This window comes from Mustelus asterias, unplaced genomic scaffold (assembly GCF_964213995.1).
Source record: "Mustelus asterias unplaced genomic scaffold, sMusAst1.hap1.1 HAP1_SCAFFOLD_69, whole genome shotgun sequence".
Taxonomy (NCBI): Eukaryota; Metazoa; Chordata; class Chondrichthyes; order Carcharhiniformes; family Triakidae; genus Mustelus; species Mustelus asterias.
Genome location: NW_027590131.1, coordinates 187,684 through 468,370, shown reverse-complemented (window position 1 = coordinate 468,370; position 280,687 = coordinate 187,684). Strand labels below are relative to the sequence as shown.

The following is a 280,687-nucleotide window of genomic DNA, read 5'->3' as shown; positions in this document are numbered from 1 at the left end:
GGGGGGGGGGGCGGGGGTGGAAGGGGCAGGGTCTGGAGATCACTGGCTCCACCCTCATCCCCACTCTCCCTTTTCCCTCTCACTCCTTCCAGTCGTGTCTGGGGCAGTTTCGGGGCTGGAGAGGATTGTCCTCATTCACTGGGGGAGGGGGGAGAAAACTGTTCTCTGTCCCCGAGGTTTAATGCAGCCTCTGTGACTAGGCCTCAATTCAAGGCCTAATCTCAGAGGGCCCTCAGAATGTCCTTTTGTATTTGCTTCATTCCCGAACAGTGTCAGTGCTGAAGTGGGAGAACTCGATGGTTAAAAACAAAATAATGCATTTAATTCAGGATGTGATTGTGGGTTTTCCTGCTCTCTCTCTCTCTCTCTCTGTCTCCCATCGTTCTCCTTTGATTGCGAGTTATCAGTGAGAGAAATGGGAAATGGAGGGTAACAGTGAGGGGCGGGGGGAACGGGAGGGTAACAGAGCAGTTTGCTTGTGGGATCTTGCTGTGTGTATTTTCCCTGCAGCCTATCCTGCTGGGAGACCGTGGTTCCGCTCCCCAAATTCAGTGTACTGACAACTGACTGTGATTGCTTCCATCTCCCACCACTGCCCCCAGCCTCATTTCTCAATGTGAATCAGTGATCAACACAAACAGTGGTCACAGGGTGACATGATTTAAAATGGTCAGACAGAAACCTTTCAGAGAGCATTTCAATCCAGATTCATCGTCAGAGAGAGAGAGAGATTATCCAGAGCAGGCGAGAGAGAGAGAGAGGAGGGCGATGGGTACGCACAGAGATAGGGGGAGATAAACAGGCAGAGAGAGAGAGAACAGAGTTAGATCATCAAGTGCAGGAGAGAGAGAGGAGGGGGGTGGATAGGGGCAGAGATGGTGGAGGTAAAAGAGAGAGGGAATCAGAGAGGAGTGACTGTGCTAGAAGTGGAAGGTTCCCTGTTCATGTCAAATGTACAAACAGCACCAAACCAGGAGCGATGACCCCTTATTTTAACTGGGGAGGGGCGGAGAGAGGGAGAGGTGTGGTCCCTCATTCCCACTGACTTCATCTCAATCCTCACTTAAATATCACATTGTATCTGGCCATGTTCAGACTGTGTGGGATCTTGCTGTGCACTCATGCTCTGTGCCTCCTCCCTGCCCCATATTCCTAACACTATATCAGTGTCCACATTTTAAACATAAAAGATTGAGGGAAAGGAGGGTGGGATATCGAGAGGAACAGGGTAAGGCAGAGCTGCAGAGAGGGCGTTTCGATCGAGTTCTCACAGGGGCTTGGAATGAAAAAGGCTGCGATTGGGACCCGGTTTAATTGGCCAATTGGACAGTGCCTGTGTTTTACTCTCAGTAATGTCACGGTGCTGTGTGAGAGCCCAGGGCAGCGCTTCAATCTACTTTTACTGAGTTTCTCTTTGTAACATTCTCAGTCTCCCTCTCTCACTGTGAAGCACTCGGGAGGGAGAGGGAGCTGAAATTCATATTCCTGAGCCTGAGGAAAGGCTTGTTCTCCATCCCAGAGTCCTCCTTGTGTTTTTAGACAGGGCACTGGGATTTGTGGATGGAAAGGATTGTTCTGTTTCACTGGGCCTCAATTCAAGGCCTGTGTGACTAGGCCTCAATTCAAGGCCTGTGTGACTAGGCCTCAATTCAAGGCTTGTGTGAGTAGGCCTCAATTCAAGGCCTGTGTGACTCGGCCTCAATTCAAGGCCTGTGTGACTGGGCCTCCATTCAAGGCCTGTGTGGCTAGGCCTCAATTCAAGGCCTAATCTCAGGGGCACCTTTGCATTCCCTTAATTCCCGAACAGGGTTGAAGTGGCTGAATTCAATGGTTCAATAAAATGTGCAGCAGCCACTTCAGGGTGGGATTGTGGATTTTCCTGCTCCCCCTCCCACTGTTCTCTTCTCATTCTGAGCTTTAAAACATGATGCACGGCGCACATCATTATTTTAAACGGTCAGACAGCAACTTATCAGAGAGAGCACTTCATTCCAGATTCACGCTGAGATAGAGAAACAGAGCAGAGATCAGGACAGATTATCCAGAGCAGGAGAGGGAGGGGTGCAGAGATTGTGTATTGGATAGGTCTAGATCTGGGGGGAGAGTGAAAGAGACAGAGAGGGGGGCGAGGGTGATAGAAGCTTCATTGCTGAGATTGAATGTATTGATATCGAATGAGGGAGATTCTCAGTGTTGGTGTGGTTTGTAAAATGAATCAGAAACACAGCTGGAGGTGGGGGTTAAACGCAGAGGGAGAGACACAGATCAGGGAAGGGATGGGGGAGTGGGGAGCCTCCCTTGTTTCTTTACTGCCCAGCCTCTGGAGTAAAGCCCCCACCCACTCCCCCCACCAAAAATGTTTTGATGTGTTTAATTAATTTAATACTGGGACAGTCACCAGGCATTTGCACCTTCATTTCATTTTGAAATCTGTTCCCCTTTGGTCAGAGTTTAATAATGGGAAGGATGTGGAAATGAATGTTTTCTCCCCGCACCCCAGAGAAAACAAGGCTGAGAGGAGACTTGATAGAGAGATTCAAGATCCTCAGAGGTATGGACTGGTTAAAGAGTGAGAAAATCTTCCCTCTCAAGAGATGGTCAGGAACAAGAGGGTACAGATTCTTAATGATGGGGAAATGGATCAGAAGTGAAGTGAGTAAAATCACTTCACCGAGAGGCTGCTTGGAATCTGGAATAATCTTCCTGAAATCCTGTTCCAGTATTCAATAAGATGATGGCTGATCTGTGATCTAACTCTCTGTCTCTTTACCCCTTGGACTAAGGGAAATCTATCAACCCCAGTTTAAAAATAATAACAAGTGACTGAGCATCAATAGCCATTTGCAGAAGATTGTTTCAAACTAACTCCACACCACATCTGGCAATGATTTCATTCCCACATTTCTAAAATCCTAAACTGAGGCTACATCCAAATGTCCCCAAATCCTGGAGTTCCCAGCCAGCAGAAAAACTTGTTCTTTATCAGCCTCTCCCTTTACCTCATTATTTTAAATGTTTGATTAAATCAGGCCCTAATTTAAATTCCAGCGGTTAAGAATAATGTTTAATCTGCACTGTTCATCAAATGTTCCCAACACAAATCCTGTAATGGGCTAAATACAGAGTAAAATTCCCTCTGCTCTGTCCAAGGAATGTTTCATCACAGGTTTTTATTAGTTTAGGGAAAACAGGATTCAAATTGCTCAGCATCCCAGTGTGGCCTCCTGTTTATTTCAATCAGCCCTTCACATTCAAACATGAAGTTGAAGCTTCGAATACTGTCTGTGGCAGCGTTTGTGGATTCAGTTGTTCTCTCGCTTTTTCACTTGTCTGAAGGATTTGAATTATAGACATTGTTTAATCATTCCTTTCTCTCAGGACATGAAACTTGTGAATCATCAAGGGAGACAATGTCATGAAACTAACAAACTGTATCTTTATTCATCCGTCATTTCCAATCTCTGAATAGATCACACACATTTCCAGAATGCAGGAAGCTCTCAATGGAAACTGAATCCAATTATTCCCCAATACAATTGTTCACACTTTACTGTGAAGTACATTCCACTGACACTCCCAAAGCAGCCACAGAAAAGTGACTGGTTATTTTAAACATTGAAACTGAACTATATTAATTTACGAATCCCTCACATTGTACAGAAATGTTGACCCTGTTTTGATGAGAGTGATCAGATTAACATTGAACCATGAAAGCAGCCTCCGTACTGAGATTAACCACATTTGCAGCAATTCCAGAGTATCAGAGACATTGCTCTGTGTATTGTGTGAATCCAGCTGTGAAATATCGGAACATTTTGAGCTTCCACTTTTCATCATTTATTAAAGTACATTGTTCCATCCCTTTTCAATCTAAGTTGTGTCGGTTTACATTTCCCTGAACTCAAACCTCTCCATCAGTTTTGTCAATTTACAAAATATGAATAACTTTGCAATTTGATGTTTCCAGCGATGCTGCTGACGATGCTGGATCATTGTTTGTGTCATTGGCCAGGATGTTTCGTATTCTGTCACATTAAATGGTTCAAAAAATGACAAAACTGCAGATATCTTTCTGTGGTTGGGTGGGGAGGGAGGGGGGGTGACAGCATGCATCTGTATCAATATATTTAAATCTCAAATATGTGTTGGCCATTTAACCCATCGAGCCTGCTCCACCACTCACACACACACACAGACATAAACACACAGAGACAGACACTCACACACACACACTCAGACACACATTCACAGACACACACACTCAGACGCAAACACACGGAGACACACACACAACAGAGACACAGACACACATACACACAGACACACACTCACAGACACACGTTCACAGATGCACACTCACGGACACACACACACTCATTCACAGAGACACCCACAGTAATAAACACACACACACACTCACAGTGATATACATTCACTCACGCGCAGACACACATTCACACACACGTGCACACAGAAATACACACACAGATACAGACACACACAGAAACACATTGAAATACACACACACGCTCATACACACACAAACACATGCACACAGTTGGAAACTCTCTCACACAGACACACACAAATACAGAAACATAAGCGCACCGACGCTCACACACATTCATTCCGTTTTTTTGACTCCTCAATGCTCCAACTAAAAAGTACTGGGATCTGAACTCGAGACGGGGGTGGCACGGTCGCACAGTGGTTATCACTGCTGCCTCACAGCACCAGGAACATGGGTTTGATGGAGAGATCCAAACTCACACCACACCCTGATGTGGCAAAGGGGACACCAGGCCGAGCTACAGAGTTGGATGCAAAGAACAGCGGCGTGTGTTTGATTCTGGTGATGCACACGCTCCGAGCCGGTATTGAATAATTCTGAGGCAGAGAGACAGCAGATTGAGACCATATGACACATTGGGCCTTTACATCTCCCATAACAATCCCCCCTCTCTCTCTAATCCGATCTCCCTGTGTGTGTGAATAGAGGGATCTTAGAGTGAGTGTCCAGTGATTCCTGAGGGTAACAGGACAGCTCGATAAGGTGGTTTCGACCGGCAGACGGAATACTTTCCTTTACTGGCTGATGTATAGACTACCAGAGCAGGGCAGGTTCTGCTTGAGCTATATCAAACACTATTTAGACCTGGACTGAGTGTCCAGAGAGAATTATCCCCGTGTCTGGGTGGGTTTCCTCCGGGTGCTCCAGTTTCCTCCCACAGTCCAAAGATGTGCAGTTTAGGTTGACTCGCCATGGTAAATTGCCCCTTAGTGTCAGGGGGATTAGCAGGGTAAATATGTGGGGTTACAGCAATAGGGCCTGGGTGGGATTGTTGTCGGTGCAGGCACAATGGGCCGAATGGCCTCCTTCAGCACTGTCGGGTTTCTAAATTTACAGAGGAAGTTATCAATTGTGGCACAGATTCCAAAAGCAGGGAACTCATTTCAGGGAAGTCATTTCCATTTCTTCAGTTTTATCAACATTAACTTTGTAACCTGAGTAATCGCCAAACTTTATAATATTCTCTTTTCAGAAAGAATATGGATGTTGTAGGATCTGATAAATATAGCAGGATGTCATCAGAATATGTCAATTTGTGCTCTTCTTCTCCAGCTAGAACACCTTTTATGTCCTGACTGTCTCTCACCATTTGTGCTCAGGATTCTATGCATATAGTGAACAGAAGGGGGGACAGAGGACAATCCTGTCTTGTCCTCCTCTTGAGTCCAAAGACTTCAGAAATTTGACCATTCGCTCTGACAGAGGCCTGTGGAATTGAATAAAGGATCTGGACCCATCTTACAAAGTTGGGTCCAAACCCCAGGCCGTCTGAAGTCTGAAATAGGAACACCCATGATTCCTGGTCAAAGGCCTTTCCAGCATCGAAAGATAAGACCATGGCCTCAACTCCACGACCTTGGGCATGAGTCATGATGTAAAGGAGCCTGTGGAGATTGTCCCCAGAGTAATGCCCTGTTCTACTAGTTTGGTCTGGGTTTATGATCTCAGTTTTTATCCTATGGATAATATAGATATTATTATCTATATCGATAACATAGTACAGATATTAGATATTGAAAATTGAGTACAGCGACACAAAAAGCAGCACTCAGCAGCTTTTGATGGACTCCCTCACAATGGCCTTTGAGTTGTTCTGAAAGCAAACTATCAAGAGCTCTACGCGCCGTTGTGAGGGAGGCCATCAAAAGCTGACGAGTGCTGCTTTTTGTGTGGCTGTACTCAATTTTCAATTTAATTCAATCCATTTTAATTTATTTTTCTTCCTTTTGGAACAGCGAATGAGATGATGCAACCTCTTAAACACACCATCACTCAGCCCCAGTAATGTCAGGGGTGAGGGACCTCTTGCTGCATTGAGTTGTTGATGGTGTTGAGATTGTTGAAGGGTCCAGTGCCTGGAGCTGGGAGCGGTCACAAACTCCCCGTCCATTCAAACTGGCCACTGCAGCCGCTTGGGGACATCATTGCAGGCCGCCGTGTGATTGGCTGCTGGCTGCTTTGTGATGTCACCTGGAGACAGGTCATCACCCCTGGTTACGGCCAATCAGTTTGGGGGTCACTCTGGGAGGTTGGGTTTCAGGGCTGGTCTGGTGCCAGCTACAGAGGATGCTGCCATGTAAGGCATGGCACACATCAGTTAGAATATGGATCTTATTCAGTGTGGACATTGCACAGAGAGACTGTCAAAATGTTAGGTTAGAAAGGAGGTCACTGCGTTCACAAAGCTGCCTCTGACCATCAGGTGACACTGCTGTGTGGATCCCAGGACCCAGTCAGGGAACTGAGTCACTGCCTCACAAAGAGAAGGGATTGTGACTGTCGGTGACAGCAGCCCGAGCGAAACAGCAGATTCTGGAGAAATCTGAGCACAACCACTGCTGGTTTGAGGTTAGTTATTGGTTTGAGTAAAAACAATTAAACTCATTCTGACTACAGCCAGGGAAGAGATCCAGACACGACACATCAGGAAAAACATTAAACTGCTTTTCTGGCCACAGTCTCTGAAGCCTCAGGACACCACAAGAAGAATCCGTCCATTCTGGTGACAAACCAAGGAGCAGACGAATCTCTCCCTGAACCTCAACCCACACAGGAACTGACTGTTCATCGATTGAAGAAACGACCAGAAAACCAACTTCATCCTTTCAAGAGGATCCCAACAAACATCTTCTACCCCGGCTGTCAAAACCCCTTCACTGATCCTTCACTAAAGGAGATCTCTCATCAGGACTGCAACTTCGATCATCAGATTACATCAGAGAAGTGGTGTGGGAACATTTCCTTTATTACTCCTGTAACCTTTCTAGAGTGAGTTAGTGAGTGAATGTGAGACTGTGAAGTAGCATCAGTTTCTTGGTTATTTAGCTTCTTGTTTTTATTAAATTGTTTTTAATACAAAAATGGAAATAAATGAATATAATCTGAGCCGTTTTATGCTGCAGGGTGACATAGATTGGAACCGGAATATTGAAGGGTACAAGATGTTTGGGAAGGACAGGAAGTGAGGAAAAGGTGGAGGAGGACTAGCTCTATTAATTAATGATGGTGTTAACACAATAGAGAGGGATGGACTAAGCTCAGGAAACCTGGATGGAGAAACGGTTCAGGAAGAAATTTATGAGAAACGATAAAGGGAAGAAGTCTCTTGTGGGATTGACAGGCCCCTAAACAGTAACCACACAGGAGGAACAAGGTATAAAGGAGTTTGTCAGAAAGAGATGGCAATTATCATTCCAGATTTTAATCGAGATAAAGACAAAAATCAGACGGACAAAGGTAGCCTGGGTGAGGAATTGATAAATATTTTCAGGATAGTCTATTAGAACAACATGTTTTGCCACCTACGAGAGAGCAGGCGATACTAGACCTGGGAAAGTACACAAATAAGGATTAATTAATGACCTGATAGTGGAGGCACCCTGAGATAACAGCCATCAGAATGTGATGGAATGTAGCATTCATTTTGAGGGAGGATCTGAGTCTAATATTCGAAACTGAAATAAGTTTAATATTTCACAATCCACAGACTAGATCTATTCAAACAAGAATGATAAATTCCCGGGGAGGGCCCACCCTCTGTGGTTAGTTAGAACAGATAAAGACAGTATCAAAGTTAAAGATAAAACATATTTGAGTGACAGATCAGAAGATTTGGCAGATTATCAAAAATAGTAAAGAATGACTGAAAGATGAACAAGGAGGGGAAGTTTAGAGTTCAGTAGAAAGCTCGTCACAAATCTGAAGACAGATGTTGAGAGTTTCCACAGATATTTTTAAACAGAAATGACTGAAAGTGAGTGTTTGTCCACAGAAAGTGAGCCTGTAGAATTAATAATGGGAAATAAGGATATGACGTGCGAATTGAACAGATACTTTGAATTGGTCTTTACAATCGAAGAAACAAGTAACACCCACCCTGCCCTATGATGCTGAGAGACCTTGTTTCAGTTATGTCAAAGTCCTCCAATGATTGGATATGATGCTTAAGGTGGAGGGTGGTTGTTTTCCATGTGTTTCCATGTTTTCCTGTAAGCAGTTCTTACCATGTTTATCTGTTTGTTCCAATGCCTGCATAATGTTTAAAATTGTGTACATATGTTGTTACTGAGAGTTGTTGAAATTAAAGGGGAGGAGTGTTATATATGTAGTTTGGGGTGTTCTGCCCCTTTAAGAGACCGGGATAGGTGACCCAGGGAACAAGCTGGGGAAGCAGTATTAGAATGACTATGCAACTATGAAGACGTTAAGTAAACTGTTCCTTGTTTTAATTATACTGACCTAAATGGTTGTCTTTTTATTGTTTATAATTAGATGCAAACATAATAGTTGGGCCTGGGACACTACCCTGAGGAACTCCTGCAGTGATGTCTTGGAGCTGAGATGACTGAGACCCACAACCACAACCATCTTCCCATGTGTCAGGTATGACTTCAACCAGTACAGAGTCCCTTTAAGAAGCACTGTCTGTGATCTTTCCCCATCATTCTGTAACTCTCATCACAAATTAGTTTACAACAAGATTCTGAACTTTTACTTCAATCCTAAACCCCAAATCTATCCAATACAGCACGGTGATAGTGCCACACAGCACTCACTGTGAAGATGGGACTTTATCTACACAAGGAGTGTGCAATGGTCACTCCGACCACTGCTGTCATGGAGAGATGTATTTGTGGCAGGCAGGTTGGTGAGGAAGGGGTCTTGTATGTTTTCCCTCTTGTTGTTCCCTTCACTTGCCACAGACACTCTGTGTCCTTTAGCACTCGGCCAGCTCAATCTGTGTGTGTGTGAGAGAGAAAGAGGAGGCTGTGTGTGTGTGTGAGAGAGAAAGAGGAGGCTGTGTGTGTGTGAGAGAGAGAAAGAGGAGGCTGTGTGTGTGTGAGAGAGAGAAAGAGGAGGCTGTGTGTGTGTGAGAGAGAGAAAGAGGAGGCTGTGTGTGTGTGTGTGAGAAAGAGGAGGCTGTGTGTGTGTGTGTGAGAGAGAAAGAGGAGGCTGTGTGTGTGTGAGAGAGAGAGAAAGAGGAGGCTGTGTGTGTGTGTGTGAGAGAGCTGGTATGTTTGTGTGTGTGAGAGAGGGAGGTGAGGGACTGGAGTCTGTGTGTGTGAAATAGAGAAATTGTCAGAGTGTGTGTGTCTGTGAGATAGAGTGGAGTCAGTGTGAATGTCTGTGTGTGAGAGAGAGACAAGAGTTGCAATGTGTGTGTGAGTGAGAGTGTGAATGTGTGTGAGATAGAGGAGAGCTGGTATCTTTATGTGTGTGTGGGAGAGAGGAGAGAGATTGGGATCAGTTTGTGAGCATACACGTGTGAGAGAAACACTGTGTGTGTGTGTGTGATAGAGAGGTGAGCGCATGTATGTGTCAGAATGAGGGATGTGAGTGAGAGGGATTCAGTGTGTATGGCTGTGTGTGTGTGTGTGGAATAAAGAAAGAGGTGTGTCTGTGTGAGAGAGAGATGACAGAGTGAGTGTGGGGGGGGCCAGTCCGTGCTGCGCGCCGGGTTGGGTAGGGACACTGGGGATCAGCTTGTTAGTGTGTGTCTGTTTGTGTGTGAGCAAGGAGGAGAGTCTTTCTTTATATCACACACACACCGCTATACACAGAATCTCTCCCCCTCTCTCACTCACACCCATCATTCTGACTCACACATGGAAGCACTCAACTCTCTATCACACACCCACACACTTTGTTTCTCTCACACATGTACGCTCACACACTGATTCCAATCTCTCTCTCCTCTCTCACACACAGAGATATCAGCTCTACTCTGTCTCTCACACACACACTCTCCTTTCGCACTCTCGATCACACACATTGCAACTCTTGTCTCTCTCACACACACATTCACAGTTTGTGTGTGTAAGAGGAGAGTGTGGTGTGTGAGAGACAGTATGGAGCAGTGTGTTTGTGTGTGAGAGAGAGGAGTCTGTGTGTGAGCCTGTATGTGTGAGCGAAACAAGATGTGTGTGTGTGTGTGAAAGAATGAAAGAGGAGTGTGTGTGTGTGAGAGAGAGAGATAGTGTGGAGTGTGTGTGTGTGAGAGAGAGAGTGTGTCAATTTTTGGCATGTGTGTGTAAATGTAAGATAGGGAGGGAAGTGTGTGTGTCTGTGTCTGCGCATGCGTGCATATTTGTGTGAGAGAGAAAGAGGAGGGTGTGTGTGTGTGAGAGAGCTGGTATGTTTGCGTCTGGGAGAGAGAGAGTTGAGGGACTGGAGTCAGTGTGAGAGAGAGTGTGTGTGTGAGAGAGAGTGTGTCTGAGAAAGAGTGTGCGTGTGAGGTAGAGCGTGTGAGAGAGTGTATGTGTGTGTGAGAGAGTGTGTGTGTATGACAGAGAGTGTGTGCGTGTGCACGAGAGAGAGTGTGCGCGAGAGAGTGTGTGCACGAGAGAGTGTGCGAGAGTGTGTCTGAGAGAGTGTGTGTGCGTGTGAGAGAGTGTGTGTGCGTGTGAGTGTGAGATTGTCTGAAAGAGTGTGTGGGAGAGAGTGTGTGTGTGTGACAGTGTGGGCGTAAGAGAGTGTGTGCCTGAGAGTGTGCTTGATTGTGTGTGTGTGAGTGTGCATGTGTGAGTGTGAGAGGGAGTGCGTGTGAGAGGGAGTGCGTGTGAGAGGGAGTGCGTGTGAGAGGGCGTGCGTGTGAGAGGGAGTGCGTGTGCGAGGGCGTGCGTGTGAGAGGGAGTGCGTGTGAGAGGGAGTGTGTGTGAGAGGGAGTGCGTGTGAGAGGGCGTGCGTGTGAGAGGGCGTGCGTGTGAGAGGGCGTGCGTGTGAGAGGGCATGCGTGTGAGAGGGCGTGCGTGTGAGAGGGAGTGCGTGTGAGAGGGAGTGCGTGTGAGAGGGAGTGCGTGTGAGAGGGAGTGCGTGTGTGAGGGAGAGTGTGTGTGTGCGAGAGTGTGTGTGTGAGTGTGTAAGAGAGAGAAGTATGTTTGCGTGTGTATCTCTTTGTATGTGGAAATGTAAGAGTGTGTTTGTGTGTGTTTACATGTGAGGAAGTTGGAGGTGTTTGTGAGTGAGTGATAATGTTTTGGATAACTCTCACTCTGAGGGTTCACATCCACCCTCATTGCCACACACCAACACACACTCACACCCGCTGATATTGGGAGTGAGACGGACAGACACACACTCTCCCCCGAATGGTCATCATTATTTATTACTCATGTTTTAACATTATCAATTCATTGCTTCAAAATTGTTTGTTCATTGCTCAGCAAGATGTTTCTGTTTATATCTGAGCTTTATTTTTGAACTCATGTTTAATGTTGTGCCAATCTTTTTATTTCCAATATCTGTTCATCGGCCCGTTGAGTGAGAAAATAACTGAACCTGGCTCTACACAAGAAGGTTGGAGCAGCCGGTAACCACTGGACCAGAGGAGGAGATTGCAGGTCTCTCACCTTCCTTTCTCAGACGGGCTGGAACTGAGATAATGAAGACACAGAAACATACGCTGACCATCCACCAGAGGAGCTTCTAGATCTTGGCTGGCTCTTTGCTGACAGAGTTTATGAGAAGGAAGTTGTTGCAGAAACAAGTGATCCACTGGAAGAGGAGCTCCTGGTTCTTTGTCTCCACTCTCACCGCAGACGCAATCTCTCTGGTCTTGAGGAGTTTGCTCCAATTGCTGAAGGAGTCATGGGAAAGATCAGCGGCCGGATGGCAGCAGTGGCCAGAAGCTGCTGTCCCGCTCCACCAAGGTGTTTGTGCCCCAGGAAAAGGACAAGTGAAGGCAAATGTCCACAACTGGCGGCAAGAGAGCAAGAGCACTGTTGGAGATTGAAGACTCGGGGGGCAGTGACCCCCCGGGGGGTGGTGGAGGGGGTGGAGGGGAGAGGAGCTGGACACAAACTACAAAATACAGGAGCGAGGGGAGTTACATTCGTATTATCTGTGATTTTCATTTACAATTAGCTTGATTCTGTTGTCTGATCTGTGCTAGTTTTAAGTTAAATCTGTTCCACATGTGACGTGTTTTATATGCGATTGAGTCTTGTAAATAAAAGGTTAATCCTGCTGCTCAGTAATTGGTGCGAATATTCCTCATTTTACAACCTGTATAACTATTTATTCACAATTAACTGCTGTTAAAGCCAGTTAATAATCGGATTCATGTGTGTTTTCTCGTGAAGTTTTATTGAATCAGTCTATATTTCAACAATTGCCGACCTAAATTCTCAATGGAATTTCACAATTCACTCCCTTTCATTTGAGTTGTTAGATTCACTCAACCTGTGATGTGAGACATGCAACTCCGCCTGGGAGTTCACTCCCTCCCGCTGCAGCTTGACAGACATGTTCATCGATATGGTGGGGAATGCGGAATAGTCTGTATTTTGTCGAGTGTTAGCCGAGGTTCATGACACCAGACGACAATTTCATGGTCACCTTACACAACGTAGGTTCCGGAATAATGACCATGAAATCGCCGTCTCGTGATAAAAGCAAACTATTTAGGAAATTGGATCAGGAATTGGCTAGCGGATAGGAAACAGAGGGTGGTGGTTGATAGTAAATATTCATCATGGAGTGCGGTTACAAGTGGTGTACCTCAGGGATCTGTTTTGGGGCCACTGCTGTTTGTAATATTTATTAATGACCTGGATGAGGGTATAGTTGGGTGGATTAGCAAATTTGCTGATGACACCAAAGTCGGTGGTGTGGTAGACAGTGAGGAAGGGTGTCGTAGTTTGCAGGAAGACTTAGACAGGTTGCAAAGTTGGGCCGAGAGGTGGCGGATGGAGTTTAATGCGGAGAAGTGTGAGGTAATTCACTTTGGTAGGAATAACAGATGTGTTGAGTATAGGGCTAACGGGAGGACTTTGAATAGTGTGGAGGAGCAGAGGGATCTAGGTGTATGTGTACATAGATCCCTGAAAGTTGGGAATCAAGTAGATAAGGTTGTTAAGAAGGCATATGGTGTCTTGGCGTTTATTGGTAGGGGGATTGAATTTAGGAGTCGTAGCGTTATGTTGCAACTGTACACAACTCTGGTGCGGCCGCACTTGGAGTACTGTGTGCAGTTCTGGTCCCCACATTACAGGAAGGATGTGGAGGCTTTGGAGAGGGTGCAGAGGAGGTTTACCAGGATGTTGCCTGGTATGGAGGGGAGATCCTATGAGGAGAGGCTGAGGGATTTGGGATTGTTTTCGCTGGAAAGGCGGCGGCTAAGAGGGGATCTTATTGAAACATATAAGATGATTAGAGGTTTAGATAGGGTGGATAGTGATAGCCTTTTTCCTCTGATGGAGAAATCCAGCACGAGGGGGCATGGCTTTAAATTGAGGGGGGGTAGTTATAGGACCGATGTCAGGGGTAGGTTCTTTACCCAGAGAGTGGTGAGGGATTGGAATGCCCTGCCAGCATCAGTTGTAAATGCGCCTAGTTTGGGGGCGTTTAAGAGAGCCGTAGATAGATTCATGGACGAAAAGAAATTGGTTTAGGTTGTTTTTTGTTTTTTTTAACTGGTCGGTGCAACATCGTGGGCCGAAGGGCCTGTTCTGCGCTGTAATGTTCTATGTTCTATGTTCTAATACAAACCTCACCCCCCAGCCTCTCTATCCCCCCTCCCCAGCAACTACCTGAAGCTAAATTAATGTCACAACATTACTGCCATCTTTTACCCAAAACTTAGCTTCAGACCGTGTCCCTCTATATTTAACCAGCCCGTCTCTGACATCTCCTCCAGTCACACAACCCTGTGAGATGTCTGCACCGCTCTAATTGTGGCATCATGAGCGTTCCACATGCAACATGACTTGCATCGATAAACTCTCATCTCCAACATTTCAATTGAAATTTCAAAGCTCAATGTCTTTGAAGCCGAATGGTCCAGATTGCCATGGCCTTCAATGTGAACAGGTTGTTTGTGATGTGACTACAGAGGTTGCCTAGGAAACAATGACTGAACACAGGGGGTGAATGTGAGAAGCTGAAGTTTCCACTTGAAGACATTCCCAGTGTCTCTGAGCAGCTGAACTGGGGAAGCCTTTGGGCAGAGACTGTGCTGCTGCTATTGCCCTTCCGGCCACCAGGCGTCGCTGCAACGCTCCCGGGGGCTGCCTGTGCGCATGTGCGGGACGGGAATGCTCCCAGAGGTCAGCGCGCGGGACGCCGCTGCATCGATGCCGTCTCCCCTGGCAACCGCAAGATGGTCGCCGCCGCCGCCTCCCTTGGCAAGGGAATATGGCCGCTGGCCGTCTCCCTTGGCAACGCAAAATGGCCGCCGGCGGTGGGGGGTGTCATTGCGGCGCGTGCGCAGTGAGGTCTGTCTGCAGCCATTGTCCAGATTGCCCCCAGTGGATGGGGTTGGGATTGTGCAGCAGATGGAGCAACAATCCCAGTTTCAATAGGGGGGCAGAAGCTGCAATGCTGCCCCCTGTTGGTCACTTCTCCCAGTCTCAGCATTGCAGAGTGTTTAAACAAGAGTGCATTGTCACAGCAGCAACTTGACCTTCAGTTTCAGTTTATTTATTAGTGTCAGAAGTAGGCTTACATTAACACTGCAATGAAGTTACTGTGAGAATCCCCTAGTCGCCACACTCCGGCGCCTGTTCGGGTTACAGTGAGGGAGAATTTAGCACGGCCAATGCACCCTCACCAGCACGTCTTTCAGACTGTGGGAGGAAACCGGAGCACCCGGAGGAAACCCACGCAGACACGGGGAGGGGACAGTGTCGTGGTTCCCCAGGACGACAATTCGTTCACATCGGTTTAAAACAGAGAGTCTGAGCAGCGATCTTTCAAGCAATAGACTTTATTTCTCAACACAAGAGACAAAGCCGGGAGCGTCCGGAAAACTCCAAAGAGCCCTTGGGCTTACACTCTTTTATGTACATTTCAGCCTCCTATCTCAAGATCCTTATCTCCCTTTTACTGCCTGTCCTTGGTTGTAATCTTACCCTACAGCCCGCTCTTTCTTTGGCCACCATTATTTTTAGTTGACCCTTTATCTGTTTTCTTTGCAATCGGTCGTTCACTGTTATATCTCTTCGTTTCTTAAACCATGGTGGTTATAACTCTTGCTCTTATCTGAACTTTTCTGTTTGTACAATAATCGTGGTTTTGTAAGCTAAGGCGAATGTGTTTAGAAGAAAAGACATCCCCCCTGCTGATTTATGGTCCACTAATGTGTTTAGAAAAAAAGACACTCTCTCTGCTGACTTATGGTCTACTAATGTGTTTAGAAGAAAACATTCTCTCTGCTGGTTTATGGTCCACTATTAAGTTGAACCACCGAGCAGTCTTCCTTGTTTTCTTAAGTGACTATTGTCTGCTTTTGCTAATCAGTGACTGCTATATTACTTCTTTAGTTCCTCTAGTTCCTCCGCTTTAATCATATTCGACTACACTTGATTACATTAGGTCACACGAAGTTACTTTAGGTTACATATCCATTTTCACTACTTATCTAAATCTGCTTTATTATTTCACTAAAACCTATGAATCTGAATTTCATACTAAACTCATACAATATCCAGTACAATTTCCCTTACAAGTCCCCCCTTTGAGGCTATTCCCTAGCCTCATCCCAATTACCAAGCTCAAATAATCCCCTTGCTCAATCCCATTTGTATTTTATTTTAATCACTCTTCCCAGGCGATGTGGAGGAGCCGAATATTTTGGTCAGGGATCAGTGTCCCTATTCTAACTTTATCATAATTTGTCTATCCCGGTTCTGATTTTTGGGTTGCTCCTCCAGATTGCCTGCCCCTGACAGTCATCAGCCAAAAACCTTCCCACTCTTGTCTAGGGAAGGGAAAAAGACTGATTCCTGTGTACAGACTAAGTTCTCCTAGTTTCGTGCGGACTTCAGCAAGGTGCTGTTGTTTCCACAAGGTGATCTTCCACTATTGTAGTTATTTTACAGAGTGACGAGTTTCAACTTCGACCAAGGTCATTGTGAATCCACTCAGCGGGGGCGGCTCAAGGTTTTCCCATTCCTCTGTTTTTTCTCTCGAGCGTGAGCTGCTTAGCACCCGCGTCACCATCTGCCGCGCTGCCACTCTGGTAAGGAAGGATCTCAGGGCGGGTAAAAAACAACAAAATATCAATCCCAGAATGATTATTGTTGCGATTGCTACAGCTCCAGCTTTGGCAAACCACGCCCCCCATCTTCCTAATATTCTGTCCAGCCAACTCCATACCTCATGCCCGAACCCAGCATTTTCTTTCACTTCTTTCTTAAGATTTCTTAACTTATTCATGGCTTGTGTAAATGACCCCTCTGGATTAGTGTTATTAGGGATAAATGTGCAGCACTGATCCCCAAACATAACACACACCCCTCCTTTCTCTGCCAGGAGCCAATCTAACGCCTGTCGATTTTGTCACGCCATTTTGCTGGTCGCATCCAACTGCTCTCCTAAGGCCTCCAGGGCATCATTCGTATAATTAATAAACCTCTGCTGATTATAATAGATGTAATTGATCCACTCAGTATTCTTGCTGGGTGTGATCCAAACAAAGAGGGATTCAAACCCTGCAGCTATTTCGTTCCTAGCTTTGAACTCATTCGGGATGCCGCGGGGCTGTCCGATTGCGTCCAATTTTATCGTAGGGTCAGGGGTATATGCCCTCTTAATTCTTTGTGATTTAATTTCTCTTTCCCCCGGTAGTATCACAATGCTCTGGGCAAGCATAACTTGAGCACATAGTCCTTTCCAATTCTGTGGTAATTTTGCCAATAGCCCTTTCTCCGGGCCACAAAGCCACCAGAGATCGGCCAGTTGATTTTCTTGATAGTCTAACACAAAAGGAGGGGGTGCCCATCCCCCTCCTGAGAGGATCAGATAAAGAGCATCGGTTATATTTCAAATCCTTTCACACTCTCCTGTGTAATTTCCCACACTACTTCCTGTGCTACTTTCCCTCCAATAGCAATCTCGGATTTGTAAGTTGGGCTCTACACTCCATTCCTTTGGGACCGCATCCACTGCCGTTTTTGGCCACTTTGGACATCTGTGGGTCAAGTTGTAGATGCCCTTTTTTACCCCAGCAAACAGGATGCAGTGGTATTGACACAACGGCGGCTCACCTTTACAAAGGTTATCACATGCGGATCCGGAACAGTCTATATTCTCATACGAGTAGTTCCGATTCCCTATCATATGATACCGTATATATGTGGTATATGGACGGCAATTTTCCTTTCTCCAGCTTTGTTTCCTGGTTCTACAGTCTCCTGATCCCCATGGTATATCAGTTACTTGGGTGTTAGGTTTCTCTGATGCACATACTACACACTCTTTCCCATCACTGTTTCTCTGACCTGTATACTCAGCCCATTTCCACCATTTGTTTTTCTGCGCTTTTTCCCAAATAGTATTTGTGCTCACTAATCGTTCACGTTTTGTTCGTCTTAATACTCTATCTGCCTGATTTTGCACCCTTATGTCTTCTGTATCCCATTCTCCTTTTCTATGGGTCACGGAAGTCCCTAAGGGAAATAGTTTCCAACTCCCAGGTGGGGAATGGGGCCCCTTCCCTGTCCTCACCTCCCTCGGCACCTTGACTAATAGGCTCAGGCTGGGCATTTGTATCATCAGCCAGCTCATGTACAGAACTACTTTCATCATCCTCTATTCCTTTTGTTCTTCCTTGGCCCTGTTCCTCCTCCCCACGATTCTCCCCGTGTATTTCTATTTCTTCCTCGCTATCACCTCTATCCACTCTGTGTACTTCTTCAATTTCCCTTCTCTCCCCCACCCCTGGTACCGTTCTGGTACAATGGTTTAAGTGATACCACAGTGTACTGCCTTCTACTTGCAACGCCGTGGGAGACACTTTGGTGACTTCAAACGGTCCTTCTCGTCTCGGTTCGTTCCAACGTCTCCGGAACTTTCTGATGTATACTCGATCTCCAGGCTTGATCTGATGTTCTGTTACCGGATTCTCCTCCTCCTTGGCTTTTTCCTGTTCAAATATAGTTCTATGTATAACAGTTAATTGTTGTATATATTCTTTTGTGCTTTGATCTAAACATTCTAGCGTAGGACCTCCTGATCCCCTGATCTTAGGTACCGGCATTACTCTTCCTGTCATCATTTCATGAGGGCTCAAATGTGTGATTCTGTTTTCCTGACTCCTGTATTGCATTAGAGCCAATGGCAGAGCATCTATCCAGTTTTTCCCTGTTTCACTGCAAATTTTGCTTATTTTAGCCTTAAGGGTCCCGTTTGCTCTCTCCACCATTCCTTGGGATTGAGGGTGTTATACGCATCCAAACTTCTGCTTTATTCGGAGTGCCGAGAGTGTCTCTCTCAGTGCCCTTCCTATAAAAGCAGATCCATTGTCTGAACTTAATTGCGTGGGTATGCCAAATCTTGGGATAATTTCTTTTGACAGGAAGTTAATCACCGTTCCAGATCCTTGATCTTTGGATGGCGTTGCTTCTATCCATCTGCTGAATCTATCAATAATCACTAACATGTATCTTTTCCCCCTTACCACCTTTCCCATATCCACATAGTCCATGCATAGATGTTTAAATGGTCCTTCAGGAATGGGTATATGCCCTATTGGGGCAGTAATGCCCTTCCTGATGTTATTCTGAGCACATACCTCACACTGACTTAGTATGTAGTCAATCGAGTTTTGCAGGTATGGTGACCAGAATCCTTCCTTCTTGATCTTTCTAGCCACTTCTCCTCTTGCACAGTGGTCCACTCCATGCGCTTCGCTAATTAGTACGGTTAGTAATGATGTGGGTGCTATGACTAATCCCTCCCCATTTCTCCATATCCTGTCCTGTTGTCCCTGTAGTGCTCCTCTATCTTTCCACATTGCCTTTTCAGCTACAGAGGTTTCCTCCTGTAACTGTGCTACATCCTCTAATGTGATATGAGGTTCGATATCCCCCGTACCTGGCCCTGGGTGTGGCCTTGCTATTTCTACTGGGGCTATCGTAGCCTCAATGCATCCTGACGCTTCTTTAGCTGCCTTGTCGGCTTTGGTGTTTCCCTGTGTGATGCTGTCTGCTCCCTTTTTATGCGCCTGACACTTAATTATGGCTAATTCCCTTGGACCCATCATGGCCCTTATTAAAGCCCTGATTTGACCTTCGTGTTGTATTGGTCCTCCTCCGCTTTTCATAAATCCCCTTTGCTTCCATATTGCCCCGAACAGATGGCAGACCCCGTGGGCATAGGCCGAATCAGTATAAATTTCCAATGCTTCCCCGTTTGCTAGCTCACATGCTCTGGTCAATGCTTTAAGTTCTGCCAGTTGGGCTGAACAGGGCTGTTCACATTTCTCTGCTTCTATGACTTCAAGTGTTTCCCCTTTCTGTTCAACTATGGCATAGCCTGCGTGGTTTCCTAAGTGATCCCTGTAACATGAGCCATCTACATACAGTATCCTTTTCCCTTCTGTCACTAGTCCCTCTGATCTTAAATCTTTTCTCAGTTTCATAAATGTTTTTGCTTCTCTTAAGCATTCATGTTCTTCTCCTTCATGAGGTAATGGCATGTAATCAGCTGGATTTACTCTGTTGCACTTTATAATCGTGATATCTGGAAATGTGGTTAGCATTCGATAATGATGGATCCTAGCAGGTGTCAGCACAAATTTTCCTTGCTCAATCAATTCAGCTACCTTATGGTATACATGTATGTTTATCGGATATCCCATTGTGACCGTAGCTGCCTTTTCGTACGCCCACCAAGCTGCTGCCAGACCTTGATAGCACGGAGGGTATCCCATCGCTACGTTGTCTAGCTTGGTACTGTAATATGCTACAGCCTGCCTTCGTCTACCCTTGCAATTTTCCTGCATTAACATTGCTGTAGCAAATCCGGCTTCTCTGTTACTCACAAATAAGTCAAAGGGCTTGTCATAGGTCGGTAAGGCCAATGCTGGTGCCTGTGCCATTTCTCTTTTCACATTTTCAAATGCGTCTGAAGCATCTTTATCCCATTTTAGTTTGGCTTTTAATTCGTCACACCCTGCCTCCTTCATTATCTTTCGTAGTGCCTGCGTTTTTTCGGCATAGCTTTCCACCTATTCTGAACTGAATCCTGTCATTCCCAAAAATGTCATCATTTGTCCCACCGTCTGTGGTTTCGGAACTTTTAGTACTGCTTCTATTTGCTGTGAAGCTATCTCCTTCTGTCCTGCTGATATTTCTCTTCCCAAGTATTCTACCTTTTTCTGGCACAGCTGCAGCTTTTTCCTGGAAACTTTATGGCCCCCTTCTGCTAGTCTTTCCAATAGTTTTAAACTATCCTTCCTGCACTGTTCTTGTGTTCCTGTGCATAATAATAAATCATCCACATATTGTATCAGTGTTCCTTCCAACTGTATTCCTTCTAAATCTGCTCTCAACACCTGATTGAATACATGTGGGGAATGTTTAAATCCTTGGGGCATCCTATTGTATGTGTATTGTTTCCCCTCGTACGTAAATGCAAAGAGATACTGACTTTCTTGAGCTAGTGGCACACTAAAAAATGCCGAACATAGGTCTATTACAGTAAACCATCTACTTTCAGGTGGTATATTTGTCATCAAGGTATAAGGGTTTGGAACCTCTGCTGGCATATCTTCCACTACCTCATTAATTGCCCTTAGATCATGCACCAATCTCCATTTTTCTCCGTCTGCCTTTTTCACTGGTAGTAGCGGTGTATTACACCTGCTCCGGGTTTCTTTTAATACCCCTGCTTCTATCAATCCCTTAATTGTCCCTCTAATTCCTTCAATTGCTTCTGTCTTGATTGGGTATTGCGGCCTATACGGCCCCTGACGTCCTATCTTTAATCTGACTTCAACTGGATTAGCGTTTTTGACCCTCCCTACATCCGTGTCCTGTCTGGACCACAACTCCTGCGGGAGGGAGTTCAAATCCTGCTCTAACCTCTCTCTCCACTCCAGTTCCTGTTTCTCAATTTGCACTCCTATTGTTATCTGCTTCGGTTTCCCAAGCATTTTAACATCCAAAATTATTTTCGTCATTTGTCCATTGCTGGACGTCCAAATATCTACATTGTCTGTCTGGACAAATTCTAAATCTTGTGCTCTCAACACCATTGGTCCTAGGTCTTTTGATCTGTATCCCGGATTCACTTTCAATGTGACATGTGGCTCCGCCCCAGATACAGAGAACCATTTGTTAACCCATTCATTCCTAACAATGGTGAGGGCTACTCCCTCTAGTCCGATTAAAATACTTCCTGACTTTATTTCCTGTTCTCGTCCTGCCTCCCTTTCCCATTTCTCCTGTATCTCAGGTTCCTGCCCTTCATCAAATATCATTGTACTGTGTAATTCTGTTCTTGGCCATTTGGCTTGTGGAACCCAAGTGTTTATAAGCTTTCCCCAAACTTCCCATATCTGTTTTTTAACTTGTTCCTCTATATCTCCCAACCAATATACATTAACCCCTTCCTTTCCTGGTATTTCAAGTGGATACATTCCCATCAAATCAATTCCTTGTTCAGTGCATTCTAATTTCAGTCCTAAACCTAGGATTGCATCCCTTCCCAATAGATTTAAAGGAGTTTTATCACATACTAAAATAGGTACATGGGTTGTCTTATTTCCAATGGTAACAGGCACCGGCGTCGTCATTCGAGCTAATGTTACTTTCCCCGAGAACCCCACAGTTTTTACAAACTGGTTTGACAATGGTAAGTGATCCGCATACTTCGTTTGCATGCACGTACATGTGGCGCCGGTGTCTATCATCATGGGGACCTCGATCCCTCCTACTCTAACGTTAACTATAGGTTCCTGCTCTGCAGTTTCTGTTATCTGTACGTACTGTCCTACCATTTCGGGGTTCTCTGGGCCTCCCTATGGGGAATTCTGATGGTTTACCGGCCCTTGAAACATCGGGATGCTGTTTGGCGACCCTTGGATCAGTTGTTGGCCTGTCTGCTGCTGGTTTTCTCCCTGTCTGGGGAAATTCCGCGGGCAATTCCTTTTTATGTGCCCTGCCTCCCCGCACCCCCAACACACACCTGAAGGGCCAGGCAGTGGTCCCTGTCTCGGAGTCTGATGATTAACCTGTCCCTGTCCTCTCTGATTCTGATAGGGTGGCCTACCACCTCCCTGTCCTTTCCCATTTCTATTCCAGTCAGTCTGACTTTGCAGGGCGTATGGGTTTTGATAATTTAGGCCATAGGCTCCTGGGTTCATGGACAGTGGGAAGGCAGAAATTTTATAGGTTATGACGGGCTGGCCTCCATCTCCGCTCCCCCCTTTGATTAGTGCAGGTATTTCCTCTGGCTTTTGTTCCACCATCATTGGTGCTATTTTTCTGGGTGCTCTCTCTCACACACGCTCTCTCACGCACACACTCATGCACACAGTCTCTCAGGCACACACACACACACACTCTGTCTCTCTCCCACACACTCTCTCAGACAAACTCTCACTCTCACACTCTCTCTCAGACACACACTCTCTCTCAGACACACACTCTCTTTCACACGTACACTCTCTCTCACACTGACTCCAGTCCTTCAAATTTCTCTCAGACGCAAACATACCAGCTCTCTCTCACACACACACCCTCCTCTTTCTCTCTCACACAAATATGCACGCATGCGCAGACACAGACACACACACTTCCCTCCCTATCTTACATTTACACACACATGCCAAAAATTGACACAGTCTCTCTCTCACATACATACACTCCACACTATCTCTCTCTCTCTCACACACACACACTCCTCTTTCATTCTTTCACACACACACACACATCTTGTTTCGCTCACACATACAGGCTCACACACAGACTCCTCTCTCACACACACAAACACACCGCTCCATACTGTCTCTCACACACCACACTCTCCTCTTACACACACACACAAACTGTGAATGTGTGTGTGAGAGAGACAAGAGTTGCAATGTGTGTGAGCGAGAGTGCGAAAGGAGAGTGTGTGTGTGAGAGACAGAGTAGAGCTGATATCTCTGTGTGTGAGAGAGGAGAGAGAGATTGGAATCAGTGTGTGAGCGTACATGTGTGAGAGAAACACTGTGTGTGTGTGTGATAGAGAGTTGAGTGCTTCCATGTGTGAGTCAGAATGATGGGTGTGAGTGAGAGAGGGGGAGAGATTCTGTGTATAGGGGTGTGTGTGTGATATAAAGAAAGACTCTCCTCCTTGCTCACACACAAACAGACACACACTAACAAGCTGATCCCCAGTGTCCCTACCCAACCCGGCGCGCAGCACGGACTGGCCCCCCCACACTCACTCTGTCATCTCTCTCTCACACAGACACACCTCTTTCTTTATCCCACACACACACACACAGCCATACACACTGAATCCCTCTCACTCACATCCCTCATTCTGACACATACATGCGCTCACCTCTCTATCACACACACACACACAGTGTTTCTCTCACACATGTATGCTCACAAACTGATCCCAATCTCACTCTCTCTCTCTCACACACACACATAAAGATAGCAGCTCTCCTCTATCTCACACACATTCACACTCTCACTCACACACACATTGCAACTCTTGTCTCTCTCTCACACACAGACATTCACACTGACTCCACTCTATCTCACAGACACACACACTCTGACAATTTCTCTATTTCACACACACAGACTCCAGTCCCTCACCTCCCTCTCTCACACACGCAAACATACCAGCTCTTTCTCACACACACACACAGCCTCCTCTTTCTCTCTCACACACACACAGCCTCCTCTTTCTCTCTCACACACACAGCCTCCTCTTTCTCTCTCTCTCACACACACAGCCTCCTCTTTCTCTCTCTCTCACACACACACAGCCTCCTCTTTCTCTCTCTCTCACACACACACAGCCTCCTCTTTCTCTCTCTCTCACACACACATACAGCCTCCTCTTTCTCTCACACACACACAGCCTCCTCTTTCTCTCTCACACACACACACAGCCTCCTCTTTCTCTCTCTCACACACACACACACAGCCTCCTCTTTCTCTCTCACACACACACACAGCCTCCTCTTTCTCTCTCACACACATACAGCCTCCTCTTTCTCTCACACACACACAGCCTCCTCTTTCTCTCTCACACACACACACAGCCTCCTCTTTCTCTCTCTCACACACACACAGCCTCCTCTTTCTCTCTCTCACACACACACAGCCTCCTCTTTCCCTCTCTCACACACACACACACAGCCTCCTCTTTCTCTCTCACACACACACACAGCCTCCTCTTTCTCTCTCACACACACACAGCCTCCTCTTTCTCTCTCTCACACACACACAGATTGAGCTGGCCGAGTGCTAAAGGACACAGAGTGTCTGTGGCAAGTGAAGGGAACAACAAGAGGGAAAACATACAAGACCCCTTCCTCACCAACCTGCCTGCCACAAATACATCTCTCCATGACAGCAGTGGTCGGAGTGACCATTGCACACTCCTTGTGTAGATAAAGTCCCACCTTCACAGTGAGTGTTGTGTGGCACTATCACCGTGCTGTATTGGATAGATTCGGGGTTTAGGATTGAAGTAAAAGTTCAGAATCTTGTTGTAAACTAATTTCTGATGAGAGTTACAGAATGATGGGGAAAGATCACAGACAGTGCTTCTTAAAGGGACTCTGTACTGGTTGGAGTCATACCTGACACATGGGAAGATGGTTGTGGTTGTGGGGCTCAATCATCTCAGCTCCAAGACATCACTGTAGGAGTTCCTCAGGGTAGTGTCCCAGGCCCAACTATTATGTTTCCATCTAATTATAAACAATAAAAAGACAACCATTTAGGTCAGTATAATTAAAACAAGGAACAGTTTACTTAACGTCTTCATAGTTGCATAGTCATTCTAATACTGCTTCCCCAGCTTGTTCCCTGGGTCACCTATCCCGGTCTCTTAAAGGGGCAGAACACCCCAAACTACATATATAACACTCCTCCCCTTTAATTTCAACAACTCTCAGTAACAACATATGTACACAATTTTAAACATTATGCAGGCATTGGAACAAACATATAAACATGGTAAGAACTGCTTGCAGGAAAACATGGAAACACATGGAAAACAACCACCCTCCACCTTAAGCGTCATATCCAATCATTGGAGGACTTTGACATAACTAAAACAAGGTCTCTCAACATCATAGGGCAGGGTGGGTGGGTGTTACTTGTTTCTTCGATTGTAAAGACCAATTCAAAGTATCTGTTCAATTCGCACGTCATATCCTTATTTCCCATTATTAATTCTACAGGCTCACTTTCTGTGGACAAACACTCACTTTCAGTCATTTCTGTTTAAAAATATCTGTGGAAACTCTCAACATCTGTCTTCAGATTTGTGACGAGCTTTCTACTGAACTCTAAACTTCCCCTCCTTGTTCATCTTTCAGTCATTCTTTACTATTTTTGATAATCTGCCAAATCTTCTGATCTGTCACTCAAATATGTTTTATCTTTAACTTTGATACTGTCTTTATCTGTTCTAACTAACCACAGAGGGTTAGTTCCCCCTCCCCGGGAATTTATCATTCTTGTTTGAATAGATCGAGTCTGTGGATTGTGAAATATTAAACTTATTTCAGTTTAGAATATTAGACTCAGATCCTCCCTCAAAATGAATGCTAAATTCCATCACATTCTGATGGCTGTTATCTCAGGGTGCCTCCACTATCAGGTCATTAATTAATCCTTATTTGTGTACTTTCCCAGGTCTAGTATAGGCTGCTCTCTCGTAGGTGGCAAAACATGTTGTTCTAATAAACTATCCTGAAAATATTTATCAATTCCTCACCTACGCTACCTTTTTCCGTCTGATTTTTGTCTTTATCTAGATTAAAATCCGGAATGATAATCGCCATCTCTTTCTGACAAACTCCTTTATACCTTGTTCCTCCTGTGTGGTTACTGTTTAGGGGCCTGTCAATCCCACAAGAGACTTCTTCCCTTTATCGTTTCTCATAAATTTCTTCCTGAACCGTTTCTCCATCCAGGTTTCCTGAGCTCAGTCCATCCCTCTCTATTGTGTTAACACCATCATTAATTAATAGAGCTAGTTCTCCTCCACCTTTTCCTCACTTCCTGTCCTTCCCAAACATCTTGTACCCTTCAATATTCCGGTTCCAATCTATGTCACCCTGCAGCATAAAACGGCTCAGATTATATTCATTTATTTCCATTTTTGTATGAAAAACAATTTAAAAATAAAACAAGAAGCTAAATAACCAAGAAACTGATGCTACTTCACAGTCTCACATTCACTCACTAACTCACTCTAGAAAGGTTACAGGAGAAAAAAAGGAAATGTTCCCACACCACTTCTCTGATGTAATCTGATGATCGAAGTTGCAGTCCTGATGAGAGATCTCCTTTAGTGAAGGATCAGTGAAGGGGTTTTGACAGCCGGGGTAGAAGATGTTTGTTGGGATCCTCTTGAAAGGATGAAGTTGGTTTCTGGTCGTTTCTTCAATCGATGAACAGTCAGTTCCTGTGTGGGTTGAGGTTCAGGGAGAGATTCGTCTGCTCCTTGGTTTGTCACCAGAATGGACGGATTCTTCTTGTGGTGTCCTGAGGCTTCAGAGACTGTGGCCAGAAAAGCAGTTTAATGTTTTTCCTGATGTGTCGTGTCTGGATCTCTTCCCTGGCTGTAGTCAGAATGAGTTGAATTGTTTTTACTCAAACCAATAACTAACCTCAAACCAGCAGTGGTTGTGCTCAGATTTCTCCAGAATCTGCTGCTTCGCTCGGGCTGCTGTCACCGACAGTCACAATCCCTTCTCTTTGTGAGGCAGTGACTCAGTTCCCTGACTGGGTCCTGGGATCCACACAGCAGTGTCACCTGATGGTCAGAGGCAGCTTTGTGAACGCAGTGACCTCCTTTCTAACCTAACATTTTGACAGTCTCTCTGTGCAATGTCCACACTGAATAAGATCCATATTCTAACTGATGTGTGCCATGCCTTACATGGCAGCATCCTCTGTAGCTGGCATCAGACCAGCTCTGAAACCCAACCTCCCAGAGTGACCCCCAAACTGATTGGCCGTAACCAGGGGTGATGACCTGTCTCCAGGTGACATCACAAAGCAGCAAGCAGCCAATCACACGGCGGCCTGCAATGATGTCCCCAAGCGGCTGCAGTGGCCAGTTTGAATGGACGGGGAGTTTGTGACCGCTCCCAGCTCCAGGCACTGGACCCTTCAACAATCTCAACACCATCAACAACTCAATGCAGCAAGAGGTCCCTCACCCCTGACATGACTGGGGCTGAGTGATGGTGTGTTTCAGAGGTTGCATCATCTCATTCGCTTTTCCAAAAGGAAGAAAAATAAATTAAAATGGATTGAATTAAATTGAAAATTGAGTACAGCCACACAAAAAGCAGCACCCGTCAGCTTTTGATGGCCTCCCTCACAACGGCGCGTAGAGCTCTTGATAGTTTGCTTTCAGAACAACTCAAAGGCCATAGTGAGGGAGTCCATCAAAAGCTGCTGAGTGCTGCTTTTTGTGTCGCTGTACTCAATTTTCAATATCTAATATCTGTACTATGTTATCGATATAAATAATAATATCTATATTATCCATAGGATAAAAAGTGAGATCATAAACCCAGACCAAACTAGTAGAACAGGGCATTACTCTGGGGACAATCTCCACAGGCTCCTTTACATCATGACTCATGCCCAAGGTCGTGGAGTTGAGGCCATGGTCTTATCTTTCGATGCTGGAAAGGCCTTTGACCAGGAATCATGGGTGTTCCTATTTCAGACTTCAGACGGCCTGGGGTTTGGGCCCAACTTTGTAAGATGGGTCCAGATCCTTTATTCAATTCCACAGGCCTCTGTCAGAGCGAATGGTCAAATTTCTGAAGTCTTTGGACTCAAGAGGAGGACACGACAGGATTGTCCTCTGTCCCCCCTTCTGTTCACTATATGCATAGAATCCTGAGCACAAATGGTGAGAGACAGTCAGGACATAAAAGGTGTTCTAGCTGGAGAAGAAGAGCACAAATTGACATATTCTGATGACATCCTGCTATATTTATCAGATCCTACAACATCCATATTCTTTCTGAAAAGAGAATATTATGAAGTTTGGCGATTACTCAGGTTACAAAGTTAATGTTGATAAAACTGAAGAAATGGAAATAACTTCCCTGAAATGAGTTCCCTGCTTTTGGAATCTGTGCCACAATTGATAACTTCCTCTGTAAATTTAGAAACCCGACAGTGCTGAAGGAGGCCATTCGGCCCATTGTGCCTGCACCGACAACAATCCCACCCAGGCCCTATTGCTGTAACCCCACATATTTACCCTGCTAATCCCCCTGACACTAAGGGGCAATTTACCATGGCGAGTCAACCTAAACTGCACATCTTTGGACTGTGGGAGGAAACTGGAGCACCCGGAGGAAACCCACCCAGACACGGGGATAATTCTCTCTGGACACTCAGTCCAGGTCTAAATAGTGTTTGATATAGCTCAAGCAGAACCTGCCCTGCTCTGGTAGTCTATACATCAACCAGTAAAGGAAAGTATTCCGTCTGCCGGTCGAAACCACCTTATCGAGCTGTTCTGTTACCCTCAGGAATCACTGGACACTCACTCTGAGATCCCTCTATTCACACACACAGGGAGATCATATTAGAGAGAGAGGGGGGGATTGTTATGGGAGATTTAAAGGCCCAATGTGTCATATGGTCTCAATCTGATGTCTCTCTGCCTCAGAATTATTCAACACCGGCTCGGAGTGTGAGCATCACCAGAATCAAACACACGCCGCTGTTCTTTGCATCCAACTCTGTAGCTCGGCCTGGTGTCCCCTTTGCCACATCAGGGTGTGGTGTGAGTTTGGATCTCTCCATCAAACCCATGTTCCTGGTGCTGTGAGGCAGCAGTGATAACCACTGTGCGACCGTGCCACCCCCGTCTCGAGTTCAGATCCCAGTACTTTTTAGTTGGAGCATTGAGGAGTCAAAAAAACGGAATGAATGTGTGTGAGCGTCGGTGCGCTTATGTTTCTGTATTTCTGTGTGTCTGTGTGAGAGAGTTTCCAACTGTGTGCATGTGTTTGTGTGTGTGTGAGCGTGTGTGTGTATTTCAATGTGTTTCTGTGTGTCTGTATTTCTGTGTGCACGTGTGTGTGAATGTGTGTCTGCGCGTGAGTGAATGTATGTCACTGTGTGTGTGTGTTTATTACTGTGGGTGTCTCTGTGAATGAGTGTGTGTGTGTCCGTGAGTGTGCATCTGTGAATGTGTGTCTGTGAGTGTGTGTGTGTGTCTGTGTGTGTGTATGTGTGTCTGTGAGTGTGTGTCTGTGAGTGTGTGTCTGTGAGTGTGTGTCTGTGTCTGTGTGTCTGTGAGTGTGTGTCTGTGAGTGTGTGTCTGTGAGTGTGTGTCTGTGAGTGTGTGTCTGTGAGTGTCTGTGAGTGTGTGTCTGTGAGTGTGTGTCTGTGAGTGTGTGTCTGTGAGTGTGTGTCTGTGAATGTGTGTCTGTGAATGTGTGTCTGTGAATGTGTGTCTGTGTCTGTTGTGTGTGTCTCCGTGTGTTTGCATCTGAGTGTGTGTGTCTGTGAATGTGTGTCTGAGTGTGTGTGTGTGTGTGTGTGTGAGTGTCTGTCTCTGTGTGTTTATGTCTGTGTGTGTGTGAGAGTGGTGGAGCAGGCTCGATGGGTTAAATGGCCTACACATATTTGAGATTTAAATATATTGATACAGATGCATGCTGTCACCCCCCCTCCCTCCCCACCCAGCCACAGAAAGATATCTGCAGTTTTGTCATATTTTTTGAACCATTTAATGTGACAGAATGCGAAACATCCTGGCCAATGACACAAACAATGATCCAGCATCGTCAGCAGCATCGCTGGAAACATCAAATTGCAAAGTTATTCATATTTTGTAAATTGACAAAACTGATGGAGAGGTTTGAGTTCAGGGAAATGTAAACCGACACAACTTAGATTGAAAAGGGCTGGAACAATGTACTTTAATAAATGATGAAAAGTGGAAGCTCAAAATGTTCCGATATTTCACAGCTGGATTCACACAATACACAGAGCAATGTCTCTGATACTCTGGAATTGCTGCAAATGTGGTTAATCTCAGTACGGAGGCTGCTTTCATGGTTCAATGTTAATCTGATCACTCTCATCAAAACAGGGTCAACATTTCTGTACAATGTGAGGGATTCGTAAGTTAATATAGTTCAGTTTCAATGTTTAAAATAACCAGTCACTTTTCTGTGCTGCTTTGGGAATGTCAGTGGAATGTAGTTCACAGTAAAGTGTGAACAATTGTATTGGGGAATAATTGGAAGCAGTTTCCATTTTTGATGGGGGGAGTGGGTGGGGGCTTTACTCCAGAGGCTGGGCAGTAAAGAAACAGGGGAGGCTGCCCACTCCCCCATCCCTTCCCTGATCTGTGTCTCTCCACGTCGAACCCCACCTCCAGCGGTGTTTCTGACTCATTTTACAAACCGCACCAACACTGAGAATCTCCCTCATTCGATATCAATACATTCAATCTCAGCAATGAAGCTTCTATCACCCCCGCCCCCCTCTCTGTCTCTTTCACTCTCCCCCCAGATCGAGACCTATCCAATACACAATCTCTGCACCCCTCCCTCTCCTGCTCTGGATAATCTGTCCTGATCTCTGCTCTGTTTCTCTATCTCAGTGTGAATCTGGATGAAGTGCTCTCTCTGATAAGTTGCTGTCTGACCGTTTAAAATAATGATGTACGCTGTGCATCATGTTTTAAAGCTCAGAATGAGAAGAGAATAGTGGGAGGGGGAGCAGGAAAATCCACAATCCCACCCTGAAGTGGCTGCTGCACATTTTATTCAACCATTGAATTCAGCCACTTAAACCCTGTTCGGGAATTAAAGAAATGCAAAGGTGCCCCTGAGATTAGGCCTTGAATTGAGACCCAGTCATACAGGCCTTGAATTGAGGCCCAGTCACGCAGGCCTTGAATTGAGGCCGAGTCACACAGGCCTTGAATTGAGGCCGAGTCACACAGGCCTTGAATTGAGGCCTAGTCACACAGGCCTTGAATTGAGGCCGAGTCATACAGGCCTTGAATTGAGGCCCAGTCACGCAGGCCTTGAATTGAGGCCGAGTCACACAGGCCTTGAATTGAGGCCGAGTCACACAGGCCTTGAATTGAGGCCGAGTCACACAGGCCTTGAATTGAGGCCTACTCACACAGGCCTTGAATTGAGGCCTAGTCACACAGGCCTTGAATTGAGGCCTAGTCACACAGGCCTTGAATTGAGGCCCAGTGAAACAGAACAATCCTTTCCACCCACAAATCCCAGTGCCCTGTTTAAAAACACAAGGAGGACTCTGGGATGGAGAACAAGCCTTTCCTCAGGCTCAGGAATATGAATTTCAGCTCCCTCTCCCTCCCGAGTACTTCACAGTGAGAGAGGGAGACTGAGAATGTTACAAAGAGAAACTCAGTAAAAGTAGATTGAAGCGCTGCCCTGGGCTCTCACACAGCACCGTGACATTACTGAGAGTAAAACACTGTCCAATTGGCCAATTAAACCGGGTCCCAATCGCAGCCCTTTTCATTCCAAGCCCCTGTGAGAACTCGATCGAAACGCCCTCTCTGCAGCTCTGCCTTACCCTGTTCCTCTCGATATCCCACCCTCCTTTCCCTCAATCTTTTATGTTTAAAATGTGGACACTGATATAGTGTTAGGAATATGGGGCAGGGAGGAGGCACAGATCATGAGTGCACAGCAAGATCCCACACAGTCTGAACATGGCCAGATACAATGTGATATTTAAGTGAGGATTGAGGTGAAGTCAGTGGGAATGAGGGACCACACCTCTCCCTCTATCCGCCCCTCTTCCTTCCATCCCTCCCCACTTAAAATAAGGGGACATCACTCCTGGTTTGGTGCTGTTTGTACATTTGACATGAACAGGGAACCTTCCACTTCTAGCACAGTCACTCCTCTCTGTTTCTCTCTCTCTTTTACCTCCACCATCTCTGTCCCTATCCACCTCTCTCTCTCCCCCTCTCCTGCACTTGATGATCTATCTCTGTTCTCTCTCTCTCTCTGCCTGTTTATCTCCCCCTATCTCTGTACGTACCCATCGCCCTCCTCTCTCTCTCTCGCCTGCTCTGGATAATCTCTCTCTCTCTGATGATGAACCTGGATTGAAATGCTCTCAGAAAGGTTTCTGTCTGACCATTTTAAATCATGTCACCCTGTGACCACTGTTTGTGTTGATCACTGATTCACATTGAGAAATGAGGCTGGGGGCAGTGGTGGGAGATGGAAGCAATCACAGTCAGTTATCAGTACACTGAATTTCGGGAGCGGAACCATGGTCTCCCAGCAGGATAGGCTGCAGGGAAAATACACACAGCAAGATCCCACAGAGAGCAGCGCCTGCAGTAGCTGGGAGCCACCAGCAGATGGTGGCATTGTGTCACTTTAATCACCAGATAGTGAAAGAGGTTTTGAGGAGAGGCTGGTGGAGCCTTTAATTCATTCACAGAGACAGAGAGGAAACTCTGACAAGATTGACCAATCTGCCCCCTGCTGGGTACTGTCAGAATCACACACACACTGTTCTCTCTCTGGAGAATGATCTCTGCTGCTCCATTTTGAAAGGAGGTTGAAGACTCTGTTGCTGAGAACACTGACAACACATTGCTGCTTAAACAATGGTTTGCAGCAATCTTTCCTTCAATGTGGAGACTAAAACTACAACAGTTTTCCAGCTGGGAAACCAGGTAAGCAGGGAAATCAGTGCCAGGCTGGAGGGGCTGATGGAATAGGGAGGGAGAGGGGCAGGAATGAAGGGTTTGGAAGGAGCTGTCGAAGATCTTCACAATTCAGGATTTGACTGTAACCGGTGGAGCAGCAATGTTTATAGATTGAAATGTTCCCACTGTCACTGTCAGTCCCCGTCTGGATCCCCGCAGAGACTCCAGCTGTCTCTCTCCATTTGGACTGAACGGATTCATCTCCAGCCTGAAACAGATTAAAGATGAAACAGGAAATAAACAGATTGAACAACAGAGTAAATAACAGGAGACTGGAGTTAATGGGACAAATCTTCTGGTCTCTGGATCGCCAGAGACCAGACACACATCCGAAGATGAGCATCGGGACCCTGTGGATGTCCCGACGCACTGATCTACCTGGGAATTGTCCCAGAGGTATTAACTACTATTGGGGAACTCCCCTGCTGCAGTTAGAGTCAGATACTTGGGACAGATCCACAAAGTTTACCTGGATAGTTACTCAGGTAATGTTAGACAGCTCACCACCTGGGCTAATACCTGAATAGCACAACCGAGTCCCCCAATCACTTCCCACTGATCCCCATACTCCACCTCCCACAATCTGACGAGACCCACTCATAGAGTCTCAGAGGTTTACAGCATGGAAACAGGCCCAACTTGTCCATGCCACCCTTTTTTTAAAAAACCCTGAAACTAATCCCAATTACCCGCATTTGGCCCATATCCCTCTATACCCATCGTACCCATGTAACTAGACAGCTATATGAACGGAGTGGGAATGGAGGGATACAAAAGAGTGGTCTAGTTTGGACCAGGGAGCGGCGCGGGCTAATTGTTCTTTGTTTCTCGTTCAAGGCTTCATTCTATGATCATCTTGCTGGTGCCAGTACAGAGCGAGACTGCGGATAGTTGGGAACCTGTCTCGGGGGCAGGGAATTCAGATGGTGTTCGTAAAGCAGAAGTGGAAATGAATAGGGTTGGGAAGCATTTTCTGATCAGGGCCAGAGTGATCTCCTGGACTCGTTTCGATCGCCACAGGGGGTCGGAGAGGAATTTCCCAGATTTTTTTTCCCCCCATATTGGTTTTCACTCTGGGTTTTCGCCTCTCCCTGGAGATCACATGGTCTGGAATGGGGGGGTGGGGGTGAGTTAATAGGCTGTGATGAACAAAGCATCGTAGCTGTGAGGGACAGCTCAGTGGATAGGATATTAGGATGTAGATAGGCTGGAAAATTGGGCGGGGATCCTGGATTCAGGATTCAATCCTGGACCGGGGAGCGGCGCGGGCTTGGAGGGCCGAAGGGCCTGTTCCTGTGCTGTATTGTTCTTTGTTTGTTATCTAGCTAAATGCGTTTTGAAAGATAAAATTGTACCCGCCTCTACTACTACCTCTGGCAGCTTGTTCCAGACACTCACCACCCTGTGTGTGAAAGAATTGCCCCTCTGGACACTTTTTTATCTCTCCCCTCTCAACTTAAACCTTTGCCCTCTAGTTTTAGACTCCCCTACCTTTGGGAAAAGATATCAACCAACTAGCTGATCTAAGCCCCTCATTATTTTATAGACCTCAAAAGGTCACCCCTCAGCCTCCTATGATCCAAGGAAAAAAGTCTCAGTCTATTAGCCTCTCCTTGTAACTCAACCCATCAAGTCCCAATAGCATCCCAGTAAATCTTTTCTGCACTCTTTCTAGTTTAATAATATCCTTTCTATAATAGGGTGACCAGAATTGCACACACAGTATTCCAAGTGCACCATTTTGTATCTCTCCCCTCTCATTTCATACATTAACAGTCACAGTCAGAGCATCTAATCAGTGTCCATGGACACATCAACTGCACTGCCCTCATCGACCTTCTTGGTTACCCCTTCAAAAAACTCAATCAAATTTGTGGACATGATTTTCCACTCACAAAGCCATGCTGACTGTCCCGAATCAGTTCTTGCATCTCTAAATGCCTGTAGATCCTGTCCCTCAAAATGCCTTCCAACAACTTACCCACCACAGATGTGAGGCTCACTGGCCTGTAGTTCCCAGGCTTTTCCCTGCAGCCCTTTTTAAACAAAGGCACAACATTTGCCACCCTCCAATCTTCAGGCACCTCACCCGTGACTATCGATGATTTAAATATCTCGGCTAGGGGACCCGCAATTTCCTCCCTAGCCTCCCACAACGTCCTGGGATATACCTAATCAGGTCCCACAGATTTATCGACTTTGGTGCGCTTTGAAACTTCCAGCACCTCCTTCTCTGTAATATGTTCACTCCTCAAGACATCAATATTTATTTCCCCAAGTTCCTGTAACATCCATGCTTTTCTCAACAGTAAATACTGATGAGAAATATTCATTTAGGATCTCACCCATCTCTTGTGGATCCACACAGATTGCCTTGTTGATCCTAAAGAGGCCCTACTCTCTCCCTTGTTACTCTTTTGTCCTTTATGTATTTGTAGAAGCTGTTTGGATTCTCCTTTGCCTTATCTGCCAAAACAATCTCATGTCCCCTTTTTGCCCTCCTGATTTCTCTCTTAACTCTACTCCTACACCCCCTATACTCTTCAAGATATTCACTTGATCCCAGCTGCCTATGCACGTCATGTACCTCTTTCTTCTTCTTGACCAGGGCCTCAATATCCCGAGTCATCCAGGGTTCCCGACTTCTGCCAGCCTTGCCCTTCACTCTGAGAGGAATGTGTTTACCCTGAACCCTGGTTAACACACTTTTGAAAGCCTCCCACTTCCCAGACATCCCTCTTCCTTCCCACAGACTCCCCCAATTAACGTTTGAAAGTTCCTGCCTGATACCAGCAAAATTGGCCTTGTCCCAGTTTAGAATATTAACTTTTGGGACAGACCTATCATTCTCCATAGCTATCTGAAAACTAATAGAATTATGGTCACTGGTCCCAAAGTGATCCCTCACTAACACTTCTGTCACCTGCCCTTCCTTATTTCCCAAGAGGAGGTCAAGTTTTGCCCCCTCTCTAGTCGGGCCATCCACATACTGAATGAGAAATTCCGACTGAATACACTCAACAAATTTCTCTCCATCCAGCCCTCTAATACTATGGCTGTCCCAGTCGATGTTGGGAAAATTAAAATCTCCGACTATTACCGCCCTATTTTTCTTGGAGCGACCTGTCATCTCCTTACATATTTGCTCCTCAATTTCCTGCTGACTATTTGGGGGCCTACAGTACAACCCTATCAAAGTGATTTCCCCCTTCTTCTTTCTCAGTTCTACCCATATAGACTCAGTGGCCGAACCCTCGGATATATCCCCTCTCAGTACGGCCGTGATGCTTTCCCTAATCAAAAGTGCAACTCCCTCTCCTCTCTTACCTCCTGTTCTATCTTTCCTATAGCATCTGTACCCTGGAACATTGAGCTGCCAGTCCTGTCCCTCCCTTAGCCATGTTTCAGTAATTGCTATAATATCCCAGTCCCACGGACCCATCAATGCCCTGAGTTCATTGGCCTTGCCCGTCAGGCCTCTTGCATTGAAATAAATGCAGTTTAATCTGGACTTCCCTTGCTCTGTCTTGCTTCTGTCTGATCTGTCTGGTACTAGGATTACTGACACTGCCTTTACTAATTAATGTGCTCTCTTTAACTTCCGTGCTGTCCTCAAACTTCTCTTTTGTCTCCCTCCTGCTTTGGATCCCACCCCTCTGCCAAACTAGTTTAAACGCTCCCGAGCTGCTCGAGCAAATCTCCCCACCAGGATGTTAGTCCCCCTCCAGTTCAAATGTAACCCATCCCTCTTGAACAGATCAGCCCTTCCCCAGAAAAGATCCCAATGATCCAAAAATCTATATCCCTGCCCCCTGCACCAGCTCTCAAGCCAGTCATTCATCTGCCTAATCCTCCTATTCCTACTCTCACTCGCACGTGGTACCGATAGTAGTCCTGAAATTACTACCTTCGAGGTCCTACACGTTAGCCTTCTGCCTAACTCTCTGTATTCACATTTCAGGATCTCATCCCTTTTCCTACCTATGTCGTTGGTACCAATATGTACAACGACCTCTGGCTGCTCACCCTCCCCCTTAAGAATGTCCTGCAATCGCTCAGAGACGTCCTTGACCCTGGCACCAGGGAGGCAACACACCATCCTGGAGTCTCGATTGCAGCCACAGAAACGCCTGTCTGTGCCTCTAACTAGCGAGTCCCCTATTACTACTGCTCGCTTGCTCTTTGCCCGACCCTGTCCCACAGCAGAACCAGCTGTGGTGTCACAGGCCTGGTTACTGCTGGTATCTCCCCCAGACAGGCTATCACTCCCCTAAATCATCTCTCCCTCCCCTCCAGCCCGACTACCTCCCACTAGCCCTTGAACAAATCTGACTAAACCTCCCAACTTGGCCTCATCCGTCCCAACTTCTCCTGACCTGACATAGAAACATGGAAGATAGGAGCAGGAGGCGGCCATTTGGCCCTTTAAGCCGACTCCACCATCCATCACAATCATGGCTGATCGTCCAACTCAAAAGCCTAATCCTGCTTTCTCCCCATAACCTTTGATCCTGTTCGCCCCAAGTGCTATATCCAGCCGCCTCTTGAATACATTCTTGACTATCTCTCTGACTTAAACTGATTACTCAAGAACCAACCCCAACCCACTACTCTCCAAAGCTAGAAACCAATCCCAACCTCCGACCACGTAACCAAATCTAACTAGACACCCAACAACATTACCAACTCCCAGCCACCATCCAAACTGCTGATTAACCCTCCAACCCAACACAATACAACTCGACCACCCTCCCGACACCCAGAACTAATCCTTGAACCTCTCCTCAGCTCCGTGACTAACCACTCATCCAGCGACACACCAACCCATTCACTCCCACAATCAACTAACACTTATGGAGCTCCCCGGGGTCACTGTGCTGTAAATAAGGTGTGCTCGCTCTACGTGACTCCACTCTGCTCTGATGGAGATCGCCTGGGTCACTGCTGTAAATAGGGTGCGTGCTCTCTCTTCCCCGACTCTACTCCGCTATGATGGAGCTCCCCGGGGTCACTGTGCTGTAAATAGGGTGTGTGCTCTCTCTTCCCCGACTCTACTCCGCTATGATGGAGCTCCCCGGGGTCACTGTGCTGTAAATAGGGTGTTTGCTCTCTCTTCCCTGACTCTGCTCTGATGGAGCTCCCCGGGGTCACTGTGCTGTAAGTAGGGTGTGTGCTCTCTCTCTTCCAGGACTGTGCACTGATGGAGTTCCTTGGAGTCACTGTGCTGTAAATAGGGTGTGTGCTCTCTGTTCCCCAACTCTGCTCTGATGGAGTTCCACGGGGTCACTGTGCTGTAAATAGGGTGTGTGCTCTCTCTTCCCCGACTCTACTCTGGTGGAGCTCCCCGGGGTCACTGTGCTGCAAATAGGGTGTGTGCTGTCTCTTCCCCGACTCTACTCTGATGGAGCTCCCCGGGGTCACTGTGCTGTAAATAGGGTGTGTGCTGTCTCTTCCCCGACTCTGCTCTGATGGAGCTCCCCGGGGTCACTGTGCTGTAAATAGGGTGTATGCTGTCTCTTCCCCGACTCTACTCTGATGGAGCTCCCCGGGGTCACTGTGCTGTAAATAGGGTGCGTGCTCTCTCTTCCCCGACTCTACTCTGATGGAGCTCCCCGGGGTCACTGTGCTGTAAATAGGGTGCGTGCTGTCTCTTCCCCGACTCTCGTCTGCTCTGATGGAGCTCCCAGGGTCGCAGTGCCTAAGATCCTGGGAGAAATATGCAGCAGTTTCAGTTTGGGGGAATTTTCACACATACCATTGCTGCTGCTTGGAAGATTCAGGCCCATTTATACTTTAAATCGATTTATATTTTAATTGTTACACTAAAAATTCACACAAACACTCACTCGATCACCTCCAGACTGCTGCAGGTCAGTATGAGGCGGCGGAGAGCAGGGACAGATTGATCTGTGAAGGAGTTTGATTCCAGGTACAGAAACCTCAGTGTCTGGTTTGTACTGAGAGCGGAGGCGAGATCCTCAGCACAAGAATCTGTGAGAGCGTTAAATCCGAGACTGGAGACAAGAGAGAGGAATAACAGGAATCAGGCTCAATCCCCAGTGTTTTAAATAATACTGTTAATAACAATAATAATGTATTGTATCAGACATTCCAAAAACACAACCTGCATTTCTGTAGAATGAGGAAATACTCAATGCTGAAAATGAAATATAAATAAACTGGAAATGCTCAGCAGGTTCGCTAAATACATGTGAAGAGAGAAACAGGGGTAAAGTTTGAGCTTCCATTGGAACTGGGAACGGGCAGTGAATTGAGAGGTTTGAAGTGACAGCGGTGGGTGGCTGGGGAAGAAACAAAGAAAGGACAAACTGGAATTACAGGAGTGATTAAATGATAAAAGTGATGATGGGACAGGACCACAATCACAGGATCCCCATGTCCTTACTCGGAGTGGCTCGGGAGGGACATGGGATGGTCAGTGGTTTGGGAATGCAGTTTGTGGTGAGGTTGAAGATAATGGCTGTGATTTTACCAGAAGCTCAAGTGCCAGCATGGGGATTGGAAATGGGTGGTGTGTCCGTGTGGGCAGGATAGGCAGAGTTATGAAGGTGATATTCTCAGAGGGGGACAATTAACGGCTGGCAGGCAGGGCGAGCTGCCCACTGAGGCAGCCCGGGCACGGGGCAGTCCCGGTTCAGGCAATGCTGGCACCATCTCCAAAGGCAGCAGGACTTTCAAACACAGCAGCTCTGGAGGGAGCAGCGAGGGAGCTCTGCTGACTGAATGAAGGACTGAAATGTCAGACAGCAGAGCAAGGCTTGCGCCCCCGCCCCCCCACCCCCCCCGGAGGGGCTCCTCCCGGCTGCTCAGGCTCGGAGGGAGGTCCTGTTCCCTCAGGATGGGAGGAGATTATCCCATCGGTACAAGCCAGTCTGGATGGAGATTGCTGGGAGGTGAGCAGGTTTCAGACACGTGGTTACAGAGTGGAAAAGGATCAATGTCCTGATGTGTTCTGCCACGGTGAGTGCAGCACAGCCTGATATGTGAATAAGGATGAGGAGGAAATTGTGGAAAGAACATCTCCCCCCAGACACTGGCAATGCAAAGGACTTGCAGAATCTCACTGGCTGTCCTGTCTGGAGACAATACACATCTCTGTAACCTGTGCTTAATGCTGCCTTCTCTCACATTATCTGTCTCTTTAAGACCTGGTTGGCTGTCGGGATTCGCATTCTAATCAGTATTCTGGAACTTGATTTTGTGTCTCTGTGTCCTGTTTGAGAGCAGATTTCCACTCCATCTGACGAAGGAGCAGCGCTCCGAAAGCTAATGGTATTTGCTACCAAATAAACCTGTTGGACTTTAACCTGGTATTAAAACTCTTACAATGCAAAGGCAGCAGCATTGACTGTCAGAGACATGTCCGTTAGGCTGCCACCAGCATAGGCTCGAGCAGGGCTGACCAACATATTCACTGGGCAAACACACGTCAATGTTTTTCTCACTCAAGCGGCCGGTGAGTAAATTTCAGAATGATAAAGTTTGGCACAGCAGAAATTTCAATTAAAAACTAAACTGAGATATGAAAAGAAACAACTTGCTGAGCACAATAATGAGTAATAAATAAAGATGATTATTAGAGTTTAATCCTCATCAATCACAAATTGTTTCTCTCCCACATTTGCTGCAGATTGGCTCAAAATCCTATCAGCAGCAAACATGGGAAAGAAACGGGATGTGATTGGAGGAGCAGCTCCATGCAGATTCTTCCATTCAAACTGAACTGTGAGACTGAGATTCTGGAAACTCGCTCCGGGGGCCGCATTGAGGGGCTTCGAGGGTCACATTCGCCCCTTGGTCCACACGTTGGACAACCCTGGGCTACTGCATGTGTTTGATGGGTGAGTAACAATTTGTGTGTTTGGAAAGAGAGCAAACATCATCAGGGAATGAGTGAAGAAGAGTGGAGACATCCAGGTCTTGCCATCCTTACGCCAATGGAAGATGAAGTGCTGGATCAGGAAGGCCTGGGGGCAGAGTGGGTAATTACTGCTGGTGAGATGGGTTGAGTGGGTGGCCTAATGAATGGGCACAGGAGAGCGTCTGGTGAGGACAAAACATAGAGCTTGTTTATCCATCACTGGTCACAGAGAGCAGTCTGAAGGACGTATTGGGATAGGAACAAAATACCTCGGAGCAGCAGCAGGTCATTCAGCCCCTCGAGCACACTCCATCACGGCTGATCTAATTATAGTCTCAACTCTTTTCCCCGTAACCCTTGATTCACTTCTCAATCCAAAATCATTCTTAACTCAGCCTTGAATATATTCAATGACTCTGCCGCCACGAGTCTCCAGGGAAGAGAATTCCACTGACCAGCCACCATCTAAAAATATAAATTTCTCCTCATCTCAGTCTTAAGGGACTGACAATTACATTTTAAAATCTGTCCCCTTGTTCTGGTCTCTCTTTCAAGAAGAAACAGCCTCTCAGCAACCACCCTGTCTCATCCCCTCAATGCGATCACCATTTAACCTTCTGCACTCTTCCATAGATATTGCTCCAATCTGCTCAAATTTCCCTCGTAAAATAAACCTCACCATCCCAGGAATCAGCCGAGTGAACTTTCTCTGAACTGGTTCCAATACAATTCTATCCTTTTTTAAGTAAAGAGCTCAACACTGTACACATTACTCCAGTTGTGGAGCCTCCCTGAGCCTCTCCACATCCCCTTGAAACATCTTTGCATCCTCCTCACAATTCAGATTTTCACCTAGTTTTCCATTATTCGCAAATTTGGAAATATTATATTTGATCCCCACATCCATATCATTGATGTAGATTCTGAATAGCTGAGACCCAAACACTGATCCCTGCCGTACTCCACTAGTTAGAGGCTGTCAACCCAAAAGTAACCCATTTATTCCAACTCCTTGTTTCTGTCCATTGATCAGTTCTCAATCCATGCTGGTATATTCCTCCCAATCCCACATGCTCCAATTTTATTTAATAACCTCTTGTGTGTGAATCATGCAACTATAGAATCCCTCGTGTAGGAATCGTCATTCGGCCCATCGAGACACACTGACAGAGTAACTTACCACGGTCCGCTCCCCATAACCTCGCAAATTTACTGGGGCTAATCCACCTAACCTACACATCTTGGGACACTAAGGGCAATTTTACCATGGCCAATCCATCGACCATCCATATCTTTGGAGTGTGGGAGGAAACCGGAGCACCCAGAGGAAACACACGCAGACACGGGGAGAATGTGGAAACTCCACACAGTCACCCAAGGCTGGAATTGAACCCGGGTCCCTGGCTGTGATGCAACAATGTTAACCACTGTGTCACCGTGCCAGCCTTTCATAAATCCATGTTGGCCCTGTCTAATCCTGCCATTAATTTCGAAGTGTTCCTTTATTATAGATTATTATAGGATTTCCATACCATCAATGTCAGACTAATAGATCTGCAGTTGCCCGGGTTCCCGTAACCCCACATATTTACGCCGCTAATCCCCCTAACCTACACATCTTGGACACTAACGGGCAATTTAGCACGGCCAATCCACCTAACCTGCACAGTTTATTTGGACTATGGGAGGAAACAGGAGCAGCCGGAGGAAACCCACACAGACACGGGGAGAACGTGAAAACTCCACAGACAGTCGCCCAAGGCTGGAATGAATCCGGGACCCTGACGCTGTGAGGCAGCAGTGCCAACCCTGGTGCCACATCTTCACTTAATCTAATACACTCCTTGAATTAGCAACGGCTGGAACACTTCTGCTGCTCTTCTCCAAATGAAAGGCATCTAGTTTTGTTGGAAACGCCACACATTTGCACATCACCATGTCTAAAACAGCTTGTTGTGTGATTGGCACTGGAACGTGCTTCTCCAAGAAATTGCTCGAATAGATTTTGTGAACGAATCTTCTTTTCAACGTTTGACAATCTGAGCGATTTATACAGTAAATGGAAGAAGCCACAGGAGCATTGACCTACAGAGGGATCTGTGTGTACAAGTCTACAGATCCCTGAAAGTGGCAACACAGGTGGATGAGGTGGTCAAGAAGGCAGACAACATGCTTGTCTTCATCGACCGGGGCATCGATTATAAAAGTTGTCAAGTTATGTGACAGCTTTATGAAACTTTAGTTGGCCACATTTGAATATTGCTTGCAGTTCCGTTCGCGACACGACCAGAATGATGTGGATGCTTTGGAGAGGGTGCAAGGAAGGATTACCAGAATCTTGCCTGGTCAAGGAGGGTTAGGTTATGAGAAGACGTTGTATAAACACAGATTGTTTCACTACAAAAAGGGGAGGCTGAGGGGTGACCTGATGGAGGTGTCCACAATTATGAGAAGCATCAATATGGTGGATAGTCAGAGACTTTTCTCCAGGGTGGAATGGTCAACTACAAGAGGGCACAGGATGAAGGTGAGAGGGGCAAAGTTTAGGGGAGACGTGTGGGGTAAGTTTTTCACACAGAGGGTGGTGGGTGCCTTGAATGCACTGCCAATGGAGGTGGTGGAAGCAGGCATGTTACCAATGTCCAACATGCATCTTTATAGACACATGAACAGGAGACGAACAGAGGAATAGAAACTGCGAATGGGCAGTAAGTACTGGGTCTGAATAAGGATTAGGAGTCAGGCTTGGTGGGTTGAAGGGCCTGTTACTGTGTTGTTTGCTTCTTTGTTCTTCTTTGTATATGGAGATTAAAATCACCCGTGATTATTGCAGCATGTTTTTACAAGGCCCCGTTATTTTTCCTGTGTACTGTGTCGGAGATTGTGACTGTTGTTAGGAGCCTATAAATGATTCCCACAAGTGATCTTTTAACCTTGTAAATTCTTATCTCTACCCAAACTGATTCTGCATCTTGATCATTGGAACTAAGTTCAGCTCTCGCTATTGTACTGACATCTGTTACTAACAGACAGGCTCCACCGCGTGTCCTTTCCTCCATTTACTGTCATCCACTCACTCTCCCCCTTTTCACTAATCAATGGATGCTGTGTCCGGGGAGAGCTGTGCACATCTGAGGAGGAGGAGAGGACCTCAGAGGGTGAACCATAACATTATTCCCCCACACTTTCGACATAAGGATTTGTGGGACTGATATCCCATTGCTCAGGGATCAGAGAGAGAAGCAACAGGAGTCGGAGTAAAATCAGTTTTCCTTATTCATAACTGACGCCAATAGTAATGGGCAGTGTTTTTTATACAAATACCAGTGGTGAAATTATATTGTTGAATATTCAGTTATTATAAACACAATCTCACACAGTCTGCTACTTACTGCAGTTTCTGTATTTTACAGTCCGGATTCCTCAGAGCCACAGACAGCAGTTTCACTCCTGAATCTCCCAGTTTATTCAAACTCAGATTCAGATCTATCAGTGAGCGGTTTGTACTGAGAGCAGAGGCCAGGTCCTCGGCACAAGAATCTGAGAGATCATTATTCTGGAGACTGGAGATCAGAGAGAGAAAAATAACAGGAATCAGGGTAAATCCACAGTGTTTTTAAGAATAAGATCATTAACAATAATAATGTACAGCGCGGGACATTCAAGAAACACAACTTCAGTTCATACAGGAGGCAAAATACTATTGATGCTGTAAATCTGAAATATGAATAAAATATGTTGGAGACTCTCATCAGGTCAGGCAATATCTGTGAAGAGAGAAACAGATTTAGTTTCAGTTCAATTAGCGAAACTTAGAACTTGGAAATAGCGGTGAATTAAATTGTTTTAAGTGACAGGGAGCTGGGGATGGGCGGCTGGTAAGGAAAGAACAAAATGGAAGTGCCGGAGTGATTAAATGTCATTAAATCTAATTATAGTCTCAACTCTTTTCCCCGTAACCCTTGCTTCACTTCTCAATCCAAAATCATTCTGAACTCAGCCTTGAATATATTCAATGACTCTGCCGCCACGAGTCTCCAGGGAAGAGAATTCCACTGACCAGCCACCATCTAAAAATATAAATTTCTCCTCAGCTCAGTCTTAAGGGACGAACAATTACATTTTAAAATCTGTCCCCTTGTTCTGGTCTCTCTTACAAGAAGAAACAGCCTCTCAGCAACCACCCTGTCTCATCCCCTCAATGCGATCACCTTTTAATCTTCTGAACTTTCATAGATATTGCTCCAATCTGCCCAAATTTCCCTCGTAAAATAAACCTCTCCATCCCAGGAATCAGCCGAGTGAACTTTCTCTGAACTGGTTCCAATACAATTCTATCCTTTTTTAAGGAAAGTGCTCAACACTGTACACATTACTCCAGTTGTGGAGCCTCCCTGAGCCTCTCCACATCCCCTTGAAACATCTTTGCATCCTCCTCACAATTCAGATTTTCACCTCGTTTTCCATTATTTGCAAATTTGGAAATATTATATTTGATCCCCACATCCATATCATTCATGTAGATTCTGAATAGCTGAGACCCAAACACTGATCCCTGCCGTACTCCACTAGTTAGAGGCTGTCAACCCAAAAGTAACCCATTTATTCCAACTCCTTGTTTCTGTCCATTGATCAGTTCTCAATCCATGCTGGTATATTCCTCCCAATCCCACGTGCTCCAATTTTATTTAATAACCTCTTGTGTGAATCATGCAACTATAGAATCCCTCGTGTAGGAATCGTCATTCGGCCCATCGAGACACACTGACAGAGTAACTTACCAAGGTCCGCTCCCCATAACCTCGCAAATTTACTGGGGCTAATCCACCTAACCTACATATCTTGGGACACGAAGGGCAATTTTACCATGGCCAATCCATCGACCATGCATATCTTTGGAGTGTGGGAGGAAACCGGAGCACCCAGAGGAAACACACACAGACACGGGGAGAATGTGGAAACTCCACACAGTCACCCAAGGCTGGAATTGAACCCGGGCCCCTGGCTGTGATGCAACAATGTTAACCACTGTGTCACCGTGCCAGCCTTTCATAAATCCATGTTGGCCCTGTCTAATCCTGCCATTAATTTCAAAGTTTTCTGTTATCTCTTCCTTTATTATAGATTATTATAGGATTTCCATACCATCAATGTCAGACTAATAGATCTGCAGTTGCCCGGGTTCCCGTAACCCCACATATTTACGCCGCTAATCCACCTAACCTACACATCTTGGACACTAACGGGCAATTTAGCATGGCCAATCCACCCAACCTACACAGTTTTTTTGGACTATGGGAGGAAACAGGAGCAGCCGGAGGAAACCCACACAGACACGGGGAGAATGTGAAAACTCCACAGTCGTCCAAGGCTGGAATGAATCCGGTTCCCTGACGCTGTGAGGCAGCAGTGCCAACCCCGGTGCCACATCTTCACTGAATCTAATACAGTCCTTGAATTAGCAACGGCTGGAACACTTCTGCTGCTGTTTTTCAAATGAAAGGAATGCATTTTTGTTGGAAACGCCACACATTTGCACATCACCATGTCTAAAACAGCTTGTTGTGTGATTGGCACTGGAACGTGCTTCTCCAAGAAATTGCTTGAATCCATTCTGTGAACGAATCTTCTATTCAACTTTTGACAATCTGAGTGATTTATACAGTAAATGGAAGAAGCCACAGGAGCATTGACCTACAGAGGGATCTGTGTGTACAAGTCTACAGATCCCTGAAAGTGGCAACACAGGTGGATGAGGTGGTCAAGAAGGCAGACAACATGCTTGTCTTCATCGACCGGGGCATCGAGTGTAAAAGTTGGCAAGTTATGTTACAGCTGCATGAAACTTCAGTTGGCCACATTTGAATATTGCTTGCAGTTCCGTTCGCGACACGACCAGAATGATGTGGATGCTTTGGAGAGGGTGCAAGGAAGGTTTACCAGAATGTTGCCTGGTCAAGGAGGGTTAGGTTATGAGGAGACGTTGTATAAACACAGATTGTTTCACTACAAAAAAGGGAGGCTGAGGGGTGACCTGATGGAGGTATCCACAATTATGAGAAGCATCAATATGGTGGATAGTCGGAGACTTTTCTCCAGGGTGGAATGGTCAACTACAAGAGGGCACAGGTTGAAGGTGAGAGGAGCAAAGTTTGGAGGGAGGTGTGTGGGGTAAGTTTTCACCCAGAGGGTGGTGGGTGCCTGGAAGGCACTGCCAATGGAGGTGGCAGAAGCAGGCACGTTTCCAATGTCCAAGGTGCATCTTGGTAGACACATGAACAAGAGACAAACAGAGGAATAGAAACTGCAAATTGGCAGTACGTTCTGGGTCTGAATAAGCGTTAGGAGGCGCCACAGGCTTGGTGAGCTGAAGGGCCTGTTCCTGTGCTGTGCGGTTCTTTGTACATGAAGATTAACATCACCCGTGGTTATTGCAATCTGTTTTTACAAGGCCCCATTATTTTTCCTGTGTATTGTGTCGGAGATTGTGACTGTTGTTAGGAGCCTATAAATGATTCCCACAAGAGAACTTTTAACTTTGCTCATACATATCTCTATCCAATCTGATTCCGCATCTGGATCATTGGAACTAAGTTCACCTCTCGCGACTGTACTGACATCTGTTACTAACAGAGTGACTCCACCGCCATGTCCTGTCCTCCATTTACTGTCATCCACTCACTCTCCCCCTTTTCACAGATCAATGGATGCTGTGTCCGGGGAGAGCTGTGCACATCTGAGGAGGAGGAGAGGACCTCAGAGGGTGAACCATAACATTATTCCCCCACTCCCTCAACATAAGGATCTGTGGGACTGACATCCCATTGCTCAGGGATCAGAGAGAGAAGCAACAGGAATCAGAGGAAAAGCAGTTTTCCTTCTTCATAACTGACGCCAATAGTAATGGGCAGTATTTTTTATACAAATACCAGTGGTGAAATTATATTGTTGAATATTCAGGTATTATAAACACAATCTCACACAGTCTGCTACTTACTGCAGTTTCTGTATTTTACATTCCGGATTCCACAGAGCCACAGACAGCAGTTTCACTCCGGAATCTCCCAGTTTATTGTAACCCAGATTCAGATCTATCAGTGAGCGGTTTGTACTGAGAGCAGAGGCCAGGTCCTCGGCACAAGAATCGGTGAGTTCGTTAAGGGACAGACTGGCGATCAGAGAGAGAAAAATAACAGAAATCAGGGTAAATCCACAGTGTTTTTAAGAATAAGATCATGAACAATAATAATGTACAGCGCGGGACATTCAAGAAACACAACTTCAGTTCATACAGGAGGCAAAATTCTATTGATGCTGTAAATCTGAAACATGAATAAAATATGTGGAAAATCTCATCAGGACAGGCAATATCTGTGAAGAGAGAAACAGATTTAGTTTCGGTTCAATTCGCGAAACTTAGAAATTGGAAGTAGCAGTGAATTTAAAAAAATTTTCGTGACAGGGAGCTGGGGATGGGCGGGTGACAAGGAAAGAACAAAATGGAAGTGCCGGAGTGATTAAATGACAAAAAGGATGATGGTGAAAGGGAAGAGCACAGGATTCCCATGTCCTTACCCTGAGTCACAGGGAGGGACATGGGATGGTCAGTGGCTCAGGAATGGAGTGTGTGGTGGGGTTGAAGATGATGAGAGAGAAACCTTTCTCACACTGCCAGTGGTTTGGGTCTGGAATTCACAGCCGGGAAGTGTGGTGGAGGTCGGCTGCATCGAAGCAGTCAAAAAGGAATTAGATGATTATATGAATATAAACAATGAGCTCCGAAAATGGATACGAGAAAAAGGCTGGAGAATGACACAAATTCCGACTGCTAATTTGGTGAGCTGGTGCAGACACAATGGGCCAAATGGCCGCATTGTGCTCAGTAACAATTCTGTGGAGATAATGGTTGTAAATGTACAGATATTTGAGCTGGAAGTCGGTGATGTTGCCGTGTGGACAGTGTTAGTCGCCATGGTCCTCAGTGAAATATTAACATTTCTCTCCAATAGAGAGAGACAATTAGTTACATGTAGCTTCAGGGACACAACTTAGTAAACGTGAGGCAATGGGAGGAGGTGGGACTCCATGAACCCCACAGCCGGTACGAGGACCAAACGCTCAACATTAGCGTCATTCTACATCACACTCGAGACATGAACCAACTGAACTAACCAACTCCACACAGAGCCAGAACGGGCACATTAATATCTGACAGGTTCGGGAAATCCGTCCACTCAGGCAGCACAGGCAGAATCACAGCATTGTTACAGAGCAGAAGGAGGCCATTCGGCCCATTGTGTCTGCACTGACTCTCCGAATGAGCAACTCACTAAGTGGCATTCTCCCACCTTCCCCCAAAACCCTGTGCATTCCAGAGCTTAACCACTGGCTGCAGGGGACAGCACAATTCTGGCAATGCTGGCCCCAGATTAAAAGGCAGCCAGCGGCACTTTTAAAGGCTCTGAAGGGAGCAGTGAGGGAGCCCTGGTTAATGAACAAAGGGCTGAAATGGCAGAAGGCAGATTAAACCCAATTCGCTGACACTTCCCTGGAAATTCTCAAGGCTATATCGGTTTGGAGTGAGGTTCTGTTCCCTCAGGACTGGAGGAGGAGACCTGTCACATCAACCCAAGCAAGTCTGGATAGACACTGCCAAGGGCCAGAGCAGGCAGCACGTGGCTGCAGTGAGGCAAAAGGATCAATAACCTGATATGTTCTGACAAGGTGAGCGTTAAACTTACAGGCTGATATGTGAATAAGGATGAAAGAGGAATGGTGGAAAGAACATCTCCACCCAGACACTGGCAATGTCCAGACAGCAGCATCAATCTTCAGGAACATGTCAGCCTCTCTGTGAAGGGTTCCGGTCAGTCAGAGATGACTGCTGCACTGCCGACACTGAGTGACCATCCTGGTGGTCCCATGATGGGCAGTCTGGCAGCACCATAGGCTTGTGTGTGTCTTTGATGGGTGAGTATCAATGGAAATGTATGTTCTTGGAGAAGAGGGCACACAGCGTCAGAGAAGGAGCCAAGAGTGACAGTGTCTGGATTGTGTCATCCTTATGCCAATGGAAGATGCAGTGCTGGAGCTGGGAGACCTGGAGGCTGGGTGGGCAATCGCTGATGGTGAGATGGGATGTGGATCCAGAGAGAGTGAGTGAGTGAATGGATGGGTACAGGAGAGACTCTGCTGCGGAGTCCATAACTTGGAGCTTGTGTCTCTTCTATTGGTCACATGGAGCTCTGGGTTAGGAACAGTCTGCAGGACATGTTGGAATGTGCATTACCCTCTAACATTCTTCACTCTCTCACAAATCAACAGCTGCGGTGAGCGGGAGACAGGCGTGTAGCTCTGAAGATGAGGTGGGGTCGTTAGAGGACGGACTGTCATATTATTCCCCATAACATCGGCCACAGCAGATTCTGTCTCACACGATTCGCAAAGGGGTTTCAATCTGGCAGCACAGGAGAGCACACACAAACCCGAACAGCTGATGGAGGCAGGAATAGCTGAGTTCACTCACACTCTCGAGAGGACAGGTCATTGTCAGCTTCAGGAAGATGAAATGTGACTGGAGTCTTTAACAATGCAGCAGATACTGGAGCTGCAGCGTAAGGTATTTTAACATTTGGTGGAGTTTCCAAAGGCTGTGTGTATCCATACACAAAGGATGGAGGAGTCAATCCAGGCCAGCAGTGTTACCATGTCTCAGGTCTGAGCACAAATAGCATCCTCCACAGAGAGATTGGTGACCTTCATGGAGAGTCACATCCAGCCTATCACCCACAGGAAATACACATGAACCTGCATGTTCTCACCATCTCCATGAGCTCTGTGGAACACGGGCTGCGGGAGGGGTTGGAAAATGTGCCTGGAGTAACTGTCAGGCCCTCCCCAGCTGAGCAGAGAGGGTCTAGTTTGCCCTGAATGGATAGAGGAGCGGCTGCCTGCAGTATTCGGGAGCTCCTCTCAGGATGCCCCTGGTGTGGGCAGTGGGTCCCCTTCTGCTCCGACTGTGACACAAGCACCTCACAAAGCTATGATGACAGAGACAACTCCAGCATCTGTGCAGAGGACCCGCAGTTGGCCGGATCCTTCCAGGACTCAGGAAATCCGAGGACAAAGGCCACGGTCATCGAAATTCTCAGTCGAGAGAGGTAAGATGCTGCCTGCAGCTCAGCGGAAAGTGCGGGGATGGCGGTGGTTGTCATGGTGGGGTTGCTTCCTTGGGTTTCACAGGATGATACTTTGTTGTTACTGGTCACTTTGTTATGTCTGTATTTTCAGTAAATTCAGAGATGGAGCATCACGAAAAAACTCGTTCACCATATTACTGGGTCTTTAACAGTTCACTGGGAATGTGAGATGGGAAATACAGCACTGAATCAGGTCAATACAATTCCAATACCTTTGTTTCATGTCGTGACGGCTCCAGGGAAATTATAAAACATTCACAGAAACAGCAACAGTGCTGGAGATGGTGAAGATTTATTACACTGAATGGCTGTGAGAGTGTGACTCATGCAAAACATGTCTGTATCACTGAATCTCGACCCTCCCTGACACATATCCCATGGTCCCTGGCCTGTGGTCCATGGGGTTCCTCATCATGAAGCATCTGGTCAACATTGTATTGCATCACACTTTGTTCAAAGCTTCTCCACTCTAGATCCAGGTTGTATGGAACACAGCACAACACCTGGACATTTCAGACCCTTGCTGGGTATATTGAAGGGCTCCATCAGATCTATCTTTAGAAACCCTGTGGCCTGCTCAATGGTCACTCAAGTTGCCCTGTAGCAGCTGTGTGTCTCTCGTCTGTAACTATGTTTGGGCACAATTACCCATCCCCTCAGTGGGTAGCGCTGGTCTTTCTTAATTCTTTCATGGGATGATGGTGTCACTGGCAATGCCAACACTTGTTCCCATCCACAATTGTCCCTGAGATGGGGATGGTGAACCATCTTGTTAAATTCTGAAGATCCTCTGGTACAATGCCGCGAGGAAGGGACATCCAGGATTATGATCCCACGTCAGTGATGGAAAAGCAATATATTCCAAGTCAGGTTGGTGACTGGCTTGGGAGGGAATCTGAAGGTGGTTGGTGTTCCATCCTTCTGATATTCTTGCCCATCTAGGTGATAGAAAAGTCTTCCTATTTTCTATCACCTAACCAGCACAGGCTTGTGTCTTTGATGGGAGAGTAACAATGGAACTTTATTGCCTGTAGAAGAGAGCACGAAACATCAGGAAATGAAGTAAAAATGCTGACAGCGTCCAGATCTTGCCATCCTTACACGTAGAATTAGCAGCGCTGGAGCTGGGAGAACAGCAGATAGTGTGGGAAATCGCTGATTGCGATACTGGTTGTGGAGCTGAGAGTGTGCGGTCGAATGGATGGGCACAGGAGACTCTCTGGTGCCTGCAACACATAGAGCTTGTGTGCCCATCACCGGTCACATGGAACCGGCTGAAGGACGTGTTGGAATGTATATTTTGTCTTGAAGAAATATACTGAATATTGAAGGATATTGAATTTGATGATCAGCCATGAACAAAATGAATGGTGGATCAGGCTCGAAGGGCCGAATGGCCGACTCCTGCTTCTAGTTTCTATTTTAATCATGTTTCTCTGCAGGTTATGTTGTTGGCACCGTGCTATCTGTAGCCGGTTTCCTTTATTGTTACTGAAGCAGTATAATTGACATCATGTTGATTTTAATCTGAACTAATGCAGTGTTCTGTTGTTTCAGTGTTTCCCCTGGGATGGCAGTGTAGAGCTTGATTGTGGGTGATTGACAGGTTATGTCATGTGACTGAGGGACAGCTATTTTTCACAGAGCATTCTAGTTTCAATTCTGCTTTCAGAAGCTGCTTGAAGTTAAGACAAACAGCAGTGCTGTTTCCCTCTCTGAAGTTGGAGTTTTTGCTGTTTAAGTGTTGCTGTGTTGGAAGCTGTCAGAGACTGGGGTTACCTCTCTGCGGTTGGGCTGTTCGGAGCGACATCCTTCTCTGAAAACAATTGTCTGTTGGCTCTCCGCAAGTGGTAAAAAGCTGGAAATCGGCATCACGTGAGCTTACTTGTTTTTGTGCTAACTAATGTTGGAGAAGGGTGTATGTCTGTGGGTATTGCTTTATATTGGAACAACAGAGATAGCTAGCTGTTAAGAGTTATACTGTGTCATGTCTAAGTCTTGCAATTGGTAAAGGTTATGCTAATTCTTGTTGTTATATTCCAACTGCATTCTTAAATAAACTGTGTTTGATAAAAGCATCCTAGTGGGTCACTTGATTCATACCTGGAATGAAACACCTCATGCTCATCAATGCCAAAATCAAATGTAAAACCAAGGGTCCAGTCTAACTTCACAAAACACCTTGGAATTTCTGGTCTGCATCTTAACAATTGCCTCCATTCACTCTTTACTCTTCCTCACAAATCAAGGGTTGTGTGACTGGGTGATGTGTGTCCCCCTGTAAGCATGTGAACGGGTCCTCAGTCACCGACATTGTTCCCCTACACCCAGGGCACAAAAATCAATGTGATTGACATTCCACTGCATTGGGATCAGAGAGAGAGAAATCACAGGAATCGGTGAAAATTCAGGTTCTGGTTCACAACTTCCAACCTCTGGGCCTTTATAGAGTTTTTCAGCACAGAAAGAGGCCCTTCGGCCCATCGTGTCTGTGTCAGCCATCAAGCAGCAATCTATTCTAACCCATTTCCAGCACTTGCTCCATAGCCTTGTCTGCTGCGGCATTTCAAGTGCTTGTCTGAATGCTTCTTAAATGTTGTGAGTGTTCCTGACTCCACCGCCCTTTCAGACAGTGAGATCCAGATTCCCACCACCCTCTGGGTGAAAAAACTTTTCCACAGAACCATAGAATCCCCACTGTGCAGAAGGTGCCCAATCGCCTCATCGACTCTGCACTGACTGTCCGAAAAAGCCAGGCCCACACAACTGCTTATCACTGGACATTTACCATGGCAAATCCACTGAAACTACATATCTTTGGACATGAAATGATAATTTAGCATGGTCGATCCACCTAACCTACACATCTCTGGACTGTGTGAGGAAACCAGAGTACCTGACGGAAACACGCACACATGGGGGGAACATGCAAGCTCCACACAGGCAGTCACCCGAGGCCAGAATTAAACAAAGGTCCCTGACGCTGTGAGGCAGCAATGCTAACCACTGTGCCATCTTCAATTCTCCCCTGAAACTCCTCCCCAATGCCTTAAATCTATGCCCCTGGTTATTGTCTCCTAAAACAAAGGGGAAAGGTTTATTTCTATAATTTGATACAACTCCACATGGTCGCCCCCCAGCCTTCCCTGTCTGAAAAAAATAACAGGAGCATTGACATACAGATGGATCTGTGCGTACTTGTCCACTGATCCCTGAAAGTGGTAACACAGGTGGATAACTTGGTCAACAAGGCATGCAGCATGCTTGCTTCATTGGCCAGGGCATCAAGAATAAAAGTTGGCAAGTTATGTTACAGCTGTGTTAAACTTTAGTTAGGCCCAACATGGAATATTGCGTGCAGTTCTGATCGCCAGAAAACCAGAAGGATGTGGCTGCTATGGAGAAGGTGTAAAGAAGTTTTACAAGGATGTTGCCTGGTCTGGTTAAGGTATGAAGAGAAGTTGAATAAACTCGGATTGTTTTCACTGGAAAGACGGAGGCTGAGGGGCGACCTGATAGAGGCAGATATCTGGTTGATAGTTGGAGTCTTTTCCCCAGGGTGGAAAGATCAACTACAAGACGGGACAGTTTGAAGGCAAGAGAGGGAAAGTTTAGAGGAGACGTGCGGGGAAAGTTTTCACATAGGGAGTGGTGGGTGCCTCGAATGCACAGCCAGTGAAATTGACGGAAGCAGGAACGTTCCCAATGTTGAAGGTTTATCTTGATAGAAACATGAATGGGAGATGAACAGAGGAATAGAACCTGTGTATGAGCAATAAGTACTGGGTCTGAATAAGAATGAGGAGTCGCCGCAGGCTTGGTGGGCCAAAGGGCCTGTTACTGTGCTGCATGGCTCTTTGTTCATGAACGTTAAAATCACCCGTGATTATTGCAGAATGTTTTTACAAGACCCCATTAATATTCCTGTGTCGGAGATTCTGAATATTGTTCGGGGCCTATAAATGATTCCCACAAGTGATCTTTAAACTTTGTTAATTCTTATCTCTACCCAAACTGATTCTGCATCTTGATCATTGGAACTAAGTTCAGCTCTCGCTGCTGTACTGACATCTGTTACTAACAGTGAGACTCCACCACCATGTCCTGTCCTCCATTTACTGTCATCCACTCACTCTCCCCCCTTTCACTATTCAATGGATGCTGTGTCCGAGGAGAGCTGTGCACATCTGAGGAGGAGGAGAGGACCTCAGAGGGTGAACCATAACATTATTCCCCCACTCCCTCAACATAAAGATTTGTGGGACTGACATCCCATTGCTCAGGGATCAGAGAGAGAAGCAACAGGAGTCAGAGGAAAAGCAGTTTTCCTTATTCATAACTGGCGCCAATAGTAATGGGCGGTGTTTTTTATATAAATACCAGTGGTGAAATTATATTGTTGAATATTCAGTTATTATAAACACAATCTCACACAGTCTGCTACTTACTTCAGTTTCTGTATTTTACAGTCCGGATTCCTCAGAGCCACAGACAGCAGTTTCACTCCTGAATCTCCCAGGTTATTCTCACCCAGATTCAGATCTATCAGTGAGCGCTTTGTACTGAGAGCAGAGGCGAGGTCCTCGGCACAAGAATCAGTGAGATCGTTACCAGAGAGACTGGAGATCAGAGAGAGAAAAATGACAGGAATCAGGGTAAATCCACAGTGTTTTTAAGAATAAGGTCATTAACAATAATAATGTACAGCGCGGGACATTCAAGAAACACAACTTCAGTTGATACAGAAGGCAAAATTCTACTGATGCTGTAAATCTGAAATATGAATAAAATATGTTGGAGACTCTCATCGGGTCAGGCAATATCTGTGAAGAGAGAAACAGATTTAGTTTCAGTTCAATTCGTGAAACTTAGAAATTGGAAATCGCAGTGAATTAAATTGTTTTAAGTGACATGAGCCCTTCGGCCCATCGTGTCTGTGTCAGCCATCAAGTAGCAATCTATTCTAACCCATTTCCAGCACTTGCTCCATAGCCTTGTCTGCTGCGGCATTTCAAGTGCTTGTCTGAATGCTTCTTAAATGTTGTGAGTGTTCCTGACTCCACCACCCTTTCAGACAGTGAGATCCAGATTCCCACCACCCTCTGGGTGAAAAAACTTTTCCACAGAACCATAGAATCCCCACTGTGCAGAAGGTGCCCAATCGCCCCATCGACTCTGCACTGACTGTCCGAAAAAGCCAGGCCCACACAACTGCTTATCACTGGACATTTATCATGGCAAATCCACTGAAACTACATATCTTTGGACATGAAATGATAATTTAGCATGGTCGATCCACCTAACCTACACATCTTTGGACTGTGGGAGGAAACCAGAGTACCTGACGGAAACACGCACACATGGGGGGAACATGCAAGCTCCACACAGGCAGTCACCCGAGGCCAGAATTAAACAAAGGTCCCTGACGTTGTGAGGCAGCAATGCTAACCACTGTGCCATCTTCAATTCTCCCCTGAAACTCCTCCCCAATGCCTTAAATCTATGCCCCTGGTTATTGTCTCCTAAAACAAAGGGGAAAGGTTTATTTCTATAATTTGATACAACACCACATGGTCGTCCCCCAGCCTTCCCTGTCTGTAAACAATAACAGGAGCATTGACATACAGATGGATCTGTGCGTACTTGTCCACTGATCCCTGAAAGTGGCAACACACATGGATAACTTGGTCAACAAGGCATGCAGCATGCTTGCTTCATTGGCCAGGGGATCGAGTATAAAAGTTGGCAAGTTATGTTACAGCTGTATTAAACTTTAGTTAGGCCCAACATGGAATATTGCATGCAGTGCTGATCGCCAGACAACCAGACGGATGTGGCTGCTTTGGAGAAGGTGTAAAGAAGGTTTACAAGGATGTTGCCTGGTCTGGTTAAGGTATGAAGAGAAGTTGAATAAACTCGGATTGTTTTCATTGGAAAGACGGAGGCTGAGGGGCGACCTGATAGAGGCAGATATATGGTCGATAGTTGGAGTCTTTTCCCCAGGGTGGAAATGTCAACTACAAGACGGGACAGTTTGAAGGCAAGAGGGGGAAAGTTTAGAGGAGACGTGCGGGGAAAGTTTTCACATAGAGAGTGGTGGGTGCCTCGAATGCACAGCCAGTGAAGTTGACGGAAGCAGGCACGTTCCCAATGTTCAAGGTTTATCTTGATAGAAACATGAACGGGAGATGAACAGAGGAATAGAAGCTGCGTCTGAGCAATAAGTACTGGGTCTGAATAAGAATGAGGAGTCGCCGCAGGCTTGGTGGGTCGAAGGGCCTGTTACTGTGCTGCATGGCTCTTTGTTCTTCTTTGTACATGAATGTTAAAATCACCCGTGATTATTGCAGAATGTTTTTACAAGACCCCATTAATATTCCTGTGTCCTGTGTCGGAGATTCTGAATATTGTTCGGGGCCTATAAATGATTCCCACAAGTGATCTTTTAACTTTGTTAATTCTTATCTCTACCCAAACTGATTCTGCATCTTGATCATTGGAACTAAGTTCAGCTCTCGCTACTGTACTGACATCTGTTACTAACAGCGAGACTCCACCACCATGTCCTGTCCTCCATTTACTGTCATCCACTCACTCTCCCCCGTTTCACTAATTAATGGATGTTGTGTCTGTGGAGAGCTGTGCACATCTGAGGAGGAGGAGAGGACCTCAGAGGGTGAGCCATAACATTATTCCCCCACTCCCTCAACACAAGGATTTGTGGGACTGACATCCCATTGCTCAGGGATCAGAGAGAGAAGCAACAGGAGTCAGAGGAAAAGCAGTTTTCCTTATTCATAACTGACGCCAATAGTAATGGGCAGTGTTTTTTATATAAATACCAGTGGTGAAATTATATTGTTGAATATTCAGTTATTATAGACACAATCTCACACAGTCTGCTACTTACTGCAGTTTCTGTATTTTACAGTCCGGATTCCTCAGAGCCACAGACAGCAGTTTCACTCCTGAATCTCCCAGTTTATTGCCACCCAGATTCAGATCTATCAGTGAGCGGTTTGTACTGAGAGCAGAGGCCAGGTCCTCGGCACAAGAATCGGTCAGAGCGTTTGCATCGAGACTGGAGATCAGAGAGAGAAAAATAACAGGAATCAGGGTAAATCCACAGTGTTTTTAAGAATAAGATCATTAACAATAATAATGTACAGCGCGGGACACTCAAGAAACACAACTTCAGTTGATACAGAAGGCAGAATTCTATTGATGCTGTAAATCTGAAATATGAATGAATATATTGGAGACTCTCATCAGGTCAGGCAATATCTGTGAAGATAGAAACAGATTTAGTTTCAGTTCAAATAGCGAAACTTAGAAATTGGAAGTAGCAGTGAATTAAATTGTTTTAAGTGACAGGAAGCTGGGGATGGGCGGGTGACAAGGAAAGAACAAAATGGAAGTGCCGGAGTGATTAAACGACAAAAAGGATGATGGTGAAAGGGAAGAGCACAAGATTCCCATGTCCTTACCCTGAGTCACAGGGAGGGACATGGGATGGTCAGTGGCTCAGGAATGGAGTGTGTGGTGGGGTTGAAGATGATGCGACAGAAACCTTTCTCACACTGCCAGTGGTTCGGGTCTGGAATTCACAGCCGGGAAGTGTGGTGGAGGTCGGCTGCATCGAAGCAGTCAAAAAGGAATTAGATGATTATTTGAATATAAACAATGAGTGAGGATACGAGAAAAACGCTGGAGAATGACTCAAATTCCGACTGCTAATTTGGTGAGCTGGTGCAGACACGATGGGCCAAATGGCCTCATTGTGCTCAGTAACAATTCTGTGAAGATAATGGTTGTAAATGTACAGATATTTGAGCTGGAAGTCGGTGATGTTGCCGTGTGGACAGTGTTAGTCGCCATAGTCCTCAATGAAATATTAATATTTCTCTCCAATAGAGAGAGACAATTAGTTACATGTAGCTTCAGGGATACAACTTAGTAAACGTGAGGCAATGGGAGGAGGTGGGACTCCATGAACCCCACAGCCGGTAAGAGGACCAAACCCTCAACATTAGGGTCATTCTACATCACACTCGAGACATGAACCAACTGAACTAACCAACTCCACACTATTGCCAGGACCGGCACATAAATATCTGACAGGTTCGGGGAATCCGTCCACTCAGGCAGCACAGGCAGAATCACAGTATTGTTACAGAGCAGGCGGAGGCCATTCGGCCCATTGTGTCTGCACTGACTCTCCGAATGAGCAACTCACTAAGTGTCATTCCCCCACCTTCCCCCCAAAACCCTGTGCATTCCAGAGCTTAATCACTGGCTGCAGGGGAAGGCCCCATTCAGGCAAAGCTGGCACCAGATTAAAAGGCAGCCAGCAGCACTTTTAAAGGCTCTGAAGGGAGCAGTGAGGGAGCCCTGGTTAATGAACAAAGGGCTGAAATGGCAGAAGGCTGATTAAACCCAATTCGCTGACACTTCCCTGGAAATTCTCAAGGCTATTTCGGTTTGGAGGAAGGTTCTGTTCCCTCAGGACTGGAGAAGGAGACCTGTCACATCAACCCAAGCAAGTCTGGATAGAAACTGCCAAGGGTCTGAGCAGCGGCTGCAATGAGGCAAAAGATGAATAATCTGATATGTTCTGACAAGGTGAGCGTTAAGCCTACAGGCTGATATGTGAATAAGGATGAAAGAAAAATTGTGGAAAGACCATCTCCACCCAGACACTGGCAATGTCCAGACAGCAGCATCAATCTTCAGGAACATGTCAGCCTCTCTGTGAAGAGTTACATGGAACATAGGACATAGAACAGTACAGCACAGTACAGACCCTTCGGCCCACGATGTTGTGCTGAGCTTTGTCCAAAACCAAGATCAAGCTATCCCACTCCCTATCATTCTAGTGTGCTCCATCTGCCTATCCAATAACCGCTTGAAAGTTCCTAAAGTGTCCGACTTCACTATGACAGCAGGCAGTCCATTCCACACCCCAACCGCTCTCTGAGGAAGGAGTCAGTCAGAGATGGCTGCTGCACTGCCGACACTGAGTGACCATCCTGGTGGTCCCATGATGGGCAGTCTAAATTAGCGTCAGGTTTGTGTGTGTCTTTGATGGGTGAGTATCAATGGAAATTTATGTTCTTGTAGAAGAGGGCACAGAGCGTCAGAGAAGGAGCCAAGAGTGACAGTGTCTGGATTGTGTCATCCTTATGCCAATGGAAGATGCAGTGCTGGAGCTGGGAGACCTGGAGGCTGGGTGGGCAATCGCTGATGGTGAGATGGGATGTGGATCTAGAGGGAGTGAGTGAGTGAATGGATGGGCACAGGAGAGACTCTGCTGCGGAGTCCATAACTTGGAGCTTGTGTCTCTTCTATTGGTCACATGGAGCTCTGGGTTAGGAACAGTCTGCAGGACGTGTTGGAATGTGCATTACCCTCTAACATTCTTCACTCTCTCACAAATCAACAGCTGCGGTGAGCGGGAGACAGGCGTGTAGCTCTGAAGATGGGGAGGGGTCAGAGGATGGATTGTCACATTATACTCTATAACGTCCGCCAAAGCAGATAATGTCTCTCACGATCGGACACTGTAGGAACTTTCAAGCGGTTATTGGATAGGCACTTGGAGCACACCAGAATGATAGGGAGTGGGATAGCTTGATCTTGGTTTCAGACAAAGCTCGGCACAACATCGAGGGCCGAAGGGCCTGTACTGTGCTGTACTGTTCTATGTTCTATGTTCTATTAGCAAAGGGGTTACAATCTGGCAGCACAGGAGAGCACACACAAACCCGAGCAGCTGATGGAGGCAGCAATAGCTGAGTTCACTCACACTCTCGAGAGGACAGGTCATTCGTGGTCCGTGGTGTTTAACACGAATACTGACAGGAATGATGTGGAATGGTTATTAATGACACGATTACTGACACTGATAATAATTTACAGTGTCAGACCATCCACTGATTATTAACACAATCTCACACAGTCTGATACTTACTCCAGTTTCTGTATTTTACATTCTGGATTCCTCAGAGCCGCAGACAGTAGTTTCACTCCTGAATCTCCCACTTTATTGAGACGCAGACTAAATGGAGGAAGTGAGAAACACATTAAATTCAGATTAATGTTCAGCAGGAAAAATAGCTGGATCTATTTTTGTGTCAGAAACTTAGCACGAGTGGTGACCTGATTCAAGTTACGATATTATATCTCATCCAAGTTGATCTTTCTCGACACCCCAGCTGTGACTGTGACACTGCATTCTGGACTCTTTCCTTTCCTTCCCTATGGACTGTATGCTTTGGCACTAATAAATGTGACAATATTAAATCAAATATCAAACCCTTTCTGTTGAATGGAAAAGGCAATAATCAGCATTGAAAAATGATGAACAATTAACTCTTTTACACCTCTCAAAATGTATATTTTGTTTAATTGTCCATGGGATATGGGTGTCGCTGGCTAGACCAGCATTTATTTCCCACTGCTAATGGCCCCTCGAGGAGGTGATGCCCACATCCTGTGAACAAGCAAGTAACGTTTAAACATGTCACACATTCTGGTCTCATTTTCTGATCATCAGAATTACCCTCCTGAATCTCACTGACCCTGCTAAGATTCCAAAAATTCAAATCATTTCTGCTGTTACATAAATCCAGCATTTTCTGAGAATTGTACATTTTACTGAGGGTTAAATGATAAAGCTGTGAGAGTGGATCGCTCGGGATTCCCTGTGCTGACATTATAACATCTGTATACTATCTCAGGGCGAGTTAAAGTGTGAAACTGTGCTAACTGTTGCTTTAAGGTCCATCCCCTAAATTTTATACAACAAGGAAAGAATATTCTCCCATTAGAAAGTTGAAATGTTTCTGTTTGATTAGTTTATAGGGGAGGGGTGTCTCCCGCTACATTCCACAGTAAACAGGCTCTACATTTTCTGCAGGTCTGGCTCGTGTTCTATCTCCGGGAATTACCATGAGTTCTTACTTCCAGTCGATCCTCACATTGAATCATAGAATTATAGAAACCCTACAGTGCAGAAGGAGGCCATTCGGCCCATCGAGTCTGCACCGACCACAATCCCACCCAGGCCCTACCCCCACATATTTACCTGCTAATCCCTCTAATCTACGCATCTCAGGACTCTAAGGGGCAATTTTTAAACTGGCCAATCAACCTAACCCGCACATCTTTGGACCGTGGGAGGAAACCGGAGCACCCGGAGGAAACCCACGCAGACACGAGGAGAATGTGCAAACTCCGCACAGACAGTGACCCGAGCCGGGAATCGAACCCGGGACCCTGGAGCTGTGAAGCAGCAGTGCTAACCACTGTGCTACTGTGCCGCCCAGGGAAAGGGTTATCCGCAAACCCGGTTTCATATCACTGACAGTTTGACTGGAGATTTTCCAGCAGCAGGTTTCCTCATTCAGGAAATTCTGGTTTCCTCGGCTCAGATGTAAGCTCTGCAGTCCTGCCACATTTAGCTGTGAATGGTAGTGGATGATGAAACAACAGAGGGAGGAGGCTCCACAAATATCCCATCCTCATGACGGAGACGACTAATACATCAGTGCAAAAGATATGGCTCAAATATTAGTAACCAACTTCAGTGGCTAAACCGTTCAGGAGGTCCCCAGCATCACAGATATTTCATCAGCTAATTCGATTCACCCCACATGTCAAGAAATAGCTAAAGGTAATGGATACTGCAAAGACCACAGATCTTGACAATATTCCAGTAACTGTACTGAAGATTACTGCTCCAGAAGCTGCTCTGTTCCTCGCCAAGCTGTTCCAGTAGAGCTACAACACTGATGTTTACCTAAAATAGTGGGAAATTGCCCAGATATGACCGTAAACAAAAAGGAAAGAACAAATCCAATCTGTCCATTTACCACCCCATCAGTCTCCTCTCAATCACCAACAGAGGAAGGCATCATCGAGACTATCAAGCAGCATTTAATTAGCAATGACCTGCTCGCTGACTCTGAGCTTGTGCTTACTCAGGGTCACTCAGTCCCCTACCTCATTACAGCCTTGATGCAAACACGGACAGCAGAGCTGAACTCAGGATGTGAGATGAGAGTGTCTGCCCTTGACATCATGGCAGAATATGACCACATGTAGCAAAAAGGAGCCAGAGAAAAACTGAAGTCAATGGAAATGAGAGAAAAAAAACTATCTGCCGGTTGGAGCAACACCAGCACAAAGGAAGTTAGTTATGGTTGTTGGACCATCTGCATGATGCAGTGCAACAACTCACCATGGCTCGTTACACAGCACTGCCCAGTCTGTGATTTCTATCCCTGGAAGGACAAGGGCAGCAGATGAATGGAAACATCACCACCTGGAAGTTCCCTTCCAGGATACACACCATCCTGACTTGGAAATATATCACCGTTCCTTCACAGTGACCGGGTCAAAATCCTGGAACTCGCTTTCTCACAGCTCTGTGGGTGCACCTACACCACAGGAGTCACTAAATGCAATTCCAGTGATATAATTGTGAGCATAGTTGCTTTCCAAGCAGTTGATAGGGGTTTAATTCCCAGATATCTCAGTTTGTTGGGAGTGTGTGAAGAGAGGGTCATCTCAACTCCAGGAAATGACAGCAGGAAGTTCTCAGAAGAGTGCCCTCGTCCCAACCATCTTCAGCTACTTCATCAATTAAATTTCATCCATCATAAAGTCAGAAGTGGAGATGTTTGCTGATGTCTGTACAACGTTCAGCACCATTCTCGACTCCGCAAGACAGTGATGCAGGACCTGTCCATATTTAGCAAGGCTTGAACAATATTCAAGGAAGGCTGACAAGTGCCAGGCGATGACCATCTCCACCAAGAATGAATACAATCAACTCCCTTTACATTCAATGGGATTATCATCACCTGAATCCTGAGTATCAGCACCTTCGATGCTACCATTGGCCAGAAACAGACTAGACATATCATTACTGTGGATTTTAGAGAAGATTGAAGGCCAGGAACTCTGCACAAAGTAACTCACCTCCTGACTTCCAAATACATTTCCACCATCTACAAGACACATGTCAGGAATTTAATTAAATACCATCCACTTGTCTGCATGAGTGCAGCTCAAGATTCAGGAAGCTCGCCACCATCCAGGATAACTCTGCTTGTTGACTGGTGCTCCACGTTCAACATTCATTCCATCCACCACAGAGGTACAGAGCGAGCAGTGTGTACCATCTACAAGATGCAGTGCAACAACTCCCAATGGCTCGTTACACAGCGCCTTCCAATCTTGTGATTTCGATCCCGAGAAGGACAAGCAGATAAATGGAAACATCTCCACCTGGAAGTTCCCTTCAAGATACACATCATCCTGACTTGGAAAGATATCGCTGTTCCTGGGTCAAACTCCTGGGACACTCTCTTTCACAGCACTGTGGGTGCACCTACACCACAGGAGTCCCTAAATGCAATGATGGTGATATAATAGCGAGCATAGTTGCTTTCCAAGCAGTTGATACAGGTTTAATTCCCAGCTATCTCAGTTTGTTGGAGTGGATGAAGAGAGGGCCAGGAGGCAGTAACCACAACCGAAAAGACTGGGTCAATCCAATTGAGTCAAGTCTGCGGCTCCAGCCTGGAGCAGTAGTGTTAAACTTAGCTGAGGGTTGGAGGGTCAGTTGATCATTCAGCTACTCTGAGCCGGCCCACGCTGAGTTCAAAAGGGAAATGGTGAATCTAATAGCGACACAGAGGAAACTAAATTCATTGGTTGGTAAAAAGAAAATGCCGTTTTCGACTGGCTTTATATTGCTGTGAACTGGAGGAAGCAACAGAAAGGGTCAATGATGGTTCTGCTGTTGATGTGGTGTACATGGATATTCAAAAATCATCTGATGCAGTGACACAACAGACTTGTGGCATAAGCTCATAAAATAAATGGGAAAGTAGCAACGTGGATACAAAATTGGATGAACAAAGAGTAATGGATATTTTTAAGGCTGGAGGATGTCGGTAATGGAGAACCCAAGCAGTTGGTATTGGGATCCTTGCTTTTCCCTGATATATGTGAATGATCTAGGTGTTTGGGCGGCACGGTAGCACAGTGGTTAGCACTGCTGCTTCACAGCTCCAGGGACCTGGGTTCGATTCCCGGCTTGGGTCACTGTCTGTGTGGAGTTTGCACATTCTCCTCGTGTCTGAGTGGGTTTCCTCCGGGTGCTCCGGTTTCCTCCCAGTCTAAAGATGTGCGGGTTAGGTTGATTGGCCATGCTAAAATTGCTCCTTAGTGTCCTGAGATGTGTAGGTTACAGGGATTAGAGGGTAAAACATGTAGGGATATGGGGGTAGGGCCTGGGTGGGATTGTGGTCGGTGCAGACTCGATGGGCCGAATGGCCTCTTCCTGCACTGTAGGGTTTCTATGGTTTGCAGTCTCGAGGAAAATGTCAAAGTTTGTTGATCACAGAACAGTTTGAGGCATTGTAAACTGTGAGGAGAAGAGCTTGGGACTGAAAAACAGACTATGGTGGAGTGTACAGATAGGTGGCAGATTAAGTTCAATGCAGAGACGTGTGAGGTGATACTTTCAGGAAACATGCACATGAGGAAGCAATATAAAATAATCGGTAGAATGGTTAACGGATTGCAGGATCAGAGGGACTGAACACATGTGTGCATCGATCATTGCCATTGGCAGGGCAAGTGTAGGTAGCAATTAATAAAGAAAACAGCATCTTGGGCTTCACTGTTATGTAATAACTTGTGTTTGTGGGCATTACGCAGTAATTCATGAGTTTAAGTTTAATTTGTGTTTCTGTGCTTGTGAGCTCAGAAAGGGCCAAAACTTTAATTTCACTTCATGTTAAACAAAGCTGCCCGCTTGCGGGTTTTTGGTTTCAATTTAAACTGTCCCTACATTTTAATTTAAGGTTTACGACGTTGTAAGAGTTATAGAGGTTTAAAGAAATGGTTGCTTCTATTCAGAGGCCCACAATGAATGATAGAAGCTCTGAGTTTCAGTTACAACCAGTTAATCCAAGAAGCAAGACGGAGTTCACAGAGGCTGCCAGTAGAGGCAGCGCAACGCAGGCATTCAGAAAGCAACCCGAACTGATGATGTCACCAGTGATCACGTGACTTATAAAGGGACATTGTCCCAATATAACACACACCGACTGTAATACATAACACAGGTAGAGCGCAGTAAAATAATCCTGATCATAATTAAACACAAACTGTAAGCTGCACCGAACAAGACAAACTAATTTCTGTATCGCATCGTACAGAATCAGATGGTTTCTGTTGGGAGAGGGAATGATCCTTTTTCACATTTTGGAGGGAGGCCTTTACAGCTCTAATCATTTAAAATCCATCCCAATAATGTTTTTATTCATTCAAGGAACGTGGGCATCGCTGGTTATGCCAACATTTATTGCCCACGCCTATTCCAGGAGAATCTGCCTTCTTGAAACGATGTCGTTTTATCAGAGAATCTAGATTTATTACAGGTTCAGAAGGAGGCCAATCGGCCCATCATATCTGCATCTGCTCTCAAATGAGCATTATTACTTTGTGCCATTCTCCCACACTTTGTGACCATTGGACATTGTTTCTCTCTTGACATCCTCGAATGAACATGCCTCTGTTTTATTAGAACAAAGGAAATGGCTTCTCAACAATGAAAATATCCGCTCTGAGACCAAACAGTTACCTCAACTCCTGACACTTGTGCAGAATGGGTCCCAGCCGCTGGAGCCCTTCACACTGAATGTTGCATCGCTCCAGATCGAGGTGTTTTATTGTGTCACAGAGTCCAATGACATGAGACAGGACCGCACAGTCAATCGGGGTCAGTCGCAATTCACTAAATGAAAGTTTTTCCATAGATCCCACTGTGTTCCGAGCCAGTGCTTTATTCTGAGACTCAAACAGGTAGTGGAATGTGTTCAGGAGCTTCCTCTTCCCAGTTTCAGTCTGCGTGTCTCCAATCTGCCCTTCAACCTTCTCCTTCACCCAGTCAATCACTCGGCAGGTTGTTTGATGAAGAAATGGACCCAGAAACTCCACCAGGGGTCGAGCTGACTGTGGGGAGGACAGACCAGCAACAAAACGGAGAAATATCTCAAATCGCCCATCTTCCTCACTGTGGGCTTCACGGAGGAGTTTCACGATCTCCCCGGGATCTGGAGTCAGGAATTGTGTGAGTGCAGCTACAAACTCTTGGATGGTGAGGTGTGGGAATGTGTAAACCACACTCCGGGCAGAAACATTTCTCTCCAAAAGCTCCATCAGGAACCCAGACAGGAACTTGGAAGGTTGTAGATTGTACTCAATCAAATCTTCATTTCGAAACACAATCTTCTTCTTGGAGACTCCTGTGTAGGCCATCTCACCAAGCTTCAGTAACACATCACGGGGGTTTTCAATCTCTCGGCCATGGTTTTTCAGAATGTTGTAAATATAGTAGGAATATAGTTGGGTGATGGTCTTGGGAACTTGCTGCTGTTTCCTGTTTCTTTGTGTAAAGAAGGGACCCAGTGACAGACCGAGGATCCAGCAGTAGGAAGGGTTGTAACACATGGTGTACAGGATCTCGTTCTCCTCCACGTGTTTGAAAACAGCTGCTGCCACCGTCTGATCTTCAAAAAACTTGTTGAAATATTCCTTCCGTTCATCACCAACAAATCCCAGGATTTCAGCCCAGACGCTGATGTCAGCCTTTTCCAATAAATGTAATGCAGTGGGGCGGCTGGTCACTAGCACTGAACATCCTGGGAGCAGCTTGTGCTGTATTAAACTGTACACAATGTCAGACACTTCACACCAGCATTCGGGATCTGTGCACATGGACTGAGGTTCTGTATTTCTCCGATTGTCAGCAAAATCAATCCTGTCCTTGAATTCATCCAAACCATCGAATATAAACAGCAATCCCTCTGGGTTCTTCCAGAGCTCTCCCAGAATATTCCCAAAGTAAGGATACTGATCCAATATCAGATTCCTCAGGTTTATTCTGCAGTTAATAGTGTTCAAATCCCGGAATTTAAAACTGAAAACAAATTGAAAGTGTGGGTATATTTTCCCAGTGGCCCAGTCGTAAACAATCTTTTGTACCATTGTTGTTTTTCCAATTCCCGGCACTCCACTCATTGCTGCTGAACTCCCAGATTTGGATCTTGAATGGGATTGGTGGAATAATCTCCTAATTTTTTGCAGCAAACTGCCCGTCTGGGAAAAGCTGCTCTGGAACAATTGATCAGTTCGGATTTTTTCCAGTTCTTTCCGGAGATCTTTCTCTCTCCATTCTTCATGGTCTTGGCCTCTTGCCAGCAGTTCATGTTCGACAAGTGTCCGATCTCGAACAGTAGAAATAACCGTTAGCTCAGCGTATCGATCAACCAGCTGGAAAATCTTAACCTTCTCCTTTATGAGGATAGTGCTCACTCTCAGTGTTTCAGTTTGTACCCGGAGTGTCTCCTTGTGTTTCTGTTGGAGATCTTCAATAAGAACAGAGAGAACTGTTAGTTGCATTAAAATACCATCTTTGCTGAATTGTTAGACTTACTTTACAGTGTCAGTCAAGGTTTGTGCAGGAATTGAAATTAAGTTATTGGAAACCTCGCTTCACAAGCACCAATTTTCAATTAAAGTTTCAGATCGTGACTTAACTCTAATATTTCCATAACTTTCCATTTTATGAAGGTGATGTTTCCTCTCTGATGGTTAATGCTTTCCAACCTGCCCTTAATACAGACACCTCACTGGGAGTCTGCAAGGATCATGGTTACATGATAGACAATTTTTGAGTCCATTAGTCTGTGAACGAGTCGGTGTTCCCAATCTGCTGCAGAAATGGTAAATGGGATATTGGATATGAATGGGAGATGGAGAGATTGTAATTGTTCAGGAGTCTCACTGTGACTGCATCCCTCCTTCAACAGGTTCCCTTTCATACTGTGTGAGCATTGGAATACCAACAGTTTTGAACATGGAAAGTTCTCCTATTCTATCAGGCTGTTGCCTGGTCACCCATGTTACTGGGGAGCCGGTTGGCTCAGTTGGTCAGATTGTGGGCCATATTGTGTCAGCAGCACGGGGTCCGATCCCCGTTGTATCTGGGGCAAATTCCGGACCTCACTCCTTGCCTTATCCGTGCCGGAGATCATTCAGCCGTGGTTCAAACCTGCCTTCAGACAGAGAACTCAAAGAATACCCACCCCTTTGATGTAGTGTATTTCAGTAATCAATAACTATGTTTCAGCAGTTGTACATGTAGATACATTAACTGTGTTTTGATTACCATTCTGCTATGATGGCAACAAGAAAAAGAACAAGGAGCTACTTTACTAAGTGTAATATGAAACCAGGAAACATTCACAGTTCATTTGAACTGTTTAACAATAATTATAATTCATGGTTAATTATGTTTCTTGTTTCCTATCACCTCGTTTTGGGAAATTGAAAATGTATTTATCTTCGTTCTTACATTGGGTTTGAAGGAAACCCCTGAATTAAGGGATTATCCTTTCAGTAGAGTAATGTGCTCTCTTTAACGACCATTAGGAAACTAACCAGTAATTTTGTATGAAGCCTAAATACTCCCTTTTCCTCAGAGACATTCTTCAGATTAATGTTCAATTGTGTGAACACCTGTAGTATCATCATTTTTATCAAAGGTTGTCTGACCTCTCAATCTGTTCTGTGATATGGTAAAGATTATTGGGGGCGATTCTCCCATCCCAGCGCTCTAAATCTTTAGCACGGCGGGCCGGGACAATCGCTTGTGGGCCGATTTGTGGGATTCAAGCATGCATTCCCGATGCGCACGCATCTCCGAGTGCCGGATATCCAGCACAGTGGGGACCACGCTGAAAACCAGTGGGAACAGCAGGTACGAGATTTTAATCTATTTTAACCTTATTTTAAAGTTATTAGCGGGCCTGGGACTGAAGCCTCCGGACCCGCAACATCTCCCACTCCCGTCAGTGCAATTTCACTCCGGCACCGTTCAGATTCGCTCCCCAGTTTCAGGGAACTAACAGGAGGCCCCGCTGGAGTGAAGGGAGGGGTGCAATTGGGGCCCCTCAGGGGGTTGGGTGGCTTCAGGTTGTTCCCCCCTGGGTATGGGCACTGTGGCAGGGCCAGACTGTGCTCCCGGCACTGCCTAATGGGCAAAGTGCCCATGCCCACGGGGCACCTTGGCACTAAGAACCAGGCATGGGGCAGTGCCAAGGGGGCAGGGCCTAGGTGGCCTCCGTGGGCGGGGTGTCTGCTTTCTTTGGTGGTGGGGGGCGTCTGCTGGGCGGGATTAGGGTGTCTGCCTCCCATTGGTGGGGGGGGGGGGGGGGGGGGTAAGAGAGAGAGAGAGAGATCCGGAGAAGATCGCGGTGCTCCGGGACGGGAGTGGGTCGGGGCTGGCCTGGGAAGTTGGGGGGGGGCCGTTAGGGGCGGTGGACCCAAGGGGCAGCACTACAGGGTCCCGTGGCTGGCCAGCAAACTGCAGGCTGACAGCTCGGGGCCACTGCGCATGCGCAGAGGTCAGGAACTGTCAGCCTCTGGTGTGAATAGGCCCCACCCCCCAAACCTTTAATGAGATTCACGCTTGTGACCTCTGCATTGCACAGACTGTGGGAGATTAGAGTTTGAACTCCCACTGAAAAAACAATCGTCATTTATACCAGTTTCCCGCCAATTCAGCACATAGAACAATTTTGGGAGAATCGCCCCCAATGTCCCTCATTTCTTTACCATTTTCCCTACAGTTCAAAATGGAACAAATCTGTGCCCGGGAAATACAGGCCTCTCAGCCTGACCACTGTTATTGGGAAGATACTGGAAGGGATATTAAGAGCTATTCTTTATGAAACATTAGAAATTCACAATAAACTTCCACATTTCGCCCTAACGTGGGGAAAATCAGAGCTAGGGAACTGCAAGTCGACCAGCCAGACGTCCGTAACCAAGTGGACATTGCAAGGGATAATATAAAGTTTTCCTTATGATCACTGGGAAAGGGAAGAGACCATTAGAAATTCACAGAAGAACTGAAAAAGGTCCAACTTGCTGGAGTTTGAGGAAGTGAGCAGAATCATAAATGATGGAAATACGGTGGACATTGTCACCCTAGACTTTTAGAAAGCCGTTGATAGGTTTCCTCACCAAAGAATGTTGTTATATCAGTGGAAATGTGAAACTCTGCTTCAGGAATCGTCTTCAATATTGCAACTAAAACTTAGTGGACCAGATGTAGTTTGGCTTGAAGACATGTCACAAATGATCTGAACAGAAAATGTTGGATAAGATCAGCGTCCATGGAGACAGTAATTATCATTTTGATTCCATATGGCGCTCCCTCAGAACTCAGTCACATTGGACTCAAAATGTTAACTATCGTTCTTTCTCCAGGTTCTGACAAAACTAAGTCTATCACACTTTTTTTTTGTTTTTACAGATTTCCACATCCATAGTTTTATTAAAAATGTTAGCCCGGGATTCTCTACTCCTCACAGTCTGATATTCAAGAGCTGAGCAAGGTTTAACATATGAACTAGGGGCTTGCAGCATTAACGTGATGTCTACAGTAAGTTTGCAGATGCCGACAATACAATGGTTTACATGGTAGAAGGCAGTGAGATAAAGAAAAGTTTAGATCTGTGATAGCAGTGGGCACACATTGTTCATAAGTTAATAACATATAGGAGCAGAAATTGGCCATTCGGCCCATCTAGTCTGCTTCGTCATTCGATCATGGCTGAAATGCTCCTTATCTCAATTTTCCAGCCTTCTCCCCATTACCAATTAAAAATATGTCTCACTCCTCCTTAAATTTACTCACTGCCCCAGCACTTCAGAGTCGCCAATTCCACAGATTCACAAAACAACGTATTAAGACAGATGTGTCTCATACATAGTGGTCGAGCTAATATTGAACAGACGGATTCTTTGTGTGAAAGATATTGAGACACAGAGACAGAAGAAGATCTCAGTGCCAGCGTACACATATCACTGGAGGTCTGTGATCAATGTTGAGAATCTGTAGCTAAAGGTAACACGACATTGGGTTACATTCACAGAACCAATCGATATTAGATAAAGAAGCAGTAGCTATAGGAGAGTGAGAGCATAGGACACCGGGACAGACATTCAATAGCCCTTAGGGGAGAGAGTGTGAGAAGAGAACACTGGGATACTGAGACAGACAACAGAACCTAGAGGAGAGCGGTAGAGGACGACACTGGCACAGACATTCAACAGCACCGAGAGAAGAGTGAGGGGGGAGAACACTGGAATACTGGGACAGTCAGCAGCACCTAAAGAAGAGGGAGAGAGTAGGACACTGGGACAGACAGTCAGCAGCATCAAGAGAAGATTAAATATACAGCAAAGAGTGCAGTGAGAAATTTGAACACTAGCTTGGAGTTTGGAGATGCTGTGTTGACATCAGGATTCAAAAATGGTGCGGGGCCAGGGGAAGCAGCCGATTGGGTAAGTATGATCGGGTAAGTTTTTATTGGTTTTATCACTTATGGTTTTTAAAGTCTTTATTTTGTGGTTTCTCGTTTGTCCCTGCCATTATGCAGGAACAAGGAACCGGGAAGAAGCGATGTAGAGTAATTGATATTATTTAATTTTTGATATCTTTCAAAAGGTAAAGGGCTAGGTCATGGCAGGAGATCTCAAAGCTGTGGTGCGCTCCTCGTGTTCCATGTAGGAAGCACACGTGTGCAGCAAGTGTCTCCAGCTGCTGGAAGCCCATGTTTTAGAGCTGGAGGTCGGCTGGGACACTATGGAGCATCCACAAGTATTGAGGATTACACTCATGGACAGGTGGTGACACCGCAAGGTAAGTCTCAACAGGCAGGAAGGGAATGGGTGACGACCAGGCAGATGAGGAGGACTAGGCAGGCAGTGCAGGAATCTCCTGTAGCCATTCCCCTGCAAATCAGGTATACCGCTTTGGAAATGACCTCTTAGGGGAAAGCAGCAACAGACAAATCTGTTGCACCAGGGTTGGCCCTGCTGCATAGAGGAGGAGAAAAAAGTATGGGAATGCAATCGTTATCGGGGATTCAATTGTAAGAGAAATAGATAGGCCCTTCTGTGGTCACAGACAAAATTCCTGGATGATACGTTGCCTCCCACGTTCTAGAGTCAAACATTTTTCATGGACAAGTTAAAAAAAGACAGTAAGGGGAATAAGAAAAGTGATAGGCAGATAAATCAAGGGCCAAAATCAAACAGTGCCACAATGAACACACAGTGGGAACGGGACAATTGACAAAAAGACTTTGTGCTTTAACGCACAGAAAATTTGAAATAAAGTGGATGAATTAATCGTGCAAATAGATGCAAACAGGTGTGATGTCGTCGGGAATGACTGCAGGGTGACAAGCGATGGGACACCCAGTGGTGTTCACTATCTAGGAAGGAGAGTCAAAAATGAAAAGATGATAGAGCTGGTTTGCTGGTTAAAGAGGAAATTGGGTAAATAATGAGGTTGGATATTAGCTCTGATGATGTGTAATCCGCATGGGTCGTGCTGAAAAGGCTCAGAGGTTACAAAAGTTTAACTTGGAAAAGTGTGAGGTCATGCACTTTGGTCTCAAAAATAGGAAGGCGACTTAGTATTTAAATGGGGAGAGACTTCGGGGTGTTCCGGTGCTGAGGGATCTGAGTCACAGAAAACTAGCATACAGGTACAGCAGAGAATAAAGAAAGTGAATGAAATAGAATATAAAGGTAAGGAAGTTGTTGCAATTATACAAGGCATTGGTGAGGCCGCACCTGGAGTATTGTGCACAGTTTTGGTCTCCGTATTTGAGGAAAGATGTCGTGGCATTGGAGGCAGTTCAGAGGAGGTTCACGAGATTGATTCCAGTAATGAGGGGTTTGTTGTATGAAGAGAGATTTAAAATTGTTTCAGCTATACTCTCTGGAATTTATAAGATTGAGGGGAGATCAAATTGGAGCTGTTCAAGATGATAAAAGGTATTGATAAAGTAGACATGGAGTGGATGCTTCCGCTGGTGGGGCATTCTCGGATGAGGATTAGGATAAGGGGCAGCAAATTTAACACAAAGTTGAGGAGAAACTCCTTCTCCCAAAGGGTTGTGAATCTGTGGAATTCGCTGCCCCAAAGTGCGGTCGATGCTGGGACAGTGAGTACATTTAAGGAGTTAGACAGATCTTTAATTGGTAAGGGAGTGAAGGATTATGGGAAGAAGGCATGAAAATGAGGATAAGGAGCATATCAGTCATGATCGAACGTTAGAGCGTACTGAATGGGCGGAATGGCCTAACTCTGCTCCTATATCTTATGAACTTATGAAAACTTTAATGGGGATTGTAGATAGACCCACAAACTGTAGTGGTGAGGCTGGGGATGGTATTTAAAAGGAAATTAGTGATGTATGTGATAAAGGAACATCAGTAATTTGGGTGATTTTAATCTGCATATAGACTGGCCAAGTGAAATCAGATACAATAACGTCGAGTAGGAGTTCCTGGAGTGTATACGGAATAGTTTTCTGGAACATTCTATTGGTAGTGGGGAAAGTGCTATAGTTCATTAATAGCACTTGAAAACAGTGGCAGGATTGGACAGTCAGCATGGATATATGAAGTGGAAGTCTTGCTCGGGCAAATCTACTTGAATTTTTTCCAGGAAGCAACTAGCAGAGGTGACGAAGGTGAGTAAATGGTTGTGATTTATTTGGACTTTCAGAAGGCTTTTGACACGGTCCCAGGTAAGAGATGAGCCTGTAAAATTCAACACATTGATTTGGGAGCAGTGTATTGAGATGGACAGGAAATAAGCTGGCAGGGAGGAAACAGAGTAGCAATAACTGGGTCTTTTTCCAAATAGCAGACTGTGACTAGTGGAATACCGCACGGATCGGTGCTGGGACACCACTGAAAGGGTTAATATCACACAAGCTGCTATGAAAAAAAAGTTCTTATAAACGTTTTCACAGATAAGCACCAAAACCAGTTTATGGGGACTGTGATTGGTTTTAATCTCTGAATGATATGAGCTTAATCAATAACTGAGTGGATTGAGGTAACTCCTAAAATGTGATTGGTATATGCTAATTACCTAGAATTGAATTTGAGGCTATAATTGTTTCTGTATTTAGGAATTCTGTATTCTGGCTAGTTACAGACTGTGACCCGTGACTTTCCAGAGTCTTCGCTACATAGATGATTAAAACAGCTGTTTAAGAGAACTCTGTGACTTGGTCTAGTTACTTGAAAGATAAAGTTGTGATCAATTAAAAGGCTGATACCAATTACTACAACATCACTTATTCATGATATAAATTAATGATTTAGATGAGGGAACTAAATGTAATATCTCCAAATGTGCAGACTACACAAAACTGGGCAGGTGGGTGAGCTGTGTGAAGGATGCAGAGATGCTTCCATGTCATATGGAGAAGCTGATTAAGTAGGGAAATGCAAGGTAGATGTGGTATCATGTGGACAAATGTGAACTTAGCCACTTTGGTAGCAAAAACTGGAAGGAAGATTACTATCTGAATGGCTATAGATTAAGGGAGATGTGCAGCGAGACCTGGGTGTCATCGCACACCAGTCACTGAAGGTAAACATGCTGGTGCAGAAGGCAGTAAAAAGGCAAGTGGTGTGTTGGGCTTCATACCAAGAGGATTCGAGCACAGGAGCAGTGATGTCTTGTTGCAACTACAGGGACTCGGTGAGATTACACCTGGATATTACATGCAGTTTTGGACTCCTTATCTGAGGAAGGTTGTTCATGCTATAAAGGGGGTGCAGAGAAGGTATACCAGGCTGATTCCTGGGAGTTCCCCACCCCCGCTGACCCGGCCCTGCCCCCACCGACCTGGCACCGCCCCCGCCGGGGTGCAGAGAAGGTATACCAGGCTGATTCCTGGTATGAGGAAAGATTAAGTCAGTTAGGATTATATTCACTGGAGTTCGGAAGAATAAGGGAGGGATTTCATAGCAACCTAAATTCTAAAAGGACTAGACAGGATAGAAGTAGGTAGTATGTACCCGATGGCGGGGATTTCCAGAATGAGGATCACAGTCTGAGGATACAGGGTGGACTATTTCGGACTGAAATGCAGAGAAATGCAAAGAGTCATGAGTCTATGAAATTGACTACTACAAAAAACCTTGAAGCTGAAACATTGTATGTTTTCAAGAAAGACTTATCTATACCTCCAGGAGCTAAAGGGATCAAACAATTTGCAGGGAAGATGGGATCAGGCTAATGAGTTGAATGTTCAACCATGATCATAATGAACGGTAAAGCAGGTTCGCAGGGCCGAATGGTCTACCCCTGCTCCTACTTTCTATGTTTCTATGACATGATTTTGCCTGCACACTTTCCTGCTCACATCACACCTGGAGAGTGTGCACGTCTCTCTGCTCATCCACACTACCAAGTATCTTACCATTAGCCCAGTACTCTGTAATCCTGTTACTCCTTCCAAAGTGAATCACCTCACACTCAACATAGAGTGGAAAAGTCACAGACGAAAGCTACAAAAATGGTTAACAACTTTGCGAAGCTCAGCTACATGGTTTATTTACTTTGAAGTACAGATACAAACTCTAATTGAAAGAGGTCTAATCAATATCGGAATGAGTATAGAATCACTTCTGATCGATGATTCCAGTCATCAAATTGTGTGAGACCTGATAACACATGTTTGAACTATGTAAATGCAGGAATAGAGTGGATGTTCAGCGTTTCGTTATCTCCAGAGAACTATGAGCCTCTGTAAGATGTTTCGAGTAGCTGTGCTGACTCTAAAGAGGGAGCCAGACGAATCCTGTCTGGCACAGACACTGCATCATGTGGAAGAGAAGTGCATATGAAGAACAATGGTTCAACGTGATCTGCACGATTGGAAACAATCAGCTGAGGGATTAGAGGGGAATATTAAACACAGCATTTTTCCCTATCAACTCTGGGCATTTCTATTTTTGCTGCTACAAGAAGATTGTGTGGTCATTGTTAGTGGCAGGATTTGGACTGGGAGGCACCAGTGGAAGATGTCTTTCGCCATGATGCTTGAACCCTTGTTATCTTTGTTTGATGGACCTTCTGGGATTTTCCTGCTCAGTATTTTAGTTTGTGTTTGTTTAGAATGATTTCCATAGATCCATAGAATCCCATCAGTGCAGACGGAGCCCATTCAAGTCTGCACCAACTCTTCAATTCAGCATCTTACCAAGGCCTCCGTATCCCTCCCTATCCCCGTAACCCCACACATTTACTACGGCCAATCCACCTAACCTGCGCATCTTCGGACTGAGAGAGAAAACCGGAGCACCCAGAGGTGTTCCACATAGACACAGGGAGAACGTGTAAACTCCACACAGACATTCACCTGAGGCCGGGATTGAACCCAGGTCACTGGCACTCTGAGGCAGCAGTGCTAACCACTTTGCCACCGTGCTGCCCCAGTGTAGACAAACCTTAACTTCTGGCTCAAGGCTCTAGTCTTTATTGCCATCCAGACCATTCATACATAAGGTTTGTATAAGATTCATAGTGTAGCAAGATTCTGTAAAGTGTATAAGACATCAGAAATAATAGAAATCAGCAGCTGATTAAGTGAAAAGATGCCATGGCAACGTATTAACAGAATGCAAGAAAAATTCTATGAATTGTAATTTGAATCTCTGCATAGTTGAGGATCAATGACAAAACCCCAATCATGTTCAACCCTGTTACCCCAGCCTTTGACTTTCTGATTCTCAGGTTTTTGACAACCTCTTAAACAAAGGCTGTAATTAATCATTCTGATTCTCAGAAGTGAAATGGTTTACATTCTCAATTTCATCCCTTACCTTTCAGGTGTCTGGGCAATTTGGATAAACCTTGTGTAATGTTCATCTCATCGAATGCATCAGAACCTGTTTAAATAAATTCATGAAATCAAATCAGTAACACCGGCAGTGTTTAAATGGGAAATTAAAATCGCTGTGTGATTTTACCGTACCAAGCTCCTGTATTTCTTTCAGTATTTTATCCAGTTTTGGGACTCCGTGACGCATTCTCACAAAGGATTCCCACATCACCCTTCGAGCCCGAGATCCTTTTTCCATCACCAGATTGAGGAGAAGTTTGGAACTGTCCGCCCGGTTTCCCTTATCCACGAGCTCAGTGACTTTCTATGAAGAATAGTAATGAAGAATAATGAGACGCAGAGTGAAAGATAAACACTGAGAATGAGAAGGAAAGGATCTGCTCAGTGATGGGATTTCCCAGTTGCTTTCAGCTCAGAAATCAGTCACTGGGCCGGGTCCTGATCCATAATAAACATGGACTGAAAATTCACTTCACACCTCATTCCAGCCATTAACGATAAAGAAATTAGAATAAACTAAAGTAGAATCAAAAATATATTTCCAGGAGAGTGAGGAATCACTGAGAATCTGCAGTATTTTAATATAATTAGTTGTCTGTCCTTCAGAGTCCAACATGACATCTGGTTGGTTATTGATTGACAATATGATCCATTTTATTCTCTCAATTCCTGCTGCGTCACATTGTGATTTACTCCGAAATCCTGCGGTGATGAGGCATTTTTTCCCCCAGGAAAAGGTCATACGTCTTTGGAACTCTCTTTCTGAAAAGGCCATGGACCAATTCTAAGACGGAGTTAAAAGGACTCTTGGTAAGCAAGGGGGGTGATAGTTTATAAGGAATCGGCAAGATGCAGATTTGAGCTCACTATCAAATCGTCCACAATGATGTTAAACAGCGGAGCGGAACAGCCGACTCCTGCTCTCGGTATGTAAATAAAACAGTGGCGAGTCAGAACTCAGGTGGCAAGGGCAGGATGATTCTGATTGTTACGTTAGTTAAATACAAAGAACAAAGAACAATACAGCACAGGAACAGGCCCTTCGGCCCTCCAAGCCTGCGCCGCTCCCCGGTCCAGGATTGAATCCTGAATCCAGGATCCCCGCCCAATTTTCCAGCCTATCTACATCCTAATATCCTATCCACCGAGCTGTCCCTCACAGCTACGATGCTTTGTTCATCACAACCTATTAACTCACCCCCACCCCAAATAGAAGAATGGAAAACCTGAAATGAAAATTAGCTGATGAATTAACATTTGACTAATCCAAACACCGACTGCTGATTTATGTCAGGAGAATGAAGCAATAATAATGCTGAAAAATCTAATCATTTCTACTCATTAACTCAAGTGTCAGAAACAGAATGTTATTTGTCAAATTATTTCTGTCATAAAAGCTCAGTAGGGAGGATTGATGAGTTAGATAGTTGAGAGATAAACACGTTGAAGAAGTGGCTGTGCAGAGTCAGAGCAATGGAGAATTTCAGACTGGAGTTTACAAAGGAAAGTTTCAAATTCATTAACTCATTGAATATAGAATATTGCTGCTGCCTCACAGCGCCAGGGACCCAGGTTCGATTCCCGGGTGGCACGGTAGCACAGTGGTTAGCACTGCTGCTTCACTGCTGCAGGGACCTGGGTTCGATTCCCGGGTGGCACGGTAGCACAGTGGTTGGCACTGCTGCTTCCCTGCTGCAGGGACCTGGGTTCGATTCCCGGGTGGCACGGTAGCACAGTGGTTAGCACTGCTGCTTCACTGCTGCAGGGACCCAGGTTCGATTCCCGGGTGGCACGGTAGCACAGTGGTTAGCACTGCTGCTTCCCTGCTGCAGGGACCTGGGTTCGATTCCCGGGTGGCACGGTAGCACAGTGGTTAGCACTGCTGCTTCACTGCTGCAGGGACCCAGGTTCGATTCCCGGGTGGCACGGTAGCACAGTGGTTAGCACTGCTGCTTCACTGCTGCAGGGACCTGGGTTCGATTCCCGGGTGGCACGGTAGCACAGTGGTTAGCACTGCTGCTTCACTGCTGCAGGGACCTGGGTTCGATTCCCGGCTCGGGTCACTGTCTGTGTGGAGTTTGGACATGCTCCCCGTGTCTGCGTGGGTTTCCTCCGGGTGCTCTGGTTTCCTCCCACAGTCCAAATATGTGCGAGTTAGGTTGATTGGCCATGCTAAAATTGTCCTTAGTGTCCTGAGATGCGTAGGTTAGAGGGATTAGCGGGATAATATGTCGGGATATGGGGGTAGGGCCTGGGTGGGATTGTGGTCGGTGCAGACTCGATGGGCCAGATGGCCTCTTTCTGCACTGTAGCGTCTCTATGATTCTATGATTACGGCCTGGGTCACTGTCTGGATGCAGTTTTCACTTTCTCCTTAGATCTGCGTGGGTTTCCTTCGGGTGCTCCGGTTTCCTCCCACAGTCCAAAGATGTGCGGGTTAGGTTGATTGGCCATGCTAAAATTGACCCTAGTGTCAGGGGGATTAGCAAAGTAAACGTATCGGGTTACGGGAATAGTGCCTGGGTGGCATTGTGGTTGGTACAGACTCGATAGGCCGAATAGCCTCCTCCTGTATTGTAGGGATTCTGTAACTCATTCCATGAATCTAGACCGTTTGGAGACTTGGGTGGAGAAATGGCAGATGGAGTTTATTCCGGACAAATGTGAGGTAATTCATTTTGGAAGATCCAGCAGGTAGGAATTATATAGCAAATGGTAGAATCCTTAGGAGTATTGAGAGGGAGAGAGATCTGGGCGTTCATGTCCACCGATCACTGAAAGTGGCAACGTAGTCAAGAAGGCATACGGCATGCTTGTCTTCATCAGTCAGGGCATTGAGTTTAGAAATTGACAGGTCATGCTGCAGCTGTACAGAACCTTAGTTAGGCCTCATTTAGAATATTGTGTACAATTCTGATCACCACACTACCAGAAGGATGTGGATGTTTTGGAGAGGGTAGAGAAGAGGTTTACCAGGATGTTGCCTGGTCTGGAGGGTATTAGCTATGAACCCGGTTTGCTCTCATTGGAACGACGGAGGTTGAGGAGTGACCTGTTCGAGGTTTACAAGATTATGAGTGGCATTGACAGAGTGTATGGTCAGATGCTCTTTCCTTGGGTAGAAAAGCCAAGTACTTGGGACACCGGTTTAAGGTGTATAGGGAAAGGTTCAGAGGAGATGTGCGAGTGAAGTATTTTTTTTACACAGAGGGTGGTGAATGTCTGGAACGTGCTGCCCGGGGAGGTGGTGGGAGCAGGTATGACAGCGGCATTTAAGGGGCATCTAGATGAATACATGAATAGGATGGGAATGGAAGGATTTGGACTCGAAGAGCATATTGTTTTAGTGTCGGCAGATATCATGATCGGCGTAGGCCTGGAGGGCCGAAGGGCCTGTTCCTGTGCAGTACTGTTCTTTGTTCTATCCCTCCCTCTTACCCGATGCTCTTGTCCGGTGAAAATCCTCTCATACGTTAACGTTAAGCTGACTCCATCCACTCCTCCTTCCATCGCCTGTTCAAGTCTGTCCCGGTAGAATTTTGTCAATTTGAACAGTTGATAATCATCACACTTTGTCAGGAACTGAGGAATTGTGGAGTTTGGATCTGTAAACACAAATGGAGAAAAATAAACACATTTCTGTCAATGAATTCCTATTCATGTTGTTACACTTCCCTTTACAGAGAGCAACTAAAGCCTCCTATGAGCCACATTATCAAACATCTTCTGGGAACACAGAAACATTCAGTGAAAACATATTTGACCTGACAACAATCATCTTTGCCCCAAATCCATACCCACCCTTGGTTAACAAGAGTCCATCAATTTCAAATATAAAATCAACATTTTTTAAATTGCTCACTGGGTGTGAGGGTTCCAGGCAAGGCCGGAATTTGTTGTCTATCCTTAATTGTTTTTGGAAAGCTGGTGAGACACCGTCTTGAACTGCTGCAATTAACATGCTGTCTATATACACAGTACTGCTGGGAAGGGAATATCAAGACTTCTATACAGGAAAAGTGAAGCAGCAGCAATATTGTTCCAAGTAAGAATGGTGTGTGGATTAAAGGGCAACTTCCAGATGATGGTATCCCCATGTATCTGCTGCCCTTGTCCTTCTAGGGTGGCAGAGGTCTCGGGCTTGGAAAGTGTTGTTGAAGGAGCCTTGGTGAGGTGATGAAATGCACCCTGTAAATGATGCATATTGCTATCACTTGCATCGGTGGCAAAGAGAATGAGGTGATGGATGGGTGGTGTCAATCAATTGAGCTACTTTGTCCTGGGTGATGTAGAGCTTCGAGTGTTCATGGAGCCACAGTAAACAAATTGCAAATTTTCCAGTTGTGCCTTGTACATTGTAGACTTTGGTGAGACAGGAGATGACTTACTCTCCAAAGAATGCTCCACATCTGACTGCTCCTGTATTTACATGGCTAATCCAGTTCAGTTTCAAGTCAAAGTCACGGTGACCAACCCTGAGGTAAGGAAATACCTCTGGCATTGGAATGGGCAGGGGAGCGGCTACCAAACCTGTAATTGCTGGGGCAGGTTGCTTCTTGATGGGTCAGAGCCAGACAGGCTGTGCCTGTGCGAATACACACAGCGCATGTGCAGAATTGGAAACACAAAATTACAGGACAAAGAGCATCCTGGCAGGAGACAACCCAGAGATACAGGGCTCAAAAATAGGACAGTGCAGAAAATCTGGATGTTTGATTACCCTGGTCAAAAACAATCTCCAGATCTAGATGAGTATACGGCGTGTAGGAAGGGACTAAAGAAGGAAATTCGGAGAGCCAGAAGGGGTCACGAGAAGGCCTTGGCAGGTAGGATTAAGGAAAACCCTAAGGCGTTCTATAAATATGTGAAGAGTAAAAGGTTGAGACGTGAAGGAATAGGGCCGATAAAAGGTGAAGGCGGGAAAGTCTGTACGGAACCAGTAGAAATGGCAGAGGTGCTGAATGAGTATTTTGCCTCGGTTTTCACGGAGGAGAAGGACCTGGGTGGATGTACTGCGGGCTTGCGGTGGACTGAAATGATTGAGTATGTGGACTTTAACAAAGAGGTTGTGCTGGAATCTTTGAATGGCATCAAGATAGATAAGTTGCCGGATCCGGATGGGATGTACCCCAGGTTACTGTGGGAGGCGAGGGAAGAGATTGCAGAGCCTCTGGCAATGATCTTTGCGTTGTCGATGGAGACGGGAGAGATGCCGGAGGATTTGAGTATTGCGGATGTGGTTCCTATTTTCAAGAAGGGGACGAGGGATAGCCCAGGAAATTACCGACCGGTGAGTCTAACCTCAGTGGTTGGTAAGCTGATGGAGAAGATCCTGAGGGACAAGACTTATGAGCATTTAGAGAGGTTTAGTATGCTCAAGAGTACTCAGCATGGCTTTGTCAAAGGCAGATCATTCCTTCCGAGCCTGGTGGAGTTCTTCAAAAATGTGACTAAACACATTGACGAAGGGAAAGTGGTAGATGTGGTTTATATGGATTTTAGCAAGGCGTTCGATAAGGTCCCCCATGCAAGCCTTCTAGAAAAAGTGAGAGGGTATGGGATCCAAGGGGCTGCTGCCCTGTGGATCCAAAACTGGCTTGCCCAAAGGAAGAAGTCTCACAACACCAGGTTAAAGTCCAACAGGTATGTTTGGTAGCAAATACCATAAGCTTTCGGAGCGCTGCTCCTTTGTCAGACGGAGTGGAAATGTGCTCTGAAACAGTGCACAGAGTGCACTCACACCCCCTACACACCCCCCTCAGTCTCTCACTCCCCCACACACCTCCACTCAGTGCCTCACTCCCACCTTCCCCACCCCACCAATCAATGCCTCACTCCCACTCACTGGTCAGTCTATTCGCAGCGAATGTTGGGGAGATCCAGTCCCACTGCAGTTTGCCCCACCCAGAGATGCCTTTGCTTCTTTCTCACACGAGCCTTCAGCACGCTGTTCACTGCACCACCAATCGTGGTTTGTTTCTCCCAATCACAGTCAATAGTGGACAAATCAGCAGCAATGGGAGAGAGAAATTACCTCTGATTGGAGAATCAGCTCCAAGCAGAATCCTGAATTGAAACTCAGCTTCTTAACAACAATTTGGAAACTTTCTCTGGGACCACGTAGAGGAACTTTGCGAGTCACACGCAGCCCCCTCGGGCCGAACCTTGGATAAACCTGCTCTAGATGGTCACTCTCTCCCACTTTCCACTCAGTCCCTGTTTGAGCTGCAGACAGGATAGAAATTATATTTGTATTTTTGTGATCCTACCTGTGTCCATTCTCATTTTTGATGAAGCTGTTGGATATTCTCCCCTGTTTGAACCTTCAGCCATGATATTGACAGGCCTTGCCTGATTCTGAGACTCTGTAATGAGGATAACATCAATGTCAGGATCAGGTGTAAATATTAAAATCAGAAGCAGGGCGTTGAGATCGTTACTAATACGCAAGATATATTTCAGAATATTACAGTCTCATATATGCTACCGTGATATTAGTAACAGTTGTTTCACAAAGTACCAGTTGCCATCATCACGTCCGTTGAAAAATCCTTTTCCCTTTCAATCCTCTGCCCCATTTCCAGTTTCCACTTTTCTCTCCAAAGTTATTGAACATGTTGTTACCTCCCAAATCCAGCACCATTTTAGCAGGAGCTCCATACAGTTAAGTTTGCACCCTGCCGCTGCTGTTAAAATCACAAATACTATCCTATCCAACTCTGACAAAAGTCAGTGAAGTATCTTCATTCACCCGTCTGCAACCTTTAACGTGCTTGACCATGTTATCTTTCTCAACTCCTGCCTCTTGTCGTGCAGCTGAGTGGAAATGCATCAAAGGCCCCGGTTCAATTCTTATCTATTACTTTCCATCCAGAGAATCAGTGACATTGCTTTCTCTTGCCACTCCCACATCATTATCTCTATCATTGGCCCTCTTCTATTCCTCATCAACATGCTGCCCCTCGGTAACCTGGCAGCAGGTTCAACATGCAAACTGCTGATATCCAGCTCCACATTCTCACTGCTCTGAAACTCTGCTTCCTGAATCCTGACTAACTCACACCACGTCTCAGTTCATTCACCCGTGTTCACCAACTCTCACTGTCTCACAGCCTGACAACACCTCAATTTTAAAATGCTCAAACTAGCTGTTCAATCTCTCCATGGCCCCTCTCTTCCTATTCATGCAGCCTACAGCAGCCCCAGAAGCCAGCGACATCTCTACCTTGCCCAATCTGACAAGTTGTGTATCTTGAGGATAATTTGTCCACAATTCAGGCCAAGTCCTGAGCTCCGAAATTCCCTCCCGAAGCCTCTCGGCTGCTTTACTTTTCCCCCTTCTCAGATTCACCTTAAAAAGATTAACAATCTGACTAAAATTAGTCACCTGCCCAGCTACCCCTTCGAATGTTTTATGTATTTGTTTTCCCACTGAATTGTTCTCTTGTCGAGTGTCTTGGGATGTTTTGCTACGTTAAAGGTGCTATACAAATGCACGTGGCTCCATATTCTCCACTCGTGTGGATGTGTCAGTGTCTGTGTCCCTGTACCTGTATCCCTAATCAAACTCAGCTATTGTCCTCTCCTTTCTCCAATATGGAAATGGAAAAGTGATTCAGACATTCAATTTCTTCAAATTAAAATTGGAAGTTATTCAACAGCAATAATTTACAACCAAGGTTTAAAACCAGCAATGTAAAATGCAGTTACCCGTTTCACTCTTAATCTCAGAACAACTCAGATTTCCAGTGTGTCTGATTTTGTGAAAAAATATCCCAAAGTACAAATTCATTCTCCCTTATGGGTCTCTTCAATTTAACACTAAATTGACAATATCATTCTAGCGAGGCTCTGTAATACACATCTGGTCATCTGAACAGATCCGGGTTTATTCCTCATCAACCCCAATGACCCGGCCTCGCCCACACCGAGCCAGCATCAGTTATTGGGTGAAGCCACAGTGACTTTCAAGAGGGCCGCAGAAATTTCTCAGTGCATGGAAATGGCTGCAATGCAAAAGATATCCAGAAGACCAATGGTGGTGAGCAGGAGGGGGCACTGCATCAAGTAACAAAAGAGGCAGCAAGAAGAAAGGTGAAAGCAATAGAATGTGTCAGGTGTTGAGGGACACACTCTGTGGATCATTGCAAATGTTTTGATGCTGTTTGTCACCACTGCAACAAAAAAGGGGCGTTTAACAAAGAGCTGCAAAGATGCTAAGAGCAAGTCGAAGGCGGAGCAAGGGAATTCAAATTTGAAAAAGCATCAGTCAGCTACACATCCCCTGGAGAGCTCAGAGCACATACAGGAGCAAAGGATTCCATATAATTCCATAAGACTTCAGGTAGTAATGGATAAGGACAAGAGTGGCCCTCGGTTCAATTGGACGCGGGACAAATACATCCAAATTAGACAGGAACAGGGGAATGCGGACTGGGAGCGGCTCTTTGAGGCCAAATCCATGTCTGGCATGTAGGAAGCTTTTAAAGGCCAACTGATTGAAATGCAGGACGTGCCTGACCCGGAAAAATGAAGGATGGAAATGCCAGAATTCGGGAACCATGGATGACAAGGAAAATTGTAAGCTCAGTCAAAAAGAAAAGATACAATAGGTCCAGGCAACTAAAAAACTGACAAAGTCCCTGAGGAATGTAGAGAAAATAGGAAGGAACTTAAACGCCAAATTAGGAGGGCTAAAAGGGGCCATAAAACGTTTTTAGCAAACAGGGAGAAGGAGAATCCCAAGACTTTTATGCATGTATTTGGAGCAAGAGGGTAGCCCAAGAAAGAATAGGCCCACTCATGGGCAATAGAGGGAAGTTATGCGTGGAGTCACAGGAAGGCGGTGAGATCCTTAATGAGTACTTTGTATCCGTATTCATCAAGGAGATGGGCATGAAGGATGTTGAGGCCAAGGATAGGTGTGTGAACACTCTAGGGAATGTCAATATATCGAAGGAGGAAGTGGTAGGTATCCTAAATTACATTAAGGTAGACAAGTCCCCGGGGCCAGATGGGATCAACCCCAGTTTACTGTGGGAGGAAAGAAATAGGGGAGTAAAAATATATCTTCACATCCACTTTAACCACAGGCGAGGTTCCAGAGGACTGGAGAATAGCCATTGTTGATCCTTTGTTTCAGAAAGAAAGCAGGCATAATCCAGGAAATCAGGGGTTGGTGAGCCTAACGTCTGTGGTGGAGAAGCTTTTGGTGAGGATCTGTGCACATTTGGAAGAAATTGACTAGCTTATGTCAGGCAGCATGGTTTTGTAGGGGGAAATCATGTCTCACCAACTTGATTGAGGTTTTTGAAGAGGTGACAAAGATAATTGATGAGGGAAGGGCTGTGGATGTCGTTTATATGGACTGTAGTAAGGTGTTTGACAAGATCCCACATGGCAGACTGGTACAACAACCGAAATCACAAGGAATCGGGTGGGCTGGCTGGATGGAAACAGAACTGGCTTGGTGACAGAAGACAGACGGCAGGATGTTACGCTGCGCTCCTCCCAAAACTGTAAAATCCAACCCAAGGTCAACGGACCTTTCCATGGTCCACCCCTCGGCTTTCCGATTCCCATGGTGGGCGGAACGGGAAAATTCACCCCAGAGAACAGCAGGGAAAGGGTATTTTTTCAGAATGGTGACCTGTAGCTCGTAGTGTTCTGCAGGGATCAGTGCTGGGACCTATTTTACTTGGAGGAAACGTGGGTGGTCTGATTAGTAAGTTTGCGGGTGACACGAAGATTGGTGGAGAGGGTAATAGTGCTGAGTTTACAACAGGATATAGAAAGATTGGAGATTTGGGCACAAATGGCAAATGAAGTTTAATCTGGATAAATGCGAGGTAGTGCATTTTGGAGGATCACGTTTGTGTGTGAATTGTCCTGGAAATGGCAGAACCCTTTGGAACATTAAGACACAGAGGGATCTGGGCGTGCAGGCCCACAGTTCCCTAAAAGTGGCAACACAGGTGGCCATAGTTATTGAGAAGACATATGGCCGGGGCATTGAGTACAAGTGTTGGCAAATCATGTTGCAGCTATAAAAAACCTTGGTTCGGCCGCATTTGGAGTATTGCACACAGTTCTGGTCGCCACACTACCAGAAGAATGTGGAAGCTTTGCAGAGCACAAATAAGGTTCAGCAGGCTGTTGCCTGGTCTCAAGGGTGTTGGCTGTGGTGAGAGGTTGAATAAACGAGGATTGTTTTCATTGGACAGCCAGAGGCTGAGTGGAGACCTGATAGAGGTTTAGAAACTTATGAGATGCATCAACATGGTGCAAATTCAGCAGCGTTTTCCCAGGGTGCAAGTGTCAATAAAAGGGTTCAATGTGAGAGAGGGTAAGTTTAAGGGAGATGTGCAGGGGAAGTTTTTCACGCAGATTGGTTGGCACCTGGAACATGCTGCCAGAGGCGGTGGTTGATGCAGGTACATTAGCAACATTTAAGAGGCATCTGGATGGGTTCATGAATAGGGAGGGAATAGAGGGACACAGACCGAGTAGGGGCAGAAGTGTTTTTCAGTTCATTTAGCGCATCATAATTGGCACAGGCTTGGAGCGCCGAAGTGCGTGTTCTTGTTTTGTACTTTTCTTTGCTCGAGGAGCACTCTTACAACATGTTTAATGTGAGTGAGGGACATGTGAAACCTATCTATGCAATAGCAGAGGTCGGTGGAAAACAAACCAAGATTGTGATGGACACGGGAGCCTCTGCATCTGTGATCAGTGAAAAGACCAACAAGACAACTTGGGACTCGAACAAGCGCCAGCCCTTACTCAGACAGGGGTCAAACTGCAGATGTACACCGGAGAGCCCATACCATTGCTTCCCGTGTTAGAAATGGACATTGCACACAACAGAAAAGAAGAACACATGTCCGTGTGGTAAAAGGGAAGGAGCCTTATCTATAGGGCATGGCTGGCTCAGTGAAGTTCTGTCGAACTGGGATGAAATAAAGCACACAAAGGTGACAGAGGATGCCATTCAGAAATATTCTGAAGAACTGGGCACATTGCGTGGCTCTATAGTGAAGATATTTGTTGATCCACAGGCTATCCTCCTCGCTTTTTCAAGTACAGGACAGGGCCCTTCGCCATGAAAGGTAAAGTGGGGGAGGAGTTTGATTCCAAACCTTTGCAGCCACTCGATGAGTCCATTCAGTTGGGGAGCATCAAATATTCCTGTTCTTAAATATGATGATACTGTGCGTACACGTGATTCCCTGGAGGCCTGGAGTTTCTGATTTCAAACGTTCTGGGAACAATGGATAATCTGTTACAAGATTTTCCTCCTGGAGCAGTTCATTTTTATGACATCTAATTACAGGGAAAACTGAGGAGGAACACCTCAGCACCCTGAATCAAGTGTTAGAGTCTTCAGAGGCAGGATTGCGGCCTAACTAATGTTTTATATAGCTGCAACATGATTTCCCAGCTCTTGTACTCAGTGTTATTCCAGGCACAAATTGTGGAATATCTAGTTCACAAAATCATAGTGCAGCGTTCATCACTTGTGGAGGAAAAAAGCTCCAGATCCCAAGAATATGTCCGAGCTGAGGTCATTTTTGGGTTTGGTTAACTTTTACGGCATGTTTTTGCCAGACCTTACAGCAGTGTTGGGACCACTGTATATACTGCTTCACAAAGAAACCAAATTAAAGTGGGGGTCAGCATAAAAGAAAGCTTTCAAGGATGTGAAGGCTCTGCTGCAATTAGCTAATCTGCTCGATCACTTTGAACAAGACAGGAACTCATTCTATCATGCAATGCCTCATCCTACGGTGTTGGGGCAGAACTCCCTCATCTGATGGAGGACAGGTCAGAGCAAGCCATTGGTTTTGCAGCTCATACGCTGACAGAAGCTGAGAAGGGATATTCTCAGTCAGACAAGGAAGGTGTAGCCATCGATTTCGCTGTGAAACATTTTCATCAGTATCTTTGTGGTCTTTCATTCACCATACGCACAGAGCATAAGCCATTGATGAGTCTTTGCAGTGAATCCAAGCGCATTCCCCCCAAGGCCTCAGTGAGAATACAGCACTGGGCTCTCACACTGTCACCAAACCAGTATAACATGGTGATCAAGGGAAGGACAATGCAAACGCAGACACAGACACATGTCGTCTTCCTTTACCAATGTGCCGACCACAGGAAGAAAATGCTGCTGTGGCAAGGACTGCCAGTGAACTCTGCTTTTGGAGTGGATGACAGACATTCCTGTTTGGATTCTCAACCAACTCCTATACCCATAAATCCACATCAACTTTATATGCTGCTTCCTTTGATCCGACACAATCCTTGCTTTGTTTCCATTCGCCATGATTGGAACACATTCCTTTCTGGGTTTCAGATTGTATTGCTATTGTAAACTATGTATTAATTCTATAAATGTTAGACATTGTCTGACAGCTGTCATATCTTTAAACATAGTTTTCCAGTCCTCCAAATTCAATTTGATCCTCACACCTTCAGAGTTTCTTTTGTTTTAATTTAATGCCCTAGTTTCTAATGCAACTTGATCACTTTCAAACTTAAATGTAAAATTCTATCATGAATTATACTGTGAATGGCAGAACCCTTGGGAACATTAACATATCTCGGGACCTGGGCGTGCAGGTCCACAGTTCCTTAAATGTGGCGACACACGGTGTTTAAGAAAACATATGACATGCCTGCCTTCATCAGCCAGGGCACCGAGTACAAGAGCTGGGAAATCATGTTGCAGCTATATAAAACCTTGGTTAGGCCGCATTTGGAGTATTGTGTGCAGTTCTGGTCACCAGCATCTTGGGCCTGAAATCGTGAAATTAACCGGATGCCCGGATCCCCAGTATTTTGGATTTGTTGTTGGCGCCAGAGGAAAGTGGCTGGAAAGGAATAACTGCCTCATGAGCTTACTGGGAATAAAAAGATACCAGTCGTTCGCCCAGCAAATTTCACGACTCACCCTGTCACTAACGTTGGAGCTTTTGGGGATCTTCAACGACAGGTGAGAGAGACAAGACAATCAAAAGAAAACAAGCTGAAAGCTTGTCAGACCATGGGCTTACAGCCCATCTAATTGGGCTTAATGAGCCATTTGTCGGTACCGAGTGCACGATGCTCCACCATAACTGGGGGTGGAATTTAGACTATTGCAAATGTGCCAAATTAAACCAAATTAAAGTGGACTTTAACCTGGTGTTGTTAAACTTCTTACTGTGTTTACCCCAGTCCAACGCCGGCATCTCCACATCATCACCACACTCCCAGCAGGACCTGGAGTTTTGAGAGAGTGCAAAGAAGGTTCACCAGCACGAGGGTGCTCATTATGAGTAGAGATTGAACGAACTAGGATAGTTTACACTGGAAAGATGGAGGCTGAGCAGAGACCAGATAGAGGTCTACAAAATTATGAGGGGCATAGACAGGATGGATAGACAGAGGCCTTTTGCAAAGGTGGAAGTGTCAATTACAAGAGGGCACAGGTTCAAGGTGAGGGGGGGAAAGTTTAAGTGAGATGTGCAGGCAAACTGTTTCACGCAGAGAGTGGTGGGTGCCTGGAATGCACTACCTGAGGGAGGTGGTGGAAGCAGGCAGATCGAGTAAGGGCTGGAGGTTTTTTTTTTGTTTCGTTAGGGCATCAGGATCGGCACAGGTTTGGAGAGCCGAAGGGCCCTGTCCCGTTCTGTACTTTTCTTTGTTCATTGCTCTGATAACACTTTCCGAAAGACTCCTTTACAAGATCATTCATTAACACATGTAGTCTACTGTTTTTCGATTCCCTAGTTGGTTCTTCAATATACTATTCTAGAAAATAGCTCAGGATACTTTCAAACAATTCATCCCCCACAACATTACTAATCAGGTTTCACCGAGTCTCGATGTAGATTGATTACTGCATTACCCTTCTTAAACACACCTCAAACTTCCTGACGTGCCTGAGATTCACATTCCATCTGCTGCTGGGTGACCTACAAACACTTCACACCAATGGATTTTGCCCCTGGCTGTTTCTTAGGGTCAGCCAACTGATTTTACACTTCAATCTTCAAGAACTAAAGGTCACCTCTGACTGCACGACTAAAGCCCTCTTTAATTAACATAATTGCCCCACCACCTGCTTCCATGTTTAGCCTTGCTGCTTTGTCACTTGCCATCTCAGTTTCAAACTTCCTTGCCTGTCTGCAAGAGTGTCTCTCTCTCTCTCCACCTCTCTGCTTTTTCCTTTCTCCTTCACTCCTGTCTGTGTCTGTTTGCCCTGGTCTCCCTCTCCTTCTGCCTTGCATAGCTGATTGCTTTTGTCTATCTCCAGAATCCCACCTCTCACATGGTGATCCCCTCGCCTGGCCCCCACCCATCCGATTTCTCTCCACTAATTGGTGTCCGTACCTCTGCCTCTCGTACTGAGTAAGAAGTCTCACAACACAAGGTTAAAGTCCAACAGTTTTATTTGGTAGCAAATACCATAAGCTTTCGGAGCGATGCCCCTTTGTCAGATCTCGTACTGAGATCAGTCAGATTGTTACCCTGGCAACGGAGGAAATCCATCAGCAAATATAACTGAAAATGGAAATAACAAAACCACCATCACACACCCTCAGTTCAGTTCAGAGGAAGATTAACCCAAAATAGTCAGTTTGTTTTAAGTTAACACTGAAGCTGCGATTCCAATATTGCACAACTGATATAACAAGGCCGAACACTGCGGTTTTATTAAATTAAAGTTTGAGACAAAAACTGATCCGCTTGACAGTAAATAACATTTTATATCCTCGATACCTGGACTCAGTGCTCAGACTCTCCATACCTCTCACTCAGCATTTCTGACCTCACCTTGTAACCTTTCTGCACTGTCTACAGGACCAGAATAAATGCAACATTCTCTCACCTTCCTCTCCAGAAAATATACGGAAGTTCTTTCAATCTCAAGGTCTCTCTCCGGTTGGCACTCTCACAATCCTGTGCTGGTTCACCTCTTAGTCCCGCAGTCCACACTCCTTGCTTACTTCCAGCTGTGGACTTTCTCAATCAATCCAGCATTCACCGGAGATCTGATTAAAGCAGGAATGAAAAAAAAAGTGACAAATAGTGCCAGGTGAACGAGAACGACAATTTTCTCACTCCCAGGTCAGCCCATAAACCAGAACTGAAAGAAAGATTCAATAAGACGGTTGGAAATGTTTCAATTAGAATGGCAATTTCCTCAATCCTGGGACAGTCCATCCAGTGAAGCGAACAGGGAATTTCAATAGGAGTGTTGGAAATGTTTAAATTACTGTATTTTCATTGGACACATTAATGAAGGTTACAAAATGTCTCATCAGACTATCCTAATTTTCAATCTGGGGTTTCATAAAATCCCGAGGTTGAAGAAGGGGTTTATTTGACCCATCGAGTCTGCCCCGATGACAATCCCACCCAGACCGTATTCCAGTAACCCCACATATTTACTCTGCTCATCCCTGACATTCAGGTCAATTTAGCATGGCCAATCAACCTGGCAAGGAAGGTGGAGTCCCAAAAGAAGACCCAGAAGAAGAACCAGGATTCTGTGCAAACAGAAAGAGCATTTAAGACCGATGATCCAGTCCATGTGAGGAACTTCAAGGACGGCAACCATTGGACCCCCAAGATTATAACAGAAAAGACAGGGCTCATGTTGTACAAAGTCCAAGTGCAGGTCAAGATTATCAGGAAGCACCTGAACCATCACCAGAATAGAGAACCTGTGTCAGTACAGGCGACAGTACCAGTCACAGGCATGGCCACTGCCAGCGACGAGCCATAAATGGAAATCGAACACACGCTGGCCCCTCCAAGTGATTTGATTTGTTATTGTCATATGTATTCAGATACAGTGAATAGTATTGTTTCTTGCTCGCTATACAGACAAAGCATATTGTTCATAGAGAATGAAAGGAAAGAGTGCAGAATGTACTGTTACAGACATAGCGAGGGTGTAGAGAAAGATCAACTTAATGCGAGGTCGGTCCATTCAAATGTCTGATGGCAGCAGGGAAGAAGCTGTTTTTGAATCGGTTGGTACATGTCCTCAGACTTTTATATACTTTTCCCAACGGAAGAAGGGGGAAGAGGGAATGTCTGGGGTGCGTCGTGTCCTTTATTATGCTGACTGCTTTGCCGACGCAGCGCGAAGTGTAGACAGTGTCAGTGGCTGGTTTGCGTGATGGGATTGGGCTACATTCACGGCTCTTTGCAGTTTATTGCAGTCTTGGACAACGTAGGAGCCATACCAAGCTGTGATACAACCAGAAAGAATGCTTTCTATGGTGCATCGGTAAAGGTTGGTGAGAGTTGTAGCGGATATGCCAGATTTCCTTAGTCTCCTGCTACGGACTCCGACATGGAAGTGCAGAAGTCCAGTGGCCCTGGTGAAGCGGGGCCTCAAAAGGAACCAGATCGGTGACTTTGCCACACTTTCTCCAGAAGCAAAGGTCCCCCATCCACTTCACACCCACTGATCTGGTCCGACCTCCAGCTGACCCAAGGCCGGTCACTAAGCAGCAGAAAGGATGCTTGCTGGTGGGGGTGCAGGGAATAAATTGAATTGCGGGGGGAGAGAGGGATGTTATGATGGCCATGGGGAATCATCAATAGATCTCTGCTGGACCTCTTTTCCTCTGAGTATCAGCTCCCCTAGGGAAGGAGCAGCTGGTGGGGGAGGGGGGAGGTGAGGGAAGGGGGCGTTAAAATCAGTTGGCTCCACACAGGCCAGCAGTTGTTGACTCAGGGCTTATTTACACTCTACAGCAGTCGAATGGCACTCAACTGCCGCTGTAAATAAATGGGTGTATGGTGATGGAAAACTGCCCTTGGTAAGATTACTACACCTTGATATTATTTATTTTCATGGATATTAAAATAGTTTAAAACTCAATCAGCAGGCTCTGATATCTGCACTGGCTTTTTGTGAAAATAAGGTTCAATTTTTCTCACTCTGACATCTTCTTCCTACAATCATTTATCTCATTCCCTTCAAGGATGTCGGGGTCTGTTCTGAACCAGAAAAGATTCAAACCATCCCCTCCCAGTTTAACGCACTGTTTGATCTAACAATTCAATCCTGATGGTACCACAAGTAACCCGCTGTATTACTGAACGGGTATTTGTTTCCTACCCATCAATCTTTCAGAACATGAACAGTGCTTTCTTTCCTTTAACAGGATTTATTATCATTTTAATGAATGGAATTGACAGGATCTTACAGAGTAAGATAAAAAAATGGGGGCAGAATATTAAATTATACCCAATGCTAATTCATCCTCAGAAATATAACCAGTTGAACTAGTCTATCAGCAGCTCAGTTGCTGCACCTCAGGTATTAACCAAACAATTACAGCTCAGCTCCACCTGGAGCCATTGTGGGCGCTTGGAATGGAATTCAAAGCTGAATACACTGAGCTCCAACTAACCTCATTATAGCGACCTGTAAAAACTTATTCAAACTGAATCCAACATATACTGATTTCTGTATCAAGAATCAGTCTCAGCATGACCATCTGTCATTCATTTCCTACTCCATTCAAATCTGTCGCTTTTAAATCCAAAGAGTATTATCTCACATTGTGCCCCAAGAAGGTCCTCCCACAATCTCTTCACTGTCTGTGGAGACCCTGTGCTCCCTGTCCCTGGTTAATCGCATCACCTCTTATTCAAAATGAGAGCGATGGTGGGGAATAGAAACAAGTTGAGCTGTGAGGGTCCCAGTGTTGAATAAACTGTTTCTCAGTTACTGCCTGAGCTCACAGTGAGATAATAGCTACAGCCGCAAAGGATGGATTCACTGTGGGGAGCTCACAGTTAGACAATAGCTACAGCCGCAAAGGATGGATTCACTGCGGGGAGCTCACAGTTAGATAATAGCTACAGCCGCAAAGGATGGATTCACTGCCTGAGCTCACAGTGAGATAATAGCTACAGCCACAAAGGATGGATTCACTGCGGGGAGCTCACAGTGAGATAATAGCTACAGCCGCAAAGGATGGATTCACTGCGGGGAGCTCACAGTTAGACAATAGCTACAGCCGCAAAGGATGGATTCACTGTGGGGAGCTCACAGTTAGACAATAGCTACAGCCGCAAAGGATGGATTCACTGCGGAAGCTCACAGTGAGATAAGAGCTACAGCCACAAAGGATGGATTCACTGCGGGAGCTCACAGTTAGATAATAGCTACAGCCGCAAAGGATGGATTCACTGCGGGAGCTCACAGTGAGATAATAGCTATAGCCGCAAAGGATGGATTCACTGCAGGGAGCTCACAGTTAGATAATAGCTACAGCCGCAAAGGATGGATTCACTGCGGGAGCTCACAGTGAGATAATAGCTATAGCCGCAAAGGATGGATTCACTGCGGGGAGCTCACAGTGAGATAATAGCTACAGCCGCAAAGGATGGATTCACTGCGGGGAGCTCACAGTTAGATAATAGCTACAGCCGCAAAGGATGGATTCACTGCGGGGAGCTCACAGTGAGATAATAGCTACAGCTGCAAAGGATGGATTCACTGCGGGAGCTCACAGTGAGATAATAGCTCCAGCCGCAAAGGATGGATTCACTGCGGGGAGCTCACAGTTAGATAATAGCTACAGCCACAAAGGATGGATTCACTGCGGGAGCTCACAGTGAGATAATAGCTACAGCCGCAAAGGATGGATTCACTGCGGGAGCTCACAGTTAGATAATAGCTACAGCCGCAAAGGATGGATTCACTGCGGGAGCTCACAGCGAGATAATAGCTAGAGCCGCAAAGGATGGATTCACTGCAGGGAGCTCACAGTTAGATAATAGCTACAGCCACAAAGGATGGATTCACTGCGGGGAGCTCACAGTTAGATAATAGCTACAGCCGCAAAGGATGGATTCACTGCAGGGAGCTCACAGTTAGACAATAGCTATAGCCGCAAAGGATGGATTCACTGCAGGGAGCTCACAGTTAGATCATAGCTACAGCCGCAAAGGATGGATTCACTGCGGGGAGCTCAAAGTTAGATCATAGCTACAGCCGCAAAGGATGGATTCACTGCGGGGAGCTCACAGTTAGATAATAGCTACAGCCACAAAGGATGGATTCACTGCGGGGAGCTCACAGTTAGATAATAGCTACAGCCACAAAGGATGGATTCACTGCGGGGAGCTCACAGTTCGATAATAGCTACAGCCGCAAAGGATGGATTCACTGCGGGGAGCTCACAGTTAGATCATAGCTACAGCCACAAAGGATGGATTCACTGCAGGGAGTGGAGGAGAATAATCTCCCTGGGAGGCGACACATTTAAATGGAAGGAAGAAAGAGATACTTCACAATCAGTTCAGAAACTACATTCCCACTTGACCTCAACCACACCGGCTTTACTGTCACTGTGCAGGTCCTGCCTTTGTCAATTCAATGCAGCCTGGTTATCTCAGTAGAAATCATACCAATCATCTGAGCTGACCCTGTTTATAATACCCGTGTCTGAGTTTCACCCTCTGGTAAAAGTTATGAGATTATTTCGAGGTTTCTATTTATAGGAGAGAGTAACCAATTGAACCAGTTTGACAAGTCTGCACCCAATTCAGCTCGAAACAATGTTTGAGGCTGATTCGAGAGGTTATCATTTCCAATTCAGTATGTGCAGTGAATTTCTATCTGTAACATTACAAACAGTCACAGTGTACATCTGATATTTTGACTTTTAACCAAACACTTGAGAGTGCGGTCATTCCCCGAGTATTGGTTGGAGCAGGGAAATGCAGACTGTGCAGCTAAACTCTGTATGTTGAGGGCATGATGTGGAGATGCCGGCGTTGGACTGGGGTAAACACTGTAAGACGTCTCACAACACCAGGTTAATGTCCAACAGGTTTATTTGGTAGCACAAGCCACTAGCTTTCGGAGCGCTGCTCTTTCGCCAGGTAAGTTGGAGTTCTGTTTGCAAACAGGGCATATCAAGACACAAACTCAATTTACAAAATAATGATTGGAATGCGAGTTTTTACAGTTAATCAAGTCTTAAAGGTACAGACAATGTGAGTGGAGACAGGGTTAAGCACATATGAAAGAGGTGTGTATTGTCTCCTGCCAGGACAGTTAGTGAGATTTTGCAAGCCCAGGCGAGTCGTGGGGGTTACAGATAGTGTGACATGAACCCAAGATCCCGGTTGAGGCCATCCTCATGTGTGCGGAACTTGGCTATCAGTTTCTGCTCAGCCACTCTGCGTTGTCGTGTGTCGTGAAGGCTGCCTTGGAGAACGCTTACCTGAAGATCAGAGGTGAATGCCCGTGACCGCTGAAGTGTTCCCCAACAGGAAGAGAACACTCTTGCCTGATAATTGTCGAGCAGTGTTCATTCATCCGTTGTCGTAGCGTTGAGGGCGCCAGAGCTCTAAAATTAATTCCCTGTAATTACAAAAACCCATATCGAGGAAGGTCCAGGGCCCAGCCCGGTCTGAACTGGGATGTGGGAATGCTCTGATTCACCTCATTCCATCCCTCTTAAAAATGAAAATAATGGTGTGGAACAGGAGTGGTCTGATTCTGGGAGCCTCACTGTTAAACAGATCACCTTCATCACTGCTCCAGCTCAGTCACTGTATAAAACCTCATGGAAGGGGAATGGCTACAACAGCCCATGTAAAATAATCTGACTGAGAAAATGGTTTAAAATAAAGAAATACAAAAAGTACAGGAGCAGACAAATCTTACCTTGACCTGCAGATTCTCTGCTTCCGTGTGGAGTCTGCTAGTTTTCTCTTTGTAAACTCTTTGCTACCAAACGTAATGTTGTTCCTGGTTTTCTTTCAGCAAATCACAGTTCAGTAATTGGATCTGATCTCTGTAATTTGAGATTTGTATTACATCTCGATGGGTTGAATGGTTCCTGCTGTGCTGAAACGACTCTGACTCTGTCTCTGTCCTCCGACTGGAAGTTGCTATTCAGAAAACACATCATTGAGCCAATTTAAAAACTCTTTGAACTGTGAACAAAGTTAGTTACAAACAATTTGTAATTAATTGCTGTCACACAGTGAGTTCAATCGGAGTCATGCCTCCAGAACGAATCACTGGGTTTCAACCTGAAACTGTTTAAAAACTCCATCGATTTTCTTATGTTTAGACTTTCAAACAAAGGGCCAGTGTCAGATGTTTCAATGCAGGACCTGATAACTTTAAAGGTGAACACATTAACTGTTTAACTGCTGAATGGAAGTGGGGCTGCACAGTGAGAAATTTATTTCCCCATGCTCAGTCATATAATGAAACTGGATCTTATTCACTCCAGGCTGCCTGTCGACCCTGCCCCCTGTGTTCACTGACCGACATTGGGATTCAGTCCAGAAATGCCTTGATTTTAAAGTTCTCATTCCCATCTTCAATTTTCTGAACGATTTCATCCCTTCCGATATCTTTAACATTCTCCAACGCTGGAACCATCCAAAGTTTCAGCGTTCTTTCAATTCTGCGTCCCTCATTTCTTTCATCCCTCCATTGTCAGCCGTGCCTTCATCTGCCTGGGTCCAGAGCTCCAGAATTTACTCCCATCTGTCCCTTAGAAATCTTTTACAAATCTGCCTCTTTTATCAAGCTTTTACTCTCCTGTCCAGTAAGGACAGTAAGACAATAAACTTGCCTCATTTTGCTCCAGTGAAGGACTTTGGAATATTTTATAGCATTAAAGGAGCTATAAGAATGCAAATCGCTTTTGTTGAAATCAAAGCAAAATACTGTGAATATTGGAATCTGAACCAAAGGGTGGGATGGGTGGCCCAGTGGTTAGCACCGGTGACTCTCAGTGCAAGAGACCCGGGTTCGATTCCTGGCTTGGATCACTGTGTGTGGACTTTGGACGTTCAACCCTTGTTGACCTGGGTTTCCTCCGTTGCTCCGGTTTCCTCCCACAGTCCGAAAGACGTGCTGCTTAGGGTGCATTGGCCACGCTAAATTCTCCCTCAGTGTAACCTGAACAGGCGCAGGAGTGTGGCGACTTGGGGATTTTCACAGTAACTTCATTGCAGTGTTAATGTAAGCCTACTTGTGACACGAATAAATAAACATAAACAGAAAACACTGGAAAATCTCAGCAGGTTTGACAGCATCTGTGGAGAGTGAATAGAGCCAACAGCCCTCAGCAGAGCTGACCATGGTCCTTGCGGGCATTCCCCTCGGTGAAATGGAGCTCGTGGCAACAGGCTCTGAACTTTTGCACAAGACAAACACTTCGCTGCTCTCTCCTCGATTTGGGTATCGAGCCCTGACCACCAAAAATAACTTCTTTAATAACTCAGCTTCCCTCTGGAAACTTGACTGACGATATTTTATGGTATGTCCGGCTGACTGTGAGAAATGGAATCCTAGTATGAGGCCCAAAAAACATTGTTAGTGACTGATTATCCATTAATTCAGTACATTTCCTTCCACATCGGTGTTGCCCTGATTCTGAAAATGATTCCTGGAGCTTCCTTTTGTTTGTGTGCAGAGTTCATTCCTGCTCTGTTCAAGGTCTTGGTGCAAAAACTATCGGCTTCTCTTTCCCATCGGGCATTGCGTGAGAAACTGCTGCCTCCATCCCATAAGGCGATGCGTTATGTGCCAGTTGCAAAGGTAAATTTGGATTAAAGTGTGTCAGGATTTCTGACTTTACTAGTACCTCTTTAGCTTGTACGAAGGCTTTCTCACACACATCCACCCATTTCCATTTCTGTTTCCTCTTATGACACAAAAAGTTGTGTAAATGTTTAAGAATAGTCGCTAGATTAGTGACAAACCTTTCATGAAAAATACTTTAATAAGCCCAAAGGAGAATTAAGATGATTGATGTTGAGGTGCAGGTGCGTCAGAAATGGCTTTGACTTTTGAAGGCAATTTGTGCAGTCTCTTTGCATCTATAGAAGATTGGAAATCTTCCGTATTTATCTTTCCGTAATCTTAATCCATGATCTTCTAGTCTCTGGAGTGTGGCATCTAGGTTGTGGAGATGTTCTTCCTCATTCTTTCCAGTAACTTAGATATGGCCTATGAAACACTGGACTCTTTCTAATCCGCTTAGAATTTGATCCATGGCACATTGGAACAGCACAGGTGCAGACATGATGCCAAATGGAAGTCTTGTCTATCTGAATAGCCCTTGGTGTGTCACAATCGTCAAATATTGTTGTGAATCTGGATCCACATTCATCTGGAGATAAACACGATTAAGATCAATTTGACTGAAGTGTTGCCTTTAGCCGAACCAGTGAATAAATCCACCTTTCCATCATACAACATCTGTTAGCTCTGGGATCAGGCATTTCCCAAGAGTGATCATTAACTCTCCACAGCCGGTGTGACACAGACAGCTGCCCAGTGAAATCCAGAGAGTCCCACTGGTCTCCACAACCTGGTTACAGGTGGGATCCTGTTCACTGAGACTCCACACTGGGAAATCCCATTGGTTAAAGATTTACTCCCAGTGCAGGATGAAACCAGACTAATTCCCACGGCAGAGAATATTCTCAAGGGAAATGTGGAGTTTGGTGATCAATGGTGAATTAAATAATCCTTCACTTGGTTTCTAACAGCCTGGCAGGGTTGTACTATGTTAACATTTATGTTTGATGTGTTTGATTTGATGGAGTTTTGATATTAAGCTCTGGTAATGTATGAATTATATCTCTGCACTTATACATTATAAGTGGATATGATTCCTCTGGACAGTGACAATCTCCATGAGATGGGTGCCCTGGTTGAAGCTCTAACTTGAATACAGTGACCAAATTTCTCATTGTGTCAGCAGTTGACCAATGAACACTGTAGGAGGTGAAAGTAGTTACCACTCTTCTACTAATATTAACATCAATGTATAATATTTTCATTCGTAAAGGTATCATCAAATAAGGTCATATGGATTGAACTGAAGAACAAGAAAGGGACACTGACAGTTCTGGGAGTATAACATCTACCCCAGACAGTCAAAAGGAAGTCAAAGAGCAAATATGTAGTGACATTGCTGAGAAGAATGTACTCAAGAGGCGGCTGGATAGAGCATTTGGGGCAAATGGGATCAAAGGTTCTGGGGAGAAAGCAGGATGAGGCGATTGAGTTGGACGATCAGCCATGATCGTAGTGAATGGCGGAGCAGCTCAAAGGGCGAAATGGCCTCCTCCTGCTCCTATCTTCTATGTTTCTCTGCATAGAACATAGCACAGGAAACGGCCCTTCAGCCCACGATTTTGTGCTGAACATGATGCCAAATTAAACTAATCCCTTCTGCCTGCCCCTGGTCCTTATAACTCTCTTTTTTGCATATTCATGTGCTTCTCTAAAAGCCTATTAAATTCCCCTATCGTATCACCCCTGGCAACGCGTTCCAGACACCAACCACCGCCACCCCTGGCAACGCGTTCCAGACACCTACCACCACCACCCCTGGCACCGCGTTCCAGACAATTACCACCGCCACCCCTGGCACCGCGTTCCAGACAATTACCACCGCCACCCCTGGCAACGCGTTCCAGACACCTACCACCGCCACACCTGGCAACGCGGTCCAGACACCTACCACCGCCACCCCTGGCACCGCGGTCCAGACACCTACCACTCTGAGTAAAAAATATGCCTCTCACATCTCTGTTGAACAATCCCCCTCTCACGTTAAGTGCAGGCCTCTTAGTAGTAACTCTCGGTAGAAAATCTTCTAGTAAATGTCAACCCTATGATCATTTTATAGATTCCTTTCAGGTCTCCCCTCAGCCTCTGCCACTGCAGAGAAAAGAACCCGAGTTTGTCCATCCTCTCCTTATAGCTCATATCCCCTAATCTAGGCAGCATTCTGGTAAACCTCTTCTGCACCCTCTCCAAAGCCTCCACACCCCTCCTGCAACGTGGCAACCAGAATTGAACACAATACTCGAAGTGCAGCCGAACCGAAGTTTTATAAAGCTGCAACATGACATCCGAACTCTTAAACTCAATGCCCCGACCAATAAAGACAAGCATGCCGTACACTTTCTTTACGACCATATCTACTTGTATAGCCCCTTTCAGGGAGCTATGGACTTGAACCCCAAGATCCCTCTGTCCATCAATGCTATCCAGGGTCCTGCCATTGACTGTATACTTACCCTTAACATTTGACCTTCCAAAGTGCAGCACTTCACACTTGCCCGGATTAAACTCCATCTGCTATCTCTCTGCAAATATCTGCAACTGATCTATATCCCGCTGTATCCTTTGACAACCTTCTATACTATCCACAACTCCACATACCTAGAGTTGTCTGCAAATTTACTGACCCATCCATGTTATCATCCAAGTCATTTATATATATCCCAAAGCAATAGGTCCCAGTGCGTATCCCTGTGGAACATAACTAGTCACGGACCTCCAGCCAGAAAAACACCCTTCTACCACAACTCTGACTTCTTTGGGCAAGTCAATTCGGAATCCAAGTGGCCAAGTCACCGTGGATCCCATGCTTGTAAATCTTTTGGATGAGCCTAACATAAGGGGCCTTGTCAAAAGCCTTACTAAAGTCCATGTAGACTAAATCCACTACTCTACCCTCATCGATCACCTTCATCACCCCTCAAAAAAACCAATCAAGTTAGTAAGACATAACCTGCCCCACACAGGCACATGCTGACTTTCCCGAATAGGCCTGGCCTTTCCAAGTGCAGAAACAAAATGGCAGCGATCAAAGTGGATTTCAACTGTCCCAGAATTAACTGAGATGAATTGAGGTTGGGGGGCAAAGAGCAATCAAAATGCATTTGTCCAACAATATACTCTACACATGAAGTTTACAAAAGTATATTACAAGACTACTCAAAGCTGACAGCACACAAAGTGCAAAACAAATAAGTTTCTCCCAATTCTGTATGTTATTTACTCCATTCACAATCACAGTTAACATTTAGCGTGAACATACGTCAAACGTGTAGCCTGAGGGTTTATTTTGAGTTTTCATTCTCTCGGTGAGGGGTCTTAAAAAGCAGCCTTTTCCCTTTGTGGGAGCTGCCCCAGATTTTACTGTGGCCCCAGTACGTTATCCTGAACCTGGGAATGTGTCAGTCTGCGATTACAGAGCTGGAATTAAAAAGGAACTCGCAAAAGCAAAGAGAGGGCAGGAAACAATAAGGGGGCAGTAAAAAGGAAAGACAAAATATATTTTATAAAGACAAAAAATGCAAACAGATAACTGAGACAAGAGTTCCAAGCATTAAAAAACAAAATGGAAACTTGTGGATGGAGAGAGACGAAATGCACATGGTTCTTAATGATCTGTGTGTCTGTTTTCACAAAACAGGGAAGCGAAGCAGACCTCTCAGTTAAAGATGAGGGTTGTGAAATATTGAATGTGTTAAACTTAGTGAGGGATGAAGTGTTGAGATATTCACCATCTTTGAAAGATTTGGATGAAATGCATCCCAGGCTGCCAAGATGAGTAAGGGAATAAAAAGAAGAAGCTTTAACCATCACTTTCCAGTGCTCTTTGGCTGCAGCGTGATGTTGTCAGATTGGGGAACTGCTAATGTTGTAGTTATTTAAAAAGCAGCAAGGGGTAATTACAGGTCAGTCAGTTTGATCTTGGTGGACAAATTATTCAAAGACCTTCCGACAGTTATTATAAATGCTCCTTTGGAAAGGCATCAATTGGTAAAAGAAAGGTGATGTCTGACTATCCTCACTGGATTTTTTTCAGATTAGAGAGACACTTGTTTGATGCAGTCTACGTGGGTTTTAGTGAGGTTTTTCTGACCACTGTTCAGAAAAGTAAAAGCCATTGGATCCAAGGGAAAGAAAGTGGTCATTTGGATCCAAAACTGGCTCAGTGGCTAGAATCAAATTGTAATGGTGGATGGATATTTTTTGTAATTGAATGACTATCCAGTGAGGACTCCGTACTCGGCGCCTTGCTGTTTGTGGCAAATATCAATAATTAGTCCTAAATATAGCAGTGATCGGCACAAGGAAGGTCCTCTGCTTATTTCTCCACTCTTCACAGTTCTGCACATTCCTCTGTAGTTATTCATCGTAGCCTCCCATTTCCAAATTCAACGAGCAATAATCCGAGCGAAAGGAGCGAAGAAGTTTCCTGACTTCCTGTAAACTAAACACAAGTCCTCTTCCTGAAGAGTGCTCCACCCGTAAGCAGCCATTGTACCTCGGGTATCCAGCACTTCCAATATTGCGAACAAACATTTACTGGTTCCATCACCATTGGCCAGGCCTCATAAACCCCACATGGGAGACTTAATTGGGGCTGGAGTGAATTGCAGAAGAAAAACCTTCCTGAGGTTGCAAATGATCCTCCTGCACTGACTTAAATATAGGAAGAAGTTTAACAACTTGTAGACTGCATGGCCCCTTGCCCCTGCTCTGCATTGAATATAATCGTGGCTGCTCTTCTGCCCCAACTCCACTTTCCCAGCTGCTCCTCATATCCCTTCACTCGATAAGAGATCAGAAATCTCAGTCCTGAATATTTTCAGTGCTGGATCATCCACCTTCTCTGGGGTAGAGAATTCCAAAGATTCACAACCCTCTGAGTGAAAACATTTCTCCTCACCCCAATTCTAAACAATCCACGGCTTATCCTGAGATCCTGCACTGCTGTTTTCAATTTCCAAACGAGTGGAAAACAATTACTTAGTGTCTACATTGCCCAGCTGGGTGCAGGAGAACCAGTGGACCTCACCCAACAGAGATGGAGAGTTGGAAGCAGTGTTAGAGTGCACACTGCTCTCACCTGTCTTACTCTTATCAATTTAACATCAAAATTGATATTTAACCTCGTGGATCCGATCTAGAATCCTCAGCATATTGGATCAGGTTATAAATCAGTAATTTCCAAATCTGTATATTTAAAATCACTCGATAGCAAATCTTTTGTTCAGAGATTTGGTTGAACCCAGAATAAAACTATCAGTAAGTTTAGGGGCCTGATTCTATAACTGGCACAGGATGGAACATTGAAAGTGTTTTTGCTAAACTATCGTTTCTAAAGTTTGCCCTTTGAACCCGATTATCTGATCATTCTCTGAATAAAAATGTTGCACCATCTGAAATAAACAATCCAAGATCAACTGATTAAAAGGGAGGTGCAAATCCTCCAGAAGTTTCACACTTCATTATTCAACCAACATTTAAATACAGTAACAGGATGAAATTATTCCGCCCCTTGAGCCTCTTCCTCTATTTAATTAAATGTTGCCTAATCTGCATCTTAACTCCATTTACCCTGAGTAGATGTCATCCTCGATAAGGACAGTTGACGATGACCTGCCATAGATTCACTTCACTTGTCATCCTGAGTTAGTGAAATTCTGAGCATCTTCTTGAATAACTCCATTGGGCCAGAATCTGGTGTCTCAGTTGCTGGTTTACAATAATAAATGTAACTGGAGTGTTAGTGCTCATTGCCCAACAGCTGCAGCCATTGGTGCTCAGAGATCATTCAGTTTGGAAGTTAAATGGTTAATCTCCATGTATAGAAACAGCCCTTCTCTCAGCTCATTGACAAGGAACTGGCTCCTGGGCTCTGGGGTGAAACCACAAATATCAGGAAATCAATGTTTGCTCAAAGTTCCGAAGTCCCAGTTGGAATTTGTTTCTTATCATTTGACTGATTTACTGAACATCTCTGGAACAAGAAGAGTTAAAGTAAAATTTCGAATGAAACTTGTTGACAGTTGAATTAGCCGCAGGTTGTCAAACTGGTTGAATTTGATGCCTGGAATGGGGCCGCTCCCTTCTCTGCAGTAAGTGGGGAATGTTTAAATTGAATTCCATGCTGAGGATGGGCAGCAGCTTTCACACAGAGGGTAAAGCTGTGAGCTTCACTGAAAAGGGATACAATCACATTTCCAATTTGTTTCATTTCAGCAAGTTGCAAGAAATTTCTATCTCATTGATGCAGAGGATCAGGGATAGAACTGACACACACTACACGGAAATGAAGAGACAGGGATGTTTTGCAGACAGAAGATAAGATTAATGTAACTTCTTACATTTAATGCCTTGACCAATATTCTGTACATGCAGCTTGTCCTGGATTCCAACATATCTCTGTTTCTTTGGTCTCTCTTTCCCCAATCCATCCATTTATTGTGTATTTCATCGGCTTATTTGCCTTTTCTAAATGCATTACCTCACACTACTCTGGATTAATTTTATTTGACACTTTTCTGCCCAGCTGTTCAGTCCACAGACATCTTCCTTCATTCTAAAGCTTTCTGCCTCACTGTTAACGACTCAACCAATTTTCATATAACTTGCAAACTTCTTAATCATGGCTCCTATATTTAAGTCAGTGCAGGAGGATCATTTGCAACCTCAGGAAGGTTTTTCTTCTGCAATTCACTCCAGCCCCAATTAAGTCTCCCATGTCGGGTTTATGAGGCCTGGCCAATGGTGATGGAACCAGTAAATGTTTGTTCGCAATATTGGAAGTGCTGGATACCCGAGGTACAATGGCTGCTTACGGGTGGAGCACTCTTCAGGAAGAGGACTTGTGTTTAGTTTACAGGAAGTCAGGAAACTTCTTCACGCCTTTCGCTCGGATTATTGCTCGTTGAAGTTGGAAATGGGAGGCTCTGACGAAGAACTACAGAGGAATGTTCAGAACTGTGAAGAGTGGAGAAATAAGCAGAGGACCTTCCTTGTGCCGATCACTGCTATATTTAGGACTAATTATTGATATTTACCACAAACAGCAAGGCGCCAAGTACGGAGTCCTCACTGGATAGTCATTCAATTACAAAAAATATCCATCCACCATTACAATTTGATTCTAGCCACTGAGCCAGTTTTGGATCCAAATGACCACTTTCTTTCCCTTGGATCCAATGGCTTTTACTTTTCTGAACAGTTGTCAGAAAAACCTCACTAAAACCCACGTAGACTGCATCAAACAAGTGTCTCTCTAATCTGAAAAAAATCCAGTGAGGATAGTCAGACATCACCTTTCTTTTACCAATTGATGCCTTTCCAAAGGAGCATTTATAATAACTGTCGGAAGGTCTTTGAATAATTTGTCCACCAAGATCAAACTGACTGACCTGTAATTACCCCTTGCTGCTTTTTAAATAACTGTACAACATTAGCAGTTCCCCAATCTGACAACATCACGCTGCAGCCAAAGAGCACTGGAAAGTGATGGTTAAAGCTTCTTCTTTTTATTCCCTTACTCATCTTGGCAGCCTGGGATGCATTTCATCCAAATCTTTCAAAGATGGTGAATATCTCAACACTTCATCCCTCACTAAGTTTAACACATTCAATATTTCACAACCCTCATCTTTAACTGAGAGGTCTGCTTCGCTTCCCTGTTTTGTGAAAACAGACACACAGATCATTAAGAACCATGTGCATTTCGTCTCTCTCCATCCACAAGTTACCATTTTGTTTTTTAATGCTTGGTATTCTTGTCTGAGTTATCTGTTTGCATTTTTTGTCTTTATAAAATATATTTTGTCTTTCCTTTTTACAGCCCCCTTATTGTTTCCTGCCCTCTCTTTGCTTTTGCGAGTTCCTTTTTAATTCCAGCTCTGTAATCGCAGACTGACACATTCCCAGGTTCAGGATAACGTACTGGGGCCACAGTAAAATCTGGGGCAGCTCCCACAAAGGGAAAAGGCTGCTTTTTAAGACCCCTCACCGAGAGAATGAAAGCTCAAAATAAACCCTCAGGCTACACGTTTGACGTATGTTCACGCTAAATGTTAACTGTGATTGTGAATGGAGTAAATAACATACAGAATTGGGAGAAACTTATTTGTTTTGCACTTTGTGTGCTGTCAGTTTTGAGTAGTCTTGTAATATACTTTTGTAAACTTCATGTGTAGAGTATATTGTTGGACAAATACATTTTGATTGCTCTTTGCCCCCCAACCTCAATTCATCTCAGTTAATTCTGGGACAGTTGAAATCCACTTTGATCGCTGCCATTTTGTTTCTGCACTTGGAAAGGCCAGGCCTATTCGGGAAAGTCAGCATGTGCCTGTGTGGGGCAGGTTATGTCTTACTAACTTGATTGGTTTTTTTGAGGGGTGATGAAGGTGATCGATGAGGGTAGAGTAGTGGATTTAGTCTACATGGACTTTAGTAAGGCTTTTGACAAGGCCCCTTATGTTAGGCTCATCCAAAAGATTTACAAGCATGGGATCCACGGTGACTTGGCCACTTGGATTCCGAATTGACTTGCCCAAAGAAGTCAGAGTTGTGGTAGAAGGGTGTTTTTCTGGCTGGAGGTCGGTGACTAGTTATGTTCCACAGGGATACGCACTGGGACCTATTGCTTTGGGATATATATAAATGACTTGGATGATAACATGGATGGGTCAGTAAATTTGCAGACAACTCTAGGTATGTGGAGTTGTGGATAGTATAGAAGGTTGTCAAAGGATACAGCGGGATATAGATCAGTTGCAGATATTTGCAGAGAGATAGCAGATGGAGTTTAATCCGGGCAAGTGTGAAGTGCTGCACTTTGGAAGGTCAAATGTTAAGGGTAAGTATACAGTCAATGGCAGGACCCTGGATAGCATTGATGGACAGAGGGATCTTGGGGTTCAAGTCCATAGCTCCCTGAAAGGGGCTATACAAGTAGATATGGTCGTAAAGAAAGTGTACGGCATGCTTGTCTTTATTGGTCGGGGCATTGAGTTTAAGAGTTCGGATGTCATGTTGCAGCTTTATGAAACTTCGGTTCGGCTGCACTTCGAGTATTGTGTTCAATTCTGGTTGCCACGTTGCAGGAGGGGTGTGGAGGCTTTGGAGAGGGTGCAGAAGAGGTTGACCAGAATGCTGCCTAGATTAGGGGATATGAGCTATAAGGAGAGGATGGACAAACTCGGGTTCTTTTCTCTGCAGTGGCAGAGGCTGAGGGGAGACCTGAAAGGAATCTATAAAATGATCATAGGGTTGACATTTACTAGAAGATTTTCTACCGAGAGTTACTACTAAGAGGCCTGCACTTAACGTGAGAGGGGGATTGTTCAACAGAGATGTGAGAGGCATATTTTTTACTCAGAGTGGTAGGTGTCTGGAACGCGTTGGCAGGGTTGCCAGTGTAGGTGTCTGGAGCGCGGTGCCAGGGGTGGTGGTGGTAGGTGTCTGGACCGCGGTGCCAGGGGTGGTGGTGGTAGTTGTCTGAAACGCGTTGCCAGGGGTGGTGGTGGTAGGTGTCTGGACCGCGGTGCCAGGGGTGGTGGTGGTAGGTGTCTGGACCGCGGTGCCAGGGGTGGCGGTGGTAGGTGTCTGGACGGCGGTGCCAGGGGTGGTGGTGGCAGGTGTCTGGACCGCGGTGCCAGGGGTGGCAGTGGTATGTGTCTGGATCACGTTGCCAGGGGTGGTGGTGGTAGGTGTCTGGACCGCGGTGCCAGGGGTGGTGGTGGTTGGTGTCTGGACCGCGGTGCCAGGGGTGGCGGTGGTTGGTGTCTGGACCGCGGTGCCAGGGGTGGTGGTGGTAGGTGTCTGGAACGCGGTGCCAGGGGTGGCGGTGGTTGGTGTCTGGAACGCATTGCCAGGGGTGGCGGTGGTAGGTGTCTGGACCGCGGTGCCAGGGGTGGTGGTGGTAGGTGTCTGGAACGCATTGCCAGGGGTGGCGGTGGTAGGTGTCTGGACCGCGGTGCCAGGGGTGGTGGTGGTAGGTGTCTGGACCACGGTGCCAGGGGTGGTGGTGGTAGGTGTCTGGACCGCGGTGCCAGGGGTGGTGGTGGTAGGTGTCTGGACCGCGGTGCCAGGGGTGGTGGTGGTAGGTGTCTGGATCACGTTGCCAGGGGTGGTGGTGGTAGGTGTCTGGACCGCGGTGCCAGGGGTGGTGGTGGTTGGTGTCTGGACCGCGGTGCCAGGGGTGGCGGTGGTTGGTGTCTGGACCGCGGTGCCAGGGGTGGTGGTGGTAGGTGTCTGGAACGCGGTGCCAGGGGTGGCGGTGGTTGGTGTCTGGAACGCGTTGCCAGGGGTGGTGGTGGTAGGTGTCTGGACCGCGGTGCCAGGGGTGGCGGTGGTAGGTGTCTGGACCGCGGTGCCAGGGGTGGCGGTGGTTGGTGTCTGGACCGCGTTGCCAGGGGTGGTGGTGGTTGGTGTCTGGAACGCGTTGCCAGGGGTGATACGATAGGGGAATTTAATAGGCTTTTAGAGAAGCACATGAATATGCAAAAAAGAGAGTTATACGGACCAGGGGCAGGCAGAAGGGATTAGTTTAATTTGGCATCATGTTCAGCACAAAATCGTGGGCTGAAGGGCCGTTTCCTGTGCTATGTTCTATGCAGAGAAACATAGAAGATAGGAGCAGGAGGAGGCCATTTAGCCCTTTGAGCTGCTCCGCCATTCACTACGATCATGGCTGATCGTCCAACTCAATCGCCTCATCCTGCTTTCTCCCCAGAACCTTCGATCCCATTTGCCCCAAATGCTATATCCAGCCGCCTCTTGAGTACATTCTTCTCAGCAATGTCACTACATATTTGCTCTTTGACTTCCTTTTGACTGTCTGGGGTAGATGTTATACTCCCAGAACTGTCAGTGTCCCTTTCTTGTTCTTCAGTTCAATCCATATGACCTTATTTGATGATACCTTTACGAATGAAAATATTATACATTGATGTTAATATTAGTAGAAGAGTGGTAACTACTTTCACCTCCTACAGTGTTCATTGGTCAACTGCTGACACAATGAGAACTTTGGTCACTGTATTCAAGTTAGAGCTTCAACCAGGGCACTCATCTCATGGAGATTGTCACTGTCCAGAGGAATCATATCCACTTATAATGTATAAGTGCAGAGATATAATTCATACATTACCAGAGCTTAATATCAAAACTCCATCAAATCAAACACATCAAACATAAATGTTAACATAGTACAACCCTGCCAGGCTGTTAGAAACCAAGTGAAGGATCATTTAATTCACCATTGATCACCAAACTCCACATTTCCCTTGAGAATATTCTCTGCCGTGGGAATTAGTCTGGTTTCATCCTGCACTGGGAGTAAATCTTTAACCAATGGGATTTCCCAGTGTGGAGTCTCAGTGAACAGGATCCCACCTGTAACCAGGTTGTGGAGACCAGTGGGACTCTCTGGATTTCACTGGGCAGCTGTCTGTGTCACACCGGCTGTGGAGAGTTAATGATCACTCTTGGGAAATGCCTGATCCCAGAGCTAACAGATGTTGTATGATGGAGAGGTGGATTTATTCACTGGTTCGGCTAAAGGCAACACTTCAGTCAAATTGATCTTAATCGTGTTTATCTCCAGATGAATGTGGATCCAGATTCACAACAATATTTGACGATTGTGACACACCAAGGGCTATTCAGATAGACAAGACTTCCATTTGGCATCATGTCTGCACCTGTGCTGTTCCAATGTGCCATGGATCAAATTCTAAGCGGATTAGAAAGAGTCCAGTGTTTCATAGGCCATATCTAAGTTACTGGAAAGAATGAGGAAGAACATCTCCACAACCTAGATGCCACACTCCAGAGACTAGAAGATCATGGATTAAGATTACGGGAAGATAAATACGGAAGATTTCCAATCTTCTATAGATGCAAAGAGACTGCACAAATTGCCTTCAAAAGTCAAAGCCATTTCTGACGCACCTGCACCTCAACATCAATCATCTTAATTCTCCTTTGGGCTTATTAAAGTATTTTTCATGAAAGGTTTGTCACTAATCTAGCGACTATTCTTAAACATTTACACAACTTTTTGTGTCATAAGAGGAAACAGAAATGGAAATGGGTGGATGTGTGTGAGAAAGCCTTCGTACAAGCTAAAGAGGTACTAGTAAAGTCAGAAATCCTGACACACTTTAATCCAAATTTACCTTTGCAACTGGCACATAACGCATCGCCTTATGGGATGGAGGCAGCAGTTTCTCACGCAATGCCCGATGGGAAAGAGAAGCCGATAGTTTTTGCACCAAGACCTTGAACAGAGCAGGAATGAACTCTGCACACAAACAAAAGGAAGCTCCAGGAATCATTTTCAGAATCAGGGCAACACCGATGTGGAAGGAAATGTACTGAATTAATGGATAATCGGTCACTAACAATGTTTTTTGGGCCTCATACTAGGATTCCATTTCTCACAGTCAGCCGGACATACCATAAAATATCGTCAGTCAAGTTTCCAGAGGGAAGCTGAGTTATTAAAGAAGTTATTTTTGGTCGTCAGGGCTCGATACCCAAATCGAGGAGAGAGCAGCGAAGTGTTTGTCTTGTGCAAAAGTTCAGAGCCTGTTGCCACGAGCTCTATTTCACCGAGGGGAATGCCCGCAAGGACCATGGTCAGCTCTGCTGAGGGCTGTTGGCTCTATTCACTCTCCACAGATGCTGTCAAACCTGCTGAGATTTTCCAGTGTTTTCTGTTTATGTTTATTTATTCGTGTCACAAATAGGCTTACATTAACACTGCAATGAAGTTACTGTGAAAATCCCCAAGTCGCCCACACTCCGGCGCCTGTTCGGGTTACACTGAGGGAGAATTTAGCGTGGCCAATGCACCTAAGCAGCACGTCTTTCGGACTGTGGGAGGAAACCGGAGCAACGGAGGAAACCCAGGTCAACAAGGGTTGAACGTCCAAAGTGATCCAAGCCGGGAATCGAACCCGGGTCTCTCGCACTGAGAGTCACCGGTGCTAACCACTGGGCCACCCATCCCACCCTTTGGTTCAGATTCCAATATTCACAGTATTTTGCTTTGATTTCAACAAAAGCGATTTGCATTCTTATAGCTCCTTTAATGCTATAAAATATTCCAAAGTCCTTCAGTGGAGCAAAATGAGGCAAGTTTATTGTCTTACTGTCCTTACTGGACAGGAGAGTAAAAGCTTGATAAAAGAGGCAGATTTGTAAAAGATTTCTAAGGGACAGATGGGAGTAAATTCTGGAGCTCTGGACCCAGGCAGATGAAGGCACGGCTGACAATGGAGGGATGAAAGAAATGAGGGACGCAGAATTGAAAGAACGCTGAAACTTTGGATGGTTCCAGCGTTGGAGAATGTTAAAGATATCGGAAGGGATGAAATCGTTCAGAAAATTGAAGATGGGAATGAGAACTTTAAAATCAAGGCATTTCTGGACTGAATCCCAATGTCGGTCAGTGAACACAGGAGGCAGGGTCGACAGGCAGCCTGGAGTGAATAAGATCCAGTTTTAAATCCTGCCAGTGGCCAGGGACAGCAGGGTGTGACTGCAAGTCAGGCAGGTAAAGGGAACCAGCAGTCAGGAACTCAGGAGCCTCAGCCCTTGACCCTGTCCAACAGGTACGAGGCACTTGCTCCCTGTGTGGATGGCAAACAGGGCTGCAGGAAGGATGAGTCAGCTGACCAAGGCACCATGGTTCAGCAGGCCATTCAAGGGGAGGAAGTAAATAGGCAAGTTGTAGTTGTAGGGGATTCTATTATCAGGGGGATAGATAGTATCCTTTGTGAGCAGGATAGAGTGTCCCGCATGGTATGTTGCCTGCCCGGTGCTAGGGTGCGGGACATCTCTGACCGGCTTGAAAGGATACTGGAGAGGGAGGGGGAGGATCCAGTTGTTGTGGTCCATGTTGGTACCAACAACATAGGCAAGTCTAGGAAAGAGGACCTGTTTAGAGATTATAAAGAGCTAGGATTCAAATTAAAAAACAGGTCCTCAAGGGTCATAATCTCCGGATTACTGCCCGAGCCACGTGCAAATTGGCATAGGGAGGCAAGAATAAGGGAAGTTAACACGTGGCTGAAAGAGTGGTGTGGGAAAGAGGGGTTCCTTTTCATGGGACACTGGCATCAGTTTTGGGGCAGGGGGGACCTATACCGTTGGGATGGTCTCCACCTGGACCGAGCTGGGATCAGTGTTCTGGCGAAGAGAGTAAATGGGGTGGTCAATAGGACTTTAAACTAGAGATTGGGGGGAAGGGAAAGTCAGGGAACCGAGAGGTGAAGGAATCAGTGGGAAGCGTAGCTGCTTAGGGTTACAAAAAATCACGAAAAGACAGCGCTCAGGAGAGGTTCCGATAGTCCCCATCTCACAAAATATGACACAGTGTCTGGAAAGGCTCAGTAAACCAAGGTCCACCACACTACGAAAACAAAAAGGGACGGTCAATAGGGAATTAAAGGTGCTATATTTAAATGCCCGCAGTGTCCGGAACAAGGTAGATGAGCTTGTGGCCCAGATTGTGACTGGCAGGTATGATGTGGTAGGCATCACAGAGACGTGGTTGCAGGGGGTTCAGGACTGGCAGTTAAACATCCAGGGATTCACAACCTATCGAAAAGACAGAGAGGTGGGTAGAGGGGGCGGGGTTGCCTTGTTAATTAGAAATGAAATTAAATCAATAGCACTAAACGACATAGGGTCAGACGATGTGGAGTCTGTGTGGGTAGAGCTGAGGAACCACAAAGGCAAAAAAACCATAATGGGAGTTATGTACAGGTAATTACAGGCGCATGAGGGAGGAACTGACAAAAATCGACTGGAAGCAGAGCCTAGTGGGAAAGACAGTAGAACAGCAATGGCAGGAGTTTCTGGGAGTAATTGAGGACACAGTGCAGAGGTTCATCCCAAACAAAAGAAAGGTTATCAGAGGGGGGATTAGGCAGCCATGGCTGACAAAGGAAGTCAGGGAATGCATCAAGGCAAAAGAGAGAGCCTATAATGTGGCAAAGAGTAGTGGGAAGTCAGAAGATTGGGAAGGCTATAAAAACAAACAGAGGATAATAAAGAGAGAAATAAGGAAGGAGAGGATCAAATATGAAGGTAGGCTAGCCAGTAACATTAGGAATGATAGTAAAAGTTTCTTTAAATACATTAAAAACAAACGGGAGGCAAAAGTAGACATTGGGCCGCTCCAAAATGACGCTGGTAATCTAGTGATGGGAGACAAGGAAATAGCTGAGGAACTTAATAAGTACTTTGCGTCAGTCTTCACAGTAGAAGACATGAGTAATATCCCAACAATTCAGGAAAGTCAGGGGGCAGAGTTGAATATGGTTGCCATCACAAAGGAGAAAGTGCTAGAGAAACTAAAAGGTCTGAAAATTGATAAATCTCCGGGCCCAGATGGGCTACATCCTAGAGTTCTAAAGGAGATAGCTGAAGAAATAGTGGAGGCGTTAGTTATGATCTTTCAAAAGTCACTGGAGTCAGGGAAAGTCCCAGAGGATTGGAAAATCGCTGTTGTAACCCCACTGTTCAAGAAGGGAACAAGAAAAAAGATGGAAAATTATAGGCCAATTAGCCTAACCTCAGTTGTTGGCAAAATTCTAGAATCCATCGTTAAGGATGAGATTTCTAAATTCTTGGAAGTGCAGGGTCGGATTAAGACAAGTCAGCATGGATTTAGTAAGGGGAGGTCGTGCCTGACAAACCTGTTAGAGTTCTTTGAAGAGATAACAAATAGGTTAGACCAAGGAGAGCCAATGGATGTTATCTATCTTGACTTCCAAAAGGCCTTTGACAAGGTGCCTCACGGGAGACTGCTGAGTAAAATAAGGGCCCATGGTATTCGAGGCAAGGTACTCACATGGATTGACGATTGGCTGTCAGACAGAAGGCAGAGAGTTGGGATAAAAGGTTCTTTCTCAGAATGGCAACCGGTGACAAGTGGTGTCCCGCAGGGTTCAGTGTTTGGGCCACAGCTGTTCTCTTTATATATTAACGATCTAGATGACGGGACTGGGAGCATTCTGGCCAGGTTTGCCGATGATACAAAGATAGGTGGAGGGGCAGGTAGTATTGAGGAGGTGGGGAGGCTGCAGAAAGATTTAGACAGTTTAGGAGAGTGGTCCAAGAAGTGGCTGATGAAATTCAACGTGGGCAAGTGCGAGGTCGTACACTTTGGAAAAAAGAATAGAGGCATGGACTATTTTCTAAACGGTGACAAAATTCATAATGCTAAAGTGCAAAGGGACTTGGGAGTCCTAGTCCAGGATTCTCTAAAGGTAAACTTGCAGGTTGAGTCCGTAATTAAGAAAGCAAATGTAATGTCATTTATCTCAAGAGGCTTGGAATACAAAAGCAGGGATGTACTTCTGAGGCTTTATAAAGCACTGGTTAGGCCCCATTTGGAGTACTGTGAGCAATTTTGGGCCCCACACCTCAGGAAGGACATACTGGCACTAGAGCGGGTCCAGCGGAGATTCACACGGATGATCCCAGGAATGGTAGGCCTGACATACGATGAACGTCTGAGGATCGTGGGATTATATTCATTGGAGTTTAGGAGGTTGAGGGGAGATCTGATAGAAACTTACAAGATAATGAACGGCTTAGATAGGATGGATGTAGGGAAGTTGTTTCCATTAACAGGGGAGACTAGGACGCGGGGGCACAGCCTTAGAATAAAAGGGAGTCACTTTAGAACAGAGATGAGGAGAAATTTCTTCAGCCAGAGAGTGGTGGGTCTGTGGAATTCATTGCCACAGAGGGCTGTGGAGGCCGAGACGTTGAGCGTCTTCAAGACAGAAATTGATAAATTCTTGATTTCTCGAGGAATTAAGGGCTATGGGGAGAGAGCGGGTAAATGGAGTTGAAATCAACCATGTTGAATGGTGGAGTGGACTCGATGGGCCGAATGGCCTTACTTCCGCTCCTATGTCTTATGGTCTTATGGTCTATGACTGAGCATGGGGAAATACATTTCTCACTGTGCAGCCCCACTTCCATTCAGCAGTTAAACAGTTAATGTGTTCACCTTTAAAGTTATCAGATCCTGCATTGAAACATCTGACACTGGCCCTTTGTTTGAAAGTCTAAACATAAGAAAATCGATGGAGTTTTTAAACAGTTTCAGGTTGAAACCCAGTGATTCGTTCTGGAGGCATGACTCCGATTGAACTCACTGTGTGACAGCAATTAATTACAAATTGTTTGTAACTAACTTTGTTCACAGTTCAAAGAGTTTTTAAATTGGCTCAATGATGTGTTTTCTGAATAGCAACTTCCAGTCGGAGGACAGAGACAGAGACAGAGTCGTTTCAGCACAGCAGGAACCATTCAACCCATCGAGATGTAATACAAATCTCAAATTACAGAGATCAGATCCAATTACTGAACTGTGATTTGCTGAAAGAAAACCAGGAACAACATTACGTTTGGAAGCAAAGAGTTTACAAAGAGAAAACTAGCAGACTCCACACGGAAGCAGAGAATCTGCAGGTCAAGGTAAGATTTGTCTGCTCCTGTACTTTATGTATTTCTTTATTTTAAACCATTTTCTCAGTCAGATTATTTTACATGGGCTGTTGTAGCCATTCCCCTTCCATGAGGTTTTATACAGTGACTGAGCTGGAGCAGTGATGAAGGTGATCTGTTTAACAGTGAGGCTCCCAGAATCAGACCACTCCTGTTCCACACCATTATTTTCATTTTTAAGAGGGATGGAATGAGGTGAATCAGAGCATTCCCACATCCCAGTTCAGACCGGGCTGGGCCCTGGACCTTCCTCGATATGGGTTTTTGCAATTACAGGGAATTAATTTTAGAGCTCTGGCGCCCTCAACGCTACGACAACGGATGAATGAACACTGCTCGACAATTATCAGGCAAGAGTGTTCTCTTTCTGTTGGGGAACACTTCAGCGGTCACGGGCATTCACCTCTGATCTTCGGGTAAGCGTTCTCCAAGGCAGCCTTCACGACACACGACAACGCAGAGTCGCTGAGCAGAAACTGATAGCCAAGTTCCGCACACATGAGGATGGCCTCAACCGGGATCTTGGGTTCATGTCACACTATCTGTAACCCCCACGACTCGCCTGGGCTTGCAAAATCTCACTAACTGTCCTGGCAGGAGACAATACACACCTCTTTCATATGTGCTTAACCCTGTCTCCACTCACATTGTCTGTACCTTTAAGACTTGATTAACTGTAAAAACTCGCATTCCAATCATTATTTTGTAAATTGAGTTTGTGTCTTGATATGCCCTGTTTGCAAACAGAACTCCAACTTACCTGGCGAAAGAGCAGCGCTCCGAAAGCTAGTGGCTTGTGCTACCAAATAAACCTGTTGGACATTAACCTGGTGTTGTGAGACGTCTTACAGTGTTTACCCCAGTCCAACGCCGGCATCTCCACATCATGCCCTCAACATACAGAGTTTAGCTGCACAGTCTGCATTTCCCTGCTCCAACCAATACTCGGGGAATGACCGCACTCTCAAGTGTTTGGTTAAAAGTCAAAATATCAGATGTACACTGTGACTGTTTGTAATGTTACAGATAGAAATTCACTGCACTGACTGAATTGGAAATGATAACCTCTCTAATCAGCCTCAAACATTGTTTCTAGCTGAATTGGGTGCAGACTTGTCAAACTGGTTCAATTGGTTACTCTCTCCTATAAATAGAAACCTCGAAATAATCTCATAACTTTTACCAGAGGGTGAAACTCAGACACGGGTATTATAAACAGGGTCAGCTCAGATGATTGGTATGATTTCTACTGAGATAACCAGGCTGCATTGAATTGACAAAGGCAGGACCTGCACAGTGACAGTAAAGCCGGTGTGGTTGAGGTCAAGTGGGAATGTAGTTTCTGAACTGATTGTGAAGTATCTCTTTCTTCCTTCCATTTAAATGTGTCGCCTCCCAGGGAGATTATTCTCCTCCACTCCCTGCAGTGAATCCATCCTTTGCGGCTGTAGCTATTATCTAACTGTGAGCTCCCCGCAGTGAATCCATCCTTTGCGGCTGTAGCTATTATCTAACTGTGAGCTCCCGCAGTGAATCCATCCTTTGCGGCTGTAGCTATTATCTCACTGTGAGCTCCCCGCAGTGAATCCATCCTTTGTGGCTGTAGCTATTATTTGACTGTGAGCTCCCCCGCAGTGAATCCATCCTTTGCGGCTGTAGCTATTATCTAACTGTGAGCTCCCCACAGTGAATCCATCCTTTGTGGCTGTAGCTATTATCTCACTGTGAGCTCCCCGCAGTGAATCCATCCTTTGTGGCTGTAGCTATTATTTAACTGTGAGCTCCCCGCAGTGAATCCATCCTTTGCGGCTGTAGCTATTATCTAATTGTGAGCTCCCCGCAGTGAATCCATCCTTTGCGGCTGTAGCTATTATCTAACTGTGAGCTCCCCGCAGTGAATCCATCCTTTGCGGCTGTAGCTATTATCTCACTGTGAGCTCCCGCAGTGAATCCATCCTTTGCGGCTGTAGCTATTATCTAACTGTGAGCTCCCGCAGTGAATCCATCCTTTGTGGCTGTAGCTATTGTCTAACTGTGAGCTCCCCACAGTGAATCCATCCTTTGTGGCTGTAGCTATTATCTAACTGTGAGCTCCCGCAGTGAATCCATCCTTTGTGGCTGTAGCTATTATCTAACTGTGAGCTCCCGCAGTGAATCCATCCTTTGTGGCTGTAGCTATTGTCTAACTGTGAGCTCCCCGCAGTGAATCCATCCTTTGCGGCTGTAGCTATTATCTAACCGTGAGCTCCCCACAGTGAATCCATCCTTTGCGGCTGTAGCTATTATCTAACTGTGAGCTCCCGCAGTGAATCCATCCTTTGTGGCTGTAGCTATTATCTAACTGTGAGCTCCCTGCAGTGAATCCATCCTTTGCGGCTGTTGCTATTATCTCGCTGTGAGCTCCCGCAGTGAATCCATCCTTTGCGGCTGTAGCTATTATCTAACTGTGAGCTCCCCGCAGTGAATCCATCCTTTGCGGCTGTAACTATTATCTAACTGTGAGCTCCCGCAGTGAATCCATCCTTTGCGGCTGTAACTATTATCTAACTGTGAGCTCCCTGCAGTGAATCCATCCTTTGTGGCTGTAGCTATTATCTAACTGTGAGCTCCCCGCAGTGAATCCATCCTTTGTGGCTGTAGCTATTATCTAACTGTGAGCTCCCGCAGTGAATCCATCCTTTGCGGCTGTAGCTATTATCTAACTGTGAGCTCCCTGCAGTGAATCCATCCTTTGTGGCTGTAGCTATTATCTAACTGTGAGCTCCCGCAGTGAATCCATCCTTTGCGGCTGTAACTATTATCTAACTGTGAGCTCCCGCAGTGAATCCATCCTTTGTGGCTGTAGCTATTATCTAACTGTGAGCTCCCTGCAGTGAATCCATCCTTTGCGGCTGTAGCTATTATCTAACTGTGAGCTCCCTGCAGTGAATCCATCCTTTGCGGCTGTAGCTATTATCTAACTGTGAGCTCCCTGCAGTGAATCCATCCTTTGCGGCTGTAGCTATTATCTCACTGTGAGCTCCCGCAGTGAATCCATCCTTTGTGGCTGTAGCTATTATCTCACTGTGAGCTCCCGCAGTGAATCCATCCTTTGCGGCTGTAGCTATTATCTAACTGTGAGCTCCCCGCAGTGAATCCATCCTTTGCGGCTGTAGCTATTGTCTAACTGTGAGCTCCCCGCAGTGAATCCATCCTTTGAGGCTGTAGCTATTATCTAACTGTGAGCTCCCCGCAGTGAATCCATCCTTTGCGGCTGTAGCTATTATCTAACTGTGAGCTCCCCGCAGTGAATCCATCCTTTGCGGCTGTAGCTATTATCTAACTGTGAGCTCCCGCAGTGAATCCATCCTTTGCGGCTATAGCTATTATCTAACTGTGAGCTCCCGCAGTGAATCCATCCTTTGAGGCTGTCGCTATTATCTAACTGTGAGCTCAGGCAGTAACTGAGAAACAGTTTATTCAACACTGGGACCCTCACAGCTCAACTTGTTTCTATTCCCCACCATCGCTCTCATTTTGAATAAGAGGTGATGCGATTAACCAGGGACAGGGAGCACAGGGTCTCCACAGACAGTGAAGAGATTGTGGGAGGACCTTCTTGGGGCACAATGTGAGATAATACTCTTTGGATTTAAAAGCGACAGATTTGAATGGAGTAGGAAATGAATGACAGATGGTCATGCTGAGACTGATTCTTGATACAGAAATCAGTATATGTTGGATTCTGTTTGAATAAGTTTTTACAGGTCGCTATAATGAGGTTAGTTGGAGCTCAGTGTGTTCAGCTTTGAATTCCATTCCAAGCGCCCACAATGGCTCCAGGTGGAGCTGAGCTGTAATTGTTAGGTTAATACCTGAGGTGCAGCGACTGAGCTGCTGATAGACTAGTTCAACTGGTTATATTTCTGAGGATGAATTAGCATTGGGTATAATTTAATATTCTGCCCCCATTTTTTTATCTTACTCTGTAAGATCCTGTCAATTCCATTCATTAAAATGATAATAAATCCTGTTAAAGGAAAGAAAGCACTGTTCATGTTCTGAAAGATTGATGGGTAGGAAACAAATACCCGTTCAGTAATACAGCGGGTTACTTGTGGTACCATCAGGATTGAATTGTTAGATCAAACAGTGCGTTAAACTGGGAGGGGATGGTTTGAATCTTTTCTGGTTCAGAACAGACCCCGACATCCTTGAAGGGAATTAGATAAATGATTGTAGGAAGAAGATGTCAGAGTGAGAAAAATTGAACCTTGTTCTCACAAAAAGCCAGTGCAGATATCAGAGCCTGCTGATTGAGTTTTAAACTATTTTAATATCCATGAAAATAAATAATATCAAGGTGTAGTAATCTTACCAAGGCCAGTTTTCCATCACCATACACCCATTTATTTACAGCGGCAGTTGAGTGCCATTCGACTGCTGTAGAGTGTAAATAAGCCCTGAGTCAACAACTGCTGGCCTGTGTGGAGCCAACTGATTTTAACGCCCCCTTCCCTCACCTCCCCCCTCCCCCACCAGCTGCTCCTTCCCTAGGGGAGCTGATACTCAGAGGAAAAGAGGTCCAGCAGAGATCTATTGATGATTCCCCATGGCCATCATAACATCCCTCTCTCCCCCCGCAATTCAATTTATTCCCTGCACCCCCACCAGCAAGCATCCTTTCTGCTGCTTAGTGACCGGCCTTGGGTCAGCTGGAGGTCGGACCAGATCAGTGGGTGTGAAGTGGATGGGGGACCTTTGCTTCTGGAGAAAGTGTGGCAAAGTTACCGATCTGGTTCCTTTTGAGGCCCCGCTTCACCAGGGCCACTGGACTTCTGCACTTCCATGTCGGAGTCCGTAGCAGGAGACTAAGGAAATCTGGCATATCCGCTACAACTCTCACCAACCTTTACCGATGCACCATAGAAAGCATTCTTTCTGGTTGTATCACAGCTTGGTATGGCTCCTACGTTGTCCAAGACTGCAATAAACTGCAAAGAGTCGTGAATGTAGCCCAATCCCATCACGCAAACCAGCCACTGACACTGTCTACACTTCGCGCTGCGTCGGCAAAGCAGTCAGCATAATAAAGGACACGACGCACCCCAGACATTCCCTCTTCCCCCTTCTTCCGTTGGGAAAAGTATATAAAAGTCTGAGGACATGTACCAACCGATTCAAAAACAGCTTCTTCCCTGCTGCCATCAGACATTTGAATGGACCGACCTCGCATTAAGTTGATCTTTCTCTACACCCTCGCTATGTCTGTAACAGTACATTCTGCACTCTTTCCTTTCATTCTCTATGAACAATATGCTTTGTCTGTATAGCGAGCAAGAAACAATACTATTCACTGTATCTGAATACATATGACAATAACAAATCAAATCACTTGGAGGGGCCAGCGTGTGTTCGATCTCCATTTATGGCTCGTCGCTGGCAGTGGCCATGCCTGTGACTGGTACTGTGGCCTGTACTGACACAGGTTCTCTATTCTGGTGATGGTTCAGGTGCTTCCTGATAATCTTGACCTGCACTTGGACTTTGTACAACATGAGCCCTGTCTTTTCTGTTATAATCTTGGGGGTCCAATGGTTGCCGTCCTTGAAGTTCCTCACATGGACTGGATCATCGGTCTTAAATGCTCTTTCTGTTTGCACAGAATCCTGGTTCTTCTTCTGGGTCTTCTTTTGGGACTCCACCTTCCTTGCCAGGTTGATTGGCCATGCTAAATTGACCTGAATGTCAGGGGATGAGCAGTCGTGTAGTCAGAGGTGACCTTTAGTTCTTGAAGATCGAAGTGTAAAATCAGTTGGGTGACCCTAAGAAACAGCCAGGGGCAAAATCCATTGGTGTGAAGTGTTTGTCGGTCACCCAGCAGCAGATGGAATGTGAATCTCAGGTACGTCAGGAAGTTTGAGGTGTGTTTAAGAAGGGTAATGCAGTAATCCATCTACATCGAGACTCGGTGAAACATAATTAGTACTAATGTTGTGGGGGATGAATTGTTTGAAAGTATCCTGAGCCATGTTCTAGAATAGTATATTGAAGAACCAACTAGGGAATCGAAAAACAGGAGACTAAATATGTAAATGAATGATCTCGGAAAGTGTTATCATAACAATGAACAAAGAAAAGTACAGAACAGGACAGGGCCCTTCGGCTCTCCAAACCTGTGCCGATCCTGATGCCCTAACGAAATAAAAAACCTCCAGCCCTTACTCGATCTGCCTGCTTCCACCACCTCCCTCAGGCAGTGCATTCCAGGCACCCACCACTCTCTGCGTGAAACATTTTGCCTGCACATCTCACTTAAACTTCCCCCCCCCTCACCTTGAACCTGTGCCCTCTTGTAATTGACACTCCCACCGTCGATGCCCCTCATAATTTTGTAGACCTCTATCTGGTCTCTGCTCAGCCTCCATCTTTCCAGTATAAACAATCCTAGTTCATTCAATCTCTCCTCATAATCAACACCCTCGTGCTGGTGAACCTTCTTTGCACTCTCTCAAAACTCCAGGTTCTGCTGGGAGTGTGGTGACCAGAACTGCACACAATACTCCAAATGCGGCCTAACCAAGGTTTTATATAGCTGCAACATGATTTCCCAGTTCTTGTACTCGGTGCCCTGGCTGATGAAGACAAGCATGTTATTTGCTTTCTTAATCACCGTGGCCACCGTGTGTCGCCACTTTGTGAGAACTGTGGACCTGCACGCCCAGGTCCCGAGATACGTTAATGTTCCCAAGAGTTTTGCCATTCACAGTATAATTCATGATAGAATTTTACATTTAAGTTTGAAAGTGATTAAGTTGCATTAGAAACTAGGGCATTAAATTAAAACAAAAACTCTGAAGGTGTGAGGATCAAATTGGCTGTGGTGGACTGGAAAACTACGTTTAAAGTTTGTCAGACAATGTCGAACATTTATAGAATTAATACATAGTATACAATAGCAATACAATCTGAAACCCAGAAAGGAATGTGTTCCAATCATGGCTAATGGAAACAAAGCAAGGATTGTGTCGGATCAAAGGAAGCAGCATATAAAGTTGATGTGGATTTATGGGTATAGGAGTAGGTTGAGAATCCAAACAGGAATGTCTGTCATCCACTCCAAAAGCAGAGTTCACTGGCAGTCCTTGCCACAGCAGCATTTTCTTCCTGTGGTCGGCACATTGGTAAAGGAAGACGACATGTGTCTGTGTCTGCGTTTGCATTGTCCTTCCCTGCCAGCCTTGATCACCATGTTATACTGGTTTGGTGACAGTGTGAGAGCCCAGTGCTGTATTCTCACTGAGGCCTTAGAACATAGAACATAGAAAGCCACAGCACAAACAGGCCCTTCAGCCCACAAGTTGCGCTGATCACATCCCTACCTCTAGGCCTATCTATAGCCCTCAATCCCATTAAATCCCATGTACTCATCCAGAAGTCTCTTAAAAGACCCCAACGAGTTTGCCCCCACCACCACCGACGTCAGCCGATTCCACTCACCCACCACCCTCTGAGTGAAAAACTTACCCCTGACATCTCCTCTGTACCCACCCCCCAGCACCTTAAACCTGTGTCCTCTCGTAGCAACCATTTCAGCCCTTGGAAATAGCCTCTGAGAGTCTACCCTATCCAGACCTCTCAACATCTTGTAAACCTCTATCAGGTCACCTCTCATCCTTCGTCTCTCCAGGGAGAAGAGACCAAGCTCCCTCAACCTATCCTCATAAGGCATGCCCCCCAATCCAGGCAACATCCTTGTAAATCTCCTCTGCACCCTTTCAATGGCTTCAACATCTTTCCTGTAATGAGGTGACCAGAACTGCGCGCAGTACTCCAAGTGGGGTCTAACCAGGGTCCTATAAAGCTGCAGCATTATCTCCCGACTCCTAAACTCAATCCCTCGATTAATGAAGGCTAGTACGCCGTACGCCTTCTTGACCGCATCCTCCACCTGCGAGGCCGATTTAAGAGTCCTATGGACCCGGACCCCAAGGTCCTTCTGATCCTCTACACTGCTAAGAATGGTACCCTTCATATTATACTGCTGCTTCATCCCATTGGATCTGCCAAAATGGATCACTACACACTTATCCGGGTTGAAGTCCATCTGCCACTTCTCCGCCCAGTCTTGCATTCTATCTATGTCTCGCTGCAACTTCTGACAGCCATCCAAACTATCCACAACACCACCTACCTTGGTGTCGTCAGCAAACTTACCAACCCATCCCTCCACTTCCTCATCCAGGTCATTTATGAAAATGACAAACAGCAAGGGTCCCAGAACAGATCCCTGGGGCACTCCACTGGTCACTGACCTCCATGCAGAGAAAGACCCCTCCACAGCCACTCTCTGCCTTCTGCAGGCAAGCCAGTTCTGGATCCACAAGGCAACAGCCCCTTGGATCCCATGCCCTCTCACTTTCTCAAGAAGTCTTGCATGGGGGACCTTATCGAACGCCTTGCTGAAGTCCATATAGACCACATCCACCGCTCTTCCTTCGTCAATGTGTTTGGTCACATTTTCAAAGAACTCAACCAGGCTCGTAAGGCACGACCTGCCCTTGACAAAGCCGTGCTGACTACTTTTGATCATACTAAACTTCTCTAGATGATCATAAATCCTGTCTCTCAGGATCCTCTCCATCAACTTACCAACCACTGAGGTTAGACTCACCGGTCGGTAATTTCCCGGGCTGTCCCTGTTCCCTTTCTTGAATATAGGGACCGCATCTGCAATCCTCCAATCCTCCGGAACCTCTCCCGTCTCCATCGACGATGCAAAGATCATCGCCAAAGGCTCCGCAATCTCCTCCCTCGCCTCCCACAGTAACCTGGGGTACATCCCATCCGGTCCCGGCGACTTACCAACCTTGGGGGGAATGCGCTTGGATTCACTGCAAAGACTCATCAATGGCTTATGGTCTGTGCATATGGTGAATGAAAGACCACAAAGATACTGATGAAAATGTTTCACAGCGAAATCGATGGCTACACCTTCCTTGTCTGACTGAGAATATCCCTTCTCAGCTTCTGTCAGCGTATGAGCTGCAAAACCAATGGCTTGCTCTGACCTGTCCTCCATCAGATGAGGGAGTTCTGCCCCAACACCGTAGGATGAGGCATTGCATGATAGAATGAGTTCCTGTTTTGTTCAAAGTGATCGAGCAGATTAGCTAATTGCAGCAGTGCCTTCACATCCTTGAAAGCTTTCTTTTATGCTGACCCCCACTTTAATTTGGTTTCTTTGTGAAGCAGTATATACAGTGGTCCCAACACTGCTGAAAGATCTGGCAAAAACATGTCGTAAAAGTTAACCAAACCCAAAAATGACCTCAGCTCGGACATATTCTTGGGGTCTGGAGCTTTTTTCCTCCACAAGTGATGAACGCTGCACTATGATTTTGTGAACTAGATATTCCACAATTTGGCTATTACTGGCTCCAGGAAGACCAGATTCGATAGAGTTCTCCTTCAGACAATTTACTCATTTTCTGTGGCCAGGTTTACTGCTGGTTTCCCTGGAAGGGGAGCATGCCATGTCCACCGGCATGAGCGAGAAATTCCTTACCTGGAGGGCATTTGCAAGGTCTGGGATAGAGATTGAATCTCTTTACAGAGATTGTGTTTTGACGTTTCAATTTTCCCCTGGTAGTCTGCCTACTTGATGCCGTATCCCAAGATGCAAAAGAAGTACAAGGAAGGACACCCAGAAACCTCACAGAAATAATAGAAACCCTACAGTGCAGAAAGAGGCCATTCGGCCCATCGAGTTTGCACTGACAACAATCGCATGTTGGACTTATCCCCACAACCCCACGCAGTTACCCCATTAATCACTCTAACTAACACATCCCGCCACACTAAGGGACAATCGTGCATGAATAATCAACCTAAGCCGCACATCTTTGGACTGTGGGAGGAAACCGGAGCAGCCTGAGGAAACCCACAATGATACGGGGAGAATGTGCAAACTCCAGACAGACAGTGACCAAGCCGGGAATCGAAGGCAGGTCCTTGGAGATGTGAGACAGTAGTGCTAACCACTCTGCCACTATATCTCCCAATGCTAAACCAGTTTGTTCAGATCCATAGCTCTAAATGAGTATCTCAATTAAAGAAAGGGTTCCACAGGCTGGAAGATGTTTGGGATGAGTATTCCAGAGCGTAGTCTCTTGGCAGCTGAAGGCAAGGGGCCCATGTGTCGAAGAATCCACATAAGGGCTGGTCAAACTTTCGGGAGCGCGGAAATATTGCCAACATCTAAGGCTGGACTATAATATCTGGCTGGGACGTGTGAGTCAGTGGATATATTTGAAAAGCTCGATTGAGGTTCCAGATGGTGTACACGGATCTAGGGTTAATGAGACATGGTGCAAGTTAGGATACAAGAAGCAAGTTTCAGGGCAGTTCGTAAGATCATCTTGCATGTGTAACACTTTTTTATTTGCTGACTAGCAATATATTTATGAGAAACGGATAGCCCACCCAGTGGGACTCCAGAGAATGGGATTGGGAAGATAAACCAATGCCAGTGATATGTGCTCTGCAATTTACTGGATAAACAAAAAGACGGATAATTTCCACCCAGCTGGAAGGCAGTGAAGAGCTGATCATGTGATCAACTGTGCCAAAGGCTTCAGAGACGTAGAGTCGGCTGAAGATACTTCACTGACCATTTTATTTCTGCTAGAATGTAATGTTTGACTTTGATAAGAGCTGTTTCAGTATTGTGGCATAGGTGGATACCTAGTTAGATGTATTCAAACAAGCTCCAAGAAAGTTGTGTCTACATTTATCAGGTAAAGTTATCGTCACGTGTTTTGGAGAAAAGGGAGGCTGGACATGGGCCAGGGATTTTCAAGGGCAAATGAAATCAAGATGATTTTTTGAAGAGGCAGTACCAAGGTTGTGGGGTCACCGTCAGATCTACCAGTTATATATATCCACATGGTGTTTGTGAGATTGTAAATACCAAAAGATCGTCCCCATATAAAATTTGGAAATCACATTGCTGCTTAAAGATACAAACAAGGCATTTTCACTTCACAGTTTCCATTTAACCCTGCTCTGGATTTGTCTATTTCAGAGCACCAGAATCGAAAACACCTGTCACAAAAATGGCTGAAGGTTTCAACAGCGGAGTATATCCAATATCTTCAAAAAGATTGACTTTGGACAATGGTAGGTTCAGAAAATACTCCCAAGTTTTCACCGTCCTGTTAATGAATCCAGACCTCATTCATGAACCTGCTGTTCACACAAGGAGCAGAGAAGAACATAGCGGCAGCAAATTATAAACCGGTAAAACTGATATAATGAAGTTGTGCTGAAAGCAATGTCTAGTGCATGTCGATAGGCATTGTTTACATGGACATCCAGAAGGAATTTGGACAGAGTTTCTTAAAATTTCTGTCATGCAATTGAAGGCAAATTTGTGACCTCATTGTGAAATTGGTGGAAAAGCAAGGGATAGAGATGAGGTAAATGGTGATTTAGGCTGACTGTCAGGATGCAACTTGCTGTGTTCCAGAAGCATCTGTGTTCGGCTCACAATTACGAACCAAATTTATTGACAGCCTAGATGTTGGAATAAAAAAATGGATATATAAAACTGATTATGACACAAAGTTATTGAAACATTGTCGTCAATATAGCTGGCAATATAAGAACATAAGAAATAGGAGCAGGAGTAGGCCATCTGGCCCTTCGAGCCTGCCCCGCCATTCAACAAGATCATGGCTGATCTGAAGCGAATCAGTTCCACTTACCCGCCTGCTCCCCATATCCCCTAATTCCCTTATCGATCAGAAAACTATCTACCCGTGATTTAAACATATTCAACGAGGAAGCCTCCACCACTTCAATGGGCAGAGAATTCCAGAGATTCACTACCCTCTGAGAGAAGAAGTTCCCCCTCAACTCTGTTCTGAACCGGCCCCCCCTTATTTTGAGGCTGTGCCCTCTAGTTCTGGTTTCCCTTCTAAGTGGAAAGAATCTCTCCACCTCTACCCTATCCAGCCCCTTCATTGTCTTATACGTCTCTATAAGATCACCCCTCATCCTTCTAAACTCCAACGAGTACAGACCCAATCTGTTTAATCTCTCCTCATAAGCTACTCCCCTCATCTCCGGTATCAACCTGGTGAACCTTCTCTGCACTCCCTCCAAGGCCAATATATCCTTCCGCAAATAAGGGGACCAAAACTGCACACAGTACTCCAGTTGCGGCCTCACCAGTGCCTTGTACAGTTGCAGCAAGACCTCCCTGCTTTTATACTCCATCCCTCTCGCGATAAAGGCCAACATTCCATTCGCCTTCTTGATCACCTGCTGCACCTGCAGACTGAGTTTTTGCGATTCATGCACAAGGACCCCCAGGTCCCTCTGCACAGTCGCACGATGTAATTTTTCTCCATTTAGATAATATTCCAATTTACTATTATTTCTTCCAAAGTGGATAACCTCACATTTGCTAACATTATATTCCATCTGCCAGATCCTCGCCCACTCGCTCAGCCTATCCAAGTCTCTCTGCAGACTTTCCGCGTCCTCCACGCAATTTGCTTTCCCACTCACCTTCGTGTCATCAGCAAACTTGAATACCCTAGATTCAGTCCCCTCCTCCAGATCATCTATGTAAATGGTAAACAATTGAGGCCCCAGCACCGATCCCTGCGGCACGCCACTGGTCACCAACTGCCAACCAGAAAAGCACCCATTTATCCCAACTCTCTGCTTCCTGTTAGATAGCCAATCACCAATCCACGCCAACACCTTACCCCTAACTCCGTGTACCCCAATCTTCTGCAGCAACCTTTTGTGAGGCACCTTATCGAACGCCTTCTGGAAATCTAAAAACACCACATCCACCGGTTCCCCTCTGTCAACCGCACTAGTGACATCTTCATAAAAGTCCAGTAGATTCGTCAAACACGACTTTCCCTTCATGAATCCATGCTGCGTCTGCTTGATCGAACCATTCTTATTCAGGTGCTCTGTTATTTCCTCTTTAATAATGGACTCGAGCATCTTCCCAACTACGGACGTTAAGCTAACTGACCTGTAGTTACCCGCCTTATGCAATGAAATATCAGTAAATTAAGTGAATTGGCACGTTTGTGGCAAATAGATTAAAATGCAGGCAAATATCAGGTCCTTCACTTTCAATAAGGGATAGAACAGGGCCCTTTCCAAATGTGGAAAACCTAGAAACTTGGAAGCTCTACAGAACCTTGGGAATTCCTGAATATAGATTGTTAAAATATCGTGAAAAGGGAGCATAAAGTAAAACAAACAATTTAATGTTGGATTTTATGTCCAGAGGACAAGAGCATGTAGGGATAGAAGTTATGTTACAAGCGAGACAAGCTCCTGAATAGACCAATCCCGGCTGTGGCGATTGCAGTTAAAATAAAGGCAAAACCTTTCAGGAATGAAATTGAAAAATGCTTCGAAACGCAAAAACATTTCCTGCAAAAAAGGTAATTGATATTGGAAAGTTGATGTGAATTGCTTCTTACTAACCAGGGGTATGAAGTGATTTGGAGGTCAGCTGGATACATGGGTTTTATTCACAAATGAGATAAATATCATGAATGTTTTCTGAAAGATAGTTGATAACATGGCTCACATGACATTTAAGTGGGTTGTTTTAAGTTTACGGGAAATTAAAACAGTCCAGATAGGAACTCATTGTGTTTCATTTTTTTCCAATTTCTGTTCACAGATCCAAACTCTAAAATGACTGAGTTCTTGACAAACTGTAAAGATGACCAACTGTTGCTGTTGACCAAATTCTACCGGGACAGACTAGAACAGGCGATTGAAGGTGTGGCGAGACTCTGTCTGATGTTTGCAGCATGCGATCATATTGGTGTGAAAGAAAGTCATGTAAGTCCAGGATATAGTGGGTTTAGTGATTTTGCCCATTTTCACTTCGCAGACCTGATGAAATTAGAGGAAGAATAATTTGCTGAACAATAAGAAGCCATGGTCTCTCTTGCTGCTCTCCTAAAAAGACAACTGTTCCAGTACAGCTACAATGCTGGCATCTACCCAACAACGTGTAAAAAATGTCTATCCCATTTGCCCAAAACAGGACAAATCCATATGGAAAATTTGCACCCCACAAGCCTCCTTCCACTAAGTGGCAGAGATAAAATGAGTCATTGCCAGTGACTTAAAGTTGCAGATACTTTGCAGTTTGGGACGGCAAAGTGGCACAGTGGTTAGCATTACTGCCTCATAGCGCTGGGAACCCGGGTTCGATTCCTGGTTTGAGTCATTGTCTACGTGGTGTCTGCATGTTCCACGTTTTAAAGTTTATTTATTATTGTGAAAAGTAGGCTTGCATTAACATTGCAAAGATGTGACTGTGAATATCCCCTAGTTGCCATACTCCAGCGCCTTTTCGGGAACACTGAGGGTGAATTTAGCATGGCCAATGCACCTAACCAGAGCACCCGGAAGAAACCCACGCAGACACGGGGAGACTGTGCAGATTCCACACAGTGACCCAAGTCGGGAATTGAACCCAGGTCCCTGGCGCTATGAGGCAGCACTGCTAACTACTTTGGAACCGTGCTGCCGAGTTTTTGTGTGCATTTCCGTCGGGTGTTCGGCTTTCCTCCCACAGTCTGAAACACGTGATGGTTAGGTGCATTGACCATGTGAAATTCTCCCTCAATGTACCTGAACAGGCGCTGGAGCGTGACAACGACGGGATTTCCTCGGTCACTACATTGCATTCTTAATGCAAGCCTCTTTGTAACATAGATAAATACACTTTAAGCATTTAATAACATGATAATTGAAGTTCCTTTTAGGTACTGCCCGTATCACTTGCCTCCTGATCTCATTAAACCCTTGGTCCATTCATGGACCAACACGAGTGTCTGCCTCTGACATCACAACATTATTTGATTGAACTCTATCATGGAATGCTCAGGCGATAGAAATGAATGGGAACTGCGCTAAATCTCTGCAATGGCTGCAGTCATACCTAGCACAATGATAGTTGTGATTGTTCGAGGTCAATCCTAGCAGACCCATGGCCCTCATACTTGAGTTCCTCAACGTCCTGTGTTCTCTGAAAATATATCTAGCTGTTTCATGACCTATCTGTTATCAATTGGTCAGAAGTGGAGGTGTTTTAGTGTTGATGTTAAAATGTACAACTTAATGTGTAACTCCTCAGATATCAGGAACTGAACAATATCCAGTCTAGTAAATGGTCAGTGATATTCCTGCCACACAACTCCATCCCTGTTTGACACTAAGTCACATTACCATTGCGGAAACCCACTTCAACAACCATGAGGGTTACAATTGAACACAACCTTAACTAGAAGAGTCAGAGGCTGGGAATTTGCTGCAAGGCTCACTTCCTGAATTCCCAAAGTCTGCGAATAATCCACAAGACAAAAATGGGCAACGTGACGGAATACACTCCACAATCATGGATTATTGTGTCCAACATTATCTAAGCAGCTCGACACCATCGAGAATGAAGCTGCCCACTTGATTTGCATGGAATTTGTTCTTAAAAATATTTCCTCCCACGTCACAATGTCAGCATGTGCACCTCGTAAAAGATGCACTGCAGCAAATCACTAACACTCCCTTAACAGAACTAATACTGTGGGCACATGCTTTCAAATAACCAGTATGGAAGATTTTGGAAATGAAAATCAACTAATACATCTTGAATTGAAATCTAGTTTCGGTAATGCTGACCATGAAAACATTATCCATTGATGTAAAAACCCATACCAATCAATAATGTCGATGGTAGACTGAGATCTGCTGTCCTTGTTTGGACTACGTGTGACCCCAGCTCTAAAACAGTGTGATTACGTCTTGAAGAGTCTAACAGGCAACTCAGTTTTATTAAATGGCTGCAAAGTCTAAAAGTATTGAAACCGAATGATTCACCCGGAAATTACAATTACATTCCCAACCCTGTCGACCCTACAAATTTCATCATGTGGGGCCAGTGCTAAGATTCGGAAAGCTATCCCACTGACTAGTCAACCAGTTCCCTGAAACAATGAACCTCTTAACATCATACTTGCAGACAATGTCCCAAATACAACCATCATCATTGTTGGGTATGACCTGTCCCGCTGACAGGAAAGACCCACAAGACATCCAGTGGGGAGCGGATTGCCCTGGATTTCCTCAACATTGAGTCTGAACTCCCTGAAGTCTCATAATCCGGTTGGAAGCGTGGCAATGAAATTGCCTGCTGGTTTCAGCCTACAATGCCCACTATCTGATGAACAACTGCTCCTCCATGTGACACAGTGTTTGGAGGAAGCACTGAGGATGGCAAGGGCAGGAAATATACTCTGGGTGGAGACTGAAATATCCATCAACAAGTCATGCTCAGTAGCGCCACCATTGAACGAGCGAGCAACGTCCTAAAGGGCATAGCCGCTGCACTGGGTCTGCGGCAGGCGGTGAGTGAATCAACAAAAGGTTTAACTTATTTGACCTCCTCCTGATCAGGCTGTCTGGTCCAGATGCACATGGTCAAAGTTGTCGGAGTGACCAACAAACTTTCCATTAGGAGGCAAAGTCCTGACTTACCTTCAGGTGTTGTGTGGATTTACCAACGAGTTAAATGTGATAGGTTTTGTACAGATCAGTTGAGTCAAAACTGTGCAGCCATTAGACAGTATGATCAATCAGTAGGAGCAGCAGAATTGTATTCGACCTTCACGGCCCAGCATATCATCTGCTCTGCTATTGCCAGTGTATCGGTCCTAGTGAATGAACAGTGCAGGAGGGGATGCCATTGATAGCGCCCGGGGGTACCTCAACAACAGGTGTCAAACTGGTGAAGGTTCAAGGCGGGAATGCTTTTATAGCAAACAGCAGAACAAGCATGAGGGAAGTGACCCGAAAACTAATGAATCGGATCCAAAGCTCTGCATCCCTGCCGGATTCGACCATGGCTGGTGTGAATTATTAACTAACCATCTGGAGTATTAGGCGCCCCAAATATCCACGTCCTAAATTAAATATGTTTCAGTATGTCTGGACATTGCAGTACAAAAGATAAAGTTGAAACATTGGCAAATATTATTAGCCAGAAGGACGCCGGAGGTGAAAGAAAGAATTAAAGCAAAATAGTGCGGATGCTGCAATGTGAAACAAAAACAGAAAACCCCGGAAAATCTCAGCAGGTCTGACAGCACCTGTGAGGAGAGAATAGAGCCAACGTTTCGAGTCTGGATGACCCTTCATCAGAGCTCTGACGAAGGATTATCTGGGCACGAAACTTTGTCTCTATTCTCTCCCCACAGATGCTGTCGGACCTGCTGAGATTTTCGAGCCTTTTCTGTTTTAGGAGCCAGTAGATGATCTATTGTGACTGTCTATTGAGGTCCCTGTCATCACAGATGTCAGTCCTTAGCTAATTCAGTTCACTCCAAATGATATCATGAAATAACCAAAGTAAATGTAAACTGTAAATGCTTTGGGCCATGGCAATATTCTGGCAGGAGAAAGACGTATCAGTGATCGTACTTCTAACTTAATCTCAGATGTGGGGTGTTTGCTGACGATTGCACTATTTTCAGCACAATTTGCAACTCCACAGATGCTGAAGCAATTAGAGCACATATGCAAGAAAACCTGGACACCAGTCAGGCCTGGGCTGCGATATGCCAAGTAACGTTCGCGCTACAAAAATGCCAGGCAATTACAAATGCCATCAAAAGAGATTCCACCCCTCCCTCCTTGGCGATTGAATTTCATTACAATCATTGAATCCCCCACTATCACGATGCTGGGGGGGGTGCAGCTGACCTGAAACTGAATTGTACCAGGCACAAAATACTGGTGACGAGAGCAGGTCAGATTCTGTGGAGTGTGACTCACTTCCTCACTCCCCAAGACCTCTTCATCGTCTAAAAGGCACAGTCAGAGTGTGATGGAATCGTCTCCACTTGCCTGGATGTGCGCAGTTCCAACAACTTTCAAGACGCTCGACAGCATCCCGGACAAAACAGCCACCTGATTGACACCCCATGTCACCAACATCAGCATTCACACCCTCCACTATCGACACACATGGCAGCGGTGTTTACCATTTACATGATACACTGCCACAACATCATAAAAAAGTGGATCCTATAGTCTAACAGTAATCTGATGTCATGTTGGGCACGGAAATTCAGATGGAATTAATCCCATTGAAATTATTGCTGGTTCTCTGGGATTTCTCACTCTCTTTGAAAATTATTTTCAATTAACTATTTGGTTTATTTATATGTCGTTTAAATTAAGGACGGAATCAAAATGTGATCTTTATTCAGTGTTGAGAAGGGATCAGGACCCAGTCCAGGGACTGCCTCCTGTCCTCAAAACAACTGGGAAATCCCTGAACAGATCCTTTCCTTCTCATTCCCAGTGCTTACCTTTCACTCTGTTTTCCAATACGCTCCTTATTTTTCTTTACAGAAAGTAAAGGAAATCGCAGACAGTGGGAACCTCGCGGACTGTTCCAAACTTCTCCTAAATCTGGTGATAGAGAAAGGCCCTCGGGCTCTCAGGGTGATGTGGGAATCCTTTGTGGAAATGCACCGTGGGTTACCAAAGTTGGAGAAAATACTGAGAGAATTACCGACACTTGGTACAGTAAAATCGCGCAGTGAATTAACCATTGCAGATTGTTCTGATATTGCACATAGCTGATTTCATGATTGTAATTCCTTTAATCAGGTCCTGATGCATTTGTTCACATGAACATCCCACAAGGTTTATCGGAAGTACCCAGTAACCTAAAAGGTAAGTGATGACAGTGAAGATTGCAAACTAATTATTTCACTGCTAAGAGTCTGAATAATTAGTTGTCAGAATTTGGGAATCAGAAAATCGAAGTCTCGGAATCAGGGTTAAATATTGTTTGAATTTGTCATCCATCCTCATCTGTTCTGCACAGGTTCAAGTTTGCAATTCATACGACCATACACATTAGGAGCAAATGTTGACCCCTCGGTCCCTCTAAACTGCTCCACCATTGATCAAGAAGGCAAATGGGATGTTGGCCTATATCGCAAGGGGAATAGAATATAAAAGCAGAGATGTCTTGCTGCATCTGTACAGGGCATTGGTGCGGCCGCAGCTGGAATACTGTGTGCAGTATTGGTCCCCTTATTTGCGGAAGGATATATTGGCCTTGGAGGGAGTGCAGAGAAGGTTCACCAGGTTGATACCAGAGATGAGGGGTGGTGATTGTGAGGAGAGACTGAGCAGATTGGGTTTGTATTCGTTGGAATTTAGAAGGCTGAGGGGGGATCTTATAGAGACCTATAAGATAATGAAGGGGCTGGATAGGGTAGAGATGGAGAGATTCTTTCCACTTAGAAAGGAAACTAGAACTAGAGGGCACAGCCTCAAAATAAAGGGGAGTCAGTTTAGGACAGAGTTGAGGAAGAACTTCTTCTCTCAGAGGGTGGTGAATCTCTGGAATCCTCTGCCCACTGAAGTGGTGGAGGCTACCTCGTTGAATATGTTTAAATCACGGATAGATGGATTCCTGATCGGTAAGGGAATTAGGGGTTATAGGGATCAGGCGGGTAAGTGGAACTGATCCACTTCAGATCAGCCATGATCTTATTGAATGGCGGGGCAGGCTCGAGGGGCTAGATGGCCTACTCCTGCTCCTATTTCTTATGTTCTTATGTTCTTATGAACAAGTCCATGGCTGATCGCATCACAACCTTCACACTGCATTCCTGTTTTTCCCAATCATCTTTCGTCTGTTGTGCTTTATATTTTTTCACTTCAGCAACTCTAAATTACCAGAACCTCATTTTCTTGTTCTGTGTATTTTCCACCATAGTCCAGAAATGCTTCGAATGCCTGAACTTCACTGAACCGTTGTAAGTTTGTTTTTTCAAGTTTATTCTTTAAATAGTTCAAATCCTCAGTTAACTAATCCATTTCAGGGGATTAGCGGGGGTAAATATGTGGAGTTACGGGAAAGTGCTTGGGTGGGATGTTCTGTTGGAGAGTCGGTACAGACTCGATGGACCTGGTGGCTTCCTTCCCCACTATCAAGGCTCACAAACAAAGAACAAAGAACAAAGAACAATACAGCACAGGAACAGGCCCTTCGGCCCTCCAAGCCCGCGCCGCTCCCCGGTCCAGGATTGAATCCCGAATCCAGGATCCCCACCCAATTTTCCAGCCTATCTACACACCAATATCCCATCCACCGAGCTGTCCCTCACAGCTACGATGCTTCGTTCATCACAACCTATTAACTTACCCCCACCCCCCCATTCCAGACCATGTGATCTCCAGGGAGAGGCGAAAACCCAGAGTGAAAAACCCCAGGGCCAATATGGGGAAAAAAAAATCTGGGAAATTCCTCTCCGACCCCCTGAGGCGATCGAAACGAGTCCAGGAGATCACAATGGCCCCGATCGGAAAATGCTTCCCAACCCTAGTCATTTCCACTTCCACGAACACCATATGAATCCCCTGCCCCCGAGACAGGTTCCCAACTATCCGCAGTCTCGCTCTGTACTGGCACCAGCAAGATGATCGTAGAATGAAGCCTTGAAACGAGAAACCAGGAACAATTAGCCCGCGCCGCTCCCTGGTCCAAACTAGATCACTCTTTTGTATCCCTCCATTCCCACTCCGTTCATATAGCTGTCTAGATAAGTCTTAAACGTTCCCAGTGTGTCCGCCTCCACCACCTTGCCCGGCAACACATTCCAGGCCCCCTTGTTAACATGCTCGTAATGTCTCTGTTTTGCAACTCATAAACACCCTTCAACGTGTTCTGAAAGTCAAGTATCGAGAGCTCGGCGAGCCTTTGTGAGGGTGACCATCAAAGCTAATGAGTGCTGCTTATTGTGTTGCTGTTCTAAATTATGAATTACCTTTTTGCATTTGATCACTTTAATTTATTCTTCTTCCTTTTGGAACAAGTAAATGATATGATGCGGCCCCTTAAATGTTCCTTCACGCTGTTTCATCGGGTCAGAGACAGTATTAAGTTATAGACAACATTGTAATTATTTTCTCATCATCATTTAAGAAAGATGCATTCAAACGCCATCTCTTTGCAGTAGATTTTTGACCCAGGTCACAAGTCTATGGACTTATGATCAGAGAGAGTTATAGTGAGAATGTCACTGTCAATGATTCTATGAGACTCTGACTCAATTGTAAATAAATAGTCAATGCGAGAGTGACAGCAGTGAGTTTTGGAATAAAATACAAAGTCTCTGTTACTCGGGTGCAGAAGCTTCCATATGTCCAGCAGCCCAGATTCAGTAACACGATTTCTCAGTGATTTGCTTATATTGGAGCAGGGGTTTGATGACGCTGAGAGCCAGTCTCCCATTTGGGACAGAACACAATTCGAATCTCACCCAATAAGAACAATCCTGTACTTTTAGCTGAGATAAGGTTGAAGAATATTTTCATGAATTGGGGATCATTCTCATTTGGGGCACATGAATGAAAGTTCCGTGCCTTCTCCTGTTCCATCATGCAATACGAATTTGCCTTCATTGTCCGTATGTTGTGAGTGGACACAAAACTTCACCAGTCTGTGAAATAAGATTGTTAAACCCCTTATTCCCCCTGATGGGTGAGAGGAAAAGAAGACCTGGTTTTCCCAAGATCTGCCCAGCTACTATGTTCTTTATCTGACAAATGTGTTTCCTTTAAAAATGCAATTTTGCAGCTTTGATGTTTCAGCTGAGAGAGCATTTTTCCCTTAAGAGGTTTATATCAGGTTTACATTCTAGCTAATTACCTTGAACACATCCATAATAATCTGCATTTAATTGATCTGACCGGAGTATCCAGCTGGGCAAGTAGCCTGATATCAGAGAAGAAAGCATTGAGAGAGGGGGAAGGAGAAAAAGAAAGAAAAATGTACTGCCAATACAATGGCTTTTACATGGTTCCCTTGGGATCACTGTGAGATAAAAACTATATACATAAAAAGGTTAACTGCAAATTTGATCCATTTCCAAGTGCTGAAAACCAAATGTGCTTAAACCAACAAAAGTGGCTCGCTATTCAACCCATCAAATGTCTACTTGAGTCTCATAACTATAATTCTCCAGAGCAGATGTTCCGACTCTGAGGCCTACAGCTCCATTAGTGATAAGCCACATGAGTTAACTCTCCCATCTAAACAAGCACAGCCGTGTCCATGGATACGGTCAGCTGGGACTGCTCCACCCCGCCCATCAAAGTGTTCATATCCCCACCCGTTATGTGAACTGGCTAAAACTTTCTGAACATCACTGAATAAAGCAAAGTGCATATAAAAAATAAATCTCAGCCACTTGGAAAATAATATCAGCAAATAACATGCCATGTGGTGCAAGGTTCTTTCCAGCTGCTAACCCTCCAATCAGCTCGCACTGATGCCCAGATGTTGCAAGTGGACCTGATGGTTTCACCAAATGCTCAGATGTTGCAAGTGGACCTGATGGTTTCACTAAATGCACACCATATCTCCGTCCCTGTCGCTGTCTTCATCCAGCTCTATGTTCCCAACTGTGTAAAACAACCCACCATAGGCGACAGTAGCAAATTCAATAATTCAATTTATCACTGATTCCATCCAGCCCATGGTTCTTAAAACTGCACATCATACCATTTGAGCTGAGAATAGAGACGTCAATTTATCACTCTCTATGTCAGCCTCTCTCTCCTTCTGACACGTTGTGTCGTTAGACAGTTTTTGATTGCGTTCTGTGTTTCACTTCACAGTTGCCTCGAATTTACTATATTTCTGCACTATCTCCCCAAATTCTTGTTAGCTGCATCCCTCTCTATCAGAGAGGAGGTTTGATGAGGACTTATCTGTTGAGGTAGTATGGGCGGAGATTAGAAATAGGAGAGGAGAGGTCACCCTGTTGGGAGTCTTTTATAGACCTCCTAAAAGTTCTAGAGAGGTTGAGGAAAGGATTGCGGAGTCAATCCTGCTTAGGAGTGAAAGTAATAGGGCAATTGTTATGGGGGATTTTAACTTGACTAATATTGACTGGAATTGTTATAGCTCTAGCTCGTTAGAGGGGTCAGTTTTTGTTCAAAGCGTGCAGGAAGGTTTTTTGACTCAGTATGTAGACAGGCCAACTAGAGGTGAGGCTATATTGGATCTGGTGCTGGGAAATGAGCCAGACCAGGTGCTAGACTTGGAAGTTGGTGTGCATTTTGGTGATAGTGACCACAATTCGGTTACGTTCACCTTAGTGATGGAAAGGGATAGGCATGAACTTCGGGCCAGTGGTTTTAGCTGGGGGAAGGGTAATTATGAGGCTATTAGGAGAGAATTAGGAAACATAGGTTGGACTAGGAGATTACAGGGACTGGGAACGTCCGACATGTGGAGTTTTTTCAAGGAGCAGCTACTGCGAGTCTGTGATAGGTATGTCCCTGTCAGGCAAGGAGGAATTGGTAGGGCTAGGGAACCGTGGTGCACCAAAAAAGTTTCTTTGTTGGTTAAAAAGAAAAAGGAGGCTTATGTTCGGATGAGACGTGAGCACTCGGGTAGTGCACTAGAAAGCTTTAGATTGGCTAAGAGGGAGTTGAAGAGCGAGCTTAGAAGGGCTAAAAGGGGACATGAGAAGACTTTGGCGGATAGGGTTAAAGAGAATCCTAAGGCGTTCTATAGGTATGTCAAGAACAGAAGGTTGGTTAGGGCAAGTTTAGGGCCAGTTATAGATGGCAGAGGGAAGTTATGTGTGGAACCGGAGGAGATTGGTGAAGCATTGAACCAATATTTCTCTTCGGTGTTCACGCAAGGGGACATGAATATAGCTGAGGAGGACACTGGGTTGCAGGGGAGTAGAATAGACAGTATTACAGTTGATAAGGAGGATGTGCAGGATATTCTGGAGGGTCTGAAAATAGATAAATCCCCTGGTCCGGATGGGATTTATCCAAGGATTCTCTGGGAGGCAAGAGAAGTGATTGCAGAGCCTCTGGCTCTGATCTTCAGGTCGTCGTTGGCCTCTGGTATAGTACCAGAAGATTGGAGGTTAGCGAATGTTGTCCCATTGTTTAAGAAGGGGAACAGAGACTTCCCCGGGAATTATAGACCGGTGAGTCTCACTTCTGTTGTCGGCAAGATGTTGGAAAAAATTATAAGGGATAGGATTTATAGTTATTTGGAGAGTAATGAATTGATAGGTGATAGTCAGCATGGTTTTGTGGCAGGTAGGTCGTGCCTTACTAACCTTATTGAGTTTTTTGAGAAAGTGACCAAGGAGGTGGATGGGGGCAAGGCAGTGGACGTGGTATATATGGATTTTAGTAAGGCGTTTGATAAGGTTCACCATGGTAGGCTTCTGCAGAAAATGCAGATGTATGGGATTGGGGGTGATCTAGGAAATTGGATCAGGAATTGGCTAGCGGATAGGAAACAGAGGGTGGTGGTTGATAGTAAATATTCATCATGGAGTGCGGTTACAAGTGGTGTACCTCAGGGATCTGTTTTGGGGCCACTGCTGTTTGTAATATTTATTAATGATCTGGATGAGGGTATAGTTGGGTGGATTAGCAAATTTGCTGATGACACCAAAGTCGGTGGTGTGGTAGACAGTGAGGAAGGGTGTCGTAGTTTGCAGGAAGACTTAGACAGGTTGCAAAGTTGGGCCGAGAGGTGGCGGATGGAGTTTAATGCGGAGAAGTGTGAGGTAATTCACTTTGGTAGGAATAACAGATGTGTTGAGTATAGGGCTAACGGGAGGACTTTGAATAGTGTGGAGGAGCAGAGGGATCTAGGTGTATGTGTGCATAGATCCCTGAAAGTTGGGAATCAAGTAGATAAGGTTGTTAAGAAGGCATATGGTGTCTTGGCGTTTATTGGTAGGGGGATTGAATTTAGGAGTCGTAGCGTTATGTTGCAACTGTACACAACTCTGGTGCGGCCGCACTTGGAGTACTGTGTGCAGTTCTGGTCCCCACATTACAGGAAGGATGTGGAGGCTTTGGAGAGGGTGCAGAGGAGGTTTACCAGGATGTTGCCTGGTATGGAGGGGAGATCCTATGAGGAGAGGCTGAGGGATTTGGGATTGTTTTCGCTGGAAAGGCGGCGGCTAAGAGGGGATCTTATTGAAACATATAAGATGATTAGAGGTTTAGATAGGGTGGATAGTGATAGCCTTTTTCCTCTGATGGAGAAATCCAGCACGAGGGGGCATGGCTTTAAATTGAGGGGGGGTAGTTATAGAACCGATGTCAGGGGTAGGTTCTTTACCCAGAGGGTGGTGAGGGATTGGAATGCCCTGCCAGCATCAGTAGTAAATGCGCCTAGTTTGGGGGCGTTTAAGAGATCCGTAGATAGGTTCATGGACGAAAAGAAATTGGTTTAGGTTGGAGGGTCACAGTTTTTTTTTTTAACTGGTCGGTGCAACATCGTGGGCCGAAGGGCCTGTTCTGCGCTGTAATGTTCTATGTTCTATGTTCTATGTTCTATCACAGCTCTCTATCTCATTATCGTCCTTCTCACAGTGTGTATGAAAGTGACTCACCCGTGACACTTGCATATCATTATATTGTTCAACTTCTAAGGCCACATGACAATTTCAAGTTTTGCTTCACTAAACTTCTGTTTTAACCTTGCATTTTCCAGCTGCTCCCTCTATGCTGCCTCACAGGCGAGGGACACGGGTTCTTTTCCTGGTTTGGGTTACTGTCTATGTGGAGTCTGCACGTTCTCCCTGCGCCTGCATGGTTTTCCTCCGGGTGCTCCGTTTTTCTCCCACAGCCCGAAAGACGTGCTGTTCGGTTCCTTGACTTCAAGAAGGCAGCTCATCGCCACAATCGCAAAGGCAATCGGCGACGGACAATATATGCTACCCTAGCCAGTGACATCTGGATGCAGTAAATGATTAAAAAAAACCTCTCCAATGGACCCTCTCGCACATACTCTCTTGCACAATTTCTGTCACAATACACTCTCTCTCACACACATACACGCTGTCCCACATACACAGTTATACACATGTTCTCACATACGCATTCTCATACTCACTGTCACTCGCGCACACACTCTCACACTCTATCCCTCACAGAGACTCACACACACGCACTCATACACACATTCTCAGACTCATCGTCACTCAGTCACACACAGATTCTCTGTCACATAATCTCTCGCATGGTCTTCCTCTCACATATTTCTCACATACTCTCACAATCTCTTTCTTATGTACACCCACAACACCCTCATTCTTCCTCTCACACGCACTCTCTTCCATACACGCTGTGTGTTTCTCAAACACACATCGATAACTCTGTTTTGCTCTCACATTTTCTCTCTTTATCTTATATCGACATTCTCACTCTCACCGACTCAGTCTCACAATATTATCTTCTCGCCTTTCCTCACGCACACTATCTCCCTCTTCATCGCTTCCTCTGTCATTCTCCCTAACACAGTCTCACAACCTTTATCCCTCAACCTTTCCTCTGTTATTATCGCATTCTGTTTAACACCCACAGTCTCAGGGAATTTTTCACTCTCATGTTCCCTCCCACACGCTCTCTGTCAGTTGTTCTCCTTCTCTGTCACTCTCACATAATCTCACACACACTCTCTCGCACACACTCTGCTTCTGTCTTTCTCCATCTCTCTCTCTCTATGCACTCACTCACACATATATTTGCACACACAAACACCCCACTCACGTGCAATAATTGTTCCTCAGGATTCTCGCCCTTTCTCTGCCCTGACCTGAACTCTGCTATTCGCTGTCGTGATACGAGCTCTGTAAGATTCAAATTGAAATAGAAAAGTGGAGTTTTCAACACTTTGCCGCTTGTCCAATCACAGCCTCCTTTCTCCCCGTTTTTTCTTTATTTGTGGTCTAATTCTGTTGCAGGACAAATGACATAAAAAGAGAAAATTGTGGAGAAACTCTACAGATCTGCAGAGGCAGAAAGGGAGACCGGTGTTTGGATCAGATTTGACTTCTGCAGAGCTGAGCTGTCCAGCCATATTTATTAGGCTGAATACAAACAGTTCAGTGGCTGAATTTGGCCCATGGGCCATTAGTTGTCAAAGCCAGTTGTACAAAAATCTATGTTGGAACTGAACTAATGCCTGCAATATTTAATGGATTGGTCAATTTTACCGGGATGTTTGTAAAATGCCAATAGAACTAACTTTCTCTCCATTCTTATTGAAGATCTCCAACAGAAACACAAGGAGACACTCCGGGTACAAACTGAAACACTGAGAGTGAACACTATCCTCATAAAGGAGAAGGTTAAGATTTTCCAGCTGGTTGGTCGATACGCTGAGCTCACGGTTATTTCTACTGTTCGAGATCGGACACTTGTCGAACATGAACTGCTGGCAAGAGGCCGAGACCATGAAGAGTGGAGAGAGAAACATCTCCGGAAAGAACTGGAAAAAATCCGAACTGATCAACTGTTTCAGAGCAGCTTTTCCCAGAGAAAATTCAAATCTGGGAGTTCAGCAGCAGTGAGCGGAGTGCCAGGAATTGGAAAAACAACAATGGTACAAAAGATTGTTTATGACTGGGCCACTGGGAAAATATACCCACACTTTCAATTTGTTTTCAGTTTTAAATTCCGGGATTTGAACACTATTAACAGTAGAATAAATCTGAGGAATCTGATATTGGATCAGTATCCTTACTTTGGGAATATTCTGGGAGAGCTCTGGAAGAACCCAGAGGCATTGCTGTTTATATTCGATGGTTTGGATGAATTCAAGGACAGTATTGATTTTGCCGACAATCGGAGAAATACAGAACCTCAGTACATGTGCACAGATCCCGAATGCTGGTGTGAAGTGTCTGACATTGTGTACAGTTTAATACAGCACAAGCTGCTCCCAGGATGTTCAGTGTTAGTGACCAGCCGCCCCACTGCATTACATTTATTGGAAAAGGCTGACATCAGTGTCTGGGCTGAAATCCTGGGATTTGTTGGTGATGAACGGAAGGGATATTTCAACAAGTTTTTTGAAGATCAGACGGTGGCAGCAGCCGTTTTCAAACACGTGGAGGAGAACGAGATCCTGTACACCATGTGTTACAACCCTTCCTACTGCTGGATCCTCGGTCTGTCACTGGGTCCCTTCTTTACACAAAGAGACAGGAAACGGCAGCAAGTTCCCAAGACCATCACCCAACTATATTCCTACTATATTTACAACATTCTGAAAAACCATGGCCGAGAGATTGAAAACCTCCGTGATGTGTTACTGAAACTTGGTGAGATGGCCTTCACAGGAATCTCCAAGAAGAAGATTGTGTTTAGAGATGGAGATTTGACCAAGTACAAGCTGGAACCTTCCCAGTTCCTGTCTGGATTCCTGGTGGAACTTTTGGAGAAAGATGAATCTGCCCAGAGTGTGGTTTACACATTCCCACACCTCACCATCCAAGAGTTTGCAGCTGCACTCACACAATTCCTGACTCCAGATCCCGGGGAGATCGGGAAACTCATCAGTGAAGCCCACAGCGAGGAAGATGGGCGATTTGAGATATTTCTCCGTTTTGTTGCTGGTCTGTCCTCCCCACAGTCAGCTCGACCCCTGGTGGAGTTTCTGGGTCCATTTCTTCATCAAACAACCTGCCGAGTGATTGACTGGGTGAAGGAGAAGGTTGAAGGGCAGATTGGAGACTCACAGACTGAAACTGGGAAGAGGAAGCTCCTGAACACATTCCACTACCTGTTTGAGTCTCAGAATAAAACACTGGCTCAGAACACAGTGGGATCTATGGAAAAACTTTCATTTCGCGGATTGCGACTGACCCCGATTGACTGTGCGGTCCTGTCTCATGTCATTGGACTCTGTGATACAATAAAACACCTCGATCTATGGGACTGTTACATTCAGTGTGAAGGGCTCCAGCGGCTGGGACCCGTTCTGCACAAATGTCAGGAATTGAGGTAACTGTTTGGTCTCAGAGCGGATATTTTCATTGCTGAGAAGCCATTTCCTTTGTTCCAAATAAAACAGAGACATGTTCAGTTGAGGAAGTCAAGAGGGAAACAATGTCCAATGGTCACAGAGAAAGTGCGGGAGAATGGCACAAAGTCATAAAGCTCATTTGAGAGCAGATGCAGACATGATGGGCCGATTGGCCTCCTTCTGAACCTGTAATAAATTTTGAATTCTCTGATAAAACGACATCGTTTCAAGAAGGCAGATTCTCGTGGGCAAATAGGCATCGGCAATAAACGTTGGCAAAACCAGCGATGATCACGTTCCTTGAGTGAATAAAAGCATTATTGGGATAAATTTTAAATAATTAGAGGTGTAAAGGCCTCGTTACAAAATTTAAAAAAAGGATATTTCACTCTCCCAACAGAAACCATCTGATTATGTATGATGCGAGAAGGAAATTTGTTTCTCTTGTGTTCGGTACAGCTGACAGTTTGTGGCTAATTATTGTCAGGATTATTTTCCTGCACGCTGCCTCTGTTATGTATTATAGTTGGTGTGTGTTTTATCGGGACAGTGTCCTTTTATAAGTCATGTGATAACTGGTAACATCAGTCAGGGTCGCAGTGGAGGTTCAGTCTTGTATTAAACGTCAGTGTGCAGTTGTGAAAAGAAACCTCCCTTAGGTTACAGCAGCCCACGCTGTTTCTGTTCCATGGTTCTGACTGCAGCCTCATAAAACCTGAATCACTCGCTGTGTTTAAAAAAATAGCTTTATTCACACTGTATGTGCATCTTTTTCAAATCACTTTAAATCTTGTTGTTGATCCTTGTCCGAGCAGCAACATTTTGATTTGCTCCCTGTTCTCTCCAGCACCATCACTATTTTGAACATTTCTATCAAATGTCCTCTCAGCTTTCTTCCTTCCAAGGTGAACAACCTCTCCTATCGATCCTCGTGTCTGAAGTTTCACATCCCTGTAGCCAATCTTTTAAACATGTTCAGCGCTCTCTCCAATGTGTTCTAAGCCTTCCTAAAGTATGATGCGCTGAACTGAGATCTAACTGATGTCTTTTGCAGGTTCAGCACAGCCTCCTTGCTCTTGTACTCTATGCCCCTATTGACAATGTTATGATCCCAGCTGATTTCTGGACAGTCAGGTCGAAGAGCAGAATCCCGGCTCAGTAAATCATAACTTTTATTTATTGTTTTATTATTTAGAAATGTAGATGAACAGAATAACAAGGTAGGCGATTAACTTTTAACAAAAGAATAAAACCTTTGTTAAAAAAATAACTGCAAAGCACCACCCCATCTAACTTCACAGATGTCTGCAGATCTGTAAGGATGACACGAGTTACAAAATAGATCTTATGCTTTAATGTTCCCAGGAAGTACACAGTTAATGTAAACCAACAATCCACCTGTGGTTCAGATATACCACTCTCTGAAACTCAGTGACAGATGCCACCCAAAGTAACTTCAGTGGATTCTTCTTCAAATCCCCCCAAATGTTTGTAACAATGTGAGAAAACCCGTCTCACTGGGACTGATGCTTCCGCTCCAGAAGCTCCACTCGAGAAACAAAAAGCAGCTTTTGGAATCTTTTCAATGCTTTCTGTCAGGTGCCGTCACCAAGGATCCCTGTCCAATATTTCAATGTTTCCTTTCATTATTCCTCCATACTCAGCCGTGCCAACAGACACCAGCGCCTCATAGTCTGTATGAAGGTGTCACCAACTTTAGGAATATATCAGATATCTGGATTCTCGTGACCAAACTTTACAATGTCTGCATCTCGCAGCTCTGTCTTTAACTGGGAGCCTCTCTCTGCTCCTCTCTTTAACTTCAGGGAGCAGTCGCTTGTTCAGATTCAGGTTCTTTTGTCTCTTTGACTTCTGTCTTCCTGGCACTCCTCTTTTCCTCCTTGGTTTCTGACGGTGATTTATCTTGTGGGTCCTGCTTTCTGAGTCCCTGCATTGCGCTGCCTCTACTGGCAGCCTCTGTGAACTCCATCTCGCTTCTTGGGTTAACTGGTTGCAACTGAAACTCAGTGTTTCTATCATTCATTGTGGACTTCTGAATATAAGCAACCATTTTTTTAACCTCTCTAACTCTGACAATGTCGTAAACCTTAAATTAAAATGCAGGGACACAAAAAACCCGCAGGCAGGCAGCTTTGTTTAACACAAAGTGAAATTAAAGTTTTGGCTCTTTCTTAACACACAAGCACAGAAACACAAATTCAACTTAAACTCATGAATTATTATCTGATGCCTACAAACATAAACTATTTCACAGCAGTAAAGCCCAAGATGCTGTATTCTTTCTTAACTGCTCCCGACACTTGCCCTGCTAACGGCAATGATCAATGTACATATACGTCCAGTCCCTCTGATCCTGTAATCCATTAACAATTCCACCGATTATTTTATATTCCTTCCTCATGTGCATGTTTCCTGAAAGTATCACCTCACCCGTCTCTGCATTGAACTTAATCTGCCACCTATCCGTACACTCCACTATTGTCTGTTTTTCAGTCCCAAGCCCTTCTCCTCACAGTTTATGACGTATCAAAGGTTTCTGTGATCAACAAACTTTGAAATTTTCCTCTATACTGCAAATACCTAGATCATTCATATATATCAGGGAAAAGCAAGGATCCCAATACTGACCTCTCGGGTTCTCCACTACCGACATCCTCCAGCCTGAAAAATACCCATTATTCATTGTTCATCCAATTTTGTATCCACATTGCGACTTTCCCATTTATTTTATGAGCTTATGCCACAAGTCTGTTGTGTCACTGCATCAGATGATTTTTGAATCTCCATGTACACCACATCAACAGCAGAACCATCATTGAACCTTTCTGTTGCTTCCTCCAATTCACAGCAATATAAAGCCAGTCGCAAATGGCATTTCGTTTTTCCAACCAATGAATTTAGTTTTCTGTGTGTCATTATTAGACTTACCATTTCCCTTTTGAACTCAGCGTGGGCCGGCTCAGAGTAGCTGAATGATCAACTGACCCTCGGACCCTCAGCTAAGTTTAACACTCCTGCTCCAGGCTGGAGCCGCAGACGTGACTAAATTGGATTAACCCACTCTTTTCCGTTGTGGTTACTACCTCCTGGCCCTCTCTTCATCCACTCCAACAAACTGAGATAGCTGGGAATTAAACCCGTATCAACTGCTTGGAAAGCAACTATGCTCATTATTATATCACTGTCATTGCATTTAGTGACTCCTGTGGTGTAGGTGCACCTACAGTGCTGTGAGAAAGAGAGTTCCAGGATTTTGACCCGGTCACTGTGAAGGAACGATGATATATTTCCAAGTCAGGATGGTGTGTATCTTGGAAGGGAACTTCCAGGTGGTGATGTTTCCATTCATCTGCTGCCCTTGTCCTTCCAGGGATAGAAATCACAGACTGGACAGTGCTGTGTAACGAGCCATGGTGAGTTGTTGCACTGCATCATGCAGATGGTCCAACAACCATAACTAACTTCCTTTGTGCTGGTGTTGCTCCAACCGGCAGATAGTTTTTTTTTCTCTCATTTCCATTGACTTCAGTTTTTCTCTGGCTCCTTTTTGCTACATGTGGTCATATTCTGCCATGATGTCAAGGGCAGACACTCTCATCTCACATCCTGAGTTCAGCTCTGCTGTCCGTGTTTGCATCAAGGCTGTAATGAGGTAGGGGACTGAGCGACCCTGAGTAAGCACAAGCTCAGAGTCAGCGAGCAGGTCATTGCTAATTAAATGCTGCTTGATAGTCTCGATGACGCCTTCCTCTGTTGGTGATTGAGAGGAGACTGATGGGGTGGTAAATGGACAGATTGGATTTGTTCTCTCCTTTTTGTTTACGGTCATATCTGGGCAATTTCCCACTATTTTAGGTAAACATCAGTGTTGTAGCTCTACTGGAACAGCTTGGCGAGGAACAGAGCAGCTTCTGGAGCAGTAATCTTCAGTACAGTTACATGGAATATTGTCAAGATCTGTGGTCTTTGCAGTATCCATTACCTTTAGCTATTTCTTGACATCATGTGGAGTGAATCGAATTCGCTGATAAATATCTGTGATGCTGGGGACCTCTGAACGGTTTAGCCACTGAAGTTCGTTACTAATATTTGAGCCATATCTTTTGCACTGATGTATTAGTCGTCTCCGTCATGAGGATGGGATATTTATGGAGCCTCCTCCTTCTGTTGTTTCATCATCCACTACCATTCACAGCTAAATGTGGCAGGACTGCAGAGCTTACATCTGAGCCGAGGAAACCAGAATTTCCTGAATGAGGAAACCTGCTGCTGGAAAATCTCCAGTCAAACTGTCAGTGATATGAAACCGGGTTTGCGGATAACCCTTTCCCTGGGCGGCACAGTAGCACAGTGGTTAGCACTGCTGCTTCACAGCTCCAGGGTCCCGGGTTCGATTCCCGGCTCGGGTCACTGTCTGTGCGGAGTTTGCACATTCTCCTCGTGTCTGCGTGGGTTTCCTCCAGGTGCTCCGGTTTCCTCCCATGGTCCAAAGATGTGCGGGTTAGGTTGATTGGCCAGTTTAAAAATTGCCCCTTAGAGTCCTGAGATGCGTAGATTAGAGGGATTAGCAGGTAAATATGTGGGGGTAGGGCCTGGGTGGGATTGTGGTCGGTGCAGACTCGATGGGCTGAATGGCCTCCTTCTGCACTGTAGGGTTTCTATGATTCTATGATTCAATGTGAGGATCGACTGGAAGTAAGAACTCCCGGTAATTCCTGGAGATAGAACACGAGCCAGACCTGCAGAAAATGTAGAGCCTGTTTACTGTGGAATGTAGCAGGAGACACCCCTCCCCGATAAACTAATCAAACAGAAATATTTCAACTTTCTAATGGGAGAATATTCTTTCCTTGTTGTATAAAATTTAGGGATGGACCTTAAAGCAACAGTTAGCACAGTTTCACACTTTAACTTGCCCTGAGATATTATACACATGTTATAATGTCAGCACAGGGAATCCCGAGCGATCCACTCTCACAGCTTTATCATTTAACCCTCAGTAAAATGTACAATTCTCAGAAAATCCTGGATTTACAGCAGAAATGATTTGAATTTTTGGAATCTTGGCAGGGTCAGTGAGATTCAGGAGGGTAATTCTGATGATCAGGAAATGAGACCAGAATGTGGGACATGTTTAAACGTTACTTGCTTGTTCACAGGATGTGGGCATCACCTCCTCTAGGGGCTATTAGCAGTGGGAAATAAATGCTGGTCTAGCCAGCGACACCCATATCCCATGGACAATTAAACAAAATATACATTTTGAGAGGTGTAAAAGAGTTAATTGTTCATCATTTTTCAATGCTGACTATTGCCTTTTCCATTCAACAGAAAGGGTTTGATATTATTTGATTTAATATTGTCACATTTATTAGTGCCAAAGCATACCGTACATAGGGAAGGAAAGGAAAGAGTCCAGAATGCAGTGCTACAGTCACAGCTGGGGTGCAGAGAAAGATCAACTTGGGTGAGAGATATTATCGTAACTTGAATCAGGTCACCACTCGTGCTAAGTTTCTGACACAAAAATAGATCCAGCTATTTTTTCTGCAGAACATTAATCTGAATTTAATGTGTTTCTCACTTTCTCCATTTAGTCTGGGTGGCAATAAAGTGGGAGATTCAGGAGTGAAACTACTGTCTGCGGCTCTGAGGAATCCAGAATGTAAAATACAGAAACTGGAGTAAGTATCAGACTGTGTGAGATTGTGTTAATAATCAGTGGATGGTCTGACACTGTAAATTATTATCAGTGTCAGTAATAGTGTCATTAATAACCATTCCACATCATTCCTGTCAGTATTCGTGTTAAACACCACGGATTCGCTCTGATTCCTGAAATCTTTATCTCTCTGATCTCCAGTTTGGAGAGTAACACCCTCAGATATTCTCACCTCTGCTCTCAGTACAAACCAGTCAGTGATGTGTCTGAACCTGAGTTACAATAAACTGCGAGATTCAGGAGTGAAAGAATTGACTAATCATTTATAATTATTCTCAAATCCATTCATGAGAATAAAAAAGATGAACAACACAATTAAATGTTTATAGAATTCCCAAATATGGCTGGTCGCATGTTCAATTTAGTTTAATTTGTCATTCAGATTATAGATGTTTATGTCTGTCGGCTTCTCAGTTTGATTAAATGTAGAAAACTGCAGTATATCGGTGAGGCAGATTACAAACTACATTGAATTCTGATGGAGGGATCCACTCTCAAATTTACGTTAAACGGAGCTTAAGGAGCATCTGAAAAGAGAATGCAGAGATGGAGGTGGGGAGGGTTATGAAGAGAATTCCAGAGCTCACAGCCCAGCAGTTCAAGGCACAGCTCAGCTGGCAATGGCAATAATCACAGTGCAGAATAGTCTGAATGACGTCCCTATTAATAATGGACATTGTTTTTAAGAACACAAATAATGATACTAAATATACCATTGCTGTCAGTATTTGTGTTATTAAAAACACTACCCGCTATTAGTAGACACAAAATAAGCTTGGGAGCAAAGTTGGAGACCATGAAATAAAAGAGACAAAGGCAGCCTGGATATGAAGTTATCTGAGTGACAGGAAACAGGCAGGAGAGGTGAACTGTACCTTTTCATTTATCGGAAGCTGACAGTGGCTTTCCCCAGCAACCAGTACTGTGTTACTACGACTAATTTTCTTTACATATACTGCCAAATGAGACTTGGGTTTATCTAAAGATGAGATGTGAAGCTCCAGCACACGGCCACCAGACCACAGAGCGGACGCAGCATATGATAGACCGAGCTCAATCACACCAAAACCAATGGATCAGATCAGAGATCTGCTGTCTTGCCATATGCAGTCATAAATAGTGTTAGACATGCCACAAAATGTTGGACATGCCGATTACATTAGGTGACACGGTGGCACAGTGGTCAGCACTGCTGCCTCACAGCGCCAGGGACCAGGGTTCAATTCCAGCCTTGGGTGACTTGATGTGTAGAGTTTGCACGTTCTCCCAGTGTCTGTGTGGGTTTCCTCTGGGTGCTCCAATTTTCTCCCACAGTCCAAAGATGTGCAGGTTCGGCTGATTGGCGATGCTAAGTTGTCCCTTGGTATCTCAGGGTGTGTAGGTTACGGGGATTAGTGGGCCATATATGTGGAGTTACAGAGATAGGGCCTGGATATGATATTCTTTCAAAGAATTGGTGAAGACTCGATGGGCCAAGGGGCCTCCTTCTACACTGTGGGAATTCTATGATTCTATAAACATGCTACAAGAATCCCCTCATTACTGATGAGGGAACCCAGAGCATCAGTGCCATCTTCAGCCAGAAGTGCTGAGTAGAATGATTAATCTCGGCCTCCTCCTGAGGTCCCCAACATTACAGATGACAATTTGATTCACTGCATGTGAGGTAAAGAAATGACTGAAGGCACTGCATACTGCAAACTCTGTCAGCCTGGCTGTACCCCAGCAATGGTACTGAAGAATTGTGCTCCATAACGAGCCATTCCCCTAGCCAAGCTGTTCCAGTACAGCTACAACACTGGATCTACCGGACAATGTGGGAAAAAACAGGGCAAATCCAATCTGATGAATTGCTGCTCCATCAGTCTGCTCTTGAACGTCAGAAAAGTGTCATCCTTCCAGTGCCTCATGAACATCACTGCAGGAGTTCCTGAGGGTGATGTCCAAATCCCAACCACCTTCAATTGCTTTATCAATGTCCTGCCGTCCATTATAATGTCAGAAGTGAGGATGCTCACTAATGATTGCACAATGCTCAGTACTGTTCACAATGCCTCAGAGACTGAAGCAGTCCATGTCCATAAACAGCAAGACCTGAACAAAACAGAAAATGCTGGAAAGGCTCAGCATGTCTGACAGCTTCTGTGGAGAGAGAACAGCTAACCCTTCGAATCTGGATGACTCTTCGACAGAGCTAGCGTCTTAAGCTCTGAAGAACTTTCAGGCTTAACCTGATAAATGGCAAGTAATGTTTCACTGCACAAATGCCAGGCAAGGACCATCTCCAACAGACGGGAATCTAACCATATTCCCTTTACATTGAATGGCAGCACCATCGCTGAATCCTCGACCATCAACATCCTGAGTGGTGGGGGCGCACTGGGACCATTGAACAGACACTGAACTGTAAACACGATGGCTCCAAGGGGAGATCACAGTCTGGGAATTCGGAGATGAGGAACTCGCCTCCTGTCTCCCAAATTTTTCCCACCATCTCCAAGGCACAACTCAGCAGTGTGATGGAATCCGCTCATCTTGCTGGATTGTCTGCAGGTTCAAAAGCACTGAAGAAGCTCATCCATGGAAAATGAGCCCACTGGATCAGCTGGCCATTCACCAAATTAAACATTGACTGTCTCTACCACTGACGCACAGTGGCAGTATTTTACCACATACAAGGTGGAATGTAGCAGCTCACCAAGGTTCCTGAGCCAGCATCATCCAAACAGGCACTATCCATCACCGAGATGGCCAAGGATATCAGAAGGATGGGACACCAACCAGCTTCAGATTTCTTTCCAAACCACACACCATTCTGACTTGGAATATATTGCTTTTCCATCACTGATGCAGGATCATAATCCCGGATGTCCCTTCCAAACGGTTTTGTACCAGATGGTCTGCAGAATTTAAGAAGATGGCTCACCACCTCCTTCTCAAGGGCAATTGAGGATGGGCTGCAAGTGTTGGCATTGCCAGTGATACCATCATCCCTTGAAAGAATTAATAAAGACAAGCGCTACCCACTGTAGAGGTGGGTAATTGTGCCTGTGTGTAACCCAAACACAGTCACGGAAGAGAGAAAAAACAGCTGCGACAGGACAAATAGTGTGACCATTGCACAGGCCAGAGGAATTCTAAAGATAGATCTGGTGGAACTATTTAATATACTCAGCGAGGGTCTCAAATGTCCAGGTGTTGTGCTGTGTTCCATACAACCTGGATCTAGAGTGGAGAAGCTTTGAACAAAGTGTGATGCAATACAATGTTGACCAGATGCTTCATGATGAGGAACCCCATGGACCACAGGCCAGGGACATGGGATATGTGTCAGGGAGGATGGAGATTCAGTAATGCAGACATGTTTTCCAAGAACCTTAACTCACACAGCCATTCAGTGTAATAAATCTTCACCATCTCCAGCACTGTTGCTGTTTCTGTGAATGTTTTATAATTTCCCTGGAGCCGTCACGACATGAAACAAAGGTATTGGAATTGTATTGACCTGATTCGGTGCTGTATTTCCCATCTCACATTCCCAGTGAACTGTTAAAGACCCAGTAATATGGTGAAGGAGTTTTTTAGTGGTGCTCCATCTCTGAATTTACTCAAAATACAGACATAACAAAGTGACCAGTAATAACAAAGTATAATCCTGTGAAACCCAAGGAAGCAACCCCACCATGACAACCACCGGCATCCCCGCACTTTCCGCTGAGCTGCAGGCAGCATCTTACCTCTCTCCTCTCCTCTGGGAATTTCGATGACCGTGGCCTTTGTCCTCGGATTTCCTGAGTCCTGGAAGGATCCGGCCAACTGCGGGTCCTCTGCACAGATGCTGGAGTTGTCCCTGTCATCATAGCTTCGTGAGGTGCTTGTGTCACAGTCGGAGCAGAAGGGGACCCACTGCCCACACCAGGGGCATCCTGAGAGGAGCTCCCGAATACTGCAGGCAGCCGCTCCTCTATCCATTCAGGGCAAACTGGACCCTCCCTGCTCAGCTGGGGAGGGCCTGACAGTTACTCCAGGCACATTTTCCCACCCCTCCCACAGCCCGTGTTCCACAGAGCTCATGGAGGTGGTGAGAACATGCAGGTTCATGTGTATTTCCTGTGGGTGATAGGCTGGATGTGACTCTCCATGAAGGTCACCAATCTCTCTGTGGAGGATGCTATTTGTGCTCAGACCTGAGACATGGTAACACTGCTGGCCTGGATTGACTCCTCCATCCTTTGTGTATGGATACACACAGCCTTTGGAAACTCCACCAAATGTTAAAATATCCTACGCTGCAGCTCCAGTATCTGCTGCATTGTTAAAGACTCCAGTCACATTTCATCTTCCTGAAGCTGACAATGACCTGTCCTCTCGAGAGTGTGAGTGAACTCAGCTATTCCTGCCTCCATCAGCTGCTCGGGTTTGTGTGTGCTGTCCTGTGCTGCCAGATTGTAACCCCTTTGCTAATCGTGAGAGACATTATCTGCTCTGGCGGACGTTATAGAGTATAATGTGACAATCCATCCTCTGACCCCTCCCCATCTTCAGAGCTACACGCCTGTCTCCCGCTCACCGCAGCTGTTGATTTGTGAGAGAGTGAAGAATGTTAGAGGGTAATGCACATTCCAACATGTCCTGCAGACTGTTCCTAACCCAGAGCTCCATGTGACCAATGGAAGACACACAAGCACCAGGTTTGGGACTCAGCAGCAGAGTCTCTCCTGTGCCCATCCATTCACTCACTCACTCTCTCTGGATCCACAACCCATCTCACCATCAGCGATTGCCCACCCAGCCTCCAGGTCTCCCAGCTCCAGCACTGCATCTTCCATTGGCATAAGGATGACACAATCCAGACACTGTCACTCTTGGCTCCTTCTCTGACGCTGTGTGCCCTCTTCTACAAGAACATAAATTTCCATTGTTACTCACCCATCAAAGACATACACAAACCTGACGCTGATTTAGACTGCCCATCATGGGACCACCAGGATGGTCACTCAGTGTCGGCAGTGCAGCAGCCATCTCTGACTGACTCTTTACTCCGAGAGTGGTTGGGGTGTGGAATGGACTGCCTGCTGTCATAGTGAAGTCGGACACTTTAGGAACTTTCAAGCGGTTATTGGATAGGCAGGTGGAGCACACTAGAATGATAGGGAGTGGGATAGCTTGATCTTGGTTTTGGACAAAGCTCAGCACAACATCGTGGGCCGAAGGGTCTGTACTGTGCTGTACTGTTCTATGTCCTATGTTCCATGTAACCCTTCACAGAGAGGCTGACATGTTCCTGAAGATTGATGCTGCTGTCTGGACATTGCCAGTGTCTGGGTGGAGATGTTCTTTCCACAATTTCTCTTTCATCCTTATTCACATATCAGCCTGTAGGCTTAACGCTCACCTTGTCAGAACATATCAGATTATTCATCTTTTGCCTCATTGCAGCCACTGCTCAGACCCTTGGCAGTGTCTATCCAGACTTGCTTGGGTTGATGTGACAGGTCTCCTTCTCCAGTCCTGAGGGAACAGAACCTTCCTCCAAACTGAAATAGCCTTGAGAATTTCCAGGGAAGTGTCAGCGAATTGGGTTTAATCTGCCTTCTGCCATTTCAGCCCTTTGTTCATTAACCAGGGCTCCCTCACTGCTCCCTTCAGAGCCTTTAAAAGTGCTGCTGGCTGCCTTTTAATCTGGTGCCAGCATTGCCAGAATTGTGCTGTCCCCTGCAGCCAGTGGTTAAGCTCTGGAATGCACAGGGATTTGGGGGAAGGTGGGGGAATGCCACTTAGTGAATTGCTCATTCGGAGAGTCAGTGCAGACACGATGGGCCGAGTGGCCTCCTTCTGCTCTCTAACAATACTGTGATTCTGCCTGTGCTGCCTGAGTGGACGGATTTCCCGAACCTATCAGACATTTACTGTGCCCGTTCTGGCTCTGTGTGGAGTTGGTTAGTTCAGTTGGTTCGGTGTCTCCAGCGTGATGTAGAATGACGCTGTTGTTGAGGGTTTGGTCCTCGTACTGGCTGTGGGGTTAATGGAGTCCCAACTCTTCCCATATCCCCACGTTTACTAAGTTGTATCCCTGAAGCGACATGTACCAAATTGTGTCTCTTTCTATTGGAGAGATTTCATTGGGGAATGTGGCTACTAACACTGTCCACACGGCAACATCACCAACTTCCAGTTGAAATATCGATAACATTTTCAACCACTGTCTCCACAGAATTCTTACGGAGCACAATGAGGCCATTGGGCCCATCGTGTCTGCACTAGCTCACCAAATTGACATTCGAAATTCGTGTCATTCTCCAACCTTTTTGTCGTATCCATTTTCGTAGCTCATTGCCTATCTTCAAAAAATCATCTAATTCCTTTTTGACTCCTTCGATGCAGCCGACCTCCACCACACTTCCCGGCTGTGAATTCCAGACCCGAACCACTGGCAGTGTGAGAAAGGTTTCTGTCGCATCATCTTCAACCCCACCACAAACTCCATTCCTGAGCCCCAGTTAGAATACTCACTGTCTCCATCTCCTGGTGTCTCTGTCTAACTGCACTCAGTTACAATACTCACTGTCTCCATCTCCTGGTGTCTCTGTCTAACTGCACTCAGTTACCCCCTCACTGTCTCCATCTCCTGGTGTCTCTGTCTAACTGCACTCAGTTACCCCCCTCACTGTCTCCATCTCCTGGTGTCCCTGTCTAACTGCACTCAGTTACCCCCCTCACTGTCTCCATCTCCTGGTGTCTCTCTCTAACTGCACTCAGTTACCCCCCTCACTGTCTCCATCTCCTGGTGTCTCTGTCTAACTGCACTCAGTTAGAATACTCACTGTCTCCATCTCCTGGTGTCTCTGTCTAACTGCACTCAGTTCGAATACTCACTGTCTCCATCTCCTGGTGTCCCTGTCTAACTGCACTCAGTTACCCCCCTCACTGTCTCCATCTCCTGGTGTACCTGTCTAACTGCACTCAGTTACCGCCCTCACTGTCTCCATCTCCTGGTGTCCCTGTCTAACTGCACTCAGTTACCCCCTCACTGTCTCCATCTCCTGGTGTACCTGTCTAACTGCACTCAGTTAGAATACTCACTGTCTCCATCTCCTGGTGTACCTGTCTAACTGCACTCAGTTAGAATACTCACTGTCTCCATCTCCTGGTGTCTCTGTCTAACTGCACTCAGTTAAAATACTCACTGTCTCCATCTCCTGGTGTCTCTGTCTAACTGCACTCAGTTAGAATACTCACTGTCTCCATCTCCTGGTGTCCCTGTCTGACTGCACTCAGTTAGAATACTCACTGTCTCCATCTCCTGGTGTCTCTGTCTAACTGCACTCAGTTAGAATACTCACTGTCTCCATCTCCTGGTGTCCCTGTCTAACTGCACTCAGTTACCCCCCTCACTGTCTCCATCTCCTGGTGTCCCTGTCTGACTGCACTCAGTTAGAATACTCACTGTCTCCATCTCCTGGTGTCCCTGTCTGACTGCACTCAGTTAGAATACTCATTGAATGTCCCGCGCTGTACATTATTATTGTTAATGATCTTATTCTTAAAAACACTGTGGATTTACCCTGATTCCTGTTATTTTTCTCTCTCTGATCTCCAGTCTCTATGGTAACGCTCTCACAGATTCTTGTGCCGAGGACCTGGCCTCTGCTCTCAGTACAAACCGCTCACTGATATATCTGAATCTGTGTGCCAATGAACTGGGAGATTCAGGAGTGAAACTGCTGTCTGTGGCTCTGAGGAATCCGGACTGTAAAATACAGAAACTGGTGTAAGTAGCAGACTGTGTGAGATTGTGTTTATAATAACTGAATATTCAACAATATAATTTCACCACTGGTATTTGTATAAAAAACACTGCCCATTACTATTGGCGTCAGTTATGAATCAGGAAAACTGCTTTTCCTCTGACTCCTGTTGCTTCTCTCTCTGATCCCTGAGCAATGGGATGTCAGTCCCACAGATCCTTATGTTGAGGGAGTGGGGGAATAATGTTATGGTTCACCCTCTGAGGTCCAGTCATTGGCAACTGCAAACTGTATTGAATTTCTACCTTCGGGTGTGCTGACTCTCAGAATCCCCAACCTGATCCAATCACATGACTTCATATTATAAGATCCGACAGCTTTGACAGAAAAGGCAATGAGGGACAATTCGCCTGGGAGCAAAGGTCGCCAGTCACAAATCTGATAGGTTTGTGGTCACAGCACAGCTGAAGTAACGTGTATAGTTTTGGTCACCTTATGAACGTATTTTATAAACATTTGAGAAAATGTTGGCTTGAGTCTTTCATGGCATGCCAGGCTTATCTTATGAAAAAATATAGAAATTATTCGTCCTATACTCACTGCAATTGGGACGAACCACGGCTGATCATGGTCGGCAGGGTGGTAGAGCTGTTAGCACTGCTGACTCAGAGCGCCAGAGACCCGTGTCAATTCCGGCCTTGGGTGACAGATTGTGTGGAGTTTGCATGTACTCTCCGTGTCTGCGCAGGTTTCCTTCAGTTACTCCAGTTTCCTCCCACATGCCAAAGATGTGCACGCTAGTTCGAGCGGCGATGGTAAATTGACACTTCATGTCAGGGGGATTTGCAGAGTTAATATGTAGGGTTACTGTTATAGGGCCTGGGCGGGATTGTTGTTAGTGAAGGATTGATGGGCCGAATGGCCCACAGCTTGTCTGGACTTGCAGAATCTCACTGGCTGTCCTGTCTGGAGACAATACACATCTCTTTAACCTGTGCTTAATGCTCCCTCCACTCACACTGTTTGTACCTTTAAGACTTGATTATCTGTAAAGACTGCATTCCAGTCATTATTCTGTAAATTGAGTTTGTGTCTCTGTATGCCCTGTTTGTGAGCATTTCTACACTCCACCTGACGAAGGGGCAGCGCTCCGAAAGCTGGTGGCATTTGCTACCAAATAAACCTGTTGGACTTGAACCTGGTGCTGTTAAACTTCTGACTGTTCCTAACCCAGAGCTCCATGTGACCAATGATGAACAGACAAGCTCCAAGTTATGGACTCAGCAGCAGAGCCTCTCCTGTGCCCATCCACTCACTCACTCACTCTCTCTGGATCCACAACCCATCTCCCCATCAGCGATTGCCCACCCAGCCTCCAGGTCTCCCAGCTCCAGCACTGCATCTTCCATTGGCATAAGGATGACACAATCCAGACACTGTCACTCTTGGCTCCTTCTCTGACGCTGAGTGCCCTCTTCTACAAGCACATAAATTTCCATTGTTACTCACCCATCAAAGACACACACAAGCCTATGGTGCTGCCAGACTGCCCATCATGGGACCACCAGGATGGTCACTCAGTGTCGGCAGTGCAGCAGTCATCTCTGACTGACCGGAACCCTTCACAGAGAGGCTGACATGTTCCTGAAGATTGATGCTGCTGTCTGGACATTGCCAGTGTCTGGGTGGAGATGTTCTTTCCACCATTCCTCTTTCATCCTTATTCACATATCAGCCTGTAAGTTTAACGCTCACCTTGTCAGAACATATCAGGTTATTGATCCTTTTGCCTCACTGCAGCCACGTGCTGCCTGCTCTGGCCCTCGGCAGTTTCTATCCAGACTTGCTTGGGTTGATGTGACCGGTCTCCTCCTCCACTCCTGAGGGAACAGAGCCTCCCTCCAAACTGATATAGCCTTGAGAATTTCCAGGGAAGTGTCAGCGAATTGGGTTTAATCTGCCTTCTGCCATTTCAGCTCTTTGTTCATTAACCAGGGCTCCCTCACTGCTCCCTTCAGAGCCTTTAAAAGTGCGGCTGGCTGCCTTTTAATCTGGGGCCAGCTCTGCCAGAATGGGGCCTTCCCCTGCAGCCAGTGGTTAAGCTCTGGAATGCACGGGGTTTTGGGGGAAGGTGGGGGGATGACACTTAGTGAGTTGCTCATTCGGAGAGTCAGTGCAGACACAATGGGCCGAATGGCCTCCTCCTGCTCTGTAACAATTCTGTGATTCTGCCTGTGCTGCCTGAGTGCACGGATTTCCCGAACCTGTCAGATATTAATGTGCCTGTTTGGTTATATGTGGAGTTGGTTAGTTCATTTGGTTTGGTGTTTAGAGTGTGATGTAGAATGATGCTAAATCTGAGGGTTTGGTCCTCTTACCGGCTGTGGGGTTCATGGAATCACATCTCCTCCCATTGCCGCACGTTTATTAAATTGTATCCCTGAAGCTACATGTAACAAATTGTCTCTCTCTCTATTGGAGAGAAACACAAAGAACAAAGAAAATTACAGCACAGGAACAGGCCCTTCGGCCCTCCAAGACTGCACCCACCATGCTGCCTGACTTAACTAATACCCCCTACCCTTCCGGGGACTATATCCCTCTATTCCCATCCTATTCATGTACTTGTCAAGACGCCCCTTAAACGTCACCACCATATCTGCTTCTACTACCTCCCCCAGCAACGAGTTCCAGGCGCCCACTACTCTGTGTAAAAAATCTGCCTCGTACATCTCCTTTAAACCTTGCCCCTCGCACCTTAAACCTGTGCCCCCTAGTAATTGACTCTTCTACCCTGTGAAAAAGCTTCTGACTATCCACTCTGTCCATGCCTCTCATAATCTTGTCGACCTATATCAGGTCTCCCCTCAACCTCCGTCGCTCCAGTGAGAACAAACCAAGTTTCTCCAACCTCTCCTCATAGCTAATGCCCTCCATACCAGGCAACATCCTGGTCAATCTTTTCTGTACCCTCTCCAAAGCCTCCACATCCTTCTGGTAGAGTGGCGACCAGAATTGAACACTATATTCGAAGTGCGGCCGAACGAAGGTTCTATAAAGCTGCAACATGACTTGCCAATTTTTAAACTCCATGCCCCGGCTGATGAAGGCAAGCATGCCGTATGCCTTCTTGACTACCTTCTCCACCTGCATTGCCACTTTCAGTGATCTGTGGACCTGTACACCCAGATCCCTTTGCCTATCAGTATTAACATTTTATTGAGGACTATGGCTACTAACACTGTCCACACTGCAACATCACCACTTCCAGTTGAAATATCGATACATTTCCAACCAATATCTTCACAGAATTCTTACGGTGCACAATGAGGCCATTTGGCCCATCGTGTCTGCACCAGCTCACCAAATTAGCATTAGGAATTTGAGTCATTCTCCAGCATTTTTCTCGTATCCTCGCTCATTCTTTATATTCAAATAATCATCTAATTCCTTTTTGACTGCTTCGATGCAGCCGACCTCCACCACACTTCCCGGCTGTGAATTCCAGACCCGAACCACTGGCAGTGTGAGAAAGGTTTCTCTCACATCATCTTCAACCCCACCACACACTCCATTCCTGAGCCACTGGCCATCCCATGTCCCTCCCTGTGACTCAGGGTAAGGACATGGGAATCCTGTGCTCTTCCCTTTCACCATCATCCTTTTTGTCGTTTAATCACTCCGGCACTTCCATTTTGTTCTTTCCTTGTCACCCGCCCATCCCCAGCTCCCGTCACTTCAAACAATTTAATTCACCGCTGTTTCCAATTTCTAAGTTTCGCGAATTGAACTGAAACTAAATCTGTTTCTCTCTTCACAGATATTGCCTGACCTGATGAGAGTCTCCAACATATTCATTCATATTTCAGATTTACAGCATCAATAGAATTTTGCCTTCTGTATGAACTGAAGTTGTGTTTCTTGAATGTCCCGCGCTGTACATTATTATTGTTAATGACCTTATTCTTAAAAACACTGTGGATTTACCCTGATTCCTGTTATTTTTCTCTCTCTGATCTCCAGTCTCTATGGTAACGATCTCACAGATTCTTGTGCCGAGGACCTGGCCTCTGCTCTCAGTACAAACCGCTCACTGATAGATCTGGATCTGGGTAACAATAAACTGGGAGATTCCGGAGTGAAACTGCTGTCTGTGGCTCTGAGGAATCCGGAATGTAAAATACAGAAACTGGAGTAAGTAGCAGACTGTGTGAGATTGTGTTTATAATAACTGAATATTCAACAATATAATTTCACCACTGGTATTTGTATAAAAAACACTGCCCGTTACTATTGGCATCAGTTATGAATCAGGAAAATTGCTTTTCCTCTGACTCCTGTTGCTTCTCTCTCTGATCCCTGAGCAATGGGATGTCAGTCCCACAAATCCTTATGTTGAGGGAGTGGGGGAATAATGTTATGGTTCACCCTCTGAGTTTCTCTCCTCCTCCTCAGATGTGCACAGCTCTCCCCGGACACAGCATCCATTGATTAGTGAAAGGGGGGAGAGTGAATAGATGACAGTAAATGGAGGACAGGACATGGTGGTGGAGTCTCACTGTTAGTAACAGATGTCAGTACAGCAGCGAGAGCTGAACTTAGTTCCAATGATCAAGATGCAGAATCAGGTTGGGTAGAGATAAGAATTAACAAAGTTAAAAGATCACTTGTAGGAATCTTTTATAGGCCCCGAACAATATTCAGAATCTCCGACACAGGAATATTAATGGGGTCTTGTAAAAACATTCTGCAATAATCACGGGTGATTTTAACATTCATGTACAAAGAAGAACAAAGAGCCATGCAGCACAGTAACAGGCCCTTTGGCCCACCAAGCCTGCGGCGACTCCTCATTCTTATTCAGACCCAGTACTTATTGCTCATACGCAGCTTCTATTCCTCTGTTCATCTCCCGTTCACGTTTCTATCAAGATAAACCTTGAACATTGGGAACGTGCCTGCTTCCGACAACTTCACTGGCTGCGCATTCGAGGCATCTCCCACCCCATGTGAAAATGTTCCCCGTACGTCTCCTCTAAACTTTCCCCCTCTTGCCTTCAAACTGTCCCGTCTTGTAGTTGACATTTCCACCCTGGGGAAAAGACTCCAACTATCAACCATATATCTGCCTCTATCAGGTCGCCCCTCAGCCTCCGTTTTTCCAGTGAAAACAATCCGAGTTTATTCAACTTCTCTTCATACCTTAACCAGACCAGGCAACATCCTTGTAAACCTTCTTTACACCTTCTCCAAAGCAGCCACATCCTTCTGGTTGTCTGGCGATCAGCACTGCACGCAATATTCCATGTTGGGCCTAACTAAAGTTTAATACAGCTGTAACATAACTTGCCAACTTTTATACCTGATGCCCTGGCCAATGAAGCAAGCATGCTGCATGCCTTGTTGACCAAGTTATCCACCTGTGTTACCACTTTCAGGGATCAGTGGGCAAGTACGCACAGATCCATCTGTATGTCAATGCTCCTGTTATTTTTTACAGATGGAAGGCTGGGGGACGACCATGTGGAGTTGTATCAAATTATAGAAATAAACCTTTCCCCTTTGTTTTCGGAGACAATAACCAGGGGCATAGATTCAAGGCATTGGGCAGGAGTTTCAGAGGAGAATTGAAGATGGCACAGTGGTTAGCATTGCTGCCTCACAACGTCAGGGACCTTTGTTTAATTCCGGCCTGGGGTGACTGCCTGTGTGGAGCTTGCATGTTCCCCCCATGTGTGCGTGTTTCCGTCAGGTACTCTGGTTTCCTCCCACAGTCCAAAGATGTGTAGGTTAGGTGGATCGACCATGCTAAATTATCATTTCATGTCCAAAGATATGTAGTTTCAGTGGATTTGCCATGATAAATGTCCAGTGATAAGCAGTTGTGTGGGCCTGGCTTTTTCGGACAGTCAGTGCAGAGTCGATGAGGCGATTGGGAGCCTTCTGCAGAGTGGGGATTCTATGGTTCTGTGGAAAAGGTTTTTCACCCAGAGGGTGGTGGGAATCTGGATCTCACTGTCTGAAAGGGTGGTGGAGTCAGGAACACTCACAACATTTAAGAAGCATTCAGACAAGCACTTGAAATGCCGCAGCAGACAAGGCTATGGAGCAAGTGCTGGAAATGGGTTAGAATAGATTGGTGCTTGATGGCTGACACAGACACGATGGGCCGAAGGGCCTCTTTCTGTGCTGAAAAACTCTATAAAGGCCCAGGGGTTGGAAGTTATGAACCAGAACCTGAATTTTCACTGATTCCTGTGATTTCTCTCTCTCTCTGATCGCAATGCAGTGGAATGTCAATCACATTGATTTTTGTGCCCTGGGTGTAGGGGAATAATGTGACGGTGACTGAGGACCCGTTCACATGCTTACAGGGGGACACACGTCACCCAGTCACACAGCCCTTGATTTGTGAGGAAGAGTAAAGAGTGAATGGAAGCAATTGTTAAGATGCAGACCAGAAACTCCAAGGTGTTTTGTGAAGTTAGCCTGGACCCTTGGTTTTACATTTGATTTTGGCATTGATGAGCATGAGGTGTTTCACTCCAGGTATGAATCAAGTGACCCACTAGGATGCTTTTATCAAACACAGTTTATTTAAGAACGCAGTTAGAATATAACAACAAGAATTAGCATAACCTTTACCAATTGCAGCACTTAAACATGACATAGTATAACTCTTAACAGCTAGCTATCTCTGTTGTTCCAATATAAAGCAATACCCACAGACATACACCCTTCTCCAACATTAGTTAGCACAAAAACAAGTAAGCTCACATGATGCCGATTTCCAGCTTTTTACCACTTCTGGAGAGCAAACAGACAATTGTTTTCAGAGAAGGATGTCGCCTCCGAACAGCCCAACCGCAGAGAGGTAACCCCAGCCTCTGACAGCTTCCAACACAGCAACACTTAAACAGCAAAAACTCCAACTTCAGAGAGGGAAACAGCACTGCAGTTTGTCTGAACTTCAAGCAGCTTCTGAAAGCAGAATTGAAACTAGAATGTTCTGTGAAAAATAGCTGTTCCTCCGTCACATGTCATAACCTGTCAATCACCCGCAATCAAGCTCTACTCTGCCATCCCAGGGGAACACTGAAACAACAGAACACTGCATTAGTTCAGATTAAAATCAACATGATGTCAATTATACTGCTTCAGTAACAATAAAGGAAACCGGCTACAGATAGCACGGTGCCGACAACATAACCTGCAGAGAAACATGATTAAAATAGAAACTAGAAGCAGGAGTCGGCCATTCGGCCCTTCGAGCCTGCTACACCATTCATTTTGTTCATGGCTGATCATCAAATTCAATATCCTTCAATATTCAGTATATTTCTTCAAGACATAGTTTGTAACAAAATATACATTCCAACACGTCCTTCAGCCGGTTCCATGTGACCGGTGATGGGCACACAAGCTCTATGTGTTGCAGGCACCAGAGAGTCTCCTGTGTCCATCCATTCGACCGCACACTCTCAGCTCCACAACCAGTATCACAATCAGCGATTTCCCACACTATCTGCTGTTCTCCCAGCTCCAGCGCTGCTAATTCTACGTGTAAGGATTACAAGATCTGGACGCTGTCATCATTTTTACTTCATTCCCTGACGTTTCGTGCTCTCTTCTACAGGCACATAAAGTTCCATTGTTACTCTCCCATCAAAGACACAAGCCTATGCTGGTGAGAACCTGACTGACCATCATGTCTACGCAGGGAAAGCCTCTTGCCTGTGACCATCCCATTCTCACAGTGCTAGAGTTATCTGACTAACTAGAACCCTGCAGAGAGAGGCTGACATGTCTCTGACAGTCGATGCTGCTGTCTGGGCATTGCCTGTGTCTGTGTGGGGAATGGCCTTTCTACCATTTCACTTTCATTCTCATTCGACCCCATATGCCTCAGATTATATGCTATAAAATGCTTCACCACCTTGTCAGAACTTGGCAAGTTATTCATCCTTTTGCCTCATGCAACCATATAACCCACGCCTACTCAGTTCTCCAGTAATCTCCATCCCGATATACTTGGATTGATGTGGCAGATACTGTCCAGTCCTGAGAGAACAGAAATTTGCTCCAGACTCGCGTCGCCTTGGGGAAGAGTACCAAGTATTGCCAAGTGCATCATTGAATTGAGTTTAACCTTTCTCCTCCCATTCCAGCCCTGTGTTCTTAACCAGGTCTTCCTCACTGGTCTCTCCAGAGCTGCTGCCTATCAAAGTGCTGCCCGTGCCAGCATTGCCTGAACCGGGACTTCCCCCGCAGCGAGTGGTTAAGGGCTGGAGTTCACTGTCTGGGAGTGTGGTGGAGACACGTTCAGTTGAAAATTTCCGAAGGGAATTGGATTATGATCTGAATAGGAAGATTGTGCAGGGTTACGGGGAGAATTTGGGGGAATGACACTTAGTAAATTGCACATTCAGAGAGTAGGTGCAGAGAGCATGGGCCGAATGGTCTCCTTCTGCTCTGTAACAATTCTCTGATTCTACCTGAGAGAGATACCAATGGCCCTTTGTGGACACTGGCTAAATTACCTAACCCTGTTGACACTGCAACATCACCAGCTTCCAGTTAAAATCTCCATACATTTCCAACCATTATCTTCACAGAATTATTGCGGAGCACCACGAGGCGAAATGTGTCTGCACCGGCTCACCAAACTAGGATTAGGAATTTGTCTCATTCTCCTGCCTTCTCCTCGTATCTTTGCACATTGTTTCATTCGATTGTTCATCGACTGCCCTCTGTGATGCCTCGAATCAGCCTGCCCCCACCACACTTCCAGACTGTACATTCCAGACCCGAACCACTGGCATCGTGAAAAAGGTTTCTCTCTCATCATCAACCCCACCACACACTCCATTCCAGAGCCACTGACCATCCCATGTCCCTCCCTGTGACTCAGGGTAAGGACATGGGAATCCTGTGCTCTTCCCTTTCACCATCATCCTTCTTGTCATTTAATCACTCCGGCACTTCCATTTTGTTCTTGTCACCCGCCCATCCCCAGCTCCCTGTCACTTCAAACAATTTAATTCACTGCTACTTCCAATTTCTAATTTTAGCTAATTGAACTGAAACTAAATCTGTTTCTCTCTTCACAGATGCTGCCTGTCCTGCTGAGATTTTCCACATATTTTATTCATATTTCAGATTTACAGCATCAATAGAATTTTGCCTCCTGTATGAACTGAAGTTGTGTTCCTTGAATGTCCCGCACTGTACATTATTATTGTTAATGATCTTATTCTTAAAAACACTGTTGATGTACCCTGATTCCTGTTATTTTTCTCTCTGATCTCCAGTCTGAATAATAACTATCTCACTGATTCTTGTGCCGAGGACCTGGCCTCTGCTCTCAGTCCAAACCGCTCACTGATAGATCTGTATCTGGGTTCCAATAACCTGGGAGATTCAGGAGTGAAACTGCTGTCTGTGGCTCTGAGGAATCCGGATTGTAAAATACAGGAACTGGAGTAAGTAGCAGACTGTGTGAGATTGTGTTTATAATAACTGAATATTCAACAATATAATTTCACCACTGGTATTTGTATAAAAAACACTGCCCATTACTATTGGCGTCAGTTATGAATAAGGAAAACTGCTTTTCCTCTGACTCCTGTTGCTTCTCTCTCTGATCCCTGAGCAATGGGATGTCAGTCCCACAAATCCTTATGTTGAGGGAGTGGGGGGATAGGTTATGGTTCACCCTCTGAGGTCCTCTCCTCCTCCCCAGATGCTCACAGCTCTCCCCGGACACAGCATCCATTGATTAGTGAAAAGGGGGAGAGTGAATAGATGACAGTAAATGGAGGACAGGACATGGTGGTGGAGTCTCACTGTTCGTAACAGATGTCAGTACAGCAGCGAGAGCTGAACTTAGTTCAAGATGCAGAATCAGTTTGGATAGAGATATCATTTAACAAAGTTAAAAGTTCACTTGTGGGAATCATTTTTCGGCTCCTAACAACAGTCACAATCTCCGACACAGTACACAGGAAAAATAACGGGGCCTTGTAAAAACATATTGCAATAACCACGGGTGATTTTAATCTTCATATACAAAGAAGAACAAAGAACCGCACAGCACAGTAACAGGCCCTTCAGCCCACCAAGCCTGTGGCGCCTCCTAACGCTTATTCAGACCCAGAACCTACTGCCAATTTGCGGTTTCTATTCCTCTGTTTGTCTCTTGTTCATGTATCTACCAAGATGCACCTTGGACATTGGAAACGTGCCTGCTTCTGCCACCTCCATTGGCAGTGCCTTCCAGGCACCCACCACCCTCTGGGTGAAAACTTACCCCACACACCTCCCTCCAAAGTTTGCCCCTCTCACCTTCATCCTGTGCCCTCTTGTAGTTGACCATTCCACCCTGGAGAAAAGTCTCTGACTATCCACCATATTGATGCTTCTCATAATTGTGGACACCTCCATCAGGTCACCCCTCAGCCTCCCTTTTTGTAGTGAAAACAATCTGTGTTTATACAACGTCTCCTCATAACCTAACCGTCCTTGACCAGGCAACATTCTGGTAAACCTTCCTTGCACCCTCTCCAAAGCATCCACATCATTCTGGTAGTGTCGCAAACGGAACTGCAAGCAATATTCAAATGTGGCCAACTGAAGTTTCATACAGCTAGAACATAGAACAGTACAGCACAGAACAGGCCCTTCGGCCCACGATGTTGTGCCGAGCTTTGTCTGAAACCCAGATCAAGCTATTTCCTCCCTATCATCCCGAATTACTCCATGTGCCTATCCAATAGCTTCTTAAATGTTCCCAAAGTTTCTGACTCCACTATCCCTGCAGGCAGTCCGTTCCACACCCCAATCAGTCTCTAGAGTAGAAAACCTACCTCGGACATCCTTCCTATATCTCCCACCATGAACCCTTTAGTTATGCCCCCTGGTTACCGCTCCATTCACCCGAGGAAATAGTCTTTGAACATTCACTCTATCTATCCCCCTCATCATCTTATAAACCTCTATCAAGTCTCCTCTCAACCTCCTCCGCTCCAAGAGAAAAGCCCAAGTTCCCTCAACCTTTCCTCATAAGACCTACCCTCCAAACCAGGCAGCATCCTGGTAAATCTCCTTTGCACTCTTTCCAGTGTCTCCACATCCTTCTTGTAGTGAGGTGACCAGAACTGCACACAATATTCCAAATGTGGTCTCACCAAGGTCCTGTACAGTTGCAGCATAACCCCACGGCTCTTAAACTCAAACCCCCTGTTAATGAACGCCAACACACTACAGGCCTTCTTCACGGCTCTATCCACTTGAGTGGCAACCTTCAGAGATCTATGGATATGAACCCCAAGATCTCTCTGTTCCTCCACATTCTTCTGAACCCGACCTTTGACCCTGTAATCCACATTTAAATTTGTCCTACCAAAATGAATCACCTCGCATTTGTCAGGGTTAAACTCCATTTGCCATTTTTCAGTCCAGCTCTGCATCCTATCTATATCTCTTTGCAGCCTACAACAGCCCTCCACCTCATCCACTACTCCACCAATCTTGATGTCATCAGCAAATTTACTGATCCACCCTTCAGCCCCCTCCTCCAAGTCATTTATAAAAATTACAAATAGCAGAGGACCAAGTACTGATCCCTGTGGCACTCCGCTGGTAACTGGTTTCCAGTCCGAAAATTTTGCATCCACCACCACCCTCTGTCTTCTGTTAGATAGCCAGTTACCTATCCAATCGTCCAAACTTCCCTCTATCCCACACATCCTTACTTTCTTCATAAGCCGACCGTGGGGGACTTTATCAAACGCCTTACTAAAATCCATATATATGACATCAACTGCACTACCTCCTCAAAAAATTCTATCAAATTTCTGAGGCAAGACTTGCCCTTCACAAATCCGTGCTGACTATCCCGGATTAAGCTGCATCTTTCTAAATGGTCGTAAATCCTATCCCTAAGGAGCTTTTCCATCAACTTACCGACCACCGAAGTAAGACTAACCGGCCTATAATTACCAGAGTCATTTCTATTCCCTTTCTTAAACAGAGGAACAACATTCGCCACTCTCCAGTCCTCTGGCACCACCCCCGTGGACAGTGAGGACCCAAAGTTCAATGCCAAAGGCTCTGGTATCTCATCCCTTGCCTCCCAAAGAATCCTAGGATATATTTCATAAGGCCCAGGGGACTTATCAATTTTCAGTTTATTCAAAATTGCTAGTACATCTTCCCTCTGAACATCTACTTCCTCCAGCCTATCAGCCTGTGACACCCTCTCTTCCTCAAAAACATGGCCCCTCTCCTTGGTGAACACCGAAGAAAAGTATTCATTCATCACCTCTCCTATCTCTTCTGACTCCATGCACAAATTCCCACTGCCGTCCTTGACCGGCCCTAACCTCACCCTGGTCATTCTTTTATTCCTCATATAAGAGAAAAAAGCCTTGGGGTTTTCCTTGATCCGACCTGCCAAGGACTTCTCATGTCCCCTCCTAGCTCTCCTAAGACCCTTTTTCAGCTCATTCCTTGCTAACTTGTAACCCTCCATCGAGCCAACTGAACCTTGTTTTCTCAACCTAACATAGGCTTCCTTCTTCCTCTTGACAAGACATTCCACCTCTTTTGTGAACCATAATACAGACATGTTTTCCATGAGTCACACTCACACAGCCATTCAGTGTAATAAATCTTCACCATCTCCAGCACTGTTGCTGTTTCTGTGAATGTTTTATAATTTCCCTGGAGCCGTCACGACATGAAACAAAGGTATTGGAATTGTATTGACCTGATTCAGTGCTGTATTTCCCATCTCACATTCCCAGTGAACTGTTAAAGACCCAGTAATATGGTGAAGCATTTTTTTAGTGATGCTCCATCTCTGAATTTACTGAAAATACAGACATAACAAGGTGACCGGTAACAACAAAGTATAACCCAGTGAAACCCAAGGAAGCAACCCCACCATGACAACCACCGCCATCCCCGCACTTTCCGCTGAGCTGCAGGCAGCATCTTACCTCTCTCCTCTCCTCTGGGAATTTCGATGACCGTGGCCTTTGTCCTCTGATTTCCTGAGTCCTGGAAGGATTCGGCCAACTGCGGGTTCTCTGCACAGATGCTGGAGTTGTCTCTGTCATCATAGCTTCGTGAGGTGCTTGTGTCACAGTCGGAGCAGAAGGGGACCCACTGCCCACACCAGGGGCATCCTGAGAGGAGCTCCCAAATGCTGCAGGCAGCCGCTCCTCTATCCATTCAGGGCAAACTGGACCCTCCCTGCTCAGCTGGGGAGGGCCTGACAGTGAGTCCAGGTACATTTTCCCACCCCTCCCACAGCCCGTGTTCCACAGAGCTCATGGAGGTGGTGAGAACATGCAGGTTCATGTGTATTTCCTGTGGGTGATAGGCTGGATGTGACTCTCCATGAAGGTCACCAATCTCTCTGTGGAGGATGCTATTTGTGCTCAGACCTGAGACATGGTAACACTGCTGGCCTGGATTGACTCCTCCATCCTTTGTGTATGGATACACACAGCCTTTGGAAACTCCACCAAATGTTAAAGTATCCTACGCTGCAGCTCCAGTATCTGCTGCATTGTTAAAGACTCCAGTCACATTTCATCTTCCTGAAGCTGACAATGACCTGTCCCCTCGAGAGTGTGAGTGAACTCAGCTATTACAGCCTCCATCAGCTGCTCGGGTTTGTGTGTGCTCTCCTGTGCTGCCAGATTGTAACCCATTTGCTACTCGTGTGAGACACAATCTGCTGTGGCTGATGTTATGGCGAATAATATGACAGTCCATCCTCTGACCCCTCCCCATCTTCAGAGCTACACGCCTGTCTCCCGCTCACCGCAGCTGTTGATTTGTGAGAGAGTGAAGAATGTTAGAGGGTAATACACATTCCAACATGTCCTGCAGACTGTTCCTAACCCAGAGCTCCATGTGACCAATGGAAGACACACAAGCACCAGGTTTGGGACTCAGCAGCAGAGTCTCTCCTGTGCCCATCCATTCACTCACTCACTCTCTCTGGATCCACAACCCATCTCCCCATCAGCGATTGCTCACCCAGCCTCCAGGTCTCCCAGCTCCAGCACTGCATCTTCCATTGGCATAAGGATGACACAATCCAGACACTGTCACTCTTGGCTCCTTCTCTGACGCTGAGTGTCCTCTTCTACAAGCCCATAAATTTCCATTGTTACTCACCCATCAAAGACACACACAAGCCTATGGTGCCTCCAGACTGCCCATCATGGGACCACCAGGATGGTCACCCAGTGTCGGCAGTGCAGCAGTCATCTCTGACTGACCGGAACCCTTCACAGAGAGGCTGACATGTTCCTGAAGATTGATGCTGCTGTCTGGACATTGCCAGTGTCTGGGTGGAGATGGTCTTTCCACAATTTCTCTTTCATCCTTATTCACATATCAGTCTGTAAGTTTAACGCTCACCTTGTCAGAACATATCAGGTTATCGATACTTTTGCCTCACTGCAGCCACGTGCTGCCTGCTCTGGCCCTCGGCAGTTTCTATCCAGACTTGCTTGGGTTGATGTGACAGGTCTCGTTCTCCAGTCCTGAGGGAACAGAACCTTCCTCCAAACCGAAATAGCCTTGAGAATTTCCAGGGTAGTGTCAGCGAATTGGGTTTAATCTGCCTTCTGCCATTTCAGGCCTTTGTTCATTAACCAGGGCTCCCTCACTGCTCCCTTCAGAGCCTTTAAAAGCGCTGCTGGCTGCCTTTAAATCTGGTGCCAGCATTGCCAGAATTGTGCTGTCCCCTGCAGCCAGTGGTTAAGCTCTGGAATGCACAGGGATTTGGGGGACGGTGGGGGGATGACACTTAGTGAGTTGCTCATTCGGAGAGTCAGTGCAGACACTGTGGGCCGAATGGCCTCCGCCTGCTCTGTAACAATTCAGTGATTCTGCCTGTGCTGCCTGAGTGCACGGATTTCCCGAACCTGTCAGGTATTAATGTGCCCGTTCTGGCTCTGTGTGGAGTTGGTTAGTTCAGTTGGTTCATGTCTCGAGCGTGATGTAGAATGACCCTAATGTTGAGGGTTTGGTCTTCGTACGGGCTGTGGGGTTCATGGAGTCCCAACTCTTCCCATATCCCCACGTTTACTAAGTTGTGTCCCTGAAGCTACATGTAACAAATTGTCTCTCTCTATTGGAGAGAAATGTTAATATTTCATTGGGGACTGTGGCTACTAACACTGTCCACACGGCAACATCACCAACTTCCAGCTGAAATATCGATACATTTACAACCACTGTCTCCACAGAATTCTTACGGTGCACAATGAGGCCATTTGGCCCATCGTGTCTGTACCAGCTCACCAAATTAGCATTAGGAATTTGAGTCATTCTCCAGCGTTTTTCTCGTGTCCCCGCTCATTGTTTATATTCAAATAATCATCTAATTCCTTTTTGACTGCTTCGATTCAGCCGACCTCCACCACACTTCCCGGCTGTGAATTCCAGACCCGAACCACTGGCAGTGTGAGAAAGGTTTCTGTCGCATCATCTTCAACCCCACCACACACTCCATTCCTGAGCCACTGACCATCCCATGTCCCTCCCTGTGACTCAGGGTAAGGACATGGGAATCCTGTGCTCTTCCCTTTCACCATCTTCCTTTTTGTCATTTAATCACTCCGGCACTTCCATTTTGTTCTTCCCTTGTCACCCGCCCATCCCCAGCTCCCTGTCACTTAAAACAATTTAATTCACCGCTACTTCCAATTTCTAAGTTTCGCGAATTGAACTGAAACTAAATCTGTTTCTATCTTCACAGATGCTGCCTGTCCTGCTGAGATTTTCCACATATTTTATTCATATTTCAGATTTACAGCATCAATAGAATTTTGCCTTCTGTATGAACTGAAGTTGTGTTTCTTGAATGTCCCGCGCTGTACATTATTATTGTTAATGATCTTATTCTTAAAAACACTGTTGATTTACCCTGATTTCTGTTATTTTTCTCTCTCTGATCTCCAGTCTCTGTGTTAATGGTCTCACCGATTCTTGTGCCGAGGACCTGGCCTCTGCTCTCAGTACAAACCGCTCACTGATAGATCTGAATCTGAGTTACAATAAACTGGGAGATTCAGGAGTGAAACTGCTGTCTGTGGCTCTGAGGAATCCGGACTGTAAAATACAGAAACTGGAGTAAGTAGCAGACTCTGTGAGATTGTGTTTATAATACCTGAATATTCAACAATATAATTTCACCACTGGTATTTGTATAAAAAAATACTGCCCATTACTATTGGCGTCAGTTATGAATAAGGAAAATTGCTTTTCCTCTGACTCCTGTTGCTTCTCTCTCTGATCCCTGAGCAATGGGATGTCAGTCCCACAAATCCTTATGTTGAGGGAGTGGGGGAATAATGTTATGGTTCACCCTCTGAGGTCCTCTCCTCCTCCTCAGATGTGCACAGCTCTCCCCGGACACAGCATCCATTGATTAGTGAAAAGGGGGAGAGTGAGTGGATGACAGTAAATGGAGGACAGGACATGGTGGTGGAGTCTCGCTGTTAGTAACAGATGTCAGTACAGTCGCGAGAGGTGAACTTAGTTCCAATGATCCAGATGCGGAATCAGATTGGATAGAGATAAGTATGAGCAAAGTTAAAAGTTCTCTTGTGGGAATCATTTATCGGCTCCTAACAACAGTCACAATCTCCGACACAATACACAGGAAAAATAATGGGGCCTTGTAAAAACATATTGCAATAACCACGGGTGATTTTAATCTTCATATACAAAGAAGAACAAAGAACCGCACAGCACAGTAACAGGCCCTTCAGCCCACCAAGCCTGTGGCACCTCCTAACCCTTATTCAGACCCAGAACTTACTGCCAATTTGCAGTTTCTATTCCTCTGTTTGTCTCTTGTTCATGTGTCTACCAAGATGCACCTTGGACATTGGAAACGTGCCTGCTTCTGCCACCTCCATTGACAGTGCCTTCCAGGCACCCACCACCCTCTGGGTGAAAACTTACCCCACACACCTCCCTCCAAACTTTGCTCCTCTCACCTTCAACCTGTGCCCTCTTGTAGTTGACCATTCCACCCTGGAGAAAAGTCTCCGACTATCCACCATATTGATGCTTCTCATAATTGTGGATACCTCCATCAGGTCACCCCTCAGCCTCCCTTGTTGTAGTGAAACAATCTGTGTTTATACAACGTCTCCTCATAACCTAACCGTCCTTGACCAGGCAACATTCTGGTAAACCTTCCTTGCACCCTCTCCAAAGCATCCACATCATTCTGGTAGTGTCGCAAACGGAACCACAAGCAATATTCAAATGTGGCCAACTGAAGTTTCATGCAGCTGTAACATAACTTGACAACTTTTATACTCGATGCCCCGGTCGATGAAGACAAGCATGTTGTCTGCCTTCTTGACCACCTCATCCACCTGTGTTGCTACTTTCAGGGACCTGTAGACTTGTACACACAGATCCCTCTGTAGGTCAGTGCTCCTGTGGCTTCTTCCATTTACTGTATAAATCACTCAGATTGTCAAAAGTTGAAAAGAAGATTTGTTCACAGAATATATTCAAGCAATTTCTTGGAGAAGCACGTTCCAGTGCCAATCACACAACAAGCTGTTTTAGACATGGTGATGTGCAAATGTGTGGCGTTTCCAACAAAAATACATTCCTTTCATTTGGAGAAGAGCAGCAGAAGTGTTCCAGCCGTTGCTAATTCAAGGAGTGTATTAGATTAAGTGAAGATGTGGCACCGGGGTTAGCACTGCTGCCTCACAGCGTCAGGGACCCGGATTCATTCCAGCTTTGGACGACTGTCTGTGGAGTTTTCACGTTCTCCCCGTGTCTGTGTGGGTTTCCTCCGGCTGCTCCTGTTTCCTCCCATAGTCCAAACAAACTGTGCAGGTTGGGTAGATTGGCCATGCTAAATTGCCCGTTAGTGTCCAAGATGTGTAGGTTAGGTGGATTAGTGGCGTAAATATGTGGGGTTACGGGAAACCGGGCAACTGCAGATCTAATAGTCTGACATTGATGGTATGGAAATCCTATAACAATCTATAATAAAGGAAGTGATAACAGAACACTTTGAAATTAATGGCAGGATTAGACAGGGCCAACATGGATTTATGAAAGGCTGGCACGGTGACACAGTCGTTAACATTGTTGCATCCCAGCCAGGGGCCTGGGTTCAATTCCAGCCTTGGGTGACTGTGTGGAGTTTCTACATTCTCCCCGTGTCTGCGTGTGTTTCCTCTGGGTGCTCCGGTTTCCTCCCACACTCCAAAGATATGCATGGTAGATGGATTGGCCATGGTAAAATTGCCCTTCGTGTCCCAAGGTATGTAGGTTAGGTGGATTAGCCCCAGTAAATTAGTGAGTTTATGGGGAGCGGACCTTGGTAAGTTACTCTGTCAGTGTGTCTCGATGGGCCGAATGACGATTCCTTCACTAGGGATTCTATAGTTGCATGATTCACTCACAAGAGGTTATTAAATAAAATTGGAGCACGTGGGATTGGGAGGAATATACCAGCATGGATTGAGAACTGATCAATGGACAGAAACAAGGAGTTGGAATAAATGGGTTACTTTTGGGTTGACAGCCTCTAACTAGTGGAGTACGGCAGGGATCAGTGTTTGGGTCTCAGCTATTCAGAATCTACATCAATGATATGGATGTGGGGATCAAATATAATATTTCCAAATTTGCGAATAATGGAAACCTAGGTGAAAATCTGAATTGTGAGGAGGATGCAAAGATGTTTCAAGGGGATGTGGAGAGGCTCAGGGAGGCTCCACAACTGGAGTAATGTGTACAGTGTTGAGCTCTACTTAAAAAAGGATAGAATTGTATTGGAACCAGTTCAGAGAAAGTTCACTCGGCTGATTCCTGGGATGGTGAGGTTTATTTTACAAGGAAAATTTGGGCAGATTGGAGCAATATCTATGAAAGTTCAGAAGGTTAAAAGGTGATCGCATTGAGGGGATGAGACAGGGTGGTTGCTGAGAGGCTGTTTCTTCTTGTAAGAGAGACCAGAACAAGGGGACAGATTTTAAAATGTAATTGTCAGTCCCTTTAGACTGAGATGAGGAGAAATTTATATTTTTGATGGTGGCTGGTCAGTGGAATTCTCTTCCCTGGAGACTCGTGGCGGCAGAGTCATTGAATATATTCAAGGCTGAGTTAAGAATGATTTTGGATTGAGAAGTGAATCAAGGGTTACGGGGAAAAGAGTTGAGACTATAATTAGATCAGCTGTGATGGAGTATGCTCGAGGGGCTGAATGGCCTTCTGCTGCTCCTAGTTATTTTGTTCCTATCCCAATACGTCCTTCAGACTGCTCTCTGTGACCAGTGATGGATAAACAAGCTCTATGTTTTGTCCTCACCAGACGCTCTCCTGTGCCCATTCATTAGGCCACCCACTCAACCCATCCCACCAGCAGTAATTACCCACTCTGCCCCCAGGCCTTCCTGATCCAGCACTTCATCTTCCATTGGCGTAAGGATGGCAAGACCTGGATGTCTCCACTCTTCTTCACTCATTCCCTGATGATATTTGCTCTCTTTCCAAACACATAAATTGTTACTCACTCATCAAACACACGCAGTAGCCCAGGGTTGTCCAACGTGTGGACCAAGGGGTGAATGTGACCCTCGAAGCCCCTCAATGCGGCCCCCGGAGCGAGTTTCCAGAATCTCAGTCACACAGTTCAGTTTGAATGGAAGAATCTGCATGGAGCTGCTCCTCCAATCACATCCCGCTTTTTTCCCATGTTTGCTGCTGATAGGTTTTTGAGCCAATCTGCAGCAAATGTGGGAGAGAAACAATTTGTGATTGATGAGGATTAAACTCTAATAATCATCTTTATTTATTACTCATTATTGTGCTCCGCAAGTTGTTTCTTTTCATATCTCAGTTTAGTTTTTAATTGAAATTTCTGCTGTGCCAAACTTTATCATTCTGAAATTTACTCATCGGCCCCTTGAGTGAGAAAAACATTGACGTGTGTTTGCCCAGTGAATATGTTGGTCAGCCCTGCTCGAGCCTATGCTGGTGGCAGCCTAACGGACATGTCTCTGACAGTCAATGCTGCTGCCTTTGCATTGTAAGAGTTTTAACAACACCAGGTTAAAGTCCAACAGGTTTATTTGGTAGCAAATACCATTCTCTTTCGGAGCGCTGCTCCTTCGTCAGATGGAGTGGAAATCTGCTCTCAAACAGGGCATAGAGACACAAAATCAAGTTCCAGAATACTGATTAGAATGCGAATCCCTACAGCCAACCAGGTCTTTAAGAGACAGATAATGTGAGAGAAGGCAGCATTGAGCACAGGTTACAGAGATGTGTATTGTCTCCAGACAGGACAGCCAGTGAGATTCTGCAAGTCCTTTGCATTGCCAGTGTCTGGGTGGAGATGTTCTATCCACAATTTTCCCCTCATCCTTATTCACATATCAGGCTGTGCTGCACTCACCGTGGCAGAACACATCAGGACATAGATCCTTTTCCACTCTGTAACCACGTGTCTGAAACCTGCTCACCTCCCAGCAATCTCCATCCACACTGGCTTGTACCGATGGGATAATCTCCTCCCTTCCTGAGGGAACAGGACCTCCCTCTGAGCCTGAGCAGCCGGGAGGAGCCCCTCCAGGGAGGAATTAGTGATTGGGGGGCAACCCTTGCTCTGCTTTCTGACATTTCAGTCCTTCATTCAGTAAGCAGAGCTCCCTCGCTGCTCCCTCCAGAGCTGCTGTGTTTGAAAGTCCTGCTGCCTTTGGAGATGGTGCCAGCATTGCCTGAACCGGGACTGCCCCGTGCCCGGGCTGCCTCAGTGGGCACCTCCCCCTGCCTGCCAGCCGTTAATTGTCCCCCTCTGACAATATCACCTTCATAACTCTGCCTATCCTGCCCACACGGACACACCACCCATTTCCAATCCCCATGCTGGGACTTCAGAGCTTCTGGTAAAATCACAGCCATTATCTTCAACCTCACCACAAACTGCATTCCCAAACCACTGACCATCCCATGTCCCTCCCGAGCCACTCTGAGTAAGGACACGGGGATCCTGTGATTGTGGTCCTGTCCCATCATCACTTTTATCATTTAATCACTCCTGTAATTCCAGTTTGTCCTTTCTTTGTTTCTTCCCCAGCCACCCACCGCTGTCACTTCAAACCTGTCAATTCACTGCCCGTTCCCAGTTCCAATGGAAGCTCAAACTTTACCGCTGTTTCTCTCTTCACATGTATTTAGCGAACCTGCTGAGCATTTCCAGTTTATTTATATTTCATTTTCAGTATTGAGTATTTCCTCATTCTACAGAAATGCAGGTTGTGTTTTTGGAATGTCTGATACAATACATTATTCTTGTTATTAACAGTATTATTTAAAACACTGGGGATTGAGCCTGATTCCTGTTATTCCTCTCTCTGGTCTCCAGTCTGGATAAGAACGCTCTCACAGATTCTTGTGCTGAGGATCTCGCCTCCGCTCTCAGTACAAAACAGTCACTGAGGATTCTGTTCCTGGGATCAAACTCCTTCACAGATCAATCTGTCCCTGCTCTCCGCCGCCTCATACTGACCTGCAGGAGTCTGGAGGTGATCTGGTGAGTGTTTGTGTTAATTTTTAGTGTAACAATTAAAATTTAAATGGATTTAAAATATAAATGTGCCTGAATCTTCCAAGCAGCAGCAATGGTAAGCAGATTGCCGGTATGTTAAAAAATTCTCCCAACCTGAAACTGCTGCATATTTCTCCCAGGATCTTCGGCACTGCGACCCTGGGAGCTCCATCAGAGCAGACAAGAGTCGGGGAAGAGACAGCACACACCCTATTTGCAGCACAGTGACCCCGGGGAGCTCCAGCACAGCAGACTAGAGTCGGGGAAGAGAGAGCACACACCCTATTTACAGCAGTGACCCTGGGGAGCTCCATCACAGCAGAGTCGGGGAAGAGAGAGCACACACCCTATTTACAGCAGTGACCCTGGGGAGCTCCATCAGAGCAGAGTGGAGTCGCGGTAGAGCGAGCACACCTTATTTACAGCACAGTGACCCCGGGGAGCTCCATAAGTGTTAGTTGATTGTGGGAGTGATTGGGTTGGTGTGTCGCTGGATGAGTGGTTAGTCAGGGAGCTGAGGACAGGTTCAAGGATTAGTTCTGGGTGTCTGGAGGGTGGTCGAGTTGTGTTGTGTTGGGTTGGAGGGTTAATCAGCAGTTTGGATGGTGGCTGGGAGTTGGTAATGTTGGGTGTCTAGTTAGATTTGGTTGCGTGGTCGGGGGTTGGGATTGGTTTCTAGCTTTGGAGAGTAGTGGGTTGGGGTTGGTTCTTGAGTAATCAGTTTAAGTCAGAGATATCGTCAAGAATGTATTCAAGAGGCGGCTGCATATAGCACTTAGGGCGAACAGGATCAAAGGTTATGGGGAGAAAGCAGGATTAGGCTTTTGAGTTGGACGATCAGCCATGATTGTGATGGATGGTGGAGTCGGCTTAAAGGACCAGATGGCTGCCTCCTGCTCCTATCTTCCATGTTTCTATGTCAGGTCAGGAGAGGTTGGGACGGATGAGGCCAAGTTGGGAGGTTTAGTCAGATTTGTTCAAGGGCTAGTGGGAGGTAGTCGGGCTGGAGGGGAGGGAGAGATGATTTACGGGAGTGATAGCCTGTCAGGGGGAGATACCAGCAGCAGCCAGGCCTGTGACACCACAGCTGGTTCTGCTGTGGGACAGGGTCGGGCAAAGAGCAAGCGAGCAGTAGTAATAGGGGACTCGCTAGTTAGAGGCACAGACAGGCGTTTCTGTGGCTGCAATCGAGACTCCAGGATGGTGTGTTGCCTCCCTGGTGCCAGGGTCAAGGACGTCTCTGAGCGATTGCAGGACATTCTTAAGGGGGAGGGTGAGCAGCCAGAGGTCGTTGTACATATTGGTACCAACGACATAGGTAGGAAAAGGGATGAGGTCCTGAAATGTGAATACAGAGAGTTAGGCAGAAGGCTAACGTGTAGGACCTCGAAGGTAGTAATTTCAGGACTACTATCGGTACCACGTGCTAGTGAGAGTAGGAATAGGAGGATTAGGCAGATGAATGACTGGCTTGAGAGCTGGTGTAGGGAGCAGGGATTTAGATTTTTGGATCATTGGGAGTTTTTCTGGGGAAGGGCTGATCTGTTCAAGAGGGATGGGTTACATTTGAACTGGAGGGGGACTAACATCCTGGCGGGGAGATTTGCTCGAGCAGCTCGGGAGTGTTTAAACGAGGTTGGCAGGGGGGTGGGATCCAAAGCAGGAGGGAGACAAAAGAGAAGTTTGAGGACAGCACGGAAGTTAAAGAGAGCACATTAATTAGTAAAGGCAGTGTCAGTAATCCTAGTACCAGACAGATCAGACAGAAGCAAGACAGAGCAAGGGAAGTCCAGATTAAACTGCATTTATTTCAATGCAAGAGGCCTGACGGGCAAGGCAGATGAACTCAGGGCATTGATGGGTACATGGGACTGGGATATTATAGCAATTACTGAAACATGGCTAAGGGAGGGACAGGACTGGCAGCTCAATGTTCCAGGGTACAGATGTTATAGGAAAGATAGAACAGGAGGTAAGAGAGGAGGGGGAGTTGCACTTTTGATGAGGGAAAGCATCACGGCCGTACTGAGAGGGGATATATCCGAGGGTTCAGCCACTGAGTCTATATGGGTGGAACTGTAGTTTCGGGTTTTTTTTTTAAAAGGGTGGCATGGACAAGTTGGGCCAAATGGCCTGTTTCCATGCTGTAAACCTCTGTGACTCTATGAGTGGGTCTAGTCAGATTGTGGGAGGTGGAGTATGGGGATCAGTGGGAAGTGATTGGGGGACTCAGGTGTGCTATTCAGGTATTAGCCCAGGTGGTGAGCTGTCTAACATTACCTGAGTAACTATCCAGGTAAACTTTGTGGATCTGTCCCAAGTATCTGACTCTAACTGCAGCAGGGGAGTTCCCCAATAGAAGTTAATACCTCTGGGACAATTCCAGGTAGATCAGTGCGTCAGGACATCCACAGGGTCCCGATGCTCATCTTCGGATGTGTGTCTGGTCTCTGGCGATCCAGAGACCAGAAGATTTGTCCCATTAACTCCAGTCTCCTGTTATTTACTCTGTTGTTCAATCTGTTTATTTCCTGTTTCATCTTTAATCTGTTTCAGGCTGCGGGGAAATCAGTTCAATCCAAATGGAAAGAGACAGCTGAAGTCGCTGCGGAGATCCAGATCGGGACTGACAGTGTCCGTGTGAACATTTCAATCTATAAACATTGCTGCTCCACCGGTTACAGTGAAATCCTGAATTGTGAAGATCTTCGACAGCTCCTTCCAAACCCTTCATTCCTGCCCCTCTCCCTCCCTATTCCATCAGCCCCTCCAGCCTGGCACTGATTTCCCTGCTTACCTGGTTTCCCAGCTGGAAAACTGTTGTAGTTTTAGTCTCCACATTGAAGGAAAGATTGCTGCAAACCATTGTTTAAGCAGCAATGTGTTGTCAGTGTTCTCAGCAACAGAGTCTTCAACCTCCTTTCAAAATGGAGCAGCAGAGATCATTCTCCAGAGAGAGAACAGTGTGTGTGTGATTCTGACAGTACCCAGCAGGGGGCAGATTGGTCAATCTTGTCAGAGTTTCCTCTCTGTCTCTGTGAATGAATTAAAGGCTCCACCAGCCTCTCCTCAAAACCTCTTTCACTATCTGGTGATTAAAGTGACACAATGCCACCATCTGCTGGCGGCTCCCAGCTACTGCAGGCGCTGCTCTCTGTGAGCCTCAGACAAGTTCAGTAAGTCCCATGTCTGCATCTGGGAACCGGTTTCTGCAGCGTGAATATTGAACAATATTGACAGGGATTGGAGTTTGCAGCAGGAACCCCGGCTGGTGAATTAACCCTTTTATCACCAGACACTGTACATGAACTCTGTTCCCTCATTCCCTTTGGGAGATATTGTCTGGAGATTGTAGTTGGGGATGATCTCAGACTGTAATGTGTACATTTGGTGCAGTTATCAGACACTAATTCCATTCAGAATGGGAGTGGGTAAACTCTGCTGCACTCTGTAATTCCTGTGTCAGACATTCAGTGTTTAATCTTACACAGTGGATCTTGCTCACGGTTCTTTTAACGTTTCCAAGAGAATTGTCTCAATCTCACAGACTGATTCTCTGAAAATTGGAAACACAAACATTTTGAGACACAATTACAACCTTTAATCACATTTTGTCCGTGTTCGAACAGAAAATAATTTCCAAACAAACTATTCCCCTTTTGCAACTCTTGCTTTCCAATTCCACAGGTTTCGGTGATACAGAGAGCAGCTCAGTTGGAATCCAAATTCTCTCATTCCACTCTCGCCCCCCGTTTACCCTGCCAATTATCAACCTCAACACAAGTTCCCACGTATTTATCTGGGAAAGTTTCAGTGTTGACTCTGGTGAAGTAGGGTTTCCATTCCTTAACCCACAACACACACACACGGTAAATGTTACTGCAATTATTTCTGGAACTGTTACAATCCCGAATGCACAGGTTGATTAAAGTGATTCCAATCCAAAGGTGGAATGTGTTTCTGATTTATAATCTCAATCACACAGACACACTGACATTCCCACACAAAAACACACAATCACAATCTCACACACACGCTCACAGAGAGACACACAGAGCAACACACAGAGAGGCACAATCATGGAAACTGACACACAGACATACAGACACATAATCATACACATACACACATCTGTGCATTCTACACACATCCCTCCAGACACACAGACACAAACTGACACCCACACACTCATTCACACACTGACAAACTCTCACACATGCTCATGGGCACAGAGATACATACTCTCACAAACACACACATACAAACCCAGACACTTCCACACTCTTACCCACATACTGAGACACAGAGAGACTTAGAGAGAAACACAGAATCTCTCTGAAATACACATAACACGCAGCCATACACCCACAGAAACACACATCACAAACCCATGCATTACAGCGGTGAATGAATTCTCAGCACCCCACAACCAAATGATTTAAGTTGGACAACAGTGATAACATTTCCTCTGAAACTGACATCCCTCGAACGAAAGCAACACAGGAACACTGGCGCAGCATTGCACAGGATCAGAGCCTCGGAAATGCGATTCCCTCTTTCCTTGTTCCTTATATCTCACTGAGCAGATGCAGAGCGAGAGCATAGAAAGCTAGAATTCACAATTTCACTCTGTTCCTGCACACTCACCTCAGCTTTATTTAATTTCTGAATGTATGATTTATTTTGGATTATCCCAGAGATCTCAGGACAGATGCATGATGTCAGATATTACCATTATTTATCAAACTGTTTATTTTACCATGACAGATATTACCTGGTGTTTGTCAGATTGTTGCTTTTCATCCATCTACAGTTGCAGATGCCGGCGCTGAAAAGTGGGTAGATATTCTACACCATTAAAAGCATCACATTGAACCGGGGAAATTCTTCAAAGACTATGAATTAATCACTTTCCAATTAGAATCATTTCGTCAGAACAATCTCCTCGCATCACCTATTATTTCAATTTAAACTAACTTTATTGTGTTGTCTGGTCTGTGCTAGTTTGAACTGAATACTGCTCAGTATGTGACATGATCTGTGTTATCGAGTCTTGGAAGAGAAAGGGTTAATGTTGCTGCTCTGTAATTGTAATGACTATTCCTAATTTTATCATCTGTATAACTGTAGTTATTTACAATTAAATGCTTATTGGTTAATTAGTTAAATGCTAATTGTGAATCATTGGAATGCTGAAACTAATACGTACACAAGCTAATAAAGAGCGGGGGACTGGTGTAAATACTGTAGCTAACAGTGAGTGTGAAACTGAAAAGACCATAAGATACAGGAGCAGAATTCAGCTATTCTGCTCATCGAGTCTCCTCCACCATTTAATCACGGCTGATAAGTTTCCACCCCCCCGTCTCTCTCCCCCACCCCCCCGTCTCTCTCCCCCACCCCGCCGTCTCTCTCCCCCACCCCGCCGTCTCTCTCCCCCACCCCGCCGTCTCTCTCCCCCACCCCCCCGTCTCTCTCCCCCACCCCCCCGTCTCTCTCCCCCACCCCCCCGTCTCTCTCCCCCACCCCCCCGTCTCTCTCCCCCCCACCCCCCCGTCTCTCTCCCCCCCACCCCCCGCCTCTCTCCCCCACCCCCCCGCCTCTCTCCACCCACCCCCTGTCTCTCTCCCCCCCACTCCCCGTCTCTCTCCCCCCCACCCCCCCGTCTCTCTCTCCCCCCGTCTCTCTCCCCCCACCCCCCGTCTCTCCCCACCCATTTCTCTCTCCCCCACCCCCCTGTCTCTCTCTCTCCCCCACCCCCCGTCTCTCACTCTCCCCCACCCCCCGTCTCTCTCTCTCCCCCACCCCCGTCTCTCTCTCTCCCCCACCCCCCGTCTCTCTCTCTCCCCCACCCACCGTCTCTCTCTCTCCCCCACCCCCCGTCTCCCTCTCTCCCCCACCCCCCGTCTCTCTCCCCCACCCCCCGTCTCTCTCTCCCCCACCCCCCGTCTCTCTCTCCCCCACCTCCCGTCTCTCTCTCCCCCACCCCCTGTCTCTCTCTCCCCCACCCCCCGTCTCTCTCTCCCCCACCCCCCGTCTCTCTCTCCCCCACCCCCCGTCTCTCTCTCTCCCCCACCCCCGTCTCTCTCTCCCCCACCTCCCGTCTCTCCCCCACCCCCCGTCTCTCTCTCTCCCCCCCCACCGTCTCTCTCTCTCCCCCACCCCCCGTCTCTCTCTCTCCCCCACCCCCCGTCTCTCTCCCCCACCCCCCGTCTCTCTCTCCCCCACCCCCCGTCTCTCTCTCCCCCACCCCCCGTCTCTCTCTCCCCCACCCCCCGTCTCTCTCTCCCCCACCCCCCGTCTCTCTCTCCCCCACCCCCCGTCTCTCTCTCCCCCACCTCCCGTCTCTCTCCCCCCACCCCCCGTCTCTCTCTCCCCCACCCCCGTCTCTCTCTCCCCCACCCCCGTCTCTCTCTCCCCCACCCCCGTCTCTCTCTCCCCCACCCCCGTCTCTCTCTCATCCACCCCCCGTCTCTCTCTCCCCCACCCCCGTCTCTCTCTCCCCCACCCCCGTCTCTCTCTCCCCCACCCCCGTCTCTCTCTCCCCCACCTCCCGTCTCTCCCCCACCCCCCGTCTCTCTCTCTCCCCCCCCCCCCACCGTCTCTCTCTCCCCCCCCCCCCCCACCGTCTCTCTCTCCCCCCCCACCGTCTCTCTCTCCCCCCCCCCCACCGTCTCTCTCTCCCCCCCCCACCGTCTCTCTCTCCCACCCCCACCGTCTCTCTCTTCCCCCCCCCACCGTCTCTCTCTCCCCCCCCCACCGTCTCTCTCTCCCCCCCCCACCGTCTCTCTCTCCCCCCTTCCCACCGTCTCTCTCTCCCCCCCCCACCGTCTCTCTCTCCTCCCCCCCACCGTCTCTCTCTCCCCCCCCCCCACCGTCTCTCTCTCCCACCCCCCCGTCTCTCTCTCCCACCCTCCCGTCTCTCTCCCACCGCCCCGTCTCTCTCCCACCCCCCCGTCTCACTTCCACCCCCCCGTCTCACTTCCACCCCCCCGTCTCACTTCCACCCCCTCGTCTCACTTCCACCCCCCCCGTCTCACTTCCACCCCCCCGTCTCACTTCCACCCCCCCATCTCACTTCCACCCCCCCGCCTCTCTCTCTCCCCACTTCCCCCGCCTCTCTCTCTCCCCACTTCCCCCGCCTCTCTCTCTCCCCACTTCCCCCGCCTCTCTCTCTCCCCACTTCCCCCGCCTCTCTCTCTCCCCACTTCCCCCGCCTCTCTCTCTCCCCACTTCCCCCGCCTCTCTCTCTCCCCACCCCCCCTCCCCCCCGTCTCTCTCCCTCTCCCCCCTCTACTCTCTCCCTGTCCCCCTCTCTCAGGCCCGGTTGAACCAGATGACTCCACGCCGTACCTGTCCCCACCCCTGCTCCCTCCTGTACTCAAAACACCTGGGAAATCCCTGAACAGATCCTTTCCTTCTCATTCCCAGTGCTTACCTTTCACTCTGTTTTCCAATACGCTCCTTATTATTCTTTACAGAAAGTAAAGGAAATCGCAGACAGTGGGAACCTCGCGGACTGTTCCAAACTGCTCCTAAATCTGGTGATAGAGAAAGGCCCTCGGGCTCTCAGGGTGATGTGGGAATCCTTTGTGGAAATGCACCGTGGGTTACCAAAGTTGGAGAAAATACTGAGAGAATTACCGACACTTGGTACAGTAAAATCGCGCAGTGAATTAACCATTGCAGATTGTTCTGATATTGCACATAGCTGATTTCATGACTGTAATTCCTTTAATCAGGTCCTGATGCATTTGTTTACATGAACATCCCACAAGGTTTATCGGAAGTACCCAGTAACCTAAAAGGTAAGTGATGACAGTGAAGAATTCAAACTAATTATTTCACTTCTAAGAGTCTGAATAATTAGTTGTCAGAATTTGGGAATCAGAAAATCGAAGTCTCGGAATCAGGGTTAAATATTGTTTGAATTTGTCGTCCATCCTCATCTGTTCTGCACAGGTTCAAGTTTGCAATTCATCCGACCATACACATTAGGAGCAAATGTTGACCCCTCGGTCCCTCTAAACTGCTCCACCATTGATCAAGAAGGCAAATGGGATGTTGGCCTGTATCGCAAGGGGAATAGAATATAAAAGCAGAGATGTCTTGCTGCATCTGTACAGGGCATTGGTGCGGCCGCAGCTGGAATACTGTGTGCAGTATTGGTCCCCTTATTTGCGGAAGGATATATTGGCCTTGGAGGGAGTGCAGAGAAGGTTCACCAGGTTGATACCAGAGATGAGGGGTGTTGATTGTGAGGAGAGACTGAGCAGATTGGGTTTGTATTCGTTGGAATTTAGAAGGCTGAGGGGGGATCTTATAGAGACCTATAAGATAATGAAGGGGCTGGATAGGGTAGAGATGGAGAGATTCTTTCCACTTAGAAAGGAAACTAGAACTAGAGGGCACAGCCTCAAAATAAAGGGGAGTCAGTTTAGGACAGAGTTGAGGAGGAACTTCTTCTCTCAGAGGGTGATGAATCTCTGGAATTTTCTGCCCACTGAAGTGGTGGAGGCTACCTCGTTGAATATGTTTAAATCGCGGATAGATGGATTCCTGATCGGTAAGGGAATTAGGGGTTATAGGGATCAGGCGGGTAAGTGGAACTGATCCAATTCAGATCAGCCATGATCTTATTGAATGGCGGGGCAGGCTCGAGGGGCTAGATGGCCTACTCCTGCTCCTATTTCATATGTTCTTATGTTCTTATGAACAAGTCCATGGCTGATCGCATCACAACCTTCACACTGCATTCCTGTTTTTCCCAATCATCTTTCGTTTGTTGTGCTTTATATTTTTTCACTTCAGCAACTCTGAATTACCAGAACCTCATTTCCTTGTTCTGTGTATTTTCCACCATAGTCCACAAATACTTCGAATGCCTGAACTTCACTGAACCGTTGCCAAGTTTGTTTTTTCAAGTTTATTCTTTAAATAGTTCAAATCCTCAGTTAACTAATCCATTTCGGGGGATTAGCGGGGGTAAATATGTGGAGTTACGGGAAAGTGCTTGGGTGGGATGTTCTGTTGGGTGAGAGGAAAAGAAGACCTGGTTTTCCCAAGATCTGCCCAGCTACTATGTTCTTTATCTGACAAATGTGTTTCCTTTAAAAATGCAATTTTGCAGCTTTGATGTTTCAGCTGAGAGAGCATTTTTCCCTGAAGAGGTTTATATCAGGTTTACATTCTAGCTAATTACCTTGAACACATCCATAATAATCTGCATTTAATTGATCTGACCGGAGTATCAGCTGGGCAAGTAGCCTGATATCAGAGAAGAAAGCATTGAGAGAGGGGGAAGGAGAAAAAGAAAGAAAAATGTACTGCCAATACAATGGCTTTTACATGGTTCCCTTGGGATCACTGTGAGATAAAAACTATATACATAAAAAGGTTAACTGCAAATTTGATCCATTTCCAAGTGCTGAAAACCAAATGTGCTCAAACTAACAAAAGTGGCTCGCTATTCAACCCATCAAATGTCTACTTGAGTCTCATAACTATAATTCTCCAGAGCAGATGTTCCGACTCTGAGGCCCACAGCTCCATTGGTGATAAGCCACATGAGTTACACCTTCCATTTTCAGGAACGTCTGAGCAGTTTCCAACGGCATTTTGCATTCCAACTGTGGTACAATAAACACCAAAATAATTTCACCGTTCAGCATCCAGTAACTGGCCTTCCACGTGTGAAAATTTCCACTGAATTTTTACTAAGAATCCAATTACCCTTTCTCGACGTTTTGAAATTCCAGGCAGGTCCCCACTTCTGTAACAATTCCAGTCGATGTTATAACGGGATGGGATGATCCCAGAATTAAACTCTGGCTCAAAGGATTGCAACTTTTAAAAAGAAAAAAAAATAAACGTGGACTAACAGAGTCACAGAACCACTACTTAGTTTTAGCAACAAGAAAGGAACATTTATGAAACAATGAAAAATGGATTACAATAAAATACACCTTTACTCCTCCTTTAGGCCACCCAATATACACACGTTCTAAGAATAACACGAATGACAATGTACAATTGCAGGAAACTATGATGGTCTCATCAGCACACACGATACCGTTTGCTATTTCTCCTCCGAATCCGCTCAGATGCTTGTCATTTGCGAGTTTCCAAACTCCACTCCCAAAAAAAATGCTTCATGTCTTTCATTATATCTCACATCGACTTTGTCGCACAAATCCTCTCCCGCAAACATCCTCTCTATCACACACATCCTCTCTATCACACACATCCTCTCTATCACACACATCCTCTCTATCACACACATCCTCTCTATCACACACACCCTCTCTATCACACACATCCTCTCTATCACACACATCCTCTCTATCACACACATCCTCTCTATCACACACATCCTCTCTATCACACACATCCTCTCCTGGCGCACACACCCCCACTGGCGCACACATCCTCTCTATCACACATATCCCCACTGGCGCACACACCCCCACTGGCACACACATCCTCTCTATCACACACATCCTCTCTATCACGCACATCCTCTCTATCACACACATCCTCTCTATCACGCACATCCTCTCCTGGCACACACCCCCCCCACTGGCGCACACCCCCCCCACTAGCGCACACACCCCCACTGGCGCACACACCCCCACTGGCGCACACACCCCCACTGGCGCACACACCCCCACTGGCGCACACACCCGCACTGGCGCACACACCCGCACTGGCACACCCACCCCCACTGGCACCCTCACCCCCACTGGCACCCCCACCCCCACTGGCACCCCCAACCCCACTGGCATCCCCACCCCCACTGGCACCCCCACCCCCACTGGCACACACACCCCCCACTGGTACACACACCCCCCACTGGCACACACACCCCCCACTGGCACACACTCCCCCACTGGCACGCGCGTCCCCACTGGCACGCGCGTCCCTCCCTCCAGCACGCGCGCACTTCCCCTCCGGCGCACGGGCCCTCCCTCTGGCGCACAGGCCCTCCCTCCGGCACGCGGGCCCTCCCTCCGGCGCACGCGGGCCTTCCCTCCGGCGCGCGGGCCCTCCCTCCGGCGCACATACATTCTTCTGTTGATTCCTTCACAATCTCCATCACTTTCTCTCACACTCTCTCACTCCTTAACTCATTCACTCACTCTCTCTATCACATCCTCCATCTCACACACATTCACACACTTTCAAACTCTCTCACTCACTCTTTCACACTTTCCCTCACACCTTCATCACCTCTCTCACAGATTATCTCTCTCTCTCAAACTTACTTTCTCATGTTCATTCTCTCACACCGTTTTTCATACTATGTTTCTCACCACTTCTAATTCACACCCACACATTCTGCTCACTCACTCTCGCTCGCACACTCTCTCTCATTAAGGTATTAAGGATCCACTTGTCCCGTAAAATGCTCTTGTCTTGCCGCTATTACCCAATTATAGATTCTGACGGCCTCTGTTTATTGCTCGTGTTCCTTAACTGCAGCAGTTCTCTGGTTTGTGCAAAGTTGACCTTTTTCCCATCATGCTCTGCAGGCATTTCGCTGTTAGTCCCCCTTTGAGCATTAGCGAATTGGAGCACAATTGAGCCTCATCAAACCTCACTCTTGTCATGCAGCTTTAATAGAAACACATTCCAAGCATTTCATTTAATGAGACAAACAAGGACAGCAATTCAATTATTGCTTCATTTTACACTTCTCGTACCAATTCAAACAAACAGTTGCAACTCATTAAATCTTCACTCTACTTGAACTAACTGAACATCAACTTTCAATTGAACTTTAACTCTTAAACTGCACTTTAACTTTAACTGAACATCAACTTTAACTATTTAACTGAAAATAGATACTACCCAGTTGAGGAGAGCATTGGCCATTAAATAGATGTAGAATCTATTTTCTCCTTCTCTGAAGCATCCTTCAGGGTACAAGTCTACTTGCGATGGTCGGTCTCTTTGAGTTATCGCTGCCAAACAAAGGACTCACATGGCTTTTTATCCACAATTCTTCACTCGCCTCCGGAAGATTATCTGTCATCCAGCTAATTGTGTAACCAGAAACCGATCACATGGCTCGAACATCCACTGAAATTACTTTTGAAAGACGCCTTTACGCTTAGTTCATTTTATATATCCCATACATAACAGCTATATAAATCAGAGACGCAGTGTTTCTGTTAATGTAAACAACTTCCCTTATCTGGGCCAATACAGGAATTTCAGAACACAGCTCCCAGACCACAGTCTCTTTCCGACCGGTACCTGGTTTTAATCTATATGTTGAATAAAAATCCCAGCATGCTTCTCTCCCAGCGAGAATACCCTTTTTACAGTCACTGTTGCCATTATTCTTGTTAAGTCATTGTTGTAGCCGTTCTTTCTCCGTCCACACCCTGTTTAAGCAGATACTCAAATCCATGTCATGTTACATTCGAAGTATATTGATCAGTAGTTCGGGCTTTCTTACGTACAATTACGTTTCTAACTTATTTTCCATTTCATCTCTCTGGAATTCAAATAATCAAAGTATGCATTTGTTACTTTAGCGTCGAAACTACAACAATAATTGCAACATGCAAAGTAATTTTTATCCATAGTTGTATTTGTACTTTCGCACCCAATTCCAAAATTCCTCTCACCAGTTGGTTCCGTTTGTTGCTGCAATCAGTTGCCTGGTTTTCCCTCTTTGTTGAATGATTTGGGCAATCGTTTGGTGAATTCTATCTGTTTCTTGATCCATTGCAAGTCTTTATGTAAAATTACAATGTTAGTTTCACATTTATCAACGTAATTGCCCAAAGTACTGTTTGATTCTTCAGTGACATTGTCAATGTTTTCTTCCAGTTTATCTCTGTCGACCAGCTTGAGGTGGCCTCAGCATGATGGGATCTGGGCTTCAAAGCAAAGGATGGTGTTAGCAATGGGAAAAACTCTCACAGCCATATTCCTATTCTTTCAATTAGGTGGTAATACAATATTCCCCGTTTCCCTTATAAGGAACTTGGACACTGTCAATATCGAGGGTTCGGGTTTCCATTGTACAACTCAGATGTTTGTCTGTTTTAAATCCACACAAGGCTTTTACGCTGGGATATACAAGATCATACATCATAGAATCCTACAGTGCAGAAGGAGGGCATTCGGCCCATCGAGCCTGCACTAACCTCAATCCCACCCAGGTCCTATCCCCATAACCCCATGCACTTACACTAGTTACGCACCCTGACACTAATTGGCAATTTAGCAAGGCCAATCCACTTCACCCGCACATCTGGACTGTGAAAGGAAACCGGAGCACCCAGAGGAAACTCACGCAGACACAGGGAGAATGTGCAAACTCCACGCACACAGTGACCCAAGCCGGGAATCGAACCCGGATCCCTGGTGCTGTGAGGCAGCAGTGCTAACTACTGTGCCACCGTGCTGCCCCTCATAAGATCATGAGAACATAAGACCATAAGAAAAACAGACGTAGTTTGTTCAGCTCCTTGGGCCTGCTCAGCCATTCAATAGAATCATCTGATCTGACATTCCTCATGTCTACTTCCCCGCCATTTGCCATAACCCTTTATTCCCTTGCTGATCAAAAATATGTTTCTCAGCCTTAAAAATACGCAATAATTCTTCCGCCACAGCTCTGTGTGGAAAAGAGTTCCAAAGACACTCAACCCTGTGGGAGAAGAGTCTTTAATTGGCGTCCCTTTATTCGAAGTCTATGCATTCTTGTCCTAGAGTCTCCCATGACTGGAAACATTCCCTCAGCATTTATCCTGACAAGCCCCTTAAGAATCCTATCTGTCTCAATGAAATGAGTTCTCATTCTTCTAAATTCCAATGAGTAGAGTCCCAACCTGCTTAATGTTTCTTCATAAGACAATTCCTCCGTATGGTCTGTGAAATGCCGTGAATGAAATAATATATTGCTTAAATAAGGGGACCAAAAATGTTCACAGTACTCCAGATGTGGTCTCACCAACACTTGCAACACGACTTCCCTACTCGTTCTCCAACACCATTGAAATAACGGCCAACATTCCAGTAGATTTCCTGGTTACCTGCTGCACCTATGTGCTTCGTGCTCAAGTACCACCAAGGTACTTTGTCTTGTGACTTGCTGCAGTTTTTCTCCATTTAAATAATACACTTTTCTTTTGTTCTCCCTTCCAAAATGAACGACTTGTGTGGGATAGAGGGAAAGTTGGCCGATTGGATAGGTAACCGGCTATCTGATTGAAGACAGAGGGTGGTGGTGGATGGAAAATTTTCGGACTGGAGGCAGGTTGCTAGCGGAGTGCCACAGGGATCAGTGCTTCGTCCTCTGCTATTTGTGATTTTTTTATTAATGACTTCGAGGAAGGGGCTGAAGGGTGGATCAGTAGATTTGCTGATGACACCAAGATTGGTGGAGTAGTGAATGAGGTGGAGGGCTGTTGTAGGCTGCAAAGAGACACAGGATGCAAAGCTGGGCTGAAAAATGACAGATGGAGTTCAACCCTGATAAATGTAAGGTGATTCATTTTGGTAGGACAAATTTAAATGTGGATTACAGGGTCAAAGGTAGGGTTCTGAAGACTGTGGAGGAACAGAGATCTTGGGGTCCACATCCACAGATCTCTGAAGGTTGCCACTCAAGTGGATAGAGCTTTGAAGAAGGCCTATAGTGTGGTACCTTTTATTAACAGGGGGTTGGAGTTTAAGAGCCATGGGGGTTATGCTGCAACTGTACAGGACATTGGTGAGACCACATTTGGAATATTGTGTGCAGTTCTGGGCACCTCACTATAAGAAGGATGTGGAAGCGCTGGAAAGAGTGCAAAGGAGATTTACCAGGATGCTGTCTGGTTTGGAGGGTAGGTCTTATGAGGAAAGGTTGACAGAGCTAGGGCTGTTCTCTCTGGAGCGGAGGAGGTTGAGGGGAGACTTAATAGAGGTTTATAAAATGATGAAGGGGATAGATAGAGTGAATGTTCAAAGACTATTTCCTCGGGTGGATAGGAGCTATTACAAGGGGGCAGAACTATAGTGTTAATGGTGGGAGATATAGGAAGGATGTCCGAGGTAGGTTCTTTACTCAGAGAGTGGTTGGGGTGTGGAATGGACTGCCTGCAGTGATAGTGGAGTCAGACACTTTAGGAACATTTAAGCGGTTATTGGATAGGCACATGGAGCACACCAGGATGATAGGGAGTGGGAGAGCTTGATCTTGGTTTCAGATAAAGCTCGGCACAACATCGTGGGCCGAAGGGCCTGTTCTGTGCTGTACTGTTCTATGTTCTGACTTCACATTTTCTTAAATTATGCTCCATTTGCCAACTTTTTGCCCACTTACTTAGCTTACAATAAAATATTTATAGGTTATTTGAATCCATCTTGCATCTTGCCTTTCCACCTATTTTTGTATTGTCTGTAAATTTGGCTACAAAACATTAATTTCCTTCATCCAAGTCATTATTATATATTGTAAAGATTTGCAGTCCCGCACTGGTCCCTGTGTAAACCCACTGTTTATAGGTCACCAACCTGAAAAGGAACCCTTTATGCCACTCGCGGTTTCCGGCCCATTAGCCAGTCCTCGATCCATACCAATACACTGCCTCAAACATCATGGGCTCATATCTAATATCTTGAACTTTTTTGACGTACCTTGTAAAACTCCTTCTGGAAGTCCTAATACAACACATCTACTGCTTCCCGTCTCTCCACTCTGATTGAGAGTATCTCGAAAAAGTCTAATAAATTAGTCAGACATATTTCCCTTTCATGAAGCCATGGTGATGCTGTTGAATTAGATTATAATTTTACAAATCTGCTGCTATTGCTTCCATCATAATTAATTCCAATCTTTTTCCACAGTAGGTGTTCGGCTATTCAGCCGATAGCTACCTGCTTTTTGCCTCCATCCCTTTTTGAATTGGGATGGCACATTGGCATGTGGGGAAGGAACAAGCAATTATCTTGTCTCTTTGATAGAATTCTGCTAATGTGGTACCCACCAGCTTTCCCTTCATTAACTATTTTTCCTTTAGTTCGTGAATAGCGTGATTGGCACAAACTCTGTATTTTATTCTTCTTTTAAGGTTTTGAATTCTATTCTGCAGACAATTAAATGATGGAAAAATCTTATCATCTGTTGCAACTTCATTGTCATTCCCAATATTTAACTTTGTCTTCCCATCTGCAGATCACCTCATTCCTGAACACATAACAGCCCTAAAGTGTTATTGTAAAATTACTTTACAGTCATTAATTTCTAATATATTAGCATTTAATTAAGTATAAATTCAGCAACATATTTTTCATGCCTCTGTATACGTTAGCTGAGTTTACATTAACATTACTCCGCATGCATAACACACAAAAAACTTCATATTACCTTTAGAAATTGAGGCCAAGATTCAAATTGACCAGAAGCTGAGAATATGTTTAACTCATCACTTTTCGAACAACTAAAAGGTCTTGAAACTCAAAAAAAAACATATAGACTAAATCATATTACTCTTTGTTCCTTAAAAACAATTTTTAAAAATGCTTATTAGCCTCTTAAACAGTATGTAACTTCTTAAATACGAGTTGCTAATATCCATACAATCAATTTATTTAAACAGTTAAATATCCAGGCATGGCAGCTTTAAGAGAAGGATTAAATTATCAGATACAGCAGTGCCCGAGTTGAAATGGAAGTTAAGTGAATTTAATCACAAATACTTTAATTCAAAGGGTAACAAATTAGTTTAAATGTGTTCACCTTTTCTACAAAAAGACAAAGCCTTTACATCCCCAATTATCGTTATGTTGTGATAAACAATCTTGAAGTCTTGAAGCTGCTCGACTTCCTTATTGTCTTGTGCTTCATGAGCTATATATTTGAAGAAAACACAAAGTATACATTTGGCTTGGAGCCAAGTTAGTTAATACAGTCCAGATATATCTGTCTATTTGAGAAAAACTGAAAGATAAAATCTGCTCTAAATAAAAAATCGCAATCCGTATATGAGATGTGCAATAAATTTAAACAGAGAATTGTTAAGTTTTTGCTAGTTGGAAATGAAAAAAGAACAAAAGTTTTCAAAAGTAGTTACATCATCACTGCCCGTTTAAAAAAAATACAAATAAGTTATCAGCAACCGTGCCCAGGATTAAGGAATTTCAAAGTTTTGCCTGGTTATAAATTTCATTTTTCATTCTGCTCATGACCCACATTTGATTATAAACTGTTTATTGAAACTTTTATTACAAAATCGTAATTAAGGTAAACAAAACATGAAAGCTACCAAGACAGCAAAGAAAAATCCATACCAGTGTTTTATTAGACACACAGACTCATCGAGCATGGATGCCTCGCATTCACATATCCTCTGCACAGCATTAAACTTTGCTTTCATTCATTGTTAACGACTTATAACTGAAAATAGAATATTAAAATAAAATAAGGGAATAGGTTCAGACAGGAGTCATCATTCTTCTTTCTACAAAAACTGCAATTATCCTCAAAGCTAAAGGTAAATTCTGAAGAAATTATAAACAATGCCTTTCTGGTTTAACAGTCAATCTCTCTAAGCCATAGATAGTCTTTGAAGTTAAACCAAAGTGTAAATAATTATAGTTTTTGTCCCATCATCACCACTCTCCCGCCAAAACAAAGCAGGTGCTTCAAAAACTCCTGTATCATTTTATCACAATTATCCTCTCCTGACTCAACCTATTTCAACATATAACTGCATGCATTTACCAAGAAACTTGAAACCAGCTAATGGAATCAAATCACAGAGGGTTAACCAGCACAATTCAATGCCACAGACAGGAGGCACAGATTCGCTGGCAAGAAAAATCACACGGACCTGTCACACAACACAGAAACTTACTCAAACACAAGTTTCCTTATCAAAGCATATTGTGTTTTAAATGTGCATTCAGAATGCTGTGATTCAAAGCCTTTTCCCAGATTGTTAGTTAGCTTATTCATACAGGCGTGATCTGTTTTATCTGTGACCTGAGCCTCCCACCAATTTACAGCACAGCAGTGGATCGGTATGAACCGACCCTTGCATTTGCCTCTTGCCAATTTGTTTACAACATTTCCAGGTGATGTGTGGGGACATAGTTCCTTCCCCTCCCAGTTCTGTAACATCGCGCAATCACTTGCTCACTTATTTGTTTTGGTGCAAATGGCCCCTTGGGTTTATTTGCGGTCTATGTGAGGGTCGTGATCATGGGTGCAAGTGGACCTGATGGTTTCACCAAATGCACACCATATCTCCGTCCCTGTCGCTGTCTTCATCCAGCTCTATGTTCCCAAATGTGTAAAACAACCCACCATAGGCGACAGTAGCAAATTCAATAATTCAATTTATCACTGATTCCATCCACCCCATGGTTCTTAAAACTGCACATCATACCATTTGAGCTGAGAATAGAGACGTCAATTTATCACTCTCTATGTCAGCCTCTATCTCCTTCTGACACGTTATGTCGTTAGACAGTTTTTGATTGTGTTCTGTGTTTCACTTCACAGTTGCCTCGAATTTACTATATTTCTGCACTATCTCCCCAAATTCTTGTTAGCTGCATCCCTCTCTATCACAGCTCTCTTTCTCATTATCGTCCTTCTCACAGTGTGTATGAAAGTGACTCACCCGTGACACTTGCATATCATTATATTGTTCAACTTCTAAGGCCACATGACAATTTCAAGTTTTGCTTCACTAAACTTCTGTTTTAACCTTGCATTTTCCAGCTGCTCCCCCTATGCTGCCTCACAGGCGAGGGACACGGGTTCTTTTCCTGGTTTGGGTTACTGTCTATGTGGAGTCTGCACGTTCTCCCTGCGCCTGCATGGTTTTCCTCCGGGTGCTCCGTTTCTCTCCCACAGCCCGAAAGACGTGCTGTTCGGTTCCTTGACTTCAAGAAGGCAGCTCATCGCCACAATCGCAAAGGCAATCGGCGACGGACAATATATGCTACCCGAGCCAGTGACATCTGGATCCAGTAAATGATTTTAAAAAAACCTCTCCAATGGACCCTCTCGCACAAACTCTCTTGCACAATTTCTGTCACAATACACTCTCTCTCACACACACACACGCTGTCCCACATACACAGTTATACACATGTTCTCACATACACATTCTCATACTCACTGTCACTCGCGCACACGCTCTCACACTCTATCCCTCACAGAGACTCACACACACGCACTCATACACACATTCTCAGACTCATCGTCACTCAGTCACACACAGATTCTCTGTCACATAATCTCTCGCATGGTCTTCCTCTCACATATTTCTCACATACTCTCACAATCTCTTTCTTATGTACACCCACAACACCCTCATTCTTCCTCTCACACGCACTCTCTTCCATACACGCTGTGTATTTCTCAAACACACATCGATAACTGTTTTGCGCTCACATTTTCTCTCGTTATCTTATATCGACATTCTCACTCTCACCGACTCAGTCTCACAATATTATCTTTTCGCCTTTCCTCACGCACACTATCTCCCTCTTCATCGCTTCCTCTGTCATTCTCCCTAACACAGTCTCACAACCTTTATCCCTCAACCTTTCCTCTGTTATTATCGCATTCTGTTTAACACCCACAGTCTCAGGGAATTTTTCACTCTCATGTTCCCTCCCACACGCTCTCTGTCAGTTGTTCTCCTTCTCTGTCACTCTCACATAATCTCACACACACTCTCTCGCACACACTCTGCTTCTGTCTTTCTCCATCTCTCTCTCTCTCTCTATGCACTCACTCACACATATATATGCACACACAAACACCCCACTCACGTGCAATAATTGTTCCTCAGGATTCTCGCCCTTTCTCTGCCCTGACCTGAACTCTGCTATTCGCTGTCGTGATACGAGCTCTGTAAGATTCAAATTGAAATAGAAAAGTGGAGTTTTCAACACTTTGCTGCTTGTCCAATCACAGCCTCCTTTCTCCCCATATTTTCTTTATTTGTGGTCTAATTCTGTTGCATGACAAATGACATAAAAAGAGAAAATTGCGGAGAAACTCTGCAGATCTGCAGAGGCAGAAAGGGAGACCGGTGTTTGGATCAGATTTGACTTCTGCAGAGCTGAGCTGTCCAGCCATATTTATTAGGCTGAATACAAACAGTTCAGTGGCTGAATTTGGCCCATGGGCCCATGGACTTCTGCAGAGCTGAGCTGTCCAGCCATATTTATTAGGCTGAATAAACAGTTCAGTGGCTGAATTTGGCCCATGGGCCATTAGTTGTAAAAGCCAGTTGTACAAAAATCTATGTTGGAACTGAACTAATGCCTGCAATATTTAATGGATTGGTCAATTTTACCGGGATGTTTGTAAAATGCCAATAGAACTAACTTTCTCTCCATTCTTATTGAAGATCTCCAACAGAAACACAAGGAGACACTCCGGGTACAAACTGAAACACTGAGAGTGAACACTATCCTCATAAAGGAGAAGGTTAAGATTTTCCAGCTGGTTGGTCGATACGCTGAGCTCACGGTTATTTCTACTGTTCGAGATCGGACACTTGTCGAACATGAACTGCTGGCAAGAGGCCGAGACCATGAAGAATGGAGAGAGAAAGATCTCCGGAGAGAACTGGAAAAAATCCGAACTGATCAACTGTTTCAGAGCAGCTTTTCCCAGAGAAAATTCAAATCTGGGAATTCAGCAGCAGTGAGCGGAGTGCCGGGAATTGGAAAAACAACAATGGTACAAAAGATTGTTTATGACTGGGCCACTGGGAAAATATACCCACACTTTCAATTTGTTTTCAGTTTTAAATTCCGGGATTTGAACACTATTAACTGTAGAATAAACCTGAGGAATCTGATACTGTTTTTCTATCCTTACTTTGGGAATATTCTGGGAGAGCTCTGGAAGAACCCAGAGGGATTGCTGTTTATATTCGATGGTTTGGATGAATTCAAGGACAGGATTGATTTTGCTGACAATCGGAGAAATACAGAACCTCAGTACATGTGCACAGATCCTGAATGCTGGTGTGAAGTGTCTGACATTGTGTACAGTTTAATACAGCACAAGCTGCTCCCAGGATGTTCAGTGCTAGTGACCAGCCGCCCCACTGCATTACATTTATTGGAAAAGGCTGACATCAGTGTCTGGGCTGAAATCCTGGGATTTGTTGGTGATGAACGGAAGGGATATTTCAACAAGTTTTTTGAAGATCAGACGGTGGCAGCAGCCGTTTTCAAACACGTGGAGGAGAACGAGATCCTGTACACCATGTGTTACAACCCTTCCTACTGCTGGATCCTCGGTCTGTCACTGGGTCCCTTCTTTACACAAAGAGACAGGAAACAGCAGCAAGTTCCCAAGACCATCACCCAACTATATTCCTACTATATTTACAACATTCTGAAAAACCATGGCCGAGAGGTTGAAAACCTCCGTGATGTGTTACTGAAGCTTGGTGAGATGGCCTACACAGGAGTGTCTGAGAAGAAGATTGTGTTTAGAAATGGAGATTTGATCAAGTACAAGCTGGAACCTTCCCAGTTCCTGTCTGGATTCCTGGTGGAACTTTTGGAGAAAGATGAATCTGCCCAGAGTGTGGTTTACACATTCCCACACCTCACCATCCAAGAGTTTGCAGCTGCACTCACACAATTCCTGACTCCAGATCCCGGGGAGATCGGGAAACTCCTCAGTGAAGCCCACAGTGAGGAAGATGGGCGATTTGAGATATTTCTCCGTTTTGTTGCTGGTCTGTCCTCCCCACAGTCAGCTCGACCCCTGGTGGAGTTTCTGGGTCCGTTTCTTCATCAAACAACCTGCCGAGTGATTGACTGGGTGAAGGAGAAGGTTGAAGGGCAGATTGGAGACTCACAGACTGAAACTGGGAAGAGGAAGCTCCTGAACGCATTCCACTACCTGTTTGAGTCTCAGAATAAAGCACTGGCTCGGAACACAGTGGGATCTGTGGAAAAACTTTCATTTAGGGAATTGCGACTGACCCCAATTGACTGTGCGGTCCTGTCTCATGTCATTGGACACTGTGATACAATAAAACACCTCGATCTAGGGCGATGCTACATTCGGTGTGAAGGGCTCCAGCGGCTGGGACCCGTTCTGCACAAATGTCAGGAATTGAGGTAACTGTTTGGTCTCATAGCGGATATTTTCATTGTTGAGAAGCCATTTCCTTTGTTCCAAATAAAACAGACACATGTTCAGTTGAGGAAGTCAAGAGGGAAACAATGTCCAATGGTCACAGAGAAAGCGCGGGAGAATGGCACAAAGTCATAAAGCTCATTTGAGAGCAGATGCAGACATGATGGGCCGATTGGCCTCCTTCTGAACCTGTAATAAATTTTGAATTCTCTGATAAAACTACAGCGGTTCAAGAAGGCAGATTCTCGTGGGCAAATAGGCATCGGCAACAAATGTTGGCAAAACCAGCGATGATCACGTTCCTTGAGTGAATAAAAGCATTATTGGGATAAATTTTAAATAATTAGAGGTGTAAAGGCCTCGTTACAAAATTTTAAAAAAGGATATTTCACTCTCCCAACAGAAACCATCTGATTATGTATGATGCGAGAAGGAAATTTGTTTCTCTTGTGTTCGGTACAGCTTACAGTTTGTGGCTAATTATTGTCAGGATTATTTTCCTGCACGCTGCCTCTGTTATGTATTATAGTTGGTGTGTGTTTTATCGGGACAGTGTCCTTTTATAAGTCATGTGATAACTGGTAACATCAGTCAGGGTCGCAGTGGAGGTTCAGTCTTGTATTAAACCTCAGTGTGCAGTTATGAAAAGAAACCTCCCTTAGGTTACAGCAGCCCACGCTGTTTCTGTTCCATGGTTCTGACTGCAGCCTCATAAAACCTGAATCACTCGCTGTGTTTAAAAAAAATAGCTTTATTCACACTGTATTTGCATCTTTTTCAAATCACTTTAAATCTTGTTGTTGATCCTTGTCCGAGCAGCAACATTTTGATTTGCTACCTGTTCTCTCCAGCACCATCACTATTTTGAACATTTCTATCAAATGTCCTCTCAGCTTTCTTCCTTCCAAGGTGAACAACCTCTCCTATCAATCCTCGTGTCTGAAGTTTCACATCCCTGTAGCCAATCTTTTAAACATGTTCAGTGCTCTCTCCAATGTTTTCTAAGCCTTCCTAAAGTATGACGCACTGAACTGAGATCTAACTGATGTCTTTTGCAGGTTCAGCACAGCCTCCTTGCTCTTGTACTCTATGCCCCTATTGACAATGTTATGATCCCAGCTGATTTCTGGACAGTCAGGTCGAAGAGTAGAAACCCGGCTCAGTAAAACATAACTTTTATTTATTGTTTTATTATTTAGAAATGTAGATGAACAGAATAACAAGGTAGGCGATTAACTTTTAACAAAAGAATAAAACCTTTGTTAAAAAAATAACTGCAATGCACCACCCCATCTAACTTCACAGATGTCTGCAGATCTGTAAGGATGACACGAGTTACAAAATAGATCTTATGTTTTAATGTTCCCAGTAAGTACACAGTTACTGTAAACCAACAATCCACCTGTGGTTCAGAAATACCACTCTGAAACTCAGTGACAGATGCCACCCAAAGTAACTTCAGTGGATTCTTCTTCAAATCCCCCCAAATGTTTGTAACAATGTGAGAAAACCCGTCTCACTGGGACTGATGCTTCCGCTCCAGAAGCTCCACTCGAGAAACAAAAGCAGCTTTTGGAATCTTTTCAATGCTTTCTGTCAGGTGCCTTCACCAAGGATCCCTGTCCAATATTTCAATGTTTCCTTTCATTATTCCTCCATACTCAGCCGTGCCAACAGACACCAGCGCCTCATAGTCTGTATGAAGGTGTCACCAACTTTAGGAATATATCAGATATCTGGATTCTCGTGAGCAAACTTTACAATGTCTGCACCTCGCAGCTTTGTCTTTAACTGGGAGCCTCTCTCTGCTCCTCTCTTTAACTTCGGGAGCAGTAGCTAGTTCAGATTCAGGTTTTTTTTGTCTCTTTGACTTCTGTCTTCCTGGCACTCCTCTTTTCCTCCTTGGTTTCTGACGGTGATTTATCTTGTGGGTCCTGCTTTCTGAGTCCCTGCATTGCGCTGCCTCTCCTGGCAGCCTCTGTGAACTCCATCTCGCTTCTTGGGTTAACTGGTTGCAACTGAAACTCAGTGTTTCTATCATTCATTGTGGACTTCTGAATATAAGCAACCATTTTTTTAACCTCTATAACTCTGACAATGTCGTAAACCTTAAATTAAAATGCAGGGACACAAAAAACCCGCAGGCAGGCAGCTTTGTTTAACACGAAGTGAAATTAAATCATAGAAACCCTACAGTGCAGAAGGAGGCCATTCGGCCCATCGAGTCTGCACCGACCACAATCCCACCCAGGCCCTACCCCCACATATTTTACCCGCTAACCTACACATCCCAAGACTCTAAGGGGCAATTTTTTAACCTGGCCAATCAACCTAACCCGCACATCTTTGGACTGTGGGAGGAAACCGGAGCACCCGGAGGAAACCCACGCAGACACGAGGAGAATGTGCAAACTCCACACAGACAGTGACCCGAGCCAGGAATCGAACCCGGGACCCTGGAGCTGTGAAGCAGCAGTGCTAACCACTGTGCTACCGTGCCGCCCTAAAGTTTTGGCTCTTTCTTAACACACAAGCACAGAAACACAAATTCAACTTAAACTCATGAATTATTATCTGATGCCTACAAACATAAACTATTTCACAGCAGTAAAGCCCAAGATGCTGTATTCTTTATTAATTGCTACCTACACTTGCCCTGCCAATGGCAATGATCAATGTACATATACGTCCAGTCCCTCTGATCCTGCAATCCATTAACAATTCCACCGATTATTTTATATTCCTTCCTCATGTGCATGTTTCCGGAAAGTATCACCTCACCCGTCTCTGCATTGAACTTAATCTGCCACCTATCTGTACACTCCACTATTGTCCATTTTTCACTCCAAGATCCCCTCTTCACAGTTTACGACGCCTCAAAGGTTTCTGTGATCAACAAACTTTGAAATTTTCCTCGATACTGCAAATACCTAGATCATTCATATATATCAGGGAAAAGCAAGGATCCTAATACTGACCTCTCGGGTTCTCCACTACCGACATCCTCCAGCCTGAAAAATACCCATTATTCATTGTTCATCCAATTTTGTATCCACGTTGCTACTTTCCCATTTATTTTATGAGCTTATGCCACAAGTCTGTTGTGTCACTGCATCAGATGATTTTTGAATCTCCATGTACACCACATCAACAGCAGAACCATCATTGAACCTTTCTGTTGCTTCCTCCAATTCACAGCAATATAAAGCCAGTCACCAATGGCATTTCTTTTTACCATCCAATGAATTTAGTTTCCTCTGTGTCGCTATTAGATTCACCATTTCCCTTTTGAACTCAGCGTGGGCCGGCTCAGAGTAGCTGAATGATCAACTGACCCTCGGACCCTCAGCTAAGTTTAACACTACTGCTCCAGGCTGGAGCCGCAGACTTGACTGAATTGGATTGACCAACTCTTTTCGGTTGTGGTTACTACCTCCTGGCCCTCTCTTCATCCACTCCAACAAGCTGAGGTAGCTGGGAATTAAACCCGTATCAACTGCTTGGAAAGCAACTATGCTCATTATTATATCACTGTCATTGCATTTAGTGACTCCTGTGGTGTAGGTGCACCCACAGAGCTGTGAGAAAGAGAGTTCCAGAATGTTGGCCCAGTCACTGTGAAGGAACGGTGCTATATTTCCAAGTCAGGATGGTGTGTATCTTGGAAGGAAACTTCCAGGTGGTGATGTTTCCATTCATCTGCTGCCCTTGTCCTTAGGGATAGAAATCACAAGTTTGGAAGGTGCTGTGTAACGAGCCATTGGGAGTTGTTGCACTGCATCTTGTAGATGGTACACACTGCTCGCTCTGTACCTCTGTGGTGGATGGAATGAATGTTGAACGTGGAGCACCAGTCAACAAGCAGAGTTATCCTGGATGGTGGCGAGCTTCCTGAATCTTGAGCTGCACTCATGCAGACAAGTGGATGGTATTTAATTAAATTCCTGACGTGTCTTGTCGATGGTGGAAATGTATTTGGAAGTCAGGAGGTGAGTTACTTTGTGCAGAGTTCCTGGCCTTTAACCTTCTCTAAAATCCACAGTAATGATATGTCTAGCCTGTTTCTGGTCAATGGTAGCATCGAAGGTGCTGATACTCAGGATTCAGGTGATGATAATCCCATTGAATGTAAAGGGAGAGGTGATTGTATTCATTCTTGGTGGAGATGGTCATCGCCTGGCACTTGTCAGCCTTCCTTGAATATTGTTCAAGCCTTGCTAAATATGGACAGGTCCTGCATCACTGTCTTGCGGAGTCGAGAATGGTGCTGAACGTTGTGCAGACATCAGCAAACATCTCCACTTCTGACTTTATGATGGAGGAAATGTAATTGATGAAGTAGCTGAAGATGGTTGGGACGAGGGCACTCTCCCGAGAACTTCCTGCTGTCATTTCCTGGAGTTGAGATGACCCTCTCTTCACACACTCCCAACAAACTGAGATATCTGGGAATTAAACCCCTATCAACAGCTTGGAAAGCAACTATGCTCACAATTATATCACTGGAATTGCATTTAGGGACTCCTGTGGTGTAGGTGCACCCACAGGGCTGTGAGAAAGAGAGTTCCAGGATTTTGACCCGGTCACTGTGAAGGAACGGTGATATATTTCCAAGTCAGGATGGTGTGTATCTTGGAAGGGAACTTCCAGGTGGTGATGTTTCCATTCATCTGCTGCCCTTGTCCTTCCAGGGATAGAAATCACAGACTGGACAGTGCTGTGTAACGAGCCATGGTGAGTTGTTGCACTGCATCATGCAGATGGTCCAACAACCATAACTAACTTCCTTTGTGCTGGTGTTGCTCCAACCGGCAGATAGTTTTTTTTCTCTCATTTCCATTGACTTCAGTTTTTCTCTGGCTCCTTTTTGCTACATGTGGTCATATTCTGCCATGATGTCAAGGGCAGACACTCTCATCTCACATCCTGAGTTCAGCTCTGCTGTCCGTGTTTGCATCAAGGCTGTAATGAGGTAGGGGACTGAGTGACCCTGAGTAAGCACAAGCTCAGAGTCAGCGAGCAGGTCATTGCTAATTAAATGCTGCTTGATAGTCTCGATGACGCCTTCCTCTGTTGGTGATTGAGAGGAGACTGATGGGGTGGTAAATGGACAGATTGGATTTGTTCTTTCCTTTTTGTTTACGGTCATATCTGGGCAATTTCCCACTATTTTAGGTAAACATCAGTGTCTTAGCTCTACTGGAACAGCTTGGCGAGGAACAGAGCAGCTTCTGGAGCAGTAATCTTCAGTACAGTTACTGGAATATTGTCAAGATCTGTGGTCTTTGCAGTATCCATTACCTTTAGCTATTTCTTGACATCATGTGGAGTGAATCGAATTCTCTGATAAATATCCGTGATGCTGGGGACCTCTGAACGCTTTAGCCACTGAAGTTGGTTACTAATATTTGAGCCATATCTTTTGCACTGATGTATTAGTCGTCTCCGTCATGAGGATGGGATATTTGTGGAGCCTCCTCCTTCTGTTGTTTCATCATCCACTACCATTCACAGCTAAATGTGGCAGGACTGCAGAGCTTACATCTGAGCCGAGGAAACCAGAATTTCCTGAATGAGGAAACGTGCTGCTGGAAAATCTCCAGTCAAACTGTCAGTGATATGAAACCGGGTTTGCGGATAACCCTTTCCCTGGGCGGCACAGTAGCACAGTGGTTAGCACTGCTGCTTCACAGCTCCAGGGTCCCGGGTTCGATTCCTGGCTCGGGTCACTGTCTGTGCGGAGTTTGCACATTCTCCTCGTGTCTGTGTGGGTTTCCTCCGGGTGCTCCGGTTTCCTCCCACGGTCCAAAGATGTGCGGGTTAGGTTGATTGGCCAGTTTAAAAATTGCCCCTTAGAGTCCTGAGATGCGTAGATTAGAGGGATTAGCAGGTAAATATGTGGGGGTAGGGCCTGGGTGGGATTGTGGTCGGTGCAGACTCGATGGGCCGAATGGCCTCCTTCTGCACTGTAGGGTTTCTATAATTCTATGATTCAATGTGAGGATCGACTGGAAGTAAGAACTCATGGTAATTCCCGGAGATAGAACACGAGCCAGACCTGCAGAAAATGGAGAGCCTGTTTACTGTGGAATGTAGCGGGAGACACCCCTCCCCTATAAACTAATCAAACAGAAATATTTCAACTTTCTAATGGGAGAATATTCTTTCCTTGTTGTATAAAATTTAGGGGATGGACCTTAAAGCAACAGTTAGCACAGTTTCACACTTTAACTCGCCCTGAGATAGTATACAGATGTTATAATGTCAGCACAGGGAATCCCGAGCGATCCACTCTCACAGCTTTATCATTTAACCCTCAGTAAAATGTACAATTCTCAGAAAATCCTGGATTTATGTAACAGCAGAAATGATTTGAATTTTTGGAATCTTCGCAGGGTCAGTGAGATTCAGGAGGGTAATTCTGATGATCAGGAAATGAGACCAGAATGTGGGACATGTTTAAACGTTACTTGCTTGTTCACAGGATGTGGGCATCACCTCCTCTTGGGGCCATTAGCAGTGGGAAATAAATGCTGGTCTCGCCAGCGACACCCATATCCCATGGACAATTAAACAAAATATACATTTTGAGAGGTGTAAAAGAGTTAATTGTTCATCATTTTTCAATGCTGATTATTGCCTTTTCCATTCAACAGAAAGGGTTTGATATTTGATTTAATATTGTCACATTTATTAGTGCCAAAGCATACAGTACATAGGGAAGGAAAGGAGAGTCCAGAATGCAGTGCTACAGTCACAGGTGGGGTGTAGAGAAAGATCAACTTGGATTAGATATAATATCGTAACTTGATTCAGGTCACCACTCGTGCTAAGTTTCTGACACAAAAATAGATCCAGCTATTTTTCCTGCTGAACATTAATCTGAATTTAATGTGTTTCTCACTTTCTCCATTTAGTCTGCGTCTCAATAAAGTGGGAGATTCAGGAGTGAAACTACTGTCTGCGGCTCTGAGGAATCCAGAATGTAAAATACAGAAACTGGAGTAAGTATCAGACTGTGTGAGATTGTGTTAATAATCAGTGGATGGTCTGACACTGTAAATTATTATCAGTGTCAGTAATCGTGTCATTAATAACCATTCCACATCATTCCTGTCAGTATTCGTGTTAAACACCACGGACCACGAATGACCTGTCCTCTCGAGAGTGTGAGTGAACTCAGCTATTCCTGCCTCCATCAGCTGCTCGGGTTTGTGTGTGCTGTCCTGTGCTGCCAGATTGTAACCCCTTTGCTAATCGTGAGAGACATTATCTGCTCTGGCGGACGTTATAGAGTATAATGTGACAATCCATCCTCTGAACCCTCCCCATCTTCAGAGCTACACGCCTGTCTCCCGCTCAGCGCAGCTGTTGATTTGTGAGAGAGTGAAGAATGTTAGAGGGTAATGCACATTCCAACATGTCCTGCAGACCGTTCCTAACCCAGAGCTCCATGTGACCAATAGAAGAGACACAAGCTCCAAGTTATGGACTCCGCAGCAGAGTCTCTCCTGTGCCCATCCATTCACTCACTCACTCCCTCTGGATCCACAACCCATCTCCCCATCAGCGATTGCCCACCCAGCCTCCAGGTCTCCCAGCTCCAGCACTGCATCTTCCATTGGCATAAGGATGACACAATCCAGACACTGTCACTCTTGGCTCCTTCTCTGACGCTCTGTGCCCTCTTCTACAAGAACATAAATTTCCCTTGTTACTCACCCATCAAAGACACACACAAACCTGACGCTAATTTAGACTGCCCATCATGGGACCACCAGGATGGTCACTCAGTGTCGGCAGTGCAGCAGCCATCTCTGACTGACTCTTTACTCAGAGAGCGGTTGGGGTGTGGAATGGACTGCCTGCTGTCATAGTGAAGTCGGACACTTTAGGAACTTTCAAGCGGTTATTGGATAGGCAGATGGAGCACACTAGAATGATAGGGAGTGGGATAGCTTGATCTTGGTTTTGGAGAAAGCTCAGCACAACATCGTGGGCCGAAGGGTCTGTACTGTGCTGTACTGTTCTATGTCCTATGTTCCATGTAACCCTTCACAGAGAGGCTGACATGTTCCTGAAGATTGATGCTGCTGTCTGGACATTGCCAGTGTCTGGGTGGAGATGGTCTTTCCACAATTTCTCTTTCATCCTTATTCACATATCAGCCTGTAGGCTTAACGCTCACCTTGTCAGAACATATCAGATTATTCATCTTTTGCCTCATTGCAGCCACTGCTCTGACCCTTGGCAGTTTCTATCCAGACTTGCTTGGGTTGATGTGACAGGTCTCCTTCTCCAGTCCTGAGGGAACAGAACCTTCCTCCAAACCGAAATAGCCTTGAGAATTTCCGGGGAAGTGTCAGCGAATTGGGTTTAATCTGCCTTCTGCCATTTCAGCCCTTTGTTCATTAACCAGGGCTCCCTCACTGCTCCCTTCAGAGCCTTTAAAAGTGCTGCTGGCTGCCTTTAAATCTGGTGCCTGAATGGGGCCTTCCCCTGCAGCCAGTGGTTAAGCTCTGGAATGCACAGGGTTTTGGGGGGAAGGTGGGGGGATGACACTTAGTGAGTTGCTCATTCGGAGAGTCAGTGCAGACACAATGGGCCGAATGGCCTCCGCCTGCTCTGTAACAATTCAGTGATTCTGCCTGTGCACGGATTCCCGAACCTGTCAGATATTTATGTGCCGGTCCTGGCAATAGTGTGGAGTTGGTTAGTTCAGTTGGTTCATGTCTCAAGTGTGATGTAGAATGACGCTAATGTTGAGGGTTTGGTCTTCGTACCGGCTGTGGGGTTCATGGAGTCCCACCTCCTCCCATTGCCCCACGTTTACTAAGTTGTGTCACTGAAGCTACATGTAACAAATTGTCTCTCACTATTGGAGAGAAATATTAATATTTTATTGAGGACTATGGCGACTAACACTGTCCACACTGCAACATCACCAACTTCCAGCTCAAATATCTGTACATTTACAACCATTATCTCCACAGAATTGTTACTGAGCACAATGAGGCCATTTGGCCCATCGTGTCTGCACCAGCTCACCAAATTAGCATTAGGAATTTGAGTCATTCTCCAGCGTTTTTCTCGTATCCTCGTTCATTGTTTATATTCAAATAATCATCTAATTCCTTTTTGACTGCTTCGATGCAGCCGACCTCCACCACACTTCCCGGCTGTGAATTCCAGACCCGAACCACTGGCAGTGTGAGAAAGGTTTCTGTCGCATCATCTTCAACCCCACCACACACTCCATTCCTGAGCCACTGACCATCCCATGTCCCTCCCTGTGACTCAGGGTAAGGACATGGGAACCCTGTGCTCTTCCCTTTCACCATCATCCTTTTTGTCGTTTAATCACTCCGGCACTTCCATTTTGTTCTTTCCTTGTCACCCGCCCATCCCCAGCTTCCTGTCACTTAAAACTATTTAATTCACCGCTACTTCCAATTTCTAAGTTTCGCTATTTGAACTGAAACTAAATCTGTTTCTGTCTTCACAGATATTGCCTGACCTGATGAGAGTCTCCAATATATTCATTCATATTTCAGATTTACAGCATCAATAGAATTCTGCCTTCTGTATGAACTGAAGTTGTGTTTCTTGAATGTCCCGCGCTGTACATTATTATTGTTAATGATCTTATTCTTAAAAACACTGTGGATTTACTCTGAATCCTGTTATTTTTCTCTCTCTGATCTCCAGTCTCGATGCAAACGCTCTGACCGATTCTTGTGCCGAGGACCTGGCCTCTGCTCTCAGTACAAACCGCTCACTGATAGATCTGAATCCGGGTGGCAATAAACTGGGAGATTCAGGAGTGAAACTGCTGTCTGTGGCTCTGAGGAATCCGGAATGTAAAATACAGAAACTGCAGTAAGTAGCAGACTGTGTGAGATTGTGTTTATAATAACTGAATATTCAACAATATAATTTCACCACTGGTATTTGTATAAAAAACACTGCCCATTACTATTGGCGTCAGTTATGAATAAGGAAAACTGCTTTTCCTCTGACTCCTGTTGCTTCTCTCTCTGATCCCTGAGCAATGGGATGTCAGTCCCACAAATCCTTGTGTTGAGGGAGTGGGGGAATAATGTTATGATTCACCCTCTGAGGTTCTCTCCTCCTCCTCAGATGTGCACAGCTCTCCACAGACACAACATCCATTGATTAGTGAAACGGGGGAGAGTGAGTGGATGACAGTAAATGGAGGACAGGACATGGTGGTGGAGTCTCACTGTTAGTAACAGATGTCAGTACAGCAGCGAGAGGTGAACTTAGTTCCAATGATCAAGATGCAGAATCAGTTTGGGTAGAGATAAGAATTAACAAAGTTAAAAGATCACTTGTGGGAATCTTTTATAGGCCCCGAACAATATTCAGAATCTTCGACACAGGAATATTAATGGGGTCTTGTAAAAACATTCTGCAATAATCACGGGTGATTTTAACATTCATGTACAAAGAAGAACAAAGAGCCATGCAGCACAGTAACAGGCCCTTCGAACCACCAAGCCTGCAGCGACTCCTCATTCTTATTCAGACCCAGTACTTATTGCTCAGACGCAGCTTCTATTCCTCTGTTCATCTTCCGTTCATGTTTCTATCAAGATTAACCTTGAACATTGGGAACGTGCCTGCTTCCGTCAACTTCACTGGCTGCGCATTCGAGGCACCCACCACTCTCTATGTGAAAACGTTCCTCGCACGTCTCCTCTAAACTTTCCCCCTCTTGCCTTCAAACTGTCCCGTCTTGTAGTTGACATTTCCACCCTGGGGAAAAGACTCCAACTATCGACCATATATCTGCCTCTATCAGGTCGCCCCTCAGCCTCCGTCTTTCCAATGAAAACAATCCGAGTTTATTCAACTTCTCTTCATACCTTAACCAGACCAGGCAACATCCTTGTAAACCTTCTTTACACCTTCTCCAAAGTAGCCACATCCTTCTGGTTGTCTGTCGATCAGCACTGCACGCAATATTCCATATTGGGCCTAACTAAAGTTTAATACAGCTGTAACATAACTTGCCAACTTTTATACTCGATCCCCTGGCCAATGAAGCACGCATGCTGCATGCCTTGTTGACCAAGTTATCCACCTGTGTTACCACTTTCAGGGATCAGTGGACAAGTACGCACAGATCCATCTGTATGTCAATGCTCCTGTTATTGTTTTCAGACAGGGAAGGCTGGGGGACGACCATGTGGAGTTGTATCAAATTATAGAAATAACCCTTTCCCCTTTGTTTTAGGAGACAATAACCAGGGGCATAGGTTTAAGGCATTGGGGAGGAGTTTCAGAGGAGAATTGAAGATGGCACAGTGGTTAGCATTGCTGCCTCACAACGTCAGGGACCTTTGTTTAATTCTGGCCTCGGGAGACTGCCTGTGTGGAGCTTGCATGTTCCCCCCATGTGTGCGTGTTTCCGTCAGGTACTCTGGTTTCCTCCCACAGTCCAAAGATGTGTAGGTTAGGTGGATCGACCATGCTAAATTATCATTTCGTGTCCAAAGATATGTAGTTTCAGTGGATTTGCCATGATAAATGTCCAGTGATGAGCAGTTGTGTGGGCCTGGCTTTTTCGGACAGTCAGTGCAGAGTCGTTGAGGCGATTGGGCACCTTCTGCACAGTGGGGATTCTATGGTTCTGTGGAAAGGTTTTTTCACCCAGAGGGTGGTGGGAATCTGGATCTCACTGTCTGAAAGGGCGGTGGAGTCAGGAACACTCACAACATTTAAGAAGCATTCAGACAAGCACTTGAAATGCCGCAGCAGACAAGGCTATGGAGCAAGTGCTGGAAATGGGTTAGAATAGATTGCTGCTTGATGGCTGACACAGACACGATGGGCCGAAGGACCCATGTCACTTAAAACAATTTAATTCACTGCGATTTCCAATTTCTAAGTTTCACGAATTGAACTGAAACTAAATCTGTTTCTCTCTTCACAGATATTGCCTGACCCGATGAGAGTCTCCAACATATTTTATTCATATTTCAGATTTACAGCATCAGTAGAATTTTGCCTTCTGTATCAACTGAAGTTGTGTTTCTTGAATGTACCGCGCTGTACATTATTATTGTTAATGACCTTATTCTTAAAAACACTGTGGATTTACCCTGATTCCTGTTATTTTTCTCTCTCTGATCTCCAGTCTCTATGGTAACGATCTCACTGATTCTTGTGCCGAGGACCTGGCCTCTGCTCTCAGTACAAAGCGCTCACTGATAGATCTGAATCTGGGTGAGAATAACCTGGGAGATTCAGGAGTGAAACTGCTGTCTGTGGCTCTGAGGAATCCGGACTGTAAAATACAGAAACTGAAGTAAGTAGCAGACTGTGTGAAATTGTGTTTATAATAACTGAATATTCAACAATATAATTTCACCACTGGTATTTGTATAAAAAACACCGCCCATTACTATTGGCGCCAGTTATGAATAAGGAAAACCGCTTTTCCTCTGACTCCTGTTGCTTCTCTCTCTGATCCCTGAGCAATGGGATGTCAGTCCCACAAATCTTTATGTTGAGGGAGTGGGGGAATAATGTTATGGTTCACCCTCTGAGGTCCTCTCCTCCTCCTCAGATGTTCACAGCTCTCCCCGGACACAACATCCATTGATTAGTGAAAGGGGGGAGAGTGAATAGATGACAGTAAATGGAGGACAGGACATGGTGGTGGAGTCTCACTGTTAGTAACAGATGTCAGTACAGCAGCGAGAGGTGAACTTAGTTCCAATGATCAAGATGCAGAATCAGTTTGGGTAGAGATAAGATTTAACAAAGTTTAAAGATCACTTGTGGGAATCATTTATAGGCCCCGAACAATATTCAGAATCTCCGACACAGGACACAGGAATATTAATGGGGTCTTGTAAAAACATTCTGCAATAATCACGGGTGATTTTAACATTCATGTACAAAGAAGAACAAAGAGCCATGCAGCACAGTAACAGGCCCTTTGGCCCACCAAGCCTGCGGCGACTCCTCATTCTTATTCAGACCCAGTACTTATTGCTCAGACGCAGCTTCTATTCCTCTGTTCATCTCCCATTCATGTTTCTATCAAGATAAACCTTCAACATTGGGAACGTTCCTGCTTCCGTCAATTTCACTGGCTGTGCATTCGAGGCACCCACCACTCCCTATGTGAAAACTTTCCCCGCACGTCTCCTCTAAACTTTCCCCCTCTTGTCTTCAAACTGTCCCGTCTTGTAGTTGACATTTCCACCCTGGGGAAAAGACTCCAACTATCAACCATATATCTGCCTCTATCAGGTCGCCCCTCAGCCTCCGTCTTTCCAGGGAAAACAATCCGAGTTTATTCAACTTCTCTTCATACCTTAACCAGACCAGGCAACATCCTTGTAAAACTTCTTTACACCTTCTCCATAGCAGCCACATCCTTCTGGTTTTCTGGCGATCAGAACTGCACGCAATATTCCATGTTGGGCCTAACTAAAGTTTAACACAGCTGTAACATAACTTGCCAACTTTTATTCTTGATGCCCTGGCCAATGAAGCAAGCATGCTGCATGCCTTGTTGACCAAGTTATCCACCTGTGTTACCACTTTCAGGCATCAGTGGACAAGTACGCACAGATCCATCTGTATGTCAATGCTCCTGTTATTGTTTTCAGACAGGGAAGGCTGGGGGACGACCATGTGGAGTTGTATCAAATTATAGAAATAAACCTTTCCCCTTTGTTTTAGGAGACAATAACCAGGGGCATAGATTTAAGGCATTGGGGAGGAGTTTCAGAGGAGAATTGAAGATGGCACAGTGGTTAGCATTGCTGCCTCACAGCGTCAGGGACCTTTGTTTAATTCTGGCCTCGGGTGACTGCCTGTGTGGAGCTTGCATGTTCCCCCCCATGTGTGCGTGTTTCCGTCAGGTACTCTGGTTTCCTCCCACAGTCCAAAGATGTGTATGTTAGGTGGATCGACCATGCTAAATTATCCCTTTGTGTCCAAAAATATGTAGTTTCAGTGGATTTGCCATGATAAATGTCCAGTGATAAGCAGTTGTGTGGGCCTGGCTTTTTCGGACAGTCAGTGCAGAGTCGATGAGGCGATTGGGCACCTTCTGCACAGTGGGGATTCTACGGTTCTGTGGAAAAGTATTTTCACCCAGAGGGTGGTGGGAATCTGTATCTCACTGTCTGAAACGGTGGTGGAGTCAGGAACACTCAGAACATTTAAGAAGCATTCAGACAAGCGCTTGAAATGCCGCAGCAGACAAGGCTATGGAGCAAGTGCTGGTAATGGGTTAGAATAGATTGCTGCTTGATGGCTGACACAGACACGATGGGCCGAAGGGCCTCTTTCTGTGCTGAAAAACTCTATAAAGGCCCAGAGGTTGGAAGTTGTGAACCAGAACCTGAATTTTCACTGATTCCTGTGATTTCTCTCTCTCTCTGATCCCAATGCAGTGGAATGTCAATCACATTGATTTTTGTGCCCTGGGTGTAGGGGAATAATGTGACGGTGACTCTATGAGGACCGGTTCACATGCTTACAGGGGGACACACGTCACCCAGTCACACAACCCTTGATTTGTGAGGAAGAGTAAAGAGTGAATGGAGGCAATTGTTAAGATGCAGACCAGAAACTCCAAGGTGTTTTGTGAAGTTCGCCTGGACTCTTGGTTTTACATTTGATTTTGGCATTGATGAGCATGAGGTGTTTCACTCCAGGTATGAATCAAGTGACCCACTAGGATGCTTTATCAAACACAGTTTATTTAAGAATGCAGTTGGAATATAACAGCAAGAATTAGCATAACCTTCACCAATTGCAGCACTTAAACATGACACAGTATAACTCTTAACAGCTAGCTATCTCTGTTGTTCCAATATAAAGCAATACCCACAGACATACACCCTTCTCCAACATTAGTTAGCACAAAAACAAGTAAGCTCACGTGATGCCGATTTCCAGCTTTTTACCACTTCCGGAGAGCCAACAGACAATTGTTTTCAGAGAAGGATGTCGCCTCCGAACAGCCCAACCGCAGAGAGGTAACCCCAGTCTCTGACAGCTTCCAACACAGCAACACTTAAACAGCAAAAACTCCAACTTCAGAGAGGGAAACAGCACTGCTGTTTGTCTTAACTTCAAGCAGCTTCTGAAAGCAGAATTGAAACTAGAATGCTCTGTGAAAAATAGCTGTCCCTCAGTCACATGACATAACCTGTCAATCACCCACAATCAAGCTCTACTCTGCCATCCCAGGGGAAACACTGAAACAACAGAACACTGCATTAGTTCAGATTAAAATCAACATGATGTCAATTATACTGCTTCAGTAACAATAAAGGAAACCGGCTACAGATAGCACGGTGCCAACAACATAACCTGCAGAGAAACATGATTAAAATAGAAACTAGAAGCAGGAGTCGGCCATTCGGCCCTTCGAGCCTGATCCACCATTCATTTTGTTCATGGCTGATCATCAAATTCAATATCCTTCAATATTCAGTATATTTCTTCAAGACATAGTTTGTAACAAAATGTACATTCCAACACGTCCTTCAGCTGGTTCCATGTGACCAGTGATGGGCACACAAGCTCTATGTGTTGCAGGCACCAGAGAGTCTCCTGTGTCCATCCATTCGACCGCACACTCTCAGTTCCACAATCAGTATCACAATCGGCGATTTCCCACACTATCTGCTGTTCTCCCAGCTCCAGCGCTGCTAATTACAAGATCTGGACGCTGTCATCATTTGTAGTTCATTTCCTGACGTTTCGTGCTCTTTCGACAGGCACATAAAGTTCCATTGTTACTCTCCCATCAAAGACACAAGCCTGTGCTGGTTAGGTGATAGAAAATAGGAAGACTTTTCTATCACCTCGATGGGCAAGAATATCAGAAGAATGGAACACCAACCACCTTCAGATTCCCTCCCAAGCCAGTCACCAACCTGACTTGGAATATATTGCTTTTCCATCACTGACGTGGGATCATAATCCTGAATGTCCCTTCCTCGCGGCATTGTACCAGAGGGTCTTCAGAATTTAACAAGATGGTTCACCATCCCCTTCTCAAGGACAATTGTGGATGGGAACAAGTGTTGGCATTGCCAGTGACACCATCATCCCATGAAAGAATTAAGAAAGACCAGTGCTACCCACTGAAGGGATGGGTAATTGTGCCCAAACATAGTTACAGACGAGAGACACACAGCTGCTACAGGGCAACTTGAGTGACCATTGAGCAGGCCATAGGGTTTCTAAAGATAGATCTGATGGAGCCCTTTAATATACCCAGCGAGGGTCTCAAATGTCCAGGTGTTGTGCTGTGTTCCATACAACCTGGATCTAGAGTGGAGAAGCTTTGAATAAAGTGTGATGCAATACAATGTTGACCAGATGTTTCATGATGAGGAACCCCATGGACCACAGGCCAGGGACATGGGATATGTGTCAGGGAGGATCGAGATTCAGTGATACTGACATGTTTTGCATGAGTCACACTCACACAGCCATTCAGTGTAATAAATCTTCCACCATCTCCAGCACTGTTGCTGTTTCTGTGAATGTTTTATAATTTCCCTGGAGCCGTCACGACATGAAACAAAGGTATTGGAATTGTATTGACCTGATTCAGTGCTGTATTTCCCATCTCACATTCCCAGTGAACTGTTAAAGATCCAGTAATGTGGTGAAGGATTTTTTTAGTGGTGCTCCATCTCTGAATTTATTGAAAATACATACGTAACAAAGTGACCAGTAACAACAAAGTATAATCCTGTGAAACCCAAGGAAGCAACCCCACCATGACAACCACCGCCATCCCCGCACTTTCCGCTGAGCTGCAGGCAGCATCTTACCTCTCTCCTCTCCTCGGAGAATTTCGATGACCGTGGCCTTTGTCCTCGGATTTCCTGAGTCCTGGAAGGATCCGACCAACTGCGAGCCCTCTGCACTGATGCTGGAGTTGTCTCTGTCATCATATCTTCTTGGGGTGTTTGTGTCACAGTCGGAGCAGAAGGGGACCCACTGCCCACACCAGGGGCATCCTGAGAGGAGCTCCCAAATGCTGCAGGCAGCCACTCCTCTATCCATTCAGGGCAAACTGGACCCTCCCTGCTCAGCTGGGGAGGTCCTGACAGTTACTCCAGGCACATTTTCCCACCCCTCCCACAGCCCGTGTTCCACAAAGCTCATGGAGGTGGTGAGAACATGCAGGTTCATGTGTATTTCCTGTGGGTGATAGGCTGGATGTGACTCTCCATGAAGGTCACCAATCTCTCTGTGGAGGATGCTATTTGTGCTCATACCTGAGACATGGTAACACTGCTGGCCTGGATTGACTCCTCCATCCTTTGTGTATGGATACACAGAGCCTTTGGAATCTCCACCGGATGTTAAAATACCCTACGCTGCAGCTCCAGTATCTGCTGCATTGTTAAAGACTCCAGTGACATTTGATCTTCCTGAAGCTGGCTCTTCCCTCTCCCCTGAAGAGTGTGAGTGAACTCAGCTATTGCTGCCGCCATCAGCTGCTCGGGTTTGTCTGTGCTGCTCTGTGCTGCCAGATTTTAACCCCTTTGCTACTCGTGTGAGACAGAATCTGCTGTGGCCGATGTTATGGCGAATAATATGACAGTCCGTCCTCTGACGACCCCACCTCATCTTCAGAGGTGCACGCCCGTATCCCGCTCAAGCAGCTGTTGATTTGTGACAGAGTGAAGAATGTTCGAGGGTAATACACATTCCAACATGTCCTGCAGACTGTTCCTAACCCAGAGCTCCATGTGACCAATGGAAGACACACAAGCACCAGGTTTGGGACTCAGCAGCAGAGCCTCTCCTGTGCCCATCCATTCACTCACTCACTCTCTCTCTCTCTCTCTCTGGATCCACAACCCATCTCGCCATCAGCGATTGCCCACCCAGCCTCCAGGTCTCCCAGCTCCAGCACTGCATCTTCCATTGGCATAAGGATGACACAATCCAGACACTGTCACTCTTGGCTCCTTCTCTGACGCTGAGTGCCCTCTTCTACAAGCACATAAATTTCCATTGTTACTCACCCATCAAAGACACACACAAGCCTATGGTGCTGCCAGACTGCCCATCATGGGACCACCAGGATGGTCACTCAGTGTCGGCAGTGCAGCAGTCATCTCTGACTGACCAGAACCCTTCACAGAGAGGCTGACATGTTCCTGAAGATTGATGCTGCTGTCTGGACATTGCCAGTGTCTGGGTGGAGATGTTCTTTCCACAATTTCTCTTTCATCCTTATTCGCATATCAGCCTGTAAGTTTGACGCTCACCTTGTCAGAACATATCAGGTTATTGATCCTTTTGCCTCACTGCAGCCACGTGCTGCCTGCTCTGGCCCTCGGCAGTTTCTATCCAGACTTGCTTGGGTTGATGTGACAGGTCTCCTCCTCCTGTCCTGAGGGAACAAAACATCCCTCCAAACCGATAAAGCCTTGAGAATTTCCAGGGAAGTCTCAGTGAATTGGGTTGAATCTGCCTTCTGCCATTTCAGCCCTTTGTTCATTAACCAGGGCTCCCTCACTGCTCCCTTCAGAGCCTTTAAAAGTGCTGCTGGCTGCCTTTAAATCTGGTGCCAGTTTTGCCTGAATGGGGTCTTCCCCTGCAGCGAGTGGTTAAGTTCTGGAATGCACAGGGTTTTGGGGGAAGGTGGGGGAATGACACTTCGTGAATTGCTCATTCGGAGAGTCAGTGCAGACACAATGGGCCGAATGGCCTCCGCCTGCTCTGTAACAGTTCTGTGATTCTGCCTGTGCTGCCTGAGTGCACGGATTTCCCGAACCTGTCAGACATTTACTGTGCCCGTTCTGGCTCTGTGTGGAGTTGGTTAGTTCAGTTGGTTCATGTCTCGAGTGTGATGTAGAATGACGCTAATGTTGAGGGTTTGGTCTTCGTACCGGCTGTGGGGTTCATGGAGTCCCATCTCCTCCCATTGCCCCACGTTTACTAAGTTGTGTCCCTGAAGCTACATGTAACTAATTGTCTCTCTCTATTGGAGAGAAATATTAATATTTCATTGGGGACTGTGGCTACTAACACTGTCCACACGGCAACATCACCAACTTCCAGTTGAAATATCGATACATTTCCAACCACTGTCTTCACAGAATTCTTACGGTGCACAATGAGGCCATTTGGCCCATCGTGTCTGTACCAGCTCACCAAATTAGCATTAGGAATTTGAGTCATTCTCCAGCGTTTTTCTCATATCCCCGCTCATTCTTTATATTCAAATAATCATCTAATTCCTTTTTGACTGCTTCGATGCAGCCGACCTCCACCACACTTCCCGGCTGTGGATTCCAGACCCGAACCACTGGCAGTGTGAGAAAGGTTTCTGTCGCATCATCTTCAACCCCACCACACACTCCATTCCTGAGCCACTGACCATCCCATGTCCCTCCCTATGACTCAGGGTAAGGACATGGGAATCCTGTGCTCTTCCCTTTCACCATCATCCTTTTTGTCATTTAATCACTCAGACTCTTCCATTTTGTTCTTTCCTTGTCACCCGCCCATCCCCAGCTCCCTGTCACTTAAAACAATTTAATTCACTGCTATTTCCAATTTCTAAGTTTCGCGAATTGAACTGAAACTAAATCTGTTTCTCTCTTCACAGATATTGCCTGACCTGATGAGAGTCTCCAACATATTCATATTTCAGATTTACAGCATCAATAGTATTTTGCCTTCTGTGTGAACTGAAGTTGTGTTTCTTGAATGTCCCGCGCTGTACATTATTATTGTTAATGACCTTATTCTTAAAAACACTGTGGATTTACCCTGATTCCTGTTATTTTTCTCTCTCTGATCTCCAGTCTGAATGAGAATGATCTCACAGATTCTTGTGCCGAGGACCTGGCCTCTGCTCTCAGTACAAACCGCTCACTGATAGATCTGAATCTGGGTGTCAATAAACTGGGAGATTCAGGAGTGAAACTGCTGTCTGTGGCTCTGAGGAATCTGAAATGTAAAATACAGAAACTGCAGTAAGTAGCAGACTGTGTGAGATTGTGTTTATAATAACTGAATATTCAACAATATAATTTCACCACTGGATTTATATAATAAAACACTGCCCATTACTATTGGCGTCAGTTATGAATAAGGAAAACTGCCTTGAAACTGACTTGTGATATTTCTTTGTCTGATCCGAAGGAATGGGATGTCAGTGCCACAAATGTTTGTGTTGAGGGTGCGGGGGAATAATGTTGTGGTTCACTCTCTGAGGTCCGCTCCTCCTCCTCATAGCTGCACAGCTCTCTCTGTTTACAGCATCAATTGATTTGTGAGAAGGGGAGAGAGAATAGATGGCAGTCAATGGAGGACAGGGCATGATGGTGGGGTCTCTCCCTGTTAGTAACAGATGACAGTACAGCAGAGAGACATGAACTTCGTTCAAATGATCAAGATGCAGAATCAGTTTGGGTAGAGATAAGAATTAGCAAATTTTAGAGGTCACTAGTGGGAATCATTTATAGTCTCAGAACAAAGAACAGTACAGCACAGGAAACAGGCCCTTCGGCCCTCCAAGCCTGTGCCGCTCATTGGTGCAACTAGACCATTCGTTTGTATCCCTCCATTCCCAGACTGCTCATGTGACTGTCCAGGTAAGTCTTAAACGATGTCAGCGTGCCTGCCTCCACCACCCTACTTGGCAGCGCATTCCAGGCCCCCACCACCCTCTGTGTAAAAAAACGTCCGTCTGATATCTGAGTTATACTTCGCCCCTCTCACCTTGAGCCCGTGACCCCTCGTGATCGTCACCTCCGACCTGGGAAAAAGCTTCCCACTGTTCACCCTTCATAATTTTGTACACCTCTATTAGGTCTCCCCTCATTCTCCGTCTTTCCAAGGAGAACAAGTCCAGTTTACCCAATCTCTCCTCATAGCTAAGACCCTCCATACCAGGCAACATCCTGGCAAACCTTCTCTGCACTCTCTCTAACGCCTCCACGTCCTTCTGGTAGTGTGGCGACCAGAACTGGACGCAGTACTCCAAATGTGGCCTCACCAGCGTTCTATACAGCCGCATCATCAGACTCCAGCTTTTATACTCTATACCCCGTCCTATAAAGGCAAGCATACCATATGCCTTCTTCACCACCTTCTCCACCTGTGTTGCCACCTTCAAGGATTTGTGGACTTGCACACCTAGGTCCCTCTGTGTTTCTATACTCTTGATGGCTCTACCACTTATTGTATAACTCCTCCCTACATTAGCTCTTCCAAAATGCATCACTTCGCATTCATCTGGATTAAATTCCATCTGCCATTTCGATAGTCACAATCTCCGATACTATATGGAAAAATAATGGGGTCTTGGAAAAGCATTCTGCAATAATCATCGGTGATTCTGATCTTCAAAGAAAAAGAAGGCATAGTTTGTCACAAAATGTACATTCCAAGACGCCCTTCAGCCGGTTCCATGTGACCAGTGATAGGCAAACAAGTTCTATGTGTTGCCAGAGAATCTCCTGTGCCCATCCATTCAACCGCTCACTCTCAGCTCCACAACCAATATCACAATCAGCGATTTCCCACCCTGCCTGTTGATCTCCCAGCTCCAGTGCTGTTGCTTCTAGGTGGAAGGATGGCAACATCTGGACGCTGCCACCATTTGTAGTTCATTTCCTGACGTTTCGTGCTCTTTCTACAGGCACGTCAAGTTCCATTGTTACTCTCCCATCAAAGACACAAGCCTGTGCTGGTTAGGTGATAGAAAATAGGAAGACTTTTCTATCACCTCGATGGGCAAGAATATCAGAAGGATGGAACACCAACCACCTTCAGATTCCCTCCCAAGCCAGCCGCCAACCTGACTTGGAATATATTGCTTTTCCATCACTGACGTGGGATCATAATCCTGGATGTCCCTTCCTAGCGGCATTGTACCAGAGGGTGTTCAGAATTTAACAAGATGGTTCACCATCCCCTTCTCAAGGACAATTGTGGATGGGAACAAATGTTGGCATTGCCAGTGACACCATCATCCCATGAAAGAATTAAGAAAGACCAGTGCTACCCACTGAAGGGATGGGTAATTTTGCCCAAACATAGTTACAGACGAGAGACACACAGCTGCTGCAGGGCAACTTGAGTGACCATTGAGCAGGCTATAAGGTTTCTAAAGATAGATCTGATGGAGCACTTCAATATACCCAGCGAGGGTCTCAAATGTCCTGGTGTTGTGCTGTGTTCCATACAACCTGGATCGAGAGTGGAGAAGCTTTGAATAAAGTGTGACTTTGAACAAGTGCGATGTTGACCAATGCTTCATAGGGACCATGGGATATGTGTCAGGGAGCGTCGAGATTCGGTGATACAGATATGTTTTGCATGAGTCACACTCTCACAGCCATTCAGTGTAATAAATCGTTCACCTTCTCCAGCCCTGTTGCTGTTTCTGTGAATGTTTTATAATTTCCCTGGAGCCGTCACGACATGAAACAAAGGTATTGGAATTGTATTGACCTGATTCAGTGCTGAATTTCCCATCTCACATTCCCAGTGAACTGTTAAAGACCCAGTAATGTGGTGAAGCATTTTTTTAGTGGTGCTCCATCTCTGAATTTACTGAAAATGCAGACATAACAAAGTGACCAGTAATAACAAAGTATAACCCTGTGAAACCCAAGGAAGCAACCCCACCATGACAACCACCGCCATCCCCGCACTTTCCGCTGAGCTGCAGACAGCATCTTACCTCTCTCCACTCCTCTGGGAATTTCGATGACCGTGGCCTTTGTCCTCGGATTTCATGAGTCCTGGATGGATCCGGCTGACTGCGGGTCCTTTGCAAAGATGCTGGAGTTGTCTCTGTCATCATATCTTCTTGGGGTGTTTGTGTCACAGTCGGAGCAGAAGAGGACCCACTGCCCACACCAGAGGCATCCTGAGAGGAGCTCCCAAATGCTGCAGGCAGCCGCACCTCTATCCATTCAGGGCAAACTGGACCCTCCCTGCTCAGCTGGGGAGGTCCTGACAGTGACTCCAGGCATATTTTCCCACCCCTCCCACAGCCCGTGTTCCACAGAGCTCATGGAGCTGGTGAGAACATGCAGGTTCATGTGTATTTCCTGTGGGTGATAGGCTGGATGTGACTCTCCATGAAGGTCACCAATCTCTCTGTGGGGGATGCTATTTGTGCTCAGACCTGAGACATGGTAACACTGCTGGCCTGGATTGACTCCTCCATCCTTTGTGTATGGATACACACAGCCTTTGGAAACTCCACCGGATGTTAAAGTATCCTACGCTGCAGCTCCAGTATCTGCTGCATTGTTAAAGACTCCAGTCACATTTCACCTTCGTGAAGCTGACAATGACCTGTCCTCTCGAGAGTGTGAGTGAACTCAGCTATTACTGCCTCCATCAGCTGTTCGGGTTTGTGTGTGCTGCCCTGTGCTGCCAGATTGTAACCCCTTTGCTAATCGTGTGAGGCAGTATCTGCTCTGGTGGAGGTTATGGGGAATAATGTGACAGAGCACCCTCTGTGAACCCCTCCTCTTCTTCCGACACTTGTCTCCCTCTCGCAGCAGCTGTGGATTTGTGAGAGAGTGAAGAATGTTAGAGGGTAATACACATTCCAACATGTCCTGGAGACTGTTCCTAACCCAGAGCTCCATGTGACCAATGGAAGACACACAAGCACCAGGTTTGGGACTCAGCAGCAGAGCCTCTCCTGTGCCCATCCATTCACTCACTCACTCTCTCTCTCTCTCTCTCTCTGGATCCACAACCCATCTCGCCATCAGCGATTGCCCACCCAGCCTCCAGGTCTCCCAGCTCCAGCACTGCATCTTCCATTGGCATAAGGATGACACAATCCAGACACTGTCACTCTTGGCTCCTTCTCTGACGCTGAGTGCCCTCTTCTACAAGCACATAAATTTCCATTGTTACTCACCCATCAAAGACACACACAAGCCTATGGTGCTGCCAGACTGCCCATCATGGGACCACCAGGATGGTCACTCAGTGTCGGCAGTGCAGCAGCCATCTCTGACTGACCGGAACCCTTCACAGAGAGGCTGACATGTTCCTGAAGATTGATGCTGCTGTCTGGACATTGCCAGTGTCTGGGTGGAGATGTTCTTTCCACAATTCCTCTTTCATCCTTATTCACATTTCAGCCTGTAAGTTTAACGCTCACCTTGTCAGAACATATCAGGTTATTGATACTTTTGCCTCACTGCAGCCACGTGCTGCCTGCTCTGGCCCTCGGCAGTTTCTATCCAGACTTGCTTGGGTTGATGTGACAGGTCTCCTCCTCCACTCCTGAGGGAACAGAACCTCCCTCCAAACCGATATATCCTTGAGAATTTCCAGGGAAGTGTCAGCGAATTGGGTTTAATCTGCCTTCTGCCATTTCAGCTCTTTGTTCATTAACCAGGGCTCCCTCACTGCTCCCTTCAGAGCCTTTAAAAGTGCTGCTGGCTGCCTTTAAATCTGGTGCCAGCTTTGCCTGAATGGGGTCTTCCCCTGCAGCCAGTGGTTAAGCTCTGCAATGCACAGGGATTTGGGGGAAGGTGGGGGAATGCCACTAGTGAATTGCTCATTCGGAGAGTCAGTGCAGACACGATGGGCCGAGTGGCCTCCTTCTGCTCTCTAACAATACTGTGATTCTGCCTGTGCTGCCTGAGTGCACGGATTTCCCGAACCTGTCAGATATTAATGTGCCCGTTCTGGCTCTGTGTGGAGTTGGTTAGTTCAGTTGGTTCATGTCTCGAGTGTGATGTAGAATGATGCTAATGTTGAGGGTTTGGTCTTCGTACCGGCTGTGGGGTTAATGGAGTCCCACCTCTTCCCATTGCCCCACGTTTACTAAGTTGTGTCCCTGAAGCTACATGTAACTAATTGTCTCTCTCTATTGGAGAGAAATATTAATATTTCATTGAGAGCTATCTCTACTAACACTGTCCACACTGCAACATCACCAACTTCCAGTTGAAATATCGATACATTTCCAACCAATATCTTCACAGAATTCTTATGGAGCACAATGCGGCCATTTCGCCCATCGTGTCTGTACCAGCTCACCAAATTAGCATTAGGAATTTGAGTCATTCTCCAGCGTTTTTCTCGTATCCTCGTTCATTGTTTATCTTCAAATAATCATCTAATTCCTTTTTGACTGCTTCGATGCAGCCGACCTCCACCACACTTCCCGGCTGTGAATTCCAGACCCGAACCACTGGCAGTGTGAGAAAGGTTTCTGTCGCATCATCTTCAACCCCACCACACACTCCATTCCTGAGCCACTGACCATCCCATGTCCCTCCCTGTGACTCAGGGTAAGGACATGGGAATCCTGTGCTCTTCCCTTTCACCATCATCCTTTTTGTCATTTAATCACTCTGGCACTTCCATTTTGTTCTTTCCTTGTCACCCGCCCATCCCCAGCTCCCTGTCACTTCAAACAATTTAATTCACTGCTATTTCCAATTTCTAAGCTTCGCTAATTGAACTGAAACTAAATCTGTTTCTATCTTCACAGATATTGCTTGACCTGATGAGAGTCTCCAACATATTTTATTCATATTTCAGATTTACAGCATCAATAGAATTTTGCCTTCTGTATCAACTGAAGTTGTGTTTCTTGAACGTCCCGCGCTGTACATTATTATTGTTAATGATCTTATTCTTAAAAACACTGTGGATTTACCCTGATTCCTGTTATTTTTCTCTCTCTGATCTCCAGTCTGAATGTTAATGATCTCTCAGATTCTTGTGCCGAGGACCTGGCCTCTGCTCTCAGTACAAACCGCTCACTGATAGATCTGGATCTGGGTCACAATAAACTGGGAGATTCAGGAGTGAAACTGCTGTCTGTGGCTCTGAGGAATCCGGACTGTAAAATACAGAAACTGCAGTAAGTAGCAGACTGTGTGAGATTGTGTTTATAATAACTGAATATTCAACAATATAATTTCACCACTGGTATTTGTATAAAAAACACTGCCCATTACTATTGGCGTCAGTTATGAATAAGGAAAATTGCTTTTCCTCTGACTCCTGTTGCTTCTCTCTCTGATCTCTGAGCAATGGGATGTCAGTCCCACAAATCCTTATGTTGAGGGAGTGGGGGAATAATGTTATGGTTCACCCCCTGAGGTTCTCTCCTCCTCCTCAGATGTGCACAGCTCTCCCCGGACACAGCATCCATTGATTTGTGAAAAGGGGGAGAGTGAATAGATGACAGTAAATGGAGGACAGGACATGGTGGTGGAGTCTCGCTGTTAGTAACAGATGTCAGTACAGTAGTGAGAGGTGAACTTAGTTCCAATGATCAAGATGCAGAATCAGTTTGGGTAGAGAAAAGAATTAGCAAAGTTAAAAGATCACTTGTGGGAATCATTTAATCGCCCCTAACAATATTCAGAATCTCTGACAAAGTATACAGGAAAAGTAATGGGGTCGTGTAAAAACATACTGCAATAATCACAGGCGATTTTAATCTCCATGTACAAAGAAGAACAAAGAAGCAAACAACACAGTAACAGGCCCTTCGGCCCACCAAGCCTGACTCCTAATCCTTATTCAGACCCAGTACTTACTACCCATACGAGGTTTCTGTTCCTCTGTTCGTCTCTTGTTCATGTGTCTATTAAGATACACCTTGAACATTGGGAACGTGCCTGCTTCCACCACCTCCATTGGCAGTGCCTTCCAGGCACCCACCACCCTCTGTGTGAAAACTTATCCTACACATTTCCCCAAACTTTTCCCATCTCACCTTCATCCTGTGCCCTCTTGTAGTTGACCATTCCACACGAGGAACAAGTCTCTGACTATCCACCATGTCGATGCCTCTCATAATTGTGTATCCTCTGTCAGGTCACCTCTCAATCTCTCTTCTTGTCGTGAAAACAATCCGTGATTATCCAACCTCTCCTCATACCTTAACCCTCCTTGATCAGGCAACATTCTGGTAAACCTTCTTTGCACTCTCTCCAAAGCATCCACATCCATCTGATAGTGTGGCGAACAGAACTGCAAGCAATATTACAAATGTGGCCTTATTAAAGTTTCATACGGCCGTTACATCACTTGCCAACTTGGATCTCATAGGATAAAGGGGGAGGTGGCTCGATGGGTGGAGAACTGGCTTGGTTACAGAAGACAGAGGGTGGTAGTGGAAGGGTCTTTTTCCGGCTGGATGCCTGTGACTAGTGGTGTTCCGCAGGGCTCTGTATTGGGACCTCTGCTGTTTGTGATTTATATAAACGATCTGGAAGAAGGTGTAACTGGGGTGATCAGTAAGTTTGCGGACGACACAAAAACGGCGGGACTTGCAGATAGTGAGGAACATTGTCAGAGGCTACAGAAGGATATAGATAGGCTGGAAATTTGGGCAAAGAAATGGCAGATGGAGTTCAATCCAGATAAATGCGAAGTGATGCATTTTGGTAGAACTAACGTAGGAGGGAGCTATACGATAAATGGCAGAACCATAAAGGGTGTAGATACGCAGAGGGACCTGGGTGTGCAAGTCCACAGATCCTTCAAGGTGACGTCTCAGGTGGAGAAGGTAGTGAAGAAGGCATATGACATGCTTGCCTTTATAGGACGGGGCATAGAGTATAAAAGTTGGGGTCTGATGTTGCAGATGTATAGAACATTGGTTCGGCCGCATTTGGAATACTGCGCCCAGTTCTGGTCGCCACACTACCAGAAGGACGTGGAGGCTTTAGAGAGAGTACAGAGGAGGTTTACCAGGATGCTGCCTGGTATGGAAGGGCTTAGTTATGAGGAGAGATTGGGTAAACTGGGGTTGTCCTCACTGGAAAGACGGAGGATGAGGGATGACCCAATAGAGGTGTATAAAATTATGAAAGGCATAGATAGGGTGAACAGTGGGAAGCTTTTTCCCAGGTCGGTGGTGACGTTCACGAGGGGTCATAGGTTCAAGGTGAGGAGGGGGAGGTTTAACACGGATATCAGAAGGATGTATTTTACACAGAGGGTGGTGGGGGCCTGGAATGCGCTGCCGGGCAAGGTGGTGGAGGCAGACACACTGGGAACGTTTAAGACTTATCTAGATAGCCACATGAACAGAGTGGGAATGGAAGGATACAAAAGAATGGTCTAGTTTGGACCAGGGAGCGGCGCGGGCTTGGAGGGCCGAAGGGCCTGTTCCTGTGCTGTTTTGTTCTTTGTAACTTTTATACTCGATGCTGCGGTCGATGAAGACGAGCGTGCTGTCTGCCTTCTTGACCACCTCATTCACCTGTGTTGTCACTTTCTGTGCACTTGTACACACAGATCCCTCTGTAGGTCAATGTTCTGATGGGTTCTTCCATTTACTGTATAATTCGCTTCTGAATTAGGTCTTTTGCAAGAATCAAATTGTCAAAAGTTGAATAGAAGATTAGTTCAAAGAATCTATTCAAGCAATTTCCTGGAGAAGCACGTTCCAGTGACAATCACAAAACAAGCTGTTTTGAGACATGGTGATGTGCAAATGTGTGGCGTTTCCAACAAAAATACATTCCTTTCATTTGGAGAAGAGCAGCAGAAGTGTTCCAGCCGTTGCGAATTCAAGGAGTGTATTAGATTAAGTGAAGATGTGGCACCGGGGTTGGCACTGCTGCCGCACAGCGTCAGGGTCCAGGATTCATTCCAGCTTTGGACGACTGTCTGTGGAGTTTTCACGTTCTCCCCGTGTCTGTGTGGGTTTCCTCCGGCTGCTCCTGTTTCCTCCCACAGTCCAAACAAACTGTGTAGGTTAGGTGGATTGGCCGTGCTAAATTGCCCGTTAGTGTCCAAGATGTGTAGGTTAGGTGGATTAGCGGCGTAAATATGTGGGGTTACGGGAAACCGGGCAACTGCAGATCTATTAGTCTGACATTGATGGTATGGAAAATCCTATAATAATCTATAATAAAGGAAGTGATAACAGAACACTTCGAAATTAATGGCAGGATTAGACAGGGCCAACATGGATTTATGAAAGGCTGGCACGGTGACACAGTGGTTAACATTGTTGCATCACAGCCAGGGGCCCGGGTTCAATTCCAGCCTTGGGTGACTGTGTGGAGTTTCCACATTCTCCCCGTGTGTGTGTGTGTTTCCTCTGGGTGCTCCGGTTTCCTCCCCCACTCCAAAGATATGGATGGTAGATGGATTGGCCATGGTAAAATTGCCCTTAGTGTCCCAAGATATGTAGGTTAGGTGGATTAGCCCCAGTAAATTAGTGAGTTTATGGGGAGCGGACCGTGGTAAGTTACTCTGTCAGTGTGTCTCGATGGGCCGAATGACGATTCCTACACTAGGGATTCTATAGTTGCATGATTCACACACAAGAGTTTATAAAGAAAATTGGAGCACGTGGGATTGGGAGGAATATACCAGCATGGACTGAGAACTGGTTAGTGGACAGAAACAAGGAGTTGGAATAAATGGGTTATTTTTGGGTTGACAGCCTCTAACTAGTGGAGTACGGCAGGGATCAGTGTTTGGGTCTCAGCTATTCAGAATCTATATCAATGATATGGATGTGGGGATCAAATATAATATTTCCAAATTTGCGAATAATGGAAAACTAGGTGAAAATCTGAATTGTGAGGAGGATGCAAAGATGTTTCAAGGGGATGTGGAGAGGCTCAGGGAGGCTCCACAACTGGAGTAATGTGTACAGTGTTGAGCTCTTTACTTAAAAAAGGATAGAATTGTATTAGAACCAGTTCAGAGAAAGTTCACTCAGCTGATTCCTGGGATGGAGAGGTTTATTTTACAAGGGAAATGTGAGCAGATTGGAGCAATATCTATGAAAGAGTGCAGAAGATTAAAAGGTGATCGCATTGAGGGGATGAGACAGGGTGGTTGCTGAGAGGCTGTTTCTTCTTGAAAGAGAGACCAGAACAAGGGGACAGATTTTAAAATGTAATTGTCAGTCCCTTACGACTGAGATGAGGAGAAATTTATTTTTTTAGATGGTGGCTGGTCAGTGGAATTCTCTTCCCTGGAGACGAGTGGCGGCAGAGTCATTGAATATATTCAAGGCTGAGTTAAGAATGATTTTGGATTGAGAAGCGAATCAAGGGTTACGGGGAAAAGAGTTGAGACTACAATTAGATCAGCCGTGATAGAGTATGCTCGAGGGGCTGAATGGCCTTCTGCTGTTCCGAGGTATTTTGTTCCTATCCCAATACGTCCTTCAGACTGCTCTCTGTGACCAGTGATGGATAAACAAGCTCTATGTTTTGTCCTCACCAGACGCTCTCCTGTGCCCATTCATTAGGCCACCCACTCAACGCATCTCACCAGCAGTAATGACCCACTCTGCCCCCAGGCCTTCCTGATCCAGCACTTCATCTTCCATTGGCGTAAGGATGGCAAGACCTGGACGTCTCCACTCTTCTTCACTCATTCCCTGATGATGTTTGCTTTCTTTCCAAGCACATAAACTGTTACTCACTCATCAAACACATGCAGTAGCCCAGGGTTGTCCAACGTGTGGACCAAGGGGGGAATGTGACCCTCGAAGCCCCTCAATGCGGTCCCCGGAGCGAGTTTCCAGAATCTCAGTCACACAGTTCAGTTTGAATGGAAGAATCTGCATGGAGCTGCTCCTCCAATCACATCCCGTTTCTTTCCCATGTTTGCTGCTGATAGGATTTTGAGCCAATCTGCAGCAAATGTGGGAGAGAAACAATTTGTGATTGATGAGGATTAAACTCTAATAATCATCTTTATTTATTACTCATTATTGTGCTCAGCAAGTTGTTTCTTTTCATATCTCAGTTTAGTTTTTAATTGAAATTTCTGCTGTGCCAAACTTTATCATTCTGAAATTTACTCATCGGCCGCTTGAGTGAGAAAAACATTGACGTGTGTTTGCCCAGTGAATATGTTGGTTAGCCCTGCTCGAGCCTATGCTGGTGCCAGCCTAACGGACATGTCTCTGACAGTCAACGCTGCTGCCTTTGCATTGTAAGAGTTTTAACAACACCAGGTTAAAGTCCAACAGGTTTATTTGGTAGCAAATACCATTAGCTTTCGGAGCGCTGCTCCTTCGTCAGATGGAGTGGAAATCTGCTCTCAAACAGGACACAGAGACACAAAATCAAGTTAGAGAATACTGATTAGAATGTGAATCCCTACAGCCAACCAGGTCTTAAAGAGACAGATAATGTGAGAGAAGGGAGCATTAAGCACAGGTTACAGAGATGTGTATTGTCTCCAGACAGGACAGCCAGTGACATTCTGCAAGTCCTTTGCATTGCCAGTGTCTGGGTGGAGATGTTCTTTCCACAATTTCCCTCTCATCCTTATTCACATATCAGGCTGTGCTGCACTCACCGTGGCAGAACACATCAGGACATTGATCCTTTTCCACTCTGTAACCACGTGTCTGAAACCTGCTCACCTCCCAGCAATCTCCATGCAGACTGGCTTGTACCGATGGGATAATCTCCTCCCATCCTGAGGGAACAGGACCTCCCTCCGAGCCTGAGCAGCCGGGAGGAGCCCCTCCAGGGAGGGGGCGGGGGGCAAGCCTTGCTCTGCTGTCTGACATTTCAGCCCCTCATTCAGTAAGCAGAGCTCCCTCGCTGCTCCCTCCAGAGCTGCTGTTTGAAAGTCCTGCTGCCTTTGGAGATGGTGCCAGCATTGCCTGAACCGGGACTGCCCCCTGCCCAGGCTGCCTCAGTGGGCAGCTCCCCCTGCCTGCCAGCCGTTAATTGTCCCCCTCTGACAATATCACCTTCATAACTCTGCCTATCCTGCCCACACGGACACACCACCCATTTCCAATCCCCATGCTGGGACTTCAGAGCTTCTGGTAAAATCACAGCCATTATCTTCAACCTCACCACAAACTGCATTCCCAAACCACTGACCATCCCATGTCCCTCCCGAGCCACTCCGAGTAAGGACATGGGGATCCTGTGATTGTGGTCCTGTCCCATCATCACTTTTATCATTTAATCACTCCTGTAATTCCAGTTTATCCTTTCTTCGTTTCTTCCCCAGCCACCCACCGCTGTCACTTCAAACCTGTCAATTCACTGCTGTTGTACCTGTTAATCTCAGATACTTTCAACCAGTTTACTTACTCCAAGGTTTTACCCCGGTGCCCTTATTTGCAAGGTGGACAAAGGACAAACACAAGTAAAGATTCAACAAGTTTATTAAATAACACTATTAACCCTTAAATTACCCACATAAAACCAGAGGATACCCCAGCAGATTCAAGTATACTACCCGTAAAGATGGTTTGGTTAAACTGCAGGCCCGATTCTCTGAGTCCCCTTGGTCTGTCGTCATGAAGGTGAGTCTCGATGGCCGCTTCTTCCTTCCTTCCTTCCCTGGTCAGTCTTCCGAATGGTCACGGCTGTCTCCCCTGTCGAGTCTTCGCTCCTGTGTGCCTGAGTGTGTCCCTTTATCCCCAGCCTGCTTGCCTTTCCAGAAACTTCTCTGGCTTCTGGCCAATGAGGTCCCAGGAGGGGGTTCCAATACCCAGTGGGTTTCTTGATGTCTGCCTGACAGGACACCAGGGTCCGCCCCCAGGTGTCCATCTCCATGTTGTTAAACTTGTTATCCGGTAAGGTTTCTACAGGATCTCTTGGTGACAGAAAGTCTGGCCCGATCTGGGCTTCTAACAATAGACCGATGCATTTCAATGAGGTTCCATGATCTCCTGCTAAGTCTCAAGTAGAGTGTAACGACCTTTGATGGGTGGTTGATGGGTCAGGCGCAGACACATTTGTGTATTGTACAATTGGCCTGCCTGAGGTATGACTGTGTTTGATTTCAATGTGCCCAATTCTTTAATTTAGGATATCCAATTTTATCAGCCTTAAAACTAGGCCCTGTTTATATCACCACATTCCCTCCTCTTGATCCAATGAGCGTCAGCGAACCGGATCACACAATTCTCACCAAAACATCTGAACAAGCAAGTACCCCGAATCTGGAGTTGACAGTATCATCCCTAACCCACAATAGTACTAACAAATTTAAATAAGTAAAATAATTTAAAAAACAATAAGCAATCGGGTATGTACAAAACAAAGCAATAAACAGTACAAAATGAAGTAAAATAATTTTTAAAAACAAGAAACAATACGTCAATTGGGTATATACAAAGCAAAGCAATAGTAACACTGAGCGTAGTAGGTCAACTGGGCATCAACATAGTCATGCAGGCAACAAAGGTGATGAGCATGTGTACTGCTAATTCTTTCAAGCAAAAGTCTTGTGATCTCTGCCTGGCGATCAAATTCACTTTGTGTAATTCACATTTCCTGTTCTGCTGCTGAACGGGCCTCTGAGACCTTTGCCTTCTTCAGTCTTGCTTTTGCTGCATCTAAATCAAGTCTTTTATTCTGCAAGAGTTTACGTTCTTTAGATATTGTTCTGTAGTCCCCTTCCAGAAAGTTTCTAAGGGGTGCCAAAAGGTTGACCTCTGACGAGTGTACTTCCATCGGGCGTGGGGTGAACCACATGTATCCGGGGTATCGTAGGCTGATCTTCTGGTCTTTGGTTGGTGTGGTGTCTCTGGTTCGGTCTGAGACAAGGAGTCCCAGATAACAGGGAAGTATGTAGTTCATTCTGGGGAAGATCAAGGTAGCACCTGTTAATTCTTATTAATATCTGATTCTCTTTTCCTTTTCTTTACTAGAATGTCGTATGACTCCTCTTTTTTATAAAATAAAACCAAAGAAATAAGTAAAGGAATAATAAAGGCCCAATCGTGTCATACGAAGGGTAGTGGGGTAAGGAGTTTGCAGAACGTGAAAATAAAATGTTGGGTATGTGGCACGTGTCCTTGTTATTGGAGGACTATGGCACAGTATAACAATAGATTCTTCATCTCACAACCAAACTGTGGTGTGTCGGAAGATTATAACGCAGTATAATGTGGGCAGATAAGAAACCCTTTTCAATTGGGTGATGCGTGGAGTGGACGGATAAAGCTATTTACAATCTGGACTGTGATGTCCTGATTCTTTCTTAGTGGGGGGAACCTATATGGGCGGGCTTTGGCTGCCAGGTACCCACTGCATTACCACCTCTGGTGGTGAGCGCCGGGTCAAACGGTTCTGGGAGTCCCAGTACCAGGGGTGCCATAGGGGGTAAGGTTTGTGGGTTCCCCATCCTTTCCATCGGGGTCCCCTGGGCCGCGGTTTGGCTGATTCCCCTGGCTCCTCCCCCATTTTGTTTTGGCAAAAATGGCCCCTTGGGGTCTTTTATTGCCGGAACCTGGCATTCATGGGGCTCCCCACCGTAGGTTAGGTTGTCTGCCAGGAATGTGGGGGTTATAGATGCTTGTCGGGCTGGTCCTTCAAGGGGCATGGGTCGGGGTCCATCGTCGGGGAACCGCTGAGATGGCCATGCGGGGTAGTTGGGTGGTGCCCTACAGTTCCGGGCGAAATGGTTGGGTTGCCCGCAGGTATAACACTGTGCTTGTGGGCATGGGCCTCTGGGTTCAGCTCTATATCGTTCTCGGTGCCGGGGGTTGGGCCTATGTCCTATGCGGCCTTGTCCCCTGAAATTTGGTGGTGCCCTACAGTCCCGGGCAAAATGGTTGGGTTGCCCACAGTTATAACACTGTGCTTGTGGGGGTGCATATCTGGGGTTGGTTTTGTCTTGTTCCCTGTACCTGGGGTTGGGGATATATCGGGGTTCTGGGCGGGGCTGCGGTTTTCTGTATCGATGATTGGCAGGAGTATATGGGGGTGAGTTTCCCAGTCCCCTGTTTCCACCACCCCCTTCGTTACGCCAAACCGGGGCCGGGTCTGTGTGGGTCGGGTTCATCTTTCCGTGTTTTGTGGGCTTGGGGGTGTCTGTTTGTCTGACTTCCCGTTCCCACACACGAGTCATTTTGCGGATGGCCCAGGCTTCTGTGTGTGTATTGTCATCGGGATCAAAATTCTCACAGGCTTTCCGACTCCCCTCGGTGGCGTGTGCTATCAGGGTCCGGATCCATGTGGACTGGTGGTGTGCATTTAATTGGACTCGATTTAATTGGCCAAAAACCGCAACAAATTGGTTCCATAGTCGGCCAGCATAGGCCGTCGGGTGTTCCCCTCTCTTTTGTTGGCAGTTGTTTAAGCCTTGTACCGGGTCATCCCTATTGTAGCCTATGACGGCCAGAACGGCCGCCTTCATTTCTGGTAGGGTTCCCCCGGCCACGTTCTGGGGTTCGGGTCGGGCGGAACGGATGGCAGGACTTAAACATAACAGAATAAGTTTAACCTCTTCTGCCTCATCTAGACCGTTTAAAACACGATATTGTGTAACCTGGTCAAAGAGAGCATGTGGATCCCTGGAGGGTTCAAATATTCCAATCACTTTAGCTATGTCAGTAAACTGTGTCATGGTGTATGGAGTTACATAAGTCACATTGTGGTTCTGTCCGTCCTGTCGTTGGGTGGTGACCGGATTCATCGGTACAGGAACCGGATTAGTGACTGGGCTTTTTGGGATGGTACAAGGACTAGGAGCTGAGACTGAGTTTCCCCAGATGGGAGCCGGATTAGGTGGTGCCGTTGGTTCCACTCCCGGGAAGGGAGGTGGGGGTCCCCAGTCGGCAGTGACGCTAGCTGTTGCATAATGGCAGGCATCCTCTTCTAAATCCCCCCACACTACCCCTGGGTCACTATCCCCTGTTTCAGTCATGTATGCACACATTACACCCCTTTTTATGGCTAGTTGTGCTTTTAAATCTTCAATCTCGCGCAGGCATTTGGAGTGGCCTGTTGCGCGGGCTGTATTTACTTTTCCTGCTTGGTGCAAAACTTTTACTGCAGCCTGCAGGTCGCTGCATTTACGTTTAACTTCCTCTACCTATTGCAGCGCAGCCTCTCTCTCACGGACAGCACGCCGTGCCTTTTGGCAGGCTTTATCACATTGAGCCTGGAATTGGCTCATGTGTATCATGTTAATCTGGTTCCTTTCTTCTCCTGTGCTTACCTCCACTTCCAATTGTTGTATGCGCGCGGTCTTCCATCGGGCACACTTAAATGTGAGGATGGTTAGGTACACGATCATAAGTAGGATTCCTATTATAGCCAGTTGTGACAGTGTGCGGATCCATGGGTGGATTTGGACATTTGAACCCCAATCCCAGAGGTCCTCCCATGCAGCATGACTGGCCATGGTTATTTCCTTTTAGGATTCGTCACTTGAGTATACGTAAGGGATCGGGGTAGGGGTCCGGTTTTCACTAAATTCCCTCCCGTAGATTTTACCCAAATTCCCTAGACTGTTCTAGTTCTGACTACAGTTTGTCCACCTTGTGTTACAGACACCGGGTTTATGGCCCAATTTACTGGTTGAATCTGTATTAGTCCTTCACTCACTTAAGACTGGCCGTCACGTGGGGCAGCTGCCCTCTTAATTCAGGCTCAGACGGAGTGTTGGAGAATACCGGGTTGAAGGTTCGACTTCAGAGCAACGTATTACTTCTTATCGAAGTCCCATCTGGGTCGCCACTGTTGTACCTGTTAATTCTTAGATACTTTCAACCAGTTTACTTACTCCAAGGTTTTACCCCGGTGCCCTTATTTGCAAGGTGGACAAAGGACAAACACAAGTAAAGATTCAACAAGTTTATTAAATAACACTATTAACCCTTAAATTACCCACATAAAACAAGAGGATACCCCAGCAGATTCAAGTATACTACCCGTAAAGATGGTTTGGTGAAACTGCAGGTCCGATTCTCTGAGTCCCTCTGGTCTGTTGTCACGAAGGTGAGTCTCGATGGCCGCTTCTTCCTTCCTTCCTTCCCTGGTCAGTCTTCCGAATGGTCACGGCTGTCTCCCCTGTCGAGTCTTCGCTCCTGTGTGCCTGAGTGTGTCCCTTTATCCCCAGCCTGCTTGCCTTTCCAGAAACTTCTCTGGCTTCTGGCCAATGAGGTCCCCGGAGGGGGTTCCAATACCCAGTGGGTTTCTTGATGTCTGCCTGACAGGACACCAGGGTCCGCCCCCAGGTGTCCATCTCCATGTTGTTAAACTTGTTATCCGGTAAGGTTTCTACAGGATCTCTTGGTGACAGAAAGTCTGGCCCGATCTGGGCTTCTAACAATAGACCGATGCATTTCAATGAGGTGCCATGATCTCCTGCTAAGTCTCAAGTAGAGTGTAACGACCTTTGATGGGTGGTTGATGGGTCAGGCGCAGACACATTTGTGTATTGTACAATTGGCCTGCCTGAGGTTTGACTGTGTTTGATTTCAATGTGCCCAATTCTTTAATTTAGGATATCCAATTTTATCAGCCTTAAAACTAGGCCCTGTTTATATCACCACACTGCCCGTTCCCAGTTCCAATGGAAGCTCAAACTTTACGCCTGTTTCTCTCTTCACATGTATTTAGCTAACCTGCTGAGCATTTCCAGTTTATTTATATTTCATTTTCAGCATTGAGTATTTATTCATTCTACAGAAATGCAGGTTGTGTGTTTGGAATGTCTGATACAATACATTATTATTGTTATTAACAGTATTATTTAAAACACTGGGGATTGAGCCTGATTCCTGTTATTCCTCTCTCTGGTCTCCAGTCTGGTTAAGAACACTCTCACAGATTCTTGTGCTGAGGATCTCGCCTCCGCTCTCTGTACAAAACAGTCACTGAGGATTCTGAACCTGGAATTCAACTCCTTCACAGATCAATCTGTCCCTGCTCTCCGCCGCCTCATACTGACCTGCAGGAGTCTGGAGGAGATCTGGTGAGTGTTTGTGTTAATTTTCAGTGTAACAATTAAAATATAAATCGATTTAAAGTATAAATGGGCCTGAATCTTCCAAGTAGCAGCAATGGTATGTGTGAAAATTCCCCCAAACTGAAACTGCTGCATATTTCTCCCAGGATCTTCGGTACTGCGACCCTGGGAGCTCCATCAGAGCAGACAAGAGTCGGGGAAGAGACAGCACACACCCTATTTACAGCACAGTGACCCCGGGGAGCTCCATCAGAGCAGAGTCGGGGAAGAGAGAGCACACACCCTATTTACAGCACAGTGACCCCGGGGAGCTCCACCAGAGCAGAGTCGGGGAAGAGAGAGCACACACCCTATTTACAGCACAGTGACCCCGGGGAGCTCCAGCACAGCAGAGTCGGGGAAGAGAGAGCGCACACCCTATTTACAGCAGAGTGACCCCGGGGAACTCCACCAGAGTAGAGTCGGGGAAGAGAGAGCACACACCCTATTTACAGCACAGTGACCCCGGGGAACTCCAGCACAGCAGAGTCGGGGAAGAGAGAGCACACACCCTATTTACAGCAGAGTGACCCCGGGGAACTCCACCAGAGTAGAGTCGGGGAAGAGAGAGCACACACCCTATTTACAGCACAGTGACCCCGGGGAACTCCACCAGAGTAGAGTCGGGGAAGAGAGAGCACACACCCTATTTACAGCACAGTGACCCCGGGGAACTCCACCAGAGTAGAGTCGGGGAAGAGACAGCACACACCCTATTTACAGCACAGTGATCCCGTGGAACTCCATCAGAGCAGAGTTGGGGAACAGAGAGCACACACCCTATTTACAGCACAGTGACTCCAAGGAACTCCATCAGTGCACAGTCCTGGAAGAGAGAGAGAGCACACACCCTACTTACAGCACAGTGACCCCGGGGAGCTCCATCACAGCAGAGCAGAGTCAGGGAAGAGAGAGCACACACCCTACTTACAGCACAGTGACCCCGGGGAGCTCCATCACAGCAGAGCAGAGTCAGGGAAGAGACAGCACGCACCCTATTTACAGCAGTGACCCAGGCGATCTCCATCAGAGCAGAGTGGAGTCACGTAGAGCGAGCACACCTTATTTACAGCACAGTGACCCCGGGGAGCTCCATAAGTGTTAGTTGATTGTGGGAGTGAATGGGTTGGTGTGTCGCTGGATGAGTGGTTAGTCAGGGAGCTGAGGAGAGGTTCAAGGATTAGTTCTGGGTGTCGGGAGGGTGGTCGAGTTGTGTTGTGTTGGGTTGGAGCGTTAATCAGCAGTTTGGATGGTGGCTGGGAGTTGGTAATGTTGGGTGTCTAGTTAGATTTGGTTGTGTGGTCGGGGGTTGGGATTGGTTAATAGCTTTGGAGAGTAGTGGGTTGGGGTTGGTTCTTGAGTAATCAGTTTAAGTCAGAGATATAGTCAAGAATGTATTCAAGAGGCGGCTGCATATAGCACTTGGGGTGAACAGGATCAAAGGTTATGGGGAGAAAGCAGGATTAGGCTTTTGAGTTGGACGATCAGCCATGATTGTGATGGATGGTGGAGTCGGCTTAAAGGGCCAAATGGCCTCCTCCTGCTCCTATCTTCCATGTTTCTGTGTCAGGTCAGGAGAGGTTGGGACGGATGAGGCCAAGTTGGGAGGTTTAGTCAGATTTGTTCAAGGGCTAGTGGGAGGTAGTCGGGCTGGAGGGGAGGGAGAGATGATTTACGGGAGTGATAGCCTGTCAGGGGGAGATACCAGCAGTAGCCAGGCCTGTGACACCACAGCTGGTTCTGCTGTGGGACAGGGTCGGGCAAAGAGCAAGCGAGCAGTAGTAATAGGGGACTCGCTAGTTAGAGGCACAGACAGGCGTTTCTGTGGCTGCAATCGAGACTCCAGGATGGTGTGTTGCCTCCCTGGTGCCAGGGTCAAGGACGTCTCTGAGCGATTGCAGGACATTCTTAAGGGGGAGGGTGAGCAGCCAGAGGTCGTTGTACATATTGGTACCAACGACATAGGTAGGAAAAGGGATGAGGTCCTGAAATGTGAATACAGAGAGTTAGGCAGAAGGCTAACGTGTAGGACCTCGAAGGTAGTAATTTCAGGACTACTACCGGTACCACGTGCTAGTGAGAGTAGGAATAGGAGGATTAGGCAGATGAATGACTGGCTTGAGAGCTGGTGCAGGGAGCAGGGATTTAGATTTTTGGATCATTGGGATCTTTTCTGGGGAAGGGCTGATCTGTTCAAGAGGGATGGGTGACATTTGAACTGGAGGGGGACTAACATCCTGGCGGGGAGATTTGCTCGAACAGCTCGGGAGCGTTTAAACTAGTTTGGCAGCGGGGTGGGATCCAAAGCAGGAGGGAGACAAAAGAGAAGTTTGAGGACAGCACGGAAGTTAAAGAGAGCACATTAATTAGTAAAGGCAGTGTCAGTAATCCTAGTACCAGACAGATCAGACAGAAGCAAGACAGAGAGCAAGGGAAGTCCAGATTAAACTGCATTTATTTCAATGCAAGAGGCCTGACGGGCAAGGCAGATGAACTCAGGGCATTGATGGGTACATGGGACTGGGATATTATAGCAATTACTGAAACATGGCTAAGATAGGGACAGGACTGGCAGCTTAATGTTCCAGGGTACAGATGCTATAGGAAAGATAGAACAGGAGGTAAGAGAGGAGGGGGAGTTGCACTTTTGATGAGGGAAAGCATCACGGCCGTACTGAGAGGGGATATATCCGAGGGTTCAGCCACTGAGTCTATATGGGTGGAACTGTAGTTTCGGGTTTTTTTTTTAAAAGGGTGGCATGGACAAGTTGGGCCAAATGGCCTGTTTCCATGCTGTAAACCTCTGTGACTCTATGAGTGGGTCCAGTCAGATTGTGGGAGGTGGAGTATGGGGATCAGTGGGAAGTGATTGGGGGACTCGGGTGTGCTATTCAGGTATTAGCCCAGGTGGTGAGCTGTCTAACATTACCTGAGCAACTATCCAGGTAAACTTTGTGGATCTGTCCCAAGTATCTGACTCTAACTGCAGCAGGGGAGTTCCCCAATAGAAGTTAATACCTCTGGGACAATTCCAGGTAGATCAGTGCATCAGGACATCCACAGGGTCCCGATGCTCATCTTCGGATGTGTGTCTGGTCTCTGGCGATCCAGAGACCAGAAGATTTGTCCCATTAACTCCAGTCTCCTGTTATTTACTCTGTTGTTCAATCTGTTTATTTCCTGTTTCATCTTTAATCTGTTTCAGGCTGCGGGGAAATCAGTTCAATCCAAATGGAGAGAGACAGCTGAAGTCGCTGCGGAGATCCAGATCGGGACTGACAGTGTCCGTGTGAACATTTCAATCTATAAACATTGCTGCTCCACCGGTTACAGTGAAATCCTGAATTGTGAAGATCTTCGACAGCTCCTTCCAAACCCTTCATTCCTGCCCCTCTCCCTCCCTATTCCATCAGCCCCTCCAGCCTGGCACTGATTTCCCTGCTTACCTGGTTTCCCAGCTGGAAAACTGTTGTAGTTTTAGTCTCCACATTGAAGGAAAGATTGCTGCAAATCATTGTTTAAGCAGCAATGTGTTGTCAGTGTTCTCAGCAACAGAGTCTTCAACCTCCTTTCAAAATGGAGCAGCAGAGATCATTCTCCAGAGAGAGAACAGTGTGTGTGTGATTCTGACAGTGTCCAGCAGGGGGCAGATTGGTCAATCTTGTCAGAGTTTCCTCTCTGTCTCTGTGAATGAATCAAAGACTCCACCAGCCTCTCCTCAAAACCTCTTTCACTATCTGGTGATTAAAGTGACACAATGCCACCATCTGCTGGCGGCTCCCAGCTACTGCAGGCGCTGCTCTCTGTGAGCCTCAGACAAGTTCAGTAAGTCCCATGTCTGCATCTGGGAACCGGTTTCTGCAGCGTGAATATTGAACAATATTGAGAGGGATTGGAGTTTGTAGCAGGAACCCCGGCTGGTGAATTCACCCTTTTATCACCAGACACTGTACATGAACTCTGTTCCCTCATTCCCTTTGGGAGATATTGTCTGGAGATTGTAGTTGGGGATGATCTCAGACTGTAATGTGTACATTTGGTGCAGTTATCAGACACTAATTCCATTCAGAATGGGAGTGGGTAAACTCTGCTGCACTCTGTAATTCCTGTGTCAGACATTCAGTGTTTAATCTTACACAGTGGATCTTGCTCACGGTTCTTTTAACGTTTCCAAGAGAATTGTCTCAATCTCACAGACTGATTCTCTGAAAATTGGAAACACAAACATTTTGAGACACAATTACAACCTTTAATCACATTTTGTCCGTGTTCGAACAGAAAATAATTTCCAAACAAACTATTCCCCTTTTGCAACTCTTGCTTTCCAATTCCACAGGTTTCGGTGATACAGAGAGCAGCTCAGTTGGAATCCAAATTCTCTCATTCCACTCTCGCCCCCCGTTTACCCTGCCAATTATCAACCTCAACACAAGTTCCCACGTATTTATCTGGGAAAGTTTCAGTGTTGACTCTGGTGAAGTAGGGTTTCCATTCCTTAACCCACAACACACACACACGGTAAATGTTACTGCAATTATTTCTGGAACTGTTACAATCCCGAATGCACAGGTTGATTAAAGTGATTCCAATCCAAAGGTGGAATGTGTTTCTGATTTATAATCTCAATCACACAGAGGCACTGACATCCCCATACAAAAACACACAATCACAATCTCTCACACACGCTCAGAGAGAGACACAGAGCAACACACAGAGAGGCACAATCATGGAAACCGACACACAGACATACAGACACATAATCATACACATACACGCATCTGTGCATCCTACACACATCCCTCCAGACGCACACACACAGACACAAACTGGCACCCACACACTCATTCACACACTGACAAACTCTCACACATGCTCACGGGCACAGAGATACATACTCTCACAAACACACACATACAAACCCAGACTCTTACCCACGTACTGAGACACAGAGAGACTTACAGAGAGAAACACAGAATCTCTCTGAAATACACATAACACGCAGCCATACACCCACAGAAACACACATCACAAACCCATGCATTACAGAGGTTAATGAATTCTCAGCACCCCACAACCAAATGATTTAAGTTGGACAACAGTGATAACATTTCCTCTGAAACCGACATCCCTCGAACGAAAGGAACACAGGAACACTGGCGCAGCATTGCACAGGATCAGAGCCTCGGAAATGCAGTTTCCTCTTTCCTTGTTCCTTATATCTCACTGAGCAGATACAGAGCGAGAGCATAGAAAGCTGGAATTCACAATTTCACTCTGTCCCTGCACACTCACCTCAGCTTTATTTAATTTCTGAATGTATGATTTATTTTGGATTATCCCAAAGATCTCAGGACAGATGCATGATGTCAGATATTCCCATTATTTATCAAACTGTTTATTTTACCATGACAGATATTACCTGGTGTTTGTCAGATTGTTGCTTTTCATCCATCTACAGTTGCAGATGCCGGTGCTGAAAAGTGGGTAGATATTCTACACCATTAAAAGCTTCACATTGAACCGGGGAAATTCTTCAAAGACTATGAATTAATCACTTTCAAATTAATATCATTTCTTCAGAACAAACTATTCATATCATCCATTATGTCAATTTAAACTAACTTTATTGTGTTGTCTGGTCTGTGCTAGTTTTAACTGAATACTGCTCAGTATGTGACATAATCTGTGTTATTGAGTCTTGGAAGAGAAAGGGTTAATGTTGCTGCTCTGTAATTGTAATGGATATTCCTAATTTTACAATATGTATAACTGTAGTTATTTACAATTAAATGCTTATTGGTTAATTAGTTAAATGCTAATTGTGAATCATTGGAATGTTGAAACTAATACGTACACAAGCTAATAAAGAGCGGGGGAACGAGTGTAAATACTGTAGCTAACAGTGAGCGTGAAACTGAAAAGACCATAAGATACAGGAGCAGAATTCGGCTATTCTGCTCATCGAGTCTCCTCCACCATTTAATCACGGCTAATAAGTTTCCAACCCCATTCTCCCACCTTTCCCCCATAACATTTGATCCCCTGACCAATCAAGAACATGTCTATCTCTGTCTTAAATACAATCAATGAGAGAGAGTGAGGGGGAGAGTAGGTGAAGAGCGAGTGAGGGGGGGGGTGAGGTTGAGGGCAGATGGTGTGAGGGGAGAGCGCGATGGGAGATCGAATGAGGAGGAGAATAGGTGAAAAGTGAGGGAGAGAATGGGGGAGGGAGAGAGGGGGAGGGAGATTGTGAGGAGGGGAGGGAGACTGATGGGAAGATAGTGCATGAGGGGTAAGAGAATGAGAGGGGAGTGCGAGGGACGCAGGGGGAGGGGAAGGGTGAAGCGGAGAGATAGAGGGGACGGAGTGAGGGGGAGAGAGTGGGGGATGAAAGTGAGGAGGAGAGAGAAGAGAATGAGGTAGAGTGAAGGGGAGAAAGTGAGCGGAGATGGAGTGAAGGGACGGTGAGAGGGGGAGAAAGGTGAAGAATGAGGGAGAGAGGAGGGAGAGAACGGGGAGAGGAACTGGTGGGGAGAGAGTCAGAGGAGAGAGTAAGTGAAGAGCAACTGAGGGGAGAGAGCATAAGCGGGAGAGAGGTTGATGGGACGGATAGTGAAGGGGAGAGTCTGAGGCGGGATAGTGTGATGGAAAAGACTGAGGGGGAAAGGAGTGGAAGGTCTGAGGCGGGATAGTGTGACGGAAAAGACTGAGGGGGAAAGGAGTGGAAGGTCTGAGGCGGGATAGTGTGACGGAAAAGACTGAGGGGGAAGGGAGTGGAAGGTCTGAGGCGGGATAGTGTGATGGAAAAGACTGAGGGGGAAGACACTGAAGGGGAAGGGAGAGAGTGAAGACAGAGTGAGGAGGAGAGAGAGGGGAGGGCGAGTGGGGAAGTGTGAAGGGAGAGAGACTAAGGGATGGAAAGTAAAGGGGAGAGTGTGAGGGCAGAGACTGAGGGGGAAGAGAGTGAAAGGGAAGGAATTGAGGGAGGGAGTGGGGGGAGGGAGAAATTAAGTGAGGAGGAAGGGAGTGAGGAGAAGAGAGGGTGAGGGGAAGAGAATCAGTGGGAGAGGGAGTGGACAAGAGGGGAAAGTGTGAGGGAGGCAGAGTGTGCAAGGGGGAGAGATCAAAGGTTCTAGAATGTGGGTCGCGAGAGGGAGGGCAAGAGTAGGGGGAGAGAGAGGGCGAGGGTGTTTTTTCACTCACTTTCCTGCAATCCTTCCCCGTTGCTCCGCTTATTTGCTTCTGTGTTGCATCTTGTAATAAAGTCGAGGAAAATCCCAACGTGATTTGTTGTTTTAATGCGGGGGGGGGGTGGAAGGGGCAGGGTCTGGAGATCACTGGCTCCACCCTCATCCCCACTCTCCCTTTTCCCTCTCACTCCTTCCAGTCGTGTCTGGGGCAGTTTCGGGGCTGGAGAGGATTGTCCTCATTCACTGGGGGAGGGGGAAGAAAACTGTCCTCTGTCCCCGAGGTTTAATGCAGCCTCTGTGACTAGGCCTCAATTCAAGGCCTAATCTCAGAGGGCCCTCAGAATGTCCTTTTGTATTTGCTTCATCCCCGAACAGCGTCTGTGCTGAAGTGGGAGAACTCGATGGTTAAAAACAAAATAATCCATTTAATTCAGGGTGTGATTGTGGGTTTTCCTGCTCTCTCTCTCTCTCTCTCTCTGTCTCCCATCGTTCTCCTTTGATTGTGAGTTATCAGTGAGAGAAATGGGAAATGGAGGGTAACAGTGAGGGGCGGGGGGAACGGGAGGGTAACAGAGCAGTTTGCTTGTGGGATCTTGCTGTGTGTATTTTCCCTGCAGCCTATCCTGCTGGGAGACCGTGGTTCCGCTCCCCAAGTTCAGTGTACTGACAACTGACTGTGATTGCTTCCATCTCCCACCACTGCCCCCAGCCTCATTTCTCAATGTGAATCAGTGATCAACACAAACAGTGGTCACAGGGTGACATGATTTAAAATGGTCAGACAGAAACCTTTCAGAGAGCATTTCAATCCAGATTCATCGTCAGAGAGACAGGGAGATTATCCAGAGCAGGCGAGAGAGAGAGAGGAGGGCGATGGGTACGTACAGAGATAGGGGGAGATAAACAGGCAGAGAGAGAGAGAGAGAACAGAGATAGATCATCAAGTGCAGGAGAGAGAAGAGGGGGGTGGATAGGGGCAGAGATGGTGGAGGTAAAAGAGAGAGGGAATCAGAGAGGAGTGACTGTGCTCGAAGTGGAAGGTTCCCTGTTCATGTCAAATGTACAAACAGCACCAAAACAGGAGTGATGTCCCCTTATTTTAACTGGGGAGGGGTGGAAGGAAGAGGGGCGGAGAGAGGGAGAGGTGTGGTCCCTCATTCCCACTGACTTCACCTCAATCCTCACTTAAATATCACATTGTATCTGGCCATGTTCAGACTGTGTGGGATCTTGCTGTGCACTCATGCTCTGTGCCTCCTCCCTGCCCCATATTCCTAACACTATATCAGTGTCCACATTTTAAACATAAAAGATTGAGGGAAAGGAGGGTGGGATATGGAGAGGAACAGGGTAAGGCAGAGCTGCAGAGAGGGCGTTTCGATCGAGTTCTCACAGGGGCTTGGAATGAAAAAGGCTGCGATTGGGACCCGGTTTAATTGGCCAATTGGACAGTGCCTGTGTTTTACTCTCAGTAATGTCACGGTGCTGTGTGAGAGCCCAGGGCAGCGCTTCAATCTACTTTTACTGAGTTTCTCTTTGTAACATTCTCCGTCTGCCTCTCTCACTGTGAAGCACTCGGGAGGGAGAGGGGGCTGAAATTCACATTCCTGAGCCTGAGGAAAGGCTTGTTCTCAATCCCAGAGTCCTCCTTGTGTTTTTAAACAGGGCACTGGGATTTGTGGATGGAAAGGATTGTTCTGTTTCACTGGGCCTCAATTCAAGGCCTGTGTGACTTGGCCTCAATTCAAGGCCTGTGTGACTCGGCCTCAATTCAAGGCCTGTGTTACTAGGCCTCAATTCAAGGGCTGTGTGAGTAGGCCTCAATTCAAGGCCTGTGTGACTAGGCCTCAATTCAAGGCCTGTGTGACTAGGCCTCAATTCAAGGCCTGTGTGACTAGGCCTCAATTCAAGGCCTGTGTGAGTAGGCCTCAATTCAAGGCCTGCGTGACTGGGCCTCAATTCAAGGCCTGTGTGACTGGGTCTCAATTCAAGGGCTGTGTGAGTAGGCCTCAATTCGAGGCCTGTGTGACTGAGCCTCAATTCAAGGCCTGTGTGACTGGGCCTCAATTCAAGGCCTATGTGACTGGGTCTCAATTCAAGGCCTAATCTCAGGGGCACCTTCGTATTTCCTTAATTCCCGAACAGGGTTGAAGTGGCTGAATTCAATGGTTCAATAAAACGTGCAGCAGCCACTTCAGGGTGGGATTGTGGATTTTCCTGCTCCCCCTCCCACTGTTCTCTTCTCATTCTGAGCTTTAAAACATGATGCACAGCGCACATCATTATTTTAAACGGTCAGACAGCAACTTATCAGAGAGAGCACTTCATCCAGATTCACACTGAGATAGAGAAACAGAGCAGAGATCAGGACAGATTATCCAGAGCAGGAGAGGAAGGGGGTGCAGAGATTGTGTATTGGATAGGTCTCGATCTGGGGGGAGAGTGAAAGAGACAGAGAGGGGGGCGGGGGTGATAGAAGCTTCATTGCTGAGATTGAATGTATTGATATCGAATGAGGGAGATTCTCAGTGTTGGTGCGGTTTGTAAAATGAGTCAGAAACACAGCTGGAGGTGGGGGTTAAACGCAGAGGGAGAGACACAGATCAGGGAAGGGATGGGGGAGTGGGGAGCCTCCCCTGTTTCTTTACTGCCAGTCTCTGGTGTAAACCCACCCCCACCCACTCCCCCCACCAAAATGCTTTGATGTGTTTAATTAATTTAATGCTGGACAGTCACCAGGCATTACCACCTTCATTTCATTTTGAAATCTGTTCCCCTTTGGTCAGAGTTTAATAATGGGAAGGATGTGGAAATGAATGTTTTCTCCCCGCACCCCAGAGAAAACAAGGCTGAGAGGAGACTTGATAGAGAGATTCAAGATCCTCAGAGGTATGGACTGGTTAAAGAGTGAGAAAATCTTCCCTCTCAAGAGATGGTCAGGATCAAGAGGGTACAGATTATTAATGATGGGGAAATGGATCAGAAGTGAAGTGAGTAAAATCACTTCACCGAGAGGCTGCTTGGAATCTGGAATAATCTTCCTGAAAGCCTGTTCCAGTATTCAATAAGATGATGGCTGATCTGTGATCTAACTCTCTACCTCTTTACCCCTTGGACTAAGGGAAATCTACCAACCCCAGATTAAAAATAATAACAAGTGACTGAGCATCAATAGCCATTTGCAGAAGATTGTTTCAAACTAACTCCACACCACATCTGGCAATGATTTCATTCCCACATTTCTAAAATCCTAAACTGAGGCTACATCCAAATGTCCCCAAATCCTGGAGTTCCCAGCCAGCAGAAAAACTTGTTCTTTATCAGCCTCTCCCTTTACCTCATTATTTTCAATGTTTGATTAAATCAGGCTCTAATTTAAATTCCAGCGGTTAAGAATAATGTTTAATCTGCACTGTTCATCAAATGTTCCCAACACAAATACTGTAATGGCCTAAATACAGAGTAAAATTCCCTCTGCTCTGTCCAAGGAATGTTTCATCACAGGTTTTTATTAGTTTAGGAAAAACAGGAATCAAATAGCTCAGCATCCCAGTGTGGCCTCCTGTTTATTTCAATCAGCCCTTCACATTCAAACATGAAGTTGAAGCTTTGAATACTGTCTGTGGCAGCGTTTGTGGATTCAGTTGTTCTCCTGCTTTTTCACTTGTCTGAAGGATTTGAATTATAGACATTGTTTAACCATTCCTTTCTCTCAGCACATGGAACTGGTGAACCTTCAAGGCAGACAATGTCATGAAACTAACAACAAACTGTATCTTTATTCATCCGTCATTTCCAATCTCTGAATAGATCACACACATTTCCAGAATGCAGGAAGCTCTCAATGGAAACTGCTTCCAGTTATTCCCCAATACAATTGTTCACACTTTACTGTGAAGTACATTCCACTGACACTCCCAAAGCAGCCACAGAAAAGTGACTGGTTATTTTAAACATTGAAACTGAACTATATTAACTTACGAATCCCTCACATTGTACAGAAATGTTGACCCTGTTTTGATGAGAGTGATCAGATTAACATTGAACCATGAAAGCAGCCTCCGTACTGAGATTAACCACATTTGCAGCAATTCCAGAGTATCAGAGACATTGCTCTGTGTATTGTGTGAATCCAGCTGTGAAATATCGGAACATTTTGAGCTTCCACTTTTCATCATTTATTAAAGTACATTGTTCCAGCCCTTTTCAATCTAAGTTGTGTCGGTTTACATTTCCCTGAACTCAAACCTCTCCATCAGTTTTGTCAATTTACAAAATATGAATAACTTTGCAATTTGATGTTTCCAGCGATGCTGCTGACAATGCTGGATCATTGTTTGTGTCATTGGCCAGGATGTTTCGCATTCTGTCACATTAAATGGTTCAAAAATATGACAAAACTGCAGATATCTTTCTGTGGCTGGGTGGGGAGGGAGGGGGGGTGACAGCATGCATCTGTATCAATATATTTAAATCTCAAATATGTGTAGGCCATTTAACCCATCGAGCCTGCTCCACCACTCACACACACACAGACATAAACACACAGAGACAGACACTCACACACACACACACACACTCAGACACACATTCACAGACACACACACTCAGACGCAAACACACGGAGACACACACACAACAGAGAGACACACACACATTCACATACACACAGACACACACTCACAGACACACATTCACAGACACACACACACACACTCACAGACACACATTCACAGATGCACACTCACGGACACACACACACTCATTCACAGAGACACCCACAGTAATAAACACACACACACACACTCACAGTGATATACACTCACTCACAGTGACACACATTCACACACACGTGCACACAGAAATACACACACAGATACAGACACACACAGAAACACATTGAAATACACACACACGCTCACACACACACAAACACATGCACACAGTTGGAAACTCTCTCACACAGACACACAGAAATACAGAAACATAAGTGCACCGACGCTCACACACATTCATTCCGTTTTTTTGACTCCTCAATGCTCCAACTAAAAAGTACTGGGATCTGAACTCGAGACGGGGGCGGCACGGTCGCACAGTGGTTATCACTGCTGCCTCACAGCACCAGGAACATGGGTTTGATGGAGAGATCCAAACTCACACCACACCCTGATGTGGCAAAGGGGACGCCAGGCCGAGCTACAGAGTTGGATGTAAAGAACAGCGGCGTGTGTTTGATTCTGGTGATGCTCCCACTCCGAGCCGGTGTTGAATAATTCTGAGGCAGAGAGACATCAGATTGAGACCATATGACACATTGGGCCTTTGCATCTCCCATAACAATCCCCCCCTCTCTCTCTAATACGATCTCCCTGTGTGTGTGAATAGAGGGATCTTAGAGTGAGTGTCCAGTGATTCCTGAGGGTAACAGGACAGCTCGATAAGGTGGTTTCGACCGGCAGATGGAATACTTTCCTTTACTGGCTGATGTATAGAATACCAGAGCAGGGCAGGTTCTGCTTGAGCTATATCAAACACTATTTAGACCTGGACTGAGTGTCCAGAGAGAATTATCCCCGTGTCTGTGTGGGTTTCCTCCGGGTGCTCCAGTTTCCTCCCACAGTCCAAAGATGTGCAGTTTAGGTTGACTCGCCATGGTAAATTGTCCCTTAGTGTCAGGGGGATTAGCAGGGTAAATATGTGGGGTTACAGCAATAGGGCCTGGGTGGGATTGTTGTCGGTGCAGGCACAATGGGCCGAATGGCCTCCTTCAGCACTGTCGGGTTTCTAAATTTACAGAGGAAGTTATCAATTGTGGCACAGATTCCAAAAGCAGGGAACTCATTTCAGGGAAGTTATTTCCATTTCTTCAGTTTTATCAACATTAACTTTGTAACCTGAGTAATCGCCAAACTTTATAATATTCTCTTTTCAGAAAGAATATGGATGTTGTAGGATCTGATAAATATAGCAGGATGTCATCAGAATATGTCAATTTGTGCTCTTCTTCTCCAGCTAGAACACCTTTTATGTGCTGACTGTCTCTCACCATTTGTGCTCAGGATTCTATGCAGATAGTGAACAGAAGGGGGGACAGAGGACAATCCTGTCTTGTCCTCCTCTTGAGTCCAAAGACTTCAGAAATTTGACCATTCGCTCTGACAGAGGCCTGTGGAATTGAATAAAGGATCTGGACCCATCTTACAAAGTTGGGCCCAAACCCCAGGCCGTCTGAAGTCTGAAATAGGAACACCCATGATTCCTGGTCAAAGGCCTTTCCAGCATCGAAAGATAAGACCATGGCCTCAACTCCACGACCTTGGGCATGAGTCATGATGTAAAGGAGCCTGTGGAGATTGTCCCCAGAGTAATGCCCTGTTCTACTAGTTTGGTCTGGGTTTATGATCTCACTTTTTATCCTATGGATAATATAGATATTATTATCTATATCGATAACATAGTACAGATATTAGATATTGAAAATTGAGTACAGCGACACAAAAAGCAGCACTCAGCAGCTTTTGCTGGACTCCCTCACTATGGCCTTTGAGTTGTTCTGAAAGCAAACTATCAAGAGCTCTACGCGCCGTTGTGAGGGAGGCCATCAAAAGCTGACGAGTGCTGCTTTTTGTGTGGCTGTACTCAATTTTCAATTTAATTCAATCCATTTTAATTTATTTTTCTTCCTTTTGGGACAGCGAATGAGATGATGCAACCTCTGAAACACACCGTCACTCAGCCCCAGTAATGTCAGGGGTGAGGGACCTCTTGCTGCATTGAGTTGTTGATGGTGTTGAGATTGTTGAAGGGTCCAGTGCCTGGAGCTGGGAGCGGTCACAAACTCCCCGTCCATTCAAACTGGCCACTGCAGCCGCTTGGGGACATCATTGCAGGCCGCCGTGTGATTGGCTGCTGGCTGCTTTGTGATGTCACCTGGAGACAGGTCATCACCCCTGGTTACGGCCAATCAGTTTGGGGGTCACTCTGGGAGGTTGGGTTTCAGAGCTGGTCTGATGCCAGCTACAGAGGATGCTGCCATGTAAGGCATGGCTCACATCAGTTAGAATATGGATCTTATTCAGTGTGGACATTGCACAGAGAGACTTTAAGGTGAGAGGGGAGAGATACAAAAGTATCCAGAGGGGCAATTTTTTCAGTGTCTGGAACAAGCTGCCAGAGGTAGTAGTAGAGGCGGGTACAATTTTATCTTTTAAAAAGTATTTAGATAGTTACATGGGTATCGCGGGAGATGGGCCAAATGCGGGCAATTGGGATTAGCTTAGGGGTTTTAAAAACAAAAGGGTGGCATGGACAAGTTGGGCCAAAGGGCCTGTTTCCATGCTGTAAACCTCTGTCCTTCTGATATCCGTGTTAAACCTCCCCCCCTTCACCTTGAACCTATGACCCCTCGTGAACGTCACCACCGACCCGGGGAAAAGCTTCCCACCGTTCACCCTATCTATGCCTTTCATAATTTTATACACCTCTATTAAGTCTCCCCTCATCCTCCGTCTTTCCAGGGAGAACAACCCCAGTTTCCCCAATCTCTCCTCATAACCAAGCCCCTCCATACCAGGCAACATCCTGGTAAACCTCCTCTGTACTCTCTCCAAAGCCTCCACGTCCTTCTGGTAGTGTGGCGACCAGAACTGGACGCAGTATTCCAAATGCGGCCGAACCAACGTTCTATACAACCGCAACATCAGACCCCAACTTTTATACTCTATGCCCCGTCCTATAAAGGCAAGCATGCCATATGCCTTCTTCACCACCTTCTCCACCTGTGACGTCACCTTCAAAGATCTGTGGACTTGCACACCCAGGTCCCTCTGCGTCTCTACACCCTTTATGGTTCTTCCATTTATCGTGTAGCTCCTCCTTACATTATTCCCACCAAAATGCATCACTTCGCATTTATCAGGATTGAACTCCATCTGCCATTTCTTTGCCCAAATTTCCAGCCTATCTATATCCTTCTGTAGCCTCTGACAATGTTCCTCACGATCTGCAAGTCCTGCCAGTTTTGTGTCGTCCGCAAACTTACTGATCACCCCAGTTACTCCTTCTTCCAGATCATTTATATAAATCACCAACAGCAGAGGTCCCAATACAGAGCCCTGCGGTAAAGAAGGGATTGTGACTGTCGGTGACAGCAGCTCGAGCGAAGCAGCAGATTCTGGAGAAATCTGAGCACAACCACTGCTGGTTTGAGGTTAGTTATTGGTTTGAGTAAAAACAATTAAACTCATCCTGACTACAGCCAGGGAAGAGATCCAGACACGACACATCAGGAAAAACATTAAACTGCTTTTCTGGCCACAGTCTCTGAAGCCTCAGGACACCACAAGAAGAATCCGTCCATTCTGGTGACAAACCAAGGAGCAGACGAATCTCTCCCTGAACCTCAACCCACACAGGAACTGACTGTTCATCGATTGAAGAAACGACCAGAAACCAACTTCATCCTTTCAAGAGGATCCCAACAAACATCTTCTACCCCGGCTGTCAAAACCCCTTCACTGATCCTTCACTAAAGGAGATCTCTCATCAGGACTGCAACTTCGATCATCAGATTACAGCAGAGAAGTGGTGTGGGAACATTTCCTTTTTTACTCCTGTAACCTTTCTAGAGTGAGTTAGTGAGTGAATGTGAGACTGTGAAGTAGCATCAGTTTCTTGGTTCTTTAGCTTCTTGTTTTATTTTTAAATTGTTTTTAATACAAAAATGGAAATAAATGAATATAATCTGAACCATTTTATGCTGCAGGATGACATAGATTGGGACCGGAATATTGAAGGGTACAAGATGTTTGGGAAGGACAGGAAGTGAGGAAAAGGTGGAGGAGGACTAGCTCTATTAATTAATGATGGTGTTAACACAATAGAGAGGGATGGACTGAGCTCAGGAAACCTGGATGGAGAAACGGTTCAGGAAGAAATTTATGAGAAACGATAAAGGGAAGAAGTCTCTTGTGGGATTGACAGGCCCCTAAACAGTAACCACACAGGAGGAACAATCTGTAAAGGAGTTTGTCAGAAAGAGATGGTGATTATCATTCCGGATTTTAATCTAGATAAAGACAAAAATCAGACGGACAAAGGTAGTCTAGGTGAGGAATTGATAAATATTTTCAGGATAGTCTATTAGAACAACATGTTTTGCCACCTACGAGAGAGCAGGCTATACTAGACCTGGGAAAGTACACAAATAAGGATTAATTAATGACCTGATAGTGGAGGCACCCTGAGATAACAGCCATCAGAATGTGATGGAATTTAGCATTCATTTTGAGGGAGGATCTGGGTCTAATATTCTCAACTGAAATAAGTTTAATATTTCACAATCCACAGACTCGATCTATTCAAACAAGAATGATAAATTCCCAGGGGGGGGGGGGGCACCCTCTGTGGTTAGTTAGAACAGATAAAGACAGTATCAAAGTTAAAGATGAAACATATTTGAGTGACAGATCAGAAGATTTGGCAGATTATCAAAAATAGTAAAGAATGACTGAAAGATGAACAAGGAGGGGAAGTTTAGAGTTCAGTAGAAAGCTCGTCACAATTCTGAAGATAGATGTTGAGAGTTTCCACAGATACTTTTAAACAGAAATGACTTAAAGTGAGTGTTTGTCCACAGAAAGTGAGCCTGTAGAATTAATAATGGGAAATAAGGATATGACGTGCGAATTGAACAGATACTTTGAATTGGTCTTTACAATCGAAGAAACAAGTAACACCCACCCTGCCCTATGATGCTGAGAGACCTTGTTTCAGTTATGTCAAAGTCCTCCAATGATTGGATATGACGCTTGAGGTGGAGGGTGGTTGTTTTCCATGTGTTACCGTGTTTTCCTGTAAGCAGTTCTTACCATGTTTATATGTTCGCTCCAATGCCTGCATAATGTTTAAAATTGTGTACATATGTTGTTACTGAGAGTTTTTGAAATTAAAGGGGAGGAGTGTTATATATGTAGTTTGGGGTGTTCTGCCCCTTTAAGAGACCGGGATAGGTGACCCAGGGAACAAGCTGGGGAAGCAGTATTAGAATGACGATGCAACTATGAAGACGTTAAGTAAACTGTTCCTTGTTTTAATTATACTGACCTAAATGGTTGTCTTTTTATTGTTTATAATTAGATGCAAACGTAATAGTTGGGCCTGGAACACTACCCTGAGGAACTCCTGCAGTGATGTCTTGGAGCTGAGATGACTGAGACCCACAACCACAACCATCTTCCCATGTGTCAGGTATGACTCCAACCAGTACAGAGTCCCTTTAAGAAGCACTGTCTGTGATCTTTCCTCATCATTCTGTAACTCTCATCAGAAATTAGTTTACAACAAGATTCTGAACTTTTATTTCAATCCGAAACCCCAAATCTATCCAATACAGCACGGTGATAGTGCCACACAGCACTCACTGTGAAGGTGGGACTTTATCTACACAAGGAGTGTGCAATGGTCACTCCTACCACTGCTGTCATGGAGAGATGTATTTGTGGCAGGCAGGTTGGTGAGGAAGGGGTCTTGTATGTTTTCCCTCTTGTTGTTCCCTTCACTTGCCACAGACACTCTGTGTCCTTTAGCGATCGGCCAGCTCAATCTGTGTGTGTGTGTGAGAGAGAAAGAGGAGGCTGTGTGTGTGTGTGAGAGAGAGAAAGAGGAGGCTGTGTGTGTGTGAGAGAGAGAAAGAGGAGGCTGTGTGTGTGTGTGTGAGAGAGAAAGAGGAGGCTGTGTGTGTGTGTGAGAGAGAGAGAGGAGGCTGTGTGTGTGAGAGAGAGAAAGAGGAGGCTGTGTGTGTGTGTGTGAGAGAGAAAGAGGAGGCTGTGTGTGTGTGTGAGAGAGAAAGAGGAGGCTGTGTGTGTGTGTGAGAGAGAGAGAGGAGGCTGTGTGTGTGTGAGAGAGAAAGAGGAGGCTGTGTGTGTGTGAGAGAGAGAAAGAGGAGGCTGTGTGTGTGTGTGAGAGAGAAAGAGGAGGCTGTGTGTGTGTGTGTGAGAGAGAAAGAGGAGGCTGTGTGTGTGTGTGAGAGAGAAAGAGGAGGCTGTGTGTGTGTGTGAGAGAGAAAGAGGAGGCTGTGTGTGTGTGTGTGTGTGTGTGTGTGTGTGTGAGAGAGAGCTGGTATGTTTGCGTGTGTGAGAGAGAGAGGTGAGGGACTGGAGTCAGTGTGTGTGAAATAGAGAAATTGTCAGAGTGTGTGTGTCTGTGAGATAGAGTGGAGTCAGTGTGAATGTCTGTGTGTGAGAGAGAGACAAGAGTTGCAATGTGTGTGTGAGTGAGAGTGTGAATGTGTGTGAGATAGAGGAGAGCTGGTATCTTTATGTGTGTGTGTGTGTGAGAGAGGAGTGAGATTGGGATCAGTTTGTGAGCAGACATGTGTGAGAGAAACACTGTGTGTGTGTGTGTGTGTGATAGAGAGGTGAGCGCATGTATGTGTCAGAATGAGGGGTGTGAGTGAGAGGGATTCAGTGTGTATGGCTGTGTGTGTGTGTGTGTGGAATAAAGAAAGAGGTGTGTCTGTGTGAGAGAGAGATGACAGAGTGAGTGTGGGGGGGCCAGTCCGTGCTGCGCGCCGGGTTGGGTAGGGACACTGGGGATCAGCTTGTTAGTGTGTGTCTGTTTGTGTGTGAGCAAGGAGGAGAGTCTTTCTTTATATCACACCCACACCCCTATACACAGAATCTCTCCCCCTCTCTCACTCACACCCATCATTCTGACTCACACATGGAAGCACTCAACTCTCTATCACACACACACACACTGTTTCTCTCACACATGTACGCTCACACACTGATTCCAATCTCTCTCTCCTCTCTCACACACAGAGATATCAGCTCTACTCTGTCTCTCACACACACACTCTCCTTTCGCACTCTCGCTCACACACATTGCAACTCTTGTCTCTCTCACACACACATTCACAGTTTGTGTGTGTAAGAGGAGAGTGTGGTGTGTGAGAGACAGTATGGAGCGGTGTGTTTGTGTGTGTGAGAGAGGAGTCTGTGTGTGAGCCTGTATGTGTGAGCGAAACAAGATGTGTGTGTGTGTGTGTGTGTGAAAGAATGAAAGAGGAGTGAGTGTGTGTGAGAGAGAGAGAGATAGTGTGGAGTGTATGTATGTGAGAGAGAGAGTGTGTCAATTTTTGGCATGTGTGTGTAAATGTAAGATAGGGAGGGAAGTGTGTGTCTGTGTCTGCGCATGCGTGCATATTTCTGTGAGAGAGAAAGAGGAGGGTGTGTGTGTGAGAGAGCTGGTATGTTTGTGTCTGAGAGAGAGAGAGAGTTGAGGGACTGGAGTCAGTGTGAGAGGGAGTGTACGTGTGAGAAAGAGTGTGCTTGTGAGGTAGAGCATGTGAGAGAGAGAGAGTGTATGTGTGTGTGTGTGAGAGAGAGTGTGTGTGCGTATGACAGAGTGTGTGCGCGCGAGAGAGAGTGTGTGCGAGAGTGTGTGCGTGAGAGTGTGTGCGTGAGAGAGTGTGTGCGTGTGAGAGTGTGTGAGAGAGTGAGTGTGAGTTTGTCGGAGTGTGTGGGAGAGAGTGTGTGTGTGTGACAGTGTGGGCATAAGAGAGTGTGTGCCTGAGAGTGTGCTTGATTGTGTGTGTGAGAGGGAGTGCGTGTGTGAGGGAGAGCGTGTGTGAGGGAGAGCGTGTGTGAGGGCGAGTGTGTGTGACGGTGAGCGTGTGTGTGAGAGTGACGTGTGTGCATGTGACAGAGTGTGTGCATGTCTGACAGTGTATCCATGTGTGTGTGTGTGTGCGAGAGTGTGTGTGTGCGAGAGTGTGTGTGTGCGAGAGAGTGTGTGCGAGAGAGAGTGTGTGCGAGAGAGTGTGTGCGAGAGAGTGTGTGCGAGAGAGTGTGTGCGAGAGTGTGTGTGAGAGAGTGTGTGTGAGAGAGTGTGTGCGAGAGAGTGTGTGCGAGAGAGTGTGTGCGAGAGAGAGTGTGTGCGAGAGAGTGTGTGTGCAAGAGAGAGTGTGTGCGAGAGAGTGTGTGCGAGAGAGAGTGTGTGCTAGAGAGAGTGTGTGCGAGAGTGTGTGCGAGAGAGTGTGTGCGAGAGAGTGTGTGAAAGTGTGAGTGAGAGTGTGAGAGAGAGCGAGAGTGTGCGACAGAGGGTGTGTGCAAGAGACAGTGTGTGCCAGAGAGCATGTGTGCGAGAGCCCGTGTGTGTGAGAGTGTGTGTGAGAGAGTATGTGAACGAGAGAGTGTGTGTGTGTGCGAGAGCACGTGTGTGCGAGAGCACGTGTGTGCGAGAGAGTGTGTGTGTGTGCGAGAGCACGTGTGTGTGAGAGAGTGTGTGTGTGTGCGAGAGCACGTGTGTGCGAGAGAGTGTGTGTGTCGGAGAGATGAGTGCATGAGAGAGTGTTGGAGAGTGTCAGAGAGAATGTGTGTGAGAGAGAATGTGTGTGTGTGGGAGAGCGCGTGTGTGCAAGAGAGAGGAGTGTGTGTGTGAGTGTGTAAGAGAGAGAAGTATGCTTGCGTGTGTATCTCTTTGTATGTGGAAATGTAAGAGTGTGTTTGTGTGTGTTTACATGTGAGGAAGTTGGAGGTGTTTGTGAGTGAGTGATAATGTTTTGGATAACTCTCACTCTGAGGGTTCACATCCACCCTCATTGCCACACACCAACACACACTCACACCCGCTGATATTGGGAGTGAGATGGACAGACACACACTCTCCCCCGAATGGTCATCATTATTTATTACTCATATTTTAACATTATCAATTCATTGCTTCAAAATTGTGTTCATTGCTCAGCAAGATGTTTCTGTTTATATCTGAGCTTTATTTTCGAACACATGTTTAATGTTGTGCCAATCTTTTTATTTCCAATATCTGTTCATCGGCCCGTTGAGTGAGAAAATAACTGAACCTGGCTCTACACAAGAAGGTTGGAGCAGCCGGTAACCACTGGACCAGAGGAGGAGATTGCAGGTCTCTCACCTTCCTTTCTCAGACGGGCTGGAACAGAGATAATGAAGACACAGAAACATACGCTGACCATCCACCAGAGGAGCTTCTAGATCTTGGCTGACTCTTTGCTGACAGAGTTTATGAGAAGGAAGTTGTTGCAGAAACAAGTGATCCGCTGGAAGAGGAGCTCCTGGTTCTTTGTCTCCACTGTCAACGCAGACGCAATCTCTCTGGTCTTGAGGAGTTTGCTCCAATTGCTGAAGGAGTCATGGGAAAGATCAGCGGCCGGATGGCAGCAGTGGCCAGAAGCTGCTCTCCCGCTCCACCAAGGTGTTTGTGCCCCAGGAAAAGGACAAGTGAAGGCAAATGTCCACAACTGGCGGCAAGAGAGCAAGAGCACTGTTGGAGATTGAAGACTCGGGGGACAGTGACCCCCGGGGGGTGGTGGAGGGGGTGGAGGGGAGAGGAGCTGGACACAAACTACAAAATACAGGAGGGAGGGGAGTTACATTCGTATTATCTGTGATTTTCATTTACAATTAGCTTGATTCTGTTGTCTGGTCTGCGCTAGTTTTAAGTTAAATCTGTTCCACATGTGACGTGTTTTATATGTGATTGAGTCTTGTAAATAAAAGGTTAATCCTGCTGCTCAGTAATTGGTGCGAATATTCCTCATTTTACAACCTGTATAACTGTATTTATTCACAATTAAGTGCTGTTAAAGCCAGTTAATAATCGGATTCATGTGTGTTTTCTCGTGAAGTTTTATTAAATCAGTCTATATTTCAACAATTGCCGACCTAAATTCCCAATGGAATTTCACAATTCAATCCCTTTCATTTGAGTTGTTAGATTCACTCAACCTGTGATGTGAGACATGCAACTCCGCCTGGGAGTTCACTCCCTCCCGCTGCAGCTTGACAGACATGTTCATCGATATGGTGGGGAATGCGGAATAGTCTGTATTTTGTCGAGTGTTAGCCGAGGTTCATGACACCAGACGACAATTTCATGGTCACCTTACACAACGTAGGTTCCGGAATAATGACCATGAAATCGCCGTCTCGTGATAAAAGCAAACTATTTGGTCCAATACAAACCTCACCCCCCAGCCTCTCTATCCCCCTCCCCAGCAACTACCTGAAGCTAAATTAATGTCACAACATTACTGCCATCTTTTACCCAAAACTTAGCTTCAGACCGTGTCCCTCTATATTTAACCAGCCCGTCTCTGACATCTCCTCCAGTCACACAACCCTGTGAGATGTCTGCACCGCTCTAATTGTGGCATCATGAGCGTTCCACATGCAACATGACTTGCATCGATAAACTCTCATCTCCAACATTTCAATTGAAATTTCAAAGCTCAATGTCTTTGAAGCCGAATGGTCCAGATTGCCATGGCCTTCAATGTGAACAGGTTGTTTGTGATGTGACTACAGAGGTTGCCTAGGAAACAATGACTGAACACAGGGGGTGAATGTGAGAAGCTGAAGTTTCCACTTGAAGACATTCCCAGTGTCTCTGAGCAGCTGAACTGGGGAAGCCTTTGGGCAGAGACTGTGCTGCTGCTATTGCCCTTCCCGGCCACCAGGCGTCGCTGTAACGCTCCCGGGGGCTGCCTGTGCGCATGTGCGGGGCGGGAATGCTCCCAGAGGTCAGCGCGCGGGACGCCGCCGCATTGATGCCGTCTCCCCTGGCAACCGCAAGATGGCCGCCGCCGCCGCCTCCCTTGGCAAGGGAATATGGCCGGTGGCCGTCTCCCTTGGCAACGCAAAATGGCCGCCGGCGGTGGGGTGTCATTGCGGCGCTTGCGCAGTGAGGTCTGTCTGCAGCCATTGTCCAGGTTGCCCCCAGTGGATGGGGTTGGGATTGTGCAGCAGATGGAGCAACAATCCCAGTTTCAATAGGGGGACAGAAGCTGCAATGCTGCCCCCTGTTGGTCACTTCTCCCAGTCTCAGCATTGCAGAGTGTTTAAACAAGAGTGCATTGTCACAGCAGCACCTTGACCTTCAGTTTCAGTTTATTTATTAGTGTCAGAAGTAGGCTTACATTAACACTGCAATGAAGTTACTGTGAGAATCCCCTAGTCGCCCACACTCCGGCGCCTGTTCGGGTTACACTGAGGGAGAATTTAGCACGGCCAATGCACCCTAACCAGCACGTCTTTCAGACTGTGGGAGGAAACCGGAGCACCCGGAGGAAACCCACGCAGACACGGGGAGGGGACAGCCCGGGGGAAAGCTCCATTCCAACTGTCCCTGGAGTGTCAGATTAACCTGGGTCACTCACGCACCCCCGGCTAAGACTCACCTCCCTCAGACAGTGAGACCCTCCTGTATCACTCACCTTACTGTAGTCAGATACCCTCAGACTCAGCACTGGGCCCTGGGCGTGTTCTTTAAATGCTGCGATCTATCATGGAGGAAAGAGTTGGGAGGATTTTGATTTGATTTATTATTGTCGCGTGTATTGGGATACAGTGAAAAGTATTGTTTCTTGTATGCTGTACAGACAAAACATACCGTTCATAGAGTACATCGGGGAGGAGTAAAAGAGAGGGTGCAGAATGTAGTGTTGCAGTCATAGGTAGGGTGTAGAGAAAGATAAATCTAATATGTAGCAGGTCCATTCAAAAGTCTGAGGGCAGCAGGGAAGTTCTTGAGTCGGTCGGTACGTGATCTCAGACTTTGTATCTTTTTCCTGACGGAAGAAGGTGGAAGAGAGAATGTGTGCATGAGGTCCTTAATTATGCCGGCTGCTTTTCTAAGGCCGCGGGAAGTGTAGACAGAGTCAATGAATGGGAGGCTCGTCTGCGTGATGGACGGGGCTACATTCACGACCTTTTGTAATTTCTTGCAGTCTTGGACAGAGCAGAAACCAGACCAAGCCGTGACACAGAAAGGATGCTTTCTATGGTGCATCTGTAGAAGTTGGTGAGAGTCGTAGCTGACATGCCCAATTTCCTTAGCCTCCTGAGAAAGTAGACTTGTTGGTGGGCTTTCTCAATTATAGTGTCGGCATGGGGGGACCAGGACAGGTTGTTGGTGATCTGGACACCTAGAAACTTGAAGTTGAGACCCAAATGACAAGTTGTCATAGTGTCATAGCTGTTTACAGCATGGAAACAAGCCCTTTGGCCCAACTTGTCATGCTGCCCTTTTTCTTTTAACCCCTAAGCTAGTCCCAATTCCCCACATTTGGCCCATATCCCTCTACATCTATCTTACCCATGTAACTGTCTAAATGTTTTTTAAAAGGTAAAATTGTGCCCCTCTCTACTACTACCTCTGGCAGCTTGTTCCAGACACTCATCACTCTCTGTGTGAAAAGATTGCCCCTCTGGACACTTTTGTATCTCTCCCCTCTCACCTTAAACCCATGCCCTCTAGTTTTAGACTCCCCTTTGGGAAAAGATATTGACTATCTATTGTGTGTCAACCAAAGAATAGCCACAGAATGAAGGAGGCCATTCAGCCCATTCAGCTGGTGTCGACTCTCTGCTAGAGCAATCGAGCCAGTCCCACTGCTCCACCTTGTCCCTGGAGCCCTGCAAATCTTTTCCCATCAGCTTCCCATCCCATTTCCTCCGGAAAGACAGCGAGGAACAGAGAGGAAAGAGGGACTTGGGGAATGGAAGGTTTCATCTGATGTTCTTTTTGGCAGATGCTCTGTGGCGGATAAAGCTGGCAGCTTCCTCCAGAAAGCAGCACAGAGTGAATGGAAGGGGCAGAATGTGAGTGAGATGAGACACGAGAGAGAGAGAGAGGGGTGAAAGCTTTCTGTTTGTCAGCAAAAAGCACAATGGTGGCCCTGTGTCCTTCAGGGAGCGGCCCAGGCCCAGGTCCATCGACGACGCAAAGATCATCGCCAGAGGCTCTGCAATCTCTTCCCTTGCCTCCCACAGTAACCTGGGGTACTTCCCATCCGGACCCGGTGACTTATCTATCTTGATACTATTCAAAGTTTCCAACACATCCTCTTTCTTAATGTCCACATACTCAATCTTTTCAGTCCGCCTCAATCCAGGTCTTTTTCCACAGTGAATACCGAGGTAAAATATTCATGAAGCACCTCTGCTATTTCTTCCGGTACAGACTTTCTCACCTTCACCTTTTATATGTCCTAGTCCGTCACATCTCATCCTTTTACTCTTCACATATTTATAGAACGCCTTAGGGTTCTCCTTAATCTTTCCTGCCAAGGCTTTCTCGTGACCCCTTCTGGCTCTCCTAATTTCTTTCTTTAGTCACTTTCTACAAGCCGTATACTCATCTAGATCCCTATCATCGCCTTGCTCTCTGAACCTTTTGTACGCTTTCCTTTTCTTTCTCACTAGATTCAGCGCAGCTTTCGTGCACCACGGTTCCCATAACCTACCAACACCTCCCTGTCTCATCGGAACGTTGTCATGCAGAACTGCAGACAAGCATTCCTTGAAAATCTGCCACCTTACTTCAATACTTTTCGTCGAGAATGCCTCCTTCCAATTTACGCCTCTGATCTCCTGCCTGATGGCTTCATATTTCCCCTTACTCCAGACAAAAACTTTCCTAGCTTGCCTGATCCTATCTCTTTCCAATGCTAGCGTAAAGGAGATAGAGTTATGATCACTATCCCCAAGATGCTCCCCCACTGAGAGATCCGACACCTGTCCAGGCTCATTAGCCAGTACCAGGCTTTAGTTCAGTCGGGCAGCATGGTCGGTGCAGGCTTGGAGGGCCGAAGGGCCTGTTCCTGTGCTGTAAGTTTCTTTGTTCTTTGTATCAGTAAAGGAATTAAGGGTTGTGGTGATAGGGTGAGTAAGTGGAGCTGAGTCCATGAAAAGAACAAAGAACAAGAACAAAGAAAATTACAGCACAGGAACAGGCCCTTTGGCCCTCCAAGCCTGCACCGACCATGCTGCCTGGCTGAACTAAAACCCCCTACCCTTCCAGGGACCATATCCCTCCATTCCCATCCTATTCATGTATTTATCAAAAGATCAGCCATAATCATATTAAATGGCAGAGCAGGCTCGAGGGGACAGATGGCCTACTCTTGCTCCTCGTTCGTTTGTTTTTATGTTCTTTTTTCGATTGGCCATGCTAAATTGACCCTTAGTGTCCAAAGGTGTGCAGGTTAGGTGGATTGGCCATGCTAAATTGACCCTTAGTGTCCAAAGGTGTGCAGGTTAGGTGGATTGGCCATGCTAAATTACCCTTTAGTGTCCAGAGGTGTGTAGGTTGGGTGAATTGGCCATGCTAAATTGACCCTTAGTGTCCAAAGGTGTGCAGGTTAGGTGGATAGGCTATGCTAAATTACCCTTTAGTGTCCAAAGCTACACAGGTTATGTGGATTGGCCATGCTAAATATGTGGGGTTCTGTGGATCAGGCGGAGGGAAGAGCCTCGGTACGATTAGAGAGTCTGTGCAGACTTGATGGGCCAAATGGCCTCCTTCTGCACTGTAGATTCTATGATTTTTATTTTCAATGCAGTGAGAGTTTCTGCCTCTATCACCTATTCGGGCAGTGAATTCCTGCACACCCCACTCTAACACCCTCCTCCCTAACCCCTCCTCCCTAACCCCTCCTCCCTAACCCCTCCTCCCTAACACCCTCCTCCCTAACACCCTCCTCCCTAACACCCTCCTCCCTAACACCCTCCTCCCTAACACCCTCCTCCCTAACACCCTCCTCCCTAACACCCTCCTCCCTAACCCCTCCTCCCTAACACCCTCCTCCCTAACCCCTCCTCCCTAACCCCTCCTGCCTAACACCCTCCTCCCTAACCCCTCCTCCCTAACCCCTCCTCCCCACCATTCTCGGGGTGAAAGCACTTCTAAAAACCTTCTAGCCCAATTATCTTAAATCATTGCTGCCTGATTATTCTGTCTGCAAAGAGCACTAATTACCTTCCTGCTCTATCCATGCCCCTCGCAAATCTTTACACCTCAGTTAAATCTCTCATGGGCCTCCTCTGTTCGAATGAATCACATTGTGCACCTATCCAACCTTCTCTCACAGTTAAAATACTGAATTTCTGGCGCGGAGTTCTGACTGACGCTTCCAGCAAAAGTAATTGTTCTCTTAAATGTTGAAAATCACCTCAAAATGTAGCAAAGATAATGAATCAAAACCAAGACAGTCACCGGTTTATATCTCATCGTATTTTAATTCATTCTTGAGATGTGAGGGTCGTTGGTAAGTCCAGAATTCATTGTCCATCCCTCATTGTTCTTGAGAAGCTGTTGATCAGTTTGTTATTTGAACTACTGCAGTCCCACAATGCTTTGAGATAGGGTCACCCCCACCCCCGCCCCCCCCGCCCTCCCCACCACCCCCCCACCCCCCCACTTCCCCACCCCTCCCCCCCCCACCACCCCTCCCCCCCCCACTTCCCCACCCCTCCCCCCCCACTTCCCCACCCCACTTCCCCACCCCTCCCCCCCCCACTTCCCCACCCCTCCCCCCCCCACTTCCCCACCCCTCCCCCCCCCTCCCCCCCCCACTTCCCCCCCTCCCCCCCCCCTCCCCCCCACTTCCCCACCCCTCCCCACCCCTCCCCCCCCCACTTCCCCACCCCTCCCCCCCCCTCCCCCCCCACTTCCCCCCCCTCCCCCCCCCTCCCCCCCCACTTCCCCACCCCTCCCCACCCCTCCCCCCCCCCACTTCCCCACCCCTCCCCACCCCTCCCCCCCCCCCACTTCCCCACCCCTCCCCCCCCCACTTCCCCACCCCTCCCCCCCCACCCCTCCCCCCCCACTTCCCCACCCCTCCCCCCCCACCCCTCCCCCCCCCACTTCCCCACCCCTCCCCCCCCCACTTCCCCACCCCTCCCCCCCCCCTCCCCCCCCCCTCCCCCCCCCACTTCCCCACCCCTCCCCCCCACTTCCCCACCCCTCCCCCTCAGTATTGAAGAGCTAATTCATTCACGTCTGGTCAACACTGCCGCATCCCGCTTAATTCAAACAAGATTGTGGGCAGAGTTTTACAACTCCTCCCACTGCTGGGATTTTCCGGTCCCGCTGCAGACAATGGAATATTGAACAGCTCACCATATTTTCCAGGCCCGCCCTCCACCGCGACAAGGCCGCACCATTCTGCCCTCTGTTTCTGTAATCATCACACAGGAGAACGCAATAGGAGAGGAATGATCGGACAGGGTAAATCCATCATTTCTGAGTTGCGCTCTGCACGGTTCGAATTGAGCTCGGTGTAAGGTGAATTAAGATGACTGTCAGGTTGCCTCAGCATCCAGTTAGTCTTTTCAGAATACAATGATACCAATAAAGACGGGGACAGTGCATCAGTGTCGGGGTTAAAGTTAGATCCAGGAATAGGGCGAAATAAAAAAATCTCACTCTGTGCACCATTCAACTATCCAACTCTGGGATGTGAAGCCCATCTGGATCTTGTATATTTCATTGATGTGACCTCTGAGATTCTCTGCAGCATTAACCCGTTATGCGACAGGCTCTTTCCTGGTAATTTTGTACAAATTGATTTCTTGTTCTGGGACACTGTGAACAATTGTGGAATCAAAATGAGTTGGAAGAACCTTCTCGTAGAAATCGATGACTCCCATGTGTTTGCGCATCTTCGAGCAGAAGTAAATGGTGGTACTTTGTTTGCTCAGGTAGAGCAGGGTCGTTATCAGCGAGTGGAATTCTGATGGCCTGTAGATGATATCTGAACCAAAGATGAAGTCATAGTCTGTGGGGAACTGTTTGTGGTCTTTGCCCCACAGTAAAGCAGACACTTTTGCACGCTTGATGCCGACCTCGGGGATGTTTTTGCTGACGTTGTACTGTAATTGAATCACAACATTCGGTTGGTCAGTCAAAGTTACATCACCACCTGCCGGAGGAATGTTAGAGAGGAACAACTTATTTCCATTTATTGCTTTTCTGTGACAGTCCTGTAAATGGTAAATGTGGACAGAGAAATCCTGGACAAGGCAGATGAACACGGCGAATGATGCACTTTTGCAGTGATTTGGCACTGAGTACTGGGCAGAGCAATCGATCGCCTTATTCATTGGGCGACATTTATTGACCTGTTTTCAATAACTCTTGATGGAATGTTTTGGAAGAAAGAAAAGGTGATCACATCGTAAGAAGCCTGACACGCCAGGTTAAAGTCCAACTGGTTTATTTGGAATCACGAGTTTTCAGAGCGCTGCTCCTTCCTCAGGTGAGTCACGAGTGTATTCACCCGAGCTAGTCCCACTGACACCAAGGGGCAATTTAGCACGGCCAATCCACCTAACCCGCACAGCTTTCAGACTGTGGGAGGGAACCGGAGCACCCGGAGGAAACCCACGCAGACACGGGGAGAATGTGCAGATTCCACACAGACAGTGACCCGAGCCGGGAATTGAACCCGGGTCCCTGGCGCTGTGAGGCAGCAGTGCTAACCACTGTGTCACCGTGCCAGCATGCCGTGAGTTGGACTGGCTTCTTTAAAAAGCCTGTCACCTGATTGGCAATCTTCATTTTATCACTAAACTGAAATCTTTCTCTTTCCATTCCAACCTGACTTGATTTCATTGGACTGATACGATGCCACTCGATGCTTCTATCCATGGTTGGATCTTGCTGAATTCAACGTCCTGCGTGATTTCGTTTCAAAACATATACTCCTATATAAGCCCCTCCTTCCTACATTCCCATTCTCCTTACATCACTTGCTACTTCCATGTCCTCCTTCCTGCTATAAGGAAATATAAGATTAGGAAGGTACTCAGTGCACCCGCACTTGGATTAATTAAACAACTACAATTTCAGCTATAACTGCCATTGGCTCTTGACAGATTGGTGCTGGTACAGAATAGTTAATGACTAGAACTAATGTCAAAGTTGATTGGCAGGGATGGCTACAAGGTTCTGTGGCTGGATTTTCTGGTACATACTGGGTGTCCTTGATAGGTATGTCCCTGTCAGGCAGGGAGGAAATGGCCGAGTGAGGGAACCATGGTTCACGAAAGAGGTGGAATGTCTTGTGAAAAGGAAGAGGGAAGCTTATGTAGGGATGAGGAAACAAGGTTCAGATGGCTCGATTGAGGGTTACAAGTTAGCAAGGAATGAGCTGAAAAAGGGGCTCAGGAGAGCTAGGAGGGGACATGAGAAGTCCTTGGTGAGTCGGATCAAGGAAAACCCCAAGGCTTTTTACTCTTATGTGAGGAATAAAAGAATGACCAGGGTGAGGTTAGGGCCGGTCAAGGACAGTAGTGGGAACTTGTGTATGGAGTCAGTAGAGATAGGCGAGGTGATGAATGAATACTTTTCTTCAGTGTTCACCAAGGAGAGGGGCCATGTTTTTGAGGAAGAGAAGGTGTTACAGGCTAATAGGCTGGAGGAAATAGATGTTCGGAGGGAGGCAGTTTTGAATAAACTGAAGGTCGATAAGTCCCCTGGGCCTGATGAAATATATCCTAGGATTCTTTGGGAGTCAAGGGATGAGATTGCAGAGCCTTTGGCTTTGATCTTTGGGTCCTCACTGTCCACGGGGATGGTGCCAGAGGACTGGAGAGTGGCGAATTTTGTTCCTCTGTTTAAGAAAGGGAATAGAAATGACCCTGGTAATTCTAGACCGGTTAGTCTTACTTCGGTGGTTGGTAAATTGATGGAAAAGGTCCTTAGGGATGGGATTTACGACCATTTAGAAAGATGCGGATTAATCCAGGATAGTCAGCACGGATTCGTGAAGGGCAAGTCGTGCCTCACAAATTTGATTGAATTTTTTGAGGAGGTATTGTTGATGAAGGTAGGGCAGTTGATGTCACATACATGGATTTTAGTAAGGCGTTTGATAAGGTCCCCCATGGTCGGCTTATGATGAAAGTGAGGAGGTGTGGGATAGAGGGAAAGTTGGCCGATTGGATAGGTAACTGGCTATCTGATCAAAGTAAGAAGTCTCACAACACCAGGTTAAAGTCCAATAGGTTTATTTGGTAGCAAATACCATAAGCTTTCGGAGCACTGCTCCTTCGTTAGATGGAGTGGATATCTGCTCTCAAACAGTGCACAGACACAGAAATCAAGTTACAGAATACTAATTAGAATGCGAATCTCTAAAGCCAGCCAGGTCTTAAAGGTACAGACAATGTGGGTGGAGGGAGCAGAACAGCTAGTGAGATTCTACAAGTCCAGGAGGCAAGCTGTGGGGGTTACAGATAATGTGACATAAAACCAACATCCTGGTTTAGGCCGTCCTCATGTGTGCGGAACTTGGCTATCAGGTTCTGCTCAGCGACTCTGCGCTGTCGTGTGTCGTGAAGGCCGCCTTGGAGAACGCTTACCTGAAGATCCAAGGCTGAATGCCTGTGACCGCTGAAGTGCTCCCCAACAGGAAGAGAACAGTCTTGCCTGGTGATTGTTGAGCGGTGTTCATTCATCCGTTGTCGTAGTGTCTGCATGGTTTCCCCAATGTACCATGCCTCGGGACATCCTTTCCTGCAGCGTATCAGGTAGACAACGTAGGCCGAGTTGCAAGAGTATGTACCGTGTACCTGGTGGATGGTGTTCTCACGTGAGATGATGGTATCCGTGTCGATGATCCGGCACGTCTTGCAGAGGTTGCTGTGGCAGGGTTGTGTGGTGTCGTGGTCACTGTTCTCCTGAAGGCTGGGTAGTTTGCTGCGGACAATGGTCTGTTTGAGGTTGTGCGGTTGTTTGAAGGCAAGAAGTGGGGGTGTGGGGATGGCCTTGGCGAGATGTTAGTCTTCATCAATGACATGTTGAAGGCTCGACACCACTCGACAATCACCAGGCAAGACTGTTCTCTTCCTGTGGGGGAGCACTTCAGCAGTCACGGGCATTCAGCCTTGGATCTTCAGGTAAGCGTTCTCCAAGGCGGCCTTCACGACACACGACAGCGCAGAGTCACTGAGCAGAAACTGATAGCCAAGTTCCGCACACATGAGGACGGCCTAAACCGGGATGTTGGATTTATGTCACATTATCAGTAACCCCCACAGCTTGCCTCCTGGACTTGTAGAATCTCACTGGCTGTTCTGTCTGGAGACAATACACATCTTCACAGCTTCACAGCTCCAGGGTCCCGGGTTCGATTCCCGGCTTGGGTCACTGTCTGTGTGGAGTTTGCACATTCTCCTCGTGTCTGCGTGGGTTTCCTCCGGGTGCTCCGGTTTCCTCCCACAGTCCAAAGATGTGCGGGTTAGGTTGATTGGCCAGTTTAAATATTGCCCCTTAGAATCCTGAGATGCGTAGGTTAGAGGGATTAGCGGGTAAATATGTGGGGGTAGGGCCTGGGTGGGATTGTGGTCGGTGCAGACTCGATGGGCCGAATGGCCTCCTTCTGCACTGTAGGGTTTCTATGATCTTTCTATGATCTCTTTAACCTGTGTTGAATGCTCCCTCCACCCACATTGTCTGTACCTTTAAGACCTGGCTGGCTTTAGAGATTCGCATTCTAATTAGTATTCTGTAACTTGATTTCTGTGTCTGTGCACTGTTTGAGAGCAGATATCCACTCCATCTGACGAAGGAGCAGTGCTCCGAAAGCTTATGGTATTTTGCTAAAGCATCTGCTTTAAGCTGGCTGTGTCGATCTAAAACCTTTTCTCACCGAAAACACCGATTATTCATGTCCTGGGTATTTCTGGTGTTCACTTTTCTGCTACCCCTCTCCATATCCCTCCTCCTCATCGTCTGCCATATTCCTGTAGCCGGCTTGTGCCTGTACGATCTCTCCATCCTGTGGACAGTGTCTGTGCTATCGTCTGTTTTATCACGGATTGACCTATTCGTGGCATAAAAGCTGTGGGTATAGAATGTTTCCCCAAGAATTTTTTAAGGCCTCTAACATTTGATCATATAAAGGTATCTTTGTCTGCAAATTTAACTCCTGTTAAAACCAGGAGCCTATCCAGATTGGTCACTTTAGCACAGTCCAGTAACTTAAATGCCAACAGGGACTGTGGAATTTCCAGCCAGTGTTTTTGTAGCCTTATATATAGTCTGTTAGATTCCATCACATATTCTTCAATAGAAATATCCTCCGATTTCCGAAAAGTATCAAAATCTGACCAGGCTTCACACGCAGTTAATCAGTCATCCTGAGAAATCTTATCCATAAATTATCCAGAGCTTCCTCCGAGTCCAAATGTTCCGACTCCCATTCAGAAAATACTTTGACTAACTTTACTTCTTTGTGGTAAAGAAAGAGCCAAGGCCATTCCTTGCTTTCTTTTACTCAAAGCGGTGACCGCCGTCCACATGAAGACTTTGCTTCTCCATTGGTCATAAGGTTCAGTTTCTGAAAATAATGGTGGATAGTCATATCCTGGCACTTTCACTCTGGGTTCAGCCATTTGTTGTCATCTACTCACTCCGTAGTGGATTAGAATTCTTCTCCCTTTTTTTTCTTTGAAAGAGTTGTAACTTGCAGCCCTTGGAACCAACAACCATCCTCTGCTACCACTGTTTGAGCCTCTAAGGTTGCAGTTTAGTAAAGGAGACGCAAGTTCTGCTTCTTCATAAACTACCTTTATTTCTTTGATCCAACTCCACATCCAATTCTCCATCGACCCCAAGTGCCGCCTGAAGCCCCTTTATATATCACTGGATAATTGACATCAAATTAGGACTTAACAGGAAAGTCTGTTAACCCATTCCTAACATATAATGTGGGAAAATTTGAGGTTGTCCTCTTTGGTGGGAAGAATGCAAGTGAAGAATGTTATTTAAATGGAGAGAGGCTGCAGAATTCTGTAGTACAGAAGGATCTGGGTGTCCTTGCACATGAATCACAAGAAAGTTAGCATGCAGGTACAGCAAGTTATTAGGAAGGCAAATGGAATGTCCATTGCAAGGGAAAAGAGCATAACAGAATGGGTGTGTTGCTCTAAATGTACAAGACATTGGTGGGACCATCCCTAGAGTTCTGTGTACAATGCTGGTCTCCTCACAGAGGGATATATTTACAGCAAAGATTCACTAGGCTTTTTTCTGGGATGAAGGGGTTGTCCTTTGAGGAAAGGTTGAGCAGGTTGGGTCTGCACCCATTGGAATTTTGAAGAAAGAGGAATGAACTTATTAAAACATATGATTCCAAGTGAGCTTGTCTGAGGATGTTTCCCCTCTTGGGTGAATTTAAAACCTCCCATTTAAGACAGATGTAAGGTCTAATCTCTTTCTCTTACAGGGTTATCGATCTTAGGAATTTTCTCGCCCAGAGAGCAGTGGGGCTGGATCATTGAATATATTCAAGGCTGAGTCAGACAGATTTTTGTTCGACAGAGGAGGGTTTAAGAGAACATGGGAGAAAGACAAGAAAGTGGCCTCACTTGGTCAGACATGATCTTGGTAAATGGCTGAGCAGACTCAAGAAGCTGAATCACTCTATTTCTTATGATCTTATACATTCCCTGGATATTTATATTTTTCCCACTTCTCTTGATGTTTATTGCAAGGTGACTGGAATTTAAGAGTGTGGGTATTTTGCTAAAAATGCATGATTGAGGGGCCAAATGGCCAACTCCTGTTTTTAATCCATTTGCTTGTGTTATTGATTAGATTCAAAAGATTCAAGCTCTTTTTAAAATATTACACTGAATGTGCCAGAATTAATTCTTGGCTCAATAGGCAAAGATGTTTTTCTTTAATGTATTGATGTTCAGATTTACAAGAATACCAATTGGAAAGGGAACAACAATTTATACTTCATGAGGGGAGTGTCCCAACCAATCAGCTCTCTCTTCACATGCAGTATTAATTGTTGTTCTCCTACTCTTGCACTTTTGCCGTGATGAGTGCAAGATGAAAAGCTTCGACAACTTGTCTCTTTTTAATTTCAGAAATACTCAGCCCAAGGTCTTGTCATTGTGCATAGTGACCGTACCACATTTTACTCTCCTCACACCTACAGAGTGTTGTCTCTTGACGTTTTCTTCACTTACCCAGCAGGATGGCAAGAATCCCCACCAGCCCAGTTCCTGCCCCCAATTCAATCACCTTCTTCCCAGTAAAATCCATCTGTTCCTGTTCAAAGTAGCGGCAGAGAACTTTGGCCTGAAAGAAAAAGTTGAATTAACATTGGAATTAATTAGTTCACCTGAAACATTTAATGACATTTCTGAAAGTCAGGACCCACTGCAAGAGAGGGTGCTCATCCAGTGTGTAAGATATTGAGGGGTATTGATAGAGTGGATTCTCAGAGGCTTTTACCCAGGGCTGAAATGGTTGTCACGAGAGGCCACAGGTTTAGCGTGCTGGGGAGTGGGTACAGAGGAGATGTTAGGGGTAAGTTTTTCACTCGGAGGGTGGTGGGTGCGTGGAATCGGCTGCCGGTAGTGGTGGTGGAAGCGGATTCGATTGAGTCTTTTAAGAGACTTTTGGACAGGTTCATGGAGGTTAGTAAGATAGAGGGTTATAGATGAGCCTAGAAGGTAAGGAAATTGTTCGGCGCAATTTGTGGGCCAAAGGGCCTGTTTGTGCTGCAGCTTTTCTATGTTCTATGTTCTAAATAGTTTCACAGGGAACAGAAACACAACATTTTAAACACCATACAGCCATCGAAGCATTGTAGATGGAAGGGTATTGTGATGCCTTTAATCAGGCAATTGAGGTTGGCCTGCTTGCGTATGAAGTCCCTGATTGAAACCAAGGACAATGCCCTGGAAAACTAGAACCAACAATGAACCTTTCCTAAATAGAAGGTAGCAATTGTAGGTTATTGATAAATGGATGGTGTTAGCCATTGGTGATGCATCTTTCATATTTATTCTTTGAATATTTGTAATTGTTTTGTAATAACGTATTTGTAATAAACAAAAGGAATCCCTGACTGAAACAGAGTCCTGGCCGGTGAACTGGCAGGAGCTGGAGACCAAGGTCTCCGCTCGCCTGAGTCACTGGACAGGACTGCTCCGAGTGCTGTCCTACAGGGCGCGAGTTCGCGTCATAAACCAGCTGGTCGCCTCCATGTTGTGGTACCGGCTGGTCCCTTTGACCCCTCCCCCTGGCTTTGTCACAAACATCCAGAGAACCTTTGTTCGGTTCTTCTGGGACAACCGACTGCACTGGGTCCCTGCCGAGGTTCTGCATCTCCCGCTTGCGGAGGGCGGTCAGGGTCTCGTATGTTTTCGCACACAGGTAGTGACCTTCCACCTCCAGACGCTGCAGAGATACCTTTACGTCGAGCCTCCTCCACGATGGTGTGCCCTGGCGACGGATTTCTCCCGCCAGTTGCACGGCCTGAATTATGACGTGCAGCTGCTGCATATAAATCTGGGGCACCTTCCGACCTCGCGGGAGTTGCCCGTCTTTTACCAGGACCTCCTCACGGTCTGGAACATGGTCGCCTCGCGACGCAGCGTCAGGAGTAGCGGCTCTCGTGCGAGAGCCACTGCTCAGGAATCCGCACCTCCAGCCGTATAACTTCAGGTGGCTGGCGGAGAGGAGGCTGTGGCCGCCGGGGTGACCAGAATCGGGGACGTGCTGGATGGCGGAGGAGCGGGCTGGATGAGTCCCCGCGTGCTGGCTGAGCGCGCGGAGGTGGCCGTCCGGCACGCGTCCAAAGCCATCCAAGACCTCAGGATGATTGTGTTCAGACCTGAGGGCACACGCAGTCTCGAGGCGGCACAGGCGTGCGGTGGGATCCCGCCCGAGCGTTCCCCTGCTCGGATGGAATTTTACATTGGCCCCAAACCTCGACCCCCCCCTCCCGGGTCAGGTACCCCCACATCATGAGCCACCTCATGGAAATGCCCCCAGTCCCCTTTTCTACCGCACGGAGGCGTTTCCTGTACGGGCTGCTGCTGCGTCCTCGCCTGTCGCCCGGATACACCATGGCGGCCTTGTTGCCACCGGGTGGCAGAGGTCCCCAGTGGAAGTCTCTCTACGGAGAGATCTCCCCCCCACTATCTTGGGGACCTGGGGTGGAGGGTGCTGCACGCAGCAGTACCGTACAACCGTAGGTTGTACCGGTTCACGGGGTCCCAAGTGTGCCCCTTTTTGCAACCTTGTGGAGTCCGTGGACCATGTCTACGCTATGTGTTGTCGGCTGTACAACCTTTTCAGTTTTCTAAAACACCTTCTTTTGATGTTTTGTTTGCACTTCAGCCCCACGCTCCTGACCTACGGGCACCCGGTGCGGAGAGGGGCGGGGAAGGAAGAGGAGCTCCTCGTGGACCTGTTCCTGGGCCTGGCGAGGCATTCTATCTCCCGGTCCAGGCAGCGGGCGATCCAGGGGGACATCCAACCCGACTGTCTGCCGCTCTACCGCGGCTATATGTTCATGTCCGGGTGTCCCTGGAGAGGGAGCATATGGTGTTCCACTGCCTTCCGTGCCCGCTGGGCACCGCAGGGACTGGGGTGTATTATTGACCCCCTTAATCACATCTTCATTTGATGTTTTAAGTTTCCTTTCTGCTTTGCCTTTTGTTTCCGGCGGTTCCCCTCCTTTTAGGGAGCTGCACTTTTTCAGTTGTCCCTGAGTTAATTCGATTTTGTTTATTTGGTTGGACAACAAAAGATGTCCCTGATTGAAAGCTCATTGGTGGCCCAGTCGGAGAGCCCCGTGTCCTGTATTTAAACAGGAGCGTCAGTCTCTCTGCACTCCTGATGTAGGCAGCACACACTGAGCACTCAGTGGAGTATGGTAGGATCTTGTAAATAATGGAATTCTGATGATGGGACTTTCACCTCCGAGGACCTATTGCAGGTATAATCCCAGTATAAGTGGCAAAGTTGTTGTGTTCAACAAACAAAGAACAAAGAACAAAGAACAGTACAGCACAGAAAACAGGCCCTTCGGCCTTCCAAGCCTGTGTCGCTCCTTGGTCCAACTAGACCAATCGTTTGTATCCCTCCATTCCCAGGCTGCTCATGTGACTATCCAGGTAAGTCTTAAACGATGTCAGCGTGCCTGCCTCCACCACCCTACTTGGCAGCGCATTCCAGACCCCACCACCCTCTGTGTAAAAAACGTCCCTCTGATGTCTGAGTTATACTTCGCCCCTCTCAGCTTGAGCCCGTGACCCCTTGTGATCGTCACCTCCGACCTGGGAAAAAGCTTCCCACTGTTCACCCTATCTATACCCTTCATAATCTTGTACACCTCTATTAGATCTCCCCTCATTCTCCGTCTTTCCAAGGAGAACAACCCCAGTTTACCCAATCTCTCCTCATAGCTAAGACCCTCCATACCAGGCAACATCCTGGTAAACCTTCTCTGCACTCTCTCCAATGCCTCCACGTCCTTCTGGTAGTGCGGCGACCAGAACTGGACGCAGTACTCCAAATGTGGCCTAACCAGCGTTCTATACAGCTGCATCATCAGACTCCAGCTTTTATACTCTATACCCCGTCCTATAAAGGCAAGCATACCATATGCCTTCTTTACCACCTTCTCCACCTGTGTTGCCACCTTCAAGGATTTGTGGAC

General features: G+C 46.0%; 4 protein-coding genes across 4 annotated transcripts; 2 read left to right on the top strand and 2 right to left on the bottom strand.

The window, feature by feature from the left end:
- Positions 1 to 30,243: 30,243 nt before the first annotated feature.
- Positions 30,244 to 67,564, bottom strand: LOC144483444 (NACHT, LRR and PYD domains-containing protein 3-like). The gene is made up of 8 exons (XM_078202130.1): positions 66,987 to 67,564; positions 61,296 to 61,382; positions 58,236 to 58,406; positions 55,774 to 55,944; positions 48,124 to 48,294; positions 44,519 to 44,689; positions 39,091 to 39,258; positions 30,244 to 33,452 (listed from the first exon to the last, which is right to left on the bottom strand). Exons 1-8 carry the CDS (start codon positions 67,562 to 67,564, stop codon positions 33,314 to 33,316), a joined length of 1,656 nt encoding a protein of 551 aa, XP_078058256.1. The 3' UTR covers positions 30,244 to 33,313.
- Positions 67,565 to 94,451: 26,887 nt separating this feature from the next.
- Positions 94,452 to 186,928, top strand: LOC144483443 (NACHT, LRR and PYD domains-containing protein 3-like). Its single transcript, XM_078202129.1, has 15 exons — positions 94,452 to 94,548; positions 100,605 to 100,729; positions 118,176 to 118,267; positions 129,363 to 129,457; positions 132,003 to 132,166; positions 136,745 to 136,916; positions 137,006 to 137,071; positions 145,459 to 147,196; positions 152,837 to 152,923; positions 160,562 to 160,732; positions 164,733 to 164,903; positions 170,021 to 170,191; positions 176,697 to 176,867; positions 182,146 to 182,313; positions 184,885 to 186,928. The coding sequence occupies exons 1-15, from the start codon at positions 94,452 to 94,454 to the stop codon at positions 184,970 to 184,972; spliced, it is 3,576 nt and encodes a 1,191-aa protein (XP_078058255.1). The 3' UTR covers positions 184,973 to 186,928.
- A 15,928-nt stretch (positions 186,929 to 202,856) lies between these two features.
- On the top strand, positions 202,857 to 245,493 carry LOC144483442 (NACHT, LRR and PYD domains-containing protein 3-like). The gene is made up of 5 exons (XM_078202128.1): positions 202,857 to 204,441; positions 211,378 to 211,464; positions 214,169 to 214,339; positions 242,000 to 242,167; positions 245,406 to 245,493. Exons 1-5 carry the CDS (start codon positions 203,036 to 203,038, stop codon positions 245,491 to 245,493), a joined length of 1,920 nt encoding a protein of 639 aa, XP_078058254.1. The 5' UTR covers positions 202,857 to 203,035.
- Positions 245,494 to 270,740: 25,247 nt separating this feature from the next.
- Positions 270,741 to 278,523, bottom strand: LOC144483441 (EEF1A lysine methyltransferase 3-like). Its single transcript, XM_078202127.1, has 3 exons — positions 278,431 to 278,523; positions 277,200 to 277,311; positions 270,741 to 271,135 (listed from the first exon to the last, which is right to left on the bottom strand). The coding sequence occupies exons 1-3, from the start codon at positions 278,521 to 278,523 to the stop codon at positions 270,741 to 270,743; spliced, it is 600 nt and encodes a 199-aa protein (XP_078058253.1).
- Between the last annotated feature and the right edge of the window lie 2,164 nt (positions 278,524 to 280,687).

Excerpts from the sequence above, each read along its gene's own strand:
- LOC144483444 (XM_078202130.1), bottom strand. The coding sequence starts at position 67,564 with ATGGAGCTTTTGGAGAGAAATGTTTCTGCCCGGAGTGTGGTTTACACA. Across the intron at positions 55,945-58,235 it reads TGTAAAATACAGAAACTGCA|TCTCTCTGGTAACGATCTCA; the intron begins GTAAGTAGCAGA and ends TCTGATCTCCAG. Across the intron at positions 48,295-55,773 it reads TGTAAAATACAGAAACTGAA|TCTGTCCCTTAACGAACTCA; the intron begins GTAAGTAGCAGA and ends TCTGATCGCCAG.
- LOC144483443 (XM_078202129.1), top strand. The coding sequence starts at position 94,452 with ATGCCAGATTTCCTTAGTCTCCTGCTACGGACTCCGACATGGAAGTGC. Across the intron at positions 118,268-129,362 it reads CAGAGAATCTGCAGGTCAAG|AGCACCAGAATCGAAAACAC; the intron begins GTAAGATTTGTC and ends TGTCTATTTCAG. Across the intron at positions 136,917-137,005 it reads GAGAGAATTACCGACACTTG|GTCCTGATGCATTTGTTCAC; the intron begins GTACAGTAAAAT and ends TCCTTTAATCAG.
- LOC144483442 (XM_078202128.1), top strand. The coding sequence starts at position 203,036 with ATGGTACAAAAGATTGTTTATGACTGGGCCACTGGGAAAATATACCCA. Across the intron at positions 204,442-211,377 it reads CACAAATGTCAGGAATTGAG|TCTGCGTCTCAATAAAGTGG; the intron begins GTAACTGTTTGG and ends TTCTCCATTTAG. Across the intron at positions 214,340-241,999 it reads TGTAAAATACAGAAACTGCA|TCTGGTTAAGAACACTCTCA; the intron begins GTAAGTAGCAGA and ends TCTGGTCTCCAG.
- LOC144483441 (XM_078202127.1), bottom strand. The coding sequence starts at position 278,523 with ATGCAGCAGCTGCACGTCATAATTCAGGCCGTGCAACTGGCGGGAGAA. Across the intron at positions 277,312-278,430 it reads GGAGGAGGCTCGACGTAAAG|GCCAAAGTTCTCTGCCGCTA; the intron begins GTATCTCTGCAG and ends TTTTTCTTTCAG. Across the intron at positions 271,136-277,199 it reads GATTCTTGCCATCCTGCTGG|GTGGTGATGTAACTTTGACT; the intron begins GTAAGTGAAGAA and ends TTCCTCCGGCAG.